Genomic DNA, 288,358 nt, shown 5'->3' with positions numbered 1-288,358 from the left:
TCGGTAATAAAAGATGAGTGAATAATTGTTAACAAAACAATTCGAGACGTTAAAAGAACAAAGCTTCAAAGAAACAAATATAAATTAAAGTGAGAGACTATTTGAAAATGAATGAAGAAGAAGAGAATATTTAAAAATGAATAAAGAAAAGATAGATAAAAAATTTTAATGAAAGAAAGACGATTTATATTTACAATTTTAATCTGTTTCACCTGTTGATCGATAATTTATTTACATTGTGAGCGAATGGTTGAATGAATATATAATATGTTGTTCGGATTTTGCTATAAATTTATATAACAAAAATAAAAGGAATGTTTGCAATTTTTCTACAACATAAAATCTTTTTCCAATTTATTTTCAAGATTCAAACCTATATTAAAACGCAGCTTTCTGACACTTATTGTTGGATGGATACGAAAACGCAAATCATAAGTAAAGTATTATGTAAAGTTCAGACTAGGATTTTTGGATTTCCTAAGGCTACTGAAGCTATTAGTTTATTCGTTGCAGGTCTGTTACTGGGTTGTTGGAGCAAGTGATTCACGAGGTTCGGTGACATATAAATACAGCGAGTGAGTCACCGGTAGCTCGCTTCCTCGCGATATACATCAATTTTTCTTTTTCTTTAATGAAACACCAGAGTTGTAAAAAAATTCATTCAACTTTACACTTTCGACGGCTATCATCATCCAGTAATTTGTAGAGGCGAGAAGAAAGGGTGATCAAAATTTTATCACGCACACGATACGTTACCTAAATGTGATCGAGGACTTTAAGAGTGAGATTGACCGCCTCGGTTGCGTTGGCTGTTTCCGATGATACTCGATTTTCAACGGGATTCGTGAGTTGAACGAGTATCAAAACCACTGCGATGACGTACTTCAGTTTCTGCATTTGAAAATCGGTCAGAAATGCATACGGGATAAATGCGTGCTACCGATCGTGGAAGAAGATATATATGTTGAAACTTGAATAAGTTACCCGAATAATCAGATTCGCGTCTAACTTCAGGAAACGATGGCAGTCGAAACGTAGCATCCTGAGCCTGACCTGTCTCCAAAAAATCTGGAACTAGAGATTCGAAAGTTGGTAAAGTGTTAGAATACCTTGATAATCGTAAACATCAAAATCGGAACTGAATTGTTACCTCCGTGAAAGATTCGTCTTTCTCAAAATCCAGTGGATCGATTTCGTCTATCGCCGCAACAAATCGATCAGCTTCCACCTGAATTTTGTATCCTTTAACGCAATACTGCGTGATTCTTTCCACTCTGGAAGAGGAAATGAGGGATTTGCAAGGATCAACTAATTGCAACTCATTTTGAATTGAAACTGTGTACGTAGAGCCAATTTTGGTGAATTGTGCGAGTCAAAGGCGGAAGAGTATGGAAAGTATAGCCTTGCGAGAATTTCAGGATTTCAATTCTGGAGTGAAACAATCTTACGACAAACTGTGTAATCGATAAGGCTGACTCATTGTCATCGTAAAACCATATCCACTACGATTCTCGCTAGTTAATTCCTCATCAACACTTTGTAATTTCCCTGTTTCTTTCGCTCGGTCAAAACCTCAGATTTACAAGCTATTTACAAAGCTTATCTGTTTTCGCTTCCTCTTTTCCGACACGGTAATTATGAGTACTTCGGATAAGTTGTACTGAATAAATAAACTAACTATACGACACAGAATTGTTTACAATGGAACACGTAGATTACGATCAGGAACGTGATACCTGTATATGTTCAGCACAACGTCGTAAAACTCCTTGCGCCAATCGATCGAATTTAGACTGGTAGAATTTACCTTGAGAAACAAGTTTGCTAGGATAAGAAGGGTTTCGGTTTCGATCATTATCATACTGTCGAGGCCCGTGAATTCGGCCACCCTATGAGAAATGGCGAACAGAGATGCGTGGCGACGGTTTAACCTCCTCAATTCAGCGACCCCTGAATTAGGAACGCACATAATTGCCAAACGTAATGATCAAACAGATAAAATAATGGCAGTTCGATCTTTTCGCCCTCACCGCAGCCTCTTCTTCTTGCTGTGTATCCACGGAGTATGTGGCGAAGCTCCTTCAACTCGTGCCGAAAGAGCAACATCGCTTGACCGAGAAATTCCATGGCTGCTGTCGGAACGAAGTTCAGCCAATAAAATGCTATCATTAGACCACGAAAGCCCTGAAACACGAGGCAATTTATGGATTGTATAAACTTATTTCTAATGCCAATTACGCACCTCCCAGTCACTCCGATACGAGGATGCACTTTGATGGAGGGTGGCAGCCACTACGTGCAGCAATATCCGTCCAACGGTTCCACATATATCACCACCCCAAGTGGAAGATTGATCCAAACGAGCCAGCTAGCGATAAGTAAGAAATTTATTAAGATCTATCGGCAATATTTCGCCTCAGTGATACATCGAAACGTGGCCAATTCGAGTCATGGAACGTTGGCCGGTTAATGAATGTGATTCTGAGGCCACGATTGAGACCATTTCTGATTATATGTTGTGTCGTTAGTAGGAATGAAACACCATGGGAACTTGAAGTTCAGCTTACTTCTCGATATACGGATTCCATTTTACTTCTTCTAAACAGGCAGCGAAGTTGAATGAACAGCGTTACTAATACAGCCGCGTCAAAGAAAATCAGATTCACTACGCAGTTTACTACATTGGCACACAGGTCGGTGGAATTCTTCCCAGTTATCACTAAATACGATAACGTAAGGCTGTAGCAAAAATTGAGGATGCCCAGTGTCCAGGCCGAGCGTGGACCGATGTACTTTCCAGTGTAGCCTTGATTTACACCAAAAATGCTCGCCTCCAGGAGGACGAGGTCCAAGAAACGCGCTTTGGGCATTCGCGTGAAGTTTGGCATTCGTTTTTCTGAAGTAGCGACCGGTTTGTAGAACTATTCGCGAGGAAATGTAAGGAACCTGCAGTGCGTAATGGAATCGCTCGGGGCGGACTCGAATTTCATCGATTACGAGGAAATTGATGCAATCAAGCCAATTTCCAAACTGTACAGTCACCGTAATTTTGACGATTTTATATTGTCGTGGGAAAAAGTACCGCAATTTATCGCCTCATTCCCGGCTAATCGTTTTGACGGAATTGTGTAACCTGGGTTTCGTTATTACGTATCCAATTGGTCAAGTTACCGCCTGCAGCATCGATATTCAAGCCGTCTGAATGTAATATTCAACGTTTCAGGTGAACATAGTGGATTCCAAAAAGCCTCAATCGTTATTTACCCGTCCACTACTATCGATCATGCTTCGCAATCCACACTTCGTAGCAACGAGCTGTGACTCATATGCTTATGCCGCATATTAAGCGCGGAAAGGAAAAGCGCGGTTGAAAGAACATTCTAGAATCTCGGCAATGGAAAAGGGAATTATGTTACCAAAAAAGTCTGCAGGTTAGATCGTACATTCCAAAATTCCATAAATTTTTACCCGAATAAAACATAATTAGAGATGAATGCCCCGAAGGAAATGCTGTCAGGATTAAAAAATAAGAATCCTGTGATAGTTAAAAAATTTATTTTATGATTAAGTTTTGATTATTTTTTGAATGCGGCTATCGCACGGTTCAGCATCAGGTTCCAATGGTTGAAATTGAAACCATAGAGGGTTCTCCCAGCAACCAGATCGAAAATTTGCGAAACGATCTAGAATCAGAATCGAAATCATCCCGCTTGGAGATTCCCTTGTTTATATATTACGTGAATGGTAAAAATTTCCGCACGTTTCAAGTCTCGTGACAATTTGTGTCACCGAGCGAGTCATCCGTTGAGTAATAAATAAATTGAGATCGGTGAGGCTGTGCATGTATACATATAAGTATAACATGTAACGTCACTGGAGTAAACAGAACCCGACAAGCGCGTCATCTCTTACTTGGTTGGTACGTTTACGTCACTTGCCAGATGTACGGTCAACCAACCAGTTATCCACTCTCTTCGAGTCCCCTTTACGCGGTAACGATTTAATGACGACGTCACTCCCTTCGCTGTCCTCTTGACTCATTCCTCCGACTATCGCGTGCTGCCCGCGGATATTATTACGTGTGTATGTATCGACGCGTGACCCTGTAGCCAGATCGAAGAAGAGAGAAAGAGAGAGAGAGAGAAAGAGAGAGGAGAGACCAGAAAGCGAGTGGGATGGATGGTCTTGCTTGGAAGCTGATCAAGTACCACGCTGGGTGCAGGTCAGAATTTTTTATCTCACTATTTTTCATTCCAAGTTGCTCTCCCTCCTGTTTTATCGCTGGTCTTGTTCCAACGGCAACATGTATCAGTCCGATAGTTTTACCACTTCTGAAAGTTTGCCTACTGCCATTAAATTCAACCGGAAAATTTTACACGGCGACTTAATTTGATACAGTATTTGCTTGAGAGTACCTATGGATTGTAAATAGATTGTTAAGTCGATGGTAACTTGTTAAGACGAGTACTGCACTGCTAATTGGCTTCTAAAGATGTAGCCCCATAGTAATATCGGTTGCTATCTACGTCTAATTTCATATGTAAACGCTTCTTCCAGTAAGAGAAAGTTCATTATGCTGCATGTTCATTGTGCTAAACATGCAGACGTATACGTTATGTAGCTGTCAAATCGAATCCTTTCAATACTAATTGGCGTCCTGACATTAACGGTGTCTTTCTAATCGAGTGGATCTCATTGTTATTGATCAACCATGAATTTGCAAGGAGTAGGGTTTCGGATTTAGGACCGTAGTTTCTCGGCTACATTTGTTGGTTCTTTATTGTGGTTTTCATACAGTTTTAATACTTGTGTTGGTCTTCGAGTAGCTAACCCGGAAATCTGCATGCCCTCGTCGCGTCCTCGGCTTGGTGACCTTCGCGTTAAAGGAACATCGATAACAGATTGATCATCCTAATGTAGATACGTGTGTATAGCATCTATTTTGTGTGAATGTGGGTTTGGAACCTCAAAACTCGATTCATAGAACCGCCACTTGACTAATTCACAGCAGGAACACACTTATTTAGCACCATCCTGTAAATTGAAGATTGATTAACAAACTGTTTTGGATACCTGCCTACCTGGACAAACAATTGTCAGGCTGAGCTGGGCCAGCCTTGTGGTGTTTGAAGTAGGTGTACCCGCCTACGCGATTTTCGCATACTTGGATTAGGTACTACTTATGAATTTATAGATTTAAATCTTCTGCGTTTGTCTCGCGTTCAAAAAATTCGTTAACATCTGGAAGAAACCTGTTTCCAAAGGTTACCAGCCATTAGGTTGTGGAGGTGTGACTGCGTCAACCAGTCTCCGTATTTTCCAGACTTCTGACATAGAGACCATCTATTTAATTCAATTTCCTTGCATACGGTTGTGACGATGATCGATTATTGTGCAGCTATTGCATCAATAATTCTGACGGAACGACGTCTGTATTCGTTTTCTGGGATCGTTAATTTTAATTTGTTTTTTATGTTGTACTTTGGCGAGAGTAGTAGAGAAAAAACATGACCAACAACTTGTGCGATACCCAGAAATGCACGAAGTATGATATATTAATTTATCAACCTCAAGTCGTAACCGCATCCAAGTACGTATCGCGTAGAATTTTCTCGCTCAGAGTTCAAAGTCTCGTAGACTCGTGTTCGTCGTACTGATTGTGAGAAAGAACGAAGCTCGTCGGTACCGGTTAAGCTTCCACGAGGCGCCGACATTACTAACGCACTGTACGTGCGTGGATGACTGTGTGCGTAATCCGATCGTGACGTTGACTGCAAAATTTAGAAAGTTCGTCGTGGTCGGATAGAAACCAACGAAACGTGACGTAGCTGGGCGCAAGCCATGCCTGCTACTTCAGGATGGATAACGACGTAAACTGGTTTTAGAATGTAACGGCTACTACGAACAACTAAAACACTCGCAAGCAAAGTATCGAGGAGGCAATCACCGAGGACTTTTCACCGCCAAGGCGCGTCAATGAATAGCCAACTTCCGCGTTTGTTGTGATTAGAGGTGTAATCTGCCATTCGCACTTGTGCCACACGGTAAACGTGTTACATGTGTGTAGAAAAAGCGTGTTTCGTTCCATTGAATCGAAACTACACGATACCGATGACTTAAATCTGTAAAAGTTACGTTGCCGAAAGGTTCTTCACTTTCTACTTTTTACCCCTTGCAAGGACGCGTACAACCATCGATGTTGATTCCGAATGAATTACATCACAATCACCGTCTTACACCGACATCAAAAAGTTTCGAGAAATGGAATAAATCGCACGAAGTGGTGTACGTGAAGGATATGTCATTGCAATTGCAACTCTTCCGAGGTTAATTGCAATCGGAATGTTGCCGCAATGTATCGCATTGCTAGACAATTGCAGCAACGTTACACATTATGAAAATTAAATAACGCAATACTGGAAGGGCTTTCTTGCAGTAGTAGAATAACTTTTGGATCAGCCCCATTAATCGATGCTGCTCGATTAATGATCCATGGTGCCAAACTGGATTCAGAATTTGTGGATTCAAGGTGACGGAAAAAAGCTCTCCGAATGTACAAGCGGCAAAGGGATCGTTTCTCTTCAAGGCAACTATGCTTTAAGGGGCAGCTATCAAGGTCAGCTGCAATCGATAAATCCCCTCGTAGTGTCTCGACGTGCGATCAGACTCGTATATAGGTATGTTCCACACGCCATGCACCCACACCCTTGCTCCCTCAGATGGCAGCTGGTCTGCACCATCTCTTTCAATATTCAAGATGCATCTGCACGATCAATCGCTGCGCAAGCATACGGATGCTGCATCGGAGTAGTAAAAGTACAAGTTCGTACTTAATTTTTGCACACGTGCCTTTCATTCTCGCTTTTCATTTGTCGCCTTCATTTCTCCTTTTAACACATATTCATATCTCTATAAACAAATGTTCAAATATAATCAATGAATTCGTCTTTAGGTCAGCTCCAATGGGAAAACGGAAGTAAGTATCGTAGAACGATTCTCGGTAGGATATTAAAATTTATTTCGTTTTGGCAACTTGGGGTTAAAATATGTTATGCTTCATCTGCACAATGGAAGGTTTTCGTGAATTCTTATCATGACCAACTGACTTATGCTCTACTTCGTTTTAATTCCGGGTGAAAATATTTTCGATATTCTTTTCATTTTGTCGAATAATTGGGTAATTTTCAGTCAGGAAACACTACGTCAAGTGTAACGGCCTCAAGATCCTATACGTTCCTTAGTTCTCCGAAATCCCCATTCCAATAACTTTCCGTATATCAACCGCATTCGACTTGCCCTAGTAAGAATTTATGTGAACAAGCGCTTCCTGAATCCATCCATTCACCATGCCCTCTTCATTCGCGTTTCATTCATTGTTTCATTCCCCCATTGAAGATGGCGTGCGGTGGAGAGACCCTCTCAATTCAAAGAATCGTTCCCCGGGTGTTCTGAAACCGGGACGGAGGGCCCAAGGTTCAGATCGGCGACATTCCGCTCTGCTTAGTCACTTCGGGATCGGTGGTGGGAGCGTTCGATTATACGCGCAAGTCAAAACGCAGACGGGCAAACCGCGCATCGTTTCCACCCGCGTTATTAGCTCTCCGGGATGTATACTTGGAGACAATGAATCTGAGACGGCTAATTTTTTTACACCAGACAGTTACGTTGGCACCACAGAAAAACCTACAGCGCCACAGTCGGCCGAGCGCGAAACAAACTCAATCTCAATAAACGTAACACAACCCATGACCGTCGATTCTAACCTTAGAATACGTGACAATCCAATAATTCATTATCCCGCGGTTTTTTAAGGTTAGATTCAACGGTCATGGGTTACGTTACATTTATTGAGATTGAGTTAGTTTCGCGCTCGGCCGACTGTGGCGCTGTAAATTTCCCTATGTTGCCAACGTAACTGTCCAGTGTGAAAAATTAGCCGTCTCAGATTCATTGTCCCCAAGTGTACGTGTGTGCAAAGAGACTTGTTTGCCGAAGGCATTCTGCGTGCACGTTTCGGGCTTTGCACCTACGCGACGCGACACGCACGTTACGTGTTACCCAGTCGCTCCGTCCTCTTCTATCCGGGTCCACGTAGCTCGTTGCGGCCCGTCGGCCCCCCGGCACCGGGAATTCCTAACGTCATAGCCGTGACGTAGAACCTGTGGTTAATGGAGTGGAAGTCGTGAGATGAAAATGAGACTCATGGCGCGGATATCGGGGGCCATCCCACGCTCCTCTTCTTTTTAGACTTCTTCTTCTTCTTCTTCTTATTTTTCTTCTTCATCGTCTTATTCTTCTTCGTCGTCTTGTTCTAATTCTTCTTCTTCTTCTTCTTCTTCTTCTTCTTCTTCTTCTTCTTCTTCTTCTTCTTCTTCCTTCTCTTCTCCCTCTCCCTCTCCCTCTCTTCTCTCTCCTCCTCTTTCTCCCCTTCCAACTTCTCTTCCTCTTCCTCTTCGTCCTCTTTCTATTCCACCGACGCTGCTGCCCTTGCGCTGCAGGTTCTAACAACAGCGTCGTCGTTTCCGGGGCGTAGACGCGGAGCTGAGGCGCCGAAAGGATGAAGCAACCCAGCCCGACCCGACCTGCACAATCCTTATTCTGCACACACGCGTCTCACGCTCCTCCGTAAACGGTGACCGCGGCCATATTCCGTTCCGTGAAAGCCGTCAGGGCAGCGTGGGTTTCGCCCGGTGCACAAAAGTCCGCGGCTGCTGTAGGAATCTTTTCTTTTTTAACTTTGTTTTCAATTTTTATTCCTTCGTGGCTCGGTAACGTAAACCGTGATCGCTCCCACGGGAAACTGAATTTACTATCCGTGTGGGTGTGCACGCAGATTTTTTGCCACGAGATATAAAAGTATTCATACGTTTTTCCGTATATGCATCAGCTGATGACATACTGAGATGAGATTATAGCTGTGTGTTTTCTATGCGCATAATTTACAGTAGAAGTGTAGGTATATTATACATGTCGCTAAAAGTATAGAATAGATATCGAGATAGTTGTTTAATTTTACTTCACTGAAAATACGCAAACAGAATGAAAATGGCTTTTCGAATTTTCAGTAATTAACAGTCAATATACACCTTTATATAAGAATTACGTACACATATTTTGTCAAGAAGCGATTAGACATAGGTCTGGGAAATTCCAACGGATATCAATCAGAAACTGTAGCGAGACGTCCGCATTGACATTTCACAATGATTCGTGAAACGAAGGTTTAAACACTGGAATACGAGCTTTCTGTTTTCATATTTCTTACGTGAAATCAATCACAAGATATTACTTTTCTTTTCAACTTACCTTGCTCAATCGCGTCGCAATACTAAAACTGTAATTCAGCCTCGTAGTTCGAGCTCGCGATTTCTTTACGAGTTGCCAAAAAAATTGACGCGTGAAAAACGGACTCGAAATCTATTCACCCGTGCTTATCGATGAATTAGATCGTGACTCAGGAAGTATAACACAAGAGTTTAATTCGGGTGCCTCGTAATAAGTCCAATTCGTCCGGCGAAGCACATCGGTTCGAAGAATCGGCAAACTTTTTGGCAAGCGTTCGAATCAGTTCCGAGAGGCGCTGGCGCCTAGCGCAGTGTCTTCGTTCCAAATATTTCTAGGTGCCAAAACTTTTTTCTACACATCTAGTGGTTATACACTTATACATATTAGCTCGGAAGGTAACCACTCTAGTCGATTATGCATCGCGAAATAAATAAATGTCACCTAGCTAGCTAAAACATTGATCAATGCTCTGAAATTTTTTGCGAATCTCTTTAAAGCAAAGACTTGAAGAATTACAGCGTCGTAATACCTTCAATTTATTTCTCCTATTATCATGCAAATCAGTAATTAAACCGTGTCACTGATCGAAGATACGGGTCATGCACAATTGCATACATATTTCGGGACTAGCACGGTACTCTTTTTTTTCTTTTATTGTCTTCACTTCCGATCGATCTCTTTTTTAGTAACGATCTCATGCAGCGGATCGGGTTACTCATACGTCCTCCGAAAACTGCAAGGTTAAATTTGAAACATGATACGTTGATGTCAATGTTGAAAAAAGGTTAATATCGTGATATCATCCCAAGGTCGTTTAGTATTATACCCGTCGAAATTGGTTAGGTCAGGTTTCTTACAGAGATCTATGAAACCGGGGACGTCGTCGCGAAGCAAAAACGGAGCGCTCGATCATGCGCGTTTTTAAAATTTATCGCTTCTCGTTTCTCCCCCTCGTTCGTTGTTCGCCTCAAATAAGAATATATTAATTATTCCACGCGTCGCTTGCGCGTTATTTTCGACAATAAACGATTGATGGGATCGTCGATCTGTGTGTGAGGTAATGAATCGCAAATCATAGATCTATGCGTTGATACAGGCAGGGCCGTAACCAATCAAACATCGATTTTGTATTCCGCGCTGCACAATCGTCGGCGCTACAGCCGTTTAGGGTTTTGCACCCGCGCCTTGATGTCTGCTGGTTACGATTAGCCAAAGAAGTTGAGCCAGCTCTGGTCCGCACATCGCGTGTCTCGAATTCGCCGTTAACACCGTGTGAATTTTAAACGGCGAAGAATTGCGATTCGAGATTGAATTTTTCGCAGGGAATCTCCCCCTCGGTTCGGTTGCGATCCCCTCCGCAGTACAGTATCTTCTCGCCCTTTTCGTCCTTCCTTCTCTTCCACGCCCCAGGCTCCTTTGGAGCAAATTGAATTTCCGGTAAAAGGTTCCTTCCCATTTTGCAGGCCTCCAGTGGATGAAATTTTATTTCATCGTAGGAACAAAACCATTGTATGCGGGTGTTGAAATTTATTACCTCTCATTATCATATAGCGAAATAAACATCACAGGGACAATTAGGATGTGTAGCGTGAATGGATTATAAATAAAAGTATACGCCTATGTGCAATTTTACATGTATACATACATTATAGATACACGTGCATTTGTGTAACGATTGCGTAGAGATGGTTTAACGCATTTTTCAAGGTCTTGGCATGTGGTTTTTTTTTTTTTTTTTTTAACGATCATCTGTTACGTGCGTTAAATATACTTACGTAAACGCATCGCCGTTTCTTTTCTTTTCTTTCTTCTTTTTTTTCTATCTCTTCTTCTTCGTCTTCAGTACCGTCTTTTCTTCAGCCGAATTCAAAGCAAATCTTGAAAACTCTCGTATATTATATTAGCTGTATAATTTATGCTCTTTGCGTACTTTGCTACTTAGGTACAAAGTACGTACACGTATACGTATATCTACATGTATATAATACGTGCATACTCGAACGTAATGAAGCGAGTTCGTTAGTCCGCGTCTATGTAAGATATATGTATAATTTGAAATGTGTAAAACCGCGAAGGTCACGTGCGAATTAGTATAATTACTACAAAGACACTGTGCAAACCGAATATGCATATTTACGTATTTATACATATTATAATAAACGTACGCGTGGGCGAAACCGCGTTGATTCGGAAGTGGGAAATAAGAAGAAATGAAAGGATTAGAAAAAGAAATTATGTGAATTTTCAACGAAGGTGTTAAAATAAGCAACATGCCGCGTTGTTAACATCTGCAAATTGAATTGCTAATTATATCATATAAATATACGTATACACGAGTGCTTGGAAATTATAGTTTACTGTATAATATTCGTATACATAAATACGTATATATTTTCAACCAGTATATCTACAGACGTTCCTTTAATCAATGCAGAAATTATAATAAAATATTCATGCCTGTCGATTATAAATGAATAACTACTCGATACGTGGTGAAAAAAATTGCAGAAGCGTGAGATAAATTGTGTTTCGGTACGACGGAAAACCTTCGATAGTAATCGATACCTATAATTTTTCGAAATTAAATTTAACCGGTCCTTGAGACGCGGTTCTAAGGTAAAAAAAAAAAAAAAAAGGAAAAAAAAACAAACGAGAATGAAACAGACACAAACAATCGTTGCGGTAACGGACGAAGCTAGAATTTATCATACATTTCTTGTCTGCGGAAGTTTGCGCTGCGTCATTCTACACTTCTCTTTTCTCTTTTTCTAATTTTCAAAGTTGGGGGAAAAAAAAACAAAACAGTTTCGAGGAAATTGTATAATTATAAGCTTTAAACAGCATTTAACGACTGCAATCAGTCGACGAGCCGAGCCTCGGTCCGTGCATGATTAAACGACCGAATGTGTATTCGAAAGTGGAACAGCCGTTAAACGTAAATGATATACATTACAGGTAGGCATGCCTATGTAATATACAATAATACAATATACAATTGAGTTCATTCTTGACAGCTGTCGACGCGAGCTGCTCGAACATAATTAAAGACATAAAATTATTGTAAACCTTATATACGAAGCCGTAGACGTAGACTGTAAATCTGAAGTAAAAATCCTTGACTTTTAACCACGTATTTATACATGCCTACGTGTTAAACATATACGTATATAAGCGGTGTACGTATTTCACCGTGACCGCAGACATTTTAATGTTTTCTGTTACCGCCAGCTAACACACTGGGCATACCAGCGACGTAGGCATCTTACACACAACGTTCTTAATTGGAGATTAACTCGTTATACTCAGGGTTTAATTGCGAATCGCTGTACCTGCTTAATTGTTCCTCAACTTGAGTGATTGCGGGGAAGATACGTGTATGAGGAAAAAACACACGCGAAAAAACAAAAAAGAAGAAAAAAGAAAAGAAACAGTTTAATGGACAAAAAACTATGAACCTACACTACTTACCATATCATGTACAGGTATTAATGTAGACGGAATCACCTGCCGTATATGCGGACACAATACGTTTCCCTGAAAATCCTGAATGCAATGCTGAATTTATATTGTCATGCGATATTCTTTCCAGTCTTCTTAATTATACAGACATGCAGTGTATTAATCACCTTTTCACGATCTTCAATCTTGAGCGTTTGTATTTCTCATTTTTTCTCATCTATTCCTGGAACTTGTACACATGTACGCATACATGTAGGTGTCTATGTTGCATATATATATACACACACACACACACACACGCACATACGTTTGCCTGATTTGAATACCAATCAAGAAAAGATTAATGCATACTGAAATCTTCTCATCCATGAAACTCAAGGCATAATTTTGTTGTAATTAAGCAGCGAGATCTTGAATGGAAATCTTTCTCAGAGTTTGTTTTTCGTTTAAAAATCGGAGACCTGCTTCCTCACGATTTTGATCAAATTATCCAGTATTTCCTGACGTTGTTGATTTTGCAGACGGAAAAAACCAAATGCATATATGTACGTGTAAAGAAACTCGCGCAATAGTGAGAATAATATAATTCGTATTCATTATTGTTCTCGTTCACCGCAGCAATTGTCAAGGTTACGAATATGCAACTGCGTGGTATGTATAAAGATCTTGATCTTGGATGCATCAAGTATGAATTCTTACAAACTACACAAGCGTTGGATTGTTTCAACGCCTTTGCGATCCAAAAAACGTCCTTGCGCCGTCCAGCGGTAAAGAAAATCTTTTGATTGTAATTGTAGGTGCAAAATTTTTTGCTTATTGCAACGCTTAATCTGTTTGTTTAGTTTACGGCGTTTTTTCAGCTAATCGAAACCGTAGCATCAATTTATTGCTGCACCAAAATCAAATTATCTTAATTGTTACAGATGAAAAAACAAAAAAATAATAACGTGCCAGTGATCATAATTACGGAGAATTGTGTAAGAACTGTTAGATTTTCTCTTTGCAGCTACCAAAATCGTACGTTTTTCGGGGGTGAGGTTGAAATTCCAAATTTGAAACGTTCCGAAAGCGCCAAATTCCGAAGTTTTCTTTCGAAGGAACAAAATACCGAAAGGACACAACTCCGACAAGTCAAAGTTCCGAAATTCAAAAATCTGAAACATTAAGACTCGGAATGATCGAAGATTTTCAGTTCTGTGAATTTCTGGCTTGATGAAATTTCACCACTTTGATCTTTCTTTGTTTTGGATTTTCGTTCGGAATCTTGGTTATTCTGGTTTTTGGTTTTTCTAAATTTTCACACCCACTCGTTGAGTAAACTAAGCTGTGTGAGTTATTTTAACTTTCGGAATTTCACGCCATGATAACTTTATTATTCGGAATTTTGCTCTATCGAACTTGAATTTGCTCCATTGAAATTCGTCGTTTCTTCAAGGTTTGATTTCTCTGCTTCAAGTTTCTCGATAAAAAATACGAAATTATGCGTTTTCGGAACTTTTCAAATTCGGAACTTCAACGCCGCCTCATTTTTCAGGCATCACTCACACATCGACGATACACACTTGAGGAACTGGCAAGATACGCAAGGGCGACAAAACTGTCCGGTATAAAATGCGGTTTGAAACAACAACTGGACGCGTTTGCTTATCTGTACCGTCGTCGACCCAGTTTAGAATCCGAGGAAAGTCAACCAGCGAAGCCTTGCGATACGATGCGAGCAAGCCATTGAGCCTCGACTATAATCTCACATCCTCGCGGACTCAAAAGCGCGCGGACAAAGCACAATTGTTCATTGTTATTATACGGTTGAAAATTTATCATTTACTATTCAAAATTTACATCTACAACGCACGGCAGAATTTATTCAACGCCGCATATACTGCGGTTATTGCTGTCGCTACAAGCAGGCGGCACAACCGGTACTTACCTTTGATGTGATGTCGGTTATGCAATGCGTCGACTTAATTTATGCAATCCGCGGCGAATGATAATTGCAACGGAGAACCGCAGCCACGTATCTCGCAACTCGAGCGCTGTCAATCGTTCTCGGAATACTTCGGAGGCCTGAATTATTAACGAGATTTGAGCACACGAGTCGCAGGCCTTGCCTGTAGAACAAGACGGCCCTAAGGGAATCTATATTTGCCCTATATAATATACGGTCACATTTTTATCAATCTTCCTTATCACGTTTCTGGGTACGTGCCTTTTTTTATACTTCGACGATTCGTACGAATGTACCAAAAGTACAGTCCAGCCAAAGAGCTGTGAGGAAAGTTCATCCAGTTTCGTTTACCTGAAATGAAATTTATCGTTACATGCCTGTGTATTAAATCATCGTTGAAATGAAAAATTCGTCCAAACTTCGCGATTTTTCTCACGATCAGTGGGTTATAGAAATGATTCGACGATGAGGTAAATTGAAGATCGTGAATAATTGTGATATTGTGTCTGAAATTTATGGTTTTAAAAAGTTTTTTTCTTTGTTAATAAATTGTTATTTCAACAAAAATTCAACTCGACTGACTTCAGTTGCACTTTCAAACCTTCGTTACATCGTATTTCTGCCTTTACAGCTCTTTGACTGAACTGTACGTTTGATCTCAGCCTTGAGCCACTCGAAATCACTTCTGCTGATGGTAGATATCTGTAATCAATTTTATAAAAATTGGATTGAATTCTCTGAAAGATAAGAAGCAGGAAAATACAGCCAAACTGTGATCGTTCTGGTAAGAAAGTTTTCCTTTCATCAATTATACTTAGTCATTGAATTTTTTAACGTTCTAGGCTTTCCAGATATTCTTATTCATCGATTTGAAGTGAGAATGAATTTGAAACCATTTTGTGATTTTCAGGGTCCGGACAATTATGCGGGACCACATTCTGCGCAGCACAAATATTTTATGGACAACTTTTGTGATACAGCACACCGCAAGTTGAACACAAGTGAATGTTTCCCTAATATCGGCTTTTCTAGGAATGTTCATGGCGGCTGTAATACAAGCCAGCTGAATAAAGCAAGGCCTGTGGTAAATATACTGTTATTTGAGGTTTGAAAAGAGGATTTTCACTACATGACCACTGCATATTAAGAGAATGGATATACGTGCAGATCGACGAATACAAATTGTGGTTTAGAGAAATTCCAAGTAGAAATACGACGTGCAATTACATGTTGTGCAATATACCCCGCTGAATTTCATTCGGCCTTCCCAGTTTCCGCGGTCAATAAATATTTTACGCACGCCGTGTATAATGCGCAATAATTATATCGATGTGATTCTGATTTCAAGACCAGAAGTGTCTGACTGAAGACTTGCAGCAAAAGCAAGGCAAGCCCGGTGATTCCTTGGCCATCACTGGCGTTCAACATTGAAATTGTTTTCCGGGCGAACTTAGGTCTGCTACGACTCTTGCCGCGTTTAAGCGTGACTTTACCTGCATCTTTTCCGGACTGAAGAGTCTCGGTACAGTTGATGATCGTTACTGTTGGTGTTTCCTTTCTTTGATTTTTGCTTTCGCGATACGTGTGTATTTTTTTAGGCCAGATGTAGTCTTAGGTCTAGTTTCTTAGCTGTGGGAATGTTATACATATATGTGTGGATCTTTTACAATATTGTATCTCTGGTAATTGCCTTTTACGATCTGTTTCCCAACACTATGATGAAAAAATAAATAAACACCATGAACCAACAACCATTGACCCCTTTGTAACCGAAAAACAGAAAATTTGCTTCATAATTTCTCTGCTGTTGGTCCCATGCACTGTTCGCTGCGTTTTTTGAGCTGCTGAGGGTCCAATTGGTCGGGAGAAAGTCGTACAAATTAATTCTGAGACGAAAGATGTTTTGGTCAAAAAAAAAGGAAGGTTAACCCCTTTGTACTTTTGGCGAAAATTTTCGCGATTTTGGAAAGTTCTGGAATAAATTCTTTGTGGCACTATTCCGACGTAATTTTACAAGAGAAATCGATTAAGCGCAGTCCCAATACGCTGCGAGCAACGGATCAACAGTTACAGCCAAAAAACGAGGACCTGTGTTTTTCACATTTTTCAGTTGAAGATCATTTCGTCGTCATTCCTCTGCTGTTGGTCCCAGGCTCTTTTCGCTGCGTTTTTTGAGTTCCTGGGGGTCCAATTGGTCGGGAAAGAGTCGTACAAATTAATTCTGAGACGAAAGATTTTTTGGTCAAAAAAAAAGGAAGGTTAACCCCTTTGTATTTTTGGCGAAAATTTTCGCGATTTTGAAAAGTGCTGGAATAAATTCTTTTTGGCACTATTCCGACGTAGTTTTGCGAAAGGAATCGATTAAGCGCAGTCCCAATACGCTGCGAGCAACGGATCAACAGTTACAGCCAAAAAACGAGGACCTGTGTTTTTCACATTTTTCAGTTGAAGATCATTTCGTCGTCATTCCTCTGCTGTTGGTCCCAGGCTCTTTTCGCTGCGTTTTCTGAGTTCCTGGGGGTCCAGTTGGTCGGGAAAGGGTCATACAAATCAATTCTGAGACGAAAGATTTTTTGGTTAAAAAAAAGGAAGGCTAACCCCTTAGGATTTTTGGTGAAAATATGACGATTCCGAAAAATGTTTGAATTGCATCATCCGTACGCTATATCGACGTAATTTTACGAGAGGACCTGATTGCGCCAAGGTCGAACACGCTGCGAGCAACGGCCGAGGAGCGGCAACTGCAAAAACCAGGAACTTTTCAACAATTTTCTCAATCGCAGGTCCAACTCTGTTTTTGATATCCTCAGCGCATTCTTAAGGGTTCAGTCAGTCTCAGAAGAATCTTACAAATCGATTTCAGATGGAAAAATGTCCGTATCCAAAAACGCCAAAAAAGCAAGGTCAACCTCTTTTACCAATGTATCAAGAGCTTCGACCAAAATACGGGAAATTTGCACAGGAGTTGTGAAAAGGTCGGTAAGAAAAGTCACGAATATATAACTACCAAGTTTTGGCTGTTTATTTAATACGCCTTAATCTTCATACAAGTGTTGGGGTGTCAGTGTGTAGTATTTTAACAAGTTACCCAATAGTACTAAGTGAAAGTCGAAAAGAAATCCAAAAGTATGTTAACATTGAACATTTCGTAATATGTTTGAACATTAGAACAGCACAAAGGATTGCAGTACATATTATATTAAGCAGAACATGAAAAATATTATATTAGACAGTCATTGTCGTAGTTAGTAAGTATATTTCAAGTTCTGGCTTGCGTACAAGCGCAACGCACCCCTGCAAGATACGATATGTTACATTTGATACTGTATCGCTGCTACTTTTTGTAACCTGGATTGAAACGAATAAATAATTGAATTTTCCAATATTTTATTCGCAATTTGTCAGTTGTTAATACCACGATAATTGGAACGCCTTTTTTGGAATCCTTGATATCTGGTTAGTCTAGGCAAAGTCGTATGAATGGATTCAGAGATGAAAGGTCTTTGGTGAAGAAATCGTGAAGAAAGGAAGGCCAACCCCTTCGGACTTGCGCTGAAAATTTCAACAATTATGAAAATGTTGGAATCAATTCTTCGTCGCACCATAGTGTATACCGTCGAAAGCACATATCGGGTAGTTTAATCACCGTTGTTCTAATTATTCGGCCCATTGTTGTGAATCGAAGCCGTGGTCGTCGATCACGATGAAGCGACAGGATAAGAAACCATGACGATAAGTCGAGTCGCTGTTTCCCATCCACCGGCTGAATACTCGATTGAAAATAAAGTAAGCATCGTACTTCTCACATCTGAAATAAGAAAAAAGTTGAATATGATCGGTACAAGGGTTTTATCACAAAATATATTCTATAATATCCGCGAAACTTGTTACTCGCAAAAGCGATATATTACAATTAGAACTCACAGTTTCTCCTATAAAGAATATAACGCGATTGGTGACATCAATTTTCTCCATCCATTTCCGCAGCTGAGCTTCGTGATCAAGATGAAATAAACGACGCGCGCATATAGAATCGCAGCCATACATTACACGATGTTCCTCATCGCGTGGAAATACCGCCCGCGACACTAGACGCCCCCTCTTTCTTATCCCCCATGCATGAGCGAAAGGCAGAATCGCCCCCCGCAACTCCGTGCCTGCAAAAGTGCGAATATTATACACGTATATAAACTACAAGTTATAACACATATATATATACACACACATCTCGTATAATCCAATGCCGTTATTCTTTCGCACGAGGGCACGAAGAATTGTCTGCGCCCATATCGGCGAAGTGAGCAAATACCCCCCACCTCCATCCCATAGACGGGGCACGTCCGCCATTTTTTCACGTGTCTGTGCACGATTGCGCGTATGTGTAAAAGTGTGCACAACAAACGCACAAGCACGCGGGAGAAGGAGAAAAATCAATAACTCCATCGTGCATCCCGTGCCCCATTTCGGACCCCCCACCCCCCTTTTGCCCTTATCCTAACGTTGTAAAGTACAGAGCGCGGGGGAGGGAAAGGAAAGAGGGTTAACACACGGTGCCGTTACCGCTGTTGCTGTTGCTGTTGCTGTTGCTGCAAGGTCGGCAGCCTTGCCTCTGCCCTTCCACGTCCTGGAAATCGACCATGCGTGATAGGGGGCGTAGGGAATCCCCGCGACAGACGGCAGTTGTGGTCGATTGCCCCCCTTTTTCTCCCCTCAGTCTTGCTTCCCTTGTGCTGCCCCCTTCGTGCCGAAAGAATCGCGGATCGAGCGACTTTTTTTTTCAATCTTTCACGTTGTTTTTTTTCTTATATTATATGTGTATACATTTTTATTTTGTTTATTTTTTATTTTTATTTATTTTTTTTTTTTTTTGCCTTGATTGAGAGGAAAGGAGAGAGCTGAGATTAGAATTAACCATTGCGCGGCATACCTATTGTTTGTAACACCGGTGTCGAACTAAGATCGTTCGAGACTCCACGTCAAAAATCATTGCTTAGAAACGGTGATATCTATTCGAATAATTTGAAAAAAATTCTGGGATATTCTTTAATTATGATATTTCAAGGCGAGTTGGATATCTTTGGTGAACTTAACTTTCGAATGTGGCAAAGAAATTCATAAAACAACAAAATAACGGGAAATCAATCGTAACTCACTGAATTTTTAGCTTCAAGAAGAACAAAAAAACAAAAAGAAACAAAATATGGACATACTCCGAGATAGGAAAAAGGTATTTGTTTTGCGAATGAGTGAGATTGAATTTTTGGAATAAGAAAGAATTAACGATTTTTACGATATTTCATAATTTATCTTGGATCAAATCAGATTATTTTGGATACTTTTTATGTGGAATTTAAGGTGAACATGCCGTGGGATTATTTTGACCCCGGTGTGCAGCGTGAGGGCTAAGAAGTTGATGGACTGTAACCGGTACTGTACCTAGAAAAATGAAGTGTAGAGACAACTAGATTCTTCGTTGTGTGAAAGAAAAATTTGATTTCAAGAGCCTTTTGATTTTAGATAAATCAACCCAAATTTTATCAACAAAACAAACCAGTTCGTGGGAGCAAGAAGCTCCGTTGTTTGAATACCATCAGCGCTTCGTTTTTTCGGTTGCAATTGATGTGACGAAGTATGTGATTCGTAAAATTTGAACTCTTCCGAGGAACGATTTTCCTATATTTATGCACAAATCGGCTGGATCAAAAAATCACAAATTCGCAATGTTACAATGATGTACTTTGCAGGCTGAATTTTGAGTTTCGAGAGTGTCACCGAAGGTGACAGTAAATGTATAATTAAGCTATTCTTTCTATGATGGTGTTTTGTAACCTGAATTAGTCCGAATCTTGATGATCGCCGGTGAATTCTGGAACCAATCGTGTACCTCGAATTGAATGGTAGGCATTTTTACAGCGGCCATTTTGATTATTTTCTGGTTTGCTGAATTCACGCGTCACGTGATTTATAGTAGGTTCGTTACAACATTCGCTAAGTCTTCGATTAATCTGGGCTTAACTACGAAATTATTTCACCCTGCAAGAAAGTTAAGAAAAATTTACGCTGAGTGTAATTTCACTATTTTTACGTGTATATTTTTTCTCGCGCTGCGATTATCGCATAATTTTTTTGAAAGTATCCGAAAAGAGATTTTAGGTGCCAATAAAAACGGTCGAGCAGTGATATGGATTGGAAAGAAGAGGTTGTTACACTGAGAGAAATTTTCAGTACCGGTTACCGCCCAGTCCTTAACTATTTTCATTTTTTATCACAATCGAAAAGATATTTTCTTGCAACTGTTGCGAAAATTTAACGCTTGTGCAACGATAAATCGACGTTAAAGCCTTGTTTAATTAAAAAAGTAGATTAAACCTCAGAAACTGATTTTGCGTTGCGATAACCAAAAAAGGATCGACGATAGCGAAAAATGGTTTCGCGTACCTCGTTTTTCGTAATCCCAACAATATTCAAACAATCTTTTCAACGACACCTGTTTTACTCAATTCTTCTAGTCACTACGACAAATGAAATTTTTCTCAGTGTAGTTCTGTGAAATGAGCGCCGTCATATTTATTTTCGATATTCGATTTATTCGACTCTCGACATACATACGTACATGGTACAATAAAAGTTGTACAAAGTGCATGGAGTTTCGCCAAGCAGAAACAACAATGGTCGATAAATTGATATTCGAGACGGGTGTAACAGGATTATAACACTTTATTACTATGCCGTGCGTGCAGCCACCTCGAACGGCTCCTAACTTCCAGTGACCGTCGGTTTTTCCAAACTCTACGACACTCGGAGCATTTTCGGTTCTTTGTCTTCTCGGAGTCGGCGTGCACGTTGCTAAGTCAATGTTTAATTCAAGTCTAAACAGTCGCCGAGCTCCGTTACATTCTTTTACCGTACGCGACTTCTCAATATTTACAGCCGTGTACGAACGCTCAGCAGCTTCGGTCAGTCAATTAGTCTACTGATTATGATAATAGTTGATAAAACAATCGTTCGAAATTGGATATCAGAGTTATTGGATTCTTTGTTTTTTTTTTTTTCTATTTTATTTCAAAGATCTCACGATAAAAATTTATCTCCAATTTTAAAAAGAAAACGCGCTACTTCCGCATGTGGTATAATTTTAATACGCACGAACGAAGGCGAGGCAAGAATTAAAAATCTATTTGCTTTCAGCCGCTGGAAAAGGAATTGAATAAATTCAAGAGAAGAAACGCAACATAGCGTGAAGGTGAAAATATAATATAATAATGCAGGTGTGCAAATGTTTAGGTATTTTTTATTCGTATGCATATGTGTGTGTGTGTGTGTACATCAGTTGGAAAGTGTGCCAATGACCCTTATTGCAACGCCTCTCAAGCATCGCGAAACGTGCAATTATTTGCCGCAAGGTAAAAGTTTCATGCAATTGACCAAATTTACCGAGAATTGTTTTTCACCTTATGCATGTACAGCTGCGCAGACGATTTTGCTGAGTTTACAGTACGAGACTTCGGTCGGCAGTAGTTCTCAACATCTCGAGTCTTCGTCCAAGTTTTCTCAGTTTTCACAGATTCGGTGAAATTTAGTAAAGTTTTTCGATTCACAAGAGTGCATGTTTCAATAACAGACAATTCCGAAGTTTGATTCTGGAGTTTCAATTTTCTCGTAGATTTCACCAGCATTTTTAACAAGTTACACAATAATCTCGGGTCAGCTTTCTTCTCCTATCACTCAAGCGGACCTGAGCCTGCGATTATTAATTTTTCCCCGAGTTTGAGCGAAGCGCGAAGTATGTAAGTAAGTTAATTTACGAGTTCTGTCAGAATTGAGGGATAAGTATACGCAGCGCAAAAAGCTGCTGCAGGGTTATCAAGTTACACACCTCGGTACTGCTACAATGCTATGAAAGGTTATTGATTGTTTTGACTCGTAAATTTCAAACACGTTTAACGCTGCGGCATGTACGTCGTATACATATAGATATGTATATACAGATAGGTATACACAGACGTTTAGAACAAGCTTTTTTTCTATTTAACCACTTATATTTTTCGGATTCTAACTACTTCTCGAACACTGAACGCACATTGTTTACACTCTTGTCTCGATAATCTTAATCCTCTCGCGATAATTACACTTATAACTTTATCACCGCACGTATGGTTGATTTATCAAATTTACGGCTCACTTTTATTACACATGTACTCGAATAATCGTAACACTTTTAACTACTCTTGCGTCTTTGCACACTTCGTTCGACCGCATTCTATGCTGCAGTCGATACGGTAGATATGTAAAAAAAATTATTTTCTACGAGCGAATTTGTGCAAAACGTAAGTAAACTAATCATCGCAAACGTTGCGTAGGTCTAAGTAATATTTTTCCTTTTTGTAACGCAAAGTGTCTCTTGATATCTTTTGTTGCTCTTACGTTTTCCACATCTTGTGAACAATTATAAATGCGACATTTGTTATGTACAATACAAATTTTTTTTCTTATTTATATCTTTGTTATCGTACTTGCTTCGCCTTATTTTCCCAGTTGATAACACGTTATATGAAATATCCGATTTGTTAGTTCGTAATATTACAAACACATATGTATCGTATACACGATACAAAGCGATGTATTATGCATAGACACATCAAACTTGCGAACCGCTGCGTAGAGCCTGCGATTATGATTATTCAAATGTGATTCTGCTTATTGTTAAATCTCGATTGACATTTGCGCAAAGATCTCTGACGGCGTCTCGGTGATCTTGATTGATAGTTTAGAACAGCCACGCAGTTGCAGATAATTACACAAATTGCGATATTGTTATGGTATATATTATAAACATATCGTACATACCGATAGACGGTAGGTAATACATTCTGCATGTACGATAATAAAACACGATGCTTGTCCGCTGAAGAATAAATATTAAAAACAAATTCAACGTACTGAATATTTATAAAATATCGCTCCCCCCTCCATGCTTTCTCTACATCGCCTGCGGCGTGGCGAAGCGACGATATTGAAATTGAAAATTACACCTAACAAGAAACCCTTTCGTGTCACGTGCCTGCCTCTCGCACTGAGAGAAATTTTTACTTCCGGTTACCGCTCAGTCCTTGACTATTTTCATTTTTTACCACGATCGAAAAATATAGTTCTAGGTAGAAAATGAAAATTAGTTTTCCAGCCGTTACCGAAAAGTCTGGTATCCGTTACTGTTCTTTCTCATTACGATCACTGTTGCTATATTTTCTTGCAACTGTTGCGAAAATTTAACGCTTGTGCAAGAATAAATTGACGTTAAAGCCTTGTTTAACTAAAAAAGTACAGTAAACCTCAGAAACTGATTTTGCGTTGCAATAACCAAAAAAGGATCGACAATAATTTTTCGTTTTTCGTAATCCCAACAATATTCAAACTGTTTTTTTTTAACGATACCTGTTTTGCTGAATTTTTCTAGGTTGTAATTACAGATCGCATGTAAACGATCATCGAATAGGTTGGACGATTTCCATTCTAAAAAATAAAATACGTTATAAATATTAATCAGGTATTCTATTCTCCTCTTTTGGCATAAAGTTCAATTTTAAGGAACCGATTATGCGCCAGGATCAGATTCAGTGTATCTGAAAAACGCTTTAGAGACTATTGGGACTTTCTTAGACCTGCTTCGTTGCGAAAGCTTTTTAATCGCCAAACCTGGGCGTTGTAGTAAATTCGTCAAGCGGGAAAGAACACGCGAAGTTACGACACTGCGCACCCCACGGACCCGTGTCTGCACGGCTCGTTAACGAGCCCCCGTAGACGCGTGGCAAAGAAGGGGCCCATCGTGGTTGGGCCCACCGGGTCTTGCGGGCCCCTCGGCACGCGACCAGCTGTCCCGTCGTCCCGAGCCCTCCGAAGGGACGGCTGAATATTCAACGGGCTGGATTAGCTCAACTGCTCGGGGTCAATGGACTCGGTTTCTGTTGTACTTACTGAGACAGAACGAAGATATTTAGCACCGTAGCACTTTACTATTCGATGATGGTTTTGGTGAATGATTTTGAGAGGCGTACCTTATAACCATTGTTTGATCTTTTATGTAAATTATACACTACGCGAGATCTATGACGAGGTATTCACCGATCGCAATAAATTTTCACTAGTTGGAGTATAATTGAATATAAATTTTAGAGCGTTGTTTCACCTTGTTTGGAAATTTTACGCGTAAAATTATTGAAATTTATCAAGAATCGAACGGTGAAATTAAACGGAAATTTTTGAAGTACATAAGTATCGTAAATTTCCTTCAACGGACGTTTTTTGATAATTGATCCGTATGTTATGCACGTGCATTTAGTTACCGATAATAAATAGATATCGTCAATATCGGTGAAACGACGGCATTCCCGTTCGTGCTCAAAAGCATCGAGACAAATGAATTCGTCGTAGAAAAAATGACGACGGACTCGTTCGTCCGCAATGAGAAAAATTTCATTTCTTACAGTATCTAGAAAAATTGAGTAAAACAGGTATCGTTGAAAAAATTGTTTGAATATTGTTGGAATTAGGTAAAACGAGGTGCGCCTAACCATTTTGCGCTATCGTCGATCCTTTTTTGGTTACCGCAACGCAAAATCAGTTTCTGAGGTTTACTCCACTTTTTTAGTTAAACAAGGCTTTAACGTCAATTTATCGTTGCACGAGCGTTAAATTTTCGCAACAGTTGCCAAGAAAATATAGCAACAGCGATCGTAATGAGAAAGAACAGTAACGTATAGAAAAGTAATTTTCATTTTCGACCTAGAACAATATTTTACGATTTTGATAAAAAATGAAAATAGTTAAGGACTGATCGGTAACGGGAATAAAAAATTTCTCTCAGTGTACTTATAATAGGTAGCAAAACACGTAGAATTAGATCGTGATTAGTAAAGCGTTGAAATTGAAACTGATACCGCAGTAACTCGATCCACATCGCTGCTCATGATGCATAATACGTTGTAACTGATTAAGGAGAGAATAATCGTACGTAAGTGTTTCTTTCTTTTTTATTTTCACTTATTTTTCTCTCTCTCTCTCTCTCTCTCTCTCTCTCTCTCTCTTTTCTTTTTATCTTCATTCTTCCTCCGCCAGCCGAAGAGTAGGTAAGTGCGAATGTTTACGAGGCTGGTTTGCAGAGCTCGTGAAACGTGAAACTCTGGCCAACCGGTCGCTCGGTCGGAGTGAGCGCAAACCGCGTAGGCAAGGCGAAAGACGAAGAGGAAGACGAGGAAGAGGACGAGGGGCGAGAAAGGAAGGCTCTGAACCCGCTGCACAAGACTGCCCGCGATGGACTTTTATACCCACGTGTATTCAGGCGACCTACACACCCATCGGCTAAATGCGACACACATGGGAGACGCCTACGTCGCCGGTTCTCAGCCTCGCACCATTCCTCCTCTTCCTCCTCCTCATCCTCCTCACGTCGCCGCGGCGTGTGTATCTTTTACGGTCGCAAAAACACTCGAAAGTTAGTCCCAAGTTCCGGTTTAGTATACGTAGACATTCTTCGGCCTGTGATTATTCCCCTGCTCTTTACTGCCCGGCACTTGGCTGTAATGCACACTTTGAAAGACAAGGATTTTCGCTTCGGTATATTCACGATTTTATGAAACTTCGTACCGTGGTTGAGAAAATCACAGTTTAAAGGTTGCCGTAATTATCGCAGAAACTCGTATGGGACAGCTAATTTTCGCAGGATGAAACAACCCTGTTCATCGAATACTTTTTAACTCTGATATTCGCGCTTATAATTGTATACTGTAAGATTGATAATTGTATAAACTCGTCGGAAACAGGAAGCGTGTAATATGATTGTTATTAAATTTATCGACGATGATCGATTTCACACTTTGTGCATTAGTGTACAAGGTACTTACACCTATACTTCCCTCTTCACATGATAGAATTCAATCTGCGAAGAACCGATAATCAATTGTACCTTGAAGTTTCTCTCTCTCCTGAAAAATAATAGAACTACATTTGCATTTCGATAAATGGGAAGATAACTAAATTATATATTGGTTTGGTTTTATAGCGATAGCGAAATAAAACGCTGGAGTTTTTTTTTTTTTTTCTCTCTTTACGTATATAATCTGCACTTACTCAATACTCGAGTCAACTTTCAACACCGACTAGCGCGTATAACGTCAAACACAAGACGTCTAAAGACGTGTAACACGGTATCTGTAATGAAAAATGAGCAATTTATCAGACATGGATAGAATTTTTTTTTTTTTTTTTCAAGTTACAGGCACCCATCACGTCGCGCAATTATGTCTCATCGCTTTACGTTGTGTATTTCGATTTTTAGCCTCGGGCAGATATTTCTCCGTGTTACACGTACAGCCGATAAGTTATACGAGGTTTATCTGAACGCCCACGCGGTGTTTTATAAATTTGGACACTTTAACGCGTCGACACCAATACGCGTAATAATAATAAAGAAAACTCGAAGGTGAAAATCGAGGTGTTGAATGTATACGTACAGGCTCCGGCGTGATGTTTGACCCCGTGTCACCTTTGTTTTAACCTTGACCAACTGTTGCGGCGTGGAACGATTATAAGTATAAAAAAAAGTGAGAGCTGCAAGATCACGCGGATTATGGAAAATGTAGTCTCATGGCTGAGGAAACCTCGTCGAAGATTTTGTGACGTGAATAATGAAGAAAAAGACGGAGAGAGAAAGAGAGAGGCCAAAAAAAATTTTAAAATAAAAATAAAATCACAAGAAGCCGATGCAAGTCCACTTCGATACGTTCTCAGTTTCGTCGTTCATCAGCTACGGGAAGCCCTCCCACTTCCGGTTGATCGAATAATATCCGAGGCAAGAGGCTAATGGTGATAATATGTGTTTAACGCTCGGAAAATTATTTCAACAAACAGCGTTGGGTTCGGTAAATGGGACTAGAAGATGTTAAAAACCGTTGTGACACGTTCTCTGTATCCTTCGCACGAATTGAGATAAAAAAAAACATACCGCGAGCCGCGATCGGATTATTAAAATTAAGCGAGAGCATCGTAATTTTGTTATTTCTTCCTGCAAACGCGTAGCGTGTGGGAGTGAAATTAAAAATATACGGTACGTGGCGATTAAAATCTGTCTTATTTGACAAGTGCGAAGGAGCGAATAGTTAGCTTTGAAAAATTGTGAGAGAACATAATACAGATTCGCTGAAGTTGTTGGCACTGTTTTTCGGAAAATACTGCAACACCGAAACGCGTGTACACCATTATTCATTAAAGCGACACGGTTTCGACCACTGCGAGAGAATTCCGACGGTTATAATAATAAAGCGTACACAGAGTATCAACTCGGTAACCGGAGCGCTTGAAAGTATCTGGCCGGAAAAACCTTCCATTCTTGCACTGAGAGAAATTTTTAGTTCCGGTTACCGTTCGGTCCTTAACTATTTTCATTTTTTACCATAACCGGAAAATACAGTTCTAGGTAGAAAATGAAAATTACTTTTCTATCCGTTACTGTTCTTTCTCATCACGATCACTGTTGCTACATTTTCTTGCAACTGTTGCGAAAACTTAATGCTCGTGCAGCAATAAATTGACATTAAAGCCTTGTTTAACTAAAAAAGTAGAGTAAACCTCAGAAACCGATTTTGCGTTGCGATAACCAAAAAAGAATCGACGATAGCGCAAAATGTTAACGCGTACCTCGTTTTTCGTAATTCCAACGATATTCAAACAGTTTTTTCAACGACACCTGTTTACTCAATTTTTCTGGCGACTTTAACAAATAACATATTTCTCAGCGTGTTTTCCCATCGTTAGGCTCTCTTCTCACCTTCGCCACTTCATACTCGTGAGCGGTACAACTTCCCGAGTCGCTTCTTACGAGGCCCGATCCCTCGGACGATCGTAAACAGCTCCGGTTTAGAGTTGTTCTCCTTTTTCCATCTTGGCTGTAACCCTTGCGCCGTCGGTTTAGAGTTGTTGACACGCAACGGAGGCTGCACAAGCAAAAGCACAAGCACAAGCATCGGCATCAACGGTCCATGGGTAGGGAGCCAGCAGAGTTGAGGCAAGACTTATTCATAGGTTTAAATTTAAACGTTTGCCCCTGGGCCGTTCTTCTCTCCGACTTTCTTACGTAAGGACGACCTCTGAAGGGTGAGCCTCTTGCGGGGTGTTTAGAGAACCGCTCCGATTCGCCACTATTTCCACACTTCCATGTCCATTGGCCACTGCGGACGAGGGTCGCCAGAGAGACTAGGCTAAGATTGGTTCCGAGAATCGCGCCTACGATGGAAACCTGCCAAAACACAAATTACCAGCTGCGGGGGGTCTTTGCCGCACTGACAGGGGTTAAAAAGGGGTTAAAACCTCGCTCCGAGTCCGACAAAAGTCAGAAAAGTAGGCAAACCTCTTTCCGGCCCTTCGTCGCGATCCCCGACCTTCCACTTCTCGTTCATTACCTGTCTTTTCTTCACTGAGAAAAATTTCATTTGTTACGGTAACTAGAAAAATTTAGTAAAACAGGTATCGTTGAAAAAACTGTTTGAATATTGTTGGAATTACGAAAAACGAGGTACGCGTTAAAATTTTGCGCTATCGTCGATCCTTTTTTGGTTATTGCAACGCAAAATCAGTTTCTGGGGTTTACTCTACTTTTTTAGTTAAACAAGGCTTCAACGTCAATTTATCGTTGCACAAGCGTTAAATTTTCGCAACAGTTGCAAGAAAATATAGCAACAGCGATCGTAATGAGAAAGAACAGTAACGGATGGAAAAGTAATTTTCATTTTCTACCTAGAACTATATTTTTCGATTGTCATAAAAAATGAAAACAGTCAAGGACTGAGCGGTAACCGGAAATAAAAATTTCTCAGTGTTTCTTTCGAAACGATTCCCTTCGTAGATGGAAAATCCGAAGCACGCGTCAAAATTGTGTGCCGTGAATTTGTTTCAAATCCCGCGGCTTCAGGTTTCAAAATGGCGGCCAACTGCAAGTGTTTCGAAACTTGATCATCCCGCAATCGTACGATATTCGTAAAATTCTATCTATGCAATACCTACAAGATGAGATCAGTTTACACCTTTTTCGATTTTTAACCACATAAATATCTCGATGCTCATTGTTCGATTCCTTGTTTCGAGCCGTCGCTTCAGGGATGAATCTGACAATGCGCGTCGAGATTCCAGACCTTGAGAAACGGAACCGTACAATCTCGCCCAAGAGGCGGTGTGTGAAAGGTGTTGGAGAACGGGAGTGAAGAATGCAGCAGGAAAGGAGACCCTGACTTACTGACCCTTTTACGTCTTTGGTCTTCGCGGCCTCCAGACGCGTCGTCGTCGTCGTGGTGTCGTAAAGTTTGTAAACACGCGTGCAGTCCGTAAGCATAGAGTTATAATAAGTAAGTATAAATTAATTACTGCGGATTTAACAGGCGGTAGGTGTAACAAATCGGCGGTGATTAATCAAACAATACTTTGTCCACACTCGATCGAAGCGTATACATATAACAATTAAAACGAGCGTGCGATTTAAATGAAACGAGAAAAAAAGACCAGCTCACCGGACGATTCTCAAAAAGATCTATCCCCTCCTAGATCACGGATCTGAAAAAAAAACCAGAAATACTCGTGCGATGAATTACGAAAATTCGTCAACCACGTGATATAATTACGCGATATTAGACCGATAAATAAACAATATATAAATTGGAACTAAGCGACGATGAAATAAAACCTGAGAACCAACGACGCGGTCGAATCTCTCCCTCTTCTCACCTCGTTTCCTTTTTTATTTTCGTTCCTACTTCAAGAAGGAAGGCAGAGGCGAAAGTCGGAGTGTATAGATAGAGCTGGTTTTGTGTCCCTCCTCAAAAAAAAGGGTGAGAAATAAAGAAAACGAGAGGAAGAAAACGCGGGCTTTGCGACTCGATTGGCCGGGGCGAGGCGTCCTTGCCTAACCGAAGCCTCGTGTTGGGGTGTAGATGGATTTTGGTAACGGCGCACGATTGGCCGATGAAACCGAGCCGGGATCCGATTGGTCCGCGCTCTCGGCCTCTTAGTCATCGCTCCAGATATGGAAAATTGGCGGCCCGCCAATTTCGGCGGAAAAACTCTCTTAAGGGGCTGCACTGCGCTCTGTAACCTCTGTTATATTAAACGACCCCGGCTAAAAATCGAACGGTTAGGTAGAAGATAGTTGCGCAATGTTTTCGCCCGGCAGCCGCGACCCGATTATCATTTATATTTTTTTTTTATCTTCAATGCTTGCAAAAGCTGCTGACGCCATTTTCTTGTTCACAAGATTTGGTTTGCCCGCACCTTATTTGTTTTTTTTTCTATTTTATCCCCAGAAAGTGAACCCTGACGAAACCGAAGCACGAAATTTGCGCGAAATATTCACTCGAGGATAAAATATTCGCAGTTTCGAGTCAAAGGTTTGATATTTTGTAGCGTAAAAAATGGAGAAAAAATTTTAAAAATCGTCGACTTCTCTTTTCTCCCCATCGTGTTTTTTTTTTTTTCTTTTTCAGAAACTATATTATTAACGACGCCACAGTCGACGATTCTGGGATATGGTCACCACTGTATTACAACAATTTTCCATGAATTATTGCTGGTCACATTATGTCGGCTATTACACGGCTGAACGAGTGTCTGCTGGGATAAGAAATAACACAAAGCGAAGGTAGCGCATGCAGCGGATAAACGTCGAGGACGGGTTTGTATTATACGGGCATAACGCGGGAATGATGATAAATTACACCACGTATAATATGTACATATATTTTTCGGTCTATGGCGAATGAAACTCTCTCTCTCTCTCTCTCTCTCTCTCTCTCTCTCTCTCTCTCTCTCTCTCTCTCTCTCTCTCTCTCTCTCTCTCTCTCTCTCTCGTATGGCCTTCGCTGCGGTTTTTAAACGCGGGACTTTACGACGCTCAGCGGGCTTTCCGCACTGTCTCATTTCGCGCCCGAGGGGAGAAACGCGACGTTAAATTTTTTATTCTTTCCTTCCTTTTTTGCAGAAAAATGGAGACAAAAAAAAAAAAAAAAATGAAATAAAAAAAAAGAACACAAGCACATATCTCTTTTCACCCTCTGCGAATCTCCTGTTAACTACGGTTGAAGGCTGCGACAACTTTTACACAGTGTGTTACAACCCGATGCTTCCTAATTTTATTTTCCTTGAACTGATCATTGGACTTGCATGCCGTGTTAATCAAATTATATACGAAGAAGTCAAAACGGGTATAATATATCTGGAATATAGGTATAAAAAAAAAAATTGTATAGATGAACCGTGGGGTTGTACATTTTTTAATCTATTTGTTTTTCAAGGTGTCACTCGGAAAACTTTCTGGCGAATACTGAAAAGAAATTTTCGTAAAACCTGAAGAAGGTAGGAAAATATTTAGAGTTCGCTACCGATTGTTGTCATACTATTTATTTATTTTCTATGCGTACGCCTTACGGACTTATAGATATATAAGTTTATTTTTTTCATATCGTGGTCCAATTAATCATTGTTCATAAAAATCAGTACTGAAAACGAAACAGGTACACCAAGGTGATGCGATATTCCTATTTCGGTAGCAAAAACTGTTATCCAAATTTCTCCGAGGCGATTAATCTTTCGGATAAAAGACGAGAACAGCCAACTGCGGAATCGTTAGGCGCTGTTTGCCGTTGATCGGTGAACGATTAACTGGACCACTATACAAAAAACAATAAACTAACGTATATACGTAAGCCCGTAAGGTGTACGCGTAAAAACAAATAAAAAATATTACAATAATCGGTAGCGACCTCTAAATATTTTCCTATCTCCTCCAGGTTTTGAGACAATTTTTTTTTTTTCAGCATTCGTCACAAATTTTTCGAGTGGCATCTTAGAAAACGAAAGTCAACGATGAACCACCCTAACTAACCGAACGCTTGTAACGTGTACATGGATTGGTGTAAACTTCGGTGCACGTTTCCTCTGTCTTGTAGAATGCACGATTCCTGATAATTATTATGTTGCACGTATATAGGTTCGTCTTTCGAACCGGATACCTTAATATACATATATATATACATATATATATATATGTGAAGGATCGTGAGCAGATGTCGCATTATCACCTATAACGTCTTTGGATATTGTAATTACACCCGCTCGCGCGAGTCAGCACGTGAGTCTGCTTTTTTGAAATATCGTTTCACGTGGTGTCAGATGTGATAGGTAGTAGGGTAGTGACGTCATGTCGCGGTAAACTGTTACCTCAAACAAGAGCTCGCAATTACGCGCATTTGAGAAAACTCTTATAATTCGTTCCTTAAAAATGCTTTTAGCCGCCGGTTAATCAACGATTCGAAAATCGAATCCGCAATGTCGCTAATTTATCACCTCGAGGAGTCGGTCTGTATCGAGAGACTTCGATGAACCATAAATTGTATGAAAAACGCCGTTTCTTGCGGAGCCAATTTGCAAATCCACTTTCTTCTATTTTAATTCCGAGATACGGCTCGAGCTTTCTATTAAAAAGCTCTAAAACATTGTAAACATCACAGGACTCTCCGACCGCGAAACTAGTGTTTACTTTTAAGATCCTGAGGTCAGGGTTTTTTCCCTATGGTTCAAAATTTACCCTCCAATTGTAAGTCTCAAATTTAGCAAATCAGATTACGAACAGAGTTCGACATTTGTCATAATCTGGTAAGATTTTTACCGGAGTAAGGACAAGTTGACACGCGTATCTGCGATATATCATTTGGCGGGAAATTCAAACGATTCTCAGAACAAACGACGAATTGAGAAACTGATTCAAAACTCCTAACCTATAACTTCGGACAGCCAAGTGTAATACTTGTTTATTCAGATATGTAATATCTTTTGAGCCAGGGTTCCAGACGATCGTTTCTACACAAGCAGCTCTTCGAAATGTGGTTACAAAAACCGCGTAGTTTGTTTCGTCGCGAATATAATCTGACACGGTATAAATCCCGTGGTTACGTAAATTTAGGTAGATACGGACGTCGTTTGGACGCGTGTGTGTCTGTATCGATCCTAAAAACGCGTCTTTGTCCTTCCAGCTTTAGTCAGTGTGTGGCCAATCGGTTTCCTAGCTTTATATTAATCTTGAACACCTGGGCAGCGTGGGCGTCAGCCATGACCCTCCCTACCATCATTGGGTCAAATCGGGCTTTCTACGACGTAACGGGTGTTCGGTTATAATCCATCGAATACGCGGAGAAAAATTTAACATGTTACAGTAGCTAGAAAAATTTAGTAAAACAGGTATCGTTAAAAAAACTGTTTGAGTATTGTTGGAATTACGAAAAACGAGGTACGCCTAACCATTTTGCGCTATCGTCGATCCTTTTTTGGTTATTGCAACGCAAAATCAGTTTGTGAGGTTTACTCTACTTTTTTAGTTAAACAAGGCTTTAACGTCAATTTATCGTTGCACGAGCGTTAAATTTTCGCCACGGTTGCAAGAAAATATAGCAACAGCGATCGTGATGAGAAAGAATAGCAACGGATAGAAAAGTAATTTTCATTTTCTACCTGGAAATATATTTTTCGATTGTGGTAGAAAATGAAAATAGTTAAGGACCGAACGGTAACCGGTACTAAAAATTTCTCTCAGTGTCCCGGCGTGCACTTGGATCGAAAAAGTGTTTTTCCACAGGTCAAAGAGCTCAGCTACCCAATTTGATTTGAAACTAACGAATAAATTGAGCAAACGGGATAACGAATATCGCCTAATCTTTTTTTACAACGAATCGGCTGGACTGTTTTAATAACAAAAGTTAAAAAGTAAAGAAAAAACGTTTTTCAAAATCTCCAAAATTTTTATTCGCACGCTGATATAGCGAAAAACGAATGAAACAAAATTTCTGCTATGTGATCGAAATGAATCTAATCGAATTCGCACAACGCAAGCTAAGATACGAATAATTCGAAAAAAGGCTTCTTATAATCAGAACGTTCAAAACAATTTATAAACTCTGATGTTTTTGATCATATTCCAATGTTTTCGGGCTCATTTTGCTCGCTGACTGAACGCGCAATAATTATCCGATTGTAAGAAACGTCGAAGAAATTTTGCGACACAGTATCGTCGCAACGCCGGAATGTAACCGTTGACGAACGCTTGAAATTCTGACGGGAAAGTTGATTCGAATGAAATTAAAGTAGCTGACGGATTTTGACGTGATACAAAAAATAATTCAACTAATTCGGTATTTTTTTTTTATATTTTTGTCCCCGATAGAAAACCACGCGCGTCTAACTCACCGCACAGCCACGGACTCGCGTTGTGTAAATATTTATACTGGCAACTACGTGGTGTGATGTTTTATTTCCTTGATTTTATCGACAAATAAACTGATTTCGAAGGCTCGCCACTGCATGCACAGCGGGGGATTCGCGGGTTCACCGACCAAAAATAATACAGCCATACGCTTGTGCTTATAGAATCTCCTACGTTATATATGTGTTATTAATCTCGACTCTCGAAATTATGATTTCTCTCGTCAGCTTCGAGCTGCGCCGTATGTATAAGAGGCGCCTATCGTTCCTCTGTACTCGACACTCTTCACATTCGAAGACTTTCGACGCCGCGTATATTTTCGGCGTCCCGACTCTTTCACCCGACACTTACTTACATCGTGTGTTTAGGTGTTCGTACTGTATATATGTATATAAGTATTGGGGTTGAATATTACTGAATATTAAATGAAAAGTTACGAAAGCGCCTAATTCCGAATTATTTCGGGGCGAAATTTGAAGTAAAGAAATCGTACTTTGAGGAAACGACAAACTTTCGACGACTCAAAATTACGAAATATCAAGTTGGGATAGAGCGAAATTTCAAAACATAAAGTTTACGTAGAGTAAAATTCGGAAAATTAAAATGTACCTGAATGGGTGTAAAAAATCAGAAAAACCGAAAATCAGAATGACCAGGATTCCGAACGTAAGAATGTCGAAAATCCAAGACAAAGAAAGATCAAAGAGGTGAAATTTCACCAAGCCGGAAATTCTCGCGATTAAAAATTTTCGGTCATCCGGAATTTCGATGTTTCAGATTTTTTGAATTTCTCGTTTTCGCAATTTCGGAAGTTTTAAAATTCGGAATTTCAATGCCGCCACAATTTCATGAGTTCTTTTCAATGTGAATTTGATCAATTTCGAAAATAAACGCCGTTACAAATTATTCCTTGGCATTGTTACAAGCTTTCGTCGGTGACCGTTGAATTTCAATACATTCGGTTGAACAATGGAATGATAAATAACAATCTGCACGTACAGTTTATTATTATCCCTCTAAAATCGAGAGGTGAAAGTCTGCTCACATATGTAAAATTAATCAAAAATAAATACAGTAAATATGTGCAGCAATTTGTTGGATTAACCCGGTTAATCAGCGAGGTTAACGAAGTTGATTGTTTTCGTACCGTTCGCGAAACGTGATGCAGACGTAATAAAACATCTTCTTTTTCATTTTGTAACTCGACTTTTCTTTTTCCAATTTTTATACAAGAGTATATGTATAACAAGGTCTGCAACGATTTATTACACGTTCTTTCTTCTTTTTTTCACCTCTCTTCTTCCTACCTCATCATCACGTTGTTCAACAACTTCTGCAAAGCAGCCTCGTTCCCCAAACCTGAAACAATCATTTCGGACATCTCAGCCAAGTATAACAGGTAAGTAAGTAAAAGATTTGTTTATTTACCGAATCCCAAATTTTCCACAGGAATATATGCGACAGCTCCTGATTGCGCCTTAACTATTTTCATTTTCTACCTAAATCGAAAAATATAGTTCTAGGTAGAAAATGATAATTAGTTTTCCAGCCGTTACCGAAAAGTCTAGTATCCGTTACTATTCTTTCTCATTACGATCGCTGTTGCTATATTTTCTTGCAACTGTTGCGAAAATTTAACGCTTGTGCAACGATAAATCGACGTTAAAGCCTTGTTTAACTGAAAAAGTGGAGTAAACCTCAGAAACTGATTTTGCGTTGCAATAACCAAAAAAGGATCGACGATAGCGCAAAATGGTTAGGCGCACCTCGTTTTTTCTAATTCCAACAATATTCAAACAGTTTTTTTTAACGATACCTGTTTTACTCAACTTTTCTAGTTACTGTAACAAATGATTGAAAAATTTTTCTCAGTGTATAATATACTCTATTAGGCGTGATTGGTACAAGCGTGTGTAAAATATAAGCACAAGGTACACACAAGAATACGGTCAAGTACACAAGTATTCCGTTTCGTGTTTACTTGTTACCTACTTACACGCATATGCGTTTAGAAACGGAACGAAATGGACTTTTGGTCAATATTTCGAACTGGAAAGTTTTCCCCAGAGAGAGAGAGAGAGAGAGATAGAGAGAGAGAGAGAGACAGATTGCAGTTTATCAATCACAAACATTGGTGAAAGAGAAAGAGAAAAGAAGATATGGATCAAATATTGCAGATCATGATAATCGAAATGAAGTATACCGTCTGCAAATATCGTATAATAACTTTGTTTGTCATTGGTTGTTGCTTGGAAGTATACGCGGAAAGAAAAATGTTGTAGTTTTTATATCTTCTGCGGTGAATACACGGTCAGCACTTTTTCACAAATCCGATAATAAGAGTTACGAAACAAATAGTAAGAATTACAATGTGCTTAGGTAGATCTATCACATTTTATGTAGAATTGACTCATATGTTTACCGCAGGAGATGTTAAGTCTACATTCCATTTTCTTCCACGTAACTTGGACAAATTCTCACAACGCGTAATCGCTGAACTGCTGTTATATTTTTCATGGATAAAAATATCGAGATCCTGTTATTTGTTTGTTTTGTTTTACGATTGTCCGAATACGTGTAAGCGCAGGAATTGTATTGAATTGAATTCTCAACGATAAAAACTTGACATCTCTGTACCCGAATATGATGAATGCTTTAATATAGAAGGATTGATCTGATAATCGACGCGTTCACCAGTCCAATTTTTCGACATGTCTGAATGCCAGATAAAGAGCCAAGATAAATTGTAGAACCGAATTACGCTGCTTGAATTGAAGTTGTACGTAAGAATACTGATCAGTAAATAAATTTATTGTTATTGTATAAAATTTCCCTTCGATTGAATCTCTTGTAATAAAGATATTGTCAACGCAAGTATCGCTGTTATAACTATCCGAGAGTCTTGAAGAAGTTCCACAAAGAAATCTCATATTCGTAGCGCATGTTCTTGGCCTACATATACAGTTATAATTTCCCGTGAAGTTACTTAATCTAAATAAATAAATACACGTATCACCGAAAGAAACTAGTCATTGAATAAACTAAATGTGTGGATACGGGCGGCGAAGTAAATATTCATTTGTCTCAATTCAAAAAAAAATGTTTAGTCGAATCAATTAAATTTCGTTGGACCAACAGAAGCATTTTGTTAAATTAACCAAGTATATCGCGTTCGCCGGATTTAGTTGAATCGGACGAATATCGCTTGACTAAAATAATCCTTTCTCTCAGTGACAGTGACATAACAATTATAACATGCACTTGAGTAATTGATCATTGATATCGCGGGTATATAAGGACTGGTTTATCAATACGACGTCTTGATAAGCGATTTTCAATGAAGCAGATGGAATACATAAATTTTAATCACACGTTAATCGCCTCTCGCTTCCACGCGGTAGAGAAGCTTAATCACGATCGAAATGCCGTTGCATCTTGAAACGCATCCAGGATAATTACGCGTAGGCGGTGAGAGATTTTTTTCCCCCGCGGTTGCGTGATGCGCATAATAATGGCGGAGGCAGGACGTCCATTTTGAGAATGCTCTCTGCAGGATACGCTCGTGACAATTACATCTGCGAATAAGCGGGAACCGGTTTCCTTGTAAACCCACACGCTCCGTCGGCGATCTGGTTGTTGAATTTAGGCTATTTCATTAAACCGGTAGAGGAGCTTCTCTTCGCACGAATACATGCTTACATTTCGACAACCTAACCTGACTTTGGTTAAAAAGATAAACCCCACCGTGTATGCCGGACTGCGATGCTTGTACGTATACAGGGACAATCTCTTGAGACTTGAAAATGAACCGCGCATGCGCCGAGTAATTCGATCTCATTGGTCGGCAAAATCTTCCCGCGGCGATATTTTTGTCTGCGATGCAGGCGGGCCAACCTACGCAAAATGTGTGAGTTTGAATTTTCAAAGAGCGTAAGTATTGAATTCCGATCGTTCTTTGAAGAATCGAATTTCCGACCCGATAACAAATGCTTCCCAAACCTTGCCGAGTCGCTGCCTCAATTATTTGAGATTCTAACCTCGAAAATTCGTATCAACTACATCGCCGCCGGAAACAAAGTTTGACGGCTGAAAACTCGGGATGGCCAGCCTGCGCGAACAGCCGATTAAACTCGCGCATGCGCGGTTCATTTTCAAGTTTCGAGAGATCCTCCCGGTATGTATACATTCGGATTTGCTCATTAAATTGAACAGTCATCAACACTCGGTGAAAAATTAATAAAAAATCACGTAACTGAGTCCACTTTCAAAAAAGACAACAAATTCATGTAATGTATAATGCGGCTTTGGCCTCGAATTGCAAATTCGTTCGAGCTTTGTTGTTTGTTAATACTTTTACGAGTGTAAAGTTCACCGGTCTACTCAATTCTACGGCTGCTATTCGTGCGAGCATAATAATGTTCACACACTTTATTATACCCGTTGACGTGACTTGGCATAATTTTTTTTGTATATGATAGACGCGACTTTGTGAAAATATAGTGCAGTTTTGCTGTTTCGTTATTTACTCCAACACTACTTGGATTTACCGAGAATTTTTCATTGCAAATATGTATGTTTGCGTGTTTGTGGCTTGGTTTTTTGATGCTTTGTTATTTACCGGAGTAGGTTAAATTAATTATCTCACTCAATTTAAAGCCAACCTTCGGTGATATTTGCATCACGATGCTTATACAAAATTTGGATATCGTTCTGTTCGTCAAAAACCTTTGAGAAATTGTCAGTTTAGGCAAAAAAAAAAACTTGACACAGATCGATGTTACTTCAAAGGTATTGCGAAAATGTTTCAGGTGTTTGAATATCGCAGTTATAATACGACGAGAAAGTAAATATTGTGCAAAGCGCAGCCGAAATTTAAACACGTTAGGTTACAATTACATATGCATATAGATGTAACTAATAATTTTTAATATCGTGTTTCTGCACGTTTACGTAATCCTTATTTTCCACGATGATTATGCGATACAAAGTTACCGTCATTATTATTTCAATTTCAACATGTGTATAATTTGACGACTATATGGTATAATTATAATAATTATAGCGCGATACGGTTATACTATATCATTGAGTGAACGTATACACATTGTATATTATTGACCAAAATTCGTTTGTAAATTGAAAAAAAAAAAAACCGACACCACGAGCAAAGTCTTAACTGTTAAGCGTTGAAATGATCCGATCTCCTTTCAATTTACCTGAATTATTTTTAACATACCTGAACGTCTTTCAATCGGGTTGAAGAATCTTCAAAACAATCAGATTAGACCGCATCATCTGGATAAAGTCAGTCCACTGTCCGCTTAACTCGTATTAATCGTAGAATGAAAGAGATGTAACGTGTAGATACATAATATTATCGAGAGGTGTGACTTCGACTTAATCAATCTAATTGGTTAGCCGGTATTTACGCACACGTAAAAACGCGCGTGTGTGTATTTGTATATTATTTTTAACTGTACATATTATTAGCCACAATATTGACACTGAGATATATCGATGAAGCGTACGTGTGATATGTGAAACGCGGAGCATAAACAGGAACTAAAATGTTTCTGCGTTCAGTTCATCCACGGTCGGTTTCATCTTTGACCATAAAAAATCGTAGAAACGATGAAAACGTTACCAAATAACTAAAGTCCCATGTATTCACGGAGTTTAACCGTGAAGCCCTTGGAACCGACGCTGGGCGACGTTATGCCACGTGGAATAATTTATTGATTTATCGATACGACAAGGAGGTTTCGAAACTGCCAATACCGATCAAATAAACAAATTGACAGTTGCAAAGAGCCCAGCGGGAAGTCCATCGGTTTATGGGTGTCCAAGGTCCGCGCTCAGGGGAGTTTCGTCACTTTACGTATGCACAACGTTACGAGGCTTGTGCAAGCTCGCAGATGTCCGAAGACGTAGACAAACGGATAGAAGGAGTGAATAAAGAGACGGTAAAATCGTAGACACGCCGCTATCTCGGACTGACTCACGAGTGGGCGTCGAGACGCCGAAATCCAGCAGCACAAAAAATCACGACCGTATAACGTGAGTGTTTCGACGCTGAAACCCGTCCGTCTGTCGATTTTAACCTCGTGTCAAAACCATTGACAGCTGCCAAGTATAATATAATCACCTATCCGCGATACGAAAGTTGAGAATAATTTACAGTACCTTCGATGCATCGATTATCGGAACTCCAACGAACGCGAGGATCAAGCGTTGCTTTTTATTCTTGTGCAGTTGTGACGAGAGAAAAAGAGAAACTATCCAAGGCCTGCAGGGACGGCTCGTCTACGAGAAAGAATGGAAAAATTCAACCTTTTATAAATAAAACTCCGAACTTCGAGACTGTATGGTCAATTTTTTCCTTCGTCGCTTCCGTGTGAAGTTTTTTCCACGTTTTTGGTACAGGAATTAGCTGAAGGTAACGATTCCGAATACCAAATCCAGCAGTATGTATCTCGGACGTTTTTTTTTTTTTTGAAGTCGTGTATTGCAGAACGAAGAAGCGAAGAGAAATCGGTATTAAAGGACGCGTGGCAAGCGAAATATTCTCGTTTCATTGGGTGCTTGATACCTGAACAGATGTTAATTGACAGTGATCTCTGACTGAGTGCCAATAAGCACTGGGATGTTCGAGAAGCGTAATATGCGTTCAAGTGCAGTAACGCGCGAGGGTTTTTTGTGCCAAGAATCGAGATCCGAAGAGCTTCAAAGCGGTACGCGGGCTTTTCTCGAATGATAAATATCAAAGCCAATATCCCCTTCTTTCCTTCCTTTGAACGAACAAGCAACGTTAAATCACCAGTGCCAGTGTGAAACCGTATACTGGATCACGAAGCATAACCGTAACTAGGTCGTCGTCCATCGTGTTCCGTTTGTCATCTGCGGTTATAAATCAAAGCCTAGACAACGTCTGGCCAACTGCCAGTGATTATTTACTCCTCAAACACTGCGGATAACGCACATTTGTAGCAAATGAACGGACTGCCTGCGAATATCAATCAGTCCCAAAGGATGAACGAGCTTCGAGTGACACGAGAAGGTCGAATCGCGCCGATGACAAACCTGCTCGAAAAGCACCGATTGCCGGAAACGTGAACTCGCCGATTTTCGATAGCTCATTTGGCGAAAGTCATACTCGTTTTTTCGTCTAAAAATATCTCACGTCTTCGTGGCTCGGAGGATGGAACCGATTCGTTCGTTGTCCTGGCGGATAAATAGGTACTCGCTTCCACAGGGGCCAAGAGATAAGGCTTTGGTGGGATCTACGCGTAGGAAATTTAGCCGGTATACAGAGAGCACTTCAATAAGACCATTAGCATACGTATGAGCAATAGCAAACGCGAGTGTTCGGTGCCGAAAATGGTCTATTGTGAGAATAGCGACGTTGTGTTTCACTCGGCGAACAAGGGCCTTGCCATTTTTCTCTTTTCCTCGTCCCGCTTCTTTTTATTTTCCGTACTTCCATGTCTTCGTTTATACATATACACCAGTTCCTATCTTTGCCTCACCGGAACGCGTCACGGACTCCAAGTGTGTATTTCTTTGTATCTGTCCTCCGTTTGGGCTCCCGAGAAGATAAATGAACTTTGGTATGGACGGTAAGCTCGCCGTGGGCTTCTTAGAAATCTCTCAATACGAATCGTCGATCTCTTGTCAGACAGTGGTGGGTATATTAATGCTTCGAGAGGTAATTAGCTCCCGCTTTTGGCGTCGAGGATGTTTTACAGCGGATACTCGTTGGATGTTCGAAAACTTTCCATCTGACAAATAACGATCGAAATAAAATTGCGCAGAGTCGTTTCTGATCGGATTAAGACTCTACCAGGCATTTATTAGCATAAATTTTTACCGAACACGTGTTAATCGTAACGACATTCTTAAGCCATCTAGATCTCGACACTAGTATTCATTTATTCCGTTCTATGAATATTCCTGAACACAAGTCACAGAAAACAGTCTACACATTTTAGATACTTCTTAAATTATATCGATATAAGAATTAGTTGGGAATGCTTTTCTTTTGTGGGGGGGGGGGGGGGATTTTGCCCCTGTTAATTTTGACGTAAAATTAGTCGATAAAGTAATGCGAATAAAATCGTATCATTGCGAAACAAATGAATTAAAATAAAATTCGAAGAGGTATGTATAATTGTAGTCGATTAGTGACTGGCCCAGTTTTAAAAGCGTCTACAGATGCAGTGATAAAAGTTTTCTTTACACCCATAGACGTGACGTATTGTACCCACCCAGCCGCACGACCGGCATGCGGCATCAGAAATTGACAATAGCGATATGAATTGCACGATGATAATATCGACACGTACCGCATGTTATAATTATTCCTCTCATGGGTAAAGGCGAGGCTTAAAGTCGTTTCGAGACCTGACCTGTGCCTGGAGTTATGCCGTGGGTATTAGATCATGAAACGACAATGTCCCTGATAGCAAGGTTTATATGGTTGTACGCTTGGAGGAATGTAAAGAAACAAAGAGGGGAAAAAAAAAAAATAAATAAATAAATAAAAAATGCTAAATTGGTATCTTATAGGAGATAATTATAAAACATGCGAGAAATTGATGATTATTGTGTAATATATGACCCGGTCGGTTACCACGCGTGATCCACCTGCTGTATAATTAGAGGTACGGATTTGTGCCGCGTGTTTTGCCCCATGGAAATTAATCGGTAAACGCGTGCAGCATGCAGATACCTGCAAGGATACCTGTACGTACGCATGCGCCACATTCGATCGCGAAAAAAGCACGCGTGTAAAGCACACACACGGTGCAATTAGGCGGGAAGCGTTGCGCGGAAAACGGCCGGAGGGTGAATTGTGACTAAGACCGCGAACGCGTAATAAACGGGTGGATTACGCGCCACGCACGGGTCGTAAATGAACGATGCCTGCTTTAATCTCCGCGAGATGATCCAATAATTTGCAATGCAAATCCGCCTACAACCATCAATTTTACCACCTCTCTTAGCGCGCTGGTCTCCAGGGACACTCTTGCCTCATGCACGCTGCACTGAAATGCGATAATACAAAACCAACGCACGGTGTTGGATACGAGAATCGATTTCGTCATGCTGCGACAAGTCGGGGGGGATGTCGTACTGTTCTTTGTGCGAAAAAATTAACACTGTGTAGCGATGTTTCCCTGATCATGAAGGTGCCAAGTTTTGACCCTCGAGGCGACGCTCATCAGGACCAAGGACACGCAATAAGAACGGTGTATAACTTTCGATGGTGAATGTCAGGCTGAGCTTTCAGTCTAACCAAAATATTGCACAGGTTTTTTTTATACTGTTTCTTGTAGATTTTCACTCACCGAAACCGGGAGAAACACTCTGAAAGGTCCCATCAAGTCAGGTTTTTTTTCTTAAACTCGGTGTACGTAGTTTCATTTAGAGCGAAACTCTCGTCTGACTCGAAATCTGGTATTCTGTTCTTTTTTGATCGTAGAAATCCTATGCAAAAGTGATTTCTTACTTGCGTTTAACATGTACTAGAGTTAGACTCGAGAATAAATAGATACAGGGAAACAGAAAATGAAAAGCGGAAGTGTCTTCGGATGTGTATCAAAGAAAAGAAGCAGAGGTCTCATAGGCGAAAAGTATGAACACGGAAGGTTAAATAAATTTCGTAAAGATATTGTTTGTTTAATTTTATACGAAATATTTTTTAGCTCTTTGTAATAAAATGTTGGTGTTTTTCATTATTGTTATGCTTTTTTTATGCAACCGCCTTGTGTTTTGCAAGAATACTGTACTCGACGGAGGGAAGTGGAAGTTACCAAAAACATCCCATGGAGCAGAAGAAGCAGACTTTTTTGCATATCCGTGTTACAATCAAACCAGAGTGACACGATGGTTCGGTATTTCTTAAATCTGCACATGTGGGCCACTTCCTCAGACCTTCGCACGGTCCCGTTTTCACTCTCGATTCCATCACCGTTCGTTTCGCGGACAGGTTACGGATCGCTGTCACTCACCTGCCGCTGAATAGATCATCGCGCTATTCGAGTGTAGGATAAACTCGATCTCCATCGATCCTTGTAATTCCGATTTCAGCTCTGATTTCATGCCGCTGTTATGCTCAATTGTGTTTACTCACGCGCGGCTCGCACCTAGATGTCAGATCGTGCCCAGTCATTACTGTCATTCAATGTGTAGGTGGGATTCTGTGCCGTATCGTTGAGATTATGCTGATTAACCGACGTAGGCATTATGCAATTACGTATTGAAATCAGTCAGGCTATTGAAGACCGTTGCGAATTCTCCACGAAGAGTGAGAGAGAGAGAGAGAGGGAGGGGGGGGGGGGGAGAAATCGGGAAGCGGTGATCGAGATCATCGCTACACAATCGCTGACTTGCTGGATTGAATCATTAATTCATCACCGCAGAGGTCAAAATCTTGTGATTAATACTGCGCGCAGGTTTTAATGCGACTCGTATTGTATGCTATTATTCATATTTATTTTGGGATATGTATGGTGTCGGCTTATACGATTTTGGCTCTTGAAAGCAATGCAATTAACGAAGAATACAACCGAAAGTCTAGTCTTTCAATTAATTCCATAGTATGAAAGTTTTTACTCGCAATCAGGGAAAGTTCGTGTTTTTTTTTTTGTACGGTATTGCCTAGACGTAGAATTATTTCGAAACTGGTCGTATACATATATCCGAGTAAATTGTCGGTGGTGAAAACTGACGGGCGATATGCCAAGATAGATTAATAACGAAGATTACGAGGAGATACGTGACAGGCAAGGAAAACTCCGCGTCACGCTTCGCATTTTAACATATCCATTACATTCATATTTACGATCGTACATTCATGTTTTTGACTGGGTTACAATCCGGGCAATGGCAAGAGAAATTCACGGGTCTTGGTATTGCAAAAAAATCAATTAGCGTGCTGTCTTTTAACACTTCTACAATTACAGTGAACATGGCGGCCATGATGCACGATCGAATGTCCCGTATTTCTGGGCTTCGTAACGAATCACGAAATCAATTGCCGTCAGCAAAAACTGGAATTTCAAGTAGAGTGAGAAAGATTGAATCTGGATTAACGGCTGATCGGCAAAAGCTTGCGCCTTTTCACCACTCGAGAAGTTAATCCCGTATTGTAATAATATCGGCGCGACGTGCGTAATAATAATACCACGGTCAACTCGAGTTGAGTATCACTGTCGAGTGTCGGTCTGTTGGGCAGGATGTGGGAGGTGAATGTCAAGGCTAACTTGCACTGGATCCCCCTTCTCTCATCGCCCGATCACCATTCGTCGCTGATTGTGTTTGCGTTCTCTTCGCTATCTTCTCTGTCTCGTTCGCACTGTTTTTTTTTTTTTTTTTTTCTGCTTGTTTGTTTTTTTGAACCTTATCGTTTTATTATTTCTTTTGTACTCCAGTCTCCTCTTTCCTCCTCAAGCTCTTCATCAGTCTAGCCTGATATCATCGTCCCTCTTTTCTCCTTCGCTGTTAACGCTGCGGTCTTCATCGACAATTTTATTATTCTCGGCGGGGCTGGAGGATTGGAAATTTCAGATATCGATTGCGAGCATAACGGATTCAATGCAACGTCAACATTGCGCAGGGATAGTCAATTTATTTCAGAATTCGAGTTCATCCGCGAAACTTTAGCAGATAAGAATATCGCTGATTGCCAACTTCTGTGAAAAGGAAAATTCAGTAAAAGTTGCCTTGAAATACAGTCGCAAATTTTGGTAATTCTGTGTGAAAGAATTGCCGTTGATACGGGATAGTATAACGGAGGACCATTATTATACGTACGGGATCTATCGAGTGAAAGATATTAAGCTACGATAAAACTAATGAAAACGACGTAGAGAATTTCGCGGGGCTAATTCCACGAGTGATTCTGTTATTTATAGACTTAATTGCCAATAGAATCACTATATTGCTGGGCGATAGAACCAGATAGTCCACTTCTTTGATCAGCAGCGACAAAACCAATCAGCGTGAGTAAGTGTATCATTGGTTCTTCGAGCAAACCGCGTTGCTATGGTTACTGCAGCGAAAGGAATACGACTGACCATTCCTTAGCTTCGCATCTGCCTTTAGGTCACTCTGATGCATTGCAGAATGTCTTCCGGATCGATTCCAGTTCATTTGTCGACGAAGAAGAGTAGAAGACTCTATCAAGGTTGCGAATAAATTTTCTTCCAATATTTTTCACGCCCGTTTAAACGGCAGCACAAGGTCAAGATGGCCGCCGTTGTCTCACTTGCGATTTCATTTCAGCTCTATGATCATTTCCAGCGTTCACCGGTTATCGAGCGGTCATTCAGGGCAATCAAATTGATGGCAAGGACTGTTCAGATGTGATTCTGGCATCGACGAAGGGCAAACACAGCGAAAATTTAGCCTAGAAATTTCACTCGCATCTATGCTCATGGGTAAATTCACTCTTTTTACTCGGTTCACTCTTCATTTTGAGCACCATGGCTCATCGGCACGAAGGGTGATAAACAGTCGTCGAATCGGTGAATAAGGATTATCATTCATCCAAGGATTACGCGGCTGCGACTAGCAGGTACCGAACCAAACCTAACCTGGCTTTGAAAAAGAATTATTATCACAGTTTTACGACAGCTCAGGGACTCGCTCTTGAGTTTAATATAAATTGTTCGTTTTGCGAGTTACGAGACGGGGTCGGAAGGCATGGTGCTCGATTGGGAGAGCGAGAAGCTATTATACACCGGAGGGATATTACACGCGATATGCACTCAACGATGAAGAGCTAAGAGGGCGATCGTTTTGAACTCGACACCGTGCACCGAGATCCCGGCACCCATACATATGCATAAGTCTTCCGGATATGAACGTAAGGGTCAAAGTTGAATAATTGGAGTGATTCTCTGAGGAATATATTATGGAAAATGTGTTTCCCGATTTAATCCCTTGAAGCTCAATGCGATGGGATGTCTTCCACTGTCAAAGACAGCGTATACAAATTTTTACATAAATCGATATTTCAATTAATGGTCCACTGCATATTTGAGATAAGAAACTATATTTCGAATAAATCTGTGTATCGTGGTTTTTTCTCTTTCTTTCCTCAGGTTGATCTTTCGATTGCTCACTGCAATTTCGTACCTTCGATATATTGGATGAAAATCTTTATCGAAGTACAGGAAAAGAAGAATGAGTGTAGAATTCAGCCCATCTGACACGTGGTCAAAAAAAGTTTCCTATCTATTTGGAAAAGACTCGGGAATTATAGGTTCATCCTCAACCGACAGTTTAAATAACATTATGACCATAATTAAAAAAATGTGCCCGTTTCTACGAACCCATTAAAAAATAGGTAAATACACTGGTGACAGTCTGGTCTCTTTTGTCAAGCCCTCATCCGTCTATTGTGCACAGTCATAATATCCGTAAAACGTTCTCGGTTCCCGGCATGCATAGTCCAGTCTTTGACATTTTAACCGTCAACGATCTGGTTGACCCGAGGGTAACCGAAGCCATCTGGAACAAGGTAAGTGTACCAGTTATTGACCCTGTCCCAATTATTGACCTCTTCTGGTTCTATCTGTTCGATCCTCAGTTCTAAAATTACCAAAAAATAACTGTCTAGTGATTGGTTTTAGCCATCGATAAATTCACACTTATTGGTATCGTCAATTTATAATTGTGGAAAATAAAAGGGTCAATAACTGGTACACTAACCTTAAAAGACTATTTATTTCTTTATAGTCATTGCAAATTCACCCAGACATGGATGAACAATATCGAAGGTGCAAACAGCAACTGTCCGAATTTCGTTGACAGGTGCGTAAGTGTTTTTTGCATGTAATATATATACTCATCAAGAGCTATGCGGTGATATCGCGCCATTTCGAGTCCAATTTTCATCCGAGCTGCAAATTGGCCGACACGTTACGCGAGTGCAGGACACACACACACACACGCACACACACACACGGTGCCTAATAACGCGATAAGTGGCGGCATATTTGCCCGGCGCTGGATGGGCGTAACGGAATAAGTGCAGACGCGCACAAGTGCGAAAGTACGCTTATTACATACACCGAGACGAGTGAATCCCGACGTATGCATTAAAAAGTAAAATCTAAATATTCGAGAACGGACAGGCGTTTAAATGGTCTTCCAGTGTATGAGAGGAGTTGAGTATAAAGCACGTACACACATCGGTCGAAGTGTAAATGTTCGTACAATTGTCGGGGGCAGGTCGGCTCCACTCAGGCGACCAACAATACGCGCATGTGGGAGTAAATCAGCGTGCGGTTTGCTGTACAACAGCTTGCCTTGTAGGCGACGCACAATGTTGCCGCTTGTACATGTTTGATCTAAAAATACGTACATTAGGCGACAACACCGAGAGGAAACGGCAAAACTTGGAACATTGAGGTTCCAGACTACGCACGCGCTGGAGAGATTTCGAATTTTCGTGCAGGCTTGCCAACTCAACCTCCAGCTGTCAAACTCGACTTATTGAGGTTATGTGGAACTTTTTTTCTCGTGGTAATCAGATATCGAATATTTAACGGAGTCATTCGGCAAGACTTTACAAACATTTATCGACAACTATACGACGACATCGAGTCATCGTGAAAACGCAATTTCAATTCGATACTCGACGTCTCGTGTCTCGTTTCGATCACGTTTGCTCCCCTGCTTTGCAGACGAAAATACAGCGGCGACCAATAGAGTTCGATTATTTTGCGCATGCGCGAAAATGCGCTGATTATCTTTCATGATTCTGAAGCAGTTTGGTGTCAGTGCTTTTTTTTCTTCGGATTTCAGGTTGCATTTGTCGTGTGTCGACTGTCTGGGAGTCGGATTTTACTCAACTTATCACTGCAGACGATGGGCCACCCATACGTGCGACACGATTTTTCGCTTATTGCGTATCGATCTAGCCGACAGCTTCGCGTGGCTTCGCCTGCGCTAATATACTTTACAAGTGTGCAACACCTTATCGCACGCTTGCCGTAATAACTAAGTGGGCAACAATCAATTATGCATGACCTAGAGTCGATTAATCATATTCCTAGGTCGAAATTCCCGGAAATCAGGGCATTGTTCACTTGACAATATATCTAGATTAATTTTTTATTTCGTTTTGTTTTCTCTATTATACGGTCGACTATATCCGCTATACAATGAACAAAAAGAATTATATTATTATAGAATGGAAACCGTATAATAATAGATGAAAAAGGAACGGCATTCCAATCTTATGTAACTCATTCGAGCCTGTTCACGTGCGCTTAGAATCTATTGTGTATTGATCGGCAAAGAATTTTGTTTCCTTAATTCCAAATCCCCGATCACAAAAAATGAACATAACAATATTGTTCGAGGACATTGCCAGAGAATTCGCAATTGAACGGTAAATGCGATAACATTTCCGTGCAGTCACGTAAGATCAGAATTTTCGTAAACTTTGCCTCGTGCATAATGCTGAGTGTCAACGATGAAAAGTAAAAATTGATTTGTACGGATTAATGAACGACTAATAATAAATTCTGACTTTTTTCTATCAAAGTCATTCGCTTTCCAATAAAATAAAAGCTTTTAATTTACTGTTAGCTTCAATACTTTTCACCGCGTCAATATTCTTCCGCTGTACAGAAACAATCGTAATTATCATAGCAGGCATAAATGGTCTGAAATAATGTTCTATTCGACCGTGAACAGTATTTCAAAGTGCATATAATTAGCTAAGTCCTCGTTATCCGACAAAGCGAGATACTAATTGATAAAAATATGAGTTTTTAATTATTCTAATAAACACGTAAGACCGATGTGTGTATGGGTGTTTCGTACGGACGTGTACCTCACTTTTGTTTATCGGAAAACAAGAACGCCGGACGAACGTGTGCGACACTTGTCCGTGTTCACAAGCCTTACACAATCGTAAGCCGCAGCTAGATAACGTCGAAGAAACAGGACGACGCGTCCGTTGGGAGCTGCTAATTATCACCGCATGCAGTGGTCGTCATTGGGAATTTTTTCAATTTACGATCTATCATTTTTTTAATCTTCTCTTCCGGTACTCATTTTGTTTACAACGATGAAGATAAAAGCTGTTGAAAGCAGAGCGCCTAGTTTCATTGTGAAAAGATTATTCCTGACGAGTTGTTGCAGACCTTATATATTATATATAGATATTTGAAATGAGATTTAGAACGCTCTCCGATAGAAAAGCAAAATTAGTTCTAATTCATTTTCACCATCAAGTTATACCCGTACCGTTCAATATTCTCTTTAGAGTATAGATCATTTATCCTTCACGCGAGTGAACATTAATCTTCGTACTGTTACGATCTATGAGGCTAAGCAATCCTACATAGTATAAGGTATATACCTAGTTTATGTTCCTTACTCTCTCAAATTTCCAGACTCCATGGTCGATGATCCCTGACATTTTAAGGTTTTACGACCATTCGCTGGCGATAATTTTAATGAGTTTCGAATTTCAAGCCGTTTCTTTTTCAAGACCATCGAGCCGTTATCTTGAAGTGAAAAACCAAACAAGGACTGGTTGTCCGAAATTTCTCCCGGTGAGTTTGACACACGGTGTTAAAAATTGAACCGATTGGTTCGAGAGGAATTGACAAGTAATATATGGATTATCCATGTATATGGTGAAGAATCCGTTTCCGTTGAGGTTAATTCATGAACCCTCGTGGCGGCCATTTGTCTACGGCAACAGCTGAATTGCTGTAGAATAAAACATAACGAGCCTCTACAGACAACTGCTGCGGAAGGGAGGGAAGTACCGCAAAGTTGTTAGCGAAGGGTTGCATCCCCGCGCTGTTGAAAGTGAAAACGATTTACCGCCCGATCGATACCTAAACCCTATAGGTACCGCGTACACGTGTGGACTGGGGCGGTTAATTTTTTTAAATCTTTTTCCTTTAAGGTGCAACTCAAAAAATACGTGACAGATACTGAAAAAAGAAAATTGTCGTAAAACCTGGAGGAGGTAGGAAAATATTTAGAGATCGCTACCGATTATTGTAATATTTTTTATTTGTTTTTACGCGTACACCTTACGGGCTTAAATATATACGTTGGTTTATTGTTTTGTGTACAGTGGTCCAGTTAATCGTTCACCGATCAACGGCAAACAGCGCCTAACGATTCCGCAGTTGGCTGTTCTCGTCTTTTATCCGAAAGATTAATCGCCTCGGAGAAATTTGGATAACAGTTTTTGCTACCGAAATAGGAATATCGCATCACCTTGATGTACCTGTTTTGTTTTCAGTACTGATTTTTATGAACAATGATTAATTGGACCACGATATGAAAAAAATAAACTTATATATCTATAAGTCCGTAAGGCGTACGCATAGAAAATAAATAAATAGTATAACAATAATCGGTAGCGAACTCTAAATATTTTCCTACCTCCTCCAGGTTTTACGACAGTTCTTTTTCAGCATTTGCCACAAATTTTTCGAGTGAGAACCTTAGAAAAAAAAAAAAGAAAAGTTTTAAAAATGTACCAGTGTAGACACGAGAATCTTGCAGCTTAAGAGATAAGTATGCGGGTGTCTGCGATGTACACAAAAATGCCCACATTCAGGTGGGTGTTACGTGCTAAGTGCGTTACACGTAGATACGCATGTAGCGAGGTATAATCTGGGCGTAGTCGCACTCAAGGCTTTTACCGAAACGATTGAGAAATCGGTTTACCGAATTGCCGGAGAATTTTTACCAGGCGATAGATTTAAAACGCACTTCCACGTCTCTGTGGGTAATTTTTTTATTTTATTTTCATTTATCATTCGTCTCTCTTTTTTCTCTCACGGATCTCCGCGCGGGTTTTACGAATTTTTCTAGGGAATTAATTTTTTTTTTCCACCTTTTTCCTGTTACGCAAACGCGGGTATTTTGCACGCTCAAATATACGCCAACGACGGTAAAAAACTTAATCATTTTTGGCTTGAGTGTAAGCCTGAAAAGTGTCTGATCGTTATCCTCGTTTTGTTATCATTTTGAGATTCGCAGTGTCACGATTTATGTTTTTTTTTTTCTTCATATTTTACTTTGTTTATTTTAACGGTTCTTTCTTTTTTTTTTTTACTGTTCTTCTTTTCCTTCTCGATGCGATACTTCGAATTTGTATCCGAATGGTTTCTCACATCCGGCTTTTTCCTGGTTTTGCCGCGGGCACCATATCCGAGCCTTAAATTATACGCGTGTCGTAAATTTTCAGGTTTTATACCCATCCGGAAAAATTGCTTCCAGGAAATCCTCGAGGATAAGAATCCATCCCTTTTCTTCTAAACCGTATCTCTCTTTCTCTCTCTCTTTCTCTTACTATCATTTCTATACAGGTGTATTATAACAGATACATGTGTAGGAATAAACTTGATAACAGTCTTCAAACGTTCAGGCTTGGCACGCCTGCCAAAAATGATCCATACTTTTATACAGATTATACCAATCTTCGATCTCAAATTACATCTACAATATTTCGTCTGTTATATCAATCAACAGGATGTGCCGTCCATTAAACGAACAGAAAACCGGGACGCTGCCAAAAAAAAATCAGAAAGTAGTAACCACACAAATCGGCTGAAATAATTTTCTACATTTGATTTAACGTAAAATTTGTCAAGCTGAAGTCATCGACGACAAGATTCTCCACTAAATCAGGAAATATTTGTTCCATAAGTACGATTAGCAATTAGGTATTCGCTAAAAGAAGATTCATAAATTATCAGAATTTTTATTTATCATACGAGACCGTATTTTTTTAAAATAAAAGGAGAAAACTTCGCAATTGAACGGAATCTTTGCCTACGTTTAGTGAAGAGTTTAATAATTCTTCGTAAAAATATCAAGTTTGATTAAATTTTGCTAACAAGTAAAAAACTTGCGAAATGTTTTCACACAAGTTAAAAACGAGTACCTAGCATAATATTCACGGGATAAAAGGAATGACGATAATCGTAACCGGGTTAATTAAATTTTAATAAAAATTCTTTCATCCCTTGCCGCGAGTGAAGTGGATGTCGGGGGCGACGGGATGGGCGGGGTTTGCCGGTAAAACGAGACGCGGCGCCAAGCGTCTCGGCGCCCAGACTTTCAGGGGCCGCACGCACGTTGACCGTGAACTGCAGGCTTCGCTCTGACTCCAAGAGGATAGATAAGCCGACTCGAATCGAAGTAAGGGTGAAACCGGTGCCCTGTCACATTACCGTCAAAATCAGAGATACGACCACGTCAACGCGGAGCGAATTTCATTTTCGTAAGAATATTTTTCACCCTAATTAGAAAAGCATATTTGTATTTTAGTTTATAGATATAATCGTAATTTACATTTCAGAAAAACTCGAACGATATCTAAACACCGTCTTTGATATCCGTCTTTTGCAAATTTCAGGTACGAAAGGTCGAAAAGAATATCAATTATTTCACATTCGCGTAGAAAAAGGAAAAGACCATCTGCAAATATTTGAAAAATCTTCAAGTTACGAAATTCTTAAAATTCACCGTACATCTTTGCGTATCTATGTTGGACCAAGAAGGATGATAAACGCGAGAAATCAAGCATTGGTAGAGATAAAAAAAAAAAACTGCACCTCAATGATTTTGTTTCTAACATCAGGTTTACCCCGCCAACCTTTACAAGACGCATGCTTGCTTACCTATACAACGTCTGTAAAAAGTTTGTAGATTAAGGGTGATCGTCTTCGTCCAGATTTATGACCGCGAATCGCGTCGCGCGATATGTACCAAAAAGTAAGATAACTTTTTGTTTGCTTGGTCCGTTCTTGCCCGACGTGCCCAACGGCGTGGGAAGGTGAAGAGAAAGGGGCGGGCGGGGGGGGGGGGGGGTGTTTTGTGCGCCGAGGGGGGTGTTGGTAGTTAAAGTTAGGGAGCCGCAGCCAAAATAACTGACGATCGATAAGTGCAAAGGGGTCCGTGTACTCCGTGGCGGTCGTAGTTCCCTGCCCCCTGACCCCTCCTTTCGTCCGCGCCGTTTCCCCTCCCCGCCCCCGCCCCCCACTCACCCCCCGCGGCGTCTAACGGATTCTTTGCGCTAGGCGTCGTCGTCGACGAGAAAAGGGAGTAGGAGAGGGATATTTATTCCATGCAGCTTTGGGGCAGTCCCCTCTTGGCTGCATGCAGGGTATGGTAGGTATTCCATTCCTCCTGGATACGATCTATAATTTCTGTATATATGGGGTCACTGTATTCCCCTGGCAACACACGCTCCAAGCATCTTATATATTGTGGGTGGTGGTACACCCCTGAATTGTACCACGGCACTTTCCTCACCTCGTGGTCCCTTCCCGGGGAAAATACACCAGACTATCTCACCCGAGTGCCTCGGATTTATACCTACCATTGTGCATCAACCGGACACTCGTTGTGCCCCCTTTTGTATTCCCTGCCCAACGTGCTCGTGTGTGTTTTTATACGTTTTCACGTACGGAGTCTTGGGACACTCGTTTCAAATAATTGTTAATTGATGTTGCAGATGTTTGTAGGTTAGGTTACGTTGTTTGGACTGGTTTATATAGGATTAACTGAAGTTTTTCTGAACTTGCGGCAGAGGATTTTAGAAATTTCGATCTGAAATTCGACTCGAAAGTTTCAAAATCATACGAGTAAGTTGGCGGTGAAAAGAATTGATATAACCAAAAACCGAACGATAGCTCGCGATTTGGATAATGTTTCAAGGTCTTTTGCATATTGATTCGTTGCGAATAAAGTCGGGCAGAATTCTACACAAAGTAAGTTGTATTTAAGGCGTAAAATTGTCCAATTTAATTGAATTTCGTGACTGCGAGACAGTTTTTATTACGTGTAGAAAATCATATTTCGGCGCCAAAATTCAACATGGCGGATGAGATCGCCTGCAGCGCTATTTAGAGCGGGACATACCTAACCAAAAGAAAAGAGAAAAAATTCTCCGACTTTTTTTAGCGCCAGGATGAAACTACGTCGCAATAACTCAAGGACGAAATGTTTTGGCCGGAATAAATGAACGTTGACCGCGTCAAGCGCATCGAAGAATCCTTAAAATTGAGCTGAGCGGGTTTAACAGATAAAGAAGAAGAAGAGCTGGAAAGGTCGAAGAGAAGGAGAGAAGAGAATAAGCGATAGGGGAGAATCGAGGGACGCGAAAAATAGAGAAACGGTTAGATCGTTGCACGCGCAGTGCTCGGCAACGACTCGACATGTACGATGAGGCGTCGCTTCGTTCCTTCGGCGCCGTTCGTCGCGACGGGAACTCTTACAAGACTTACGGATAGGAACCGCGAACAGTTGCAGGGTCGAAGTTTAGAGCTTAGCAAAGGCGCCGCTCGGCGGGGAGAAAAGGCGCATTTATTTCGGTTAGAGAAAGGCGTAGTTTTCTCCGAACGTAATAAAGCAGGGTTTAAAAAGCGCGCGTCGCGGAGCGTCTCGTTACTCGCTTGCGAGTCTGCGCGGTGAGCGCGATATAAGTACAAAGGCCAAATTACTCGTAGGTATGTACCTATTTGATAAACGACGGGACGCGTGTCGTTTTATCTCACTTTGTTATAAAGCTCGTATATTAATCAGGCCGACGCGACGCTCCCGTAAAGAAGACGAGAGAAAACTTTGGCGCCGTTCAAGTGAATCACGTGTCGCGAAATACACCGCAAAACCAGCTCGTAGAAAACTTTTTACATCCGTTCTTATACACCGTGGTGTTAATTAACATGAAAAATACGTTCAGAGAACGAACGAACTATCAATCATTACCAACGATATGTACAACTTGTGTGCTGGCGTTTGTCTCGAACCCGTTTAACGGTCTCGGCATTGATTATTGTTTTTTAAAACTGTTTTTTGTTTATTCAAATCTTATTCCTACCCTTATTCGTTGGTTCTTGTAATACCAAACTCAAATATTGAAAAGAAAGTCTATTCATAAAAAATATATTCAGATCACAGAAATAAATACGAACGACTCCGTTGTACTTATCGTTAGAAAAACAAAGGGGAAAATGGAGAAATAAAAAATAGTAAGACGGACGATACTTGCAAATGAATGCAAAGCCATTCCTCGCCAAATCCATACCTTGAGGGATTCCTCGTCCTGCAGCTTCGAGGAACCTCTTCGGTGCGCGAATAAAATCCAGACGAAAAGTAGCAGCGTTATGAGCGAGAGTTTGATGGGTCTGACGGATGGATGGAAGAGGAAGAATATATCTATAAGGTAAGTGTATAGAGGCGAGGTTGAGAAAGATAGGCGGTCGAAACCCCCGCATATCGGATGGCATTCCACAGGGCGAAGGAGGTGAAGAGGAAGGAAAGAAAAAAGTAAAATTTTATCTTTTGTCAGTCTCCGACTGTATAATAAAATACGAGCACCATTCGAAGTGAGCACCGCGCGGTTTTACCCACCGGTGTGTGAGCTCTGTGAGACCACGCATTGTGCGCACAACACTCACACATTTGTACACACACGCATTCACACATATCGAAAGTTCTCACAAACAGCGACGAAACTTCACCCACAAGCCAGCAGCTAACAGTATATTACGTTTTGAAACCTGTCCAACTAGTCTGAGAGTTCCCGCTTACAGACGTTAATGCACAACGACAATAATTCTCCGGACAAATGCACGCGGTTCCGGAGCAAAGGAACGGAAGTCCTTGTGCTTATTGCGTGGGATCTGACCTTCGGGAGAAAGGTCGTATCACCATTACGCGTATTTCTAGTTTTTGTTGCCGTACGGTAGGTTGTTCCATTAAAAAAAAAAAAAAAATTTTCTCCTATCAACATCGATTCATCTCGAATATCTCTTAATCGATTAGAGTTAGAAACATTCTGTATCGGTAAATTTCTAAAAAAAGAATCCAAAAATTTTCATGTTCTTTTTTTTACGTGTTGTCAAATGGAAAATGGACAAAATAAACGTCACCTTTAAACATCAATATTAATACCTCATATTTGGCGGGGATATTTTATTTGAGATGCTCTACCGAAATTTTGACGCGTGTTTGAAAAAAGTTTTTTTTTTTTTGTAACACCCTATTACACCGTCATTGAATATTTTCATTTTTTACCATAAAATAAAAGCACGATTAATAGTAGGGCCTGATTTGAGTGAAGAAAAAAACTAAACAACCAGTTTCAATGCTACGATAATGAGAAAATGTTGTATTTACAACTGTGTAATTGAACTATAACCGGTCATTCCTATCAAATTTTCTAGAAATTCAAACGACATTTAAATCGTTACTGTAACGATACCTATTTTTTTCAAACTTCCCAGTGACCTTAAGTTAACAAATATATTACGTCTCAGTGCTTGACTGGAATTGGCCGGCGGCTGGCCGGCTTTGCCGCTGATTATATACCCCGCGAAACGACGGACGGATATTTCTGCCGGGGCTATCCAGGTGCGTGGTTTTGGCTGCTGCTGTTTCTTCTTCGACCACCCACGTTCGCTCTGACCTAATCTTGGACGTCCTCCTCCTCTTCGTCGTCATGGAACACCCGCTGAGCTGGCACACCAATTAAACACACTGTTGTTCATCCCCCGTATATGTGTTTCCTTGTTTTCTCTCCATTGGTTGGATTTTTCACGTTTGTTAGCCGTGATTTTCGACCATTGCCAAGTTCCGCAACCGAGATCTACGGACAGATTTATTCCTGACTGATATGTATCAGATACCTGTGATCTATGAATAATAAAAACATGAAACTCTCTGACGATTTTCTCTGCATCTGCAACAATCCCAAAAATTATACGTTTTCTGCGGTATAGTTTCTGGTTTTTCAATATGAAAATATAGGTGGTGAACCCAGCTTGCTGGAATTTGTGTATCGCAAAGTGAAGAACCGGAAGTCAGAGTGAAAATTTTAAATCTTAGTTTACAGTAATATCGGAGATGATTGAGCGGACTTGTGAATAGACAGTCTTCGCTAAAATGACGAAACATTAATTAATTGAAAAAGTATTTAAAACTCGACGTCAATTTGCGTCACATGGCGATATTATTTCCCCCGATCCAAGCGGCGGGAAACGGCATAAAGCAACTTGGAAATCGAGATGAAATCGCGCGCCTGCTGCACGTAATGTATTTCCGTAACGTATGACGCAAGAAAAGTTTTGAGGAAATGAGCGCGAAATTATTCGATCCGAGGATCATGGGAGGCAGGGACTCGTGGCTGCGCTGCATAGCCGTGGTGGTGGTGGTGGTGCTGTATTCATCGGATAAATTTAGGTAGGTCAAGTGCTGTGTGACGATGAAAATTTACCAGAGGCAAACAGGTGTGTAACGGAGCACGCGACGCACGCCGTGGGCAGATCAGAGTTGCACGCATGCGCGAGTGTCGGTGGCACGCGTCCCCGAAGACGAGTGTCAGGAAGACGGCAGACAGCGAGGTCCAACGGCTCGATCCGCGAGTCTCCTGCGGCCTAAAGTCGCCTCCACAACGAACAGCGAGAGACAAATTTTTCCCAAAATGGTGGAGAAAAAAAAAAAAAAAAACAACGCACCAAGAGCTGATGAAATTTGTGAAAAAAGCGATTTTTAAACCGTTTTTTGGTAAATGTTCTACCGGTATAATTGGACATGGAATAAGGGTTGCTGTAAATCTTCCTCAGACGAAAAATTGAACGTTTTTGAAAACATTACGTGTACTGCATCGATATTGGAGAAAAATGAACGCGAGACAGTTTCGTAATACACGAAATTTATATAAACTGGAGAAATGCCAATTGGACGAACAAAAATCACATTTGACTAATTTTAACGAGGCGTAACCGACGGTTGGGCATAAAACAAAGTGGAAGATTCATCAGGCACGAAAAACTCGTCACGCATGTTTCAAGATTTATTCAATCTTTTTACTCAAGGTCTGCATCAGTGCACAATCAAAGTTATAAGAAAACGAATCTGTTTTAAATTGAGTCACTCGAAGATCGCTGTACGAAGTTTTTTATTACACGTGTAACTCAAAGTCGTTACCAATTTCAACAATATGTACACATACCAAGTTACATCTACATATGTATTAGGAAAAATATATTTCCTCTCACGATGAGAACACTGGTTCAAAATTTTGGATCTAAGGCGTGGATCACCCGTATAATTCAACGATATTATTCTGTTCAGGGTTGGTAATGATTGGTTAAGTTGACGTAAATCATCTCCGACATTTTTCCCGTATATTATCGTGAACATATAATTTACGGCTGATCAGCGTGTTCGGAGAAGTTAATATTCAGGTCAAATAACTCGGGTGCCATCGGAAACGTATTTCGTGCATCCGTTATATTATACAACGCGATTCTTCTTGATCATGTTTCACAAATTACTGCTACTCATTTTGTGTAGACGAAATGCGGTAACGACACGTAGATCAGCGATAAATCACGTCTGCCAATGATTTACCGCAGTATCGTACGCGACTGTAAAATAGCGCGAGAATTTTCCGTGCTTTTCGAGCTTTCCCAAAAGTTCGGACTCGAATATCTCGATTCGTTGTGGCAGCACCCTAACTCGGTTGGATAAGCTTGGCTTAAGGTGAGGTAAGCCGGCTGATATAGCCCAGAAAAAGCTCCGGCAAACTCAGCGCGACGTCTATCGTCAGGTCGACGCTGAGCGTCGCGGACCGAAGCGTAAACCTACATAACAGCTTGATGGTCAGGAAATCGGATACTAAACGGTCAGCGTAAAAGCGTCGAATAAAAGTCCAGAGCAAAAGTCTTGGGTTGAGAGAAGCTTGACTCTGGTTTCTTCGTCCGATCGAAAATCGAGCTTGCAGTTTTTTTCGCGATCCGCATTTCACCAGCTTTCGGGTAAAATGGAAACTCAAACTTTGCAGAAACTTTTGGCACAATCGGATTCCACGATTCGTCCGAAGATGCGATAATTTGACGCGAACACAAGATAGTGGTGCGGAAAAAAGCAAAAACCTGAGTGACACGGCATTGTGCAATTGTTTTCTCGATTCTATACGCGTCGATCGTCGCCGTCCGCGTTTCCGTAGACAAAGTGGCATCAGTCCCCCGAAACGCAATTATAGTCCGCTTAAAATAGATGTTGACTTCTCGCGGTCAGCGGACCAGCCAGTGGATCACCACTTGTCCGTCACTCTTTGTACGACGCAGGTTGGATTGGTTTTGAAAAATCGTAATTGGAAGTCAACCGATGACAGAACAAACGAACTCCGATTCATCGGAGAAAACACGTTTCCACCTTTTGCCTCAGAACTTAATTTTATTTTCTCTGCACGAGGTTGACTCTTAAGTCGGAGTTTGCTCAAAGTACTTGAAAAAAAATTGCGTGTCACACTTCCGCATTATTCATTCTTCGACGATCTCTCTGGAATATTTTCATCTAGAAGGATGAAATTTTTATCCATGTTTCGTCCCTCGGTTTAAATCATCTGGACATCGCCTAGCTGGGGGTGGAGTTTTCACGCTTGAAGAAATTAGATACCTCCGCAACCCATCCCTACGATGTTGGTTGTTGGTCTTAAGTTAAGGCAGAGTTTTGCGTGACCGAGTTTAATATTTGAGAAGCGTGGATCTAGCGATCGGATTCAAGATCCAGAGTGTTGGCAGCGGGCGAAGCTCAAACCCGGGTAGCAGCAACGTGGGTTGGAAATTTGCCAAATAGGATAGCCGACTGGCACCGAGTGACGCGTGGCTGAGATAGATCTTCCGCGTGAACCACTGGAAAGCACATCGCTCTGAGCATAAGACTTCAAGGTTCGTCCAGTCCCGCACTAGGACGATAAATAAACTGTTACGCAACTTGAATCCGCTCGACGAACATCGTTTTCTTCAACATTTACTCTTCTAGGTGGTTTCGATTAGAGTGGTTCTCATCCGTGCCTTGAAATTTTTCGACAACTTAAGGTTCGTCCGATATTTCCAACGGCTCGACTGGCTTCCATCGACACGTTCCAAAATGATTCGGTCCACTTTGTTTCATCGAAAACGTCTGAATTCGGGAACTCTAAGTTCATTTCGATTCGGTATAAGAAGTCTCATCAGAAACTCACAAGTTTTGCATCCACCTGTGCGACTCGAGTTACATAACAATGTATTTCATGCTCCCAGCGATATTGTTTTACACGTGAAGTAAAACCTGACGTGTTACTCGTGAAATTTTCGCAAAAAATCAAAACGCTGTAGAAAAGACGCGAAAACGAACGTGATGCGGACTGCGATATATCGACACCGTTGACCAACTCGTCGTTGAATGCGATCGTGACATGCGTTTCGCCATGGATGCGTGATCGTTGTACGTATCCTATATAACGTGTGTGATTGCGACGTAGAATCAGGTACGACGATTGCGAAATCGAGTATTGTAATTACGCAGTGTGTGTGGATGGTGGGGAGGGGAGGGTGGAGGGCGATAAAGAGAAAAAAAAAAAGGTAAAATAGCGTTCATCTGGTGTGAAACGAAGGCAGGATAAGATATGCGCATATACGTGTACGTGTACCGTATACCTGTGTAGCTTACACCTATTTCAAAGCGGAGGCAATTTAACCGAGCGTAAAGTTGTTTACCGTTGAACAATGCTTTGTCCCTGTGCATTGTCTCCGCAATGACAATTGGTAGCTAGACTAGCGATCATGAAAAGAGATTTCACTGCCGATCGTTCCGACAAAGTGGAGAGTCGCCCGTTTCGAAAAAGTTCATCAACGCAACGATTTTCGCGCTGTTTCCCATGGAATTGTAAAGCCTGAAGCGTGAAACGCGTTCTTTCAAAAATTAGACCGTGAGAAAAACGTATTTGATACCGTGATGCGATGCTGAATTTTCGAATTTACCCTACAAAGGACTTCTTTATACAGTCGAGTGGCAAAGCGGGGACCTCGACCAGGCCGAAGGTCGTGGGATGATGGAATTGGCGAAGAGCGGAAGTCTCGTACGAAACGACTCGATTCTTTAACCGAAAGCAAATGCGAGGGAGTCATTAATTTATCTCTTCTTGCATGCGCGGCGAGCACTAATTGCGGAAAAGTGCCAACGTGCGACTAACCGACATTCTTCGTCGAAGGCCAAACCTGGATAACCGTTGTACAACTTGTTTATTCTTGGATGGGGATTTTTCTGTTGGGAAAATCAACGATTAACCGCAATTGGATGGATGCAAGCTTTGCACACACACACACACACACACACACACCAGGCAGATAAGATCCGCAGATATCGGCTGGGCAAGGTCAATAACTGTTGACGTATTGTTTGTTGTTTGGTTAATTCGACCGACAAAGCTCGTAAAAATACGCCTTTTTACACTGACCGATAATAGAAATCGAATCAGGCATACATATTTGCATTGGCAAACATTGTACCGTTAATAATGATGTTTTCAGATAATATCGATGTGATCGATTGTTAATTAGATTAACGATAATCGTTGAAGGGAAAGAATTGTTTAATATTATACGTATTTGTATCGAAGGTCGCAAAACAATTCCGCATAACAATCTACAATTTTGTTGCAGAAATCATACGCCACGATCAATCACTGTGTTTATACTTGATACATATCAGCACAAAGTAAAATATAATAAACGTAATAAAATCTGATTATTCAGTAACAGATTTTTTATTTCAAAAGAAAAATCCAGCACTCATTCCAAACGTGGAAATGAAGTAGAAGAAAAAGAAGAAGATATACGGAGGTCAAATCAAGTTCCGCTTATCAACTATTTGAATTCGTAGACCAACTCCATGGAACTTGAGCGCCACTCGTATATTATGCAACGCGGTTTAAGATGCTTCATGTATTTATAATTTGATGAAAATATATCAGCTTAAGTAATTGCCTCGCGATGGATCTATAATACTCTGCAGTATCGTACCCAACGAATTATTTATCGTCGTCGATGTATGTTACGCGTATGCATACGTACGTACATGTATAGGCTTGTTGGCGCGTGTTAAAATGTGTGCAAAGTGCACGTGCGAAAATATACGGCACACACACGTGTTTGTAATATCAACGTATATGCGTGTACGTATGTACGTTGAACTTAGGTGTATCGGTGAAACGATACAACCGTCGAGGAGGGAAGCGAATGGCAAACACCTGAGCCAACAGAGTTCGATCACTTCCATCGCTCGCTGGTCTAATCTCGCTTCTTTTTCCCCGTTTCCATTTCCCTCCTCTAATCTTCTCCTGCAGCCATCGGATGGCTGCGGTTGACATTGCTTTCATTTCAACCACTTGAGCCAGCTTCCCGACTCCTTTCCTACACGGACATGAGTCTGGAGGCACATAATTTACAACGCTGCTCAATGCCACCAAGATTGCGGATCACTGTTTCCTTTATCTCGATAAAGGGCAGTGGAAACCCTGCGGTGAGACTTGCGAAAAGGGATCCGAAGAGCACAAAGGAGTTATTAACTTCGCCCGAATGGAAGGTTGAAAGTAAACAGTGCTTTTGAAGGAATCAATTCAGGGGTCGGTCATTGGTCATTATCGACCCTGACCTCTTTGGGTTGTATCCGTTTGACGTTTAGTCATAAAATCATCAAAAAATAAATTAGCAGTGTCTAACCCTCTAGCGGTTGGTTTCAGTCATCGAGAAATTTGCAATTTGTACCGTCAGTTTATAAGGTTGCAAAACAAAAAGGTGAATAATTGGATATATATAGAAGTTTCTGAATTGGTAGACTTACCGTACTACTCAGGAGAAACTCCTTAAGCAGTTTCCAGCGTTATCTCATATCGAAACGCGCGGCGTCATTCGAGCACACCTGAGTGCGTTGGACTTTAGAAGTTGGCTTTATCTGCTTTTCCGTTCGACTTTACTGCTGCAGTAAGATGAAAGAAAAAAAAAAAAAAAAATCCGTACACAATGAACTCTGGACATTGTCCTCGTACCTGATTCTAAGCGCGGATATGCCGCATGTCGATGGCACAATCTGTAGGAAAGTGATCGAGGAACATGCTTCAGGACTTGTCCAAATGCGTCTGTCGATAACTCATCCTAGCGAAGCATAAAGGTCGCAAATGCCGCAATCCGATGACGGATGAGTCTCTCCTTAGATTCACTCTCGCATTGGGATCAACCATAACGAGAAGAAGGAGTATCATGGATGAAGAGAAATCGGAGAACCGGTAGATATCACTGACGTTCCAACTTGTGACACGGATGTTGGGATTAATCAGTCATGCGAGATGCTTGGGGCTACTTGAACTGATCAGAAGACAAGCCAAGCAGAACACGGGATACAAATGATCCATAGATCACGATTGACGAGAGGGGATTCGAAGATCAGGCGAGACTCGAAAAGCAATCATATCTCGTTTGTCCGTTCCGTTTCACTTCCTGGAAACTCCAAAGTACCTTCACAAGTAATTCGACCAACTTTTGTCGGAGCGACAAGTCGATGAGATTCATCATGCGGTTCAAAACGAACCAGGAAGCGTTTTAATTGACATGCCTCGTGTAATCCATGGTGCTAATTTATAGGGTCCGTTTCGCGACCCTGGGCTGCATCCATTAACCACGTGCGGCACGAGACCACCTGCAACAACCAGCAGCGGTAAAAGATCTTTGTTGCAAGCGTTGCAGCGGTTGCAACAAGTGTACAGCTTTGCGGCAGTTGCCAACACCGACCGAGTCAAATTCCAAAGAATAACAAGCTGCGCGTCGGTGCCAACCGGAGACGGTGGCCTAGCTGGTATCTCCTTTGTCTCAACAAATTTCAATACCATACAGCGGGCAGGTAGGTATGCATGATTACAAATCCTCGCCCGTGCAGCGTTAAACGTGTAACTGTAGTACCTACTCCAAAACACTCGATCAATGTCACACTACACATACATCTATGATAATATCCCGCGCGTGGTACCAAGGCGTGCTTGTATTCCAGATAACAAATAATCGTAACAAATATTACACGTAACAACAACAACAACAACAACAACGACGATAACAACAACAACAACGACGATAACGACGACGACGATGCGTCCCGTTTACAGCTAGACTCAGATTTTTTATTGCATCTAGTTTTTTTTTTTTTTGCCAATCGTCGGAGCTTTCGAGTTTTTAAAGTAAAATTCTGACGCTGGATCGCAGCTTCTATCTGCATATTCTTCTTGCCGAATATTTCAATTTACAATATCGGGAAAGTGTTTCGTTCACCTAGATCCAGGAAACACTCGTTCAATGTGCACTGAAGATCTCGCGCAGTCTTGCATCTATGCGTATATTCGAGCTTTCAATGTGGATATTGCAAGTCTGAAAATAACCACAGCGATGCTAATAATATTTTCATTGGCGGAAGGATTGAAATATGTGCCGAGTTGATAAAATAAACGACGACGATCGTATATACATATATATTTGATATTTGTATATCACTATTTCGCGCGAGAACTTTGTTTTTGGCAAAAACCAAGACAGCTTTTTTTCTCCCGATAATTTGGTAATTTTGTAATTTGACTTGGCTAATTTCGTCTCTCTCATCACTCTTACCATACATACGTAAGAATATTCTGTAATTGTGGAGCATAATAATTTTTTGTCAATTTGTCGTCGAGTAGAATAATAATTTTCAAAAATGGTGATGTAAGATTCGTGCTTGTATTGAGAAAAACTAGTCTTGCAAAATGAAAAAGAAAACGAGACAAGATGCGATTGATCGTAATCGATTCGTCTAGCGCTGATAAAAATGGTGTTAAAAATCGTTGGACTCGTGCAATACACCGATCGACGCTACGCTTTGTTGTAAATATTAAATAAAAATCAAAGCCGGTATAATAAAAGAATAGCGAGTTGGCACGAGGTTTCCCTGTGGTCTTCGCATGGTTCGCCTCTTTAACTGGGCCACCGGCGAACGTATGCATGCAAGTTTCTACGTAGAGCCGATGTTGAATACCGCGCGTATCCGCACGTACGTATAAATACTTAGATATCATGTACGTATGTAGGTAGGTAGGTATTACACAAACGGCAGGCTTACCGGCCGTTCTAGAAGCTTGCGGAACGAGAAACGCCTCCAAACTCGCTTAACTTTGCAACGTAGGTTACAAGCCAGATGCCCGCGGGCTTGTATAGCGGACACCAAACGGCCCCACGGCTAAAACCGAAATAGCCTCTTGTTTATCCCTTGCCCCATAACTCCGGCCTCCACCCAATTTTAGTACATTCATTTCTCCTCAAACATCGCAAAACCGTTTCGCCAATCACGCGGCCATGAGTCCCAAAAATATCAATTTTTTATACAACGATCAAATTATCAACAGGTGTGAATTCGTTTTTCACTCCATCACAGCGTTCGGGTGGAAATCATTTCTAAAATTTTCTACAAATTTTTTTGTGAAATTGGGAAATTTTGTGCAAAAACTTGTAGATTTTTATGAAAATTTTTAATTTTTTACCATATAATCTACAAGCTACTGCAATTCTTTTATCAACGAAAATTAACAATTTCTTACGAAAAACTATAGTTATATGCATATTTACAATTTTCTAAGAAACAATACGAAACGTTATCAGAAATTTTCACCAGATAACTTGTTAGGATAAGTAATGTTACGTTCACGTTGATTAGGTAATACATCTAATTGACGACATACTGAAACCGCTGATAAATAGTTGTCGAAAATTATTATCGCACCGCGGTGCAAGGTTCGCGAATCTTTTCGATAACCGAGCTGATCGTACAAATCAGCTGACACTTCAGGGTGAGCTTATTAACTATACGCGATTCTTAATGATGTCGAAACTCCTAAATTAACCGTTTCATCGACCGAGTAGATTTATTGATCCTGAAACCCGCGGTTGCAGTGACCAGATATAAAATTGGACAAGTCCCAGAGCCGGAAATGCCGCGCGATCGCGAATCGGAGATGCTATGTGTATATGTATATATATAATTACGCATACGTATACCTATACATAGATGTGTATAGGTTCTCTTGCGTTGGAGAGCACGTGCACACAACTTTCGATGCTCTTGTAATGGCTCTGCGCTTACTCTTTATTTCTAACCACTTCACTCGTTCTAACTTCAACTCCGAGAGATCTTGTGTTGTTTCCCCACCTCCCACCACCCCCCTTCGCATTCGTATAATTAGCTATTTCCGTCAACGAAATTTTCGTTTTTTTTCTCTCTCTCTCTCTTGCATACATGGCATAATTGTACAAAATTTGCAGTCAACAAGATTAACGAATTTAATATTGGTATGTTATTGATCAAACGTTACTGATACTGTAATTATAGTGTAAACGTAAGAATATTGAGAAACTGAAATATGTAACGTATCGATGAAAGATGGAACATAATTTTACAGTAACGATTAGCGAAGCGTAAAAAAAAATTTTAACTCTGTAACAGAGGTAAGGAAAAAAAAAGCAAACTATAAAAAAAAATCTCTGCTTGTTGCACTTACGTGTTTCATATTTCCTGTAACTAATTGTTTTTCGATCGATCGTAGTCGTTTTGTCGATTAATCGATTAATCAAAGTTGCTTAATAATAATTCTGCAAGTCGGTCAAACGATATATGAATAAAAACCGTCCGTTAATCGATTAGTTGGAAAAAACGATTAATCGATGAATCGCACAACACTATTATACGTACCAACACAGACGCTGAATCTCTTTTCGCTTCGTCCCTACGTTATTAATTAACGTATATTACATTGAACCAAACTTGTAACAAGAATCAGTAATCTAAACTTCCGTTTCTCCTTTCCCCTCGTCTTTCTTTTCCTGTCTTCTGTTTTTTGTTTTTTTTTTTTTTTTTTTTTTCTTCTTTCTTATTACAGAACGAATTGCGAAAGAGATCGGTGGCTCGAGGCACAAGCGGTCCAGCGAAGCCGGAGGCTGAGGTCGGTTTGAAATATGTAGCGGGTCGCCACCGGCTGAGCAGCTTAAGGAAAACGGAAAGAGCCTGGCGACCACCACGACCACCGGTAGTCCGGGCGGCGGTTCGGCTTGGCAGCCTAAGATTTTGCGGTCCAGATGTTATGACGTAGAGGGGATTTCCTTCCACCCGTGAAGCGGACGCCGGTCGTCGCGACGCCCGGCGCAACCAAACCCACGTGCGCGGCGCACGCGTTAAATTAGATGCTAATGCTCGTACGATACTCACGGATTATTATCCAATCACGAACTGAGCCTCGAGAGAAGTTCGTCTTTGTCATCCAGGAACAATAAAAAACAAAAAAGAAAAAAAAACATAGTAATTCTCAATCTGAAATTGATGAAAACATCGTTGTCAAGTTTCATGTATAATCAGAAACTCTCGAAGGATTTTTTTTTGGATTTGAAACGAGTTTGAGTACGGCTTCGAAACATATCGACGAGACGCGAAACTTGTGAACGAATTTTAAACAAACGGAATAAAGTTTTCGATAAAATCGGATAGTGTATTTTTGAAAATCTGCTGTTGATTATACCAAGTCCGGAAATTGTAACTGTTGTTATAAGTTGCTAAGTGAATAATCAATTTCTTGAGTTTTTCAAACGTATTTTTATTTTAAATGATATTCATCCGAACAATATCCTGACAATGAGGTAAATAATTTTATCGATTTGAGAATATATTCCAAGCTTCGGTACGAAAGTTTTCAACTCAATCCGATCTTCGTTCTATTCTGTTCATTTTTCTTGCGCAATTGCATCGTTATTTGCGCCGAGCAAGACTTTCACTCGTTTATTGTACAACTTAACCTCAAATATTGACGATAACTCGACACGTACAAATATGAACACCGATATCGTTATACGTATCCGGGTTGCGCGGTACAAAACCGAATTTGCGTTACGATAAAAAGAAATTAAAAAGCGACCAAGCGGTTGTTGGGTTTTATAAAATAGACGTTAATCCCGCGAAAAGGCGCGCGACTCGCAATCAGCCACCCTACCCATAATGCACCGGTTTTAACAGTTGCGCGCGCAACTCGCACGGCCGGTCCGTTGTCCCCTTTGTTTTAAGTTTATCTTTAGTGCAACCACCTTGTGAGCTCGCCTGGGGTTTTCTTATCTTCGTTTTGTCCCTCTGCATCCCCGCTTCGCCCCGTCGCGCTGTCGTCAACCACCCTTCTCTTCTCCTCCTTTTATAGAACACATTCGTACATAGATAAATATACGTAAGTACGCATACAGAGGCGTTTGTTGAAACACGTGCGGCCAGCGAGAGCCGTGGTACAGTTTATTTGAAACCTACTCGCCTTTCTTGTTTCAAACTTATTTCTTACGCGATTTGCGCGCCATTCGACGATATTCATACGACAGCTTTCCTCCGTTTGCCCGAGTAGCTTATTCGCGGCTTTCATCAAAAACACAAGTGGGTATAATTTATCGCGCGGATATTACAATGCGAAAAAAACGGTGGTACGATTTTTTCGTTTGCCTTCCGTTCTTCAAATATATTTTCCTCAGCCTCCAATCGATCGCTAGACTCTCGACGTGGAGAAAATTGCTTGACAAATTGCCCGGAATCGGATCAAAATAAATACATATTGACAGCCACTGTGATTAAATATTTCCAACTAACATTTCAATTAAATTCATTGATTAAAGTTCTCTCAATTTGTATAACATTTAACTTACAAAAATCGACCAACGCATCTACGTTATAAGTCATCGATTTCAATATACTGAAACGAACTTTGTCCAAAATTTGGAAAAACAACAGAACGGACAAAGAATATTTTCCTTTGTACAGTTCAGCGTATCGCTCTGTCTTTTCTGGGTGTTTATTAGGGGTGTACTGGATACACAACCATTAGAAAAGCGAGATGCGGTCGAAAGCTGCATCTGCGCATCATTTGGAGGTATTATTAGGGCCGAAACGCGGCTCGCGAAGCGCAACGCGGCATATTTCACTTGTCTAATTCTTCTTGCATCCCGCGGCAGTGTTCAGAACTTTCACCTTTTGTCGCTTTATTTGCTGCCCCGCCGCTCGCCGCGTTGACCTAGGCACAGCTTTTCCCTCACAAGCCTTCTATTCGCCCGAGGTTTTCCTCTCTTTTCCCGCCCCCCCCCTCTCCTCAGATCGTGAACCAGGCTGTCCTCTTGTTCCGCTCTTCGACTCTCTAACTGCGCAGTTCTGCACCGCTCCTGATGCTTTTTTGCAACGCGCGGAATTAACGCTTCCCCCCCCCCCCTCCACCCCTCTCCCTGCAGCTCCATTTTCAACCAGTGGTTGACGGCTCTCCGAATGCCAAACGCACGCGTTTTGCTGTTTTATTCAACAGCTGACAAAGGAATTCGATTGCAGCGGACGCTTTTTAGGCATCTTCGGGTACTCGTGGGTGGATTCTGGGAATTGGTCCTCGCTTAGCGGTGAATGTGAGAACTCTTATTTGGGGGGGGGGGGGGGGGGGGGTGATCTTTTGAGAATTTTTGCAAATCGAAAAATTTTAAGAATCTTAGAGTCAAACTTCTTGCAGATGGTAGTTTTAATTTTCGCAAGTCACATAGAGAAGAAAAAAAAAAAAAAACGGTCACAATAATTTTATACCTTGTGAAGATTTTCTTTTGTGAGCAATTATAGAATTACACGGAATTTCGAGCCTCATCGAAATTGGTCCAACGATATGTATTGTACAGTGTAATTGATTGAAAATATCGTTCCGCCTGTAATTAATTCCTACGAGTCTTTATTTTCGAAAATTGAACTCGATTGGCACAAGTTTTTATTGGTGTATCGTTAGAAGCGTATGAATCGTATTGTGGGATCTTTGTTATCGAGGAAATAGGATTTCAACGGTCGTAAATACCTCGGGAATTAATTTATGACGGCTATATCGTTGTCATGAGTTGTATAAATTTTATAACCGAGAAAGGAATATAGGATACCTACCCGCAGTAAAAAAGTACCTTATAAAGCAATAATGTATATCTAGTAAAAGAGTTTGCCCGTCGTGCCAGCGGGAACTCTGCGAACGGTATTAATTCCGCTATAAAACCGCGCGGGTTACGAATTTCGAATAGCTATTTGATACATTTATTCAAATTTCAATTAAAGAAAAAAAAAAAAAAAAAAAAACGACAACCGAGGTTCACCATTGGTGAGAAATATTTTTCGCTCCAATTTTTTCATTTTTTCTTCCAGCAATTAGTGCTCCGTTTTTGTCTGACGCAGCGATCGACAAGTAAGTATGTCAAAATGGTTGCCTGTTTCGTCGCAAAATTGATGAGGGATAAATATAAGGAAGAGAAAGGTTGTGGAAAACAGAGAGGATAATCTTGATAATTATGAACCCGAGGTGAAATGACTGTGGTAACAGTGATACAAGCGACTACGAGTAGGTATAATCTTGCGTAGGTATGATATTATAGATGGTGTTCCGAATAGGATAGTTTCAAAGAATTCTAAGAATCGGCGAGTATAGTTTGTAAAATGAACTCGGCCGCAGGTTTGCCTGGAAATAAAGAATATATAACAGAGAGAAATAACCGGTCCAGCACTTCTCGGTGATGCGGGATGCGGGATGTTGGTCGGTGGTGGTTGGCTCCGGACCAAGTATTCTAACACTGAGTGATACGCGTATATGTACAGATATACATGCGTGCCCGGGGATCTACACGCCCATCGTGTGTAACATAGACACGCTTATCTACATATCGCGAAACGCCTAACTGCCGAGGAAACAGCTCGCCGCTTTGTGTTATAATATCCGCGCAGGTTGCCAGTGTTACATTTCGATGAAAAACACGCCGATTTATCGTCTCCTCGGATTCACCAAAGAAATTGGTCACTTTTGTCGACCCATCGTCGACCATCCGGTGCTCGGTTTCGCCACTTCCTTATTCCAAACACCGTTTGAGCATATGAAACCTGCATATTTAGCCCCAGCTTCAGTCTGTCGGGTCTTTTCGACGTATCCGTCACTTTGAAATGGAATAGCTCCACTTCAGAAGTTCACCTTCGTTGGAAATACTTTGGATAGGCACGAATCTCTTTCAGAACTTCTTCATCGCCAGATAAATCCCTTCTCGAACTGCGACGCAGACTCTTAACCCGGTCAGGAGTCTAAAAGTTCCATTGAGGAATTAAACTCCTCATTGAAGATCAGTTTTTATACATAGATACTTACGATCAATTATTACGAAGTAACCGACGATGAACATCCATCGTCTCACTCGTGACGGTCACGAGTTCTTACTTGTTCGTAAAGTTATAAGCATGATGCATAAAAATATCGAATCAGTCTTGCGGTGTTCTGCAACATGTTCACCGTAATTGTACGAGTGATGCGGTTTTCTGATTAGTTTTTGTCGGCTCGACCGGACGCAACATGTTGATATAAATATGTATTGGTGGCATCTTATCAAGACTGTTATGTCGTCTCTAAGGTATTAACACCCCTTGTTACATCAGAATGAGAGGAGAAGAGAACACAGTAGTTATGATCAGATCGAAAGATCGTATCACCGTAACTCCGGATAGTTCGTTAAATGACTTTTTCATATTTTCATGAAACCCCGGAGGATTTCGAGATTCGGATCGTGATTTAAACTTCCTGCGACACGCATCGTTCGGCTCACGTTATAAACGTACCTTATGTCAAAACCCTTGTTCCGAAACAGTGAAGCGTGTATAACATCTTCCGAGTAGCAACGGCTCCATGGTCCGAGGGTAGACATTCCGTACAGAGGACTCGAAAAGAACTCCTAACCGCATCCTTTGCCGCACGATGAGCATACTTGGTATAGAGCGAATATAACGGTCATTATTCATTAACACAAGAATGGAATTCTCCCCCATCACCGTCTGACGGTCCATGGGCTCTATTAATACTTCGGTCAGAGAGACGAGTCGGTGCAGTTGCCATGTGTAGGTGAATCTCATGTGCCGCCAAGAGCCACAATGCCTCGGTCCATTCCATCGCCACGCCACAATGACCGTAGAGCATTTATTTGACACGTTGGCTATTTGACCCAAAGAGATCAAGGGGTTACACGAACCAGCATGGAGGGTTCCAGGCTCCTAACTCATCAAACCAACACACGCGTGACATGGAGATTGAAACCACCACCACCACCATCGTCACCAGCCTGCAACGTGGTTGTGATGCAGTGACTCACGAACACGTGGTTACAAATTACTCTTTGCGTATCGGTTGTGCGTAGAGCTTCTTTGCACCCAAGGCATCAGCAGACTCCGAACCTTTCTTATAACTCCTTTGACTTCGATTCGAACGCGACTACTTCATGACCATAACCAACGATCAGTGATATGGTATACCACGTATACTATATAGCGTGTTTACCAGCGATCACCGCACTCCCATTTCAACCAGTGCAGCAGTGGATGGTACGAAATCGTCCCACAGACGCTCGTATTTTCTCCCACAATCAGTCGAGTTATGTTCTTGGGAACCCTGCCTCTCTTCCAATATTACACTCCTGCAGTGGTGAAATCTCCGCTGCTGTCCATGTAATACCACAACAACATATAACTATTCTCCGCTGAAGAAGAAGAAGAATAAAAAAGCACGCACACACAATTCACGACTGATTAATGTTCGGACCTTTTTATATTGACCCTCTTCAGCCGAGCATCGTCGTTGTAAAACAAACTTCTGAATCTCTCTGCTAGGTGAAACGTAATATCTGAGATTGAACATTTTGTAAATCAATAATGATTATTGAAAATGAATGACGTCCTTCGTCAGTCAATGGCGAAAAATTGTGAACCGATTGTGAAAACAAAATTCTAATCCTACTTTTGTTTTGCATGCTGCGTTGGGTGACCCAATTTTCGTTTTGTAATATCTCCAACCGTAACGGTTGCTGGACGGTACAACCAAACCTTATACCTACAACACGCGAGGAGATAATCATCGAAACAGATGTTTTCACGCATTAATTTTTTTTTTTTTTCTTCTCGTCCATATAATTTAGGTACACACATACATGCGCCGTGAGCCTTCTGACGTATATAATATTTATGACGTAGCTCGGCGGCCGATTCTAACTAATGATGGGATGACTCTAAGGTCCACAAAACTGCCAATGCACAGTGGTTCTTTATCTATTTATTTATAACGTGTGAAATGCGTTTTATATTCGACTCACGATCAGATTGGACTGCGGTTTAATTAGCGTAACTGGACTAATTGTAAGTTGTAGCTGTAAAGATAATATTGAGATTTGTTGTGAAAATAACAAGGCGAGGGTTTTGGTTTTCTTATTTTGATGCTGTTTGTTTAAGATTGAAAAACATCGAGTCTCCTCTTCGGGAAGAATGATACAACGGTGCGATTACTGGCGTCGGTACATCCAAGTTATTACAGATATGGGATAGCCTGAAAGAGGCATCAGCGTCGTTATCAGCGAATATAACGCATGAGTCATTATTCTCGCTTCACCGAATAGAGACTCGCTAGCACGAGCATGCACTTTGCGGACTTTGCGCTTTTCGCCTTTATAAACGAACAAAGAATCTAGGTTGGCTGACGATCCCGTCGCAAGCAGGCGCCTTCAGGACCTGCGGCTTGACGAGTCGATAAGCGATAAGGACCCTGATTGTGGTTAATAATTGTGCAGTGTGCATACACATACATACACACACCTTGTACTCCGTGAAGAAATATTGAGCGGATCATGCGAGGATTGCGGTTTTGTCGTTGTCATCTTCCTTTCTCTCTCTTTCCTTCTTCTCCATCACAACGAATATGTATATCGTCACAATGCCGTTAAACTCGACATCATGCCATTCGTCGTGTCAAACCTCTTGAATCAGTGACCAATTTCTTTATTATACACATGCCGAGTGCTCGGGAAACATTCAATTGTAACAGTCGACAGGAGAGGCCGATTCTGGGTACAACTGAGTGTCGATTAATGTCGGTATAGAAGGCGATTCTGGATATAGATTCCTATACCGACATTTACCGACACTCAGCTGCGCCCAGAATCGGCCTCTTCTATCATATAGATTCCCTTACCGACATTTACCGACAAACAAACTCCGTGTCTGGTTGACCTGATCGTGAGATGAAGAGAAAAAAAAAAAGAAGAAACGAAAATCACGAAATTCATCGTCAGCTGTTACGTGTATTCGTTATATCGTGTATACTCTTTGCACTTATAAAATCTAAAGTCGTCGGCAACGACGGATCGTGCATTAGAGAAATAGCGGAGATGAGATCAAGTTTGCCGGAGGTGGGGTAAGAGAAAATGCAGCAATACGGAGTCTGGTCACGTACGCGATGGTAAACAGGCCTCTGTGCTGTGCTCGATGTATCGGCGACGACGAATTCTAGCCAATTCTCAATCTCTTAAATCGTCGAACTTTGTCCCGTGACATTTTAATCACGAGGCTAAAAACGTATATAAGAACGATGCTGAACTGAAACGTACGGGAAATCCCTGCGTTTGATACTGCAGTATACTCGATAAGAATTTATTACCGTCAAACTGTAAATATAAATGTATATTTATAATGTCACAGGTCGTCTCGTATCATCGATGTTGCGGAAAATCGTACGTTCATTTGGATGAATTCACAAATTCTCATTCTTTGAGACTGTTGCAATTTATGAAAAAAAAACACAGAAGGATAAATAAATTAAAAGCTCAGATTCTAAATGGATTTTACTTTTCGTATTTAGTTAATCGATGAAAAAACAAATCATATGTGATCTAAAAAAAATATGCTTTCACAATCTGCAAACACTGACAATTATACAATTTTTTATAATTCTGTACACCGATTATTAACGATATCCGAATGAATTTAGTATAAATATTTTGACGACAGTATAATTTTAGAATATAATCTTACCGAATATAATCTTTCTCAACGCTCCATCATTTCGATAATAATTTGTTACACGAATGATTTTCAATGCAGTTAATTAGCGATAATTGTTAAACAAACGATACGTATATATGTATATACCTATAATACGATGGGTATAATTTCGATTTGCAAAAGAGAAGAAAAGGGCACGGCGCGTCGTCTCGTAAGATTCGGGCAGGCAATAAAAGCTGCATGAATTCTACAAGCTCTGTAACGAAATTGGCTTCGTATTCACATACATGGCAGAATAAGATAATCTTTCTCCGACTGAATTCTTAATACGCTTTACATGTTGCATACCGCGATGTATATATATATATATATATATATATATATATATATAATTGTATACATACATACATGTACGTGCACTTCGGAGTTACGCGAGGCGATGAGTAAATAATTACATAAACCGTAGGATGTACTGAATATGGTAAATAAAAGGCGGATAAACGCGAATAGCGTGGCATTGAGCTGCTCGTTTCATTTACTTTCTTGATCTTCTTGACCTTGTGTGACAAAGCTCGGGATATGCGAGCTTTAGGACGCGTGGGAGAGAAGGAGAGTGACGCGCATGCCGATGTTGGATAGAAAAGAACCGGCCCTCTTTCCCCGGAACTTGGTCGTCGCCGTAAGTCTGCAAGCTCAAATTTATACCCAAGCTCGAACCTTGCGATCAAGCGCGTGCGAAAAGGAATCCGAACCGAATAGGAGGACGAGGTTACGGAATGAAAAAAGCTCCGTTGGTGAAAAAAGTTATTCGAACCGGTGATTAACGAGGAAGCGGCTCCGTCGCCTTCGAAATTTAATTCGTATCTCGTTTATTTTCTCTCATTTCTGCAGATCTTTCAGACCCATCTCTGCAGGCCTCGATGGCCGAAGGGTCCAGCCAACCTTGACCAGATCCTGTTCCGAGCACTGCGAAATAATAAAGAATTTAAGGAAAAAAAAACTTATCTTGGCAACGAACTCGAACAGAGTATAGAGGTCGGGTCGGGTTTAAATTTGCTTACCGTTAATATGCTGGAAATATGCAACGTTTATATACGCCAAGCTTTCACGATAAATCGACAGAAGATTAGTCGATGCCCGTAAATGCATGAATCCTGGGAAATGGTATCTTTATACTGCAGTCTTACAATCGCGCCAAGAAAGAGATAAAGAATGACAATGAAAAAAATTTCATTTCTTGTTGTAGTATACAGTAACTGGAAAATTTCAGAAAAATTAATATCGCCACGTTAATGGTTAGAATATTTTTCATGCAATTACAAGAAAATAGGGTACAAGAATAACTGTTTAATGCAACTTTGATTCTGTTTATTTGGTTGACTGCATTTTTTCGGTCGAAAACAAAAAATATAATGGTACAAATGACGACAATGAAAAAGAATAATAATACAATACTAGGTTTACCGGTGACAGCTATGCAAAAATAATTTTCATTTTGTATCGATAATAATATTTTGTCGATTAGGATAAAACAATGAAGATAATTTGGATATATCGCTAAAAGATCCATTCGAATACGAATCTATCGTTGTAAAATTAATTATTCCGAACCCAGAACATATCGGATGGAAATAAATTTGTATGGAATAAAACAAAATCTTTTCACTAACGCCAAGTAAGATAATTATTTGATATACACAAGAAACAAGATCTTTTTATCTCGAAGAAATTCGAAAGAATATTCTTTACGAGGGTTGGAATGGGGTTAAAAATTCCTGCGTAGAAACGAAAGCGATCTCGAACCGTATCACAGAGCTCGTTAGTCAGGATCGGAATATACGTATATGTATACCTCTTCAGGCTCGCTGTAATCTGTGTTTGGTTAACCAGCACGTGTTTGTGCAGCTTATCCGTATCTAACGTAAACCTTGCCTTCGACGTACTTCGATCCTTTGTTGCAGCTCTCAGAGCCTCGACGCACGCTCGTAAACTATTACAAAACTTCTCCTAAAACGGCGCATAATTTATAATTCGATGTAAGAATATCGTGGGCGCGACCTCCTGTCGGACACAAGTCCAACAACACACACGGTGCGTTCGTTTCGACAATTTTATATTACAGGTTCGTGTAACAGGGAGTTGGAAATTGCGGCTGCAATCCGACTGGATCGATTTTATTCTCAATTTTCTTTCTTTTTTTTTTTCCTACTTTTAGAACATCAAGGAGAAGTAAGCAGTTGGATGAACTACAAATTGTCTGGAAATTGTCAATTCTTCACAACCGTTTGGCTGCTCGCCATTCCTTGACCGGAAGTCGCCTATTTCTATCAAAAACTAATTGATTTTAGTAAGAAATTTCTCGTTGCCTTGAAAATCCGGATACGAGTTGGGATCCAAAGATGATAATATTGCACTGAAATTTTTAGTACCGGTTACCACAGAGTCCTTAACTATTTTCATTCTTTACCAAAATCGAAAAATACAGTTCTAGGTAGAAAATGAAAATTAGTTTTCTAGCCGTTACCGGAAAGTCTGGTATCCGTTGCTGTTCTTTCTCATTACGATCGCTGTTGCTATATTTTCATGTAACGTTGCCGTTAAAGCCTTATTTAACTAAAAAACTGATTTTGCGTTGCAATAACCAAAAAAGGATCGAAAATAGCGAAAAATGGTTAGGCGTACCTCATTTTTCGTAATCCCAACAATTTTCAAACATTTTTCTAACGATACCTGTTTTACCCAATTTTTCTAGTTACCGTAAGAAATGAAATTTTTCTCAGTGTGATGAAACTCGTTCGAAAACGCAGTTCACTTCGCGGCTTGGTTTGCTAAACTTAATTTATAATTTTGTATTTTAAACCGTGTTCGGTATCTGATTAAAGGAACTTTGAAGAAATAACAATTTCGCTACACGTTTTACAAAAATATTTCCATCTTCTAGGTACATACGCGTCTACGTTATACCTACGATGGTTTATCTTCGGTCGAAAGCGTATGAATTCCGAGGACTTTTTATTATTCTTCAATCATCATAATGCCGGGACAATTTCCTTCGGGGTGAAAGTGACCACCCTGTATACAACAACCGTAATATGCATATGTGTGTTTACGATGTATGCAAAGTAGACGTATGCAAGTATTATGGTATGCGCTGCGGTTGAGTAGGGCAAGGCTGGACTTTGTACAATAATCTCTTTTCTATTCCTCGCGTTGATGCACGAATATATATATATATATATATATATATATATATATATTATTTTATATATACGTTTCATGCATATCCATATACCTGTATAAAACCATTGTGAAATAAATATGACGAAACGAAAGAGTGCAATATACGTATAAAATCGAATCAAAGAAGAGAACAAATACAATTGTAACATTGTAAGTGTAAATGTTTCTCGTCAAATCGTATTATTTTTCACTCTAACCTTGGCGTACTTTGTACAACAATTTCTCGGAAAATTGTTTAAAAGTATAAAGTCAAGCTTTGAAACTATTCATAAGAGCACGAAGAGAACGTGTATATATTTAAACCGCGTATCTTTATCCAGGTACAGATAAGCCTCGCACGCAAATATTTAATGTCTACAAATATATACTCACATACGTATTTATTTGGCAGAAATACGGGCCGATATACCGAGAAAGTTACAAAATATATTTGGCAAAGTTTTTCATCGGCTGGAAAATTGCCAAACAGAAACTTGCTCACAGTCTTGCTATAATTACATAATATATATTTTTAATTATATACATGCGTAGATATATTCTACATAATGTCGTCTGGTTATTGTTTTTTCCTCTTTCATATTTGCTATTTATATTCTTATTAGCTTTTTTCTATGCTCGCACGGTCTCGAAAGTTCGATTTATTCTGGCAAAAGTAGCGCTAACGGTTTTTCCAATTTCAATTGTCGACGTCAATTTTCTTTTCTCGCTATTGTTGAGTAAATATTTCATCAAACCGATCATATACGAGAATATAAGAAGCTGACTTTTCAATGCCTTTGACACGTTATTATTTTTTTATTTATTTATTCATTAATTTTTTTTTTTTTTTTCGTGAAATGAATAGAATCGTTCGCATGTCGTCGCTTTTCAAAATTATCTCTGTACTATTGTGTCGATAATAATAAATGCGTGTAACACTGAAGATGATTAAATCGGCACTATTTGTGCAAATTTGCACAACTGTTAATACGTAAAATATCGTTGCAAAAGTCGTTCCGCGGCGTGAAATACGACGACAGATTTTCCGCATATCGTCGAACGCTGGCCGGAATTTAAAAATCGTGCGAGTTGAAACAGGATAATATAAAAAAGAGAAAAAGAAATAAAAAAAATCATTCCACAAAGATTTCCAAAGTACAATCAACGATCTGACCATTTAATGCAAAAATCTCGTCACCGCAAATCTTTCGCCGCTTTGTGCGCGTGATAATTTTTCAGAATAAAAGATAAGAACAAAAAAAAAGTGGTTAGTCGGGGAAAATTCAAAAGAAATGACAAAGGATAATTCGCCGATGCTAATTATTCTACAAATATAAATATATCCTTCGTCCTCGAGCGAAAGAATTATTCCCACAATGCTTGGATAAATAAAATATAATTGTATTTGAATTGTAATAATCATCTATGAGTGTATAGAAATGTATAACATCGAAGAGCTAACGGTAAATTCTATTTGCTAATTCCTGCATATATGTATATATATATATATATATATATATATATATATATATATACATATGTGGGCGCTGCCGCATATATGAGGCGAGGTTAATTAATATCTGATACCGTAATTTATTAGCATGCGGTACAAGTAAGTATTAAACGGTTTCGCTGCCTGTTTAACTCAACATTTAACCAGGAACTGTTCCCCGCAGATATCGCCAATTCGATTTGCGAATTCCGCGAGCCGCGTGATATATTAGTCAAAGAATTTTTTCGCCCGTAATAACGAGAAAGAGAAACGGGTTTGAGGTACAGTGGGCAGGATCAAATTTCTCCTTGCCCGTATACTGGAAGACGCCTCCGAGATTTTAAGGTCGCTCCGATCGTTCTACCATACTTTTTTTTTTTTTTTTTTTTTATCTATTTTTTTACTTTTCCCACCGGAAATTCCTCGGGGCGTGTATTTTTTTTCTTACTTTGTTTTTATTTCCAACGGGAAATATTTCATTTTAAAGATTTATCTCAATATCGAAAGATTTTACATCCCACATTCTTTTTTTTGCGAAACAATTGAAAAAATGAATTCACGATCGAATTGAACTCGGTAAAGGTTTGTAAAAAAATGTTGTAACATCAGGATGAAAAGAAGAGAGAAACTTGCGTGAACAAATAAAACTTCACGTCTGTGTACGATGTAACATACACAGAGATTATGGGTATACCTGTGACATTCACCGAAAGTCTTTATTCGGATGCAAATGCGTGTATAATTTGAGAATTTGTATGCGCCGCACTCACCGCATTGTGTTTTTTTTTTTTGTCTTCATTATAACGCTTATATTATACCTATATAAGTATATACCGGAGGGTTAAAAGTAGGTTCCCAATTTTCATATGGTAATTCGCGTGTAAACATCGCTCAGGCTTGATGCTTATACAGGTATGTATTATAGATTTCGACTTTCAATGCGTGTCTGAGGTGGTAGGTATAAGTACGTGTGCGTAAATACAACTAGCGTCAAGTGTCGCCGCGTGTCCTCGAGTCAAAGAGGAGGTCCTTCTCGGCTCATAAGGATAAAAATTGATTCCTTTCTTCTCAAGTTACACGATTTATATGCGCATTTATACACACCGAGGAAGACGGAAAAATAGAGGGGAGAAGAGAGAGAGAGGAGAGAGAGAGAGAGAGAGAGTGAGAGAGAGAGGAGAGAGAGAGAGGAGAGAGAGAGAGAGAGAGAGAGAGAGGAGAGAGAGAGAGAGAGAGAGAGAGAGAGAGAGAGAGAGAGAGAGAGAGAGAGAGAGAGAGAGAGAGAGAGAGAGAGAGAGAGAGAGAGAGAGAGAGAGAGAGAGAGAGAGAGAGAGAGAGAGAGAGAGAGAGAGAGAGAGAGAGAGAGAGAGAGAGAGAGAGAGAGAGAGAGAGAGAGAGAGGGAGAGAGAGAGGGAATGTAGAAAGGATTTTCAGCGTTGAGTCAACGCAGAGAATCGTTTAGTATATTATAATGTAAAAACTAATCGTGCAACGGGCGTTGACTTGAAAAAATCAGAATTTTTAATCGACTGAAATTTCATTTATTTTTTTTTTATTTATTTTTTTTTTATTTATTTCAATATCAACAGATTGTAGAGCGTAGAATTTACTGCGTTATGATTAGAACCCTTCCATCCGATCCACCTCGAAATGATAAAAAAATCTCGTGGGGGTAAAAAGTAAAATGGCCGATTGATAGAAGGACCAAAATATCGAATTTTTAAGGACACGTACTGAGAGACATTTTTTACCGCAATCGAAAAATATTGTTTTAGGTAGAAAATGAAAATTACTTTTCTCTCCGTTACTGTTCTTTCTCATTACGATCGCTGTTGCTATATTTTCTTGCAACTGTTGCGAAAATTTAATGCTTGTGCAACGATAAACTGACGTTGAAGCCTTGTTTAACTAAAAAAGTAGAGTAAGAATTATGCATTGCAATAACCAAAAAAGGATCGACAATAGCGCAAAATGGTTACGCGCACCGCGTTCTTCGTAATCCCAACAATAAAAAGTTTTTTTAACGATACCTGTTTTACTCAATTTTTATAGTTACTGTAACAAATGAACATTTTCTCAGTGCGTTAATCTGATTTTCAGAATTATCATAATACATAATGTCCAAGTATGGAAGATTGAAAATAATTGAAAATTGAAAATCGCGACAAATTTTGGCATTCCATATTCTGACCTTTCTATTATCTTCCTCCTCCGTACTTCATCTTGCTACATATTTTAAATTCGATAAATTAAATCTTCGCTTCATTAAAAATTCCACATTATGGCGCATCTGTTATTCAATCTCTTTAAATTTTCACCCCCACCCCGGTTCAAAAATGGTACCTGCTAATTTCCTTCACACTCCTTTCGGGCCGTAAAAAAAATATGCCTAAAGCTATTCGAAGAAGATGCGCAATCGAATTAATTCTTCTCGAGACGCGACTCGGATCTTGGAGGAATTTACGTGTCTCTCTCTTACATACTTGTAAGAATAACGACCGAGTAAAATAAGTTATACGTGACGTTGCCTCGGGTTCTGGATCTGGTGGCCTACTTGTAACATTATTTCATCGGCACTGCGAACCCCACGCACAATGCTCACTGTGCGATATGCTTGTAAACATTATATAAATATGTGTGAATTAATCTATACGCACACGCACGCGTGCGTTCGACGTATGATAATGTAAGCAATGACGTGCGAAAATTATGCGTGAAACGGAGTGAAAATTCAAACGGCGGAACTTGTAACGTAATAACGCGAAGCTGATAATACGCCGAGTAGCAAGCGTCCGCCATCACAATGCGCGTACAATTAACGTCGCCCGCTCAATTATGCTAAATTAAACTAGAATTTATCACACTTATTATTATACACAGCTTTGCTGCAGCGCGAACGCCCGTCGCGATTAATCGCCTTTCGTAGGCTGAACTTGAAAGTTCGCGAAGTTGGCGAACTGCATGAACGTCGAGAACGACGATTCGTGTAAGAAGTTGGAAATTAAGATGATGATTAAGTGCGATCAAGACTGAACGGTTTAAAGATTGTACGGATTCTCATTTTTCGAAAGAAGAATTTTTATCCTGCGGTGAAAATGTGTACGAAGTGAGAATGACCAAAAATGATTGATTTACTGTTAAATCGATTATTTTTTCCCGATTAATCGAGTATAATCGATTGTTTTTGAAACTCGATTAATCGACCGACACGATTACTTTTTTTCATAATTATATTTTGTTTTTTACTCCCACAAACGATGCGATAAAACATTAATTCGTGTGATTAGAGTATCGATTATATTATCATTGTCTTACTTATTAATTACCTATTTGATATAATAAGTGAAAGATAAATGAATATTTTCATCTGAAATTGAAAAATATATGAATTATGAGAAAAACTTTTCCGCTATTAAGACTACATACCGAAGCTTACGAAATTTTGGTTTCACGCGCACCGTTTCAAAAAAAAAAAATACGAAATAATCGATGCGTCGATTAATTTTTACCGATTCAATCGGGTCGTGTTCGATTATTTCTTTCGGCTCGATTAATCGATGCATCGATTATTATTCTCAGCTCAGTCGCCATCGTAAGTACGAAGTTGTCGATGCTTCGTACTTTACGTTAATATTTGAGTGGAGAAAGTTGCGAGCGTGGAACATGCAGCGCTTAAAGTTCAAGTGCCAGGTAAACCGATCGCTTCCCGATTTCAAATTCCAGCTCCAATTACGAATGTCTGAATATCGAACTACCGCCATTTTCGGAAATTGCAATTTGTTCACTTAGGTGCCAAGGTGACAAAAGAAAAGAGAGAAAAAAATAAACGACAACAGCAAAAATAAGTTATCGTATGGTTTACGTATCGTCAAGCAACGCGAGGAAAAGCCCATTATTCGTTCGGCGATAACGAAGAAAGATATCGCGGCAATCATCATCAGGTGGGTTTTAAAAAGGTGTTAACGGTTCCAGGAATCGGCGATACAGAATTGCCGTAAGGTGGTTCCAGGATTTGGAACCGCGGTTAAACGATAAATTTGAGAAACACTTTGAAACGGGAAACGGGTCACTAATAATCATTACAGTAAACACGTTATACGTGCGATCCGGCATGTCTTGGCTAATAGTTACGCGATTTCTGGGAAATGCATAACTGTACGCAAACAAGGTCACCTCTCTGAAACTATTTAAATAGTTCTCACATCCAAACATCCACGAGTGTAGACAAAATTACAGAAACATTGAAATCCGCAACGATTTATGGCAGCAAGATTCGTTCCGATGTTTATGGAAACCCTCAAATCACTTTTCTAGCGAGAAGGCTTCGCCGCTCAGCGCCATCTGGCGAGTTTTTTTGTTCGCAAAGTTCTTTATCCCGATAAAAAAAGAATCTAAACGCTTAAATTTTTCGTACGTGAAAATTCTCTGCAGTTTTATACACGTTTCAGAATATATAAAATTACCTGTAATACATACCGGATAATCTCTTGAATCTTGAAAATCAACCGCGCACGCGCGAGTTTTATCGGCTATTCGCGCAGGCTGGCCATCCGGAGTTTTCAGCCGTCAAACTTTGTTTCCGGCGACGATGTAGTTGATGCGAATTTTCGAGGTTAGAATCCCAAATAATTGCGGCAGTGACTCGGAAAGGTTTGGGAAGCATTTGTTATCGGGTCGGAAAGTTGATTCTTCAAAGAACGGTCGGAATTCAATGCTTACGCTCTTTGAAAATTCAAACGCACACATTTTGCGTAGGTTGGCCCGCCTGCATCGCAGACAAAAATATCGCCGCGGGAAGATTTCGCCGACCAATGAGATCGAATTACTCGGCGCACGCGCGGTTGATTTTCAAGTTTCAAGAGATTGTCCCGGTATGATCGTAAATTATCTTCAATGATGTAATAGAGTCGCGTTTCCGGCTAGTTTCCTTTGTTCCTGACTGTTCGAAATTCGTTTATTGTCTGTATCAGAGATCGTTGTAACGATTGCGGTATTATTGTAGGTACATATATGTATATTCTTAGAGCGTTGTAACACAGAACGCCGCATGGCGTGTGTAATGCATACCCCTCTGACCTTGTCACACATAGTTAAGGTATTTTAAACGCGTTTGCCACTTAAGGAACATGTAGGCCTCACGCGCTGCGCAACCTTCGGTCTTATGACCATTTTCAGACTCCGTTATTACACCGGCTGCTTCGATATTCGACGACGGAAATCGAACTATCAAATCGCATAAAGCAACAGCCTGGAAAGCCTAAGCCGAGTGCTAAGTGAAACGAAAACTTGACGGCAAACGGACTGTGTCTATTTTCTTATTTCCAATTTCGCAATTTATCAAGGCAAATTTATTACTTAGGCATAAAAGGCAGGTTCACCGTATTTACGGTTTTGTTTTCTGTCTCCAAGATTCGTCGTTAAAAAAGTAAACCTACTTGCATTACCGAAATTTTTCTAATTTCAATCAACACGATTTACAGATAAAGTAAATTTTACGTCAGTTTCAAAATGTACGGAGTTGATTTTTGTCTTAGCGTCCGATTGCATAAGATTGATGTTTTTTTTGTTTACTTTTCGGAATTTCGCTCCATCGTAACTTGAATTTTCGGAACTTTGAGCCGCCGTCGTACCGACCGTTCGAAACTTTGTTGTTACGTAAAGGTTTGATTCATTCGCTTCAAGTTTCGCGAGCAAAATAATTCAAAATTAGGCGCTTTCGTAATTTGTCAAATTCGCAACTTCAACCCCGCCCTTTTGAACAGTTCGTCGAGCTTAGAATTAAACATACACGAGTAAACGAACATCCATCTTCACTTATCACTCGCTTCCGGCGAAATCAAACGACATCTAAACGACGGCTTATGCACTGCATAAATAATTCAACTGGCGCGTACAACAAAACCGCAAATGAATCATTCATTTTTGTTCACGCCGCGTTATAACGTGAATTGCATAAAAGCTGACGCTTTCTCAGAAATCAAATTACCAGGTATAAGTACACCTCGTAGTACAAAGTATGTGTACAACACTATTTTACATGGAATAGAACACAGTCACCGTCTGTTATCAAATACCCAATATACGTTACATGTTACAAGATACACACACATGTGACTACAATGTATGCGTACATAAGATGTGACGACGGAACGAAACGCGTGTCGTGACGTCAAAGATAACGCGCGTGATCGCGGCACGTATGTTCTGTGTACATATTATATGTACATATATGTGTAATATATACACGTGTATAACTTACGTACGTATAGAGTCCCAGAATTCTCAACGATAAGAAAAATCAACTCGCCCGCGCATTCCGTGACGGACCTTTTTTTTTTTTTATCTTTCCTTCTTTCTTTCATCTAGGATTTTCTCTGTCTCTCTCTCTCTCTCTTTCTCTTTCTCTCTGCCATTGTTCACACTCCTATTAGTCATTTTCGTGAAAATCAATTCTAAATCGAGAAAACAAATTTGCGCTGGAGAAATAAGAAAAACAATTATACCTTATACATATATATATATTTATGAATTCGATTCTTGCACCTAATTGCGGTGTAAAAAATTATCGCCACGAGCGTCTGAATCGACGAGGACAAGATTTTATTGATTTTTTTTTTTTTTCCTTACCTTACATATATTGAAGAGAAAATTTGTAAAACTTCACACCCCGCGTGGATCGAGTCACGATCGTCGTTTTCTCAGTTTCAGCTGCTTGTTTCCTCCGTTAACCGAGACTCGGAGGACGAAAGAAGAAATGCAGGAAAATAAAGCGACAAAAATAAAAAAAAAAGAAGGGTCAACTCGCGAAAAAGGATGAGAGACGAAGGAATGTTCGCACAGGCAGAGTTAATTCACTCAGCTATCAAGCGTATAAGCAAATGTTGAGTGTGCCTTTACAGCTGCATGTACTTAAGCATCTTGTACATACATGTTAAATAGCGATACAACACATTTGTACATTTTGCACACACGCACGGATTACTTATAGATTTTACGGTATGTGTTGCCCGACTACAAACAACGACGGGACAGAAACGAAGCCGTTCTCTGTCAGCCTGTGTAAACAACAAACACTTAACAACGATTCGTTTATTCAGTGGTCATACCTTATACGTACATACTTATCTTCCTTGAAAATTTCGCGGCAATTGAAAATCCGGCCCGATTTTTAGTGCCCGCGAAAATAATTAAAGTCACGATTTTATACATTCGTTATATATATAGAAGGTTTTCCTTTCGCGATATTCCGGAATTCTTTAACTACCGGCAAGTATTGTACCGCAAGATTTTCGTTTGCTTTGGGATTTTCACGATTTTGTAAGAAATAAATCGCATCAAACGGGGGAAGAAGAAGAAGAAGAAGAAAAAAAAAAAAACCAATAAGGAACATTTACGGGGTTCTTAGCTTTAATTTTTACATGCAACGATATTACCCAGCCGTATATATGGAACAGTACAGATCCTGTGGAATATTACAATATTTCAATCCATGAATAATGTTTTGATTGGTGTAATACACGATATTTCGCGATTGCTTTTTTTTTTTAGCACTTTTTTGCATCGCATTTTAACGCGTCTATAATTTTTTGGTCGGCTTTGTTTTTTCATTAACGTTAATTTTGTTCTTTTCAAATTAGTCATTATCATCATCATTATTATTGTTATCATTATTAACATTACACAGGTACCAATCGTAAAATTTAATCGCGACACGCCAAGTTTATTTTATGTCTGTATAAAATATCATATTTCCAACGGAAATTTTTATCTTCTCATTCGTCTCGGCGTTTAGAAACGTGATATTCTTGCAATAAATATAAATTTTTCTTATCGTTCAAACTACTTGATTCTCAAATATATACACGTGCGGTCTAATATCGCAGTAATAATATATACATTGTACTTTTTATTCTACACGATTTATTATCCCCAGATTATTAATTATATTTTCGAATATTTCTTATCTAATTATACCACCTGTACTATTATAATCGCGGCATATTTTTTTTTTTTTTTTTTTATACTCAGCACTACAATTGACAAATCGATCGAGAAATTTTCAACGATTCTTATCGAAATCTCGGTACAAAGTTTAGCGTTTACCTAAATCACAAAAGTGTTTACCAAAGTTGTATATAGGTACGCATATATACGAACACAAACACGCATAAACATTTCGAAAAGAGGAGGAAAAAGGAGCAGGAAAATAAACGCGCAAGATAAGAGAAATGAGAGATGAACAAGAAAAAAAAAAGGAAACAAAGAGAAATAATAGTAACTAAATAAATAACGAAAAGAGAAGAATACCGTACAAAAAGCAAAAAAGCAAAGCAATGGAATAAGGATGGAGAGATAAAACGCATGCAGGTTTATTTTCGATGGTTATACAGACGGTTCATTGAACCATCGAGGATTATACAGAGTGTAAAACGTATAACGCACGTATCTACCTCTTATTACATTATTACTATATATATATATATATATATATATACACCTTGCAGTGTGTACATATGGAGCTCTGCTTGTATTAGATTAGAGATTTGGGTTGTCGATGTTTGCGCTTATAAACTGTCACGCATCGCTGGAATATTTTAGTGAAAAATATGTTCAAACTTAACTAATATACGTTATTGTAGGACTCGTTTTACGAATGTTTAATTTTCGAGTTACACGCGTTATGCATTTTTACGTATGAGTTTACGTATCACAGTGTTTTATACAGTGACAATGAGAGAAATTTTTATTTCCGGTTACCGCTCAGTCCGTAACTATTTTCATTCCTTACCACAATCGAAAAATATATTTCTAGGTAGAAAATGAAAATTACTTTTCTATCCGTTACTGTTCTTTCTCATTACGATCGCTGTTGCTGTATTTTCTTGGCAACTGTTGCGAAAATTTAATGCTTGTACAACAATAAATTGACGTTAAGACCTTATTTAACTAAAAAAGTAGAGTAAACCGAATAAAACAATTTTGCGTTGCGATTACCAAAAAATGATCGACGATAGCGCACGATAGTAACGATACCTGTTTTACTCAATTTTTCTAGTTACTGTAACAAATGAAGTTTTTCACACTGTGCGTAGTTGAAAAATAATTTGAAACAAACAAGCAGGAGAATTGCGATGGAAAAAAAAAATAAAAAAGAAGAAAGAACGAAACCACTCGTCAGAATGACGAAAAAAATTATTTATACGTAACTTCTAGTCGAACACGTAGACTTGATTGAAATTTCAACGACTTGAATCGAACGATTAGTATTATTATACCTCGCGGTAATTATTACATTCGTATTATACCGTTGAGAAAAAATTAGATGTAAAATTTTTTTTCAATTGATAATTATTCGACGCTTCTTTTTTTATTTCCTTCGCTGTAGACCGAAATTTGCGAGCGTCCTAATCGCATCGTTGTTTGTTGCGTTAAACACGATCAGTCTTTCCTTTTTTCTCCTCCTATTTTCAGACACCCTCAACTATCAAGGCCCCTGAGATAAGGCTGTATAACAGGGCAGATAACCGAGTGATATATCGCGTACGCGATAACTCTTCACGTACCCCGTATAACACCTACGTTATCATAGCTCGAGATGACAAAATTGCGCCTTGAAAATTGTTGGAACGTCCTTTAAGATCCTCGCTTTCATCGATCGATCAATTTCTAGAAACACGATAGATTCAGATACCTGGATAATTCGATTAAATTCTGTGTTCTCAGAAATATGCCGAATCGTCATCGACGTAACTTTTGAACATTGTTCTTCGGCCCTCGCTCCAAATACTGGTCAAAATATAAGTCTGCACAATTATCTCTCTCTCTCTCTCTCTCTCTCTTTTTCATTCTCCAATCGGTTTTGTACAATCTTAATTTAACTTTGACCAATTATACGCGATCGTATATAATTCGCAAGTAATTATACAGCAACGGTTCACATTACACGCGGATCCTTGATTAAAAACCGCTTCAATTTCAACGTTCTTTTCTATCATTTTTTAAATTCTCTTTAGTTTCGAACGATTCTCCGCTATTCCATGTACACCCATTATATATCCATATATTATACGTATATAGGTATATATTCGCATTATAACTACAAATTGAATTTATCGCCAAATAAAATATTCCTATTATACATACCCTATAATTACACGACTAGCCATCAATACGTATTAAAAGTACATGTGGCTTTTTTTTTTTTTTTGATGATTTTTTAATACTTCTTTGGGCGCGTCAATAATTTTCTCTCCGCACGGTTCTTCTACATATATTATATATGTATACAACGCATATTCGTTCCTTCCTCGCACTCCGCGGATTATATTCTTAACGGTGAAAGTTTTTCCTCTCCATATAATACTGAGATTTATTTATACGAGTTGGAGGTTGAAGTAGGTTCATGTCACCCACACAAGCACGACGCACCTTGTACGGAATCGCAGGTTAAACTTTGCCCCTTGTGGACAAAACACTCCAAGCTACATCGACGTGTTGGCAATAACTTCTGCGAATATTGCTGCGACTACCTTTAATGTATGTATATATATATATATATATAAATATATGCATGTATTCCGTTATTACAACAAAAGAAAAAAGAGAAAGAAATGAAATGGAAAGCGTTCCCTTTGTGACTCTCAAGAGACGTAGCAATATTTCAACGTCTTGTTTGAGGGAAAAGAAGAAAGAGCGATGTAAAATGTAATTGATAAAAAGACAAAGGCCAACGTATAAAATATTACCGTAAGTCTGATACGCTGGATACATGAAACGCTTGTAACGATTCGAGTAGTTATCCAGTCAGTTTTCAAATAGTGAAAAACTTCCGGAATCTTGCAGTATTTTCGTACCCTATAAAGAAGAATATTTCTACTTGCGGTTGGTAAACAAAAAACGAATAAAACCAAAGTTTCCAACTACAGCAAAAAAATGTAGCGCGAGTTGCGCAGAGATAATAGAAACTGCTTGAATTCTACGAATTTACTAATGCGATTTCGTAGAATCCGTGCAGTTTATTTATTTCTACCTCAGACGAAAAAAGGTGCTGGGAGTGTTTTTGTTCAGTATTGTATTCGGATAAAATGTGGATTCGTCAAAGTCGAAATAGATCATACCCTTAAATCCTTGTTCGACTAAAAAAATACACCCGATAGTCGCGGCCTCGAAATGCTTCGTTAAAATAGAAGCCTGTTTCGACTTGAAGAAGCGCCTGATGTGGCTAGACGCTGTTTCTGCGACACAGGCACGTATCGAGGCCTCGCATCGGTCCAATTTAAGGAATTATTGTCGTTACTTAGGGCCACTTAGGGCCCGTACTGCACGTACGAGTGTACAAGTATTATATTTTTGTCAAGGGAGGCCCAGAACCACTTAAACACTCTTCGCCTCGTGGCGATAATCAGCTATTCATGTTCCTCGCTCTCTCTCTCTCTCTCTCTCTCTCTCTCTCTCTCTCTCTCTCTCTCTCTCTCTCTCTCTTCTCTCAAACACACACGAAAATGCCCCCGGCCAACTACGGGTTGACCTTACCTAATTGCCTACCTTATTTTCAGTCACCTCTTTCTTCATCCCCCCCTCCATGAGGCTGACACTGCGATTTCAAAACCGTTGCACTGCACGCCGGAACTTCACTGTTGCACAAATAATTGTCACTGAAATTTATAATTAAAAATTAATATTGAATAAATATATTATTTATCGAAAGGCAGATCGGACAACGCTGCGTTATCTTCTCAGCCATTCAGATTTTAGATTCGATTTATTCTCACCGGGACCTCACCTCACTGTTTACAATAATTAAGGTAGGTACACAGGCGGTTCATTTCCCTAATATGAAATCAATGCACTGCGCATCGACACTTTTATTAAAAGTTATATTTGCCGACCGGTGGGTTTCGCAGTTGGCTCAAGACTGAGCCGGGCCATTGAATTATGGGTATCAGACCTGGTCGAATCTCAACGGAAACAGACAAAATTTCAACAAGGTTTCGATAGATCCTGACAGATGGCTAACGATGCGTTACGATTATATAGGAATTACTATTATGCACACGGACATTGAACGCTGCACTTTTCATTCGGGTTACGATAATATGTCACAGAGTATTTGTAATTGGTAAAAAAAAAGAAAATAACCAGCCAGAAACTTCGTACGAAAATTAAAGTCTAAGAATATCGATACGATTATATGTAAACAATGTTCATTAATTGATTACCGGTGATTCACTATTTTTTCGGAATCAAATCTGAAACGAGTTTTATTTATGTAGAAATTTTACCTGTCTCTGATCAACGTATCATTTGTTTCTCCTGTTATATGCGTCGCTAGTCATTGACACACAAAATTTCATCACAAAAGACGCTTGTTTCAGCTTTGGTTAATAAATTTAAACAAAAAATGAAAATAGCGAGCCACTGGGAACGTATTAATGAACATTAGCGTACTTAACTCAGCATTGGTGGATAAAAGGAAAAAGAAAAAAGAAAAAAAAAAGAAAGGAAAAGTATACAAGAAATTACATTGATAAATCTATTTGTCGAGACCTCGGCGAAACGCTTATCGACTAAACTTGATGAATTACTTTACAATAATCCGTTGGAAATAGCGGCACTGAAATTGAATCTTTATGCGGGTAATCTCCGTGAACATTTATCGCCGTTTTATACAAACATGAGGTTGATTACTTGGACATTACATTCTTCCTCGCGATATTACGATTCGCGTTCTTGGATTATATATCATTCGTATATTACAAGATACTTAAAAGGTAGGTATACAGAAATACATGTACGGTATACTTCCGGTATAAGATAAGTCTTCGCGGTCCTCGCGTAATTGCACGCGGTTATTGTGTACGTAAGGCGCGGTTTAAACGCGTCTTGTTTGCGCCAAGTTTTCAAATGTGTTGTGAAACGAGTTAAGAAATACAGCTCATGTCTCCCCGCGAGCTGTAATACCCGCTTCTATAACAGTAGCGATATCGAATTGCGACATTCTTCGCGAAAAAAAGGATAACACTTACATACCAACGTGCAAAAGAGAAAAAAGCAAAGATAAAATAAAAAAAAAACCATAAAAATAAAAAAAATAACTGACAGTAATTTTGCGGCCCTAATCGCCTTGGAATCGCGATTCCTGGTAAATATATATATATATATATATTTATATCCATATATATGTAATATGTATGTATGTACGTATAAAACGTACGTTACACACACGTCGTTCAGATCAGTCAACCGTTTTAGTTTTAACAGCGCGCAGTTAAAATTTTACGGCCGCAACTCTACAACAGCTATAGATCGCGATATCCTCCTTACCTCCGTAACTTCATACTCCGCATTGTAAGCTCGCCGAAGGTCAAAACTTGCGAAATATATAGTCGACGAGCCCTGCCAGTGTTCTATTTGATTCCCGCGCCTTTTCCGGCTCAATTTGTCGGCTCAGACGTCGTCGGCCGAGATCCAATTACCGGACAGACTCTGCAGTTTTTGCCTTCATTTAGAGACACCGCGTTTATCTTCCCTCAAATTATGACCGTCGTGTGATCGTTAGAAATCACTCGATTTCGCGATTCTCGGAGATTTTTAGGGTCAAATTCGAAGGTTCCTAAACTCCGCGTCGAGTCTTTCAACATGAATAACGGCTTCATGGTTTTGGGAACGCACGGAAACGTTTAACCTCAAAAAGAACCAGCTGCGTGGTGACAACATTAGCGTCGAGTATTTTCTATTTCAAATTGACGAAAAAAAAAAAAAAAAATATGGAAACGCGTGTAACTTGAGGTGTTAAATGGTACTAACCGGAACTAACTTTACCGCCGATTAAGATTCTCGGAAATGAACGTTGTTCGCTTCACCAATAACCCGATATAACAAGAAATGATTTTGAGGAACACCGGATTTGGAACACGAAATCGGCCCTCATTGGCTCGATTCTTGATTAGTGGCGAAACCAGCCACAACAAGAAGGATCGACTCTGCTCGCCCACGCAGCGAACTTCGTTTGTTTACGAACATTTCAAAAGGCAAATTATTAGAAATAAACGATTATTATTAAAATACAGATACCTGATGCAAACTGCAGCGCTTTGGGCTACTTTCCTCCTTTCGAACCTCGAGTTTGAATTTTTTCTTTCTTTTTATTTCAGGATTACTTTCGAGATATTTTTTCTCCCTTCGTTGCACAGATCAATACGTAATTACAGAGGCTGAGGTCCGTTTCCACGATAAGAAGCTGTCCGGTTACGCAACATTGCAGCGTTGAAGTTGCAATCCATAAAAACCAACGTGTTAATGCAGCATTACGTCTACTGAATTAACAATCAATTATTTTTATCGGTAGTACTCACGTTTATGTATCTATAAGACTCACCGCAGTATTTGTCAAATAACTATCTTATAAATTTTCACCTGGTTATTCGGTTCGTCAGAACAACGCTCGTAATTTAATAGCAATGGATTGGAAATAATTGTGAAATGAAGTTTGATGAAAAAAAAAGAAGAAAAAAAACAACAGAATTTATCCAAATCATATTATTCTAACAAAAATTGAAGCCGACTTTTGTACTTAAAATTTATGAGTGAGGGAATTCGAGTGGTGATATATACCACACGTACGAAGATGAAAAGAATACGATCTGAAGATGTTTTATAATATTATTGAATTTTATTTTCGTCATGTTTCATTGAAAAATAAAATTATTCGTAAAAAAAGATTTCTCCGTCTGTTGATATATAATATATATATATATTTATATGTATATACTCGCAATCTTATTATACTACGTAATAATAATAATAATAATATTAATAATTGAATAAGGTTATATATCTCTATAAGTGTGTAATCGTCATTTTTACTGTGCACGATAATAAGTCTAATGGGGTTTGTTTTTTTCACTTAACAACTAAATCACATTTGGTTCTTACTTTCATACGTTTTTTGTGCAATCATATAATATTCGTATAATCTTATCACTTATCTCCAGTCACCCGAAACTCTCAAGCACACTTCCTTATAGGCTTAGCAATATGTTATATATATACATATATATGTATTTATTGTTGTTTTTCGTGGAAAAGAACCAGACAAAAATACAAGCGAGAGACGAGCAAAGAAAGAACGCGGGTAGTTCAGGAATAAAAATTTTCAAAAACACTATTAGCTCAAGCTTTTAAATACGTACTTTATACATACGTGTACCATTATGTATACATATATATATATAAATGTCAGAACAATAATAAATTGCTAAAAATTTTAACTTCATGTTTTTCGCAGGACTCTTGTTATTCTCGTGGCGATTTGTTTTCTGTTAATTTTAATTCATTCTTTCATATCAAGAACAAGGCACAGTACAGGCAAAGTTCAGGCGCGTTTGTATAATAATACAGCCATGCAACATAACATGTTTTATAGAAAAACGTATTACAAGTGTAAAAAAGGATTGTTTTTTTTTTTTGTTTTGTTTTCTTGTTTTAATATTTGACTACTTTAGAATAAAAATTTTCCCTAATTCTCTTCCAACGAGAAGCTTAAACGATAATGGTATCTACGTAATATACTGTATATAATATATATATTAGATAATGTTTAAAGTCAAAATAGTACCAAGGGACACATCTTGACTAAAGATCGTTTATTAAAAAAGAAACAAAAGAAACATTGAATAATAATATTTTGTCAATCTTTTAATCTCAAAGTCAAATAATAAATACCTAAGACTTTTGTAACAAAAATTGTACACTTACAATACAGTACAAATAAATATACCTATAACATGATAATTATATAACCGTCAAGTTATGTCCCGTAAACTTTAATAGAGAGGAAAAAAAGAAAAAATAATTATTGTTGGTTTTTTTTTCTTCATCTTCAAGTTTTTGTTTTAGAAAATATATTCGAGTTTCCTTGCTTTTGTATCTAACGATAAGACGGCGAAACGAAGCGCGACGTGTTTAGATTGTATAAACATGTTCCTGCGATATTTTTGCATCTGAAAAAACACGCCTCAGGCTATCCGCAGCGTCGTTTCGCGATAGCTAATGAATGTCGGCAATGTTTCGAGTTACAATGTCGTGTGTTCTGAAAACGCGACCGTGTAGCTAAACTTTTCAAAGAGAATTATACACCTAGATTGTCAACTATCATCGTACATCGTTGAGAATAAATCAAGTTTGTGTAAGAGGAAAAAAAATAAGGAAAAAAAAAAACAGGCAATAACAATATAATAATTAATTATACATATACACAGATATAATAATATCATTATTTACACTATGTATAATGATTTTTTTCAATCTTTCTTATTCCTCCTTCCACCACTTTTCAGTATGTATAATATTTTATTTCGAATTAACGCGTGCAAAAAAATTCGTACCATGTTACCCGGAGGGGGAATTCACAGCAGAGATTTGTTTACCTTAGAATGTTCGGTTTTGTTTTGTCTGTTTTTTCCTCTCTGCTACGTTCATATTCTTCGATGAATATCTCAACTTCCACATTGGTAATTCAATAGAGAAACGAATATAACAATCAATACATATGCATGTGCATAAACGTAGGTACGACTGAATATGGCAAGCTGGAATGGCGATTGAACCTTTGCACAGTTCTCGGTGTATAATAATCTCAATCGTCTTGGCGTGAAATCGGAAATTCCACGCCTAGTACGGACTGAGTTTTTACCCAGCGTTCGAATCCGTCGGTTGGTTAAATATTCGCCAAACATTCGTTGTTTGCACAACTTTGGCAAAGTTTTCCAACAAACTGAAAAGTTCGAAAAACAGCTTTAGCGTTTCCAAGAAACCAGCTCACGAGCATAATTCACTTGTACCGCGCTGCTTACACTCAGAAAGAAGTCTCGCGTCGTATCTGCTATTTCACCCGTGCAAAATACACGACAATTTTAAGCAAACGAAACAAGATCAAGAGTTTAGGAAAGAGAAACAGATATGAATGAAAAAAAATTAAAAATTTGTTTTCTTCAAATACCATGCGCAATAATCGACCAAAAGCACATTGGTCCGAATATATAATATAATAATATATCTCAACGAAACGCGTTGTCAGTGTTCATATGTAATGTAGGTATATGTATGTATAAGTTACGAGGGCATACTGGACAGGACTAGATGCACAAATGACAAAAATATATATATATATATCCAATATACAGATGCATATGTATATATACATGTATGTATACACACGCGCACACACGCATATATATATATACGTACACACTGTACTCTGTATACCTCTAGGCATACCGTAGCTATGGAAAACTTAATCTCATAGTCTCTGGCTTAAGTGTATTTACAGGGAAAAAGTTCATCGAGGTTCTTGGGAGGTTTTTTACAATTGTTATTTTTTTTTTCTTTTTTGAGGGGCGTGGAGCGTCGCAAACTACTCAAGGCGCACAACGCGCAATAGATGTAGTAACAGCGCAGGTCGAGGACGAGAAAGAAGTCAGGCATCGCAGGCAGGTATGTATTCCTCGAAATGAGAAAGATCGTCGATGATGACGCGTGTAGATCGTGAAAATCAGCCGGTGATTAAAAATGGAGACTCCGCGACTCCGCGACGCCGGCGGCCGGCGTTCACTCCGACCAGGCGACGCGCTTGCGCGACCGATACGTGTGTGTTTTAACTAACAAGTTTCGTGTCGTCTCGTTCTCCAAGATGGCCGCCTACAGCGATCACCCGAGGTTGCCGGCGTCTCGCACGCAGGCGACGAAAATGCATGCGCTATGGTGAGGAAATTGTCAGATCCTCTCAGATCCTCTCGTTCGCAATTCGAGCGTTCAGAACTGGCTTACGGGCATTATGTGGCAGCCCGAGTGCACGTGGTCCATGACCTGCTCCTTGAGGCGGCATACGTGCTCCTTGAGCCGGTTTACGACTGCGCTCAGCTCGCTGTTCTCGCCCTTGAGTATCTTCACCTTGTCCTCGAGCCTCGATATCCGCTCGAGCTTGCGCCTTCGGCACTTGGAGGCGGCCACGCGGTTCCGTTGCCGCTTTCGCTCGAGCTTTATTCGCTCCTGGCTCTCCATGTCGATCGGAGACATCGGCGGCGAGCTCGACACCGACGGCACCGTCTGCGGCTCGTCCTTGATCATCATCAGACTCTGGCTCAGCGACTCCGTGCTCTGGACGCTACCCGGCGGCTCGAGGTTCGTGTAAGTCGCCCCGTGGATGCTGCCGGGTTCCTGGGAGCTGTCCGAGTGGTGGAGCTCGTTCAGGGCGTCGACGAATCCCCTCGCGTAGAGCTCCTGTTCCTCCGTAACCGTCTTCGGGAACAGTATCTGCGTCGTCGGCGTCGGCATCGTCGTCACGAGCCCGTTCTGTTGCGCTATTATCAGCTTCTCCAGCTCCGGCGAGCCCAGCTTCAGCATGTTTAGGTCCGGCGAGCTCAGCACCGGCGCCGCGTTGTTCAGCGCAGGTGGCAGGGGCCCGAGTCTGGGCCTTTTCGCCTGCGTCGCGCGCTGACCGTTCAGGTCTAAAGTCAGGCTCCGTTTAAGCTGGCCCATTCCGCTGTCCGCGCGATTAGCCGCCGCGTATATCGCACTCTCCTCGTAAAACGTTTGCTCCATCTGCACCGAGTTACGCACCATTTGAATGCCCTTATTATTCGACTTCTCGAACAATACGTTGCGATCTTTGCAAGATGTTTGTCTTTTGTTTTTTTAACTTCTTTCTATTTAGTTCCACACCCAACGGAACAACAACTCTCTCGGTCGGTAATGTCCGGGCACCGATTATTATCGGTTAAATTTCGTAGCACTATTTTTTATGTTGTTGTTGTTGTTCTTCTTATTCTTCTTTTTCTCCTCACTACGAGTCAGCAACATCGAGCGGAAATCATTTGGTAGTCCGTTGATTTGCTCTCTTCAATCGCGATGCTCGTCGAACCATACGAATGTTAAAAACAGATAACAAAAAAAAACAACAGTCACACGTACATCGCGACAGCGTATCTATTACAGCAGATTACATACGTGCACGTACGAGTTTATTATTTATTTTCCTCCGCGCCGCGCGCACACGCGTTTCGCAACGTTATTACACGACTGTGTCGCTTTTTCCTCACTGAAGGGAATTTTAAAGTGGGGAAAAAAAAAAAGAAAAGAAAACGAAACTGACCACGATTAAAAGTTTCACCTCCGCTCGCGTTGACTGGTTTCTTTATTTTATTTATTTATTTTTCTCAATACGTGTATTCACATATATACGTATAATATATTATATACGTTCAATCACGGTGTACTTCAAACTCTCCGTCCGATTGCACGCGGTTCGCCTGAATGTCAACAAAACAATGACTCACGACGGACACGGAACAATGTAAACAGGCCTTGTGCACCGATAATCTCGGGCGTGTAAAGTGAAAACGGACTGCCCGAAGAGCGCGGCGCAACGTCTCGGCAACTTCTGAACACCCAACTAAACTTACAGCCTTATATCCCGTGACTCACTGGGTCTAAAAATAGCGGTGTCCTCATCGCAGAGCCGTCCGATTGGCCGCCGGTGTCGACACAGCCCGCCTCCGATTGGCCGTCCGATTCGCGCTACCAGGAATCGTCTTGCGCATGCGCGACGAGTGGCGTTCGAATCCGCGGTGGAGGGAGGATTCGAACGCCAGCTAACGGCGCGATCCGCTCTCACTCTCTCTCTCTCTCTCTCGCTGCCTCCCCACTCTCATCTCCGCAATGTACGTTCTTCTCTCTTTCTAGGCACCGGCTGCTGCCCGAGGGGGAGCTCCAACGGACATCGGTATTCACCCTCGACGCTTTTCTCCGCCGACACGAGTCGGGAAGACCCCGCAGATTTTCGCTCGTGCGATCCGAAGGGGGTGTCAAGTGCGATTATGCCCGCGAGGCTCTGAACTATAAATGCACCCTGTACCGAAGACTTATGGTTTCTTTTTTCTTTCTTTTTCTTTTTTACAGGCAATCGCGCAGCTGTTCGGATTTCCGCAAACCGACACTTGCGGAGATGGTTATAGATGTTAAGTTTCCGCACGGATCGATAAATGTTCGCCAAGCCGTTGCATCGTTATTCTCTCTTGCCAGTGTCACGAATCATGTAATATCGAGCATGAGATATGCTAGGTAACGCGTTTACATTGACTCGATTAACGGAACGATCTGTTTCATGACTGTTAGAAATTAAAATTTTGGAATTGACTGCACAGATCACTCTCGAATTGTCAACCTACCGATTAGTGTTCTGGTTTTATTTGTTGCGTAGGTTGTACGATTTCTAATCATTTGACAAGCGAATGAAAACATTGATCCATATTAAATCACGAGTTCGTCGCGATTTCGATACGTGGATTGAACTGTAGACTCGGGATTTCCTCGTATCGATCTCGTGACCGTCGGATGGATCTAATCGCTAGATTCTTATATCTCGGATGATAAACGTTTTTACAGCGCGTTCTTAAATTATTTTCACGGCAAGATTCGCCGAGACGAGAGAATGAATTTTACCGGTGGACTGCGTGAGCGGGTAATGTTCGAAAAGGAAGTCCCCCGCTAATAGGGCAAGACCGGAGTAATGCCCCTTTAATCAAAGTCAACTCTACCGGCCGCGTTTGAATTGAGGAGGCTGAAGGCGACTGGCGTCGGCTCATTTTAGCCGGGCTGCGCTTCCTCTTCGTTTTAATATCACAGATATGGCGAGCGTATACGTGCAGCCAATAATACTGTGAATAACACACTCCGTTGTAGGTTTTTTCAATGTATCGTAATTGTAACAACAGCGTCCATACTAATGCAGATAAATACAATATCAGCGGCGAAAATTTGCTGTATTTTATACCCCGGCGTTTACGTAAGGCATAATCGTGTGATTACTAACTTCGTTACATTAATTAAAACCAACTTGTATCCCACACTCGTATTCGGACGTACGTATCACGAGGTATAAAATTAACATACCACTTTACACTCTAGTCAAAACTGTGAGAGCGTAATTTCAAAGGTTGTATATTTTTTCTCGGCATTACTCGTTCGCCACGTTCTGCGAGATGATTAATTTGGTACAAGACCGCTTCATCGCTAAACGGTTGGACTGGTTCAATCACGTTTTCCTGTCAACGCAAAGTCACCTACAATGCAGAGAATATCAGAGCAGCAGTTTTCTTTTCTTCCATCGAGTAAACAGCGTATTTTCATCGGCATATACATGCACGGATGCCATTCTCGCAGGTAGATCGAAGCTGACGATGAGCCCTGAGGTGTGTGCATGGCGCACCTTAGCGAATTGCAGAGGAAGAATTACGTGCAACAGCAGCAGCAGCAGCAGCAGCGGTACCGACAGCTTTTCAATGCCTGACGCCGTTGGAATTTTTATACCGGCTTTGTGACCGTCGGCGTACATGTCGTATTATACCGATGGATCGGCCTTGTACCACAGACCTATTTAGGTATTATCTGACCGAAGCGATTCACCGAGCCTGGTCAAGATCCATTATATCGATAAATCAGTCTAGGATTAATGCTGCTGCAGACGGTGCAACTGCTAAGGCAATTACGTCCGGCAGCTCTTGGGAATATTCAACACCACGCGTTTGCGGATTGCAAAAAATTTCGCTCCGCGCAATCCGCAAGACATCACTGCACGCATTATAATTTTGAAATACCATCACGGATTTTAAGTTTATTACGTATATTTGATACGTTCTTTTAAATTATATACCCTGATGGAAAATCGTTCTTCATATTCTCGCCGATGTGATAATTTCAGTATGAATATATGATTCGTTACTTAAGAAACGACTGAGCTGTGTTATATAAAAATATTTATATACGATCCCCGTAATAAATTTATATTGATATTTGATATATTGATATGTTCCTTATTATCGTCGAATTGCGGCCGAACAGAGGTAAAAAAAACTGCGAGACTCGTATGCGAGACTTACCGCAAAAATCATTATTTTTAACGATGATTTAGTATTTTCAGCAACAGTAAATTTACCATTATGCAATGCAGGTAGAAGCAAGCTTTTTCACATTCCACATCCACTGCATAAATCTGTTCACCGTCATTAGTCTTTGAGTTATTGCCTGTTCGAAACATTGTATAACTATCGTATACATAGTCTGGATAAGTAGACTGCTGCATTTTGAGCCCGGCAAAGAAGTTGTTTACTCCAAAATCTACAATGACAAGGGATTTCGGATGGGTATTAAGTATGCGGAAAACGATGTTTGTCCCGATAAAGCCTAGCAAAGCCGACGAGGGTAATTAGCGCGTTCGCGTGCAGTTTGTTAGACAATGCGGTCCTAATTATCGACCTCGTGGTCATTTTTGTAAATACCAAATAGCCTTTGCGGAAATCCTAAAGGTTTATTGGTGGGTTACTAAGCATCCTTTGCAATTTCAATTAAGTGTTTATCGGTTGTACCGAAACCTTTTACTAATGGGCGGGTTTCGAAAAGCAGACCTTAATTGTTGTCTTCATGGATTTCACGGATGTGTATATAAGTGGTATTAAGGTACAACAAGGTTTAACAAGGCACATTGGAAAAAGATACGATTGTTATTAATATATTAATATATGATTCGGTTTTATCGTCCGCATTGTTATTACCATCGTTGTTTCCCTAACTCAGAAATTTACAACGTACAATTTATTTCGAGTAGATTGCCTCTTTTATCCTTTCGGAGATTGACAAATTGGATAAGAATAAATAATAAAAAAGAAAAAAAAATCGCATTACGCAACGTCAAATCCGTCGAAACTTTATGATAATAATTACAACTGTTTAATTGGTAGCCGACCGCAAGTTTGAAATTGAAGAAAATTATTCAGTTTTATAAATAAAGTCGTTCAGGATACTGTGGAAATTTCGAAACAGATGCCTCTGGCATTACAGGTCTTTGCAGATAATGCTGTATAAAAATTAAAAAAAAAAAAAAAAACACTGTACCCCGGCATTTCCTGAACGCGTATATATGCAGACGTTTTATTTTGCATTAACTCGCGTATAATTAGAACAAGTTATTCCAGTCGAATAACACAAGCGTGCGTGCAAAGATTAGATTAAACAATTCAAGAGTGAAATAATAACGTTTATGGAGCTCTATCTCTCCACCATTGAATCACCGTCACATGTCATTTATGATTATTTATTTTTCCTTTCTTCTCTCTCACGCTCCCATTCTTCCTCTTCTATCTTTTTCTATCTGGCGTTGCACATGCTTAATCGCGATGCTACCACTGCGTGACAAGTCAAACCACAGAATTCCATTCTCGTTGTTCGAATTCCACGAAAAGCTATTATGATTTTGTACTTTGTTGACAGGTTCGTCCGATTTGTATTCGTTCCAATTTCCCGCTAGTAATTAAATCACGCGACGATAATACCGAAGAAAAGCATCTCTCCTGACATCTATCGGTGTTTTACTACAAGCACCGATCGGTACGGAAAGAAGAAGACTCTCTGCATTACCGACTGACAAAACTTCACCTCAGCGGTCGATTGAATCTTTTATCCGAGTTGGTAAATCTAAAAAGTCTTCTGGGTAATTGAGATATTTTTGTTACTGACGTCAAATGTTAACCAGTGTAGTAACGCACTGGATCTTAGTACTGAAAGTCGTCATTGGGCTTCGTATAATTCTCGCTTTAAATGTTCAGAGTTTCGGAGTAGATATCCGGTCGCACAGCTCCCGTGTCATCCAGCACCATGAATGACCCTGACCAACTGGCAACATTGAAACAGCTCCGCGAAGAGTTGGAGCAATTACGTATGCTGCTTCGCAGTGTTCGAAACGATTTGTGCAAGATAGCACGGAATCTTGAAGTCGTGTCTGATGTTAGTCAAGAAGTATAGGTAGGGTGAGGCCGTAATACGAGGGTATTACAGTTTGGGTCCTATGTGACCCTCCAGCATTTAAAGAAGATTTATATCATGGGCATTTTTGATTAGTCAAAGTGACCAAAGTTTGACAAGTTCTCCGTTACAAGAACTTGCAGACTCTGGATAAATTTATGAAACACCATAATTACTCATACATTAATTTACGCGTCTCCTTCATATTCGTTGAAACTCATGTACGTGATGTAGAACATCGAAAACTAAAAGACAGGTTTTTTTATGCACCGAAAAACGGTTTAAAAGGACGAAAACGACCCCCAATAATGGATACCCAACGGGGTGATTTCTTGATGGACTTTTGATCTATTTGGATGAAACCAACGCTGAAATGTTTCATTCGTCAATAGCAATATGTCAGCGTGAGTTTCATGGAAAGATCAAGCGCGCTTCTATACCAAACTGAGAAACTACCCCACTGAGTTTTCATATTTGGGAGTCGCTTTCACCCCTTTAAACCGTTTTTCCACCGATAAAAAGGAAATACGTGTCGGTAAGTTTTCCATGTTCTACAACAAATGTACATGAGTCGCAACAAAATCGAAGGGGGACACCCAAACCGATGTTCCTTATCAGTAAAGTAGATCAATGACAAAAAAAAGGGATTTTCTGATAAAATTTACACACGTGAAGTGTTCACCTATAATAAAATATGTTCACAAACGCAAAATAAAATAAACGAAAGTGCAAAACTCGTACATATGTCGCTTAATAAAACCATCGTTAAATTACAATATACAACCTATTTATTATTTACAACAACAGTACCAATTGTTAATCACTTATCACACACTTTACAAAACGTTTATCAGTCGCTCGTACAGTATATTTACATTTGTCTAAAGATTTTTATTCAATAATATTTATCAATCTATTTACTTTTCTTCTTGTAATTTTATACTTAAAGTGGGCCGTAGTCGGACGCCTTCGTATATATCTCGAATTATCCAAGTCCACGTATCTGGAATGCAAAAAAGGGCATAACAGCCCCGCTCTACATTCAATTCCGAAAAAACCACTTGAATAAATTTTCATTTGACGCAAAAATCGAGAAATGGCACGATTTTTTCGAAATCGCGATAGTAGACTCGTTGGAATTGTGCCATTTTTTCATTTTTGCGTTAAATGAAGATAGATTCGAGTGGACTTGTTCAGGAATTAAATGTAGAATGGGGCTGTTACGCCCTTTTTTGCGTTCCAGATTGTGGGACTTGGATAATTCGAGATATATACGAGAGCTTCGAAATCGTCTACGGCCCCCCCTTAAAAAAAATCTTTTTCTGTTATATTCATATAACGCGTACCATGTTTGATTTATACTGTGATCACTTAGGATTTTTTTCAAATTTATGTGTGTAAAAATATTATTCGAAAATATTTAATAATCAAATAGAACGGGAGGAAAATTAATTGATAGAAATAATTGAGACACAGGGTAAAAAATATTTCGGCTATTGTTTTAATGCCTGAAAACCGATAGATTGAAAATGAAAATTCATGTACTGATCGGATTTACGATTGTATACGTTTTGTTTTGCGCAGAGAAAAAAATGTAAAAAATAAACGATCATTTTGTGTGGCTGACTTTTCGTATTAGGAGTATTCATTCTGGATTTTATTTCTAGCATTTGTATCATTTTATATGTTTCATGATTATTATCGAATACCCTAGATCCACATTAATTACCTTTCTCTATGTATTATACATATATTTGTCGTTGATTAATATATATATATATATATATACATATTAATATATATATATATACGTCTGTAATACAAGATTAACACCGACGTAGCTCTTCCGAAGTAATAATTCGGCATTATCGTACAGACCTATAAGATTACAATCAAATGTTGTAATAATCATAACGAATACTATGTATTTAACGATTCAGTTTAGAAAAAAATTTCGTTAACCTCTTTAAATTTAAATCTAAGCGAAATATAATCGTGAGATCACTCTCGCGTTCTTATGTATTATATATGACGTTTACTGTTAAATGGAACATTTATGTATGTATGTATGTCGGACGTTGCGGAATAGCATATACATATAGTTATGTTACGCTATACGCTTATTAATAATTAATTGAACGGTAAGTAAAAATCTATAATTTTTTAAATCAAACATCATATATTCAACTATAACTGCATTATTTAAATTTTTTTAATTTGTCAAGTATTAGTCTTAATATATATATATATAATGTGTTTATATTATTTTATTTATTTATTTTTTTTTTTGTCATTTAAAATCACAATAACAACGCATAATAACGAATTTACCTTTATTATTACCCTATATAACAAACGATTAAATAATATAAATGATATCTCGCCAGCGAGAAACGAAAATATTGAATATCTATTATGATAAAAAATAGATTTATGCTATCTATCTATCTATGTATATGTTTATATATACATATTGTATGTGGCGTTTCAATTTTGGCTTCATCAGGCGCTCGATGCAACACGTTATTCATTTCCCTATAAATTTCACCGTTATTCAAAGATATGAAAAACCAGTAGATAGTTTGTGATTAATGATTGGCGATGAGTGAGAAGAACAGACAAAGTGATTTCTCAGTTATAGCAATGGACGTAAATGCATGCCTGTGTTAAAAATATGACAGTGATTTCTCCGACAGGGAATCATATTTGAGGAGAGAGTTTAATTAACGTATAAAATAAAGATGGTGCATCGAATGCCTAGTTATACGCACAGCCATTTGCGAAACAAATATTTATGTTAATTAGTATACGCTCAAATGTCCTGCTAACTGACACTCGCGCGTATTTTCATATAATAGAATACAAATACATATAACCAACTCCATACAATATACAATATAATATAATAAATTGTATTTGTTTGGCACATCTCGTCAACTAGGTTTACAGTACATTAAGTATGTAATAATACCTAAATGTAAATAATATGTATGTATGTATATATATACACATATAATACGAATATTATCTAGTATACAATTATCTCACGTTTATTTTTAGTTATATAGATATAATATATTATATCGTACAACGTTGTAATTAATAATTAACTTAACGCGATACATTATATTATCGTGTTGACGATTATATCTGTCTCTATGCGTAGATATCAATGTATTAAATATTTATACACCTACAAAATTAAAAGAGGAACGGTTATGTTCTTTACATATGTATATAATGTATAAATAATGTATCTTGTTGCTAAAATATCTTACACCACTCCGACGGTAATCATGCGAAGAAAATTGTCTACTTATTGTTGTTTTTACATGGTCGACTTCCGATGGCGTACAAATTATGGAACGGTTTTTACTCGTTTTAGGGAAAACCAGTTTCTAATGCTTGATCGGTGCGTTACGTAATATTGCTATTTGACGGATATTGTATAATCCTTGTCGTCGGAGTTTAATGACATTTCAACAAGATTAATGTTAATTGTATTACGTTTAATACATATCCATGAACAAGGCACTGCTCGACAAAAGGGCCTTAATTGCTAGATTTATCATTTTGGCAATGAGTGTGGGAGTGTGCGTGCGTATGTGCGTGTGTAAAAACTTACGAACATTACAAACTGTGAAGAAAGATAAAGGAAATCGGAGTTTGGTAAAGTTTACATGATTAACCAAACGGTATAATTAGCCCGTAACTAAAGTTTGGAAATAAATTGTTGTATGAAATTGAAAATCCAGCAATCTCAGTCCCGAGAGATGTTTACAATCTTAATATGATGGACAGATCTCGATAGAATTGCCGACATTGACTTTCAGTCGTTGAAAAAACGGCTAAAGTATTATAATTATAGTGTTAAAAAAATACTTATACGATATTGTATAAGAAAATTATTGAATAAATCTCTGTACAATAAACTTCAATCAGTTATCCGTACAAACAGAACTGAACGGTTCCGTTAATTCAAACCAACAATTTAGGCTACGTATGTGTGCAGTTGTAAAATTGAGGGATTTCTGTCACCTTTTGAAAATTCAAGCTTTCTTCTCGCGGTCTTTATTCTGATCACTTCTTCTTCGTTTTAAAATCATCATACCTTGTATAAAAATTCAATTTCTTTCTGCACGATAGGTGGAGGTTATCCTCAAAGAACACGGATTATTAAAGTACCGTCGTATAACGTATCTGTTGGGTTTCAAGGAGCAAAATATTTTCCCCTTGGATCCCGTAACTTTGTGCTTTAAAATATCTCTGTTCGTTTACAACGTATCCCGATTACAAAATATTCATAACGTGTACACAATAAAATATAAGTATAAAATTTACTAGTAATTCGTTATAATATCTGCAGGAAATTACTTCGCGGACGTTTTTTTTCTTCTACGCATAATGGCTAACGATTTCGCATCATCCTAGAATGTTACTCGATAATCGAATAAATATTCATTCGACCCAGAATTATGAATTCTCTGGTGAAATTGTTTTCTGTAAATTTTGATGGATTTTTCTTTTATTTCATAACATTATTAAAATTGATTTCGCATTTTTTCCGTTCTTTGTCGAAACGTTACTGGGAATACTATTTAGTCATTTGTGTCCTTCGATTTTTCTTCAGAGAAATTTTCAGAGAATAATTTTCAACCAGGGTGACGAATTCAAACGTATTCATTGACTGGATATACAATTTAAACCAAGTACAACGTAACATTGGTCATCTATTATTATCTTCTATAATATTTCAACATTCCAGTATAACAATAATTATATATATATACATATATGTGTGTAAATAATCCGTAATATTTCATCGTTACCTATCCATGTACTATTATTATTAATATTATTATGTTACATATAGCAAACTTCGTCGCAGTGAATTTACGCGAAGACATCGAGTATTAGTTACGTGAATTATATATCAATATACGTAGACACTAATTGAAATACACGTAATACATTGCGTGGCGTATCATTCGAATATATTTATATATAATGTAAGTATATACCTATATGTATAGTTTTAAAAAACGATTTTCCAAAAGACGACAGAACTCTCGCATTAGAGGGTTGTAATTTTCGGCCGCGAATAATTATTCTATACAACAGTTTACGAAAAAATGGTCCAACTTGCTCCGATATTACATTGTGCACGGTGTACATTTTTTGTTTTTACATACGAAGTGTGTAATGGTAATAAATAATGCTGATAAAGTTGTATCGAAATTATACAAATTGACGATAATTGTTTGTTATGTTAACGATTTAGGTGGTGTTGGTTTATTTTCGTTTTTAAAGATGGGTACAAAATTGTCGATCAACAATATTAATCGCGCGAGTGAAAATGATGGTAAAATTGCGACGAGATGAGAAAAGGATTGAAAAAACTTTCCGTACACGCGTGCAATTTAACTTTAACGTCGCAATTAAACAACGCATTACAATATCGTGCCAGTACGATTCGGCAATTAAGACATTTAGACGAACACAATACATGTAATGTATACAATGTCAATGGATACAGAAGAGCATACATTTCTTTGGACCCCTTGTAAATAGAGTTTAAGTATCATTATTAGCGATAAACCAGCTCGGTGTATAATTCCCATTTGACAACAGCACCGTCTTTTAACCCTTTCTGCAGAAATCGACGAAAACTGTGAAACCGATATCAATCAACTTTCCAATACTTCGTTTCGGCTTTCAGACTTGTTTCTTTCTTTTCACGCTTCGCAAGGATTAGAATTAAAAAGCACCGTGATTCGTTCTCTTGGCTGTAGAGAGAACCGAAAAACTTGCAGAGAGATCAACGTCAGATTACTTAGAAAACGTGTCGGTGTGAGTTGGTTGAAATTTCGGTACCGGAGGCACTGTGAAATCGTAGGCAGAAGAACCTAGACGCTGAACAAGACAACAATGCTCGTGTTATACGATTCAATACAAGACCGCAAATCCGTCGGGAGTTGGATCTTTGCTCAGAGGCTGTAGACAGGATCGGGGGTTTCAATTCGGCGCGATTCACCGACTTCGACTTTCGGGATCCCTCATCGGCACTCGAATCATCACCCCGATCGTCACATCGACTATCTGTAACAATTCTTGACCTGTTTTCATCCGGTGTGGTCCCGTGTGTTTATTAAAGAGCACGAAGAGCGACTAGAGAAGCTCAAACTCGGCACGGCGATTTCGACGCCGAGACAATTTGGCCGATGCCGAAGCCTTCGAGATCAAAAGTTGGGAGAGGAAAAAAAGCCGTTCGAAAAGTCTCCAGCACTGTTATTTTCGCCTTTGATATTTTAATTTAGTCGAACGGAACGATATTCATACTGTGTCGTAGAAGCGACTCTGAGCAAATTCGAACAGCACAAGTCGAGATGTAATCAACAATTTCAGAAAAGGTTCGTCATTAGAACGTTCGAAATGATCAAACTCTGCTGATTTAAACAAAAATTCAATTCCAACTAGTTTGAGCTCATTTTACTCGCCGAACAGAAAACCATTTAAGAAATCTTAAATCATGGCACGGTTATAACGCAAAGATGTAACTGCTGACGAACTTTATCCACTCTGAAGATAACTGAAGTTGGTAAGATTTTCAAAACGGTCACCAAAGATCTCTGTGGTGAAGAAAATGAACCCAAAACCATCATAGTTGGTTAAAAAAGAGTAGTGTGTAATCATTTTGGTGGTTCTGAACCTTTTCTCAAGTACTTGATACCTTGGCTTGTGTTATTCGATTCTGCTCAAATTCATTAATATCACGTAGTAGAAATACTTTTTTTACGCGTGTTAACCACCATTGGTACAAATGACGCTACTAGAGATTTTTCAAACGGTTTTCGCTCTCTTCCTAACTTTCGATTCCGAGGCATCGGTGGATCGATCCTTAAACGAACGACGTCGATCGCGTCAGCCGGTTAAAATGACCGAGTGTTATAACGGTAAGCACTTGTTCCTCTTCTGCACAACGATTGACCTGCAGTCGACGGCGGTTTTCCCGATGGTGAAACTCTCCTGCTTCATCGTTTCCTCGACTGATATCTTGCTCAGTCTTTTCTTGACCCTGAACGGCGTGGACCTGGGGGAAATGATTTCGTAGAGGTCGCTCGTCCTCGCCTGAATCTGGACCCTCCGTCTGGGGCTGGCCTTCTGATCGATGGGAATGGCTATGTCGACTTCCGCGCAGTGGTTTCGGTCAGGCTTCGCTTCACTCTGATCGCCGAATGCGTCGATCTCCGCGATCCCCTCTGGCGTCTTCTCCTTGCAGGCCTCTACCTCGTCGGACGGAGTGTTGAAGACGTCGGAGCAGTAGCTCTTCGAGTCGCATATCAGGCCAAAGTCGAGAGAATTCGTGGTCTCCGTCTCGGACGGTGGACTCCTGGCCGAGGCGAGCGATATCGCTCGCGTTTCCGGCCTCGGCAGCTTCTCCTCGTCGGCGTAATCCAGCGACAAGCACCTCTTCTCGAAGAGCGCGGGTCCGGGAAGCGTGCAGGGCTGTGGATCCTCCGCTTCCGGTTCCGGGTTTGAGTTGGGCCTCCTCAGGCTGTTCTCGCGCTCGATGGACAAGCAGAACTCCCGGTCGGTAAGGAGGACCTTCTTTGGGAATCTGTGGGGTTGCATCTCCTCCGCCTTGTCGAGTTTCTCGATCGACGGTGTCTTCAAGAGGCTTTTCACCCTCCGCAGCTCGGTCAGAAGGTCCATCGTCTCTTGGCTCGGTTCGTGGAAGATCCGCCGCTTCGGCTTGCGCAACGATCTCGCTTCACCCTCCTGAACGTCACCCTGCTGGTCGATGCTCTTTTGCTTCCTCAGTACCGAGCGCACCGTTCGTCCGGTCATCCTGGCTCTACCCTCTTCACCGTGAGCCTCCTCCTCCTCGCCTTCGACTGAGCGCTCGTTCGAGGTCGAGTTCTCCGTCCTTTCGCCCTGGTAGAGCTGGAGCCTCGACCTGACGGAGCAGCTCATCGCCGACGGCGATACGTCACCAGCTTCGAACTTGCTGTGGAGCTGCTTGAACGCTTCCCGCGACGTCTCCTTTTCCGAAACGGGAAATTCCGATCTCCTGCTACCCCCGGTCTCCTTCCTCCGCTGGCAGATGTCCTGGCTCTGGTACCGCGACGGTGGGTCAAAGGCCGCAGCGATGAACATCTCCCTCGAGAGTTTAAGGTTGTCGGAGGATATGCCGCGGCGCTCAAAGTTCCCGCGATCGTTTCCTCGGCCGGTATCCTGCATCTTGTCCAAGATGTCCTCGGACCTCTGCCGTCTCGAGGACTCGGAGTCCTTTTGCTTCGGAAGCGTCGCGCTTCCTTGAACGAAGACGGGGTGCCTGGACTTGGTCGGCGAGCTTTCGCCGGGCTTCAAGACTGCCAGTTCCTTGGTCGGTGGCTCCGGCGAGTCCGCGGATATCCGCCGCTTCGTCGGTGAGTTTGGGGTCCGCGAAGCCGCGTCCTTTTTTCTCTTCGGCGAGTTGCCCCAGCCGACGGCCTCCTGGGGCGAACTGAGGCACGAGCTCGAGGAGATGATCTCCTCGCTGGACATTATCCGGCACTTTACCAGCTCCGCGACGCTCTGCGACTTGACCTCCGGTTCCGGGAATTCGTTCGGCTCTTCGGTGACGTCAAGCGGCGGCAGGGAGCTCGGTCCCGACTCGAGGACGTCGTCGAGAGAGGCGCCTCGCAGCGGATCCCGCGGGCTTTTCATGGGGCTCATCGAACCCTTGAAACTGTTCAGATCCTCGGTCTCAAAGGAGTACATTTTCTGCAGCTGACCCTTGCCGGACCGCTTCCTGAACGAGATCCTCGCGTCCCTCGGGACCAGCCTGGGCGCTGGCGACCTGACCGGTTCCTCGGGCGGGTTCTTAGAGGTCGAGGAGTGCACCTTCGACGCGGGAAGATTGAAGGTGAACTTGTCAACGGTCTTTGAGGATCCAATTTTCTCGAGAAACGGTCTCTCCACCGCCTTGCTGGGCCCGATTTTCTCGAGATAAGGTTTACCGATGATCCTGGGCGCGAACTTGGCCAAAAACGGCCTGTCCTCGGTCTTCGATATCCCGATCTTCCTCAGGAAGGGTCGCTTCTTCTCTCGCTCCTGACTCCGCGATGGATCCATCGACTTTTCGCTGAGACGTTCGTTGCTGTAGTTGGACGAGTTGTCACTGCTCTTCGACCGGGCCCTCTTGCTCTTCGGATGTGGGGTCAGCGGGGTCCTCGGAGTCCTGGGCGAAGGTTCGGAGGCATCCGGGTTCGGGCAGGTCTCGTCGAGCAGCGCGATCGCGTCCCTCAAGTCCATGTAGGCCTTCCGCTGCAGGGCTCCCGAGGGCCGCGGGAACTCGCCCTCTACGCTGCTGTTCTGCGTCGAGGAAAGCTCGCCCCGACCCAAGTCCCGGTCCCCGTGGTGCATGAAGAGGAGAGGGTGCGCGCTGTGGTCGTTGGCCAGGGGCGTGCCTGGCGGCTCGTCCAGGTACCAGGGGGTCACTCTTAGGTCCTCGGGACGGGCTGCGGGACTTTGAGGGAGGGTAGCACCCCTCGGTACGGCGCCCTTGCCCCCGTCCGTGTACCCGAAACTCGACACGCTGTTAGCCCCCAGTAGCCTCGGCCGCCTCCGGTACGTCGAGCAGGTCGCAAAATGGGGCGGCGCTGGCCGCGCTGTTTCTATAACGATTCTCCCCTGCGCGCAGGGGACGATCGGCTCTCCGTCCACCGGGGCCTCTTCGGGCGTCAACGGCAGCGCCGCACCCCTACCAAACTCGATGAACCACAGCTCGTCCCTCAACTCGCTGTCTCACTTCTTTTCATTCATGTCCTTGTTCAGGTAGTGCAATACGTAGTGGAGGACCAGATCGTAGCAGTATTTGTACTCCGTCTGGAAATCGAAATGAATTTTTGTCAGCTGGGGTATAAGGTGGTCCTTTCAATTTATCGTGCGCCACCATACGTCGGACGAAAATACGCTTTGACTAGTAGGGATCGTTGAGAAACCGGTAAACGACCTTCAAAATGTTTAATCCTCCGGTCTACACCGTTTTACTTCGCCACTACTATGTATACCATGGATTATTTGTGAACCGAGAGTTTTACTCCTTAGAAAACTGATTTAGAACATTTGTTTTCATAATTTCAGTAGTGAAATGAAATGGTCAGAATGTCCTGAGTAAGAATATGTAAACGCAAATGCGATATCTACATTCGGTCAATAGTTATTTAAACAAGAAGATAGAAAGGCGCGAAAGATTCTCTTTGCAGGAGCGTAACTTTCAAAGTGCCGTAGTCATTAACGACCCACGTGTACACCAGAGGATTAAGAATCCGGTGTAATGCCTTCAGGATCGCTAAGAACCCAGCGAACAACCTTCCAAATTCCAAATGACTAATAAGCTATTAGCTAATTTCTCATTCATCCCGAATTTCTAAGCATTCTTCGCCCAAATTGGCTGTCAAACTATTCAAAGAACCGAACCTCGAAGGTCCGGAACCATGTTAAAGACCTTCTGAATTCAGAATTACGCAGCCAAATGGCTCGTAAATGATTGTCAAGTACATCTCAACCGTGCTCAAACGGGGAACTTTGAACCCCACAACTCACCATGTTCTCAACAAGCTGAGGTCTGTGCCTGCGCACGGTTTTGACTGCCTGGAATATGTCGACCTCCCCATGCTGAATGACCTGTTCTATGCAGGCGTTCGCCGCGCAGTAAACACCGCAACGACTCCTTCCGTCGGGCGACACGACAGCGACAGGTCCGTAATCCGTTCGCTGTCTCCACCTCTCCACCATGTTCATTAACTCGACGAGGCTGTTGGTTGAGGTAGGCACTTTGTGGCCCATTGGCCAACACGTCAGTTGGAACAGCTGGACGGTCTTGGGCGGTGCTTTTACTCCGGCCATCAGTTCCGTCAGAGAGACGATCTTCTTATTTATTCTGAAGACCTGAAATTAACGGGGATCGCGAACGCGACGATGAGCCTTCGGTATCGACAAGCTGGTAAGAGAGGAGAGTCTTTGTGCAACGTAGCGATTGTTCTCGATAGTTTGATTTTCCGTACTTGAACATCGACTCACTTACCCAAGTCTTGATGTTCGAGTAGTGATTGTGGCTGATGTGATCAATGGTGAATACTGGACCGTACTTTTTCGAGTGTCTACCCTCCGGCCAAAAGCTCGGGAAATTGGTCGAGTTCGCGGGTGGAACACAGAGAATTACTACAGCGGCACATTCGTAGTCGTAAACCAGGGACCAGAACTCACCGCAAGTGTGGCGAAGCGGCCACTCGGTGACAATATACTCTCGAGGTTTCGTGTAGCCCTGTAAATGGAACGCAAATTTCTAACTGAACTCTGCACCAATGGTTTGAACGACGATGGTTCGGTCGCTCGTTTTCATACTCACGTCAACGAAGACGGCGTTTATGTAGTCCGTGAAGCTGTTGCCCTGGAAGCTGGTTAAATAGGGTCGAAAATTGTCCGCTGTGAAGAGGAAAACAAGTTTTTGTTAAACCTTCTTTCGCACGTCGCTTGGAATCGATTCGAATCAAGGTCATTCGATACGTATCACGAGAGAGAGAGAGAGAAAAAGGAGGAAAAAGCTCACGTGGAACGACTAGAACGTCTCTGTTTTTCTCCCGGTTGTCCGCTCTGTGTCCGCCGGCGCAATCGCCGATTGTAAATCTCGGTGTTTGTTTACAGATCTGCTGATACTCCCGCTGGTACTCGTTCATCTTGGTAACCGGATTCTTAACGCTCTTTTGTTTCAGTCTTTGGGAGAGTTCGGAAACCGGGAACCACGAGGTCCCACATATCACGTACTCCTCCAGCGTGTCGTAGATGAATTTATATTGTTCCTAAGAGAATCGAGAGTTCAATACGCGAGCTCAACTTTGACTACCGTCTTTTCCTAATGTCAGAAGACTCAGTTTCAAACTCACCAGATTCTCGATCAGTCCTTTTCTGCTCAATCTCAATTTCTTCAGGTATCCAAAAACGTCGAAGGCGTCTTCCTCCTCCGCTAGTTCCATGTTCGCGTCTATGGCTAGATAGACGCCGGACCGGCCACCGCCATCGCTGTTAAAAAGAGGACGGTATCAATTCGTGTAATTTGATTTTTTTTTTTTATCATCTTTGACAGTGAGAAGCGCAAATCTTCCACACGTTTTACAATTGTCATTTATGATCATTGTCCTTTAGCTTTGTAGCCAAACTGTGAAGGACGTGAACTCGAATCGAAAGTCAGGGCTTTCAATCCTCAAGTTCTCTCCTTGTAAGAGTAACGAAGCTGTAAATTAACTCCCGGGCTAATTATCCCGCTGCAGGAGACAATGGAGAGAGAACAATTATCGGGAGGGGGGGGGGATGGGGAGGAGCAGCGAGCTGTTGCCTTGCAACGCAGTGAAACGGAGTCTCTGATTGTTAGTTCGAGTCGTTGGATGTCCAAGAAAATAATTGCTTGACACGGAATATTTCGTTCAATAAGACATTGACTGCCGATTCCGAGACAGTAAAGAATTATAAGTGACTTTTGGCCTGTGAAATAAACAAGTTGTTGCAGTTCTGTTAGAACGTGTTTTTCGTCTTCGACTGCTGTCGAACATTCCGATCAGTGTTTTCAAGCCATCTGAATCAAAATGAAGACGTTTCACCGACTGCACAGTTCTTTGGAATATTAAATATGGATCTCTTTTCGTGGTTTCTCGTTAAAAAAGAAAGAGTAATCTCAGGGAAAAATTATACTCACTTGCAGTGAACGACCATGGGTCCAGACTCGTTTTTTATTGTGGATCCAACGACGGCGCGAACACGACGCCGAAACTCGAGTACCGCGTTGCCGAATGGACAGGTATGGGAATGCCATTCGGTGTAATGAAACTGGAGGAGAGTTCTTTCCTCGGTGATTTCCTGTACACAAACCGGAATAACACACAGGCGTATAACGGCTGATCATATACCCAGAAAGTGACTACTCGACGAAGTGAACAAGTGCCTGAGTGCCTGCCTCGCCCCGAAATCCAATATTTCATCCGCGAAGCGGAAGACGCACTTCTACTCCGCAGCGTTATCGGTTCGCCACAGTTTTTGAGCCAGAAAATTGCAGAAGCGAATTATCGAAGTATCTTGGCGTTATTGTTTCATGGATCGTGTGACAATAATTGACCCACTAACGGGCGGACGGATGGATGGATGGATGGGAGTAAAGGGCGAGTTCCGATTATCGCCATTTCATTTCTTCTCCATCCATTTTGTTTTATAAACAAGAATCGCGCGCATAGTCCACGCTTTTTGAAAAGCAAGACTCGCTGAGCCGTCTTTGGACTGACGGATCTTCCGACGGCATATTCAACCTTCTTTGTCTTCCGGGGGCGAAGGAACAATTCCATTAATTATGAATTGCGAACTTCCCGCAGTCTAGCTCGTTATTCCGGTGAATTTTCCTCGCTTTGTGCAAAGAATTTCTGTATAGTCGATATGTTCTCTTTCTCGAGTCCCTTGAGAGTGTGACTTTAATACCGGATGCGTATTATACAAGTACGACTGTTATTGGAAAATGACAATTTACCCAGTCAACGGGAGAGAAGATAAAGAGTTGAGGCTTGTTTACTGCGTTTTGTCGAAATATACCGAGTCGAAAAAATAAGGTTGAGATTAGTTATACGTACACATGAATTTAAATTACCTCCGCGGACAGAAAGTCGATTCTCATTTAAACCCGAACCGCCACTTCAGAGCGGTTAATTAAAGTGGCGGCGAGAATCCGTTCAAAGATTGCGAAGTTTAATAGAAGACCGTTTGATACAGATTATTTTCATGAATTTACCGACGTGTTTCTGTATAAAAGTTTCAGCGGTAACTTCGACTTTCTTTCTCGATATCGAGAATACTCGGAGAAACTGTTACTTCCAAGCTGAAAATAAACACCAGAGGGAAACGAGACGGCGTGTAACGTTTGCAGAAAATCCCACTGCGCTTGGGCTGGTTTTGGTCAAACTGGGTCGAGCCCCTTAGCGAGTGTTCGTATGTACGAAACACGGATTTAGGGACGTGACATGTAACACACCGTGTGTCTGTATGACACTCGCGAGTTCTTTTCAAAACGCGAGGACAGTTCGGAGAGGTGAAATTAACACGAGCCAGTTCTCGCGAGAATTTTCAGCAGACCGGTGTATTACCACTACGTATGCATTTTTATATACGCCCTGCATGCAGAAGTCGAGCTTGAAAATTTTACCACGGTATTGAACTATGACATATATACAGTAGCGCTGAAAAGTATTTTGACAAAGATAGCAATTGAGTCAGTTACATGCAAGTACAAACTACAAAAATCAATAATATTATTTGTTGAAAGAAATTCAATGTTCTGTATAATTGTTAAAAATTAACTCTCGATTGCTCGAAAAGAAATTGAAAATAAAGAAAAGTAAGAAAAACGATTCATCAAAGTAGTTTCAAATTTCATATTATCAAAATACTTTTTTTTTTCAAAATCTCCTACGGAATACTTTCGGAGGGGTGAAAAAAGATGCCTGTCGAAAGCGGAGCTCTTAATATTAATATTTAGAGGTCGCTCGTCGCGAATTTCTATTTTCCATTTCAATAGCGTGGTAAATTTTTTTTTCTTTTTTACAATCTTGTAGCTCACAAACCAATAAACAAATCCAAATGACTCGTATATATTTTTTATAGGAAATTGAACACTTTACAAAAAATGTCTCTTATCATTTTTTTGATAAATTGACTCCTTCCAAAGTTATTCAAGCTCAAAGTTTAATTTGTAGTGGGGTCAACTATTTTTTTTTTCAGCTTACGGCAAAATGTTAAAACTTGTTACTAAATATCATCAACTTTTTCTTAAAAATTCTATAGTTTGTGATTTTCTACGAGGAAGGAAGGCGGTAGACAAGTTTTAATTTCCAAAGCTCTACTTTCAATGACAAATAACCTCAATGAAATCAATTCTACTTTTAATGGTAAATTCCTTTTCAAACATTGTAGTTTAAAATGTTCCGTTCCATTGATTTCATCGGTTGACGAATTTGCAGAAAAATTGAGGAATTATTATTCATAAGGCTATAATATGCAGTTAGCGGATTCGAAGCTGATGCAGAAACAATTTTAGAAGATAATACCGAACGCAATGAATTTCGAGGCAGGCATGAATGAACGATTAATTACGATTTGCAATTAAAATCGAGCCGTGCAATTTTGGATGGTTACTAAGAGCGCCTTCGAATTCGTACTCGGAATATTGCAACGGCACGTTTTATCTATAGAAGCAAATGACAGTCGAAATCGAGGGGTTATTTATTTTTAGTGAAGCAGTATCTATTGAATTCCGACGATATTTTCCGCTGAATGCAATGCGGCAAGTTGTTATCGAGTTTTCGACTCACCCCCGCGTCGTTCTTCTTGTAGAGCTTTATCGTTCGTATGTGAAAATTGGCCAGTTCCTCCTCCTTTAAAACCGATACTCCGATACCGCCGTATTCCTCGTCCTTGTCTTTGCTCGCTGGCCAGTACTGGACACACATGACCTGAAAAAATTTTATTTACAACACGTTTGACCGAGAGGAAAAACAAACAAAACTACTGCCTGCACTCTCGGCTACAGTAAAAGCTAACGACGGTCGAAATCGGATTTTCGATCTGATCGGTAGTGGTTTGTCATTTCTAGTTTGAAAAATTTGATGCTCGAAATAATTTATATTACATTTATATGATGGAACATACTATACCGTAAAATGAAGTAGGATGAATTTGAAAATACTGTTACTCCAAAATCAGGTCTGAATAAAAAGTTGGGAAACGAGCAAAAGACCTTGTGAAAAATGTATTTCTTTCCTATTACACGGTATAAGGATTTTGTTTTATTCGTATTCACATATCATTGGCGCAAAAAAATCTTACTTCAGATTCAACTTGGAATGACTGTACTATATGTAATATTCAATTCGATTCAAGATATGGAAAAAACAAGCGGCTTCAGACTGGCCGTGAGCCAGCCCTCGAACTTCCCGTTTTCATACTGCAGGTTCCGAGTTCATAGAAAAAAGAGAATAATGGTATCCTATTCGAATTTCGAACTGTAAATTCAGATTCGCGATTAACAATTTTAACGCCCTCGGATATTATATTACACGAAAATATGACGATTATTTTTTATTTTGAACAACTATGACAACTATGATCCACCATTACAAATTTTTGAAAGTCTGACCTTGGATTCGTTATCTGTGACCCAAAAAAGCTCCGTTTACCGATTCTATCAAAATCGGGGTATTTTAAAAAATTTTCCCATCATATCAAGTCGCCATTTTGAAATTCACAGTCTGACTTCAGATTCGTGATTAACGATCCAAAAATACATTACGGTCCCAATTTTCATTTGAATCCATTTATCCATTTTTGAGATATTGGAATTTTTGTATTTAAATAATTCAATTCATTCAAAGTTAAAATCCGGTCAGTTCTAAGTTTGGAGAAACCGCGTGAATTGAGAGATAAAAAAAATCGATCGGCTGAAAATGGTCGGAGGTGATTCTCTAGATCTTGAAACGTCGAGATCTACCGAAAACTGAACATTTCATTTTCGGAGTGGTTACAATAACTTTCATTTCTCTCTGAAAACAGAGAATTGGGAAATTAAAAATACTCTAAACTAAAGTATAATAAAACGTTGCGAGAAGAACATTTCGATACCAATCGGCTCTATACTGCAACGCAAGTAAATTAAATTCAAGAAATTCAAAAGAGAACCGGAAGTTTTGTCATTACAATATCGATCCTTCCCGCAAGCTCGAATTGTTACGTAAACAAGCAGGGAAGTCCACGGGTTACCGAATCGCGATGCTGCAGGGCGACATTTAATTAATTCGTTGTATCCAACATCGACGTCGAGGTCAACGTCGACGTTAACGTTGGCGCCGAGATATTCGGCGCCGCAGGTTAGCCGGGTGTAATCATAAACGAATGTATTCCGAGTTGGTGCTCGTAGGGTGCGGAGAGCTTGGAACCCTCGGCATTCTCTCTTGATTAGTGTATTAATGTTAGGATGGATGAAAGGCACGCGAGAGAGGCTTCGCCTGAGTGAATTCTTTTTTACACCCGCGTAACGTCGGGAGCTTGCAAGCTTCGCGGGGTGAAACTAAACCGTTCCGCCAACGCTTAAACCCGCTCCGCGCAAACCCGCTGTGCGCGATATTGAGACAGTCTAATGAAATATTGCTAAACCTCGCCCCCCTTCCCCATAGACTGAAGAGGGGCCGGGGGAGGGGAACGGGGGCAGGCTTGTTTGAATTCCCGATATTACACAGCATGGCGGAGTCTTTGGCGCGCCGTTACGCCGCCGATACACATCCGGGAATACGGGCGACAGATATTGGACAATCTGTTTATGCGCAGCGAGTGTATCATTAACCCGAAAATCCTGGCGAGGAAAAACATGCCTCGACTTTTTATTTATTTTTTTTTTTTTTTTTCCCCCCACCCGACTCTAGATTCAAGAGACAAGGAGTAACGGCTTCGACCGCGTTCCCTGACTCTTTTTTTTTTTTTTTTTTAATCGCTTTTTTTTCTTCTTTATCGTCACTGCGTAAGATTTTCAAAACAAGTTTAATTTCGATTTGACAAAGCAATCTCTACGATTGTGTACGGCTGTTATGACTCGATTTATTAAGCTCGATAATATTGCGGTTTGATAATTTTTTTTGGAAAATAATTTGACGACGATATTTTTTACCAGGATTGCAATTACGATCTTCACACGAACAGAATTAATGAGCGGATTTTACTCAAAGCTGCACGAACAAAAAAGAACACGTCAGGTTTTTTGGTAAAGTCATACTTCGTGGAGTGCAGAATTTGGTGTAGAAACAGTGACAACCAATGTGTGAAGACTGAAATCTGGTAGATTTTTAGTAAAAAATATAGTTGACGTGGGTATTTTTTTTTTTTTTTTTAACCAAAAAGCTTCATGTTGCCTTCCTCTTTTCTTGCGGTTTTGAGTAGAAACTGCTCTTTTCTATTTCCCGTGTACGATTTTGATCCCGTAATTGGTAAAAGAAAAAAAAAAAACACCATCGATCATTGTAGTTAATTTCGAAATGAAATATGTTGGCTCCAAGTTGTGTAAACTGACTCTCCTCGCGTAGATTTGAGGAAGTTGAAGAGCAAATAATAAGTTTTATTTAAAAAAAGACTCAAAACTTGACAAATTGATTGGGAAATTGAATTAGAAGCGAACAGACAAACAATGAGAAATAAAGTTGTGGTCTGATGGTTGAAAGTGTTAGAAAAGCTTTCTGAATCCTGACACGTCCCGATTGATTGTTCCAATTATCCTGATAAATCGAGAGAATTGTAAAGTTTGAAGATGCGCGTTAGAAAGAAAAGATAGCTATTATGAGCGGAGGAATTTTTCGTATGAATTTGTCTCGGACTACGTTGAACGAGTATTTAAGGGTATGTCGTATTCCTACCTTTACCGACCGAGGAAAATCACCCTTTTTTATTCCTATATCAAGTAAAACAATCGAATGCAAAGGGTTCAAATTTCAACGTTGCATCGCTCTTTCGTCCAGTGATCTCAATATTGCATGAAAACAGTCACACGACGACTAATTTTACTCCTTGTTATGTTAAATATGAGAATATCAACACGTGTCAAAAAAAGCACAGATTTTTCTGACGATTTTCGGGGCATGATTAACTTTCCTGAATTCCCCTACGAAAAAGTGATTCTCCGTCGAAATATGAACACTTTCCGTTCATTAGTTTATTCGATATTTGTAGAAAATGTGTGTGTTTGCTCGGTCGGTAAAGGTAGGAATACCGCGTGTCCGTAAGAAGATGACATCGCGTCTCGGCGTTAATGCATCTTTCGAACACTTCGCCGAGAAGAAACTTTCCGAACAAACTGAATTGATGCTGGAATATAAGAAGGAGCGAAAGAGCTGAAAGATACTGAGAAAGAGACGAATAAGCTGGCAGTTGGACTGCGCGAACACCTAACGAGAAAAAGATTACGGCGTCTGACATACGCAGCATCCAAGCGGAAAAAAAGTTTCACAAATATACAGGTTATGGCATCGTGGAAATGGAAAAGCGGCCGCATAAACACTTCGCGAATTATTCGCTATTCCGCTGCGAAGACGACGATCTTCGAATACATTTCCCAAACTTATATCCCGCTTAAGTAACTCGCTCTGTGGTATGAGTACACGGTATGGACATACTTATTTTCAACTACTCCGAAATACTTGACGAAACTTATGATTAACTACCGTCAAATTATTCCTTGGCGAAGAATTTTTCCAAGTTTGACATTGAGCTTGCGTGTATTTCGACTCTTCTCAGAATCTGCCCGAAAAAGCGTTTTGGCAACGTAACAAAAATTAGGGTTCGAATTTTCACTTGATCACAAATGACGAAGTTAACGAAATTATTAACCACGTTGTCTGCAGTTCTGTAATATTCTTCTCTTCTTCCTTCTAGTTTTCAGTTTTAAATAAATTCAATTCTTGCCGTGTCTTTCCGCCGACGAAATGGCGGCAGGAATAAATTAGATGAATTTCACTCTGACAATGAGTCGGAATAATGCATGACAAATTTAAGTTCCCATTTCTTTCTTTATCGCTCGCAAATCGCATAGATTGCACGAGTTTCTCAAAGATCGCTTTCTCTGCCGTGACTCAAAATTCCAGAGCTTATATTTTTTACTGCAAACTGTAATTGGTCTAGAATGAAAATGTTATAAAAAAAAAAAAAACTATTTAAAAATAACAATCTTTAAACGGTCTGAACGTAGTTTAAGCTTTCGAAACCACCCGAAAAGCCGATTAAAACAAGATTTTATATAAATCCGAAGCTCTGCATCCTTAACAAAAAAGATGGATTAAATTAGGTAAAAAAATTAAGTAAAAAAACTAGATCGCGGTATATTTGCGGTGTTACGAGTACATTGGGATAAATCTGATCCCCTCCAACACGGGAAACAAAAGGGATGGATAACAGACCGAACTTGTTTATAATCGGTTCGATAACAGCGCGATCGTTACAGTGAAAGAGGAAAAGCAAACAGCTTGAAAACATATTCCATTCCGGATAGGAAAAATTTCCCTCGATTTGTCCGCTGTGAAAAGGGTACAGTCATTATACGTATACACAATGTGTTTAATGTGTCCGTGCTGAATAAATATCGTTCACGTGTACGATAGAGACTTGAATCTACATACGCGCGACAAACAATCTCGTTTACGATAAACGCGATAATTGGAGTTGAGGAAACGTTCCGCCTGAGATTCGTTATTTTATTGCGGGGCAATTTTTTTCCTCCTTAAATTGGAATGTTTTGAGGAGGTCGGAGAATCAACAATCGATATACTTTATTTTGAAAGAACATCGAGTACTCATTCGGAAAATCATCGTAGCTAATTATAGAATTGTTCGATCACGGCGGAATGTTCAGCGCCTCGCCTAAAAAATTTCCATGTCCTAGCCTTACCGTAGTTTATTTAAAACTTCAAATGATCTTTCTTACTTCGCATAACCCCAAAAACCTCCGAGTAACAAGTTTCGGCCAGAATCATCGAGTTTTGATAGATTTTTCGATTTTACATTCACCGCATCGGATCCGCCATCTTGGATTCAGAATGATCAAACTTTGACGTCAGATTCGTGAACAGCGACACCAAAAACCCGCGGGTGAAAAAAAATGTGTGACTGAAAGGGTTAAAGAGAGGCAAGATTTTTTATACTCACCCGAATGAAGTCGAACGTTTTCGTCAGCATAACGATGCACGAAGCGTTCTCCTGCCAAACCATTCTCCAAAATTCCGTCACCGTATTTTCCATCGGTCCTTGCGTCACTATGTAGGCGTTTGGCTTGAGTATACTCTGTAAAAGAAATATGACGGTATAACGTCGAGCGGTGAAATTTGAGGGGTTGAAAAGAGAGCCGGATAAAAATATCCGCTTTTTGTTATCTTCAAATGACAAACAAAAAGAAATAAACAAATAACAAAAATTCCTTACGAATACTCACATCGACGTAGGAAGCGTTGACGTAATCGGAGTCAGGCTCGCCTTTTATCGTGTCGAGAACAACTCTGTTGTAGTCGTCTGGAAAATGGAAGTGAGAAAAACGTGACGGAAATCGTAAACTCGCGTGTAATACTTGGGATAAAAGCATTGAGCAAATGGCGTCTGGACTCCTCAGCACCTTAAGGATTAACCTGAAGCACAGTGTCGGTTGAAAAATTGAAAAAGAGGAAAAAACCGTTTCAAAAATCTTCAGCAATGCTATCTCACGCCAATGACGGTGAACCCGAATGAAACAACATTTCTTATTGCGATAGAAATTAATAAAAATTGATTCATCCTCAATTCTGTTCCAATATTTCTCTCCGTCAATTCGAATCCCATAACCGTCCAAAAGTTGGCTCCGTGAGCTTTGGTAGTTAGTAAAAGTGGCTAATTAAGCATCTCTGCAAGCCTTAAAATTGCCGTAACAGAAGTTTGATTTTGGTTCTAATCGTAGAGTCCGTTCGCGGACTCGAGGAAATTGGATAAAGTGATTTCGGTTTAATTAAATTTCGCAAATATATAACGCGAATTTCGTATGTACTCAAGTTTTTGCTTAATCGATTTAAATCACGGAGTTTGAAGTTGAAACGTTTTTTCAACGAAGTAATGGAGCCAGAATTGAGACGGAAAAATAGAGTGCAGAAAATACAAGCGTCTGTACAATCGTATATAAGCGCAATATTATTTTCGCCTAATTTTAGAACCCTGTTAAACGCCCGGCTTTCAGCCGACGCCTACGAATTTTCTTTTACAAATTGTGTATCGAGAGGCGATTCGTAATAACGATACCTCGAATTCCGCGAATATACCTACTCGGGTAAAGTAACGAGTCACGGTTAATTGAGTTCTGAAACGTGTTACTCGAATCTTAAAATCCTTCAGACAAGTGAATAATTATAATCGGATGAGTAGTTTTTTGTTCCTTTAATTCTGTCAAACCGTAGAGAAAGAAAAGGAAAAAGTTACACGAGATTTTCGTTTTCTCGAATCAATTTCTACGAGATTAAAATCCGGCGAGCGGATCAGCCAAAGACGTTGAAAAATTCTGTACTCGAAATTGCGGATTTCGAGAACGTTTCAATCAATCCGAAAGAAATTTATACCCGCCAAATAAAGCCGTGTGTATTTTTATCTCTGAGCGCCTGCAGAAGCGATTTTAACGATAACTTGGGGACGCGAAAAAGGAAGAATGAAAAAAAAAATTGTACGTCAATTAGAAAACGAAGGTAATAAAATCGCGGAGATTTATACCGTTGAAACTTCTTTCTTCAGGGTATTGTATACATATATAGGTATCTGGCTCTTTCGCTCGATGGTTGAAGGAGAAAAAGGAAAAGAAATAATTAAAAAAAAAAGACAACAATTGGACGAGAAAAAAAACTTTTCTTTCTTCCCCTTTTATACGTTTTCTCAATCGTCACCTGCAAAACTGTTCAACTTATCGATGAAATACAACTCCCGGTGAATAGATTAAACGAAAAATCATTCGGCAGTAAAGATCTGGACTGCAGGCTTTGGCGACTTTTCTTCGCGTCTTACAAACAATATTTATTGCGAAAATTTCTCACAAAGTTGTACAGTAGAAAGTATAAAGACGTAAAGATAACGACAACGCTTTGAAGAAGAGTAATTTTTACTTTTTCTCTTAGAAGTTTTTTCCTCTTTCCTTATTCCATTATAATATTTATAGAAAATCTTTGCGAGCGATCGATTGCCTGATTCTGTTACACCTTATAATCATTATTGTAATTATTTTTGTTATTAGCGATCAAACTTTTCTGTCGAGAGGTGAAACTGCCAGCAGTAGATCCGGGAGAATATAAAAATTTTACATCCTGCCATTATATACTCAACATATTTAACAACCTACACTTACGTTGTATCTACAACACATATCTAACGTAATCTTGACGAAAGTTGAGATAATATACATTGTAGAGTAAAACAAACAAACCAGGAGAGGAAAAAAAAGTACCTAATCTCTGCCAGATTCTTAAAAAAGATTTAAATTTTATATCAATGCTCGTAATATACGTAACACTTTTCTTAACTCTTCCAAAGTGAAGAAATTCAGATTTCTTATCAATATGTGATCAAGAGTTTAAGTTTGTTTACTGAAAAAAAAAAGAGTCGAAAAATGTACGATCGTCTCCGCGCGTTAAGAATAGTTCTGAAAATTTTCTCTCTAGTCGAACAATACGTGCAGAAAATAATTTTCTTAATCTTTCCTCTCGAAGTTTCGTTGCGAAAATAATATATTGTCCCTCGCATTTCGTAAAATGATAAAATAAACAAGTTTAGTATAAAAAGTAACAAATGATTTCTGCTCAGCAATGACCGAGTTTTGGGAACAAGAGCGAGAGGAGGAGAATTTCGACAAGAATGAACGAACGAACAAGTTTAATGATTCGTGAAAACGCACAGCAGTGCATGCGGCTTTACACGTATTTATCAGAGTCAAAGGGAAAGGCGAAAAGAAGAAGTCACGTTAAGAAGAAAAAGAAGAAGAAAGAAATAAAGAAAAAAAAAAAAGTGTAGGAAAAATCGGACGACGCGTCAAAAACGAGCCCTGAAATTTCCGTATAAGAGGAAAATGTGTGAGCAGACGGATGTGAAGGATTATGCAATGTTGCATGGGTAAGTTTGTAGCATGCGAAGCGTATTCAAGCCGTTAACTCCGACTAGTTCCGAGGTCGACTTCCTTCCTTCCCCGCAATTTCTCACCCTCGACAAACATCGCGATAATATGCCGACCGTATTATATTACAAAGGACTAAACATAAATGTCAACCCGCTACGATGTTACTATTTTGTGGATGAAAATGGCGAATAGTGAGTTCAAGTTGCTGCACTATGTCACGTATAATCGCTGAGAAGTTGATACAATATTATTTTCATATGACGACAAAGACAAAAATAATAATCAGGAGAAAATGTGAACGTAATCGATTCAGGACGGTGATAAAATCCTGTTTGAATTCCGCGATATAAAATTCTTGGGAGAGTGCGCAAGTTTTTATGTAGCGTATGATACGTGTACCTACGCGAAGAAAGAAGGATAAATTTTAATTACACGTTACAGCGACGGATTTTTACGTCGTGATGATAAAATCTTTATACGATGTTTATTCTCTTCGCACTGAGAAAAATTTTATTTGTTAGAGTAACTAGAAAAAAAGAGTAAAACAGGTGTCGTTGAAAAAACTGTTTGAATATTGTTGGAATTACAAAAAACGAGGTACGCCTAACTATTTTGCGCTATCCTCGATCCTTTTTTGGCAATTGCAACGCAAAATCAGTCTCATCGGTTTACTCTACTTTTTTATTTAAACAAGGCTTTAACGTCGATTTATCGTTGCACAAGCATTAAATTTTCGCAACAGTTGCAAGAAAATATAGCAACAGCGATCGCAATGAGAAAGAACAGTAACGGATAGAAAACTAATTTTCATTTTCTACCTCGAACTATATTTTTCGATTATGGTAAAAAATGAAAATAGTTAAGGACTGAGCGGTAACCGGAACTAAAAATTTCTCCCAGAGCAGGTATTTTTCTACAATTCGAGTAATTTATTGCCGGATAGATTGAAAATGAGAAACAAATTTACGCGTAATTGTCGTCCCCAGATTTTTATCCGGCATTATCATGAGGTGCAGAAAGCATTTCGATTTAATTCCGCGACTGCTGTTCGCTGATTTAGCATAAGAAATTCGCATTATATATACTTACAGGGTATGCACCTTTGATTCTGATTCTTCTCCTTGTTCGCGATCTTCGTCGCGTGTTTGCAGGAGTGCGTCTCGACTTTGACCGCGGTCTGAAATCAAAAGGAATACAAAATAAGCCGGCAGGCAAAATTCGTTACCAAGTTTCGACTCAATCGGATGGTTTCGACTGCGAACACGAGAATCCCTCTTGAAGTGTCGGATGAAAAGTAAAAAAAAATCGTCAATTTCTCACAAACATCTCGTGGATTTACACCCATCGAAAAAAAAAAAAAAAAAATTCACGTCCAGAGTAAGATCGTGAAAGTTTTTTCCACATGTCCCATCGATTTGAAAAATTGGTACCTGAACCTAGCAGACAAACACGTGTCTCATCTCGACATCGGACACGATTTTTCCCCTCTATTATCCCGCATGACGGTCTGTTCGTTGTACGGTCCGTGGAGAAGGAAAGGAGGGAAAATATTATACCGGGAGAACGAGATATTGACGAAACCGAATACCGCCGATGGTGTCCATCAATCTTCAGCTGAAACGGATCCTCGGATCTTCGCCGATTCACGCTCCCTGATCACGCAACCTGCGCGCGAGAGTTTTCCGAATTTTACGTCGTCAAACGCGAAAGCGAAATTTATTTGAACTTGAATAAATTGAAAAAACATTTCTTTCAGCGTAGTTTGGAAGTTTTACAGGTTTTTTTTTTTTTTTTTCCTTTTTTTCTTTCTCTTTTCTCTTTTCCTTTTCTTTGTCTTCTTTGGCAGTAGCGAGTCGTTCGAGGGCGTTGAAGGGTATAAATGGCGAGGTATTTGGAGAGGACGACATTTTTAGGATGTTGGTGTGCGTCGAGGGTTTATGAAATTGCTTCGCTGACCATTTCAGGTCGGCCATTCCTCCGCGTTTACTGGACTTTATTCGCCTTCTGGGCGTTTGAAACGCGCCTGCAGTCAGCGGCTCGCGAAAAAGAACAACGACGACGACACGTCGGGGTTGAAAAATCCCCCTCGAGGCGCGAACAAGCCGATTCAGCGTGTTTCGATCTAAACATAAAGCTGCGTCCGAGTTTTTATTTAAACGGATTTAATTTCGTTGAAAAGAAGAGAGGGAGAGAGAAAAAATGAGAATGTGAGATGATTTGATCGGATTATACATCGTTTGACCGAAGATAAATGTATAATTTATAGGAAAATAAATTTGACGGTTTGGTACCTGATTATTTGTAGTTTTGACGAGAAAATTGAATTTCGAAAAAAAAAAAAAACAAAACATCGTATGACGCAACAAGAAACGTCTTATCATCACTTTCTATGTAGCAGTGAACAATTTCTTTCAGTAGATATATAGGTACGTCGGAGTTTAATTAATTTCAAAAAATTTGTCAAACTCGGTAAAAAGTCACTTCAATTCTACGAAACGATTTATCACTTTTTTAAAGTACAATTAAACGAGATATTTCTTTGCCTAAAATGAAGTTCTTACAGGTCGATTAAGGATAAATTATCTCTAACAATCGAAGAATCAAACGACCTTTCCCATTGCGTAATAAAACGAGGAACGAAGGCCTGATTAATACTTCCAGCGTTAATAATACGCGTATAAATAACAAAATTCCATCCCTCGAATCCGCTGCGTTGACGCAGGATGGCAGTTTCCAAAAGGACGTCAACACTACGACGGTTTGCCTGTATCATGCTTTTGTCGGTCGACGGATTCTGTGAAACAGTCCAAAGTAAATTGCAGACATCACAAGGACCGAACCGGAGTCTCTCTCTCTCTCTCTCTCTCTCTCTCTCTTTCTCTCTCTCTCTCTCTCTCGTCCTGCCAGAACCACGAGCGCAAACGTACAAAGGAGTCCGGCATGGGTGAGTGGTCAAAAGTTGAATGGTCGGCAGGTAAAGGCCAGCTCGTCGGACGGAGTGCAGCCCTGAGCTGAGCCCAAATTGTGAATTCGGTTGTAAGGTTGTATCAAGTGAACCAACCTCGCGAATAATTTTTCACTTAACGAGCTGCAGGCGCCGTTCAACTTCAAAGCAAAAACCCTCTGAACGTGAAAACCCTTCGATGACATTTTTCTCAGCCGGTTGAATTTGTTTTTCGGGGCTAATTTTACACTGCACCGATTTCGAACGTCGAGTCAGCTCGAATTTATAAATTCGAAATAAATATGGCTTGGATTGATTGAGAGAGAGTCTTTCTACTTTTTTGGGCTGAAAAATTATCCATTTTTTACGAACATTTTACGCAAAAAATTTTGAATACAGAATGCTTATATTTGATATGCTTACTAATTGTAAACGGTCTTTATTGAATATCGTAATATTTTCTAAAGTTTTAAAGCGGAAGGATATTCTTCGCTTGCGGAAATTCTTCTAGACGCCTCAACGGAGCAATCGTTATGAAATTTGGCAGGCACGTCTGCAACACACGTCTTCATTGGTTAAATCAGAATCATCGAAAGATATTCAAACGTTTTTATTTTATGAAGATAAAAGCTGAACAAATTTTCGGCAAACAACTGAGCTTCCCCTTCGTTTGCCGACTATTCTTTTGTTTCTCAATATTTTTTCTTCGTTCTGGTACAACTAACGAAGACGTTCGGTGTACACGTGCCTGCCAAATTTCGCAACGATTGCTCATCCAGGGAGTGCAGGAGCACTTTCGCAAACGCAGAAAGCACACCGAAAAATACGTGGCTCTTCCACCTCCCATTACCATCTTTTGTTAAACATTAGAAAAACATTATCACGTTCAATAAAGACCGCTTGGTAAATATACCAGTTATCAACATTCTAAATTTCACACTTTTTGCATTAAAAATTGATAAAGAATTGAACATTTTTTGTTACAGGCAGGTGAAAATGCGATTGCAATTTGAGTGAGACGGTTTATGTTTTTGTAAATTTTCATCTTGTTCATTTGCGCGAAAAGATCGATTGTGAGCGGGATATATTTGGCATTTAAACAGAGTCCTCGAGGAGGTTTTCGTTCACCGAGCAAACTATCGCTAAACATTTCGGCGGTAAATCAGTTTAAGAGCTTTTTCACGTCGGAGAGAGCCCAGCTCTGTGAAAAAGCCTGTAAAACGGAATCGTACGTCGAGTAGGTATAAATACTTCGGTAAAATGTGTCTAAGGCACACACACGCACACACACATATATATATATATATATACATATACCCCACCATTATTTATCCGCCAACAAGATCCGGCTCAAATCCGCATACAGCTAAAATCGAGCATCGTTTTATGCCTACAAATTTCTGCGCAGACATCTTGCGTCAATCTCGACAATGGCTAACACCCGTTCTTGCTTGGGGATGTTGCTTTTTTTTTAATTATTTTTAATCTTCAGTACCTACTTTGTATTCGAAAATGGCGATCACTCGTTTGCAAATTTTGGAACTACGTTAACTACTCTAGTACGGTAATGGGCGAAATTTTAATTGGTCAATATTTGTACTCTATTTCACTTCAATTTCATGCGCATTTTATGACACCTTAATTAGAAATTACGAGGGTGATTAATTACATGTTATCCAATCCTGCTATCGTAAACATACCATCGGTTTGAATTTGTCTGTTTTTTTTTTTTTTTTTTTGAAAAGCGGAATCGATATGAAAGATATCAATTACGGAACTTATACTATACCTTAATAAAAAAAAGTGGAAAGAATTTAAAAAATTCATATTTTCTACCGAATCTTTATCAAAATAAGAAGAAAAAGAGGCGAAAAGAAACATTATGGATCACGACGTCAGCTGTGAAAAGAGAGTCGAAGAACCCGGAGACAGGACATTATGGTCGGACGAGATTGGCAAGCCTTAGAAACCGGGCGTCCGTCTTATCGATAGATTTGCATTTGAGGATGATTGAGGTCCCACCGCCTTGTTATCGGATCGGAGAACCGCAGAGAGCAGAGGTCTCGAAAACCGGGCGTCATTATTCGCGGCTCATCCTTTCCCACCTTCTCTACTCCTACGAGACATCCACTCGAATTCAGAATCAGAGACTGAATTGGTGCAACCTATCGCATCGAGCGTCCGAATGCGCATGCGCGAGTTTTGTCGACAGGTTCGCCAACTCAATTCTCAGCCGTGAAACGCTGCTCACCGAGGCTACGCGGTTGACGCGAGTTTTCTTAGGTTAACCAGATCGCGAATCGTTGATGTTGCGATTTGCGAAGACCGGACGAAATTTCATTTTCATAAACTGACTGACGACTGATCGATGCTGCGAGTCGATCCTAACGACATAATTACAGGAGAGAGTTTAGTTAAGTTGGCTGCCCTGTCTCGCGGAGAAAAATATTCACGCGGTACGTTTACGATAAAATTCACGTTTCCTTTTTATGTAACACACCTCCAGGAAATCTGTAATTTCTCTCGATGTATCGTCGACTCTGCGTTCTGCGGCATCTTCAAAGTTTTCCCAATAATCTCAGTGTCCCACATTGCGTCGTGCTACATTCTATATGTATATATTTATTCGAATTATACTTGGCAATAATTTAATTGGCCACTCAAGATATCGTATAACGAGATCCGCGCATCTTTGACGATGATCAAAGAGACGAGCTCGTTGAAAAAAATGAGCCCGACTAATTGTCCCTGACTTCATTAAATGCGAAAAACCTGTTTGAAGGTTTTTCATCGGTTTCAGGACTTGCAGTAATTGTAATGATAATTCTAACAATAGTCGGAATAAAACGATTTCATTTCTTTTCCACTGATTCTGGCCATTCTGAGCTACACATTTCAAGCTGTTACCGTTGATTATTTTTACTGACTTTGAATCGTCATTCCAAGTGATTATACAAATATTTGCCACCCATTTATTGGCATAAAACCAAAACTCACAAGGTTCGCAATCAGTCGTGTTACGAATTTATCAGACGTATAATTTTGTTCAGATATAGGTAAATTTCAATCGTATGAAATGGACAAAATCCGAGATCCGTATAATTAGAGCAACAAATCTGAAAACCGGCTATTCGAGATTTTGAAAATCCCGCTGCAGTCGGACCGTTTCCACTGTTTCCGTCTCACCAACTGTGCGTTATAACATGTCATATAATATATTTATGTAAGTATATGTATATCATACACAGCTACTGCATACAGAAGTAGTAAAGCCAACGAAATGGTCAGACAGTCAAGCCGTCTCGATGATCTATGAACCATTGCGATAGCGGTATGTATAACTATAATAGACGGAATAAATTCACTCGCCCGTAGTACCACATTAATAATATTTTTCTGGAGATGTTTAAACCGAGAGAAATGAAGGTGGAACCACTCTTGCGATTAATCCGGAAAATTTATGGTTTCATTCTTGTTTTTTTCTCCACGCCTCTTATCGTTAGCAAATCGCCCAGATCTCTCTCTCTCTCTCTCTCTCTCTCTCAACGTCAAACATGTATAATATACAAGTAGGCCGCTAAAGATATTACAAGTTGTCGAAAGACGAAGTCGCTGTTTTTTGTTGGAATATATTATGCATAATATATACACTGCAAGGTGTTCCAGACGTGTAAACCATTCTTTTTCTTTCTTTATCTTCTTCTTCGTCGTCTTTTTTTGTCCTACTCTTCATCATCCGATTTTCAATTCTTTCTTTATTCTCCTCTCATTCCGCTTGTCTACGATACGATTGCAGAGTTCGCGAGTTTGCAGCGGCTATTTTCGGAAACTTGTTTTATAAACTGAAAAACTTTGTTTCGCTAAGGAGACGCGGTGGATCACCAAGCTGAGTCTAGACGGCGAATAAACGTCTGTTAGAAAATTTCCTAATCACATTTTATGATACGGGTTCTGAGAAAGGTGAGCAAAATTATTCAGCAAGGTAAAATCGATGGAATAATACGACGAAAGGAAATAAATTGAACAGGATTAAAAACGGTCTGACAAAAGTCTGTCGCGATATTCGCGATGATTCGTTTGTACCTTGACAGATCGATTGAACATCGATACTTTGGATATGCAAACGGTTGATGTGTGATTTTTATTTTATTCATCAGTGTTATTCACGACCTTTATTTATGCACTAAAATTGGTGAAATTCGAAGCGACGAAACGGCAAATATTGCTTGTCGGTCGTTTGAAGCGGTGAATTACGCGATATTAACTCTCGGAGGTGTATTGAATATTACGAAATTTAATCTCAGGCGGAGAGAACCATAAACCGAGTATCGAATCGCGAGATAATTAGTATAATTTGATTCACAGAGGCTGTGGATAATTATTTGAATATCTCAACAGAGGCAACAAACGAATCAACGAATCAAAGGATCTTTCTTAAGAAGTACGAGATTCTAATCTTGGACAACTTTTTGGCTCCCTTTATATACGTTATAATTCGTAGAATACGGAACGAGGCGGTGAGAGTAACGAGTTAAATAACTTTGTGGTGAATTATCGCTAATTAACAGATTTCGAGTGAATCCGATTCGAGGTGAATTTATGGGGCGGGCAATTTTCAACGAGATCGAACTTATCAGCAATCGCCTTTCGAAAAGTTCGATCTCGGTTTCTGCGCCCACAATCGTATTACCGCGTGTTTCTCTCCGGTGGATTAAATCGTTCCGCACCGTTTCCTCAACGAGTTACCTCTTCCTTTTTATTCGGAATGGAAAATCTTCGATCCGTGGCGAAAAACTACAGCTAAGGAGCGGTATTTATGCGCTATGCAGCGACGTTTGGCGCAGGTCGAACAAAGAGGATGTAGAAGTTGTAAGAACGCAAGAATAAAACTTGGAAAAAGAATGAGAACAAGAATGCTAACTTTCCTCGCAAGATTTCTTTCCAGATTTCTTCTACTCGTATCCTTCCATGTCGGTTCACCTTGTATAAAACATTGTATAAATCCCATACATATAACAGTTATATATTAATATACTTCTACTAACGGTTCAAATATCGTTGGAGTTACAAAAATATTAAATTTTCTTCTTACGCGAGCATAAAATTGTCGCAATAGTTCCAAGAAAATATATTTTTACCAGTGACCATGATCAAAAATAACAGTAATATATACTATAAGCTTTCAGGTCACAGCTAGGAAGCTAATTTTCAATTCGTACTCGGAACTACACGATTCTTTGACTTTTTTGGCTGTGACAAAAAAATGAAGACATTCAAAAACCGTGCGGTAACATTTAACTAGAAATATTTCTCCGCGCACGGAAGCAAGAATCTTGACTGTAAAAAGTGTGCTTTCGAACACTTGACTTTGAGGTTCGAGTGTGTATTTAGTCCCCTCTTTTCTCTCTCTCTCTCACCGTTCTCTTCTCTCACGCATCTCTCAACACCGTCGAAGAATGCATCAACAACACGCACACCACTGGCACAGCAGTGATTTCGGACTGACCGGAATTTCCTCCTCGTAAAAGCTTCTCGTAAATACGCGCGGGAGAGAGAAAAGGCAGGGACAAAAAGGATTCTGCAGGAGTGGGTGGAGGGAAAGGAAAGGGCGCAGGGAGGGGGGGGGGTTAGAAAGGTGAAACAGAAGGGGTTGGAAAAGTCGAGAGAAGCGGAGAAAGTTGCGTACAACGAGGTCAGAGAGCATGGAGCGCGAGTCGGAGAACAGTAGAATAATATTCCCTGAAATAATATCTGTGCTTGCAAGTTTTACATTTTTTTTTCTTTCTAGAATTATCCGCAATTTTTTTTTATTTTTTTTTTATTTACTCAGACTGTATTTCGCAAAAAATCCAGACCGATAAGTCGAGTCGTAACGCTGGTAAATAATTCATAACTCGCTGAATTGATGAATATTTTAAAACTTTACGAAAGATTTTGAAATTTCTATTCCTTTGTCGTAGATTTTCCGCGACCTTCTTTTGCTTTTTTTTTCTTTCTTTTACTGTATTATGTGCCGGGAAACAAAAAAATACCAGCGACGTTCTACTTGAGAAGATTATGCGTAGACTGAAGATGGAAAAAACCAAAAAAAAAAAAAATTGGGAATGAAACCGAATGGAATTCCCCATACATATATACATGTGGATATTTACGAGTTTGTTAGATCAACGTAACACACGTTGTAAATGTATACTATAAAATATGGAGTAGAGTTTTTTTTTTTTTTTATGCTCCATTCGACCTAATTTTCAACCTGTTTATGCATGAAATATAATTATTTTTTACTTTTCTTTTATACCGTGTTTTACTCAGCGACGCTATAACGCCGGTCATAATACGATAATTCGTGTCGTGTGCAGATGTAATACAGAGGAGATTATTGCGAGCGAGAGTAAATTTTTTGAAATGTGTCAGGGGCGAGATTCATTCTGATCTTACACAGCGGTATATTTTAATAAGAAAAGATGATTAATGGAACATCGGAGAAAATAATATTCGGCGTCACTCCGTCGTAATTCAACTTATGTTTTTATCTTACATATTGCATCTCGTATCTTTCTTCATTCAGGTATTATATAAATGAATGCGATATATTAAGATTGACAGAATTGTCGGTCCTCGTTTCGCGCTTTTTGATTATTTCACATCGGAGGTAAAAATCGTTCAGAAATTTTAGACAGAGATAAAATTCTACACAATTTTAAACATCATTGATCGGCAAACACTTCAGCAGTGTAATTTTAGCGTTATTATTAACTTTGAAAAGTTTTGAATCCTCGCGTTGAATACTTTGTTGTTTATTGATTTTTTCACGTTGGAGTTAAAATTGTTGAAAACTTTAGAGAATGAAGAATTGCAGAATTTTCTCTACTGTTGATAATCAATATTTAAGTATAATTAACAGACATTCCGTTTACACGCTTTCGATTCAATTTAAACTTGTCAGCACTGCGTCGGACGGTGAAAACAAACTCGAGCCGTATCGTGATCGAGCTTTCGGTGAGATTACTAGGTACTCGTTGACTTTCAGCTTTTGGCACAAAGTTTTAATTCTTTCTCGGAACAGCGAAGGTTTCTAAATTCCGGAAAAAGACGGTTGATAAATGTGACGCGGAGTCGATATAACGAGGCGAAAATATTCGGAATGGCGGAGGAGCTTTTTTTTCTTTCTCTCTTTCTTGTTTCATTGTTTTCTCTCTCTCTCTCTCTCTCTTTTTGGAACAAGAACGAAGTAAAACGACAAACAAGAAGTACAGTACCTAACACCGGTTCTGGTTTTGGAACGGAAATAGTATAGTCCTGTCCCTCGGGCAGGATTCATGAGAGTTTCAGAAGTCTTCCACTCCATCTAATCCCCGCAGAACCTTACACGAGACTTTATACTTCTTCACCTTTTCGGCCCTGAATTTTCTAACGGGTACGAGAAAGGAAAAGGAAAATGTGAAGAAAAAAAAAACACACACACACGCGACGGCATCAAGGCATCTTTTTTTTTTTTTTTTCGTTGACCATAAAATGTCCACTTCTCGTTATATTGGAACAAATGATAACGCGAGTTTATTACAAGTCTACAGGAGTCTGAGCACGAAAGCATAAAGCTGTGCGATTTATACTGCTTTTCGAAAATGTTTTCTACAAGTGGCGAGAAAGACAAAGAGAGGGAAATCAATTTCGTTGTATTTTATAATGTCGCACTGGAATCGTGGATCACGTTTACAGGTATCCCAAGGGTGGAATAGAAAGAAGTTGGCGAGAGAGAGAGATAGATAGATAGATAGATAGATCGCGTTTATTTATGCCATGACCCACTTGGGTTTTAAGGCAAGTAACATAAGATACAAGATCAGGATTTTACAATAGATCTAGTGATAATAATGCAACATAACAGAAGTGTAATATAATAAAAAGGATATATTACTAACTATGAACCAGGAAGATAAAATAAATAAATAGTTAACTAATAATAAATATACAATTTAGAGTTGATAATCAATGAAAATAATGATGGTTTACAATTTAAAGAACCGACGATAGGAATAAAATAATAGTGCACAATTTGATAGATGCAGGATAAGAATAGGTAGTACAGGAAGATATATAAAATAAATTAAAAGTAGTAATAAAATTAAGAATAACAATGAGAATAAACGTAAAACATAATAAAACGAAGATAGAGATACAATGAGAAGTAGAACAACAGTGGATAGACGAGAACCAGATAATTTATAATTTGTCCACGCTATGGAGTTTCCTATTCTACGGCCGCTGCCAATCATAGCCTAGATCTTATATGGGTCATGGAAGAGCCCGATTCTGCTGCTAGGAGATAATGGTGGAGCTTAGGTTTGAAAACTTCAAGCGACGGGGAGTTTTTTAGGGACGATGGAAGGCTGTTCCAAAACCGCATGGCAGATAGGAGAAAGGAATTTTGGTAGACCGCTGTTCTGGTGAACGGAATAGGCAGCAGCATGCCCTGAGAAGAGGCCGCTAATCTGGATGATCGTCGCGTACTACGATCATCCTCAGGGAGAGGATCCTCAGAGAGAGAGAGAGAGAGAGAAAAGAGGAAAACGATCGACGGATTAATCCGGGTTGCTCACTCGGGAACGAACAGCGGAAATCATCGGGGCTGATTGTGAGATATAAATGCACAATATATGATGTATGATTTTACATACGTGCAGATGCATATAACGTGTGAAATATTCGCACATCACTGCGCGTTGTGCGATGGCCGTGACCGATTTTATCGCAGGAGCTGATATCTATGGTACGGAAATTTTTGAAGAACGATCATGCGGAAATATTATCTATCCGAAAATAACGAAACAGCGCGGAAGGCCAGCGACGCATCTGCCGCTATAAAACGCGTTTTTTTGATCAAGGTGTGCGAAAACTTCGACGTGGTTTTATCGGATCGTAGGAGAATAGAATTATGGTGAAATATGATTACTGGTTTTAGTTTTTCAAAGAAGACAGTGATTGAATAATTAATTAATACGGGGATTAAAAATTTTAATTACAGTTTATCGGAAAAGTGGTCGTTCGTTTTATTTTCTTGTCCGATATTACGCATCTCAGTTTTTGAGCCGATAAAATATGCGTAACATTGAACTAAATAACAATAAATACGGTCGAGATAAACCGGGCGGCGTTGAAATTCCGAATTTGAAAAGTTCCGAAAGTGTCTAATTCCGAATTATTTGGTGGTGAGATTTGAAGCAAATAAATCAAACTTTGAAGAAACAACAAAGTTTCAGATGGTCGGAAGGCCGACGGCTCAAAGTTCCGAAATGTTCCGAAAAGTAAAGTTCCGGTAGAGCGAAATTCTGTGAAATAAAGTTTCAATAGAGTAAAATTCCGAAAATTAAAACATACTCACGCAGCGTAGTTTTCTCAACGAGTGGGTGTAAAAAATCAGAAAATCCAAAAATCAGAATGACCAGGATTCCGTACATAAAAATATGGAAAATCCAAAACAAAGAAATATCAAAGTGGTGAAATTTCACCAAGCCAGAAATTCACAGAATCGAAAATCTCCCGTCACTCGAAATTTCGATGCTTTAGATTCTTAAATTTTCTTACTTTCACACATTCGGAACTTTGACTTGTCAGACTTTTTGGCGTTTTGTCCTTTCGGAACTTTGAGCCCCGGGTTTCGGACCATTCTAAACTTTGATGTTTCGTCAAAGTGTGATTTTTGTACTCATAGTTTCGCCGCCGAAAAATTGGGAATTAGCGCTCTCGGAAGTTTTCAAATTCGAAATTTCAACCCCGTCCCATATAAACGAGTATCGGATTGAAACTCACCTGAAATTCGACGCGGTATAAAACTGGAAACTTTCTACGAAGTTCGCAGAGTTTTGGATAATGTGCCAATTCCGTTGGGGCGGTTGGCAGCGTCGTTGACATGGCGCCATTGTCGTCTGCTGCTGAAACAGATTGCGGAAAAGGGAAAAGGTGCATTAGTATACATACATTCCGATTCCTCGATACCCGTCAAGTTTATTCTTAAATGGTAAAAACATACGTTGCAGAGGATCAAAATCGAGACGAAAACTCGTTCCTTAAGTCGAATCGGAACGTGTGAACTTTGTCCGATCAAAAAGTTTGCAAGTAAATTGTTGGCCAATTATCAGCCGGAAGGAACTCGGAGGGACGATATTAATTGGGGTCTAATCCGCATCTTCTCCCTCGGTTTATTCGCGCCCTTGAAATGATGCAGATTCATGGTTCAAGGATGACCGGGATCAATATTCCGAACCAAACGTTAGAAGAAGAAGAAGAAGAAGAAGAACGCTTGAAAACCTGCTTAAAATCATTTCCATGACACGGTAGAAATGTCGTTTCATTTGTATAACCAAAGATTTCTTAAACGGTTTTTTTTCTTTTCTCCCAAATAGCGATAATTCTGACTCTGGGTTCTATTGAATAAAATCGGAATGACGTAGTGAAAATTTCCCGTCGACGATCATTGACGAAATAGACGGGAGCGGCGGGAAATAGGAAAAATAAATAGCAAGGGAATGAAAATAGTGCGCGAGGAAAGGGCGAGGCGAAAACAGCAGCGGGAATGAAAAGGAAAACGAAATTTGGCTCGCGGAAGGAGGAAAAACAAAAAGAGGAGAAAGTCTCGGTTGACGTTATCGTGGATCCTGATTCTACCAGCATCCCTTTTTCGCCTCCAGACTTCTCAGACTCTGCCCTTCGTCACTTTTACCAGAGTCTCTAATGTTCTGATAGGTAACTATAAGATATCTAGGACAACAAATTCTCTGATGAAGTTATAAATTTACTCCGTTATCCCACTTTCTCGTTTTTACCCTACTTTTTCCGCTAAGTTTTGCTTCAGTTTGCTTCGTACTTCCGTTGATCATAGAGATATTCGTTCTGTCATCGGCGAAAAATATTTCTTCATATAAGATGAGCCAAAATTTTTTAGCTAGGATTCCTTCGAAGTTCGAAAGAACCTTAAAAATGGTTTCACGATGTTGAAGATGATTCTTTTCGCCAGTTTTAAGCGGTGCTGGAAGATTTTATGAGACGGTTTTACCTCGTTTCCGGAATTTCACGTTATTCGTTGAATTTCAAACGATTTCGGAAAGTTGCTTGAAAAGATTAAAACTTGTATAAAGCCGTTTGAGTAGTGATTATGGGTGAAAAGTTTTACATATTTTTTCACGTTTCACGTTTTCGAACATAAAACCAGCAATTTTCTCGATTCAATTCAAATCCGTTATGCTTATTGGTGAAAAATCTTTACCAAGCCATGTAAAGTTGCTCCATGACTTGCGCAAGTTCGAGTAAAGTTTTTGCGAGCTCGCACGGATCGCTTCAATTACTACACGAAACTATGCTTGCTCGGTTTACACGGGCATTAATGGCCGCTGTAATTCTCAGATTTCCGCGTCGAGTTGTTTGATCTGCAGATAATGCAGGAACCTGCAACGTGCGTTAACGTCATCAACGAGCTTGGCCAAATTATCCACGAAATGCCGGAGCAATATCGGAGTTCGTATAGATACGTATAATCCCGTTCGGTCTACTCTACTCAAGATCCATGCCGTAATACTTGTGCTCAGGTGCATACCTGCCACTTTCCATACTCCAGATACGCGCTTAGATTGAGGAGCTTGGTTGGCAAAATATCGATATTTTTCATCAATTTTACCACGAGACATCCCTATGTTTATTATTCGTTCAATTAAGTAGAAATATACAGATAGTTCGTATTCAATCTGCTTTACCGACCGATCACGGCATGGACGATTGATATCTTACGGTTAAGCAGTTCTCGGTCGGTAAAGTGGACTGACTTCGAACTGTATAATATACAGGAACAAAAGCTTTCAGAGTTGAAATTTTGCAACTCATTTAAGAACCACTGTGCTGATTCGAATTTAGGTCTGATTTATACCTTCAAGATCCTCGTAGTTTGGTTTGACTCGGTAGAGTTTGGAAGTTTCTAAAAATCTTAGATCTAAATTAAACCTTGAGACCCTAATATCTTTGTCGCAATTGTTAAAGCATCGAATCTGCAAGAAAGCAAAAACACAGATATTGCAACTGATGCTTTCGAGGGTGAAATGAGTCCCAATCTTGGTGCTCGTTATAACCTTAAACATCGGAATCGGGATTTTTGCGCAGTTTTGAGGTTCAAATGAGCTCTCTTTTTACTCAGGATTACCTTGCATAAGAAGATTTCATATGAACTTAGAAATGCTCGAAATTTTCTTGGGGTCCGAATGATGTATAAAATTTCATCTCGGGTCAGCTATCGATGCTGATTCGTTCAAATTTACTGGAACATTTTTTCTTTCTCAAAACGTTGCCATAATTGAATATCTTAACTTTACAATATTGTATCGTTATTGATTACCATCAATAAGTTGATTATGATATTGAGTTGATTATACGGAAGAAAAAGTCCGGTTTTTCGCTTTTGGAAAAAAGTTGTTCACAGTTCTTTGGAAAATTAGGCTAGTGTGAAAGAGAGGGCAACGAAAAAGGGTAAACTGTACCTTCTTAGTGCGGTTTAAGTAGGATGCTAGCAATTCAGAGCGGTCCCTTTTATTCCATTTACTGAGCCCTTTCATCAGAATCACACGAAGACATGCGAATGTTGAAAGGGATTCGGGGTTTTTGCTGATGGCTGTACAGGCTCGATTATATTCTCACAGTATTCGATGAAACGGAAGCTGACAAGATGCTTTTTTCTCCCATTAATCAGTTTAAATTACCCGAAACATTTTCCCCCCTCCAAGCTCATCAGCGATTCTCGACAATTCTTTGATTGAATGAATACTTGAAAAATTTTCCACGAACTTTGTCGAGTTAATTTTCCACGACCGGCCAAGATTTTTATCCCAACATCTTTTTGCACTTTGGGGTAAAAAGATTGGACACCAACTTTTTGTCGCTTTCGGTGTTAAAATATCGAAGTCCACGGACGAATGTAAATCTGTGTAAAAAAAAAAAAGGGAAAAAAGAAAAAATAATTGCGAAAAAATTGGAAAATTGAATCGATCAGCTAGATTATCGTAGCCTGGATCCTGCGGATTTCAGGGATCAAAGGACGGAGCAAAGAAGAAGAGATTACCGCGCCATGCGTGGCATAAGTAAAGGTTTTATCCGGGGTTGAAGCCCGATTTTTACGCTCACGGAGCCTTTTGTCTCGCTTTTGAACCGTCGCTAATGCGATATCGCGAATAAATCATACGCATGGATACTCGCTATGCCTGAGCATTAATTCGACAAATAAAACCCTGCGTTTATCTCGAATACGGTGGTTAGAAGAGACGCAAAGCCGCGTTTTTATCTCTCCTTTTACTCCGACATGGCGGGCCTTCTGATATTTCAAAGTCAACTTCAACAAACGTGGAAAATACGGCTGCCTGACTTATAGATATTACATTCGGAAAATTTCTGCAGTCGTTTCAGTAGCTCTTCGATATTGGATAATAAAGTAAATTTTAAGTCACTCACCAAGTTGTAACAAATATACGCCCAACTAAGATTGTTAAATTCTTTTAACAGCGGGATCATCATTGATTCGACTGTTTATCGGAAAAGTTTCCTGAACGTGCCAATTTTTTAAGAAAAAAGAACACAGCTCAAGCTACTTTTGAGCGAGTGATTCAAACAAAATTAGACACCCTTGCGATAATCTATCAACTAGAATTAAGACCTGTAAAGAAATTAACTTGACAAAAAGAAAGAAAAAAATGACAAAACGTTTCAAGGATTAATAGATCTACATAAGCGAGAGAAACTTGATCATTTGTGAATAATGTAACAACTATAAGAACAAGATGTAGAAAATTGCAGTAATATATGCTCGGCAGACATGAAAATCTGCGTTTCATTTTCACGTTTATAATATTGTAAAGCAGTTTTTCGAACGACGCGGTAAACAATATGCATGTAAGAGTAAATTTCCGTGATCCGAACGCCGCGGTGTTTGCATCGTTGCAACGAGGCCAACGGCTCAGAAAACGAGACTTTGCGAGGAACAGAGCCAAGTGCCATAAGAAGAGTTTGCGGGTTACCCAGAGAGAACGACGGGATGAATCGAGTGTCCGCATCGCCTTCCAAGGGTTGTTATTCGCGGGAATTTGCTGACATACCGCGTCTCGCGAGTCGTTCGACGGCGGAAAATCGCACTACACAATGCTTGATTATGCAACCCTTAAACCGACACGCCCCTCATCCCCCAGGCAGAATCGAACCGGATCACGTAATGCTCCTCAAAGCTTTACAAACCGTGCCAATTGTCTTTCGGCCAGTCTCCCTGAAAATCGTGTCTTCGTGATTAATTAAACGGCCATCCGGACGCGGCGTGCATTTGTCATGTTGCGAAAGCGAATTTCTTCTCCAAAGTGATAAATCGATCGAGCGATTTAGAGAGATATGTGGAAATGTAAAACCGTTCCCCTTGATCTCCAGTCGCGATGAGCCACCTCTTGCGATTAGCAAAAGCTTGAACAAATAGTTGCGATGATATCGTGGGGCCGACGTAATTTCCTGGAAAACTTTACGGTACCGCATAAAATACGAGACTCGAACTGCGATGGGATGCAGCCCATTTTATAGCCCTCGAGTCGAGATAAGCGTGACGTAAGCTTTTCGATCTGGGCGGAAGTGAGTAGCGGATGGATGAGTATGTGTGACGAACCAACACGAGGCGCAAACCGTTCGTCGTACGCTGTTCGGAGCTTGACACTGATCGGACACAATGCGCATTAATAATGGGAGGCTGCAGGTGAAGGACTCGTGAGTTAGCGCCGGTACAATGCCGTCGAATCAACGGTGAAAACATTCCCAGACACTCGAAACGGATATGAAACCGGGTGTCGGCTGACCCGTCATTGATTTTCTGCCGCCGCTTCACTCTCCGCGGTTGGAAAACCCCGCGCGAAATTGACGGATCGCTACGCTACGTTTTTTGGCAGATAACGGGTGAAAATTTACGAAAAGATGGAAAAAACAGGTCTAACGAATCGGGGAAGTTTCATTGGAGTAAATAATAATTAAGGATAGAGAGGTTACATTTTTTCATTCTAATGAATTTTGCTGTTTTCGATACACGTGAATATATTTCAGGATGATCGCCGTCACCGAGTATATTTTTCTACCTGTTGTGATATCTAATTGAAACGAAAAATGGTAAGATACACTTGAATCGTGAATATTTAAAAAAAACTTTCATGGCCTTGGAACGTGTTCGATAAAAGCTGGTTTTCAATGCTGCAGAGAATTTAAGGGTGCGAAATGTACAGGAAAAGCTCAAAGCAAAAGCTGACGGATGATAAATCTTGATCGAACCTTCTTTTCCACCCTCGGAGGATAGATTCCTTTTTTCGATAACAAGTTTAACCCAGTCTTTCGAAAGACTACTAGCACGGTAAAAATGCGAAAGAAATCGTACGTCGGAGACGCGTCGAAGCTTTCGGCTCATGTAAAACACCAAAAAAACCACTGTTTTCGAGAGTCTCATAGCCGGGCTACATTTATTTTTATCCTCCGTTCCAATTCCGGTTAATCCTCCCCTACTTAAAATTCCACCTGTTCCCGCCGTTCAACACCGCACAGATAACGTATCCCGTCGATCAAATTGCAAGCTTTCGAGCCGAAAGTCGGGAGCTTGAGCTTATCTGGTTCGGACTGTGGCAAGACGCCTCGTCTTTCAGATTAGGAATATTGCCGTCTCGCGTGTCGGGGGTTAATTCAAGAAGCTTTCGACTCCGTCGAGGGCTGTTCGTCTCTTCGCGTGGCGTCAGGAGTGCTTTCGCCATGTGTTTTCAATCATTAGGTCTCGTCGTTTTTCATTTCCCATTTCGCAGCCGAGTCTCGGCCCTTGATCTTCCTCCGATTGGGGATAGTCTAAATATACCATCGAACAAACAAACGTCCGACGACTTATACTTCCCCGCATGTGAAATTATCTACGGTCAGAGATAACCGACCGACGTGAATACCCCCGACGTTCCGTGACCCACTTCGTGAACTTACACCGATCGAAAGTCGGCAGACCAACATCTATCGGATCGCCACTTCGCTTCACTGAACAAAGCTTTTGCTTCTGAACAGTGGAATTGTAATATTGACAAATTGTTTTTTGTTTTTTTCCCTCTTCGAAAACGTCTCTAAACGAATGTTGACTCGATGGTGAAATGTGAAATTCTGGCGAAAACGTAACTGCAACGCAAACAAACAAGATTCAGGATGTGCTCAGCACGATTAATGGAGGGTTCGAATGTCGATTCTGCGGTTGAATAGTGACGCGATCGTTGGACGAAACGGTCAGGGGTCAATACGTTTGGCCATAGTGGTATAACGGAGTTGAATTATAACCGGAGTCATCACCGAGTACAATCGTCAAGTGATTTGAATCGCAGTCAATAGTTCGGCGCAATATTAATCGCCGATGGTCGTTACGGTCACGATACCACAAATGACCCATCATACCTCATGACCTGCGTTGTTTCGCGTCTGGTTCAGCGAGCGAATCCATCATCATCATCGTCGACATCTGGTCTTCGATGTTATATCGTCTGCTCGAAGAGTTGTCTCGTTACTCTTACTCTCAGTTCGAAAACCGTTGCGAAAGCGCAAGAGACAAAATCCTTCAAAGGTCTCAATTTGTTCCCGTGAGTATCGGATTACCTTATTCTCCCAAAATAGACAGTGTACACTCAGCGAATTCGGATCGATGTTCTTCTCGCGGTTACTTAAGAAGGGGTAATTAGATCTCCTTGTTGAAACTTCGTCTCGGAAATGCTTTCTTGGAATCAACCCAACGAGTCTATATCAATTTACTTTCGAGCTTGGGCTTGAAGCTCGGGGAATAACCGCAATGATCTCGGGGATGGTTCGGTGAGAAAATCCAAAATTTACAGGACTTTTTATACGTCTTATAATCGTTTCAAAATCCAACTTTGGTGACAGCGGTGGGATGTGCGAGGATAAAAGCAAAATCGGAGAATTAGAGCGATGATCTCAGGGATGCATCGATGAGAAAATCCAAAATTTACAAGACTTTTCATACATTCACTCAGTGCGTGTGAAACATTTCATTTTTGTTGTTTTTTTTTTTCGACCTGTTGTTTCGAAGTCGGTTGAATAAATTGTTCCGCACCACACGCAACGTATCGCATTAAGCTCAGGGATAAAGAGACCATTTTATGGAGAAAATATAAAGTATCAATGACAAAAGGATCTGATTGCACTTCGCCAGCTACTTTAATCAATCGAGTTGATTTCTAACGAGACAAATACCGTTCTCATGATTTCTACAGTCCCATAACTGGCAGCTGTAACGTCAAAGAACCGCGGTTACATTTCCAACCCTGAAGGGTCAGGACGTTCGTTTAATTTGGAACATTTCTGAGTGAATTAGCGACGAGTCGCGAATTCCAAGGCTGAGATATTTCCGACAACACGATACGTTCGCCTTTTCGAGGCGAGTCGGGGTCGATGAATGGGGGAAAACTGTCGGAGCAACTGCATTCAGGGTGAGATGCATCGGGGTCCAGAGGGAGGCGCAGGCGAACTGGAGCCATTATTCCAACGGGTCGTGGTGGCAAAGACAATGATCCTCCGTGTTCCATTACGCCGCATTTCCCAACGAATAAATACGACGTGCAGTGTTCGTAGACCATAGACGAAGGCGATCGTCTGGGGAGGATGTCTTGCCGCATTTTCCGAGGTCACAGCCGCAGAGCTTCGAGACAACGTCGAGGGAAATCCGAGGTAATAAACGAACCTCGTATGCATAGAGAGGCTGAATCGCACCTCGTCAATCTGTCGACACGGTTTAATTCACGCCCCTTTCCCGCCATCTCTGTAACTCGACAAATTATCAACAACGACGGACCTGCACCTGCAGAAACAGCTACTGTACCGCTTTACAAGCGGATTAATGAATCGGTTATTTATTCAACCGCTATCAATCATGGCCGACAACGTATCGCGCCAATCTACACCCTCCATTTATATTCAGGTTCACGTTTTCGGTATAATTGCCGAGCGTGTTTGTAACTCGAATTTCGAATTTGCCTCTCGAAAGGCTTTTTTCACCCACTCAGAAACAAAATTCGCATTCATCGCGTGATTCTTTACATTACGTGCGATATGATTTTTCTCAGGTTTGAGGGAGGTTTTACTAATTTTATTCAATTATACTTACCCAATGTTGTATAATTCGTTGACAAAATTACAAGATTTTTCTTCTGCAGATGAAATGAATTTTTCTTCAACACGTCGATAGACGCAGTTTAGAGAATATTTTTCTCAGTGCCTCGAACAATCTTTTTCTTATCATCTTTTCAAACCGATGTATTAAATTTATTCTATTTTCAAATTACCGAATTGTACGTAGTTGGGAACTTACTCAAAGAATATTTGTGCATTCAATTTTCGTTTTTTTCATCCCCGTTCCGTTTACGATGGTAAATAATTTGTTGGGGTGAGACTCGCTCGGTTGTTAAACTCTTTTGTCTAACTCTCCGTCTCTCCTCTAAACACTGCTAAGGCAATATAATACCCGGGAATTCGAATGTTAATCCACCCGTCCGTACTATACGAACATGGGTATAAGCCATGTACTTGAGAATTCCGAATTATCATAGGTATATAATAACAAGTATGCGAAATTACGACGATAATCATTTTAGCGAAAATTCCTCGGAGGGTGAACCCATTCGGTAATTCTTCCGCAACTCTGCACCCGTAGAAAAGCAATCGTTTCTCTTGTTCGCCGTTATACAATTAACGCGATCTCTGAAACGGCTACAAATTTCTAAGCAAGTGTGTCATGTGGGTAAATAAAATTACGAATAAAATGCGAATTGTATGAAAAAATGTTACATATTACTTCCTGCAGAATTTTACAAATCGGAGCGGAAGGATTTCACTCGACGTGGTAGAGAGAGAAAAAATAACAGACGCAGGAGGGAAATAGAGAAATAAAAAATCAACAACGCTCAAAAAATCGAGAGGAACAAACGGAAAAGGGTTCGCGTTTCAACGGTTTCAACGATTTCAACGGGATATCGAATCGCCACTGCGAATATTTCAGATTACATTTCCGATACCGGCAAGAATTCCCGTTTTCCCATCTTCGAGCCATTTGCCAATTTGTCGTCTATTAAAGAACATTATCTGCTAAACGACAGAAGAAAAACGCAGGGATGAATGATGATAAGGAGTACAAACGAGGGACGCACTACTCCAGCGGGAAAATGATTAATAGACGCAATTAGCTGACACTTTTCGGTATAAATCGTTGTGTAGGTTGAAATAAAAGAAGGAAATAAACTTCATTTCTGAGCCGGGCTATAATAACGTAATAAATGGACAATTCTGCATCGATGCAAACTAAAACCTGCCAAGTTTGTTTATGCAATAATTAAATGAACGTGACAATTTATTGCAACGAGCGAATGGTCGCGATTTTTACGTACGATTGAATAAAAAATCGCATTTTGGATCGAAGATATTTGGAGAGATTTATGCGGGTTGTTCCGGTGTTCCAAAAATGTGGCCAATAAACTCGGTTACAGGTTGAAAAGTTGGAAAAATCGCCGAGGGACAAACAATCCGTCTTTTCGACTTCGGACCACCTTTTCGATTACATTTTTTAACACACTTTTTCAGGTTTATTTTTCGCCTCACCTTCGTTCTATACCCAAACTTTTCACCAGCTTTTTCTTTTTAACTGCAGCTGCTGACCCGGGATTAAAAAAACTTCTTTTATTCCCCCGTCAAAGAACGATGCGAAAGTTTGGGCGAAGTGAACGGGACGGATAAATAAAAAAGGAACGGAGAAAATTGAAGGAAAGATGAAGCAGCAACGCCCGTAAGTTACGTTGTAAATTCATCGAATATGGCGAATAAACGAAATGTATTGTTAATTTAAATAAATGCGCTCTCACTCAGGATAACGCAAATTATTGTTTTCACCATTTTTTTTTTTTTTGTTCGATCAAGCAACATTTCTTCAAGCACATTTGGTTAATTCAAGATATTATTCCGCAATTCGAAAACAATGAGCGATAATGAAAACTGTATTCCAGAATTTCTAAAACCGAGGACAGATTGTAGGGACGAAAACGGAGGGCAGAATTATGGTTGGGCGTTTTTGACAGCGAGTGAATTGCATTTGGGATAAAGTTTAACCGGTTTTCCAGGATCCCCGGGTAACGTGGACGGAATAAATTTTGGTCGAATCTAGATACCCGAGGGATAAATGGCAATCACCGAGTTTGGGGCAGAAACTTGTGTTTCTCCTTGTTCCAGGACCCTGCGAACTTGAAATAGTCCGTTTCGAAAACTGTGTAACCAGAGAAGTTGACGAGGATACGAGGATTCGAGGAAGAGTTCCGCCTGTAAGCTAGCTCTCTGAATCCAGAAGTAGAAAAAAGAGAGAAAACCCGTTTGAAAAAATTTATTCAAGTACGTAAAATCGTAAGATTTCTTTTTGTTAAAAACGGAAGAAATATCCGAAAAATACACCGATCACTTTTTTTGCATTCACTATTTGTGCGCTGAACTTGAATATTTTCATACAATCAGATCGTAAGATGATTTTGAAAAATGTGTCGTCAGGGATTTTATAAATCACGTTTTTTCGATCGGTTGGAAAAAAAAAAAAAACAGAGCAGGGTTTTCTCCGTCTTTCAAACGCCTCGCGAAAAATCGAACTCCAAGTATGCGGGGGGTGAAAAAATGGTGCGACTTCGAAAGAAAAGGGGTCCAAAAGTGTGGCGGGAATAAAAAGAGGGTGAAAAAAGGTAGAACTGTCAGAAAAGGAAAGGGACTTCGGTGTGTTTTCATGATTCATAGCCGCCGCGTCGTTTTTCGGTGACGAGATAACCGTCTTAGTTTTTCCTAGACGATCTTCTCCCGGCTCTTGTCACCGGTCAGTGCTCATCCGGAACAGGGATTATCACTTCGGCCATCGGCGTGGGCGCGTCTTTTTCTCTTACTTTTCCTTCCTCGAAGCATCTTCTGCTTATACTCAGTGACAGGGCAGGGTTAAAATTTCGAATTTTTTAGTGGTGAAACTTGAAGTAAAGAGATAAAACTTTGACGTTTCGTCAAAGTTTCGAATGGGCCGAAACCCGACGTTCAAAGTTCCGAAAGTGCAAAGTTTCGAAAGGACAAAATTCCGACAAGTCAAAGTTCCGAAGGTACGAAAGTGAGAAAATTTCAAGATCTGAAACATCGAAATTCCGAATGATCGAAGATTTTCAGTTCCGTGAATTTCTGGCTTGGTGAAATTTCACCGCTTCGATCTTTCTTTGTTTTCGGATTTTCTCTTGTTGTTTCTTCAAAGTCTGATTTCTTCGCTTCAAGTTTCGCCGTCGAGTAATTCGGAATTAGTCGCTTTCGGAAATCTTAAAATTCGGAACTTGAACCCCGCCCCTCGGTGACAGACCGACTCGAATAGATCAATAAATCCGGATGAGAAAACGGCGGCGATGCGAATCAAGTCCGGGATCGGAACACGCGTTACATCTCGGCCCGACGAGGGGGTCATGCAAGCTCACCCTTTAATCGAGTTCGTTAGAGCCGACGAAGCCGCCCGAGAGGCAATAATCTTCCTAATCAGCCCGGAATTCTTCCCCGAGACTTTTAACCCTCTGTAATGCGTCGCTGATCCCGTCGATCGAACTTACTAATTTTTTTTTTTTTTTTTTATTCCCTCTACATTTTCTTTTATTTTTTTCTTCACATCCTGGAAAACAGGTCCAAGCGTAACTTTTTAACTCGAGACTGTAAAATGCCCGTCACAAAATTTCACGCTTTTTTCTATCTGAGCGAAATATTTGTGATATAGTATACGGTATAAATTTTGTAGTAACAAGGCTGGAAAGTAGCGTTGCAAAAGAAAGTTTCATGCCATGTGAAAAGAATCCGGAAGAACTGCTCTGAAAAACGAGAATCAAATTTCGAATCGAAAATTCAAGATAGAAACTGAGTCGAACATTTTTTACTAGGTAATCATGCTTTTCATCGTCCCAGTGACTTTTTAAAAATTCACTTTTCCAAAGCGTGTATCTCAGCAAGGAATAAAGATTTTTCGGATTTTCAAACGGGAAAAGAAGAGTCTAATTTTCTAATTTCGAGCAAAAACATTTTCTCAAAATCGAACCACGCGCTCAAATTTTATTTACGGTTTAAATCGGTCCGGTTTTTTTTTTGTTTTTTTCTTGGACTACCCTGTATATGTATATATATATTGCTGTCCTAATCTGAGAGGGTTTATTCCGGAAATTGGGATGTCCAGTGAGGATCGGAATATCTTAGTCTCCTCGAAAATTCTGCATAAATCTCTTCAATTATTCATGGGGAGTTTAGCTCGGATGAGTCGCGAGCCCGAAGGTTCTCCACTCCTTTTTCGAAGGGCTCAAGAAGGGAGTTCTCGTCAGCCGATTTGGAAGTTGATCCCGTCTGTCCTTCATTTTTCTGCGTCTCGTTACATTATTTCTCCCGAAATGCCGGTGTTTATTTTTGGAAAGAATTATGACTGATCACGCGCAGGGTGCAATTAATGTTCGATGAAAAAACTTATCACGAAGTTGTTGATACGTAGCAGCAGTTTTTGAACAGCAGACATTGGCCTACATTTTTTAGTATCTTGAGCTCACTCAGTTTTTTGTTTTTTTTTTTTTTTTCTTCAACAATCGATTCAATGCTGATATTTTTTGGTCAAAACTGACGTTAAAGCAATCTTGAAAAATTAACTATACACCTTTACGAACTATACATTAAAAAAAAATAATCGTAAACAGAAATCGAACCAATCTGCAAAATTTTTAGACGTATTGAATGATCAATATATTTAAGCTTTTGTTTGTAATCTTAGTATTCTTTTTCCTGCATAAATATTGGGAAATAATTACGAACGCGCGAGAAGCTCGTGCAAAAAATATGAAAAAAAAATCGTTGACTCTCGACTAACCGAAATCTTTGCCCGAAAATGCGAATTTTCGGCCCGTCGAATCGAAATTTCATGGATTCAACTGCCCGCGTGTCCGGGAGTCGGACCCGACGAAGAAGATCCCCATATCCAATCACAGCGGATAATCTTCGACCCCTTTCCTATTTCCGTTGTGCAGTAATACGTGTGTATCCAGGGCCGGATTCGATCCCCCGAAAGGGTAGCGTCTTCGCCAGGGAGAGAAGCTCGGGTCCGTTGGAATTCAAATTCAAGTGGAACGCCGCAACCGCCCGGGTTGGCTTAGGGTAAATTCCCTGTCAGATATCGAGACTCGAGAGCACATCCCTTGACCTCTGTAGAATACATTATTCGTCGCCAGGGTGCGACTTGACTCTGGAATATACTCGGAGGAAAAATTACCAACCACTCGATCAATCCGGCCCAATTTGACGTTGAAGCCTTGTTTAACTAAAAAAGTAGAGTAAACCTCAGAAACTGATTTTGCGTTGCAATAACCAAAAAAGTTAGGAGTACCTCGTTTTTCGTAGTTCCAACAATATTCAAACGGTTTTTTTTTTAACGATGCCTGTTCTACTGAATTTTTCTAGTTACTATAACAAACGAAAGTTTTCTCAGTATAACTGTAGAAGACGGCAAAACGCACGAGGGATTAGTTTTTTAGTCGGGTCAAAGCTGCGGGCGAAACTGATGATTTTAACAATTCTGTTCAATAATTTATATTCTTAGATCTCGTTTTTCTCTTTCGTTTTTTTTTTCTTTTCTTTGATACACGCGTTTCTCTTTTTCTGGAAAAAAATTTCAGTTTGCCAATACTGAATTTTGTAATTAGAAAAACGAAGGAAGACTCAAAACTAACGAGGCTGTTCCATAAGCTTCCCTGAGTTACAATTTTCCTCTACAATTCCGCGATTTATATTTTGCGGATGAATTTTCATCCCCCAATATGTGTGTTTTTATTTTTAGTAAAACGCGGGCTTTAGTATCCCATAACAAATCCCACCAATGCCAATGAGGTTTAGGCTTCAGGATAATTCGTGATGAGACTGAGTCCCTCCGGTTCTTTAGTTTTATTATTCCGGGTCAGATCCTGCAACATCATAGGGGGAAGATTTCTCCGCCCTGACACGCCGCTCGCATATCAGGGTTCAAATTGATTCTAGCTCGACCGTGAATAATACATGCGACGTTTCGCACGGGGTTTTCGCCCCCGCCTGTAATAACATCCATCGCGTGTCAGGGAAATTATTTCATGCAAAGATTCGCCGAGAGATAAAAAGCTCCGTGACATAATTAATCCCTTGACTTATAGCGGTGAGTATTTTTACCACCTATTTTGTATAAATTTTTTTTATGTTTAGAAAACTTTGAAAACATATTTCTTTGCGGTTTTTCGCTATTTCTGACAGTATGCTGACAAGTTTTCGATACTCGAGAGTAATTTTTGCGATTTGATGTAAATTATTATTGTTAGAAACGAATTGATTGATAAAAAAATTACGAAAATTGAAGGAAGAATTCAGTTCTGAGAAAGTTACTCCTCTACAGATGTACATGTTTTACATAAATTGTAAGCTTTTTGGGTCGCTGATTACGAATCTGAAATCTGACTTTGAAAATTTCAATACGGCGAATCCAATCAGCGACCCTGAAAACTCCTGCGTAGAGTTTTCTGATCATATATAATCAAATTTGAAGCTTTCGACAACCATATTTCATCCACCATTTTGAATTATCAAAATCTGATTTCAGATTAGTAATCAGCGACCCCGTAAAAACTATAGAATACCATCTTGTTATGAAATTTGACTCAGTACAACAACATGTGACTCGAAGGGTCAAAGACAAATGGAATCCACAGTTGAAGTCCGAACGTCAGGAAAGGCGAAAAACAACGGATTGAAAACCCTGTGGGGAGATGAATAAAACAACATTTTGAGGTAGAAGGATCAAAGTATAGAACTTTCAAAGAGCCGAAGATCTTATTCGTAAAACAATCGAAATGCGGAAAGTCCAAGTACAGAAAATGGCAAATGCAGAAAGTCGAAATATAGAGAGGTGAAAAATGAATGGAAAAAATCGATACGATTCTGTCTCATCGAGACGAATTCCGACGATTCAACATTTTAGTATTCTGTATTATGATTTTTCTATTTTTTAACTTTTCCATACTCCAACCTTATATATTTTTAAACATATAATAAATCGAATTTTCGCTTCTGTCAACATTCCATATCGTGGTCCTTTTATTTTTTGATCTTTTCATTAAAACGGGGGTAATAAAAAAGAAGGTAGCTGCATAAAATTGCGGAATTGACGTAAGAATAAAGGAAGAGAACATCGACACGGAGACGAAGACGCTTTAAGCTCGTCACGTGTCACCCCACGTGACCCGGAAACTCCTCTGCTTGAGGGTTGCTTCGTTGTTAATGCAACCCTCCTGGTTTCGACGTCGCGATATAAACGCAGCGTACGATAATGCCACTGGTAAATTTTTTGCGACTAGAAACTGCGCTTTAAATTAACAAAATATTCTCTGACGTTAAGAAACAATTTTACATTCTACGATTACGCTTTTCGAGAAGTATAAATATTCAGAAATATCTTGAATTTTCCACGAGTAGAATAATTTCCCCGTCAAGATGTTTACAAGTTTTACGTGACTTTTCTAGTTACAATCCGAACGTTCTCGAAATATATATATATATCAATTTTAGGAAAGTTTTCTCATTTTGCTGAAATTTATCCCTCAAGGAAACAGAAAAGACTTTTAAACTCCATCCCGCTCTCGTTCACGATCTCAAATTTTTTTCCCGACTTCATAATTTTTCGTACAGCGTACCTAAACAAATGGAAATTGAACGAAAAATCGCAAACCACAAACGTTTAAAGTGACTTTGGACATCTTACTTTTCGAGAAAAGAGGCGAGAGATATAATACCTTGGGAAAATGGTGAGATTGTCGGGTATTACCAGAAAGCGAGTAGAAATTACGAGACGAGTATCCGGCATAATCACTAATCAATATCCCATCTCACGTTTTCTGTTACGTCCGGAGTTGGGAAGCTGCCGGCAAGGTAAAATCCACTGAATGTTGATGCGGAATAATCCGCGGACACGATAAAACCTCCTCCAAGATCATTTTGGAATATAAAATGTAAGATCGCGGGTCCTCGAGTGAAAATTTAACGAGGGTTTCCCACTCAAAGAGGCGGGTTGTACGAGAAGCTTCGAGTAGGTATCGCATATTGTTATAAAGCGGATGCTGCGTCTCTCTCGTGCTCAAAATCCGCGACAGAAAATAACGTCCGAAGCAACTCGCGTAACGAGTACGCCTCGACCTTACATCGTTCTCGATATACTTTTTCTTTTTTATAAGAGTAAGAGAAAAACGTCGCGCAACGCCCTATTTTTCCGGGGTAAAAAATCGGGCTCACTTCTCCCGGGGAAGCCAAAAAGCAAGAAGAAACGCCTCGCCGACTTTCCGGCGCCCTTTTCTCAATGAATCTTTCCGCGGGACGCGCTCTTTCCTTTTTCACTCCTCTCGGCGTTTCGTGCCAACTCTCTCTCTCTCTCCCTCTCTATCTCTCTTTCGTTTTCTTTCTGCGGGCATCAATTCCCCGAGGACTTTCGAAAACCCCGGAAATTCGCTTAGCCCTGACCGTGTTAAGTCCAGTTGTTAATGATTTTTTTTGTTCCTTTTTTATTCATCGGTGATAACAATCGGTGAGAAACGAAGGAACTAAAATTCGGTGGTTTATCTTCTCAGTCTGATTTCATTCAACGTTTGAAGTCTTAATTTGACTCCCAATGATCAAGAGCCGCTCTGAAATAATGCGGGAAAAATGTTTGGTAGCAGATTTTTTATTTTTTTTTTTTTATCAGAATCTTTGATTGCTTATAATTTAAAATTAATATCATATGCGAGACAATTTCGTTACGAAATTAATAAAACGTATCGATTTTCGACCAGCCAAACTTCTTTATCTAACAAGAGGCTTTTATACTGGCCATGTGCCATCCGTCGAACTTCCCGTTCTCAAACTGCAGGTTCCATGTTCACAGAGAAAAGAAAATAACAATATCCAATTTGAATTTCGAACTGCAAATTCAGACTCGTTGTTAACAATTTTAACGCCCTCGGATACGGTATTACATGAAAATGTGACGTTTTATTTTTTTACTATTCACCGTTGCAAATTTTAAAAGTCAGACCTTGAATTCGTTATCGATTAGCCAAAAAACCTCCGCTTATCAATTTCTACCGAAATCGGAAAATCGTTAGATTTTTTCCCACGATATTAATTCGCCATTTTGGATTTACCAATCTCATTTCAGATTCGTGATTAACCAGCCAACAAACCGACGAGTACCAATTATCATCAAAATCCAAATGTTTTTAGTTTTTTGTCAGCTTATCGAATACGGCAAATTAAAATTTTGCAAATCTAACTTTAGATTCGCGATTAGTGACCCAAAAGAACCTTACAATTCCAATTTCCATTCGAATTCTCAATATATCATCATTTTTATTCGATTAATTGGAATTTTGCTATTGAAATAATTGAAAAAATACCGAACCGATAAAAGCTGAAATCTAATCAGTTCCAAGTTTGTAAAACCCGCGTCGATTGATACCAAAATCATTGAAATCCGGTAACTCGTTCTCGAAATATCGTCGGACAAAAAAAATTCATCACACACACACACACACAGAGACATCGATCCGAAAACGATCGGAGATGATTCTCCGAGCTTCGAAACGCGGAGCTCTAGTAAAAAGTCAAGTTTTCATTTTCGGGGTGATTAAAATAACTTTCATTTTTCCCTGAAAACATACGACAAGGTAAGTTAAAAATAAGAAAATGAAAGTACGCGTGGCCGGAATTCGTCTCGGCTATGTCGAAGCCCAAGACCGCAAGTTAGTTGCAAATTCGGGAAACTTGAGTCATTCGAGTCCCATAAATGTAGTCTCTTGGAGTTTGAGTTAGCGGCGCAAGGGTAGGAATTTCGAAGAGATCGATCCGCCGCCCTGGCAACCGTGCCGAACTAGCGGCGTGGCTTCAGCCAACCGCCGGTGAGAATCCCGACCGCAATCCTTCCGCAAATAATTAAGAATCGCCAAATCGTTAAATCGTAGCAAAATGCGCGACACTCGGGAGGTTAGAAGGAGCAAAATACGCCCGGCTCGTAGAAATTAGGAAGAAAAAAACTAGGCGTTTTTGCACTCAGATTATTTTAGCCTTTCCCAGAGAAATCCGCGATTAGTGTCGCTGTTATTTACGCGAATATGTCGCAGGTCAAACGGATCGTTGATCGATCGGAAAATTTTTGGAACTCGAAAGATAATTTAAAAAACGTTTCGACGACGCCGTTCGACTTCTCGTCAACTTTTGTTATCAGAGAAAGTTATTGCACGAGACTTGAAAGTGAAAGTATGAATTTTTACTCGGTCTTTTTCACGTTTCGAGATCGACGAGAACGAGTTTACGGATTTTTGCGATCTATTATTAATTTGGAACTGATCGGACTTTGAGAAAAATTCGTTTCGCCATTCTTGGGTTATATACTCGAAAAACTGACAAATATTTCATTCGACGATAACTTGAAAACGGATCGATTAATTTAGATAAAACTTCGCGCATCGCTTTGGCTTGATTTTGAGAAAAATTAGCCCAGTCATTCCTTTATTGTTAGTTATTTACGAAAATGACAGTTTTTTGTACAAGATTTTTCTCTGTTTTAGAAACACATGAAACGCGATTTGTTTTCTTCAAAATAAATTAAATTACATGTCAAATGAGATATTTTTGCGTGTGTTATTGTTTCTGGATTGTTCGGTACTCGTATGTGAAATTTTTCATTTTATTTTCTCCCCCCAAATACCGTTGCCTCATTCGGCAAGGGGGTGAAGAATTTTCATACCTAACGAGATAACGAAGTCGGAGCCACGCTCGGGTCGTAAATCAAGATCGGGAGGTAAAGAAGGAAGGGGATATAATTTTCTGAGCGATTTCACGGGAATGACAAAAGACAGGAACCGAGGACACCCATCGATCGCAATTAGGGGGCAAAATTCGGGGTCCGACTTCTGGTTCCGCATCACTTAGGATGGGAGGGTGGGAGGCAAACAGTCGACAAAGCGGCCACAGGACCTTCGACCTTCGTCCTTCCCGATTTTGGTGCAGGATCAGGAACCCTCCAAGTCCCTGCCGGGGACAAGAATTCGTTTCTTGTTGCGTTTCTCTTTCTCTCTCTCTCTCTCTCTCTCTCTCTCTCTCTCTCTCTCTCTCTCTCTCTCTCTCTCTCTCTGCTCTTTCTCACTATATTTTTACAGTAAATATATATATATATATATATATATATAAAAAAATAAGTTCGACCGATCTTGAAGCAATCGGAAGTTTCCCTCGGGTTACTTGATTCCCTCAAGTGCGAAAACTGTAGGAAAACGACAAAGTTTTTCTTGTTTCTTCGGCTACGATGTGACGGTAAAACAAAAATGCTTCGGTTCATACGATTTCTCGATTCCCTGAGGCGTTAGCCGCTTCTGATTTTCCTTAAGGACGCATTCGGTGTACAGTCGGGAGGAAAAAGTGTCGGAAGGAAGCAACGATTGCGAAAAAGTGCGACCGAAAAATCAATGACCGTCAATTTTATTCAAACGTCTTTGTAACGCATAAATAAAAATTAGAAACCTACGAATCTCAAATAAGGAACTTGTATTATTATCAATGATTTTATTGAAACTCTTGAAATTTATCCTCCGTCTAGTTTTACTGAATTTTAGGTTACTGTTTGCTGATAAAATTTCTCTCCGGCTTGCGTGGGGTAATTTTTTTCCCCCTTGTTTTCCAAGTTCATCAGAATAACGTCGTAAATAAAATATTGCTGAGAAAAAAAAAACGAAGTAAATATCCTGGACGTTTATTTAGTAGAAGTTCAATTCACAATCGAACATGAACGTAGAATTCGATCTCTGGCATGAAAAAATAAACAACTCATCGATATTTTCGCTAAAATAGTTAGGAACTGAATTTTTTATACCTGAATTGAATGTCTTTGATTATTATTTCGAGACAATTGAATTAGACGGATTGTATTTCGTTCGATAAAATTATCTTTCAACTTCATTAAAATTAAATTCCTGGTATCTGACGGCTTGAGTAAATTTATTTCGAATAATAATACAATATAATACACAAGAAGCGTAAGAAGATTTTATTCGACTTTCCTAATTTTCGCTTACTTGACAAAATAATAAAAACAAAATCCTACTTTCAGCTTACAAAGATCCTCTTCAACAGCACGACTCTGGGTTTTCTTTCATCTCCTTTTTCCCCCATTATTTTATATTTTATTTTCTTTTTTTTCTTTTATTTTTTTTGCCAAGCAAGGCTTACGCAACGGAAAGACAATCGAATTCGAAACTGGAAGTGATCGGGAGGCGACGTGTAGAGTGCGGGGGCGCACCTTTCTAAACAAAGTGCAAAGGGCAAAGGGCGCGGAACAACAGTGCGAAAGGTGAAAGGTGAAGGATTAAAGTGGTGTAAAAGCCTCGGGATTATCTAGGGCGTGTTTGAGAGCGCCTTGTCGACGTATCGATTCGCACGTTTATTGTACAAAATAAGAAGAAACGTTAACGGCTGTTGTTTTCAATCGCAATCCCTGACAAAAATGATTATATAAAAATCGCCAAATTACGTCAAACGCGATTAAAAAGAAAAAAAAACTATTTGGCGGTGTTTCAAAGTTTTTATAGTGTATTTCACACATTTTCGTAGTTTTTTCAGACACATTTTCATCAGGGATGCACTCTCTTGCAATTCGCTTAAATTTTGAAATATTTCAAGCAATCAAAACGTGCACGATAATTCGGAGAACTGATAAAATCAACATCTTGGTGCACATTTTTTATTTTTATTTATTTTCTACACTTGAATTGTAAAAGTAATTGCCGTGTTTAGTTCAGATAACGAGTCGTCAACATTTTTCAATTACCAAATGTGTATAATTTTATAGGAACGAAATTTGCAGCTGTCGATTTGAATCTAAAATCAGTATTTTCTCGTTTACTTTCTCAGAAAATATAAGCTCGTACGATCGAGTATTTGAGGAAATGAATTTTTGCTATAAAAAAACAAATAGATAACAACGACTCACCGCCGGGGTGAAATCTAATTGTTTTGCTGCTTTAGAAATTTTCAAACTGTTCGAAATAAAAATTCGATAACCGAGTTCTTGCGCACAATTTTAGCTTGAGAACGAGGTGAAAATACTCAACGAACGAATGTTTCCTGATCAAACAAACCAAAAGTATAATCGTTACTCGACTCGCCAATCTCTTTAAGTTGCGTTTCAAGCTTGCAAAGCTTCACGGCCGGCACATTTAATCCTTGAAAATTTTCAACAAGCTCGCCGGATTACATTTCGAATACTCGATTTGAGAATTCCGGGCTTCTTCGATCGAGACAAACGCCGTAACAACGACGCTCGTAAATAACAACCCGTTGTCAAATTTCGACAGAAGCAAACAGTCCGGATTAGCTAGAAATGTGTTCAAAGCTCGGAGAGCAGGTAACCAATCCAAGCAATCCCTGGGGCTCCATAAGTTACCGCAGGTCCAGATGGATCGAACAAAATCCTGACGCTCTCGACGGGCCGATAGCCTCGACTCGATACTGAATCACGCGTTCCCCTCCCTATTTTTTTTTTTTTTTTTTTTCGTGTACTTCGTTGGTTTTTCATTTTCCTTTTCCTTCTATCAGCTCCTGATTTTTTACTCCCGTATCTATGCGCGAAAGGGATGAGAAGGAAATACTTTTCACGTTAGATTTTATTTTCGTACAAATGAAATTTTTCTCAGTGTAGCAGGAATTACATTTTTTCCGTTATGGTAAGAAATGCAGGTATTAGGGTGTTTGGGAAAAAATAATTAGGGATTTTCCACCGTGGCACTCCCTGAAAAGTTTGTTTGGGTTGAAAGAAGGGTTCTGGAAAAAGAGGAGCCTTCTACGTTACGTGGAAGATCGCGGTTGGTTGAATTTTCACTTTGATACATTTTTTTTTTTAACCTTTCAAGTATCGATGATAAAATTGTTTTTTTATTGCCTACATCAATCGTAATATCAATTTACGTCACTATGAAAACACACGCTTGTAATATCGAGTCTCCGATTGATGTTTCAGAAGCGTATCTGACGATCTTTTCATCATTAATGCAATCGCATAAAACGGTTATAATTTAATATGAACTTTTAATTTAGGACAATAAAATTCCCCGATGATATAACATTGTGTTACGGATCGTGATCTTTGGGTTGAATGTAAATGTCGGGATAGAAATAATAATTGTGACGCTACAACGCGTTTCTTCACAAATTCAAAAAAAAAAAAAAAAAAAAATGGCCAATTATTTTTTTCTGAAACATCATAGTAGACGTAGTTAAAGATTTTATAGCGACCGCGACTAGGAATTCCTCTCAGAGCACAACATTGTGAACTCTGAAAAAATATCGGACGAGACTTGTGCAGATACAGACAAAGCATCCGGAGATTTCAAACCGCGGCTTGTCGATCTTCCGCAATCTTGAATAAGGACATTTCTCGAGGATTTGAGGTTACTTTGAGGACCTTCCGCAGGCGGTCCTGTTTATCCGGAAGGAAATCGTAAGGCTGGCAAAGTTTGTACGTATGTATGGGGAGTCTGTGATCCGGGTTGAAGGATCTTCCTGATCCCGTCGACTCGTACGAAATGGGCATCGGACTTGGTTACATAGAACCCTTCGAAACTGGGATCGATTTTCCAATTCAGAAGCCAATGCGGCGGCCTAGCGATTCGGGATTTAGACAAACCCGATATTTTCCGCATTTGGGAGAGATATTCCAAGCAATGGGGAATCTACATTGGAACAAGGTTGAATATTTGAATATAACGAGCGGTGGAGAAACGGGAACTCAAATTCTGGTCCCGGTTCCTCCTTCTCGCTGAATTTAATCACCGCGTATCCAACGCAGGTCAAAACTCACGTTGTCTCCGCATGTCGTTCTCTCTTCTCGGATAAAGATCCTCCGGATTTTTCTCATACGTATACGTACACACCACGTGGTTATAAAGAGACGTGAAAGAAGGAGATGCTCTTGACTCGATAAGAGGGAGTAAAATAAACGAAAAACAAAACTTCAAACTACAAGGGTTTTAATAAAACATGACACTGTACAACTGAAGAATATCCTCCCCGTGTCCTTCCATGTTTTTTTTTTTTTTCTTTCTCTTTTTCTTTATTTGTTTTTTTATTACTCTTTTCCCTCTTCGTCCCCGCTTCTTCTTTCCGCTTCTCGCGCCTTCCGTTTTCCCCGAAATCGGAAAACGTACGCCGGATGTTATTCCGTTTTCTCAATCGTCGACGAAAATTAAGCCGCCTAATTGCCTCCCAATTATCATGCAAATTCGAGGACGAACGATAAACAGTACGCGGTGAAAACGGTTTACGCGGGAACATTAACACCCCGTATATTCTGCCGTATAAACAAGCCTGAAGACTCGAACTTCTTTGAAAAATCTGCGGCACAAGACTTCCCAAGTTTTCCTCTCCGTAAGTCTCTGGCTGTTAAAGGAAAAAAAAAAAAAAAAACAGAAAAAAAACATCCCAGATTATGGAAAGAAATCGAAACAACGTTTCGTCTGTTTTTTTTTTTTTTTCCTTTATTTCTTCTCCATTTTCGTAAACTGTCTTTCGATGTATTCAAAGTATACTCGACTCCTCTTAGACGGTGTTTGGAGCCTCCGACGGAGCGAAAGTTTCTCGTTTTACGCGGGGGAGAAATTACCGATGTCCTTTTCAATTCCGTTGAGAAGTTTGAGAAAGAGAGGTAGATAAAAATGAAAAAAAAAAGAATGAAAAAAAAAAAAAAACAACAGCAACCAAGAAAGACGTCACATAGAAAAGCGCTTCTGGCTAACTCGAACAGACAAGCCTTGCGCGCGGCAATCTTTCGCCCTGAATTATTCCATAAACAGAGACTAGACCCTAATTTGTCAGTGCCAAAAGAAGGAAAAACACACGTGCGCTTCCCACGTCTCGACATCACTCTTTCCGTATCCCGAGACGTCGAGACTTGACCCCATAAAAGACCCTCGTGAAAATTTTGCAGGGCGAAATTTGAACCTTCGTATTTGTTCGTTACATGTCACGCTTAAGAGAATTACCTGAAATAATCGATTCATTTTTACCGATTCAATCCGAGTCGTGTTAGATTATTTTTAGCTTTCGCGCATACGATGCAGTGATGAATACGACGATCAAGAAACTGGCTTCGCGAATTATCTCCATCCGTAATGCAATAATGCACGAATGCACGTTTACGGAACGGCAAATAATGTGACCTGCATCGAATTTGCGCCGATGCTGAAAGGTAGATTTTTCACACCGCTTTCGCGTCGTCGTTCAACCTTCCACACCCTTCTTCTCGCACCTAACTTCGCAAGGTGCGATGCATGTTTTACAAAGTGCAAAGAAGCCGCGCTCGTGTAACGAGATGTAAATACCGGCGTGCATCTGAGATCCGGGGCCTGAGGATATTTCTGACGCAAATGTTTCGCGCGAAGCTCACTCCGATATAAGAAAATCGATAAACCTGCGAGGCGGAGTATAAAAATCGAGCTAGAATACATGATATCCTTTTTTTCCTTTCACTCTGATCCTTTTTCGACGGTGCGCTTTGTGCTTTATTCTATTTTCATCATCTTCTTCTTCTTCTTTTTATTCTTCGTTTTTTATTCCCGTTGTACCGCGTCGTGTGTACCGAGAAAACGAAGTAAAGAGACCGAAACGCGAGAGACGAGAGAGAGAGAGGAAAAAGAAAAAGCCTTAGCCAAAGAATTGAGAATACACTCCTCCGAGACCCTCAATGGAAATTTCTCTTCTCTCTAATATTTCCGGTGAATTGGTTTGAACGATCGGTCGCAGAGTTACTTTCGAAGCTTGAATTCAACTCCGAAAGAAAATGAAAAATAATGTTCAGTAGGATTTTGAGTTTCAATAGGAAAATGGAAGATGAAATACATCGATCTTTTTGAAAAATTGGCTCCTCATCGTCGAGTCAGTAATTATATTTCACCGAAGGATTTTCGCAAAAATCACTGCCCAAAAATATCACTCAGTATTGTATACAAGTAAATATTTTTAGGAACAGTAAAAGTAGCTTACAATTATTTTTCTTTCCATTAATATTGGCTCGAAAAACAAAAAAAAAAGTATAAAGATGGAAAAAAAAAGGTTGAAAAGAAAGTTTCTAAAGAAATGCGATGAAGCCTGAAAGAACTGGAATTTTCTCCGGGCATCCTTCCGGAGCTTCCTTTTTTTGAGAAACGTGAGGAAAGACAGATGCTTTGTATCATAAAAAGAGGCGCGACGAATCCTCGGTAAGATCTTAAGAGAGGTAATAAGCATCTGAGAAGTTGTTACAAAGGCGTATCTTTGTTTCTCTATTCCCCTCCTAAAATCCGCCACTCGACTTTCCTCTTCGTCGGTGTATATATGTACAGTATAGTATAGTATAGGTATTATATACCTATAAGAATGTAGGACATCGATTCGTAAAGCGAAGGACAACTCGCGCCAGACGAGCGAAATCTAGAGTTGTTTCAGTTTGCGAGGAAAAAAAAGGAGAGGGAGAGCCAACAACCCTGCAATGTCGATCTTCGTTTCTGTACTATCCGTATTTCCGTTTTATCGGGGCGCAACGCTCCTTTTCATTTCTCGCCGAGTCAAATATACCGGGACAATCTCTTGAAACTTGAAAATCCACCGCGCATGCGCCGAGTAATTCGATCTCATTGGTCGGCGAAATCTTCCCGCAGCGATATATTTGTCTGCGATGCAGGCGGGCCAACCTACGCAAAATGTGTGCGTTTGAATTTTCAAAGAGCGTAAGCATTGAATTCCGACCGTTCTTTGATGAATCAACTTTCCGACCCGATAACAAATGCTTCCCAAACCTTTCCGAGTCGCTGCCTCAACTATTTGAGATTCTAACCTCAAAAATTCGTATCAACTACATCGCCGCCAGAAACAAAGTTTGACGGCTGAAAACTCGGGATGGCCAGCCTGCGCGAACAGCAGATAAAACTCGCGCATGCGCGGCTGATTTTCAAGTTTCAAGAGATTGTCCTTATATATATATATTTATATGTATGTATGTATACATATATGTATATACCAATGTTGGACCTGCAACGGCTGTCACATCCTTCACATTTTCAATCTAATAATATCGTTAGGGTTTTAAATAATATCTATAGACGTATATATGTGTATATAAAGATAACGAACGCCACCGCTACTACCAAAAAGAATCGCTCGCGTTGTTCGTTTCCGTTGATTCATCATCTTGTTGTTGAATGGAGGTATACGTGTAGGAAAAGAGGTAGATTCTCGTCGTCCGTCGTCTCTAGCCTTTGATTTTTCCAGTAATAAATTACCGCGAGACACTTGGGCGAATGAAATGAAAAGGAATTTATCAGGGGTGACTTTGAGATATTTGGAGAAAATTTAACAGATGCGTACACCTCTCGTCTTTTCACAATTAGCTTAATTGTGCGGACATAAATCTCCTGCTTTCTTGTAACTCGTTTTAAGTCTGGAAGTTATAGGGAATTTTTAGGTTACTGTTTTACGGGAAATTTAGTTTGAGAAAATTACTAGACAAGTACGGGATAAATCTGTGCAGGGCTAATAAGCCTGCTGTGAGACTTTTTACATGCTCTTATAACTTCCTAAAACTTGTTTCAATTATAAAAATTTCAGGGAATTTTCAAATTACTGTTCTATAGGGAATTTGGTTCGAAAAAAAACACTAAACAGGTCAAATATAAATCCATGCAGGGCTACTAACCCTGCTGTGGGAGTTTTTACATCCTCTTGCAGCTTTCTAAAACTTTTTTCAATCCTTAACATTTCAGGGAATTTTCAATTTACTATTCTATGGGGAATTTGGTTGTAAAAAATCACTAAAAAGGTGCGGTATAAATCCATGCCGGGATCTCAGTCCTGCTGATGGACTTTTTACACCTTTGTACAGCTGTTAAATCCTGTAATCTCCGAGACTTTCCGTTGGACCTGATCTGTGCTCACGGCGTTCGGAAAGATAAGGGTGGAAACGCCAACTCGTACGTCTAGTCCCGTATATAAACGAGAAAATAACTGGGGAAGACGTGAGAATCCTGAAACCTGAACAAGTTTTATACCCTGAGGGTTATTGGTATATACACCGAAGACTATACGACGTTGGAACTTTATGATTGTTGATATTCTAAAACATAACCGCGAATATTGTCTGTTAAAAAATGCGGACGTGCAACTTCTCCTCGGTAAAAAGTAAAGCTAGCATAACACGACGCGGAGTAAAGAATTTATGTAACCTACGTGAACCGTTCAAATTTGGTTTACCGACTCGAATTGTTTGGCCAGAAAATATTTGCCCTGCAACTTTCAACCCATAATTCGAAACGCAATCTCGGTTTGTTTTCAGGTTCAACCAGCTGAACGTGACCGAATTTTCCGTGCCGACCGATCGACGATTTCAACATCGACACTTCTGAATAAGGAACAAAAATTTTCAACGTTACGGCGATCAATTTTCCACTAGATGTGATAGAAAAACGAGAAATCACCTCGACTCTGATTCTCTACTCGCGCAAAGTTTGACATCAATAACCATTTACGAAAAGCGCTATGTATTGTGCTTCGTGAGGGGAGGAGGGGGGGGGGGGGGGGGGTTAGATATACAAGGCGTTCTGATGGATTACAGTTATTGCCGATACACCATTTATCATCACAGTATATACGATACGAGAGTCAAGAATCGACTCAGCGTCCATTTTCGCAGCTGAACTGTTCGTGCAGAAATTGAACGTGACTTAGCGCTAGGTGCAGAATTTTTTCTTTTCTTTTCTCTCTCTCTCTCTCTCTCTTTATTGAGATAAAAATCCAAGTTGTCACGCGTTCGCGAAAAAAATGTCTAACAACCCTGAGGGAGAATCGGTGAAGATTCTTTCTCGACTTAGTACTGGAATTAATATTAAATCCTTTAAGAAGATTGAGCCTCAAAGATAATAATAAGCGCATTTTTGAGAGTATGCTTGAACAATTGCTCGCGTTTAAGACTGCTTGTCGGGACGAAATCCTTTCGGTAAGTATTAATTCACTGAGAAAAGTCGAGAAAATTATAAGCACTTTTGTCGCGAAGTTTAAGTCCGAGCTTGTTGCGCTTCTTAACAGTTAATTCCAACCGTTCAACGGTATTACAAGAGTTGTTTTCAAGCGTAATTTCACCTGCCCGCAATTCGAGTCTCCTTCCTTTCTATCCAATCTCGACTTTTACTCTACAGTTCCTATAATTTCTTCCGGTTAGCCATGAAACAGGAAACCCACTGGAGAGAATATAAACGCGTTGAATCGCTATTTTCGGACCAATTATGATAAACGCTGCAATTTCGTTATTAATTGATGTTAAGGAACCGTTTTTCACTCTCGTTAAATTTTATTAAATTCACAAGGTAGAATAAATTTTTACTTGCAGGATTCTTGGAGACGTGAAAGGGTAGATATCGTTAGCAAAATTGTGTGAAATTTTAATTGTAATAAACCATCGTTTCAACTTTTTCGAACAAATCTATTTTTCTTGTATTATTGTGATAAATATTTCATGAATAAAAAAAAAAAAGAAAAAAAAATTGTACAAGGTCGAATAAACATTTTGCGCTATTGTCGATCCTTTTTTGGTACCTAATTGCAACGCAAAATAAGTTTGCGAGGTCTGCTCTACTTTTTTAGTTAAATAGGGCTTTAACGTCAATTTATTGCAGCACAAGCATTAAATTTTCGCAACAATTGCAAGAAAATATAGCAACAGTGATCGTAACGAGAAAGAATAGTAACGGATACCAGACTTTCCGGTAACGGCTAGAAAACTAATTTTCATTTTCTACCTAGAACTATATTTTTCGATTGTCATAAAAAATGAAAATAGTTAAGGACCGAGCGGTAACCGGAACTAAAAATTTCTCTCGGTGTAAAAAAAAACAGGCGAAGAATTTATGGTTCCGAAAAGAATTCCGTGCCCGTTTCATCCTTTATTTGTTTATTTTTTTTTTCTCTCCTGGATTAATGAAAATGAAGATAAAAAAATTTGAAACGCGGTAGACGAAGATAATGAAAATTGAAACGATCGGCGAGGAGGGCCGGCGATCGCCGCGGGATGCTGATCTCGTAAATAGACACCTGACCCACATATTTCGTTACAGATCCATCAGAAAGAGATGCCCGCAGGGCGCATTATAAGACGGAACGATGTAAGCCGAGTCCCTGAGGGTATAAATGAAAAAAGGGAGGGTGGAAAGTAATAAAATGAAAATGAGAAGGTAGTGAAACGGAAAGAAAGGGGGAGAAGGTATTCAGCGATCACGGGAAGGGGGGGTGGGGGGGGGGGGATAAATTCTTTATAAGAAAATCGCTGCGGTCGCTCCGATTTCCCATTTACTATTTTGTTGTGTACCGATCAGTTTCGATATATATATATATATATATATATATATACGTATACTTATAGCTTTACGCTCACGCATTCTCATAATAAATTGTGAAACGTGTCGTAAAATTTTCACGACCGTCGACCGACGCTCAATCTTTACACGCCTGTTTCTCGAAAATATTCAACCGGATTTCCGGCTGTACAAACTCGCGAATTTATCCTCTCATCCATTTTCGACCTTTTGAATATTATACCACCGAAGTATGAGGCATTCGCTTGGCAAATAGTTTAATGGTGAGATAAAAATTTCGCCGTAGGAATACGAAATTAATTAGGCTGACTGCGATCAGTATTTTTAATATATGTATTATAAATCGCAGTGTAGAAATTTATAGAAACGCATTAAACTCGAGTTTATTTTCAACTTTTTTTATTACTGGGAGGATAATTATTGTTACAGTTGCGGATTCGTCTTACAATTTTTATCGCAACGATTTATCTGTTACAGTAATTGCGAAAACTTGTAAGAAACAAAAGTATTATTTTACAATTATTTTGGCAACGATCTTACTAAAGTGGCTGCAGAACTTCCTCAAGATAGAAAATCAGATTTACTTTACGATATTCTATCTCATATTTGTAACTTCTCATCTTTTTCATCTCTTCGCTTTTTTTTTCTCGTCCACGTAAATTAGCCCAAAGATATCAGGAACGGAAAAAAATGGTTAAATCTAATGCTTATAAAACAGAATGTATTCTAAATTGTCAATCACTTTGCGAATCATCCTTCCAAAACAATAATTTTACATTATTTTGTTTTAATCTCGTCTCTCCGTCCGTTTAATAACCGAACATAAAGTGACGGAGCCAACTCGAGTCTGCGTGTTTCTTTCTCGCAAAAACAAGGCGAAAATAAACTAGGGTAAAAAAAAAAAAAAAAAAAAAAAAAAAACAGTGAAAAAAATTTCTGCAAACGGGTAAGAAAAAATAAATAAAATAAAATAAAAAAAAAAAAAAACACAGGAAATGTGGAAAAAATCGTGTTGGCAAAACTGTCGCGTTTCTATAATTAGATGAATTCTAACGGATCTTAAGTCGTACGTAAATATGTAGGCAGCTGTAATGAATGAAAATGGTTGTGTTAAAGTCGCAACTTCGTACGAGTTGAAACGAATTTTTCAAATATATAATATATTAATAATAATAATAATAATAATAATAATAATAACGAGAACACGCTCACGTATGTTTACATGCAAATATAACTGTTTATATACTTCGCAGCGTCGTGAAAAATACATATAATAAACGGGAAACTCTGCAGCAAATATACTTTATTTATATATAAACCCCAGGGAAGTTTCTCTGATGCACAGTCCCCGCATTCCCTCTCTCTCTCTCTCTCTCTCTCTCTCGCTCTCTCTCTGATTTATTTTTCTCCTCCCATATCGTGCTTCCTTGAATTTCACTTACCTTAATAAAATAAAATTGAATAAGAAATCCTGCATCACCAGAAGCCCCGAATTGACCATCGCGGCGCTTCTTTCGTTTCTCTGACCGCTAATTTCGGCCCGGATTCATTTCTTCGTTCCTTCGTTTCTTTTCTTCTCTCGTCCCCCTTTGCACCAAGTCATACGAATTTCATCTCTCTTTTCCCGCTCGACGTTGTATCGCGTTATTCCATTTCCCGAAATCAATAGCATCCTAACTCGCCATATCTTTGCTTTACCCCCCCCCCCCCCCCCCCCCCCATCAACCTCCTCCTTCCAAAACTCACATCTATACTCATCCTAAATACGTTTTACCTCCGGACTAAAATTCCCGGTTCATCTTACGGCCGTTTCGCAACCGAAATACAACCACGCAGTATCTCGCATTATGTGTCTTTCTGTAGTATAATATATGACCGTGATACACGGTGTATCAACAGAATCTGTTTTCTTTCGCTTTGTCAGACGATGTTCAGTTTTCCTACATCGCGCGATCGATGAAATTGAAAAAAAAAAAAAAACAAAAAAAAAAGTAATAATTACTCGAATTGTAATAACGATAAAGGTGTTGACGATAATAACTTAATTCGAAACAATATTTGACATCCCGATTTAGTTGATGGAAATCAATTTGGTCAACTGTTTGAATCGTATAAATTTTCGAATAACGTCTCGATGTAAAAGAAAAAAAAAAAAATGTTTTGAAAATTACCCGAAAGTTTGAGCAAATTATTCCAGAAATTTTCGTCTTACCTTCATCCTGTAAAAATTGATAAATCTATTCGTGAAAAAAAAAAAAACAACGAAAAAAAACGCCATTCCCTCTACGAATGAAGTTTGATAAGAAATTTAAGTTCCGTAAAGGAAAAAGTTACAATTTTAATCGCAATCTAGGATATTATACACAACATAGTTTGCAAACGATACGAAAAATGCATCAGCTGTATTATTTAACATTAACGTTGTCGTTATTATTATTATTGTCATCATTACGCGAGTTTGTTTTACCCCTTATAAATATCGAAGAATCTTTGCGAGTCAGCGGTTACCTTCCTTCGCATTCGATATCCATTTGTATTTTCGTCCTTTTCACGAGCGAATAATTATACGCAGTAATGACGAATCCGACGAGGCTTTGATCGAGGGAGAAAATGCAGAACCGGGTTACGCGGCTTTATTTTTAGCCATATATCGAAGCGAATGAATGCCTGGAGAAGATGAGAGTTATGTATTTACCTAATGAATTCGGGGCGATTAGAGGGATCGTTTTAAACGCCAGGAGCAGGCATCGGTCTTGGAAAATCGTCGTCTGCTATTTATTACGGGATAGGAATGCCGCGCGATATTCCTGCCGATGTTGTAAAATATTAGCCGGAGGCCTCGAGAGGGTCTCAAGTGAAACCAGACGATGCGATGGCGGTAATAACCGGAGATCAGAAAAGTACGAAAGTACAAGCCAAGAACGCAAACAAGCTCGTAAATCAGAATCTGAAAGGCGCAACCAGGGATGTGGAAAACCGAAGAGAGAAAATAAAGACGAAGAAAGAAAATTAGAAGATGGACACAGAGATAAGGTTTCATATTTTTATTTTCTCATCGCGCCAACTTCATTTCCACTCATTTTCAAAGCTATTTTTCTATCGAGATGTTAATTTCGTTCAAATGAACGGGTATTATTTTTATTATAAAATCTGTCGCGAAGAAATGGTAAAATGAAATTTTCTCAATCAAGACAATTGATAGTTGGGCGCAACTTTTCTTTTATTCCTACTGAGAAAAAACGATTTTCTCGTACTACCTTTGCTGGGCCGAAACATATCGAGGTGAAATTTTTAAGAAAATAAACTCGTGATAAAATGAAACCAAAGAAAATAAATAAATAAGATAAAATAAAATAAAACAAAACAAGAATAAACGAGACCTCGGATTTCAACTTCCTTGTTGAATATATAGGGCAAGAAAAGATTCGAATGAAAATACGATAATTCGCAACCTTGTAAAAAAAAAAAAAATTGTCGAAAATTAGGGGGCGAAAGAAAAGAAATATGTTATACGGAAGGGGGGGGAGGGGGGGAGGGGCCTAAAATGGAAAAGCGTTCATTATATGTATACAAGCAATTTCCCGTCATCTTTTGAACGGCTCTTAATTATCCGCCCCGCGAGGGATGCGAACAGTGTATTAGAGTGTTACAAAAGTCGCGATGCTCTATGGGGCGAGTGGAGAACAAAAGCGGCGACGAAACGGGGATGAAAAGTTTGCAAATTTACGTATTTACCCTGCGTGCTCTCGGCGACAGAGTACCGGCGATAAATATTCCCACGTCTTGAGAAAAACCGACCACACACACACACACACGCGCAAACATATATATATATATATATACATTATACGCAAAGACCATTTGCCGCAGGGTGAAACCTGAGCGATCGGTTTCCCAATTTGCACGACGGGATGGGGAAAAAAATTAATGAGGGAGCAAGTATATTTAAACAACGAGCCCAACTCTTCGTCTCTATTGTTATTATTATTATTATTATTATTATTATTATTATTATTATTATTATTATTATTATTGCTGTTGTTGTTGCTGTTGTTATGCGTAAGCCTGTAATAAAGGTAAAACTTCGAGTTTTCGGTATATTCAATACTTTTTCAGATTTGACGCGATTCCGTAGCTGAATCGTACTTTCTTATATGTTTTTAACCCGTTGTTCGTAAGAAAATCTCGGCGAATTGATTCGTTTTTTCTTTTTTTTTTTTCATATCCTCTCCTTCGCCCAAATCTATAAACGGCAAATTCATCGCTACGTAAATTGACGGGTGATTTTTTTTTTTTAGTCGTATAAGCACAAGCTTTCGAAACTTTGCGAGTTACAACAACGGGACGTTTTATTGAATCGTGAATTTTGATGATATTTTCAGGAAATATGAAATTAGTCTAACCCAACTGATATAAAGAAAAAAAAAAAAAAGAAACTATTCACCTAACGTCAATGAATACGAAAATAGACAAAAATTGCAAAACGTTTCCTCAACCGGTGAACGAGAAAGAAAAAAGGAATCGGTTTAGAATATCTGTGAAAAAAAAAAAAAAAATTGTTTCATTCGGTGAAATCGATTGTTTTTTTCCCAGGTGGTCGAGTAAGATCGATTATTTTTCAAACTCGATTAATCGACCGTCTCGATGCACCGATTATTTTGAGCTTAGCGGGCATCGCTACAGTAATATTAGTTACCGGAGCTCGTCGTGGCGTATATAAATAAATTCATCCGTTCCGCACACCCGATATCCGCGAATTTGCTTCCAAGGTCGAACCATCCGCGAATCCCGCTCGCACCTCGCGAATTTGGCACGGCAATTTTCCTCGCTTCTGGCTGCGGCCCCCGGTTTTACACGTTACGAGGCTCGGCTCTAATCACCCGTGAAACATCTTCTTTTCCATGTATTTACTAGCCCGCCTCCCCGCCTTTTATCTCAGCCACTCGTCTTGCCTGATTCTAAACCGTCCCTTGACATCGCTCGGATAAATCCGAGACGGTGAAGCTCTCGAGTTTAATCCTAGGAATTATGCAATCGCGAATTTTTCCAATTACCAAATTCTTCGCCACCTGTTTCGAACAATTTTAATTGCACTCATATTGATTGAAAAATTCCTCATTCCTTTATAAAAAGTTCAGTCAAGCTCCTAGATAGTAATACGAAACAATAACAAATTTTCGCAACTACAAAAATCAATTCTCGTTGCTTTGTGAATACGGAATAACAGAACAATTAATTTTTACCGCATTTCCACGCAGTTTAACCGATATTACAATTTTTCTCCAACACCAATTTTTCCAACGTCAAAAATCATCGGTTCTCTAAGTCTTGTCACAATTTATCCAAAACGAAAAAATACAAATAAATAAATACCGATCAACGGAGGGAAAAATTTTTTCCAAACGAATTATGTTTCTTGTAGTTGAAACTTTTGAAACTGATGGTAATTCTCGAATTCATAACGCGAACAAAATTTTCCCACGACAAATCGCTTCCAACTGATATTTATTTTTTCACTTCCTCTTCTGCAAGCACCGCGAAAAATTGGCAGAGAAGAAAGGCGTGTGGTTTATGTAATATCAGCCGATTGAAAAAAAAAAGAAGGTTAACCGAAACATCTGTTAGAACATTTTTTCTTCTCCAACGTTTAAACATCGTTCGCGCTCTTGGAACGAAAGAGGAATTTATTTATTCATTTACAGCATACGAAGCAGAGTGTTTATATAACCAAAGATTTGTAAACCTCTGACGAAGGAATAAAAATTCTATTAACTTAACCCACCTTACGTATCGTTTGTCAAAATGAATCGCGCCACTTTTTTCCCTACAAGAAAATTTTCCAAGCATTAACATTTTTATTTCAACAAATTTTCCAAAGCTTTGCACCTTTTTTTTTCAAACTCGTTAACTTAATTATTTGCCAAAGCTTGCGAGGTGACGGGATCCAGAGATAAATAAAAATTGTTGAAATTGAATATTTCATAGAGCAGAGTGAGGAAAAAATCGTACAAGTGCGGAATAATCCGTTATCACGGATTGGCGAAAACTTTGTTAATCACGTGAAACCCAGGAGTGAAGTCTTAATGCCTGTCCGAAGGCTTTAGCAAATCGCACTTGACGTGTTTCAACTTTCAAGAGATTCCCGAACAAGAATCAAGCCGACTTTGTACATCGGATTACAAGATTACAAACGTCAGCTGTTCCGCGTATTTTAAAACTCGCCCCCTGCAACGTAAAGGTAAAAAATAAATCACAAATTACGCACATCGTTCGAGAACGTCAATTTCACCCCGACAATTAAATAACCGTACAAACGTAGATGTAGAAACGTAGAATCAAAAATAGATCGAACAAATGAAAGGTGCGATTAATGTTGAATGATTTTCGGTAAAATGGCAGGCAATTTATCGACTTTGTAAATAATTACGCGGCGATTACGGCGACGAAGAATAGAAAAAAGGTGAAGGGGGAGGAGGAGGGGGGGGGGGGGGGGGGGGGGATTGGCGAAGTAGCAATAAGCCGAGGTAAAGTGTAGAAACTTTTGCGAGTTGACGGTGAAAAAGTTTATCGACTTCCATGCCCGTACACTTACCCATCTACCCGTCTCTCGGTCTCTCTGATATACCTGTAACGGAATTGCACAGAAGGAGAGAACCGCCGATAGCTCTTAGCGGCTCTTAGGGGGCTCTTAGAAGCTCTTAGTAAGAGACTGCGGAGCGCGGAAAAGAAAGCTCGACGGAATAGTGTGAAATTTAATAATAATAATTGTTGGCCGAGGGACTCGGACGAAAAACAAAGCTTCGTCGCTTTCGAGCAATCGGCAGGATCGTTTCATTTTCACTACCGGGTCGTTTAACGGCGGCCGGAAAAGCTTCAAGATTCACGAAATTGCTTTGTCGAATAATATCGGGTGAGTAAATCCTCGAGGAGTTTGAATGGCAAAAAATTTATTAATTTTTGTGAGTTTTACGTTACGAAATAGTCGTGGATTTGAGTATTAGTAAGGTATCGATATACTTTTGGGTTGCAAAGATGTTTTAGGAAAAACGTAAGAACACAAAGTTTGGTAATTATACGCAAAAACTTAGATATCGAAATTGGCGAGTGGCAGGCGTTGAAACTTTAGCAAACGTTTATTCGGCAAGCCGGAAACTCGGACGTCTGTTCGATGATTCTGTATCTACCTGTAGATACTCGAAGGGATATCCATCCCTGGGGTTTCAAAAGGCGAGACGAAGAATCCGACGTGAATACGTAAACGTTTGGTAAATATTCACACCGCGTTGAGAAACTGGCGAAATACGCGACCTGAATACATCCTCGATGTGTAAATATGAAAAACAAATTCGGACAAGACACCGGCTTTAAAAACGGCAGGTTCGAAATCGAAACAAAATGAGTATCAACCCAAATTCCACAGCCGCGATCCGATGTTCACCGCTTTTTAGTGATCAGCGATAAAAATCGCGTGCGAAAAAAAAAGCAGAGATGATAAAAAAAAAAATTCATCGCACCATTCGTGCAATTGATGATTTTGCGCTAACGAAACATCCGACGTTGTTTTTTTTTTTCGTTTCCAAAGCTTACAGATATAATATCGAAAAGTGGGTCGAACATTTTTGGCTGTAAATGAAAACGTGGACGAATAAAATTTTTTTACTAATATCGCGATTCGTCGAAAGGAAACAATTTTTCTTCACCTATTTTTGCTGTCGTTTTTAGCAGGAAAAATTGACCAACATATCTGTCCATCTCATCGCGTTTCAATTTACAGGATATTTTTCATTCTCTTCGAACCATATTCCGATACAATATCGATAACCGATGGCCGGCTGTAACTCGTAAGGTCTCTCGGGAAAATTTGAATTGCTAAAAGGATAAAAACATACGTGCGGTATTCGCGGTATGTGCCTCGGATGTGTCGTTAGTTAAACCAATATTTGAATAAATCAACGAAACTTCATTTTCAACCTACAGACGGCGTTATACGTACGCACGGATCTACGTGTACGTGTGTCTAAATCCAAGTGAAATATATCCAACAATAAAATACTCAACAAGTGTAATAAATATAAATAGAGGAGGAGAAGTGAAAAAAAAATATTATTCGATACACGTTACTTGTGAAGAAATTTAACATATTTATAACGTAACCGCTGTGTTTTATTTTTTTATTTTCAGTCACTTATTCACGCCAAATCACTAAAACTTCCCACTAAAGGGGTAAATGGAAATTTTCTATTTTATTTTTTTTTTTTTTTCAAATTTTAACGAATTTACCGAAAGGCTACAAAATGTATAAAAATAGATGCGAACGACGTTGAAAGAAAAGTCGTTGAAAATTGAACGTATTTTTGGCAGAGTCGTGTAATAGTCGTAAATTCCTAATCTGTAGATATTTTTCTTTTTTTTTTCTTTATACCAATAATTCGCTTGACGCATTTCTGACATAGTTTTTCCGTTTTAAATCCAGCGCTTTTGTTTTTTCAATTACGACCGTGCGTTTCTTTACAACGTAGAAAAAAGCGGGATTTTCGAGGAAGCGCACATTTTTCGCTCGTTTCGTTCTAATCCTTCGGGATTCCACATCGATCTGGAATATCCATTTTGTATAACGTTACAGGAACCGGCAGCGGCGCTTTTCGGAACTCGATTAAACGCGATTCCGCAACATTCGAGTAATTCGGGGTGACTCAGCGGCCTAACTCATCTATCGCCGGGCGGGAATTCAGATTAAAACAACAAGCTGACCGATTTCATCGGTGCTCTGAAGAAAAAAAAAATAACAAACAAACATGGCGATATCGCCTCTCATCGACTCCGCGGCTTGAGCACGATCCGCATTGTTGATCCCAGAGCTTGCAGCAGACTGAAAGGAAAAGAAAGCCGCGCGGTTCATTCCCAAAGAAAAATGAAACCGAAATCCGTTCTCGGTCGAGAAATTTTCTCGCTACATCGCCCGCGACGATTTCGGGTGACAGACGCAGGTTATACGGAGCGAATTCCTAACGACCGCATCGTCCGTCGTCTGCTGAAATTCGAGAACGATTGTTTGCCAGGGTGGCCAAACTTCAGAAATTTGTATGACAGCTCGCCGCGATGCGTTCTAACCTAAAAAATTTTTACAATTGTCGGTGTTGAGCACAACTTCCATAGCGAAAAGTGAGAAAATTTTTCAGGTTATGTTCGCTACGGTTGGTAGCCATGCCAAACAAACAATCTCGGATTGCAGCGCGTGCGCGTTAAATTTTAGAAGACGACGGTCCGTGCAGTCGTTAGGTATTCACTCTGTATACGCGACCGGATATTATTTAATCAATATCTCCTTCCTAACTCGGGGACATAATTTTCGATAGATAGATGTAACGACCTGTTTCGAGACGAGCCGCGAAGGAAACATAATTATCGGCCAATTAGTACGGACTCGATGGCGTCCCGGAACTGCCAATTGCCTCCCGCTGATCGCCGGTGCTGAGAAAATTGTTATTTTTTTTTTTTTTTTTCTTTTTATTTCACTCTTCAGGAACTCGTTCGTGCCGCAGAAAAAGGCATAATGAAATTTTTATCCGGCAAGTTTTGATCTTGGTAACTGAGACAGAAAATACGCAAATTCGTAATTTGATCGAAATTTCCAAACCTGTCCCTCAGAATATCCAGATCGCACATAAAGCTTTGTATAGAGGTTGAATTCGTAACGACTGCACGTTCCGTCGTCTGCTATGATTCAATGCGCATGCGCTACGATCCGAGAGCGTCTGCTTTGCCAGGGCGACAAACCGTAAAAAATTTCGAGGTTACGTGCATAAATCGCGGCGAACCGTCGTCTAAATTTATGACGGTTGGTCGCCCTGGCAAACAGACGCTCTCGGATCGTAGCGCACGCGCATTGAACTCAAGCAGACGACGGAGCGTGCAGTCGTTAAGAATTCACTCTGCATATATCGAATCAATTTGTCAGGGGAAAGTCGAGGGCTCGGAATAGATGGAGGGAAAAGAGATGTTGGGATCAGCTGCTTCGCTGTAAGGACTCCGCGTCCTGTTCGGTAACGCGTGTTGTAAGGATTTTCGCACAGTTGGAAACAAGGGCAACGTCACGCGTATTTCTCCCGCATTACACCCTCGGCGAATCCTCGTCACGCCCCCGCCATATATCTATCTACTAATTAACGGCGCCATTAATTAACCGAACAAAGTACTCCTCCGCTGCTCCTTGATAGGTATCCTCCTGCACACACTGCCGAGTCTATCTATAATCTAGTGCCGGGCGTTACAATCAACGCCGTAATCCATTATATATATATATATATATACACATGGCGTGAGGTGTTGTAATTTTCTTTCAGATGTAATTCTATACTATCTGCGCTATTCCCTGCCCTGCATGTCTTCCAAATTGCAGATCTATTACCCCAGCTCGCCGATAATTGTCGTTATTCAATATCCTTCTACTTTGCGGATTCGTTTATACAGGCTAAAACGGAAGCAAAAAAAAAAAATAAATAAAAAAAAAAACAGTTGAATCCAAGAGAATATATTCAATTTAATTGTCCTTGGCAGACGTTTCTTTATTTCAAATTCAGACTGTTCAACTGTTGCATGAAAATTTCATTTGAAATAGAATTATTTCAATTCGAATCATCGAATATTATTTTCAATCAATAAATATTTTTTTATTCCAGTTTAGCAATTGATCCAAAATCAGTTCTATTTTGTTTTTTTTATTGCCTGTCGGAAAATATGATACGAGGTCGGAGAAGTTTTCAGTTTTCAACAATAATTCTGCTTTTCGCTTTACAATTTATCACGTGTATATATTTCGAATGAGCAAAAATTTTCATGCTTCATCGAAATACTTGATGAATTATAATTTGTGTACAAGGAAAAAAAGGGGGGGGGGGGAAACATCGTTCGTCGCCATAAAGTTTTAATACACCTCACGTATATAACACGTTACATCCAAAGTCCAAATATTTATCCTCAATTTGCGAGTATATAATACTCATCGCAGTCAAGTGTACGTCAATCGGTTTAGGCAATAAAATCAATTATATACACATACGTTACAGGTATTCGTGTAAGTAATTCACGTGGAATAAGTTATAGGTACGCCTGCATATAACCGCCGAACAGTAATTACGAAGTCGATTGTATACCCAGGTTTGCGAATACGTTGTTTGAGCATTCATGTAACAGTCTCAAGAAATACTTATTTCGAGTATCGGGGTTTGACGTCACGCAGCAAGTAAATAACGTATATTGTGTATGTAAATATATTCTGGCTTGCTATGTCCGTTTTTCTACGCGTGCGTCAGAAAAAGTGATAATTATAACAACAATGATAATATTAATAATAATAACCAAGTGCCCAAATATTATACGCAATGTACGCACACAGCAGGTGTAAGTACACAATTTTTGAATCTCAAGAGGATAACAACCGTCCGTCTTTACCGACCGAGGAAAATTTCACAAATTTCAACTATTGCATCGACGCGCGTTGTCAAATGCGATTCTACATGTAACGCCGAACAAAAGTGTCCAAAATGTTTTCTATTTCATGCGGTAATAAGACCAGAAGAACGTATTCTTACAAATGATTCCTGATCCGATAGCAAGAATACATTTTTTGGCATTATTGTCGCGTAATCAAAGATTTCGTCGATACTTGTACTCGGTATTGCGTGTAGAATTTCTCTGATTGCGGGATTTTTGCGCGTGCTTTGACGCACGGTGAAAACAAGTGACATTTTACTCGGTCGGTAAGGTATGACTGTGGCGTCCCCTTAAGGTGAAAAGAAAGACAATTATTATTTTGTCACCCGGCACCCGATAATATGAAGGAAAAAACAATTTCTCATTCCCGTATCGCAGTTAAAGCCCCGCGATCAGAAGTGACAGGGAAGGAAATTTCGTCCGACACACCGTCGACTCATTCTACTCCTTGACGCTATATCGATCACCCAACGCCGTTTCAATTTTAGGATGGGCTCCGAGAGTGTTCGATGTGATTGACACACGTTACTAACGACTTCTTACCAAGGATCGGGAGGCGCTCGAAGCCCTTGGAAAAAAATCTGCCAAAACAGGTATCAAGGGGAGAAGGAAAATGGAGGATGAGAAAAACAAGTCCGCAGAGTTTCCGCCTTCATCTTGTAAGAAAAAAAGAAAAAAAAAAAAAAATAGGAAAGAAAGAAAAAAGAACACCCTGTGTCCGACACTTGAAATTTTGCCACGCGTTGTATTTTTATTCCCGTTTACATAACACTACGCGTATATATTCTAATATTGTATAATTATTTCTGGCATAATGAGGATGAAACTTTTTTTATCGCTAAACCTTGCGGTTAAAAAATTCAGCTTTATTTGCATGCGAAGGAAGAAAGAAATGATTTGGAGGAAAGCTTGATTAAATACAGCGAGAAGGCAAATTTCATCGTTGAAAGTTTCTTTCGTAACGGGAATATGCTTGTAAAAAAATTTAAACAAGCCGTGATAACCGAAATCGCAGAGTAGTTTTTATCGCAAATGTAAGGCCGATTTTGAAGGGGCGAGAAAGGATTGCGGAGTTTTTGAAAATCCTTGCAAGAGACGGCTAACCGAGCCCGGTGACCGAAGAATAAGAGATTCCATGCGTTTTCCGTGCGAATAATTAAATTCCATTTCCGTTCCTGTTGGCGGTAATCCTCCTTTACTCCCACGTGTATATACATATGTATATATATATATATATATATATGTGCGCAGAAATTCACGGTAATTACATTCTATATCCAAGCCGCCATCTTCTCTTACAATCTGCACAAAATCACGACGCGTGTGCAGGAAATTGGGCAAAGATTTGAGTTTATTTATTTTATATTTACCGGTGGATTATTTTCCTCGTTGTTGTTATCGTCGTTTTTCTACCGCCTCTCTTTCTCGTTACTGACTGTATTCTTATTTGTAATTCGTGTTTGTGCACATTTTATTTATTCGGAAAATCGATCGCTTCGCGTGGAAAAGAAGGAAACGTACGTTAAGCATAAAAGAGAGAGAGAAAGAGGAAGAAAAATTTAAGGGGCGAATTTTGTTTTACCTTGTATAACATTTCATCGAATCGATGATGATAACGATCATTTTCATTTCGAAGCTACGAAGAGATATTAGGTACATATACATTTGAACTCGAAGATCTCTGAACTTCCAAGCGAAGTTATCGAACGATTTTATTTTTACCTACAGACTTTATATTCTCTGTTATTCTACAGAGATTTTTCAATCGTCGCAAAGAAGAAGAATTGATCAACCTCGACTGCAGCGGAGAAATCTAAGAATAGTTTAATCACGGTTCGAGTTGAAATAATATGAACCGCAAAAACTGAGCTTCACGAAAACGAGCCTGCGAATTTTCGCCAAATGTTATACACGAAAAAGGATCATTATACATGTATACATATATTTGAGATCCTTCATTTTCGCCATAAACACCAAACGCAACGAACCAGGCGTTAAATGACAAATATAACAGGTTCCTGAGCTTGCGAAGCGGACAAACAGGCATCAAAATATAAAATAAAGGATGAGGAAAAATACTTCAATGACAATGCGAGTTCGACTCTCTTTACAACAACGTTGATCGACGCTGCAAATTTACTAATTTTCTGCCACGCGAAAGCTTTCGTACGTCTTTTATCCCTGACTCGTCGCTGGATCAAAAAGAGTGGCAAAACTGGTGATTTCACCCTTTGTAACAATAGATATACTCTACCTATCATAAAGCCTCGCGTTGCAGGTACAAGTTATACTTAATGTGAAAATCAAATTTTCGAAATATCAATATACCGATAAATTAAACAATAATCAGAGTACGTATATTACGTATATTTGCGAATATCGCGCCCGGCTGTCTCTGATAAAATTTTTTCAAGTGCATTGTCAAAATACAGGGCCAAATATTTGTGAGCTTTCCTTACTTACGAAGAGAGAAGTAAAAAAAAAAAAAAAAAAAAAAAAAAAGGTGGGAAAAAGTCAGGTCCTAATGCTGATTAGGCAGGCAAGCTTGCGAAGATCCGTCTCGAGTCACGGACATAATCTGTGTATTATATACGCGTATCGTACATGCGAATACAGACGACTCGGCTTTATTTGCTCCGTCGCAAAAATAGATCGCCGCGGTTTGTAGGCGTGTATAGTTGCCTGTACGTATACGTATTATACAGAGTATATCTATGTGCTTACATAGGCGTATGTATACATAGTCTGCAGGGTCGTCTGACGTCAATTCGCCAAAACAAATTCAGCGCTTCGGGAATATTAGTGTGTATGTAATGTAATACAAACGCGCACGCACGCATACACGTTAAATTCGTCAGTTTATTTTTATTTATTTTTATTTTTTTTTTTTTTTACTTTCTTACTTTCATTCTCTCCACTACGTTTCAGTTATAATTTGCTTTTTTTTTCCTTCGCTTGTCGTCGGGTTTTTTAAAAATTTTACATCTTTTAATTTATTCTAATCCAGCGAAAGCTCTAATCCGAACGGCTTTGGGTGGGCGTAAAAATATCCAGACTCTCGTTACATGTGTATAAATTGTTGCGCGTATACGTGCACAAATTCACATTTGCATCGCACTGCATAACTGCAATTTATATTATACGTACGTATATGTACGTATCAGCGTTCGCGTTGTTGCGCAATTTTTCTCGCAAGGTTAAGCTGAACAACATTGTGCAATTGGCACTTTGCACCACGCAATTGCCATTTTTTTTTTTTTTTTTTTTGCAAACCACTTTCATCTTTATCTTCTTATCCGTTCTTTCTCTGATCTACCGGCTGAGGATGAGTAAACATTTTTGAATACGTTTCTATTCGCAATATTCATCTTCGGCTCGCCTACGACTCGTATTTCAAACTTACGCTCGGCCCGAAAATAGCCCGAGTTTGTCTCCTTGTTTCGAGTAAAAGTTTGAAAGAAAAAAAAAAAACAAACAGCAGTCATTTCTTCGCAGTATTTGACAATCGCGTATTATGTGATGAAAGAAATTTATCATTCATTCGAACGAATCGTGAGTGTTTTTAATTCGAAATCACGACCGTTCACTGACAATTTCGTTTCCGATTTCCTGCAGCCTAAGATAAAGCGCAGTATTGTCGGAAATTGCTTGACACGCGACGCTGCCGGACAGGAAGGAAGAAGCGAGTTTGGACAACGTCTTCCGGCCTCACTTGTTAACCCTTGTTAAAACCCTGTCCGTTCATATCATTCGCTTTTGGATTCTGGTTTGCGGCTGCAGATCGCTGCTCCAATTAAACTGGCTGATTATATAACCGAATATATATATTCGGACGGGGCTTCAACGTCATTGCCAATTAATTATTAGGGTCTGGAAATTTCTTGATAACCGGCCCTTTGAAGCTTCCGCTCGATTACCAGGGTTAACGACTTCGAGAGGCGGTTAATGGAGATCAAGAAACGTCGGGGACGTGTAACAATTTGTTTTATTAAATTTTTCATTTTATTTTCAATTACTTTTCATCCATCCTCTCTGTACAGCTTTTCATAATTACGAAACGAGCTTTATTACGGAATTTCGTTCGCTCGGAACGGCAGCGCAAATTCAAGAATTTATGGAACGTAAACTCGGGTCAAAAACGGGTTGAAATAGAAAAAAAAAAAAAAAAAACTTGGCGCCGAACAAGGATTCAAAAAGATTCACTAATTGCAATGTCAACGTCGTTGCAACACGTGTAACTAAAAAAAATGCCCACGATAAAAGAATAAATGTAAAAAAAGCAATTAAGTAACACCGCGTTACGTTAAAAACATCAAAAAAAAATCACGTTATTTGACTATTTTTTACTTCTGCTCAAAATATTTTTAATTAGACTTCGAAGGAAGATAATTTATTTCTTGCTTAATCGTATGTTTATTATCCGTAGATTCGGTTTTTTTTTCCAATTCTAACCCAAGAAAAAAATCTGTCTCATTATCAATCGATTGTGCATAGGAAATTCATTTATGAAGAAAATGTATTAATTTTCAACAAAATCGGACAAATTATATTAAATTTTTTGGTGCACAAATAGTAGAATAACGTGATTTCTCGACCATTAACTGATAATTAAGGTGTTTATTACAGGTGGCTGAAATATGGTGGTTCGATATTTTTCTTACTGGAATTTGATCGGTGGCCATTTTGCAATCAGCGGAGGCGGATTACGCGTCGCTTAAAAGCTCAGCTTTCGGGAACGATTCCGCGAATCGTACGCGGCGATACGAGGATCAATAGAATCAGTTTACAACGTTGAACCGAAGACGGTCTCTGCCGCAACACCATTTTCCATCCCCAAGTTATAGAAAGCTTCCCTGAAAATATCCAGTTTCTGTCGAAAATTCCGCCTCGTCGAAACAGAAAATAAAAAAAATCTCAAATCCAATAACTGACTAAATTTTGCTGCGATTTTTCTTCAGTTTCGAATGATAAACAATTCGCAAAGAGGGAGAGAGAGAGAGAGAGAGAGGCAGAAAATAATCGACTAAGAATTTCAGTAAAATTCCAATATTATCGAAAATTTATGAAAACTGTTTTATTTGGCCTGATTTTTTCGAATTTCAAACTCACGGAATTGTACGGAATAATTTTGTACAACAGTTTTGAAACAAGTTGTATATCGTGTAACATGATTGTTGTAAGAATGATAGATTTTATTTCCCATAAAAAATATACTGTGCTCGAATGAAACGAAATTATTAAATAACAATTATGCGATCGATGTGAAATTGATTTTGTATAAATTACATATCACCGTCGGTATTTAATGAAAACGCGTTTAATCAATCTCTTTAATATTTGCGAATAATTATAACATCATATGCTGACACGCTGATGAATTATTTACTCCGGATGCGTCGTAATTAGTGTATAAGTAATTAACGCCGACGTGGGAATAAATCCAATTACAAAGTCTAACGACTGACAGAAAAAAAAATAAATAAAAAAATAAAAAATAAACGTACACCGTAACAAAAAATCTAACAAAAATAAGGGTGAAGAGAAACTTTCGATTGGAGGACGTTTCAATTAACCGTGAAGTGATGATCGATAAAAAAAAAAGAAAAAAAAAACTTACAGATTTTTAACACAAGCCGATGGATGACGGGAAAAAATTATGACATCCGGTTTTTTTCTTTTTTAGTTTCTATTCGAAAAATACAAAAATTTTCCCTTTCCTTCAAACGTCGGGCGTTCGGCAAATTGGATATTTTCGTATCGCTGCGGACGACAAGTACGCTTTTTTGAAATATTCAAATCCCCGCATATGTATATATATATATATAGATCCATTCGCGCGGCGAACTTGGTATAATTCAAATAGCACACCTATCCGTGAAATATATTCGCGAGTTATGTGTATAATTTGAGCGAGGCGCGCGGATGAATTGGGTGAAATTTAGAGGAAAAATTACTTATTCAGGAAATACGGACTCTGCACCGCTCGGCAGCGAACGATATTTATACGCGTATGTGTAGAAAACTTTTCAAACTCTCTCAACGTTTCCGGTATATTAAAACGATACGGGTGTAATAATAATGGTAATAACAACAAACCGGATCAAGCTCTTGAAAAATTGATAAACGTTACGAGGTTGTTCGGATGGACGATATAAAAATAAAACGACGGTATTTTCAATCGTTCGAAAAGTGTAACGTACAAAATTATGGGTGATATTAGGAAAATTGTAGAAAAAAAAAAAAAAAAAACTCGGAAAACTTGATCGTTTGAGAAACGTTTCGTTTGAAGTTTTCGCGACAAGTTTCTTTAATTTCGAAAAACCTTCCGATCCTCTGGTTAAATTTTTTTCGTTTATTTGAACTCGATCGCATTTGTTTTTTTTTTTTTGTTTTTTGTATTTTTTTATACGGTCAACGTTGAACCCTGCATAACATTACTCGAGGTCTGTAGAAAATGAAAGTTACCGTAGGACGGAAGTTTATCAGAGACTTGAGCCAGCGAGCAGCTTTTAATCTTTGTACACGTTGTAACTGTGTTACGTTGAAAGCACTCACATAATTGATAAAGGGCCAAGGATTCGGGACTGTTAAACTAACGTACAGGACATGGTTAAATTATTATTTAACCCGATGAATTGGTGAACGTCTTGGTGAAATCTAGTTGCAGGCCAACTTCGCCCGAGTTTAACTACAGCCGGAGAAACAAAACTCACTGTACGAAGTACACGCAAATTAAACCGTAAATTGGGTCGTTTGGTACATAAAGTTTTTCGGAAGTGCTCAAACTGAAAGAGATTCGTCCCATTGAAAGATTTGATTTGATTAAAACGATGTTTATTTCTTCTTTTATTTTTTATTTTTTGTTTAGCGTAACAATGGATTCGAAATATGTTACATGAGGCATACTTTAGTTTTTTCTTAGTACGTTTTCGAAGGTATCGGAAGATTTGTTAATTTGTGGATGGGGTCGATTCTCTTATCACTATATTTCTCGATTGTGGTAAAATATGAAAATAGTTAAGGACTGAGCGGTAACCGCAACTAAAAATTTCTCTCAGTGTAACAAGTTTCCCTGTTTGTACAAACGATTGTAGAAAAAAAATTTTAAATTGGGGGATAATTGCCGGAAGTCAGTTTCGGTGTGGGAAAGGGGTTGCTGTAAATTGTGCAAAGGTTAGAGACTGACAATGATTGTCAAGGAAGCAGGAAGAAGAAGAAGAAGAAGGGGATGACGGCGTGGGAGTTCCACCCACGGCTGAAAGACGCTGGCGCTCATTAGTCGCCTTGCAAATTGACTTCATTTACCACCCCCGCGTTACATGGCGAGCCATGCACAGCCTGTCAGACTCACCTTAAGCCCCAACAACCATCCCGCTGCGATCCCTCGACCCAACACGTGACTAATTTCGCTGGAATACAGAACGGCGCGAAATACGGGGGTTGAAAAATCCATCTCGGATATCAGAAACGGGGAAGAATAAATCAGGCTAAAGTTTTTTGCGTTATTGTAATGAGGGATTTTTGGAAAAAAAAAAATCGTTCTTCCGCAACTTCAGAATTGCCCGAAATTTAGTAAACCTTTAATGAAGCGTCGACAAACGACTCAGATTTTGTAAATTCAATTTTTTTGGTTATTCGAAAGGTACGAAATAGGAGTTTTAGTTTCAACGTTTCGACACGTTCACGTTTTAATTAACTTTAGCCTCGGGATGATAATGAAAACGATGCCGGATTTAAAGTCTTCTCAACGCTCGTTGCGACTATTTACAAAAGCCAAAACTTGTTACTATTTGTTTTAGTTTCAACATTCCGACGGGCGAATTTCATTTACGAAATTGACTGTTCAAAAATCGATATTTTTCATCGATTCTGGATAGTCGTGCGCATTCGGTGTTTGTCAAGTTATTATATCCCTGAGCTACAAGGATATGTAGAAAAATGCGGTAGCAAAAAATACTAGAATTATGAACAAAAGCTTATTGTTAGACATCGATGCTTTATTTCCAAGTCATTCGAAACACGGTTAATTTCTTTGATTTTACTCTACGCCGGCTCGGATTTATTACGGTAAACCATTTTTTACGACATCACCGAATAAGATTTTTTTCTGTTCCAATATAATCGATTCGATATCTCCATTTGTCGATCGCAATCATTGTCGGTCGGATGTTGCAAAATTAAATGAAAAAGAGAACTGATAAATACTGTAAGCGTCGAATTTCTTTTGAAAGAAAGAGATTTTTAATATTTTTGCGTTCTCTTCTTCAAATAGAACAAAATAATGTTCCGAGTAAAACGAACGACTTTATAGTGAAATTAGAGAAATACTCGTATACGAAATTTTCAACGATTTGAAAACAATTTCAACCCTCAAGCTGCACGCCGGGGTCGAAATGACCCCGCGGCATGTTCACCGTAAATTCTACGTGAAAAACATCAACAATAATATGATTCGATCCAAGATAAACGATGAAATATCGTAAAAATGGTTAATTTATTCAAAAATTCAATTTCACCCACTCAAATAAATGCCTTTTTTGAATTTAATTTTAAATATCTGTATATTCAGAGTTAGTCAAAAAAATTTTCAGCTAAGAATATTGAAAATTCAGGGAGTTATTTATGATTTTCGAACAGAATCAATGATCCGTTTTCTGGTATTTTTTTTTTTTTTTTTTTTCACGTTGAAAATTTCATTTCGCTAAAATAATAACTAATTTGCCGTGAAATACAACAGCTAAAAAATATCCCAAGCTTTCTTTTACAATACCATGATATTTCCTATTCATTCAGAGAGAGAGTGGCGCTAAAAAAAGCACGACAGAAAAAGAGAGCGTCGATTACCGGAACAAGCACTAATACCAATTCCCTATCGGCGTTTCGAAGTTCAGTTCGAATTCCGATCGCGTTGCAAATAGCTCGAATAAAGCACGCAGAGCGGTTAACTTTCACGCAAGCGCCAAATCTGGCCGACAATAGACTGCAGCAGCCGCTGCAAAGTTCCTGGATGAAATGGCGAATTCCCGAGGGACTCGCTTTCCGAGTTGTCGAGAGTGTCGGACGACGAACGTCGAGGGTTCGTATTCACGGAATGATTGATCGGTAACCGGAAGTTGATGGGGATATTTTTGTTGTTAGAGAGAAATAAATTTTTTATCACCTCGCTGACAGGTCGAAGATCGAGAGTTTTTCGTTTATTTTAAAACGAGATTACAGACGATGATTTTATTAAAAATTCACCGGCGGAAAATGTCGAAAGTTACGATGATTGTTAGCTAAAGTGTCGATTTTTTACTTCAAATCGCACGACTGTGTTGAAAAAAAATAAATAAATAAAAACAATAGTGGATTTTGTTCGATTTCAATTTTTCGTTTATTCGTTCTATTCCGAAAACTATTTTCGGAAATCCAACTGAGACATTTTCTTTTTAGCAGAATATTTAATTTCTTAATATTCTGTACTGATATCGATTTTTAACGACAGTTATCGATATTGAATCAACGATTGAAGCGAAAGAAAATCTGTTTCCTTGAATTCGCGATGGATATTTTTCTTAAATAAGATAATTGCGTGGCGTGATGAAAAAAATCTAACAAACATCGCCAAGTTTATCGCTGTTTGTTGTAGTTTTAGCATTTCAAGCTTTTCAGGAAAACAATTGAAGCGTAGTTTTTAAATGTACGAAAATGTATGACAAAAAAAAAATATTGAACATCGTCTAAATTTTACAATAAAAAACGTGCAGTGAAAATCTTCGTTTATATCGGTACATTTCCCAGAATTTGACCGCAATTACAAGTTACAAATCGAAGAGGAAAAAGAAAAGGGAGAAGAAGAAGAAGAAGAAAAAAAGGAAACCGCGTTGTTTGAAATTGGATTTTTCTTGTTAAAAGTTATCTTGTTGATTCGCCCGAGTCAAACTTTGATCTCGAAGCAGAAAGAAATGCGAGAAGAAAAAAAAGCCGCTAGTGATTTTTCGCAACGAAAATAGAAGACGGAATATTTGATCTATCGAATTAGTCATTTGTCCCGAAGTAAATCACCGAGATCACCGATGCCAAGGTAATTTCTTTTCCAACAATACAACGTTTACGCAAGAAAACCTTGAAGGATTATTCCCTCGTCGTTCGTCCTTGCGAGTCTTCTTACAAGCCAAGAGTCGAAATTATTCCCTGCAACAATTTCCGATGAAATTATATTAAACCGTAGAATCTTTTTTCCCATCTCTCTTTTTTCCTTCCCAGCTTTTCGTCAGCTCATATTTCCCGCGTTATCCTCGAAATTGATAACACGGAGCACCGAATTCCGAGAAGCAAATTTTCCTTCCTTACGCACAAACTCCCAAGAAATAAAACTGATACAAAGCCTCCGACCAGCAGCTCGGGAGTTCTTCACGTCGCTGAAATAACTGGCTATGAATTTTTCAAACATACACGTTTATACGTATCCGCATAAACGTCTGAGAACACGTGTATAACGATACCGATTTATATTAATCGACAGATGTATTACAATTTAAAAATTAATTCAGATAATTTTCCTCGATTTATTGGCTTTAATTATTATTATCTTCGTTACTGTTTTGGCTTTCTTTTTTTTTTTTTTTTGTTTATTTTCTCGTTTTTTCCGCAGATTGCGAACAAATTGATAACTCGGAGGGCCGAATACTAGTCGAACGAAAAGTGAAAATCCACGCCGCGCCGCGTCGTCGAGTTACAAGCAGCGAGGAGCTTTATAGTTTTGATATTTTTAAACGACCGTGCGAAGTGCAAGTCGTGTGTTCGTCCGAACACCCGCAATATATGTATTATCCTCGTCTCTCCGATTCTCCGTTATATCTACGCTAACTACACTTACACCACGAATAGAAACGGCCGCTGATCTTGACACCGATTGCATCTCCGCCACGTTATTTACCGCGACTCGACGGCCGAGTCACGAGCAAAGACTTCAAATCCGAGCGAATTCACTTTCCTTTTACCGAATTTCAATCTCCTCCTGTTTTATTTGTCTATTTTCCTTTTTTTTTTTTTTTTTTTTTTGCTTCGACAAGGACGGAAATAAAATCACGAAGTCATTTCTGTGCCAGAGTTAGGAATTTTTGTTTTTTTCAGTACTCAGACGCCAATCGGGATAAAATGAGAGAAGGAATCGGGGAGGGAGAGGGAGAGAGAGAGAGAGAGTAGAGAAAGAAGAAGAACAGATATCAGAGATGAAAGGCCGGAGCTAGAAATAACGGGAACGCGGTTATAATATCTATTCGTGATCAAGAGGGTTGTAAAAAGCTGGAACGCAAATAAAATCCGTAGCACGGCATGGCTTTCGGCTATAATCGTATTGATCACTCACTCTTTCCCAACGTTCAAGTTCAGACGTCCAATAATTCGTTCGTTCCAAGTTTTAACGAGAATATCCTTGGCGAATGGCCCTTAACAGCATTTCAGGGTCGTGGAAAGCTATTTAACCGGACAACGAGTGATTGCATAACGTCGTCTGGGACAAATTACTAAACATCATGACAGAATTGTTTCTCCGTTCCTCCGATATCATTATTATTATTATTGTTGTTGTTGTCGTTGAATTTTGGTAGAAAAAAAACATGTTACAGATCTCAAGAAAAATTATATGTACGGTATAATTTTTACTATGAATTCGACTAGTTGTAGAATTTTTTTTTTTGACAAACACTTTTGAGTCATAGTGGTGAGCATTCTCAACACCTATTTTGAATCGATATTTTGTGTATCTGGAGAAGTTTGGAAACATATTTCTTTGCGATTTTTCGCTATTTCTTGTAGTGTGATAATAGGTTTTTAATATTCAAGAGTAATTACTGCGATGTAATGTAAATTATTATCGATGGAATAAAATTGATTGAAAAAGATCGTGAAAATTGAAGGAATAATTCATTTTCGAAAAAGTTATCCCTCTACACGTGTACGTGTTTTACATGAATTATGAGTTTTCGGGGTCGCTGATTGCGAATCTGAAATCTAATTTTAAACAGTCAGGATGGCAGATCCGATATGGCGGGCGAAAATTTTAAATTCAATCGAATCTGGAGAAAAAACTCCGTCAGGGGTTCTCGGGATCGTCGATTATGAATCTGAAATCAGATTTTGAAAATTCAGAAATCCAATAAGCGACCTCGAAAATCCCTGCATAGAGTTTTTTGACCGAATTCGATGAAATTTAAAACTTACGTCCACCATATCGGATCCATCATCTTGAATTTTTCAAATTTGATTTCAGATTTGTAATCAGCGTCCCCGGAAATCATATCTTGCTACAAAAATTGACTCGGCACAATAACGTTTTGAAAACGTTAACGTACTTTTTTGCAAACATCGGACAAATCCTTTCAACTATACACGTTTTCAATTAATTTCTCCACGATTCGTCAATTGTTCGAGAACGCGGGCTGTTACTGTCAAAGAAAAATTGAAATTTTCATAACTTTGTACAATACGTATAAATACATAAATAAACAAAGATCCGAAGACGCGATAAAACGTCTCCGATGCTTTCGACTTTGGCGACATTTGCTGCTCGTGAGTTTTATTCTCATTCTTCGTCGCGATCTTCTCGCTTACGCAACTTTTCGTATGTCTCATTTTCACCGTTTATCCGTCGAATCGTAAGATTCTCTCTCTGTGCTTTTTTTTTTTTTTTTGTTTTTTTTTCCCCTTTCATCAACGCGAACCGGATGGAAAAAAATGGGGCTTAAAATTCATCAGCGCAAATTCCGGGCTCAAAACAAAGGGTACAACCTTATTGCAATTTGCAATATTGTATATTGTATACGTTATTGTATTACGTATATATATATATACGTAGTCTCTCATTCTCAACAGCGGGGAGAGGAAAACATCAAAGGCCAATGAATCGTGCACGCCGAGCGATTCAGTTTTAATGAGAATTCCTCATCATCCTGCATCCTAGCATCTTCAACTAACCTCTTCGCTCGATTTCTCCTTGACCTGATTGTTCCCGAAGCTAATCGCGGCATAAATTTCGCGTCGACTATATATATATGTATATATATTTCCTTTCCTCATTTTTCGCTCTATTCTATATGATATAACGTGTCATTAGCATGAAAACCTCTTGAAAAGCCATATCGAAACGCAACGAGAAACATTCCTTTTCATAATTTTCTTTACAGGACGTAGGAAGATCGGGAAATATTCTGTTAATGATACCTGCTTGACGAATGAAAAGCAAACATTGTTTAAACTGTCAATATCAAACGTGTATTTTAATTAAAAAATAACCTGAAAGGAATTTTCCGATAGTGTCAAAGAGAACAACAGCAGGACTGAGCTTGAAAAAAATAGTTCATTTTTACTATTTCGATTTCTTTGGTCCCAACGCGTAATTTTCTTAAATCGTAAAAACTGTTACATGCGGATGCGGCATAAAAATATGTCGATGAATAACGTAGTCGATGTTCCGTTAAAAATTTAGCCACTTAACATCGCGCTCCCTGAGTACAGGGATTGTATGTTAAACACATCCGTGCTAACCGAAATCTGAGTAATTACAATAGGACTAGAGATCCTTGTTAAATTTTGCAGAAATTTGCGTTTATTGTCGAAGTTTTCCCGTCTGTGTATTACACGCGATGTAGGGAAGCGAAACTGGGATCAAAGCCTGGCAATTTGCGCTGCTATTGTTGTTGTTGTTGTTGTTGTTTTTGGTTCCGTTGAAACTTAATTGAATCGATAATCAAGCCGTTCGTCACGGCCATTGCGTTGTAATCAGTTGACTACCGAAAGTTTGCATCGCGCGGCTGAGTAAAATTGAAGAAGAGAAAAGAAGAAGGATCAAAATTACGATCATCATTTTTATCTTATCCTGAGATATACTAAAAATTTTGGAAACGTAACTTTCGGAGATCCGCGATCGAACCTCGTGAAAAAAACTTCGGAGACAGAGCGAAACTCGGTTGAACAGATCAAACGAGACTCTGCGTAAAAATTCGAATCCCACATCTGTCACCGAAATTCTCGGGGTTTTCATCTCTCGCCCGGGGTTCCATTCGGATGCGAACAAATTTCGTACGTATGTATAATACAAGATAGAGGCGAAGAGGGACGGGGAAAATATGGAAAGTGGAAAGCCGAGTTCTGACATGCGCCTGTCTTATGGTGATGATATGCTAACAAGGCGAAATTTTCTCACAGCATGTACACGTGTAGGAATTCTTTCAACGGGCGATCAAATGCTCCGAAATTGCATTGAATATTTATATTTCATTTTTCTTTTTTTTTCTTTTTTTTTTTTTTTTTGTCATCCGCGTCCCTGCAATTACCGTTTCCAAAGTGTATACTCGTATAACGTAAGAAAAAAAGACAGATACGCTGAGAAAAAAATCATTTCTTACAGTAACTAGAAAAAAATCTGTAAAGCAGGTATCGTTAAAAAAATTGTTTCAATATTTTTGGAATTACAAAAAACGAGGTAAGCGATCTTTTTTTTGGTTTACTCTACTTATTTTTATCCAAACAAGGCTTTAACGTCAATTTATTCTTGCACAAGCGTTAAATTTCTCTCAGTGTAATTGAAAAATAAAAAAAAGATCATTCGAGTGTGAACGAATAGGAGAAATAATTTCTTCTTCTTCTTCTTCTTCTTCTTCTTCTTCTTCTCGAGAGAGAGATGCTGGATATATGAATTCTGAGAGAGGTGTTATGGGAATTATAATATGCTCTGACCGTAACCGAAGACATTCCGGAAAGTTAATTTCACGGAGAGAAGATCATTAACGGCAGGAGAATACCTTCGGCGATAAATCTGCCTCGGGGGATTATAAACCGGAAGTTTTATTTACTAAAACCGTTTCTTTCACACAAATTTCTTCATCAAGTTTGAGTCCTCGGCGATGGCGAAAACCTCATTTTTCTTCTGTTTTTTTAAATCTTTTCGTCTCCTTTTTCTTTTTATTTCTACCGACGTTCTTGTTTTGACGTTCCAGTTATTCTCGCTTGCGGAAAGACGTTTACACGTGTATAAGCACGCATGGAAACGAGGCTTCTTACCAGCAGATTTCGAAAGTTTATTTTAAAACATATAATAAAATACCGACCTCTCGATATTCGACGAATATTCGGGAACGTGTGAGGAAAACGGAAAAATGAGATAAAATAACGTGTAAAGAAAAGTCTGTCTAATTTCTAAATAAGCTTCGTACTTCGGAGGAGCTCGTATTGAGATGAGTGACGTAATATCGTTATGTACTTTTGTACGATTCTCCAGAGGGATGAATTATAGAGAATTTCGGAGTACCGTGGGACGATGGATATGTATGTATACTACGGTACGAAAATATGTCGGAAATGCAGGAACAACGTTCAAGGATGTCTTCGCTACCCGATAAATCAACATTCTGCCCACCGTATTTTATTCATTCAAGCCTCGTAAGTAGCGCCTCGTTATATTTCAAACCCGGATCGCGAGTCTTCTTCGCTTTCGTTATTTTCAAAAGAAGAGATACTCGCTTCGATTTCTTTGCCGCAGTGGCTTTACAAGTTGTATTGATAAATCGGAATCCAGCGCGTGTGTATTTTTTTGATTTTTTACATTTTTTCAAAACGAACTTTTAACGAACCCCCAGAATTTCCCTCGAGTACATAATGTCCTACAGGGTTCTGTAGGGTCTAATATTCTTCGTTTTTTTAATAAACAATCACGCAGGCGAAAAAACTTTTTTAGTAAGTTCGAAGAAAAATTTAATCACGGTCGATGTCTCGAGTCAAAAACGTGAGATGTTGTCTCTCGAGGTGGGAAATTTAAATTGTTTTTCACCCCCCTCCAAAGGACCGCAAGACGCGTAACACCGATAATAATTACACATGCATGTTATTCAGAAGCGATTGAAATTCTCCGGTTATAATCGATTGAAATATTCTAAGAGAAAGAGCGAAAGCCAACGCGGGAGAATATTGAAATATAAACTGATTTAACGAAACGATTTAAAATTGGTGTATAAAATTGCGTAAGAATATCGACGAAGGAAACGACGGAAGTAAATGAAAAGATCGCGAATCGAGGGTGGAATACGTATAAGTTTGGTATTTGAATGGCAAATTCCTTTCCGGCACCCTTCGACAATTACCAAGTCAATATTTAAACACCGCTGTAACGTACCGAGTTAAGTAGACGCTATAACCGAGTTATCGTTACATTACGCATGTATGCCTGCATGTATATTACATGTGTCTGTAATACGAGCTCCAGGTTTACTTAAGAAACATTCGTCGATTTTCTCCAACTGTGTAAGCCTTGAATAAAACCTTGCGAAGAAAATAAAAAGAAAAGAAGAAAAAAAAAAAAAAAAAAAATAGCAAAGCTCCGGTTTTACAACGATATCGACATCCGACGATCGATTTCAACCGAGTAGGTATTATTGAATAAAAAATTGCGCTCGCACAAAATTTCACATACCTCAAAAGGAATTCGATCCTTCAAAGCGATGAAATAAAAAACCGGATTGAATTTAAATCGTTGAACGCGAATTAAATTTCGCTCTTAATTGCGTCGACGGTAATTTTCCGAGGGAAACTTGCAAGCGGGGGGGGGGGGGGGGAGGGGTCTCGTCAAGTTAGCAGATTTTTCTTTTTTTTTTTCCTCCTCTTATCTTTGTTTACAACGGGATTGAAAAGACGGAGGATAATGTCTCTGTGAAAGAGAGAGTGGGTGTATCAATGCTGCGGCTTAAATACGTATATGTTATACGCAGAGAATGTTGCGGGGAAATAAGTGAGGGAAGAAGGTGTAAGAAGGGAAAGTCTAATTAAGCAGCTACTTCAACAAGCAATGAACCAACTCAATCCCCTGAATGAAACTCCTCTTGCTGTATGCGTATAATTCTCGACGAAGTATCTCTCGAAGGACTCGAAGCCCTGTAGCGACTGATAAGGGACGCGGAATGCGAGAGTTCGGTGAATTAAAAAGGGAGAGTGAGAGAGAGAGAGAGAGAGAGAGAGAGAGAGAGTGTCGAGGAAGTTGTCGGTTTTTTCCTTTTATTTTTTCTTTTTTTTTTTCTCTTCCTTCGCCGCTTTCTTCGTCACCCTTATCGCCCTGCCTTGGCAAGAAATTTTATCATTACTCTTTTTTTTTTTTTTTTTGTGCTCTCCTACCTCGGAGTAAAATAATAATGAAAATAATAATAATAATAATTATAACGATAATGATAATAATAACAAGCTTATTCACGCCGAGGACGAAAACTTGTTAATGAAATTTCGAGGAATCGTTCTTGTCGGAATATCCCGAATTGGATTTTTATTTTATTTTTTTTTTTTATTTATCTCTCCGTTCGCGCAACGTTCGCGAATTGAGAATTGCCGCTGCACGAACTCGTTATAATTGCAACTGCGATACGCAGTTCGGGAAAAAACTTGGTACTCGGTAATCCTTTGAAGGGCTTTTAAACCTTGCGGCTTTTGATAAAATCATTTTCACGTAATATCACGTAGCAGTAAAAGCAGCAGCAGCTGACAAACGGCAAAAGAATATTCACCATAATTTATTATAGAGCTATCTACTACGAGCGTAATGCGATTCGGTTTGTGCAAGCGACGCTCAATTTATGGTATAATAATATTACGAGTAGATCATACGGTCGATAAAACGAACGGCGGATAAATTAGTCCCGGAAGAAAATCAAATTACAAATGATTTTCACTACGTGATGAATTTTTGTCTCGAAAATCGCCGTCAGCCAATTGCATTGGAAGGTGATTTTTGTCCGGATGATATTGTCTTGGCCGCGGATCAACCCGCCGATAAGAAAATTGTTCAATTTAGTTATCGGCTTCTCGTGATCCTCCGGGATATTTCAGTTAAACGGTTATAAACGGCGGATCAGATCTGCCAGCCAGATCTATCGGAGGATAGAAAAGCTTTGGCGTACGAAGAGACGTTATTTACTCACTTAATAATATCAGAAAAGCTCCGATTCGTTGGACTCGACGCGGATCGTCGTCGACTTTTTTAATTCCGTTGCAAATCTTCCAAACATTCGATCGAGCGACGCGCATTGCTTTTCTATAATACACCCACCTACGCTTCGAGTAAAATTAATTACACTGGTTCAGAGGTTCAAATAGACTCTTGTACCGATTTTTCTATTCAAAACTAGAAACTCCTCCGCGGAATTTCCAGGCTTTCGAATCTTTCTCGGAGCGTATTTCCGGAAGCAGACGACCATAAACGGAATATACCGTTTGAAATTTGGGCGATAAAGGATATGCAACCTCCCGCAGCCGAACATAAATCGACTCGATAACCGTAGCGTTAGTCATTGGCTTTGAAACTCGAAGAGTAAATCTCTGGCTGACATACACCGCGATATACATCCAGGTGTGTCGGTGATTCGAGGTAGAAACGGCAGAAACCTGCACGCGTGTAACTCATACCGTCTGTTTCAGTTAGCGTTGCCTCCTGCAAACTTGATAGTTAGTTGATACTCGCAGCTGCGCTTGTAATCTACACGTATGGATATACGTTTTATTGACCGATCGTCGTTAAACTTAACCGGTTCGTTTTAACCCCGGGCTGATCTAACGTCCCCCGATTTTACAACGTCGTCGTTTCAAACGGTCATCTCTGCCAGGCAATCTGCAGTGATTGCTTGCATAACGATGTACGTACGATGAGCGATAAATTTAATGATTACTATAAATACCTACTCATATCGCATCGTAATGAAATCAATAAAAAAAATATCAACTTTTGGCCAATTAAACAATTCAAACAATTCCAGAAAGAAGGAATTTCATTGACGGTTGAAAATTTATGTAAATAAATAATTCGTTCGTTCGATCCATCGATGTTCTTAGTTGGATAAAATTCTTGCAAGTTTTCCTCCAAGGGTGTAGAGTTCGGTCAGAGAGCTTTGAAGGCAATAATATGATACAGCGATGATTTCAAAATGCAACTGGAGTTAATCGAGTTTCGTTCGGTTGAAACGATATTCCCTTTACGCGGTAAACCAATTAAAAAAACCATGCATTTCAACCAGAATAACACAATTTATATCGACGATTTTAAAGAGACCTCATAAATCTACAAAAGTTGAATTTTGCGTAACGCCGAAGTATTTTTCACTACAACTTTAGCTCGTTATTGCGTACAATTCGCAATGATTTCGCTAATGTACTTTATTTTATTTTTTTTTTTTTCGAAACACCAAATAGAAAACATAAATTTGTCGACTTGTAGATAATTTGTTTACGATCAAAGTGAGCTCTTACAGTTAATTAAAATCGTTGAAACGATGCGATTTTTTCATATCAGAAATGATTCGACACCGCTATCGCAGCTGAAGTTTATAGTTTGAGAAAATAACTTCCGTTCCACGGGAATGTCGTTTCAATGAAATTCAGTCGCATTACCAAGCCTCGGTTTCACGATATTTCCGCCACCGCGGTTCTTCGACTGAAACTGAATCAGGCATTCGGTAGACCCTTGAAGGCTGAAAAAATTTTGAAAAAACGAAAGGGGTAAATCGACTCACCGAAAGAGATGAGCCCGCTGTTCAGCATCGAGAGTTTAATCTGACTCGGTATCGAGGCCAGACTGTGTGCCGGATTCATGTGACGTTTTCTCGGTGGTTTTTCGGGGGCGCGAGGAGCACTTCGACTCCTGTGATGATTCTGGTGTTTTCTGTGAGATTGAGAAGCTCCGGCCGTCGAAGTCGCCCCGGTTCTATCGGATCCGATGCTGCTCAGGGCCAAACCGCCCCCGGTCGACTGAGTGCGGAGGGACGACATCCTGAAGCAGAGGAAGAAGAAGAAGAAGATGAAGAAGATGAAGAGTGTACAAAAATAACAGATTTTCCATTAGATCCGTAATTTTTTAACGATTTTTTCTACTACGATCGATTATTTTTCAAACTCGAAGCGGCGCTGAGAAAAATTTCATTTGTTACAACGAAGGAGAAAAAGAAAGGAAGAGGTTCGAACTAAAGAAGGAGCGGATATTGTATCGCGAAGATGCGAACGGAGCGAATATTCCTGACGCGTTTACCCCGAACCCACGAAGCTCGGCGATAATTAATTAAATTATTATGCGCGTCGCGTAAAACGTTATTCAGCTTTACCGCCAATTTTTCACCTCGAATGATTTATTGCTCTTAGTAGGTACTTCGTATAACTCGCGACGTTTGTTTGTCTTCCATTTTTATACACCAAAGAGAATTTATTATTCTGCCTCTAACTCGTCATTATAAACTTCGGGGTGTCAATTTTTTTTTAAACCCCGAAGGACCTGAATAAAGAGACACGTGTCTCACCGTTGTTTGGCTAAATAAACTTGTAAAAATAGTATATACATATATATATATATATATATATATATATATATATATATATTTTTTTTTATTATTTATTATCATTGGTTTTGTTGTTATTTTTTACCTACGTTGTGACGAATTTAATGAAAATTCGCGAGTATTTATCAGACGCGGGTAAATCAGGGTGTTGATATTTAGTTATGTAACTCGAAAACTTGACCAAGTGTGCATGTTCGGATTCGGTTAAACTGATCATGATTCGGGTCAAGTTTTAATGAATTAAGCAAGGTTAGTAACGGCCCTCGAAACCCTTTGACCGCAATCCCAACTGTCAAATAATGTATTATATATACATATGTATAATAACAAGCCAAGGTCCGATCGTATATACGTTACATTACAGGCGTAAGTAACAATGAAAAAATATATTGCAGGTTGAATCGATTCATCGACGAAGGAGAAATTTTGGAGGTTTAATTTTTTTGTCAAAATATCGTGTAAATAAAATTCGCTTCTCGTAGCTTTTACATCCGATTTGTGATCGAATTAATCTATGCAATATCTAAGATCATTTTCAATTATTTTATGACAAATATTTCAAGCTACAGTGATTTTAAATAATTACTGAGCCTCGAAAATAATGTCGATAGAAATTTTTAAGCCGAATGAAACGGAGGTCGGCGAAAAAATTTATTCACAACGAACGCGATCGATCGGCGTTTCGAAATACCTAATTATCGATTTTCAGCTCAATCGAGCGAATGACGTCGATGGAAAAACCGTATAATTAAAATTCCTGCCGAATTTTAAATCTATTAATTATTCAAAACCGAAGTTAATTGAAATTTTTACGGATTACGAAGTGAGGAACCCGTTAATCAACGATACTGTGATTATTTTAATCACCAAGGGGAAATCGGTGAAAAGAATAAGCCTGGTAGTTGCGAATCGGTAACGAAGGAAATTACCAATATCAGAAACTCAGTTTCGCGAGAAAAAACTGACTCCCAGCTGGCTCTGAGCAAAGTCTCGACAATTGTTTCGTTATATGCTCCACATTTGTCTATAGCAGTACAGAAATCGCGTACAGTCAGGTAAAAAACTTGTTTGAATTACAGTGTCACTAAATTGAATCTAGTTCCTTCATCGAATTGATAAAGTAGAAAAAAAGGTTAAAACACTCAACCTAAATTACACAAACATCACGTTAATTTAACCATAAAATGTTATTTTTCCAACAAAGTTAATAACAGAGTATTTATAATACGGTTGAAGTTCAGTGTTTAAACTTCTCTTCCTCGATCACATCGAGTCTCTTTTAATCAGATTTAGTTAACTTGATCGGCTTTAATTGCACCCCTTTAATTTTTCCTTCGTTATGTTTCTGTTACGAAAAATTTTCCAAGTGATTTCCTGTTTTTTGACTGATTTTGTTTAATAAACAGAATACATGAAAAGTGAACGTTGTAAACGGGGAGAAAAATATATAGAGAATTGAAAAAGCTGAACAACTTGCTCCGCGAAGAAAATAAGTGGCGGAAAACCGCGGCGCAGGTATAAATGGAAAAAAAACAAAATACGGGTACAAACAGGTAAAAACGAGAGAGGAAAAGAACCGGGCAGGTTTGTTATACTTGGCCAGCGGCACCGATAACGAGAGTGAAATCCAAATTATATAGGCACATATGTTTATATATATATATATGTATATATGCATGTATATCCGATGCCCGGGCATGTCCGCACTTTACGTAATTTTTTTTCTCGGTCTGTAAATTTAACCGGCGGCGGAAAAAGGTAGGGTGGCGTTAAAAAAAAAAAAAACGCTGAAAACAAATTAAAACGGAGAAATAGCAGGGTTGGAAGTAAACGAGAAAAAGCAAGGATTAAGAAATCGAAATATGCCATTTGAGTCGATTTCGATCCCGATTTTCGAAATAACTCTAATGTGAAAAAAAAAATACACATAAGAATAAACAAAAAAGATTACAATAATCGGCAGCGACTTCTAAATATTTTCCTACCTCGTCTAGGTTTTATGACAGTTTTGTTCTTCGGTATTTCTCGCAAATTTGTTCAGAGGCACAATAAAAAAAAAAAAAAGAAAAAGTTCAATCAATCTTCGATATACGTGTACTAATTCAAATGTATAAAAGGCTCAGTTTGTTTGTTACCGATAAACGCAAGAAGAAGCGGACCGATTTACATCAAACATGCAGCAATGTCTCACCTTACGTCTTCGGGAATGACAGAGGCTGTATAAGTTATGGAAAAGAACGGTTTACGTGGGTGGAAGATTATTGAAAATATGATAAATTCGTGAAAAATTTGGATGCGGACTGTACACCTCTAGGCTTGGTATTATTATAAATTACACGGGAATATGTGTACGTATATAGTATAGGTTCGATTCATTTTGCACTGCAGTTTCTACGAGCTGACCGGATCGGTTCACATTTGTTAGCAGTTGGGTGAAAAAGCGCTTTAATTATTGAGCGCAAGCTCATATTGCGCGTACCTTGTGAAACATAAAATATGCGAGCTGCCCGGTGGAAAGGAACGTTGCTGGAAAAAAAAACAAAAAAAAAAAAAAAAATGAAGAACAACAACGTGCCGGAAGGATTTATTATTTCGACAAATCGTAAGTGGATATATAATTTATATAATTATCTGATTTCGAGAGTTTATGTATACCTATATTTCTTTTATTATTTTCACGGTTGTCGGATAATTTCCAACGACTTTCGAATACTTGAATTAATTTCGCAAGACATTTTATAATATATGTATATATATACAAAGACTTGCGAAAACTTTAAACCCTTTCAGGAGTGATTAGCTGATACCTTGGAAAACCACTTTTTCATCCCTCGATACATATTCATAACACGAATTATTACCTCTACCCTGAGACAAAAAAAAAAAAAAAATGAAAAACAAAAAATTTTTCCTCCAACAAAGTATTCAAAATATGCGAGTAATTTTTTTTTACCGAGGGAACGAAAATTTCACAGGGATTGGGGAAGTTTTTTATTTTTTACTTTTCGTTCTATTTACCGTCAGCCAAATATTAGTGTAGTTAAAATATCGGAGTAATGTCAAGACGGTATAAAAACGATCGAAAATTCAGAGGGCCTATAATTTCTGCAATTAAGCTGGCCAGTAAAAAGCAAAGGAGTGAGCAGAGGAATTGAATTAAGAGAGAAATGAAAATGTAAAAAAATCGCTAGGGTGGGAAAAATTGACAATAAATTATCTACTCAGAAAAAAAAAAAAGAAAAGAAAAATAATAATGACTGGTCACTTTCTTTTGGAAAATTACTCACTTTTGTCTAATACAGGGTTGAAATTTTTTTTTTTCATTATTTGCATGTTTATGAGAAATCTTGTTGCATAATAGTGTTCGTGTAACCTAGATGGTGGCTTTCGAATGTCGACGACAATAATTATCGCCATTCACTCGCTTGCTTCGAGCTCGGGAAAATAACAACAATCTGTTTTGTGACGACAAGGGGTGCGCATTGTGTCTTACACTATCTTTTCCCCTTTGTTGAAACACAATGCCTAATGCGCATGGGGTGGGGAATAATCCAAATTATAGTCGTCGGGCCGGTTACGCAAGCTCAAGTTTGATAAATTAGGAAACAAGGGTGAAAATATTTTTTGAGCTGATTTTGTTTTTTTTTTTTTTTCTCGAGTATCACGAAACATTCATGTTTCATTTTTGTCTGTTTATTTTTATTACGCTGGTGAGGTTCAAGTTTTAATTTTTTCAATATGATTGCACTGACGCCGACGTATCGATCAACAAATAGCGATATTTGTGATTGATTATTTGAAAAAAAATAAAACAATAAGTTTCAGTGAACTTGCAATGAATGGTTTTTCTGAATAAAATTCTACGCGATGTTCCTTGAAAGAAAATCGAACTTTTCTAAGCGATTTTTGAAAAAATTAAAAACGATCTTAAACGAAAAGATTGATATCTGTAAAGCTGGTGTTTAAAATTTTTATCATTTTTTGTTGGTGGACGCTTATCTTACAGTGAAATCAACAAAAAGTATCGATTTTCGATTCGTAAATCTTTTCCGATGGTCATTTAGCCGTTAAAAAAGTAATATCACATCGAATCGAACGATGAAAAATGCATCGATTCGAGAAAATGAGAGTGTAAGATTGAAGGCGAAAGCAATCTCGACCAAATCCTTAGACCTTGTCGCACGCGTATATTGCTTATGATTGAATATAGAGTAATAAAAGACGAACCCCGTTTCATGTACCGAAAAATCTCTTTCCAGTATAGCAGGGGTATAAAAAACGTCACACAACCCTGAAATATTCACGAGGATTCGAATGGTAAAATCCATTCCCATCGCGAAATGAGACGTGACGCGAAATACGTTGATGCGATAAAGTTCTGATCCTGCATCAGGAGCTCATACAAAGAAAGAAGCTTTACTTGACTTGTGATTGATTCCTGAATTATCTCGCGACGGGAAATATAACCGTAATAGCTATACGTTAGGTATACAAGACAGATTCCTACTACCGACACTTATCGACATTTCACCCGAGACTCAAACCCAAACCGCGATCGACCTTACCGACTTTTTCGATCTGCTATACCGACGTTTTATCTACCGAAGATTAAAAGTCGCGTAGAAATCTGTGTTCAGAATCGGCTATTTACATATACTGTTGGAAAGATTCATCGAGCCGTAAGCTAATGTGGGAGAAAAACGGGTGAATATTATATATATAGAGAAAATGTAAATAAAAAAATAAAAAATGCGAGCACAAAAAAGAAAGAGACGAAGCGAATATCCGCGAAACGTTGCGGTATTGACGATGCTTGCACGGCCGATTATTTTTAAACATTTTGTAAGACGTCACGACGCCAACTGATCGCCAAGAAAACTTCGTCGGGTTTCGAACGGCCTGCTGCAAGGGTCGCCCGGTCAGTGACCTGCACTTGACATCGAAAATCTCTTAATCTCTTCCGGTCTTAACCAGGCTCGTAAATTCAGCCGTGGTATCCACCGAATTTATAGTTCGTTGTTTATTTTTATTTATCAGACGAATTGTGAGGTTTATAAACGATGGAAAAAAAACTCACGAAATTCCAGAGAAATGAATAATCGATGGACACGGTGATTTTTATTTTTTTTTTTACTGTCATAAACATCAAGAGTTCACTGAAAATATAAACAGGTACGTAAATCTTATCGAGAGTCAGATTGACTTCCGGTTGTGAAACGACGGCTGTCCAAAGTTTATCGGAATTGTTAACCTATTGAAATCTATCCGTCACCGAATTTCCAGTTCACAGTCGATTTCTGTTTCTGCATAAAAAAATTGTTAAATTTCGAAAATAAAAAACATATCACAAGGCTCACCGATAATTCCACAGAAGCGATTGATTGATCGATTTGGAAAAATGTTGACCAAGATATCAAGTGTTCGCCAAAAAAGCAACACAATTTTGAAATTTGTCAAAATTCAGATAGACTTTGGGTTGAAAAAATTCACAACTCATTCAGAATTTTACATCAATATCGATAATTAAGAAACAATTGTAAACTTATCGATTTTAAAATACGAAATAAAATAAAATCGACGACTTAAACAATCTTTGATTAACTTTCATCACCGTTACTTGACGTTTTTTGTTATTACACATATATACATATCTATATCGAAGTAAATCCTGAGTTTCTCCTAAAGTTAGTTTATTTTCTCCGACTGATACAATAATCCGTAACGTATGAAAAAAGTGGATTGCCAGATATCGAAACTATTTTATTACCTCACAAGAAACGGAGACTTGCGAATATATATGTATATATATATATATAGTTGTATACATTTCACTAGGAGTTATCTGGCTGAAAGTTGATTAAACTACTCTCGCTGCTTTCGCAGATGATCGATTGCAGCGGGTCCTGATTCACGGGATATGTTTCTCGGAAAGTGAAGAAAGATTTTACGCCCCGAACAAAGATTTTGTTAATTAATTTAACCATTCGAGCTGAAGGCTGGGTGTAATTAAAACCGACATCTTCCACCTTCTGGCAGTTTTAACGGCCCGCGGAATGAGACTGAAGGAAAGAATTGGGATTTAAATAAAAGGATGAGAAAAGGAGAGGGAGAAAAAGAACGATTTGACTTTAAGAAGAGATTTTCTTTGAAGAGGCGCGGGAACAAAAATAAAACTGTAAAGCTTACCTCGGATACGAACAACTATAAATTACTGCTCTATATTTCTTTCATTTCTATTTTCGAACCAAGTTTAAAATTAAAAATTTTTAGCACGGAAAATTTTACAGTTCAACGTTATCGTCAATCCTTGTAATATTAATGACGGTATGATAAAAAAAAAATGTTATAAAACTAGATTCGTCAATTTTTTCCCTTCTTAATACAGTACGTGATAAATTTTCCACGACACGATAAACATACATATAATACTCTCAGAATACGTGACACAAGAAAACAAAACAATATTACCTTCATTCCGATGCTCAAAAAAAAAAAAAAATCTGTCAAAATTCTCAAAAATACTCCTTTGCCAGACAAACGATTTCCTAAAATTTCCAATTTCACAGGTGGAGTTGGAAAAAAAATTTAACCAGCTCAAAGTGTGGTATTTTATTACCGAATTCACAAGAAAAACAACCGACGAATAAAAAAACAAATATCGTTGGTAACCGGAAGCTGCGTGAATACAATCAGCCTTAAACCGGAACACAGAGCGTAACTAAAATATATACATGCACCTATAAGATTGCGAATTAGTTTTAACAACAACAACAATAAAAATAATAATTCCATATAACGGCAAGAAAGTTTTCATAACGCACCGAATTACGGACGATTCTTCGGGCTTTTCGATTTTTTCGAAAACTTCAAACGCAAATCAATATTTCCCTTCTTATATAATAATGATAATAATAATAACAATATGTTAATTATCTTCGACAGTGTCAACATCGCGCCGTATATCTCGCAGATAATATAATGGAACGGTAACTTTGTGCAAAACTTTCCTTAAAAATAACGTGAAACGTAAAATACAATTACAGTGAATAGATTAAGCAATGACAATAGTGCTTTCGAATAATTATTTAATACCGAAGAGAGTCCGGAACGATTTTAATTTATTCCCTAAAAATAATTATTCAAAAATGCGAAAAACGTATCGTGATAATTACGATTAAGATTTTGATTCACTACTCGGTATATGTGCAGTGCACTGAGAGAAACTTTTATTTCCGATTACCGCTCGGTCCTTAACTATTTTCATTTTTTTACCGCAATCGAAAAATATAGTTCTAGGTAGAAAATGAAAATTAGTTTTCTAGCTGTAACCAAAAAATCTCGTATCCGTTACTATTCTTACAATAGCGCAAAATGGTCAGGCGTACCTCGTTTTTCGTAATTCCAACGACATTCAAACAGTTTTTTTCAACGATACCTCTTTTACTCAATTTTTCTCGTTGTTTTTTGTCTTGCAGTTTATTATTATTTTTATCTATCATTCTATCGATGCCGCGTGTTCACCTTACTCTGCTCATTACGCGGAGGTTAGCGGTGTGTTAATAATCTTGGAGGGGTTTATATCGCGACCCACGTCCGGGTTTTGGTATAGCTTCTATTAGCGGGCAAGGTATTATAATCAAGATATTACTGGAATAGTTGTCGGAACAATATAGCCTTTAATCAAAGTTTATCAATTATCGAATCACCGATTAAATGCTCCAGCTTCTATAATAATAATAATAATAATAATAATAATAATAATAATAATAATAATGATGATGATGATGATATTGACAATAAAAATAATTAATTGTCATAATTATTCGAAATTCCCGCACTTACATATTACTAGTATATACACACGCATGCACGTCCATGTAAGCAATTTATTTTCACGGTTATTTCTATTTTGAGAATACCGTAGGGGTTAAATGTTATTCAGAAATTAGTAAAAATTGCCAACCTGCGGAAAAAACACGGTCGCCTTTGTTGTGAAGTTTGAGCTTCGATAAATGAGAGAGAAAAAAAAAATACAACAACAACTTATTACCGGTTACAAACCGGTCGAATTTGATATCGAATGTTTGAACGAAACGCGAAGAGAAATAGAGAGGCAAACGTATGATGTGGAGAGAATAAAAAAAAAAAAAAAAATAAAAAAAAAATAACTAGCCACGCGACTGCAAGTTTGAAAAGTTCGAAAATAGAATTATACAAAATATCGGAAAGCACGTTAAATTGAGGCCAATGATTAGCTTGTATGTAATAATACAATGAAATACATTACAGACGTGTTCGTATTGCTTTTATTGTTGTTTAAAATTCATTTCTTTTTTCTCTCTCTCTCTCTCTTTCTGTTCCACCTTCAAATTATTTTTGCATTTTTATACTCGCTACCCTTTGGAATTACCCGGAAGTTTTTCGCGACCATTCGGTTCCGCGATCGTTGTTGCAATTCGTTCGATCGCAAAACTTGCTCCAGTTACATTTCCCGCATTACGGTGTATATATATATATATATGTGTATATATATATACAGGCGCTGGATGAAATAACTCGATTCTATCCGAGTCACGTACAATCCTGTCGCTTTATATGCGTGTATATACACGTACATATGTAGGTACACGTATATTATACATAGTGCACAGAGAAACCGTGAAGTACGAACTGTACTTAGCGCGGGGTTAATAATCAGCCGTGTCTCTCTTCCATGTACAACGCATATACATATACACATATATATATATAAATATATACATATAGGTGTATAAAACATACGTGCGCGTTGTACATACACTAGGCTGTTATACAACAAGTACGTATGTACGTGAATTCAGATTCTTGCCAGACGGTTATTGGCTGGTTATTACGTGCGAACGTGAGGACAGAATAAGATGATGTATATTATACAGCCCCGATTCGAAAGTGCTGGGACGTCGTTTAACAGAATACACCATACAATGTAAGACGCGTGAAATTCGATTTATATTCCTAACACACCAGTTGGACTGAATTGTCGAAAACAATGAAAGAACGACGAATATGTAATTCGATTGTGCAAATATTTGCACAAAATCGTCCCTTGTAGTTTTCTCTTTTTTCTTTCTTCGAAATTTTAAGTAAGTAATTGTCAAGTTGCGTGGAAAATTTTTCCTACACATTCAGAAATGTCGATGACAATAATAGAACGAAACATGTAAAGACAAATAAATTGTACAAGGTAGTTTTTTTTGTGGAAAAAAAAAAAAATAAATAAATAAAAGAAATAAATAAATCCTGCGCTCCGTGAAATTGATCTTGAAAATTGTCCGACGTTTCGTTATGGCCGTGTGTAAAAAAAATTTATTCCTCCAACTTTGATACAGGGGATATTTTTGAGATGCTCCGTGTCAAGTTGCAAGGGTTCGAAATCGAATCCAGGATCGGTTGCGATACGATTTGCGTACAACCGTCGAACTACCAGCTGTCCGATATACCGGACATATCATCGTTTCCTCCCCAAATTTGCTGAACATTTGAATAACAGGCGTAATCATCCAGGCAGGATTAATCCCTTGTTCAAGCATCTCGGTGTGACGTATCGATTATCCTTCGAAACTGATCGCAGATGTGTAAATTTATTTGGACTGCCGAATGTATCTTTAATTCGTGAAGATCGTTGAAAAAAATAAAAAGAAAAAAAAAAATAAAAATTAACAACACAAGTTTATCTCGAAAATGGAGCAAATTTTGCACAAAGCATTACGTGAGTTTCCATATTCTCGAATACACAAGGCAATTTGTGATTCGATAATGACGTGACAGTGATTTTATCAGTTTCGCATCGATTAACGAAAGTGGGAAGAAAGCCTCGGATAAATCGGAACGTTTCAACAAAAATAGTAAATTCACTCTGCCGACTCGGCTCGAAAAGTAAAAGCTTGAAAGCTGAGCACTGACGCAGAGCTTTTCTCGATTCTTAGAGAATGAATATACCTAGTTTTAAACGCGCTCTGCACTCTGAAATTTATCGCGGAACGTGTTAAGCTCCGGAAGTTGAAACGCCACGCTCCGCGCATTTCGCATCCGTTCGGACAAATAAAATTCGGAAGCTCGATTGACGAAGATTTTCTCAAAACTTGGAACGACGAAAGAGTCTGGATGAAAATCGACCGCAATTTTAGAGTGATGCGGAATATTCGAAGATCGCGACAGAGGAGGAGGGCAATTAGGCTCTCTCTTTGACCGGTGTATTCATGGACCGATGGACACTCCGAAGGTTAAATTACGCAAAGCGAAGATTAATGGTGAAAATTCTCCGTTGGCACGCCAATTTCGCCACTCGCCTTTTATTATTTTTCGTTTTCTTTCGCGTTATTTATTTTTATTCCCTTGCACGTCGGCCGCGTTCGCAACTATTTTTGGGAATTTCGTTTTGCATTTTCGCAACCCTGTGTAGAAAAATTTGCGATATTATTCGGCGACGAAAAAAGGGAATCATACGGAGGAGGATGAATATACGCACACAAGTGTGTTTATGGGGGGGAAAGAAATGATGCGAAATAACGGAAGTAACGATCCCCATAACCGGAAAAGGATAATGGGAGTTTGGTTGCCGTGTATTTTTATATACTTGTACTTTTTCCGTCTTACTGATTTTTCCTTTCTGCGCAGATTTTATTTTTTCCGTCGTTTGTGAATTTAAAAAAAAAAATAAATAAATAAAAAAAAAAAAGAAACGAAAGAAATTACCGCGTGGATTGCGAAAGGTTCTGATCAAAAGTCTGATCCAAATTTTCATTCCCCTGGATTATAAAACCGACAGATTTATTTGTTAATTTTTCAATATTCATGCGCGTATTTTGCGAATTATTTGAACGTATTTTTTACCGAGGCGGAAAATAACGGAAAATAAGGCAACAAAATGGAATATCGAATGTCACGATTGTGTTTGTAAAGGGTGTGAATTTTTTTTTTTTTTTCTTTCTCGTTTATAACTTATACATACGTGTACAACAGGTACGTAAATATATCGAACAACGAGTTACAAAGTGTACGTAACAAACGTGTCTGACCGTTGAGCAATGAAAAGAAGAGGAAATGGGAATAAGAAACATCAAATCAAAATCGCAAAGAGCGTTTCTGCGATTCGATCAAGTCTCGACTGGAGAAGAAATAATTCTAACCTTTTCCACTGTGTTTGATCCTGATTTTTTTTTGAGCAACGGACTGCAGGAACGGCAGGTAAAGGAATCATTTCAAGAGATCAATTGAACGGAGTGAATTTGAGTGAAGACAAACAACTTGAAGTGACATCGCTTGAACTTAGACGACATTGTCAGGCTTTTTAAAGTTTTCCAGAAACTTCAGTCAGCCTTTAGTGACTTGGTGCGACTTCTCGTGATTTTAAATTACAGAATCTAACTTAAATTGACTCGTTTTCGTTTCATCGAGTAATTAACAAATTATAAGGCTCCAATTTTCAGTACATGTAGCCAATAAAAAAAATTAATTAAGAATGAATAAAAAAAAAAAAATTAAAAAATAATCGCCTGAAACGATCCGCGTGGAATATTTTTGGAAAAAAAAACAAAAGTCTAACGAACCGAAGTTACCCCATTAAAATTGGCTCCGCGATATTGGAAATCGGGTTTTTCTTCTTCTCGACGCAGTTCTCTGAAAACGGATATATAACGTCTAGACTCTAGGCTCTCTAGCTTTTAGAATCCAGTCACTCGGATGCTGTGTATGTTATATATATATATATACACATACACATAGACGTGCAGATACTCAGGCATTTCAGGTGCCCAGCTCTGGCATATATTCGTGCATAAGGCACGTGTTTAATAATAAGCATAGTTCATGCCAAGCCCGGCTGCTGGCGAAAGCTCGCCAGGCGTAAACCAAGGTGTCACAATTGTCACAACAAAACGTTTTCTTCGCCGGGCTGAATTTATTCATCCGCAATGCTTAAATCTGCCCGCGACACACTTTACTTTTTTAAAAAACGAAATTCCTCGCAAGTTTTGTTCAATAGTGCGACCAAAATTCATCCTAGAATAATACGATGCGTTACGTATAAATATATATATATATATGTATAGCGTAAGGTTGGTCAATTTTTGTTTAGGGAATTTTTTTCGACGTTTTTACTGTAGGTGTTACGGAAAATAACAATCTATGATTTTCTATCGTGACGCCCATCAAGAAGTAAATATTTGAAAATAATAGCATTCTACGTTAGGTGGAAGATCGCGTTCAATTGATTTTTCACTCTTTTTGTTTTTCACATTTTTTTTAATTTGCGAAGAAACACGTTGTAGCAATTTAATTATTATTTCTTTCCTGACATTTACGTTCAGCCCAAAGATCACGATCCGTAACACGATATATCAACCGGACATCTTATTTTCCTAAATTAAAAGTTCATATTAAATTACAACTATTTTGCGAGATTGAATTAATAATGAAAATATCGTCAGATACGCTTCTCAAATATCAACTGGAAACTTGATATTACAATCGTGTGTCCTCTTTGTGACGTGAATCGATATTATGATTGATGTGATCGATAGAACAACAATTTTATTCGCGACACTTCGTAAATTGAAAAAGAAAAAAATTCGTAAAAGTGAAAATCAACTGAGCGCGATCTTCTATGTAACGTAGAACGCTCATCTTTTGCCAGAAGCTTTTTATTTTAACCGTAACAATCTTTTAAAGGGGTGCCATTTTTATGAAACACCCTGACATGTGTCCATGTATTACACAGTATGGATGAAAAAATGGTAAAAGAAAAATTAATGACCAGACGAAAGGTAAATAGCTGTGACTAAGGCGTCTAAATTCTACGGTCAAGTACAATTTAGTTAAACAACAAGCTCGTCGATTATACAAGATATAATATTTAAAAAATACGAGTATCAAATATTGAAAAAAAAACCTTTTCGCGATTAATCATCAAAGCGAAGTTACATCATTGCATCTGCATTGTTGCATCATTCTTTCCTTCTTTTTTGTCAAACACGAACGATTCGTACAATTTGATCACGTAACTTGTATCGTTAGCTCGTATTCTTTTTCAAATAAATTCTTTCACGAATTTCCTCCGATGAATTTTTCCCCTTTTCAATTAGTATCTCGGTTGATCAGAAGAACGTTGTGTGACGATTAATTGTCAACGGTAATAATAAACGGCCTCGCGCATCGTTTGAAAAACAAAAACGATCTGTTCACAAATCAAATGTGAACTTGATCGGAAAAAAAAAAAAAAAACAAAATGTATAAACTACGAAATATTTACATTTACGAATATAAATCTGTCGAAAATTATCAAGAAATGAACGTTTTTTATTTTACTATACAAATTTCAGTTTCTTTTTACGATGAAAAAAAAAATGCTATGAACTTAAATTTCACTTTGCAAGCCCTGATTTTCGGCTTTTTTTCGTGAATCTAATTGATTTTACACGGTCTTAAAAATCGAAAAATCAAGAAACACGAATGGAATCGCAGACTTCGCGTGCACTTTTACGACTCGACCGTTGCATATTTTCCCAGTTATACACTTGTTTATACGTATACGTAGCCAGGAGATTACGGGCGAAGCTTAACAATTTGGAATGGCACAGCATTCCTTCTCATTGCAAGCTCGTTTCGAAAGAAAATATAAAAACAGAATACACCCAGATTTCCGTTGCAATGCAGCGATATTTTAACACCATACAGTGCTTTCGTTTTTTTTTTTTTTGTTTTTATTCCGCTCTGTTTCGTTGTTTCAAAAAAGCTTTACTCACTTTTTCGGCGACGAACTTGATCCTCCCAAATCTGCACTGGATTATATGCACTGTTTGTTGTAATATTCACTTTCCTTTCGCCGATCTCTGGACCCAACAGCCGGACGAATAACGTACAACAATATCACTTAGATTTCAATTTTTTAAGCGCCAGAGGAACGTTGAAACTATTTAAAAAAAAAAAATTGTATTTCACTTTTTATTTTAATGTACGTTTAATTTTCTTTCTTCCTTTCTTTCTTTCTTTTGTTTTTTTAGTCAGATTATAACAATGGCAAGTGAATGGAAATAATATTTTACGATTGTTCACCAATGTATTATTATTAATATTATTGTTGTTATTATTATTACGATTTATCAATACGCGAACACGTGTAGCGTATGAAAACGAAACTGCGAAGAGGACGTGAAAATGTCCGTACGAGTAATTGATAATATACCAAACACACTCCGATAGCTTTCACACAAACTTTTTACAATTCAATTTTTATCTTGAAAACAATGTATCAATCAGCGCTGATACTGGATACGATATTACAAGTTATACTGTTCGGTTCTCATTGTACGAAATATCAAGAAGTCCGTGTGTCGGGCATCCTTTCTCTTTATCCTTTCAATCGACTAGCTATTATTCGTAAAACATATGCATGTTAATAATACAACGCAATAATCATTCCAAAATTCGCAGCTGGGAAATGAGAAAAAAAAAACCAAAACGTCAATATTTCGTCTCACTGAAATCACGCGGGCGAATTTATTGTATCCGATAAGTTTGACATACTCGAATAAGTTGAAAGTCGTAATTTTATTAAAAAAATCTCGTAAATTTTTTCCCCGTGACAAAGATGCTCACTATGCACGAAGTGTCGGATGAAAAATCGTGAAAAATTTTCAATACCACGCGCTCTATATAACCCTGCATCGTGTAATATACTCTGATTAAGCGTAAATGTATCGGGAAGAACAAACTTGATCTACATAAGACGGGGCGAAGAAAAGATAATAAACACATCTCGCGGTTCAGGCGATGAGTCATCTCATCGATATATAATCGAAAAACGACCGATGGTCATGGTTCTTCTCTTCTTTTTTAAATTCATCCGCGTAAGTATGAATGAACCGGTGAATGGAACGTCGGATTTGTTTTTCGACTGCGTGACCTGGTTCTTATACATTTCAAACTGTGTGTATCTTAAACGGTTTCTTTTCTCTCTCTTGTCGTTTCTCGGTGGTAATAGTTTTCTTTTTTTTTTTTTTTTTTTCCATTTCTTTGGTTCAAACTTCTTCTTCTCTCATTTTCATTAAGCTCAGAAACGACTGCTGGCTGTTTTTTTTTCCTCTCTCTCTCTCTCTGTCTCGTTTTTTTTTTCTTTTTCGCAGACGAGAATAGCCATGGGATTTTATTGCATCGCAATTATTTTATTCCCCGAGATTCTCACCCGACTTTTCATGGCTAATGAAAAAATAATCACTGACACGGGGGAAGAGATTCGGACTTAACGAATCTCATTTTTCAATTCTTCGGTTGTCGACGAATCGTCGCAGCTTGTAAAACGAAAGTGAAAGATCGATCATAACACAGCGATGTGAGCCGGTTTTGGTTTCGAAAAAAAGTTTTTGAAAAATATTTCGTATCGTGACTACGAAGAGGAAAATTTAGAAGAATGATTTTTCTCCTGCTGCGGATATTACAAGCATGGTAAAAAAAAATATTCGATGATATCTAACCCGAACAAAGTATTCGTTTGGTTGATATCTCGACGAGAAAAAAAGAAACCCAAATTCCTTCTATATTCGGCATGTGTACGAAAGCTACTTTTCCGAAGATATTTGAAACTCGGGAGGGAAAAAAAAAAAAAAAAAAAAGAAAAGGAACCGAGTCGACAATCAAAAAGAAATTTCAACAAACCTAAACAGCTTCGGTAATTGTATCACCGAGTTTGAGGGAAAAAAAAAATATCTACATATACTTTCTCTGCAGAATGTGCAATTTACAATACAAAAAAAAACTGCGCTGTAGTGGATTCTGAATGAGATCGATGAAAAAGTTGATAATCGGACAAGTGATATTATAACTATAGTTTTTGCAGGTGGATGCCGAAGAAAATTTTACCATCGAATTACGGTCTAAAATCGGCGGTACACTTAAACTATAATTTAATATTGTAATTAGGTATTTATTTTTCATTAATCGAACAGGTAAACAAATATATTACAAATAAAACCCAGCGGCACAATTCACTGCACAGCTATGCGACGCACCCTGCGATTCCCGTTGGGATAAGTGAAAGTAAAAAAGAAAAAGAGAAACGACAGTCGTAACGTCGGGGTGAAAAATCGTGGAAGATGGAAGAAAGGGGGGGGAGGGGTGAGGGGGTGGTGGGTGGACGAGGAGAGGATCGGAAAAAAGATCGTGCGAAAGGTGGAAAAAAAAGTATGTCTCGAAAGGTGAGGTTTGATTTTAGAGGGGATGGAGGAAAATTAAAACAAGGGTTGAAAGTTAAGGGCGACTCTCGGACCGCGCGGGGTTTTCCACTTCTTGTATCAGGGATTTTGCGGGTTCGAAATGCGGCGCGTGCGGTCGGCTTCGACGCTGTTGTCCGCCGTGAGGCTGGCTTCGAACTGGCTTCGGAGATTCGAGCTTGCAGGCGTTCACCGCCGCGGCGAACGAAGTGTGAGTGAGGGTGCGGGGCGGCGGCGTCGCGACGCCGGACACTTTGCGAGGGCGTGGCACGGCGCCGCCGCCGACAACGACGACGACGACGACGACTCTTCTTATCCGGGGGTCGACGACGTGCCCCCGTGCCCGAGGGTGCAAGCTCGGTCAGGGGACGAATCGCAAGCTCGAAATCGGCGAGGAGAGAATAAATCGTGATTCGGATTACATTTTTCGGATCTGGTTAGCGTAGGATGTTAATAATTGCCGGTGTCGACGACGAGAGAAGCATTTTTTCTCAACGATTCGGAATTTGATCGTCGGACAGAGTTGGATGGGCCAAAGGTTGTGTTAGATTGCAGCGATGGCCACTGAGCCATTAATTTGGTCCGAAAAAATAATCGAACACGACTCGATTGAATCGGTAAATATTAATTAGTTTTTTGAAACGGTGCATGAGAAGATCAAATTTTTAAATTCTTAGTTCCGGTTACCGCTCGGTCCTTAACTATTTTCATTTTTTACCACGATCGAAAAATATAGTTCTAGGTAGAAAATGAAAATTAGTTTTCTAGCTCTTACCGGAAAGTCTGGTATCCGTTACTATTCTTTCTCATTACGATCACTGTTGCTATATTTTCTTGCAACCGTTGCGAAAATTTAATGCTTGTGCAAGAATAAATTGACGTTAATGCCTTGTTTAACTAAAAAAGTAGAGTAAACCCCACAAACTGATTTCGCGTTGCAATTGCCAAAAAAGAATCGACGATAGCGCAAAATGGTTAGGCGTACATCGTTTTTCGTAATTCCAACAATGTTGAAACAGTTTTTTTAACGATGCCTGTTTTACTGAACTTTTCTCGTTACTGTAACGAATGAAATTTTTCTCAGTATGTCGTCTTAATAGCGGAAAGGTTTTTGATAATTTATAGTTTCATGCAAAATATCTCTCAATATAAGGTGAAAATATTCATTTATCTTTCACTTATTATGTGAAATAGGTTCTTCGTAAGTAAGACAATGATAATAACTTATACTTTACCTATTCAAGAAAAAAATAATCGAGTTTGAAAAATAATCGACTTGATCGAAAATGGCTTGTTTTTCGTCATTCTTATTAGACTGACATAAAATAGTGTCATATTGATACGAAAAAATATTCCATAGAGGTTCGCACCGCATTTTTTTTGTTTTTCTTTAAAGTGTCAAGTTCTCGACTATTACATTTTCATTTGCCACCATAGCAATGACGTATAATTATTAATTAGTTTTTTTTTCGAATAATACAGCGAGCATCAAATTAAAAATATATAAAATAATAAAGATTTTTCTAAAATCCCCAAACTCATTATCAATAGCTCAAAAGTCATTCCAACTTGAGTTACGGAATGGTGATTTCTTCATTGTTCAAAACTGTGAACAAGATTTTTTTTTTTGTTTTTATGTAGTTTCCAACACACGATGTCAAAGTTTCTCGACAAGTTTCGCAGAAAAAATTCTTTTCGCAAAGATTTTCAGTTCATTTTTGTAAAAACGATGACGAGAATCAACCGCTTTTGAGTTATGCTAAACAACGTCGAGCTCTGGAAGCTAAGCTTTTAAGAAGGTGGATGACTTTCGGATGCTGATAATAATGGCGCGAATGTTTAGTGAATACCACCCACGCCAAAGGTGATACACGTGCACGTTCCGACTGTTGGATTATTTAATTTCATTTAATTTAACCGATTCTACGCACTTCGGATGGAGCGCATTTCTTTAGAGTTTCATTTAAATTACCGCGATGAATTGTTGCTTGAGGCATAAAACGAGTTCTATCAAAAGACAAGAGGATGCCTGCTCGTGACTTTTGAGGAAATTTAAAACCCTCGCACGAGAAGTCGGTAGGTAAGGGATGAGAAAATCCCCGTTTCCCTCGGACTTATAGAATTCCGCAAACACGGTGAAAGGAGTAGTGATTGACAAGCTTTCCAGCAGAAACCTTCCCCGCTGTATTATATTATCTATCGGGCATTCCACGCCAAATCCAACAGAGTCTGATCCTCGCCTCTTGAATTTTGTCCGCGATTTTGTAAATTGTCGTTCAACTCTAAAAGGCACTCTATTTTTTTTCGTTAAATTCTTGCGAGTAATTTAGTTTTATTTGTGATTTTTGAAAATCAACATGTCTTTGGGCGCCATTTTTAAATCTGAAAAATATCGGATCAGATATCAAAACTTTTAATCCTAAGCCCGCCTAAAGTGCCTCACATAGATCTCGTATCGAAACTTGTGTATTACGAATTTATAGAAGACTAGAAAACCAGGAATCTTGTATTTATATATTTTTACATAACGCGAGAATGTTTCACGCGTTTTTCAATGCGTGTTTTCCGTACAAAAATTACCCGTTTCTACGACGGTCGAGTGAGTCTGCGAATGCGCATGCGCGGAGCACAGAAAATACTACTTTTAAGTACTAGGAGTTAAAGGTGGTATTTTCCGCACTTCGCGCATGCGCTGTCGCGAACGAATCTGACATTACGCAACCCTAACCTCAATTTCGTGCTTCGTGAAAAAACGCGTAACGTACTCTTTTTATATAAAGAAACGTCTGCAACAAGGAGGCAACGGTCTTTTCGCCTCGCGTATTCGCAATATTCATCTTCGGCTCGCCTACGACTCGTATTGCAACCTTACGCTTGGCCCGAAAAGACCGAGTTTGCCTCTTTGTTACACAGTATACTGTATATACCACAGAAGACTATTAATTTCTTCGTGCAAGGAACTCGCGAATATCACGACAGGGCAACCGGATGGCGCAAAAACCAATCGCCTGATTACTTTGAGCGGGGTTCGCAAGGCTGAACTGTTCCATTTCAGTATATATATTATATATACATGTATCAGGCCGCTTATCGGACATTAAACTCGATTAATTTCCCCGGGGATGAAGTATTCCCGGAAAATTACATCACGTAGTAATATCTCGAAATGTGTAAACAGATCGGATCTGCTGCGCAGGGATTAGAGGGCGAGTATCGAATAAACGAGGCGGAATTTGGCGCAGGTCGGGAATGCCAATAGTCTGCAGAATTCATGCCGACAAGGTCAAGCCGCAGAATCTCTCTCTCTTTCTCTTTCTCTCTCAAAGCAGCTGGAAACTGGGGTCAGAGATCCGTGCTGAAAATTAGCGGAGAAAAAAATTAAATCCGTTTAAGGATACGTCGGGGCTTCCGGTTAACTGCAATATTGCGTAACGCGTAGTTGCTTGTATCAGAGGCGAAAGGAGAAGCCAACCTCGAAATTGTCGAGGCGAACACGACGATCGGTATAAAAAAAATTCTTATCCTACGACAAATCTACCGCTTTAGATCCCTTCAACCTTTTTACCCCCCCCCACCACGCAAGGATCTACCCGGTTATCAGCTCTGCGGAGAGTCTCCGATGATGAGCCTCGGCAGCAGATCAAGCGATACGGACAAAAAGATTACCGAATCTGATTTTGTTACACATCAAGGGCTCGCCGGTCTCGAGGCCAAAAGTTACGAAGAACTGGTTCAAAAATCCGCTCATCTTTTTTTTACCTACCAGACAAAAATCGTTCTAGCTGCGACTGTTTTTCCGGATCGAATGTCACATATTTTCACTTCCATCGTGATCTATCCCTGTAAATTGAAACGAATGAAACTACGAATGAATTGCCTATAATTTAACAGATGACTCAACAATTCACGTATAATCACAGAAGTGATTGATTTAGGTACAATTCAAAGGCAATTAAACAAGATAAGAGTAAGCTCAAATTGGTATGATATCAGCTATATATACATACCAATATATATATATATATAATATAAGATATAATTATATACCTACAATCGTACCGACGATGATTTCGGTGATAAAACTCCTGTCAACCTCACTGCAACATTCACTACCCAACTGTATTAAATATATTCTTGCAAACAATTCGCAAGCTTTTTGTTTTTTCGGGAATTCCTTAGCGCCGAATTACCCGGAGCATCTACCCTGCTCTGACTCACATCTGGACCCTGAGTAAAAAGGGGGGGGGACGAAAAAAGGATGAAAGGTTGACTCTCGTGAGCGTCCGCAAGCCGGGCGACGAGATGATCTTTAGCCTGCTCGGCCCTCCCGGACCTCGCCGACCCTCTCAGGGCCTATTTATAAGCGCCAGGGTCACCTTCTAACCTTGTCCGAGACGGTGCGCGCGGCATGTCACCTCACCGTCCAACGTGGTGCCCCGTGAGTCGATCCAATTGGGTCAAACGACGCCGAAGACATTACGCGCGCCTCGGGTGATCTGTAACACCTTGTGTTATACGCGGCGGGGGTAACCGCATGGACGGCAAGCAACCTTGCGGGGGAAAACGTGGTTTTGCACTAAATTTTTGCGATTTTACTTCATTCTTTTTTTTTTTTTTATTTTTTTATTTTTTCCTTCTTTATCGTTTCCCAGGAATGAAGAATAGATTTTCGTAATTATGATCAGAGTTTCATTCGCATGCCTTCGCGATCGGTTCGCGTCAGCTGTTCGGAATCTGGTAATCCCAGAGATTTGAAACAAGGCTGGCTTACAAACGTACTCGGATCGACTTCTAGTGCGCGTGTTTCTCGTTAAAAAGCAAAGATTCTGACCAAATTTCACGCCGTTTGGAGCAATATTAACGAAGATATCACATAAAAGGCTGCTAAATATGGATAAATCCGAAATCTTCGTTGTGATATGATTGCTAAACATTTTAGGGGGTCCCAGCTCGAGGAATAAGTTTTCTCTTTTCATAACTCACTTGTGTCACTCTAATTGACGTAATTTGAGCAGAAAATACGACACTTGATATTTGGTCATGCCTCCCAGTCTCGAGTAGAATGAGAAACAAAAAAAAAAAAAAAAGGCTCTGTTTACGCGGTTGAAAAATTTATACCCCGATACGTGTGACGGTTCCCGGGATATAATCGAAGGTTTTCAGCGTGCGTGGATGATAAATATTGTATAATATAATACGCAGGGGATCCAATATCAAGGGAGTTTGATGGCATGTACGTATAACGTAAATTTGAGGAAACATGTATTTAATTTCGGTTAATTTCGGCCCCTCCGTACACATATTCTCGCCTACGGCGTGTATAAACGAAAAAGCACGGAATATGTGTGTTTATAATTACCCAGCACGCATTTCTATAAGCCTCATTGGGCGCAACCGCAATACGAATTCAGGGAAAATCGCGTGTTCGCTTTTTGATACCTCCAGCTTATTTCGTGCGTTTTATGATGATCGATGGTTCGCGATGCAGGCTATCAGAATTATATCGCGTGCGCATGGACGGTTCACGAGCGTATTATGCAAATTCGGGAAGACGAGCATTTAACTCCGGAGTAATTCGTTCCGCGATCATGTGTACAGCGATCGATCATTCCTGGGGAATTTCTACGTCGCTGTTTGCACTGGACGCGTTAGGACTTTGTTTTGGCCAAAAATCAATAATTTTTACTAATTTTATTACGAGATATTCGAGCTCTAAGTTTTCGTCAAATCATTGTACTTGTAAACTATGAGGACGCCTTTGAAAAGACATGACTAGAAAATACTGGAATTGTAAACGGAAGCTTAAATATCGGTGCTTTCTTTCAAATTGCTTCAGTATGGTCAAAAATATGGTGGATTCGATCGATATCACTGTAAGACAGCTCATTTTATTCACAAGATTATTTTGTACAAATTCATTGAAATACTTTTTATCCTGAGGTTTGTATCGTTGAATATTTAATTTTGTAACATTGCACGGGTATTGATTGTGATCAAAAAACGGTATTATAATATTGAATTGTTTGCTGGATAATAGAGAATCTGTTTCAGCAGCTTTGTGAAAAATAGTCTTCTGAGTAAAATGAATCGTGACAGAGTGAAATCGGACGAATCTACTAACGACTTGGAGCGGTTTGAAACAAAGCATCGACATCTAAGCTTTTGTTTATAAATTCAGTGTTTTCCATTTTTCTTTTGATTTGATATCTTATGATATTAGTTTGCAAATGTAAAAATTTCATAATTATTCAATCCACGACTATTTCGTAATAGAACGAATAAAGAGTATCGATTTTTCACCAACCAACATCCCTAATTCTACATTCCAACCTCGTCCTTTACATCATTTAGTCTCTGTTAAAATCATAACACCACAGCTCGAATCGATCAAAATTTTCGTAAAAAATGGTAAAAATTTAAAATCGAGAATGCTGCACAGTAATGTAACGAGAATACAATCCGATTGCGAACGAGCGGGACAAAAGACTCGGAATAACAGTTTTCAATCACCGGCAGCAAAAAGCTCAAGTAACCGACGTTCCGACCGACCGAGATCACTTCAAAAGTTAATTAATATTGCCGGTTCGATTTCCGGACGCATAGTTATAGGCTGGCGGTGTTATAAATAATGCGACATCCGCGTACATTGTGCCAACACAACGTTTACCGAAGGGGGCGGAGTGAAGTGGTAAACTTTCGACGAGCGAAATTCCATCTAGAAATGTTTTATTTTCAATCAGAGCCAACTAGGCAGTCTGCCAATGAATACTGCGATTGTTTCGCGCCGGTTTCATACCATACCATTTGAACAGCTCTAAAGTCTCGATCGTCTTCAAGGTACGTACGGTACATAACAGTCGCAGAATCACGAAGCTGAAAAATTTTGATAAACTCGGCCCGACGCGTGTATAAATTTCGCACGTTACAGGCATTCTATTTTGATTAAAACCGCGAAAAACACGCGGACAGCTAGAATTCGTTAGCGGTTATTAAACCCCGTGTCGAGGACTTGCAGCGTTACCTTGAAGTACATAATTCGCTCTTTTTTCACCCGCGGCTTTTTGCCACAGCTCGTAAGCCGCGAGCTTAAAGCGCTCGGCTAACTGCAACGCGCAATTAGCGCTCAGGCGACTAATTCTCGCCGAAAGTGTGACGGGGAATTTTTTTCTTCTCTTTTGACATAGAGAGAGAGGGATGAAAAAAAAAATTAAAGAAAAAAGAAAATTCCGCAGATTGTCGCAGCTTTTCCTTCCCTCTGATATAATATAACCATTTGCAAGACTTGACCGTCGGTCAGTGCCGCGGATTGGCCAACGGCCAAATACGAAAATTCCTCGCTATCCGCAGCGGCTGAAACACCAGCAGCCTACTCACTCAATTCAGCGTTATTATTTCTCCCAATGCCGACAGACGGAATTAACCGGCTCAGATTTTCACCACTTTCAAATATCGTGTCGGCAATTCACATCGCGATCCAGTTTTCTCGAAAAACTGGATCGTTTCGCTGTCGGTGTCGATAAATTTTCCCCCGTACTTCGCGATTCGCAGAGTCCCGAAATTTCACAACTTGAAAATTTCATCTAAGGTACGACACTGCTTATAAGAAATCTCGCCAATCCTCTAAATTGCAAATTTCTCTCTAACATATCATCGAATTCGCCAACTTTTGCAATCGTTTGAATTTTTCAGAGACACTGACAACAACACGGTTAGAAGAATACCTTTTTTAACTATCAACACGTCGACACGATTCCAAAATATTTATTTTCTTGAAAAATTTCCATCCAGTTAGCAAGCTGTCGGTTTTCTCTTTCCTCAAGGCACAAGCAAATACATAAATACATTTTTATCAGCCGCCGTGCGCGGTGAGATTGTAAAGAGTTTTCCATTAAAAACTGTCCTTCGCGCATGCGGTACGAAAATATGTATGACTATCATTATTCAGCCGCAGGTTCTGTTGCATATTTATAAATGCTGGCGGTACGTTTTCAAAGGATTTCCGCGACACATCTTTACCTGTTGTCCGAGTGTTAATTACTTGTTCCATGACTGTGAGAAACGTACCGTAAGCGGCGAATTAAACTTTTGCTTTTTCACTTCGTGTTACGAGCGTCGGAAAGGTATACGATCCATTTCGTTATCGTAGATTGCTTGTTAAATTTAGCGAATGAATTTGATTGGTAAAAAAAAATTAGTCCCCTCGAAATAATTTCACGATATGACTATTTTTATTTCCGGTTACCGCTCAGTCCTTAACTATTTTCATTTTTTACCACAATCGAAAAATACAATTCCAGATACCTGTTTGACTGAATTTTTCTAGTTACTGTAACAAATGAAATTTTTCTCAGTGTTCAATTTGTAAACTCTCCACACTTTTTTATGAGAATATACACACGAAGGTGAAAAAAAGTAGAATTAAAACCGGCGAAATTCGTATACGAAATTTACTGCATTGGATAAAAATTTTATAGGAAAAGAATCTTATTGGCAGAGATTCTGTGGCGTCGAATTTGCAATCTCACAAAATTCCGGACGTTCAGACCACTTCCAAAGTCTGATGTCTTGGAAGTATTTCACGGCGCAAGCAAGCTGTCGCGCTGTATGTATAATTTCGTAAAGTTGCATACATTTCGCCGTTCAGAATATAGACTAAGCTCTCCGCCTTTCTACACGACCGGTTTTACATATTATACCCACATCTGCACAGCACGCGAACCGTTCAAAAAGGCGACCAGCGAGCTTTACTCTTTGTAAAACACTTTGCCTTCACCTCGCGCGCAAAAGAATATGTAATTAAATTTGTATAACGGTAAAACCTCGGCGTTATTTACGGTTAAGCACCGTCGCCCACAGTTTAGCTGCGGCAACATATTTCACGCGCATAAACTGCACCGTTATGCACACTAGCATTAAAAAACAATAAAAAAAAGTGCACCCCGTGCATTGTCATTTATTTCCGTCTTTTTTTTTCAACTAAATTCTTCCAGAGCGAGGCGCTTCCACGCGCCTGTAATAAACCTGCAGTTATATGACCAAAACCTGTGCGGATTCCTAACTCGTATTCTTTACGTTTTACGCGCACTTTTAAAACTCCGCGAAGTAACAGTAGTAATTTTCCGTAACGAGAAATATTGGGTAAGTACATGTTTGGGCCATTTAGAAAATAAACATTTTCCGTATTCATAAAGCGAATATTGATGCTAAATATAGCAATATCGGAGAAACTTATTCACTACGAATAGATCGATCGGTGCATTCGACGCATGTGATAATATACGAGCAATCAATTCACCCATTGTTTTAACAGTGAGAGTTTTGTTATTATTCACGAAGTAGCGATAAAAATTCACAGGGAAATTTGACGCCACTGTGCGAAGCTTCGAGCAATAATCACGCTCGCAACGCACGGCGCTAACTGCGTAACGTAATCCTTGCGAGCACGACTCGCACGCTGCACGGCTGGAAGCGGACTGAACTTCTCGCTACCCCCACTCCTGAAATTCTGACCGTTTCGCGGAGCGAGCAGCGCGCGCAACCGAATCAGGTGGTGTAGCTAATAGTAAGGGGCCTGTAACTCGTGTCAATTCTTTTAAATTTGAGATACGCGCAAGTAAGGAAAGCAGAAAGAAAATCACGATCAGTGATAACTTTAATCCGAAACTTTGAAATTTCTATTCGTATAAAATCGGCGCAGAGTATCGGTGAATAATATTGAGTGAATAATTTTCACAGAGACAGTATAATACCGTAATAATAATCTGCGAAAGAGAGAAATGATTTAAACTTTTAATGGCAGGTATTCGGAATTCGTATCGCGTAGAAAGCGGTTCTACTTTGCGCGGAAAAGATATGAAATACAATTCCATTTCTACCGCGTCTTAAATATTATAATTTTCCAGTCGATATCATCTGCCAATATACACGAGGCACATCGGCCGCGAAGCTTTGCAGCGAACTTGGAAGGAGCTGGCAAAGACGATCAAGCCTATCAAGTCCCGGGAGCCGAAGCGAAATGGGGAAAATCTCTCAAAGAGCTCGAGCAGACGGACGGCGAATGGGAAGGATAGGGCACAGGAATCGATCGAGGAAAATTATTTCGTTACAGACATGACTAGGCATTGCTAATGGCACGTAGTAATACTGATAATGCCGAGTCGCTCGGCTACACCGAACGACCTCAGTACCACTAATTAGACCTTTAATTAAACGATCCGTAAGCAGTAACAGCGACAGCAAAATTAATGATCACTATTATTGTTCTCGTGTTGTACTCTTCGCGTGAGTCAATATATTTACAAAACCGTATTGGAATACGTGAAACAAAAGTAATCGCAAGCATCGATCGTCGCGATATTTTATATTGATAATTTGCAGCGCATTGTTAGTTGATGATGTCTGATTACCGAAAATATGATACAAAAGAAAAGCGATATTTCATTGCGAGGACAGTTTTTTTAATCGAAGGCTTGAAAAGTTGCTCGAAGATTTTTGACGCCCGCGAGGATTCTACAATTTATTTGATACGATCAGTTGACGATCAAACACCGAAATATAGATTAGTAATACTTGAATATTGAATTCCAATACAGGGCTGAAGAAATTGGTTCAGCGATAAGTAAAAAAAAACACTACAAGCGTTCCAAATAAAAGTCAATTGACATGTTACACATTTAAATGAATAGTTGTGATACAAAAACGGTTATATTTTATGTTACAAAATGAAACTTCAACGCACATGATCTTCGATATAATAATAATAATAATAATAATAATAATAATAATAATAATAACTCGATTCTTTAAAACTATCGATGCGGGACGTATATAATTTCTACGTTTTAATAAGAGAAACGTTATCACTAAGATCGACTTCCCGTCTGTCGGAACTATAGATAAAATAGTTTTGAAAAATAACCGGACATCTATAAGTACGCAATATGTTTACAGTAACAATTCCACTATTTGTGTGTTCGTGTGAATATATAATATAATATATAATATACGATCTATATCGCATATCTATGTATAATATATATATTATATAGTTATATATGTATGTATAGAAAATTAAGATCTACGTAATATAATGACCTGAATTCATAGACAGTAGCTAGTTTGGCTGTTAGTAGTTTATAACGATGTTATACCGTTATTTACGTAATGTAATTACCATATATCGTAGGTCGCTATTATAGGAAGTCGAAAATTATTACAGGGAGTCTCTAATTAATAATGGGATCGATAAATTCATTAGACAATCATTATCAATTATACGCATCGTGTTGAAGTTTAGTACAATGCTATAATATTTAATTCGTGCATTTACATTATATACAATTTCGGGTCCACGCTGATCTCACAATAAATTTGAATAATTTTTATCTACGGAATTGAATCGTTTAATTCTCATTTGCCAGGCAAATTACCTGCTCAAATCCGCTCGACGATACAACCAAAAATATTCTTCTCCAATGTAATCTTGATACATATATGAAGGTATAATATATAGCACCAACGTAACGTGAAAATGTCTACGTGGAATTTCAATTGAATAATTGCTTGAAATGTTCGATAAGAAAATTGAAATAAAAAATCTAATAGAATCTTACGAGTACGGATGATCGGTAGAGTATTTTTTTTTTTTTTTTTTTACCTATTTGTTTTGGTTTACAAACAATAACTACTACTTATTGGCATTTATAAAATAACCAGCAAGGACCTTTCTAGTGCGGCACAGTCACGCCCTTCAAGGCGACACACATACGTTATTACATAATAATTATTAATTTCAATAATAATAATAATAATAATAATAATAATAATAATAATTTGTTCTCATTATTTTCTTTCTTTTTTTTTTTGTTTGTCATTACAATTAGTTAATACTTTAATAAATATCCAATAGTTATTTATTACTATTATTATTCTAAACCAAAACACACCACCGCAAGGATAACTTGTTGTTCTTGTTGTTTTTCCTCCATTTAATCGGATGTATAGGACGCAATAAGAGCTTGGAAGCTTTGAGCAAATTAACTCGATTTGTTCAATTCATTCTTTTTTTTCTTTTATGAATTTTTTTTTTTTTTTTCAACTATAGCTGTAAATAACCCGTCGTCAATATACAAATATATTACCCCTAATAATAAAAACTATCTGGGTACCAAAACAATTTTCCCCAAACTTCACTGTAAGTTTTTTTATTCTCTTCTTCTTCTTCTTCTTCTTCTTTTTCTTCTTGTTTTTATTATACGTAATTATAGGCGTATACTTAACGTAATCGTTTACAAGATTGAACCATAGAATTATGTGAAAACATTTATGAATTCCTTGATTTCATGCAAAATGAAATATAATTTTACATATATCAAACGTATTTATTTCGAAACGAAAACGGTAAGTGGTAAAAAAAAAAAAAAAAAATAAATAAAAATAAAAATAAATAAAATCAGAGAATCTACGCTGATTTGACTCTTTGTTGTATTTATTCACTTCCGTTTTCTCTTCCTAACAAAACGCAGCTGAGGAACTTTGCATAGGACGCAAAATGTTCACAATAAGGACAGATTAGTTCCGAAGTAGGTATAAATATATTACATTCTGTATCACGCTCTATGCAAGCACTGTTAAGCAAAAAAAAAAAAAAAAATGTTCCGTCATTATGTTAAAATAAACACTTTCGGGGTAAGCTTGAGTGAATTAGTTTTTTTCTTCTTCTAAATCTATACGATAAAATTTATATTGCAGTTTCATTAAACTTGAAAAATTAACAGGACGTGTTTCAGAACTCGGGCAGACGCGTTTCACGGCGACAAAAAACAAAAAAAAAAATTTCCACAGTGTGCAAATGTGCGTGTGTACGTAAAAGTTTTGCATGATACGACGTAGAAAAGACGCGCGCGTCTCGCATTTCAATCGACCTTCGTTCCACATAATGAGTTGGGTCTTAACTATAACTAAGCAATTAATTATTAATAACAACAGACAGAGGTTTCCTTTTTTTTTTTTTCTTCTTCTTCTTCTTCTTCTTCTTCTTCTTCTTTTTTTCTTAGTATTATTCAAGAGCAAAAGGACGTGCAGATAAATTATTAATATCCTAGCGGTGGTGTGAACGGGGGGAAGGGACGGTGATCTGAGGCTGGCTCGGTTCATGGATACAACATGGCTTAGCCTGTGTCTTAACACCATCAATTATAAAGAAAATAAATTTTTCATTTCGTTTCGCTTTTTTTCATTTTTAAATTTAATTTTAGTCATCTATGCTTTTCATTATCCCCAATCTCTTCTTACTCGACTCTAGACCTAAACCTCTCCGGCTGATTATGGATATCGCATTAATTTTTTTATTATCATATTCGACAAAAATTGCGCGCAGCAAACATGGTTGAAAAAGACAAATTAACACCAACATTACACGAAAAAAATTAACAGTAACTAACAAGCAAAAAGACTGACCGTTAGTTCAAGTTGATGTCAAATATTTATTAAGTCGCGAAAACAAGGAGAAAAAAAAAAAACAAAGAAAAAGAAAAACGTTTTCGAAGATGCGTTCATTATTTTTCACAAGATTTTTTGCATTTTGATTCGTACATCAATGAATGAATTTTGCTTAAACATTACTTGGGATAACCCGCTAAAAACCAAATGTCGCTATCGCCAATCCGCGGCACGATGAAATAATAATACGCCTTAAAAAGTAATACGAAACGGAAATTATAAGGAAATAATAAAAGAATGTTTGTTAAAATATATTTTATTTAACAAAAAAAGAAAAAAAAAAGTAAGAAAAAAAATCTGTATTCCAACGTCTGGCGACAAAATTAGTGTATCGACACAGGCAATGTAATAATAATAATAATAATAATAATAATAATAATAATAATAATATAGTACAAATAGAAACGACACAAAACAATTGGTTAATTATATCGATGATAATTCAAGATATTTTCAATAAACCGCACTTTCATAGATATATTTATAAACATAATTCATTATATTCGACCATAATGAAAATCGAATTGAAACCGATGTGTATATGTGTACACGTATAACTTAATCGTGACGGTTGAATCACTATTTGAATGAGCACACCAACTACCTTCTCCGTTATAAATAATTTTTAACAATAAAAGAACGAATATAGAAAAAAAAAGAAAGAAAGAAAGAAAGAAATTGCATAAATATACCTATACATTAATAAATCGTTAGAAAAATTCATCGGTATATATCATCGATCTCCTTTTTCTTCACTTTTCATTGGACAATATATCTAGCGAATAATCATAATTTATAAAAGAATATTTTCATGACACTTTTATAATACGTCTAGATACGCATGTAGAATACTTTAAATAAATACTACTTCATTTCAAGAATACTATCGAGTGAATATCTCGCAAAATTAAAGCACATAGTAAGAAATGAAAGAATAACAAAGAAAACACTACCGCCATGTGTTATATGTGTGTAATTTAACTGTAAAGTACCGTAAGTTCATTGGCCTCTAATTAAGATCGTTCCGATAAGTAGTGAAAACGTGTCATGAAAATAATACTAAATATACAAATTAAAATTCAATTAAATATACAAAATAAAAACTAGGACTTAGGCAGTTATTTAACGTAGATTATACGTATGCAATACTTAATAATATTTTTAAAAATAAATCATAAAAAAAGTACGGATGTTTTATTTAGTTCAGCTGCCGAATTTAGGTTTCAGGCGGCCGCCTAACTTAGGCCGCGTTTAAACAATCCGCGGAATACAGCTGCCGTTGCGAAAATTTTTTCACCATCACGATAAGACGGGATAAATTTTTAGCATGATGAGAAAAAAAGAAATAAAAATAAAATAAATAAACAATTTTACCCGCAATCGCAACCCACGCGGATTGTATACATATAATAGTAGCTGTCATTAGAAATTGCAAAATCCCGTCATCCTCAACCATCAATATTATTCTTGACGCCATGAATATACCTAAAAAATAATGGCCTCAAGATAAAAATCACTACGTAAGAATAAAAATACGACTTCCTTTATCGATTTTTTATCTCCCTTTCAACCTTTTTGTAACAGGGTGAAGTTACTCGAAATAAAAGATAAAGTCTCTAGTCGAGGGGACGATTTGGAATGATTTTCATCTACTACGTAATATATTATTCGATTCGTTTTCTGCGATCCAGAAGTGTACGTTTTTTTTTTTTTTAATTTTTTTTTTTTTTTGATCCTCTACGTTTATTATTGATTACTTTTTTTTTCAACTAGATGTGTTTGATTAAAAACGCTATAATCAAGTTATATTGTCTGCTATTGTGTTTAAATTTAAGTAGAACTTATACGGTTTACTCAATTTTCATTACATTACATGATTATGAATTTTTCTCTAACGTCATTCAATGATTTTTTTGTAAATATTCTCATTCATTGTTTACTACTAATCAACGCTTGATGCACATCATACATTTAATGGGCCCCCCTCTACGTTGATATCACTCTATAAAACGGTAATCTTACTCTATTGAAATACACGGTGTGATTTTCATTAAAAAGTACGACGATTTCCGCTGGTAATTTTTACTATGGCGTACTGACGACGTTTGCATGAGGGGATTGAAAAACAAGAACGACAGTAAAACCAATAAATCAAAAGAGTTACCGATTCGTTTGTAAAAGTTTCATCTTTTTTTTTTTTTTTTTTTTTCCGTTGCTGTTTGAACTCTTCCGTGAAGAAGAATAAACGAACATTTGTCAATTTGTAAAATTGTGTATAAAAACAAAATAAAATAAAAATAACAACAAACTACGGGTATAAATAACGGAATTTTGTTTCGGTAATTAGATTAGAGGAGTGTATAGTTTCGAGATATGAGTTCCGGTGAAAAGTATACTTTTTAATGAAAGATCAGAGGCATAATCAGGATGTATATCTCGTTTTATGCGCCTTTCTTTTTCCTCTCTAATCTCTTTTCTCCTCCTTACTTTTTCCTAGATTTACGCAACACCGAGGTCTTTCACCTACTAAATGTTGTTGCCCCGTTATAAAAATTGTTATCCGCAGTGCTACGCTAAAATAGCATCAAGTACATCGAATTAAGACGTACATGTAAATTGGACCGAATAATATGGAGCAGATACAATGAAGAGGAAAGTAAAAATCCTAAAATATATTTTCGCTCGAGAACTTTACAAAGCGGAGATAATTCTCTACTCTTCACACGTGTCGATTGAGTTTAACAATACGCTTTCACTCATGTAAATATTACATATTGTAAAATAGAAAATAAGAATCGCCAATTTTCTCCAGCAATATTTGAAATCTAAATTGTTTTCACTATCAAACGAACGTACGACGAATCGACGTGTATATTTCTATTCATCTATTTTAAACAAAAATAGCACGGATAAATCGTTCATCAAACGATACAGAAATATGTTTGCGATAAAGTTAGTCTCCGCTCTGTAAAAAAAAGCAATAACGTTCGTCGAGAATGAAGATAAGATTTCAGAATTTAATTACCTCTCAAAATATCTTACTCCACATTTTTCTCATTTTCTAGAAAAAATCTCTACTCTGATGGGTGCGGTTCGCCGGTGGTGGAAAACGTGTCTTGCCACGTCCGTTTCCACCGATCGCGTGTCTTCTGGCATTGCGCATCTCTCTGTCTACCTCTAATTCTTCCAGTCTTTGAGTAAGACCCAATTTCTGTTGTACGGCGAGCCGCAACAGTTGATTCAGCGTCTTCTTTTCATCCTGATCAGCTGCCAGCTGACGCTCCAATTCATCCACTTGAGTGACGTACTCTTCGCACCTCGCAGCAAACATCGCTCGTAGACCTGGGAAGTGTATTGTTAGGTTGGTTTAAACACGAGAAAGAAGGATAGAGTGAGTAAGAGAGGGAGAGAGAGTGAGAGAGAGAGGAAAAAAGTTAGAGAAAAGACAGATATAAAGACAAGGATGGAAATAATACTCAACCGGGATTCCGGGATGGATCATGGGGTATAGTTTCATAGGATATGTTCAGATGAATCGAACACCGACGCACATGGATGACTGTAATGATTTCTTGACTATCACCAAACACATGCAGCGGAAAAACAATAATGTAGCGATAAATTGTAGAGAGCTGAGAATCAGTCGGGGTGTAAAAAATGTAAGCGATGATCAACAGATCCTTTCTATTGTACTTGTTAATGTTATTTGGAACTGTTATCACTGGTCTCGGTAGTTAAAGAACTTTTCGTTTATATAATTCCAAGATCACGGGCTTTTTACTCGGTTAGTAAATCTTTTTCGCACCTCGTTCAAGTGCGAATTGATCAAATTTGATTTAAAGTAGAAAAAAAAACATATATTTTTATAAAAATTATTCGTGAACTTAAATAAGTTTACGATGCGATCACCTTGTAAATACTAAGTCTATATACATTAAGTACAAATCATTCAAAAACTTGAGGGTCGTATTTATAACGCACTATATCATTAAGTGTGAAAATTTTTTCAAACTATGGCCTTGTAGCGATAAATATAAACAATTATGATATTCTCCCATCACGTTAATTTCAGGTACCGATAAAGTCAACAGACAAATCACAGATGGTTGCAATATGTACATATAGTACACGCACTCGCTCGCAGACACACACGAACACACACAATGAGTAAAAAAAAGTTTCCGACATGGGTTTTGCTTTGAATGGTTTGTGTAAGATAAACTAAAACCCAAGAAACACAGACGAAACTATGCATTCTCTAGTACATAGCGTAACAGTATTGCCGAAAGCACATGACCAGTGCGACCATAAAATCTATCGAGGTACAGGTCAGCATTAGTAAAGAAACGTCTGTTAATACTGTGTTAATATAAGTTAGTGGAAAAAAAACAAATAAAATTTATATTACTATCAAGCATCTCACTGATTGCTAGGTATAGGCATGTATTTAAGAAAATTTGATTATTCATTTTTTTTTTTTTTTTGTAAATCAAACAATCGTAGGTGGTTTAGATGTGCAGTAGTAGAAAGAACAAAACTGGGGGCGAAATCCGCGTATACTGACGAAAAACATTTAAACAACAAACAATGTACTACAAAAAATTTAAATCCATCTAAGCCGTCGCAGTATTGTACTCTGCAAATTATGTGTACGAGCAGGAAAAAAATGAAAAAAAAAGTTAATCAGAGGAAAAAGAGACGGAGCATTCGTTTCTTGGGAATGATTATTCATGGAAATATTTACACGAAGTGAAAAAGTGACGGAGATAATATTTTCTGCAACGTCGCAATGTTTTTTCTTTGGATTGAACAAACATGAAACAAGGTGTTTTGGTATTAATATAAAATTAATATATTGCCAGAGTACGAGGGTAACAAAAGGCAGTGTGAGTATTGGGTAAAACAGTGTCAGGTCAGGTTGCAACTTACTTGAAAATGTAGCAGCGTCTTCTTTGAGGAGTCGGAGTTCGTTTCTAAGTTTCATCATTGTCTCGCTGACGATACTCTTCTCATTTTCGTACTTGCTCTTCAAGTTTGTAAGAGCAACTTCAGCTGTATTTTTGTTGGACTTTAGAACGGTGCGAAGTGTCGCAATCTGTTCACGTTTCGTTGACAAAAGTGCCTTCAACTTGATCACTTGTTCTTGAAGATCGGTAATTTCTTCTTTACTATCATTGGCTGTGAATTAAAAAATAATTACTCTTAGAGAAATTACAGTATAAATGGCAAAACTCTTTCAAAGTAAGATAATTCAACACTTTCACATATATCGTATCTAGCTACACATTAGCAAAGTTAACCGACTAATTTAAAAGCGTGCGAAATACCAAGCACATATTTTTTATACTCCTCAAAGCTCAAACAAGCAGATCAAAACAACATTTCAAGGAAAACTCGCAGTTCGACTACCGAAAAAAAATTCATGGCTATGGGAATAGTCAAAATTGCATACCCTGCCTCCATCAGGAAGACAAATAGGATCCCCATGTGTAAGAAAATGATATAGAATTCCTGAATCGACCAACAGAATCCTACTGATCTCGTGGATAAACTCGAACCTAAATTGCATGCTTTGTTTCGAGATAAATTTCTCAAAGTGCATCGCCTTACGTTACTCTCAAAACATGACCAAACTAACAAAACAATGCGTGCATGGTTGGAAATCTGATCTCGCGCAGTTTAAGACTGAGCTGTTACTACTATCTACTATTGGCGAATCATTCCGCGCAAATAAAGTGAACGCATATTTAGGTGAGAACGTGTATTTATTGGAACAAGCCATTTGAGGCGACAAACTGTTAGTGCGTAATAATATTGATATTAATTAATGTGTTAGTATAAAACATGCGTCACCAAACCAATAATGAAATTCAAAAATTTACCTTCCGTCATATTCACTCTCATTCCCTTGATTTTCGAAAGCTCGATTGTGTGTTCGACAGCATTTTTGAGATGCTTGATTTGGTCCCCAACAGTCTCGATATGTTTACCAATTTCCTTAGCCTCGCTAAGGCTTTCCAAATCTCTGATTTTAACATCCGTTTTCAAACGTGCTCTCAAGAGTTCAATCTTGGCATTTTCCTTCTCAGGAACGATCTTCTCATGATCAAGAAGAACTCTGGATGGTGTTTCGCCATTGACGGTACACACATGATGATATAATTGAGCCAACTCGTCGGAAATTGTTTGAAGATCATTTTGAGCTGAATCAAGGGAACTTCCCGCATCAGCTGCCAGTTCGGAAAGGATTGAAATATCGGATTGTAATTCCAAACTCTTGTGCTCGGTGTCTAGAAGCTGTAATGAAGACAACGACGCAATATTATAGTCTTTTTCTATCGATTTTCAAATCAAATCCCAACTCTGCGACAATACATGAATCTTCAGAGACAGAGAATGATAAGCGAGCAATTTTCATACCGATAAGCTCAGACATTTTTGAACGATAGAAAAGTCGACTTTCATGCTGTTTAAAACAGTTTAAATTTATCGACGTTCCACTTATTTCTGAATTGCTTTCCCTCGATTGGCATATTAGAGTGATAACGAGTTGCTTTAATTGTCCAATTTTCATGCTTGGCTGTACCATTGTACGCATGCCACCCCGATTCATACACCATACAAGACATCGTGATAACGAGACCTCCAAATTGATAGTCAAGCAGCATCGCACAAAGAAGTGAAACAAGGCATTCCTTTGTTTCACGTTAAACGGATCCATGTATTGCCACAAAGTGTACAAGTATTTTGTTTTTTTTGTCTTGCAGAGGTACGATATCATAACATGAGTAGCATCACGTGACGCTTTGAATTTACTTAAAAAATGATACGTCTGTCAATTTTTTTCTTCAGTACCGCTGTAATGTTTTCAATCGACAATCTTAGAAATGTGGCTGCAATGATTTACGGGCATATTTATATCCCTTTTTCAGGAAAGTCAATTTTAGAATCTCCGACGTGTACTGTTTGAATGGATAACATATCATTTTTTGAGTAAACCCATAGCTGTTGCATCGTGACACTAAGCTCGCTGCAAAAGTATGGTTCTCATATCATGAACAGGTCTGTTAAATTACGTGACTATAAATAAGCATAGGCGAAGTTAGGACACTGAAAAAGCTATTCGTAACAAATCATTAGAGGAGCCAAACAAGTCATTATTAATGAGAGTGTAGTAAGAATATAATAAATACATCAGGGACACACGCTCCAACCTTTTTTCGGAGACTCTGCTCTGACGGAGGGATCTGAAATGCCAAGTTTCCATTCAAATACATGTGGAAAACATGTGATATGCTAATTTCGTGAAGCCACGTTTCTGTCTTTATCGATAAATTCGGATGAAATGAAACTTAATCAAATGTACATATTCATAATGTAGCATTTTTACCGTTGGTGCATATGCGGCTATTTCCATAACTTAGCGTCAGAGAACTTAAAGCCAACTATGTGAATTTCCTCAGATAGTAAAACTTTCTCTTTCATTTATTTCGCAGATCCTTTAATATACCATTTCATTTTTTGCAGTGTCCGTATTGCTACGGAACTACATAATCATTTGAAAAAAGTCAATTTTGGTTAAAATTATACTACAATTTACCTTATTTTTAAGATTAGTGAGCTCCGATCTGAGTTGCTGAGTGGAATCGGACATAGTCAGACCCTTTTCTAGATCTACCAAATCTTTTTGAAGTTGCTCTACCTCGCGTGCAGACATTGTGCTCCATTGATGATATTGCACTATCGCCTGAAACAAAGAGATAATATTTATTCGCTACTGTTTCGATCTCTTATTCAAGTGACGGAAAATTTGTGTGCTCATTTGATTGACTGCGAGAGTTGTAAAAATATTTTCTTCTTTTCACCTGAGTCATTTTATCCAATGCAGTTTCCTCGTTCTGCGTCTTCGGTAATTTTGAGTGAAGGTGATGCAGAGATTGTACATGTGCAGCGAGATGGACAATCCTGGAGACGAAGGACTGCAGTTCCCCTTGGCTTTTCTCGACAGCGGCTTGAGATTCCCTTAAATTTTGAGTAAGCAGCGCCTTGTCGCTTTCGGCTTGTTCGAGTTGTTTTTCTAGCTTCTTAAGCTCGTTTAGATGAATCTCTGAGAACAAATCGACCTGCTTTCCGTCTACTGGTGTACCGGGTTCTTGTTTCAAGTCTGCGACGATCCTCCTCAAGGCAGGAGAGTCGTCTTCACCGTCGCTACACATAGCTTGATCGTCGGTGATACCTCTGATGGAATATGCCAAGTTACTAAGGTTATAGATCGACTCGCTGTTGATGCGTTGATCCAGTTCCTTTTTCAAGGCATATTTTGCTTCGCGCTCAGCCTGCAAGGATTCCAGCGCGTCCTCCATCTGTTTTTCAGCAATCTTTTTCAAACTCGTGAGTTCCTCCACTTGGCTGTTCAGCAAGTCGACGTCCTCCGTGAGCCTCCTTATCTCGTGTTTAGCACCTTCAAATTCAACCTGACTTGATCTCAGAACCGAGACCTGCTTTTGCAGGGATATATTTTCCTCCTCTAGCTCCGAATAGTCCTGGAGAAGTCTCGCCTCCCTGAATTTACACTCTTTGATCTCTCCGCGGAGCTGTTTTCTCTCCGATTCCGCATGATGGTAATCCTGGCTCTCGTCTTCGCGTTCTTGCAGCGAATGATCTCGCTCAGCTTGAACGCGTTCCAACTCATGTCGCAACTTTTAAAGTAAGTAAAACGATGTTGTATTTTAGTAAGCATTTTTTTAGCTCATCAATTTTGTCATATACTATGTCATAGTAATAATACTTTACCAATTTCGTTTCATTTTCCAACTCAAGTATCTGAACTTGCAGAGATGTTTCTCGGGCTGCGCTTTCACTGAGAAGACTTTCTTCCTGTTCAATGCCACTTTTTGTAGTTAACTTTGTTGTCGTGTGAAATTTTGCGAGAGCCTGAAAGTAAAGAGATAGAAATATAATCAAAAAAGTGTGCTGAGTTTAATGAATGCTAACTTGGAGGAGAAATATATCGATACCATGGTAAATCTGGGGTTTACGAAAAAGACGCTATATGAATTAAATATATAAGGGAGATTAACGAATGCTTGGAAGCCTCTTTCAACGAACACTGCAAAATGATCAACATGGATGACATACGGTCCAACCACTATGTAAAATAGTCAAAAACTGAGCCTTTTGGTGTGGTAAGAGAGTTAACCCTAGCTCAATTTAGGTACCGAAGAACATATAAACATAAAACATCTGTTTCCTTCCTACGCAAAGTATACATCCAAGTCCCGTAATACCTGCTGCTTATTTATATTGGAATATGAGGGTATTTTGAGCGAATAGCCTTCCCCAATTTATTCTCCACGTGTTCTAGCTATATAACCATTCATATTCAAACACAAGTCGATAGCCAACTACTGAGTATAATTTTCTTCCATGTATTTTTCAAACGGGGTATCTAAATTTAAATTTCGGTCAAATGTGAAAAGGAAGATGTTTTTATCCAGGTTCAAGAACACTGGGATTCATTTTACAACCGCTATCTTTCAGATTGAAGTTCATTACATTTACATTCAAGCATTTGCGTGATGACTTTTCGGATCTTATATCGCACATAATAATAGCGCAATGATAGAATATTGAGCTAAATATTATAGTCAATATTTCCAGACTTTCCCAAGATTAAAGATTCCATTTTCTGGTATGTATTTTCCGAGTAACTTCGATGCTTGATTGACAGTGCATTGCAGAAGAATATTTTTTCAAAACAAAAGCTTCAACGAGGATATAAATAATAATTCTTTATTTGTGTTTTAACTGAGTACAGACGCTTCGATAAATTTATACAGTACTGTTTATAATACATACAGCTTTTATTCTCTTTGTATGTTTTCTGTCTATTAATTCTCAATATTTTTTCACAAGATAGCAAACTGTTTTTAATAGGTAGACAAAAAAAAAAAATTGAATAACAATTCCAACCAAAAGAGGTCAAATGATCAAAAAATTATGAGATCGGTAAAATTTCCAGAAAATGATATTCGTTCATAAAATTCAAGATATATCTTTAGGACCGCTGGTATGTCAAGAACCATTGAAAATTCTATTCAATAGTTGGAACAAAAATATCTAGATGTTTTAATTTTGTTCAAATTACTTTTAAGGAAGACAGTAATCAAGATAGAATTTCACAAGTCTGAGTCACCATAATGAAATGAGTAGGCGATTCTGTTTTTACCTGAAGGTCGTATGACGGGCACTAGTGACAACGATCCACAAGTCAAGTTTGCTAGCTTGTATGGAAATTATTATTACATCATGGATCACAGTTAATTTTTATCTGAAGCTTAAGTGGAAAATAGAAAAAGTGAAGCGCAAGAAATTCACCTTTACTCGCAGGATCAAGTAAACAAGAAGAAATATGTCTTATGAAATTTATTGTCTCTTCAATTAGCAAAATGGGTTCTGACTAGTCCGATAATAAAACCGAGAATAGAGTCTAATTTCTGAAATGAAGTCAGGCAATAGGGCTTTGATTGATTTATAGACCCTTTGAATGTCTGGCTCAGACTAATCTCATTGACGATTATTCAATTAGTGTTCCCCACAATGAGTATTCGGCAAATTTTCCATCAAAATTAGACCAAAGCGAAATTTTACAACGCAATAATTAAGAGAGTGAAAAACAAACGAGTTTGTGCTCATTTTGAACTTGTTTCTTCGGATATCGCTGCCTGGAATTCGCTTTAATAGTTGTAATATCAAGGAAATGAAGAATCAAAGTCAATGATGAGAAGAATTATAAAAATATTGCAAGCAATCACAGTTAGATCGAAAAAGTGATAAGGATAATGAAATATGTAATATAAGTTTGAGAAATGAAGTGGAATTTATGTTAGATTGTCTTAAGTTAGATTGTATTATATCAGATTGATATGTTGTGTTAGATTGGATTAAGATAATGTTCCGATCAGACAGCAGAAGATTAATAACCAACAATTAGGGTGAAAAACGCTTAATCATTGACATTACTGTGCTACTATTTTAGCGCCAAGAGCACAAAAATCATCCAATTTCAAACAATTATTGCTGATTTTGTCTGGGAAGAGATTTTTCACGACTCTAATGTATTTTTCAGCGAGACATTGGAAATTATTCATTAACTCGATGAAAAAAAATGAGCATCGATTTGCTAAAGTTTATCGAATGACACGCTTTTGGTATTCAAGACCATGTAATTTCTCTCAAAATTTATTTGTAATTGGTGTTGGTGAATTCAGTTCGCGGTGTTTAATTTTGTTCCTAATTCAAGGTGAAACTCAATCGCACAATGAAAACTATTCCTTGGCAAACTTTTTTGCAACGACATGTTCGTTGCTAGACTTGTTGTGCATTAAACAAAAAGTTAGATCAGTATCTGTATCGTGGATGACGCAGAGTGCGAATCAGATAAGACGATCGATAAGTTATCCGTGCAGCTGTTTGAGAGCGAAACACAGAAATCTGACGTACAGCGAAGTGATATTAAAGGGTTAAAAATTGTCTCCGCAGAAAAATTAGGTGTAACCTACTAAATTTCAAGATGGAACGAATGAAGAGACGCCCACGTTAGGATAGATCAATTACCAATGCGGTATTTAGATCAGTTAGAAACTAGTTCCTCGCTAGGTGGAAAAGGTGCGACAGCGAAAGGAACAGAGACAGAGAAAAAAGGATCGGCGAGTGTTCAGTATGTACGGTAAAGGAAGTGGGTGGGCCTCGGTGTCGGAGCCGCGGGGTTATACTAACCTCTTGCGTAATCTCGAGATCGTGCCTGGCGTTTTCATAGAGCGTTTCGAGGTTGTCGCACCTCTGCTGCAGGGTTGATTTCTCCTCAAGAAGGGCGAGTCCGTACTGGGCTGATTGTACCTTCTCGGTTGATGCTAGATCAAGTTCCCTCGACAGCCTCTCGATTTCGGCCCTGAGTTCGTCGGCCGTGGCTCCGTCAGCGGCAGCCATTTCGGCGTGAATATATAAACTGATCACCTCTCCGATCGAGAATCGTCGTGTTTAACCGTTACCGCAAACTGCAACCGAGCGTTATTAATTCTAAACAAACAGCAGTGCCCGACCGCGAGATCATTATCTTGTCATATATCCCGCTCGAATCGGCCCGACTCGTCGTCGTCGTCGTCACTCGCGTATGTTTATTTATTATCAATTCAACTTGATCATCGGCGTAACGTCAGCCGTTTGACAGCGGTCAGCGGGCTAACTTCGCTTCAACACCTGACTGACCCTCGCTTTGCGCTTTGATTATGAAAATTCCACTGCCGACGACGACGACGGCGGACGGGATCAGCGCCGTCTCTTCTTCCCACCGGAAACTAGCTCTCTTCAACCAAGGTAGTCGACTCAGCGATTGATTTCCAATTCTCATATCGCGCTTTGCGCCGATCCGATCTCGTACCCCTGTCTCTTTATCGGATTTGACCCCAATTCAATTTCTCATTCCATTTGCGTCGTCTAGACTTCTGGTTTGTTGTTGCACCCCGGGGAGACCTCCCCCCCTACACGATAAAGAGTTCGTTGAAGCGGGCATTTAGGGGTGGGTGTGTCGTTGTTGCCCGATTAGATCATCGTTTCATCTCCGTATGGTACACGGAAGTTCTAAACGCCGACGAACGGCGCTTTCAGCGCCTCGTGCGGTCGTCAGAAGTTGATCGAGTGATTTGAGTACACTCTGTTTCTCTCGCTCTTCGCTGTGATTGGAGCAGAGACGGTGCTCAGCCAATCACGGCGCAGAGCGAGAGAGAGTGTACTGCGATTGCCTTAACTCGCTCCATGTATGTAACGCACCTTAAAATTGGATCACATGTTCGTTGGCGGGACTTGCAGTTTATTTCAAATGAAGGAAAGAGGTAGGGGAAAAATTGTAACTGCAATTAGTTTTTATTGATTCAAATTTATATTCCATAGCTGTGAGAAATATGTCGGAGAAACAAAATAAAGATTATACGCATTGTTGTTTTTGTTTCCTTTTGTTCTGTTTTCTTTTATGCTAGGTTGCAGTTTTATTTACACATCTATTATTTCTACAGCGTGGAGGATATCGACACATAATATTTTTTATATTATTAAGTATTTTTTTCCGTTTGTTCTTGCGTTATGTAACTAGGATATTATTACCTGTGTACCAAGTGACTTAGTTTTATTATCATTCCTATATCGGCAGAAAATCCTGTAACGAGACATTTCACTTCGAGGAATTCTTTGACCACTACTGCGGATAATAAATTTTGTACAAAAACTTCAACGATTATAAACTTCTCAACATTAAAGTATATGTTGACCGAAGATATATATCCAACGTAGTATGGATTGTATTATGTTTGAAGAAATGTTAATTTTTTTTTTCACACTTTCATTATTACGTGTGCAAATAGAACATGCATATTGTGTGAAATGGAGAAACTTTTATGTATTAAGATTGTATTAAGATATATATATATATATATATATATATATATATATATATATTCCAATGCACCATTCAATACGCAGATCGTTTTTCAGTTGATCTCATCGCATAACTAGCATTATATTTTTAAAAAAAGAAATCGCGTTCATTCTAGGAAACATTCAAGCTTAGGTGTGTTACAGCACCTAAGTATTATGGTTTGTTTAGGTGCGAAATTAGCATATCTGTGGAAATGAATATGTTTTTGGCCATGAAGTATTAATTAATTGGACTTGAGACATTCCACTTCCTAAAAAATATTCCACTATTTGATGCATTTGTTATGCCCCCAAATAGTATAGAATAAATTCTCAACATTTCAAATTGTGGAAAAGTAGAAATTACGTTACATGTATAATCCATGCAATTGTGAATAATTACTTCGCGCTACTATTGAACAGCGATGGATAAGTTTAATAGACAACACACATTTACATAAAAATAATGTGTCGTAGCTTGGAGGTGTAAAAAAAAAACCACCAATCTAGCCACGTGGTGGATAATGAAAGATTCAATTTTTCGCTTTACTCCTTTCAAAGTACGAAATATCTGGATGAGACATGTAACAGATTTCGATGTATGATTATCTAGTATGCCAAAGTGCGTTATTATGCCAAAAATTTAACGTTTGTATACACATTAACGTTATCTTATAATCGTTAGATTGTGATCATATACAAACACATATATAATATGTATATGTATTATTGTATAAATTATGTCAGTTACATTACAGAGAATCGATATCGACAGAAAACTTAATGAAAAATATTTACAAAGCTACGCAATATAAAATATTAATTATTTGTATTTTTGTTATTTTATTATTATTAGAGCTTATTCATAATAGTCTATTAACAACTCATTACTATGGCAAGCGGAAGCTTAAGATCATTTTCAATAATAAAACCACTGTACACTTAAATATTTAAAGTAAATTTAGAACTTTTTTATATAAATACGCATCTAGACAATATATATTATCAGTTGTAGATCATTGTATTATGAACTTCAGGTTTAAGCAAGTATTACGAATAACAATTCGCAAAGAGCAGAGAGGCAAATAATTGCTATATAGTTATAGTTTCAGTATTACAAGCATGTAAATCGGAAATTCACAGAGATTTTAGGTTGCGAACAAAATGATAAAAGTAAACAAGTATTAACAACAATAATAATTCGCAATTGTAAAAATAAAAATCTATTGAAAGTAAAAATAAAATTGCCTTCAAACATGTGAATGGTCCAAGTTTCATTTAATGTAATCTGACAAAAATGAAAAAAAAAAAACTGGGGTATTTTCCTCAATGCATTTTAAAAATAACGAATACACCGAATACAAGGTAAAATATAAAGTAGAATGGCAAATTAACGTTGACTGATTGCGAGAAAAGGTACGGGCTTCGAAAAAAAAATTTTTTTCGTACAGTTCAATCAATTGTAAAACCGGAGATGAATAACAGGATGATACAGTTGATAAATAAAGAGAGTTAAACCAAATTTCTAAAGTTAAATATAATGATACAAACAATCGTATAAAATGTAATATTACAGTCTTCATGAAAAATAATCAAAAAAAGTACGACTATTGGCATTATTTCAAAACTACTTGCAGAAACGAATCTATCAAACGTTATCATTATCGCTGTCCGTATGTATAAAAATAATGATGAACTGAACTACAACTGGTCGTAATTTTTTATACACGGTAGTAATATTGAAACGAAATTATACGAGCTAAATATGAAAATAAAATATTATAAATAACACGTGACTTTGATATTATACCTGTTAAACGAAAAGACTAACAGTCTGTTATTTGTTGCTGTTGAATTATACATACAATAAAGAAAACATAGGCTAAGTATGATTTTGGTGTGTGATTGGAAAAAAAATCGCGAAATTAGTATAACTTTTAAGTACGTTAACCATGTTAAAAATATCACAATGGCAAAAGGTCTATAAGATTTGCTCGCGGCTGAGTTAAACTTTCAGGAAAAAATTCGGTAAGTTTGTCAAACAATTCCGTACGGCGAGCGTGGATGTCGTGCATCGTAAAATTCTTTGGCACCACTGAATTAATTCGATCACTGGAACTAGTGCTGGATGCTGGATCCAGATCTAAACTGTTATCCATGCTTCTTTCTTGCTCTCGGAAAAGAACTGAAGCCAGTAACTGAAACTACGATACAACAAATATCACTACTATATTAAGCTTAATATTTTGCAAAATAGAAAAAAAAAACGAGATAGCCGATAGTTGACGTTTTTAACGTCTAAATTATGTCTAAAACACGATTTATACCTCTTTGGTTTGCTCCGGATCGGCATGATCGATGATTTCGTATACTTGTGTCTGCAGGTACTCGAGAGCCTCGATGCTATTTTTCATAGCCAATTCTTCGAATTTGTGCTTCCTTATTATCAGCTTGCATTTCCTCAAAATCTGCTCATGAGAGGGTCTACAGAGTTCCAGCTGCCAAAAATCATCCAGCCTCAATTTTGGCAGACAAGAGCGCCCCGGATTTCCTCCAAATAAATAATGGACCTGCGGCATATGAAACGTAATGAAATAGTAACGGTCAAAGCTGAAAGCAATCAGAGTTCACCTTGACTATTTTAATCAGCGTGGCTCACCTTTTGAATATGATCGTACACAAGCTGGTGGGCAAATCTAGGACAAGGCTCGTAATCCTGCATACTATTCCAATACTTGTCACCAACGTTTTCATTACGATATATGCAAGACCATCGGTTCTCTTTAATATTGTAGACCCAAAGAGAATTTTGAACATTGTCGTCTCTCTTCTCTTTGTCTTTGCTCAGACCCTGTAAGTAAGAGTCATCTGTGAGCGCTGAGGTTTTATGTTGATTCTTAATATTAAGTAATCACCAATAGCTGAAACCAATTGATGAGCCATAAAGAAAAAGAACATTGTTACGTATTTACAGATAAAACGTAAATCTCGCCAAGTTCAGGATCAATAGTAGCCCTCTGGGTAAAACCAGCCGCGGGAACATGATTTGAATCCCGGTTTCCCAAGTCACTGAGATTGATGTGTTCCAAAGTCTCGGTGTCTACTTCGAAGGTAAAAAAATCGTTTAGATACTCTTTACTCCTCTGTCCCGCAAATATGTATAGTTTTCTGAATTCCTAGAAATTTTTTTACATTATTATAAATGATAGAGCCACTTATTACCAATTACATTGTTTGACAAGTAGCTACGAGTTTATTTATTTTGGGCATATGAATTAGATGCGTATTATCGAAGATTAAGGAGCACAACATCCAACGAACAAGAAGTGACATACCGGATGAAATAGCATGGAATGTCCAACTCTGGACCTAATTGTTGGTATATTAGGCGGACTGGGTCTCGCAATATCACAAGCGAGCCTACTCCAGGTCCCAGTTGGCACATGGTACGAATACAATCCAGAAAATACTGGTTCTGTCACGTTTGGTGTAACTCCATGGTTATCCTCAATCCTAAAGGAAGCAGAGTGATAAGATAGATTGAAAAATTGATTGGAATTTATTTAATCTGAGCCAAAATTTTCATTTTCACTTTCAATATAAGTTTTACTCACACATGCGATGGCACAAGAACACGTCCACCGAAAATATAGATAGTTCTCTTAGCGACGTCCATTGACATTTGGTGGTCGAAAATCAATTGAGGACCACCGACGGCTCCGGTATCTTCAGATATCTGTGTCCATTTATCAGACTCAATATCATAAACGTAAAAATCGCTCTTCAGATTTTCTGGCGAGCGATATTGAGTGTCTAAATACCGTCCCAGAGTGAACAACTGACGCCTTTCTGGGTCCAAACACATTTTGTGACAAGACCGGGCGGTAGGACCACCCTGAAATATAGCTTATGTTAGTTGCAGATCCTACAACCTGATATCGCAAGACCGTGATCATTGACTAACCACTGCTTCTGTGTCTTTGCAAATAAGATGCCACTTGTCAGTTGATACATTATAGGTCCAAAGGTCAGCCAAATCCTGATTTCCATCCCAGCCACCGAACAGATACAACATTTCCGCCGATGGGTCCAAAACCATTTGATGCCCACCCCTCATTCCAGGTTTTGGATCCTTGGAAAATATTTTTGTCCATATAGCTCGGTAAGCCTGAGCATTTATATACTCATTGAAAAGTCCCACTGAATCGAAAAATGACCAAGTTTTCATGGATGAAGGATGAAATTTTTTAATTAAATATTGCTTTTTGAATAACCTTGATAAATACCAGAAACTTACTGTTTACAGCGTTGCTAATGAATCTTTCTGCCTGGCAGTGATCCCCCTTGGTTACCAATATATCATACAGTGTTGACAGTCTGGAATCCTCAAGACTCACCCCAGTAACTCTTTGAAGAGTATTGACAATTTCCGGATATTCCAAGCGGCGAAAATGTTTCATACACAGTCGTAACACCTCTTTCTGACGGTACTACAATAATTAGTTACAAATAAATTAAAGCAACAAGAAGCCAGATGAGGGTAAACAATGTGAATCTTTGACAATAATTTTTAAAATGAGCAAATTTTAGAAAATTACTATGCTTAATCAATACTCCGTTATAGTTAAAGGACATCTACGGTTAAGGTTTCATAGTCACCTTGTTTAGTGGAATAAAAACGTTGGTATTATGCTGCTGTCTAACCTGCTATTACTGGAAAGTTGTACTTTAACTTAGGTACCTAAATTAGCTGAATGCATCTGACAAAATGTTCTAGGATGTCTTAAAAAAGTGAAAAGCGAAATACATACAGAGTTAAAACATTCAATGCTGCTTTTGACAAGTTTCTGGTCATCGACTCCCGCGAGGTGAACATGCCAGATAGAAAAGTTAAAACTGGGGCCCCAGGATTGCAGGGGAAGAATTTTCAGGTACTTAATCGGAAAATAGTTCTCGTCATTCCCGACCACATGTTTGAGGTCGAATGTTTCTGGTGTAGAGTCATTTTTCAAACCACTGCAAGGAAAACGAGACGTGAAAGACGAGTTTAGGTAAAACAGAATCGTTTGTTGTCTAATTGAAATATGCTTGAAGGAAGCATCTCACCTTTCTAGTAGCTCCATCATATTCTCCGGTTCAAGTCCACCAAAAACTTTGAATTTCTTGATGTTACAAACATGAGTTTTTTCATATTTACCAAACGTGATAGTTTTGACGATGGACTGATGTTGGAGTTTGAGAATGAGAAACTGCAACAGGAGAAGAGTAAAGAAATTCGTGTTACAAAGAGCTAAGGGTGTAGGTTTAAATCAAGCTAAGATTGCATAATAGAGAAAGTAAATCATCGTTATCACACTGCACGTAATACCTGAGGATGATTGTCATTGTCAGAGGACCAGCGAGAGGATTGATCCGACGGTACGTCTACGAGAATATTCCTGAAAATATGGGAAATAAGGTCAATGAACCGTTTATTCACCCTGCACGCGCCGCTCGGCCTTGAGACCGTGAATAGCCTCGTTTAAGTGAAACCGAACGCGTTGTCCTTGACAGAAAATGCTTTCGTTTGAGGTTAAGAACGCGTAGTAAAATTTCTACGTGTCGTGGGCAGATGCCAGCTCGATGACACACGACGATTCTATCTGATTCAAAGGAGTCGATAATTTAAATACTTACTCAGGTACATAGGTCGACGAGTAGCTGGAGCATTTGAAAATTCTATACTCCAAAACCTTGTGAAAATCTTCACTCTCACACGCCGCCATATTGCTGCACGAGTGACATAACCTTTTCGAAGTTCCGAAATTTATACATAAGTCAGATATCTATGAATGTATTTATTACATCCGCATGTGTAGCGCGGCACTACGGCGATCACCGATGAAACGTTTTAAATATTTTTGAATCACTCAATGATTTGGCCGCAATCAGCAACTGATAGTCGAAAATTTGTTTCTATTCTAAGGTCAAAATTAAATGCGTCGCAACGGATCGTTATTGACTGCTTTCATTTCTCTGTGTCAGCTCTGAATTTTCGTACCTACTGACACTGTTTCGTGACCCCATTTTGCGTATTCGTATCAAGTTTCATTAGTAAATTCGAAAGCAAATGCGAAACATGTAAGAATAAAAAAAAAAACAAGAAATAAAACTGGATGAGTTTGAAATATAGAAATAATTTGGAGGGAATGATTTAGTCAAGACATTGCGACTGAAGAATTAATATTATATTAAATAATATATTCATTTATTTAACAAGATGACGATTATGTACACCTACCGATTATACACAAAAATCAGGTATTTCCAATACCCCATTGGCCGTGTACAGACAATAAATATTGTTATTACAGATATTCCCCAACTATTACGATCGTGTAATTTGTTCATTTATTCCCTTCTCTTTCGTATCGCAATCATCAGACAATATCATCGATTTACTAGACTTTCAGTCAGTCTAGGTCATATCTTCTTATCATTAATTGTATATAAAATACGTTTTCATCATTTGGTACACCCTTTTCTTAGCACGTCAATTCTGTCCTGAATTGAGGACCAAACCGTTAATGCTTAATTGAAACGTGAACAGAATGATTAGCGCAATAATTGTGTCACAGTTTTAGTTAGAGCTTACATGTGGGTAGTAAACAATATGAATAATAATATTTTATTAATCTCTCATGGTCGATAATAAATGTTGGCGTGATTATTATTACTAAACTGCAAGTAATTTCAACGCACTATCAAAGGTTGGTCTAACTTATACTTTACAGTATTATTCGTATGTCTGATTTTTTTTTTTTTTATCTTAACGAAGTAAATTTTCACCTATTGATGCAGACTTATATATCTAGCATTGAACACTTAGTTACATATCTCGTTTGAAGTAGAAAAATAAAAACTTACACAATTGATCAAGGAAGTCGAAAATCATGAATGGAAAACTGATGATAACGTAGATACAATGGCTTGTTGTTTAATAAAAATTAAACTCAGACCAAATTGGGTAGTTTTTTTTTTCTTTATCTTCAAATTATATATGTATACATACGTACTTACTTTCTAATTTCAAGCAATTTAGATATTCGTATCCAATTTAATAATTTGAAATATTTTTTGTCAAACTTTTTGAATACAAACAATGAAAAAGGCATAATATAAAAATATAAAACTTATGTTTAATAAAGGTTTCTTTGAAAAATAACAGCAGGGTACACAGACCACGTCGTACCTTCCTCTCTAAATATTCAATTTCTCACAGCCCTTTGAATAATTTTCGACTAAACACGCATGTGATTTTCACACTTCTATCTGACTCGTTAACCCTCCGCCGGTCATGTGTTATTTTACTGATGTCGTCAGTCAATATCAACGATTTCGTCACACGAGTTCTTTTTCCCTTCACTTAGAGATTTTCAAAAGTTTGCAAAAGATTCAGGTAATCAGTTTCAGGTGCCTACTTGATATTCCAATAGTTTACATTACGAAATTTTCAAATAGTTAATGAATAGAAATTGTTAAACAATGAAAAATTCCCGAGACAGCGATAAGTGAGAAGGTCAGGATGGACGATATCGTCTATGTTTGCTGGCGGAGGCTTAATTTGAGGTGGAAATATTTCCGTGAGCTGAACAGATGCTGTCAAGAGATAAATATTTTTTTGTAATCAGATCTTCGCGTAACGTATCACGTATGGTGCGACAATTTGCAAGTACGTCAACAAACACCATATTATCAACCAACATCGTAATACAGGTATATTATTTACCAATCTCTTATTTTCAAAAAAGCCTGTAAATGTTTCACAACCAAGTATCTAGTGCAAAACCTATGAACTAGCAGAGCAAAGCAAAAGTCGTACATTTTCAATGGTTACTTTCTTTATATTTACCTAAGCATGAATTGTTCGGTCTTAACGAAAATACGGTGTTCTTCGAATACTAATACTTTTTTGATATATATATATATATATATATATATATATATATATGATTATCTTGTTTTATAATATTGTTTTACTATACTATATTTATGTGCAATATTATAAAACAAGATAATCACATTTACTTGACATATGAAAAAAAAAAGTAAGAATTATAAAGAATGGAAGTAGTATCATATGAGTTTGATTTTATGCACATAGTGAAACGTAATGAGCTACCAGAATGCAAAAATTCTGTGTTCCTGTACAGTGAACCACCACTCTTTTCAGTACGACTACATCAAGAAACCTAATGTCCAGTAATAATAGTGAGTATAGGGCATATGAGATGTCAATAACACTCTTTTCTCTTGACTCTCAATTCTTAGCGACGAGGATTTATGTATACAAGGAAAGCTCAGATCAAATCAATCAACCTGTTAATATTCCCCATGGCAATGAAGTAAGAATGTTTCAGAATCAACGGAATGTGTTTCGCATAAACTGAACGTTTTTCAAGAATTCTACAAACATTCATTGAAAGGGTAAGCAATTGTAGAAATAATTGGGATCATAAAATTATACGTTTCATCTATCTCTCATAGAATTTGTATAAAAAAAAAAAATATTTGCGTCTGTGAGTGAATGTTTAATATATACGAATATGTAAAGAAGAGAACATTTTCGTCCTAGTCAAAAACGACCAAGGTTTCACCTCGATCTGTAACTGTAGAATAATTACTCCATTACTTCAAGGTTAAACTTGACTATTGTGACAATCACAAAATTCAAGCCTTATACGTTCCGATGTAAGCCTTACAATTGGGACACGAATGGTGAACATTCACAAAGGCATTACTGCAATATGGCAACCATGAACACAAGCAACACCTGAAATGTAACAAATCAGCTTTGGTAAATAAATCATTGCATCAAACTGACGAAAATTCATAAAGCGAGCTCAGTTTTGAGGGGCAGCATTAAACGTGAATAATATACAGGATATGGTCAGCAACTGTAACTCTTACACAGTTAAAATGTCCAAAACTTACCCGAGTAAACATAAAATTATGCAACAAATGTGAGCGTTCGCTTGAGTTTCCGATACCGTGGTTGTTTTTATATCCGCCCGACAATTAGGACACACCATTTTTAGTGGGTTTGGTCCAACTGCATAAGCAACTGTTTGTTGCACAACTTGTATTTGAGCAGGTGTCGCGTAAGACTGTGGAGCTGTGTTTTGCTGTTGAGGATAGGGAGCGGCAGGTCGTGGCTGAAATGATTGAGGTTGGCTTTGTGTCTCTGGCGTTGGCATTGGCATCGGCATTGGCATGGCTGCTGGCGGAGGATTATCTGCAAAAAAACAATGTAGCAGTGCATCATTGATGTTGAACATTTTTTAGCTTCATCGTTGTTCAGTACAAGTGTTGTGAGAATTTTTCTTATGCCAAAAGTTCTAATGCTGTCTATCGATATAAACGTACATCATTCACAATCATATATCATTCATAGTCTTTTTCTCTTTTTAATTCAGGCATTACTTAAGGTATGTTTATTAAAATTTTCGTATTAGATATGTCATCAAATTAAAAACTCGTACTATTCAAGTATGGAACAAGTTTCACTAGCTTGAAAAGTGAAATAAGCTAAATTGAGAAGACTGAAACTATTGTATAATGTGGAAACATACAAGATCCAGGCATTGGCATCGCTGTGTCGACTGTTGGGTACGGAGCAGAAGAAGGTGGAGGATAAAGGCGAGGACCTGCCGCAGTATTGGCAACAGCTTCGTCATACGAGGGCGGAGCAGTTGGTGGTGGAAATCCACTTCCCATTAGGTGGTTCTTCTCCATTTTCTGTAAACAAGGTAGTGGTTATCTTTTTGACTGCAGTTGCATACCATATAATTTTTGTAATGTTATATAATTTTATGCATGTATTGTTTTTTTTTTCTGCCTTTATACTATGAGCATATTAGATAGTTATGCATGTCGGTAATGATCTAAGAATCTCAATTATTGGCCGTTGTCATCACTATTCCTTTCAAATCTAGAATGAAAGAATAAGTTTTGAAATCTCAATTTTACAAATTTAGAATCAATTTAAACGTTTGTTACTTCAATTTTATGGGGTTTGAAACAGGTGTTTCTACTTTGTATGTATTTAAACGGGTATTCAGGTGTGGTGGAAGTCAATTAACGCATGTTTAGGAAAGAATTTTAATTGCACCATTAGAATTGTCCGAAATTTAATAAACTATACTATATCAAACAAAAAAAAGCCAACTTTTTGAAAGTGATTCTAAAATGGAAAAATAATGATTTGCTTCTTGATGTTTTGTAACGTTAACATTACTTACTTCAACCTCATATATTCAGCAGTCATTCACAAACTGCCCTTAATTTAAATTCGTTTCTTGATACGTAACAAAATTCATTATTACTGTTAAGTTTATAGTTTGCTTATATGGTTCGTACATAACACACTATTTGTCATGAATATTCATGAATGAGCCAGTGTGAATAGAAAGTCGTTAGAAATTGTGAGGAAAGAATTCTGTGTATACAAATACTTATACACTAAAAAGTTGAAGAAGTGCTTTCGGTTTGCTTTCGTAATGCAATCTTCACCTTCAAACCTTCAATTTGAGTCAAAGATTACACAGTATTACTAAGATACCATTTTTTTACGCCTATTGAGAACAAGGTTGAAATGAAAAAAAATAATCACTATATGTAGTTTTTAAATGTAATTTATGCTCTCTGCATTTCAAGCAATGTAAAAATAGCAAATCATGATTAATTTTAATAATACTTATTCGTCAGCAAAGGCGTATATTTCAAAGAATTTTTTTCTTATTAAAAATATCTTTTCCTTGAATATGATTAAATTCAGCATGAGTCAACAAGGAACATATTGTAAAATATGAAAATTCTGTAGATAAAATTATCTTCTTTGTGTTTCGGCCATTGAATTTTGAAATGAGATCGTATAAGTGACGGTCTGTTTGATTAGTAAGTATAAAAATGCCTACGAATGTGGAAATTACGGCACTACCGAATCACCTGATCGTTATTATACCAGGAACACGTTGCATCAGATTAATGTGGTTTAACCATAGATATAACAGTAGAGCTTCGCGTACTCTCGATGCTCTCCCGATCGCATCTATGAGAAACATGCAGCGAAACAACGTTCTGGCTCCATGAAAATTGCGTGAGCACGCAGCTAATAATGTCACTGATGCGTGCCTGTAAAATATGCAAATATGCACACATCACTGTTCTCTATAGTATTCACACATCCTTCTTGTTGCATGTGCATCCTTCCACCTGAGCTGTGCAGCAGATCGTAAACGACAATGCTTTATACGTACCGATAAATTTTACAATCCGGTGTTTTTAAGGTCCTACGTATTCGATGAAGATAAAATAACGATCAGGTTATTCTTGCCATTAGTTTGTTAGGGATGAAATATTGATCACAAAATTGTGAGAACTATACATAATCAGAAAGAAAAATAAAAAATCAATCGAATTGTCGATTTGATTTATCGTTATTTTTGATTTACACATGTGTCAAATATTTTTAAAACATGTTGTTATTCTCTTTGGTTTTTCCCGACTTTAGCCAGGTTTGCAACTAGCTCGAGCTATTTTGCAGGTGATATTTGGATCTGAAGAATCATTTTTTCGTCGCGAGATCAAAATACATAATTTCGATTGCGAGAGTTCGTTGTGATCGAGTTTAGGCATACTTGCGTTTCATATTACTTACGTATAGATTGCGTATTGCTTGTACTCTCAACTGTGTAGTATGTTGTGACTTACGTAAATCCGCAGCTACGTTTGTCAATCAGAAATAAAATCACTCCGATTCTACTCGATGGGAAATTTCGTTAGGTCATCGCTTTAACCACAGAGCATTCACGGATCTCTATACACACACGTGCACAGCTCACATTCGCAATTACAGTTAACACATCTCTCGCAACGTCCATGCGACAACTTCGCACAACTTCAGTCGACACTCGGTGACTCACGCAGCGGCACGCGGTCCATTTGTTGCCAGCTTCAGCCCTTTCGACACATCTTTACAACGATTCTGATTGGTTGATGACTGACTGTCTGCGGCGCTACCAACCCTACGCAATTCAGAAATTAGACGGGATAGAACAGCTCTCTCTGTGATAGAACGAGAATCACCAAGTGTACCAACAAGATGAAAACGTAATATACGGCAATATACGGTACACCTATACACGAAAAAACAGGCAGGCTCTGCCTGTAGTAAATATTATTGATTTACCCGTGGATTTACTTCGTCATTCCGACATATAGCGAATAGATTTTTATGACTCTCTTTAATCACGACAACCAGATTTTGATCTTGCAATTCTATTTTCCACGGTAAATTTAACCCCCAACGTGGCTCGGGTTTACGATCTGCGGTTTCCATCGAAAATGATTTACTTCATACCAGTGCAAACTCGACCGTGTCCAGTAAACGTGCGTTGAATTTGAAAAACCCACAGAGATATTTCTAAACCGTTAAATCAGACACATGGGTATCGCTAAACCTGTAAGTTTTTCTTCATTTTCATTATATCAGTGTCTCAGATTAATCATTAGAAGAACGTTCCAACACAGCAAACGTTTTGTATTGCTATAATTAATGAGTTTGTTACTTGAAATTTTACCCGTTTTTACACGCCAAGTATGCAATATCGTTGACACGGCTACAATGGATTCAATATTTATTTTTCGTTTTAATGTTATAGGAATCTCTTAAACGGGGTCACGAACGTTGATTGTAAAGTTCAGTCCATTCTGACCTTACCAACCCCAGAAGCTGTTCGATATGATGCATTACGGTCCATGGATTCATCATCAGGGAATCCTGGACAATCGGCAATGCTACAATCAGTACATCGAGGAAGTACAGGCTTTCAGACATCCCAGGGAACAGCAGGACGAGGAGCTCAAGCACACGGTCGAGGAGATTCAGGAAACACCGGACATCGAGGTTGGGACATCCGGAGAGCGAAGTTCCAGTGCAGACTTATTCAGGCTCGAATTTGCGGCTACTCAATGGTCCAAGTTGGTCTCAAACGCGGAAGGTTTGTTCAATAAACTTGTGACCAGCAACATATTGCCCCATACCGAACAGGATCAGATAGAGCAATGGCTCTGCATGAAGCAGGAGTACGAGGAATGCATAGCCAGCGACGACACGGCGAGTTTACAGGGGTTCGCAGATGTTACCAGAAGGTCTTTGGAGAGAATAGAAGAAGTGACTGAAACCGATGAAAAAACAGACGAGTCTGCGACGTGTGGAGAGTTCAGGAACGAGTCTGACAGTAGCTGCAATTCCGAGACGGAGGATTTGTCCGAAGAGGAAAGCGACATAAGTTCTGAGAATCCGGATTTTCTGGACAAGCTTGACGAGCTGATGAATAAGTTTAAAAACGATACGGACAATGTCATTGATTCGAAAAAAGATGAGTTCAGAAAAATGGATATTATCATTGATACCTCTGCCGCAGAATCTCTGAATAACGGTAACGACTATTTGCCAATAGTTAAGCCAACTCCTATCAGAAATCCTAGTTCCAGGAGAAACTCAATGCTCCCGGGTTCAGATATGTGCAATGGAGTACTGGCATTCAACGGTGGATACAAACAGTGTCAAGATACTAATTTTAACCACCAATTGTCAGCACTCATTGCTGCTAATACGCTGGAAAATCGAGAAGTTGATTTTAGACTTGACAACAACGTTAACGTCGTTAAAATACAGAAAGAAACACATTCTCCGGACTTGTTGATCGAGACGATTAAAAATTCTGATCAAGATCCAGAGCCGATCAAAGTGTTGAAAAATTTGACCCTCACAAACGAGGCGAAGCAAACGCAGGTGAAAAAAATTCAGTCGGATTTGGAAGGGGCGCATAAACGCATAGAAGAACTTCAGAATACGATACAAATAAAGGAACAGTTCATAGCTGATATGATAAAGAATTCCGAAGCTAGAGCAAGCGCCAAACAAAAGTTTCAGAGAAAACGAAGCAAGCTTGAAGAGGAGTATTATAACACTAGGACGCAACTTGCTCAAGCAGAAAATGCCTCGTTGTACAAAGATACCGAGGATAAATCAGCGCATAAGAAGGAAATTGAATTATACAAACACATGGCAATTCACTATGAGAAACGATTGATGGATATTGAGATGATAAAACAGATTGCTGGCGATTCTGCAAAGAAAGTGTTGGAGCTTGAGAGTTCGTTAAATTCGTCTAAGAAGCAAATGGAGAAGTTGAAGAGACAGCTGAAAAAAGAAGACGAGCACAAAAAGCAGCTGGAAAATGAGCTAGTCCAGGATCAGAGAAAGATAAGAGAATTGGAGGAGAAGTACAACTTAACAGCTTCAAAATTAAAAGAAATACAGTCCGAAAGTGAAGATGACAGAAAGAATTCAAAGTCGCAAAACGATTGTTCCGATAAGAAAAAAAACCTGCTTGAAGTGAGCGCAAGAATTTCACATCTGGACCATGTTTTGAAAGAGAAATCAATGGATCTGGAGAGAACGGCTGATACGGATGAGAAAGAAGCCCTGAGGCACGAGATAAGAAATCTTAGGAGGACCAGGGACTGTCTAGTGGATGAGAAGTGCGATCTGGATGAAAAGTTACAGAAAGAAAAAACACTGACGATAGTAGAGGAGAGAAAACTGCTTGAATGTGGGGAAACGATAGAGGCTATTGACGCAATGATTGAGCATAAAAACGAAATGATATGCGGCAGGAAGTGTTTCGACGAGAATCAAGTGAAGAGGGAAAAAGGTGAGCAAATGCTGATGGAAAGATTGATGAAGCTGTCGGACGGTGAGATGAGAACTCTGTTTTACAAATACTTTCTCAAAGTGATCGACTTGAAAGAAAGTTCAAAGAATTTGGAGATCCAGGCCGCGGAGCTAGAGGCTCACGCAGAAACCCAAGAGTGGAGAATCCAGACACTGACTAACGCCCTGAAACAAACGAAGCTGGAAGCGGAGAGAAGGATCGTTTTGATGCAAAGAGAACACGAAGAAAAGCTGCATCTGATGTTCCGGCATTTCGCCGAAGAAACTAGCAGCTCAGGTCATGACAGGCTCGACAAGGACTCAGAGTTGGCTAGATGTAAGAGGGAGAACAGAAGCTTGAGACGGAGGCTTGCCGACGTCGAGGGTCTTCTAAAAGGATCTACTCATCCGCGAGCCGCTAGTCCTGCCAAAATACCTCAGCAAGGTTTGAAGCAGATAGCCCCCAGCACACAGCCTACGACTAAAGTCACCAGGCAGAGAAATAAGCTTATCATACAGAAGACAATCGATACCGATAAGAGGCACAAATAAAAGACTGCCAAAATCATTTGAGAAAATAAACGAACAAACATCTGAATCAAAAACTAAGGCTACAATTTAGCAAACAGGTATTATAGGTACAGTTAATACAACATATGTGATACTCATAGTAATCGGTTTAGATTTAATTATTTTTCTTTCCTCGTTTTTCTATTATGTTTTTATGAACAAGGAAAAAGATTTCGCGCTGTTTTTATTTTTCCCTTACAATATTAACGGGAATCAATTTTGCTCAAAAAGTTTGATAATTTGCAGTACTCTGAGTATAGCAAGTAAAGTAAAGCATAGAAATTATCACGATTTAAAGTAAGCGAATTAGAATTAATTTTGTATAATGCAGCTGTGAAACAAATGTAAGTGTTCTAATTGTAGCGGCCTAGTATCAAACTAAGTGAATAATCGTTTATAAGTTGACAATTTGAATGTGAAGAAATGGTATTCTTTGGCTTTGAAAACTCTTGCAATATGCTTTCACAATTTGGTATAATACCATTGACAGTCCGATCCAAAAAATAGGAAGTTTTTATTCTGTTTATTTAATTATTTGATACAAATAATGAAAATTCGCCTCACATCTATTACACAACTAATTAATACTAATCGTAAAATTGAAAATTGCATTACTATCAAATACTATTGTAATAATTAAGATTGAAAGTACGTACTACAGTAAGTGTAGTAAACTGCCTGAATGTTGTATAACAAAATTTAGAACTTGAAAAATTTTAGTCTACATATTATACATAATAAACGTTGCAGAAGGCAATCAATAATCACAACATAGGATAATAGTTTGCGACACGTACAAGTAATAAAACGTGCATATATTATGTCGTTTGACATATTGATTATCATTATTAACGTAGAATTTTTTATGAAATTCTCTGTACAAAAATCGTTTAATTTGATCGTTTATCCGGTTGAAATACGTTGTTAATCCAATGCAATATTAATTGTTATTCAATTCAAATTAGAACCCGGTTAAAACAAAAAAAAAATTTAGTATATAATTCTCAATACCCTTAGTGAGTTTAAAATATGATCTAAGATATATTTTCGAAAAATATTTATAATGTACATTTATACGAAATGTAATCGCCACTCCACGAGCAGCATATCCACGACACCTGAACCAATGTATTTAACTTATTTATTGTAATTTTTTTTGTAAATAAATTTATATTAATTTAATCTTTAACGTTTGTATACCATAAACAGAAGAAGAAACTTGTAACGATAATCGTGCACATTTAACAATAAGTCTGGTACATTTTCTACCTTGTTATCGACGGTAACACGCTTTAAACTGTTACCTACAGTTGATCGTGATCTAAGCCCTTTTTACCGATGGCAAAAATGTCACACAGATTCTTGTGTGACTTGTAAAGCCCGTCGATTGGTGGAGGCTGTTGTGTAAATAGAACCCACAATGCATCAGTTATCAAATTCAAATTTTCAGTCACCGTCTCAATCATCATTTGGTGAGTTTAAATCATTTTTGCTACGATATTAGGCTTAGGTCACACGAAATATGGCGACGAATGAATGTAGGACAATTTTTCTGCAGCTTATTAATTCCTATCATCATAATAATATGCTTTTAATAAAAAAAGCATCGAGTCATCGCGCGATATAATTCGAAATGAGCACTATTATTTGACTGGTGAATCAAATCCATCATCCGTGGACTATGTGGATCAATGTATTCACGGATATCGGATGGCTTCGACTTGAACATGTCGCTTATGCGATCGATTATACGAATATATAGAAGATGAACGCTGCACAATATAATGCGGAATAATGTATGGGCTGCAGATTTTCCACAGCGTCAATAATTCGAGTTCATTCTAGCGCGTCGAGTAAAGACAGCTAGTTCGCCTGCATAAGAATTCTGTGATTTGACAGTAAGATTTGAGGGAAGTAGCGCGATGAAACAGTTGCGTAGATTATTCAGCAATCGATTCGCCTGAACGACGAAGTTCGCTGCATATTACAACGCGTCGATCATCACCGTGCGTTGCACAACAAGTTCATCCCAGGCCGGAGTGGTCTTATACAGATGTGCCAGAAATTTTTTAACCTTAAACTGTACACCATGACTATCTGAAGGTAATATAACGGAAATCCAAGATAGTTGTATAAACCGCTGCGCAGTTGGAGTGTAAGGATTGATGCAGTGTAGCCAATTTGTGGAATAATCAAACTAACGTATGACGAAATCGTCGAATGAATTTTTCGATTTTAATCGCATAACTGAATCCGATGTTAATAAAACGATAATTAACGATCCCGCCAAATTTGCGCCTCGGTCTACACGTTTAATGGATATTATAATCCTACTCCGGATATCACATATCATACGCACTGTGTGTTATAGAGGACCATTAGACGAAGGCCTGATATCAGATCGTAAATAATCCGATCTTAAACGGTTCATTTTAATCGCGTGTCTCTCCATTCGAGGGAATACTAGAACCTGCACCACCTAATTATATAATACTATAAGGCTAACCGAGAGTTTCAAGTCGAGTTTCGATACTAGCTTAAGATATTAACGACACTGTTAATCCAACTTTATTACACAGACTCCTTCGGAATACGCTGCAGTCAATATTGCTACGACGTCTCGAAACGCGTGCAGAACACATACATAGATTTATCGAATCGTCATTGTAGAGCACTAAAATTTGTGCAACGAAGCGTGGATTCCTTTAGGTGAACTCATAAATTTTAGAAACGTGCACGAGAGATTGAAAAAGTAAAAAATGTGCAGCAATTAACAGTTAATTGTCAATGCGATACTTTCCGGTTATCGATTATTAAACTCTTTGTTTCAAATTTATTCATGCTCCTACAGTGAGAGAAATTTTTGTTCCGGTTACCGGTCAATCCTTGACTATTTTAATTTTTTACCACAACCGAAAAATATAGTTCTAGGTACAAATTGAAAATTAGTTTTCTAGCTGTTAGGTACCGGAAGATCTAGTATCCGTTACTGTTGTTTCTCATTACGATCACTGTTGCGATATCTTCTTGTCACTGTTGCAAAAATTTAATACTTGTGACTTGTTTAACTAAAAAAGTCGAGTAAACCTCAGAAAATGATTTTGCGTTGCAATAACCAAAAAAGGATCGACGATAGCGTAAAATGGTTAGGCGTACCTCGTTTTTCGTAATCCGAACAATATTCAGGTTTTTTAACGGTACCTGTTTTACTGAATTTTTCTAGTTACTGTAACAAATTAAATTTTTCTCAGTGTATACATCAAACCAAGAACATTCAGTGCGAGTGACCGTAATAAACAAGAATAAATAAAATTTTCTGTTCACAGGCTCGAAAATTCATTTTCATTTTATACCAAAAACCTTAACACTCGTATTCGGTTATGGTAAAAAATGAAAATAATGAAGGACACTATTCTCACCGCAACAAGAAATTTCTCTCGACGTAACGAACGGGGTTTCTTTCGCTTCTTATTTCCTTACGAGAAAAAGTCGCGGCAGTTATAAAGCGGTGAATGTTGATTACGTCCATTTTCCACGATCTTAAATGTCCGCTTAAGAGTTCCACAATTCCCATTCCGAACTTCCGCGGTATTTTCACGATCCGTGCAATTCTAGGCGGTCAGATGCCGCGGGTAAAGCCTCTTACTTTTTTTCACCCAGGGATACCTTTAGATTTATGGTTACACATGCTCATTATATTGTTCATTAATGTCTTCTCTACCCTGACGTTCGTCACCAGCTTTTATTTTTTGTCAGAAACTCTACACAGATGAACCTATGTAACACCATATCCCTCTTTTAACCGCCCCGCGGTTCAACCTCGGTCGTAATCCGTAATATAAGGCGATGAGATAATAGCGCTCGGCCTCTATTTCCAGAACGAGGTGCTGCAAGAATAAAATGAACCGGTTTGTTTTTTATTTTCTTCTTCTCGAATAAAAGTTGTCGCACCTCTTTCCCTATACTTTCTTAATCCTTCGCCTTAAGCCCCTCTAGATTCTCGATAAATACTGCCGAAATTCGAAACTTCGAAGCTCTTCAGCAGCAGGAGCAAAAATCCCATTATACGGTGGCAAAATTTTTACGTAGACGGTTAATCGTTGCCGGACATAAATTTTCGTTTATTGAACTCTCCGAAGTCCGGGGGGCAATCACCTGTCTAAAAAAAACTTCATACACGAGTTATATATATATATGTATAGGTATGTATATTATAAAAATAAGTTAAAGATGAGGGAAAAAGAAGAACCGTAAAACTGAAACTTTGGTTTCACAAGTTATGGTTGTGTTTTTAAACATTTTATTTCACGTCATTCGTAAAATGCAAAAGCCGCTATAATTTAGCCTTTATTAATTACACGCATCCTAAATCGAGGAGGCTGACTTTCGTGAATTACGACGCAACACGCGCTGAACGGGTAAACCAATAATAACCGAATTTTTCCCCACATGTACCGCTTGCTTTCTGTATATCATATTATACCTATCCTTCATTTTCGAATATTAAAATATGCTCGGCAAATTATTGCCATTTCACATCTATTCGAATATAATTATACTGTGTTTTTAAGTGATGTATATGGAAATTTTGAAATATTATACCTAACTTAAATACAAACTGTCAGCGAGCTGTGATTCTAATATCTCGCGAATGGGTATTTGGTACATAAACTTTCACGTCTGTATAAGTAACGCGCATTTTCTGTTAAGCCTATATACTCAAATACCACAAATAATCGTTTCTCGTGTTTAAGTAAAACAAACACGTTTCTGTTAAACCGGGATCACGTATTTAATTATTCAAGCAGCTTTTTACCGATATTCTTCAGCTCTCGACCTTCGGCTGCAATATCTGTCTTGAATCATACGAAAATGCAATAATAAATTTGCTTCTTTCACGTGATAAATTTTCTCAATTTATCTCATCGACGAAAAATTATGCACAAATTTCATCACCAACGTTGTTTGTATCGACCTAATTCAAGGGCTCTATGTATAATATATGTTAAGTGGGAAAATATGTCTAACGGTAAGCAAATATACGATGCAGGTAGATCAAGTATAATATTATAATCAGTTACTCGAGGAAAGAAAATCGTACTTTATATTACAACCCGACATATCGGGACAATCTCTTGAAACTTGAAAATCCACCGCGCATGCGCCGAGTAATTCGATCTCATTGGTCGGCGAAATCTTCCCGCAGCGATATTTTCGTCTGCGATACAGGCGGGCCAACCTACGCAAAATCTGTACGTTTGAATTTTCAAAGAGCGTATAAGCATTAATTTCCGACCGTTCTTTGAAGAATCAACTTTCCGAACCGATAACAAATGCTTCCCAAACCTTTCCGAGTCACTGCCTAATTTTTTTGACATTCTAACCTCGAAAATTCGCATCAACTACATCGCCGCCGGAAACAAAGTTTGACAGCTGAAAACTCGTGATGGCCAGCCTGCGCGAACAGCCGATAAAACTCGCGCATGCGCGGATGAAATTTAAACTTTACAAAGTTCCGAAGTCGTGTAAGTTCTTCATAAACTCCGGCAGAGATACGGAGAAATACGGTTTCTGAAATTACGCACCCATTATATCAGCTATATATGTTTCTCGTGTTTCTCGGCGCATTAAAGCCATATAAATGCCGAACAGTAGCTCGCCATAATATAATGACGGCGTCGCGCTGACGTAGAGCTTGCAGCTTGCTTATACCTATATGTAAGTGCTGTTGAACAAATCGGCGCGCAGAATTACACGCGTCTAGGAAGCTGCCATCTCCCATCTGTCTTTTCGACGATGGAGATTTACCATCGTTGCATTATACCTATACGTTATTGAAAAATTTCCGTGGATAGGTGCAAGCATCGTGCCGGAGTAGGTAGTAAAATTTACGGTAGCTCGAATGGTCGTAATTTCGAAAGAAAGTAAAGTCGCAGTAAACGTCTAAATCACATCTGCATGCCTAATATAGACATGCACGATGCGTATCGCTTGCGTGTAGGAAGGAGTTGGAAAAATCCGGAAAACGGATGGAAATAGAAAAAAAAATTTCCCGTACCGGGAATCGAACCCGAGCCTCCTGGGTGAAAGCCAGGTATCCTAGCCACTAGACCATACGGGATATGACATAGTTGGTTCAAATGCAATATATATCCAGCAATAATTCTAAAAATTATCGAACTACCGTTTTTTTATTTTTTTTTTAATTCTTATCTAATTTTCATCAAATTTTTATCGCAATAAAATAACATTTTTCTATATCCTCCGGAAATTGTTTAGAGACGATGAACGTGGTTGAAAATATTGCAAATTATGACAGCCATGTTAGTGTGATTCTTATTTTAAGCGATATGACGTTTACTCGGAAGCTTTATTTTAAGCTTGGTATCAGCGTTACGGATTACGTAACGACGTCTAGTTTAACAATCGCGAAATGAAATCACTGCGTGTTGGTTATTGTACAAAATTTATGAACAGAACGAACAAGTGTCAGGATGGCCGAGCGGTCTAAGGCGCCAGACTCAAGGTTCAACCTTCTCAGCAAGGCTGAGTGATCGAGGCTTCTGGTCCTCTCTGAGGGCGTGGGTTCGAATCCCACTTCTGACAAATTTTTTTTTTTCCTTTTTTTTATTCTTGAATTAACCCACGAAAATGTGCCGATCATCATTATTCCGCGAGTTTATTACTCAGCTACAAGTTCCGTGCCGTGTAATTGCTTGGTGAAAATTGTTGAGCGAAAAGAAAGAGGAAGATAAAGAGAGGCGGTAGAATTATAAGCTCGATAAGGGTGAATGTAAGCTCTTTGGGAATGTCGGTATGTACTCAAATGCCGACTTTCAACGTTCTTTTATAATTTTCGTTTAACCGCCCACTGAGAGGTCAGAGGAACGATTCAATTACCTTGTTACAAGCTATGTTCGTTATTATTCATGGCTACATTACTGTCGCTATAAACCTGGAGTCGACTGCATAATTCGAATCGCCGCGACTCGTTTGCGAATATTGGCAAAAATTATTCTCATTATCATCATGATTATTGTTGTTAATATACATTTACCAAAAAGAATCTCTGTATTCGCGTCACATTATTCCCATTCAGCTGAGAGTAAATTGGACTTCTTACTACCTTGAAGTTCAAGTATTATATAGGTATACGTTTGGTTGATATACCTGTATTTATACACGTTTAAAATTATACTCATTGTCAGGGCTTTCTTTGAGTTCAAAGTTGTTAATAAAACTACAAGTCATCGTTAATATAATCCGGTATGGTCTAGTGGCTAGGATACCTGGCTCTCACCCAGGAGGCTCGGGTTCGATTCCCGGTACCGGAATTTTTTTTTGTCGTTTTCTTTTACCCGAAAATGGGAAAGAGCCGATTCCCTTCTTTTTCCTTGCGTCTGATCTAAATTGTGAAACGAATCAATTAACAACCTTGCAATTCATCACTTGATACTCACAAAAACACTGATTTTGAAAACTTTCAAGGGAAGGAAATTCATTATAGATAAATCGTGTTCGGGGATTCAATTATTTTACCGCACATTTTATTTATTATAAATCGTATCGACAGAACAGTCTTCATGGAAATTTATAATCAAGTTTTCTTCCATTTCGAACGGTCCAAACCGAATGCTGGGAATTGGTAATCTACCTAATTTTTACTTACAATTAGTTCGTTGACTCTATTTTTCTCTGACCGGGGATTGTTATTACGATCTGTGCCTGATTATTGTTAACATTTCTGATTTATTACTGATTTCGCCTTAGGGTGATGGATTAATTAATTCTCGTTTACCGCACCTCAGAATTTTAAAGAAAAAGTCGTTACAACCTGCGCGACATTCGCTTATATTTAGAATATTTCTTATGTTTACAATTCTTAAGAAAATTGTAAGACACTTCAAACACAATCCGGTATGGTCTATAAATATACATTTATTTCCATTGTTTATGTACAATAATTATATCCATTTTGGACTCCGCAAATTGCCTAACAATGGAAAAAGATTCTGTGATACTACATACATACACATGTGTTAAATGAAAAGCTACTTTGCAAGATGTAATATTTAGGATATGGGTTGACGGATCTCAATAATAAGAGAAAAGGTCAACGACGACGTACACTCAGTTAGGCTCTAGCCGCGTGCCTGGTCAGGAGTACGTGACCGTCCCCGGCATACATCTGTATCTGTCAATAAACACGCTATGTAATATTTAACACGAAATCCCTGTGTCAGTTCGTTACAATTGGCGACGAAGCGTGTAGGAAAAAGGAAAAGTTCGCGATACAGTGGAACGTGCGAAAAAGAGAACAGTAAACGAGCGATGCGTTAACGTATAAGTTGATCGTGAGTGAAGAAAGCTCTAGTGAAAGCGGCGGCGAGGAGCTGGATTCGACTCAAATTTATAAACTCTCGAAATCGGAGTTAATCGCAGAGATCCAAAACCGAATAAGCATAATTGAGTCATTGGAGACGCTGTCGGTGGATGCGTTGCGTGAGCGATTAGTTACATTAGTAAAAAGGCAGCGTGAAGTCGATGACGAGAAGAGTGAGTTAGAGCTGTGTTTCATAGCGAATGACATCGGGGATAACAAAAGGACAGCCGTGCTACTAACGAAAATCAGCGCCGATATTTATACGTTGATGAGAGACTTGTGCGCGCGGACGAAGCCCAAAGACGAGACGTTCGCACAACTCGTCGAAATTGTGAGTAAACACTTGGTGCCCAAAGCCATCTGAAACGATGGAGCGGTGTAAGTTTCACCTGGCAAAACAAAGCGAGACAGAAACAGTAACGGATTTCGGGGCTAGATTAAGGGAACTAGCGCTGAATTGTAATTTCGCAGAATTACAAGTGGCGTTAAGAGATCAATTTTTGTGCGGATTGAAAGATCAAGAAACAAAGACAGAGTTATTCCGAGTATCTCAGCTGTCGTACGACGAACGCAACGAGCACGGAGAGAATAATCTCAGGAAATTCGTCAGCAGAGGGTACGCACGCGATGTTTTCGTTAAGGGGCACACCTAGTGTGACAGCCTAAAAAAAGGCAATTTTTGGGAATTAAAAAAAAAAAAACTAGTGAATCAATCGTTTTAAAATTTTGAGGGTATATTTATACATGTTTTGAGAATGCACGGTAAAATTTTTGGAATAATATATTAAATATTTTTGAAATGACACGCGATCTCCGGCGGCGTCAAAAAAAAAGGTCCTCCACTGCTGGAGTGATTGCAGCCTTCTCCGTTGATAAAACCTAAAAAAAAAAATTCTCGTTAAACGAAAACATATTGTCTGTACGATGACCCTCGGACGAACAAAAAAATCAAAAATTGACGAAATGGCGGCATGTTGAAAAAAAAAGTTAAATTTTACCCAAAATTTTGGTCGTTTTTGGCCTACCAAAATCCGATTTTTCATCAGATCAAAAAACTGGAGGGTCATCGTATGGAGAACTATATAGAGAAGATGCAAAAAAAAAATTTGATAGCGATCGGATCATTTGTCTCCGAGTAATCACTCCAGCAAATTCGAAAAATCCTGTTTCAAGAAAAACGCGTTTAAAGATAAAATGATCGTTTTCACTGTTATAAATGGATTAAAGTCATACTTACAGCTAATCTGCTATTCCAGGCCCATATAATTCACCTTCCTCTTCCTCAAGAAGTGCTTGTTGAGCTGGAGAAGCTTTTCTTCGAGATGATCGACCCTCTTTTCAACAAGCCCGTTGGCGATGATCAGCGATTCGTAGTCTCGTCTCGTCCTTAAGGGAGAAACAACCGCAGCGAAATCAACAAGGTCAACGTAAGAAAGGTGACTTCGCGAAGAAACGAGAGGATTCACGGGACGACGGCCAGAAGGAGAAATCACAATTATTGTCCTATTGCTGTAACAAGTCGAACCATTTGGCAAAAAATTGTCAACTTCGATTCAAAACGTGCAACTTCTGTCAGCAAAAGGGGTATGTCGAACCGGCATGCAGAAGGAAGGCAAGTACAGCATGTACACGAAGGAGAAGAGGAAACATCGAGCGGAAGCCAGGAAGATTTTCTATGGATAGAGACGGTTGGGAGTGAAAAAAAAAAATTTGTTTCATGTATCGAGCGACATTCGACGTACCGATCCGCAATTTTTTTTATTTTGTTATCAATGATAAAGTAAAAATATCGATGGAAGCGGATTCGGGATCGTACGCGACGGTGATTCACGAGGAGATCAAAGAATAGTTTTTTTCTAAAATTGCATTGAGTCCGCCTAGGTTAAATTTACGTACAGTATCAGAGATAAAACTTCCGGTTATGGGGCGCAGATAGAGTCGTCTGGTGGAAAACGAAAGATCTCCATCGACGTTGGCGATGTAGTAATGATCGACAACCACTAAGTGGAAGCGCCACATTGATCAAATTGTACCCAAGAAAGAGGGTCCTCGTCGATTTGAACGTCTTAAAGCTAAGAATATGTAACCTATCTTATTCAAAGGGGAGGAAAATGTAGTATCTAGGATATGGGTTGCTGGGTCTCGATAATAAGAGAAAAGGTTAACGACGACGTACACTCGGTTAGGCTCTAGCCGCGTGCCTGGTCAGGAGTAGGCCGTATACAGCTCGTGGTGTTCTCTCCGAGTTGGATCATGACCGCCCATTTCTTGATCACCGCGAGGATGGTGTTTCTCGGTTCTCGATGGATCGGTAACGCTCTTATCATTCTTTTAAGTTGCGTATGCGTCACGGAGTCTTGACTCATTGGGATAGAGGTTCCCCGTTATGTAGGTTATCGCTGGTATCACCGTTGTATTAAGCATGTCGATCTTCTGGGCCGGTGCAAGTGTCGATTGGAGAATCAGCGTTACCTTCTGCTCTATCAGCTCCTCTACTTTTTGTATGTTTTTAATCGTGTCTCTCTCCAGCTGCGTGATACCTAGGTATTTATCTCCTTCTCTTATCTCGGGGAGGAACGGTATATCCTCCTCAGTTTCGCTCTCCTGTTCTTGATTTTCGCTCGTGTATATACCACATTTCCTCACGTTCAGGCAGAGACCGATTTCTTTTGCCGCATTTTCCAGGGCGATTTTTATCAATTCAGCCGATTTTTTGTTAGGCGCGTGCGTTTTAAAGTCGTCCATATACGCGGCGATTTCCTGCCTCCCTCTAGCTGCTCTTGTTATCTCGTCGTTGTCTGTGACCGCTGTTATTATATGCGCCGACATGAGCATAAATAACAGGGGACTCATCGAGTCCCCCTGGTAAATGCCTCAGCTCGTGGTGTTTTTCCCGAGTTCGATCGTGACCGCCCATTTCTTGATCAACGCGAGGATGGTGTTTCTCGCTTCGCGATGGATCGGCAACACTCTTATCATTCTTTTAAGCTGGGTATGTGTTACGGAGTCGTACGCCTTCTTAAAATCATACCACGCTGAGTAGTTTTTTCTTCCAGCTTTTCTTGCCGACTGAGTGCACGATTTATCCCACAGTAGGCCCTGGGTCGTACCCCAAACTCCTTTTCGTGCCATCTGCTGTTTTGGCAACATCCACTCCGGCATGTTTTCCGCGATCATTTCGCCCAATACTGCAGTTAGTATTTTGTATTCAGTGTTGAGCACCGCAATCGGTCTATAGTTAGCCGGGTCACTAGGGTCTCCGTCCTTGTATATCAGGATCGTTCTTCCCCGTATATCCGCCTCTGTCATTCTTCCCTCTCCCCTGATCGTTCTTATTATCTTTTTTTTCAGATATTCCTGTGCTGCCGGGAGCAACTTGTATGCGGCCGTTGGAATTCCGTCCACCCCGCACGATTTCCACGGCGATGACTTTTTAATCGCACCTACGATTTTTTCTTCGATTTTTTTGGGGTCTAGTTGTTGCGTGTAATCATGCTCATCTGTGTGCGCCTGCATTCGGTGCAGCCACGCATTGAAATTCGGTGAAATCTCTTTTTCGCCGGGTGGTGCATAAGTGGTTTTAAAGTAGTTTTCCGTGGCCGTCACATCAGGGAAGAAAGGGCGCGCTTTGCTCCGAAAGATCGTCTCACTCGATGGTTTATTCCTAAACTCTCTCCTCAGTCCAAGTGCTTCAGCTCTTGCATGTTGCACCTCCTCCTTACGCTGAAGAGATTTCAGCCTCTCTTCACTAGCGCGTATAAACTGAGACGGCGTCATTTTTAAGCCCTTGATCTCCTGGGTTTGCCTTTTTAAATTTTTTGTGAAGCGCGTGTTATTTGTCCCGTGTTCGCGCAGCTGTTTCGTACGTTCGATTTTTCTCTGTAGGGTATCGATTTTCTTCCGGGTATACACACAGAACGGCTTCGTATCGGTGCGCTTATCAATCTCTTTCGCCAAGAGCCTGCAGGCCGTATATATAGCGTTCTTGCTATATGTATATCTCTTCTCCGGCCTCATACGAGAGTTCTCGATCTCTTCGTTCTTCTCTTGTAGCAGGGTATTTACTTGCTTCGACAGTTCCGGCCTTACATAATTCGCGATTCTCTTAATTCTCTGTTTACACTTCAATGCGCGCATACACATTGAGTTATATTTACCTCTCAGGGTTGATGGCAGTTTTACTCGCTGTTCGCCTTCTCGCTGTCGTGCTTCTGCGATGATATTTTCGCGTTCTTCTGCCTGCCTCTCGCGAATACATTGCCGGTCTTGAGGCTGTTCTTGGTGTTGGTGTTGTTGTTATTGTTTTGCTTCTGGGACTCCCCTTTCTTCTCCAACTACCGGTCGCGCTTGATTTTGCGGCTCTGCGCGTGCTCTCAGGCAATACACATCAGGGTACTCCCTCCTCAATTTTGTCACGATCGCTTTTGCCGTTCTTTGTGGGAAATCAGCCATAATATTTCTCACTTTTTCTGTCTCTGTTATCCCCTCCGCTTGTTGGAATCCGGTAAGAACACTCTGCATTTCGTTTTGGGTCCAAAGCGCGGCCGCTCTCGGTTGATCATTTCCTCGACCACGCGCCACCTTTCTAAGCTCGATAATTTTCATCTTCATTGCTGCTGCACTTCGCACTGTACCACAATCGACTCTTAATGTCTCTGCCAGCCCCCTGACACACGCTGCTAAAAGTGGTTGGCAAATTTCGACCACTAGTGGCGCTGGTAGTTGTCTGACAAGCTCGCGCGCGGCCAGCGAAGGCGGTGAGCGTGTCAGAAGACTACTAGCGCCACGTAGAGGAACTAAAAAACGGGGACAAAACGCGTACAATTTTTCAGTATACGAGCAGTGGTGAGTGTCAGGGAGCTGGTCTCTGCTATCCACTCATAGTCTTCCGTTTTCAGTTGTTGTCCATTTTCAGGAAGTGTGCGCTAGTGATGGCACAGCTGAACGTTAAATAAAGGCAGATCTGCTCAGTGGGTGTTGTCACGTGGTCGCTTCAAGTAGCTTGTGTACGACTCCCGATTGCGCGTACATTTGCCCTGTGCGCCGACACGGTTGAATCGCACCTCTCGAAAATTCTTTTTTTTTTTCATCGTTGTACCTGAGTTGAGTTAATTATTTTTATACCGCACGTCGACGATATTTTCAATCAATGATGTCAAAATCAATTGCTCAAAGCGGCCGGTTTCAAACTTCAAAAGTGGACTTCAAGCCACCCAGAAACCTTCCTTGATATTTGTCAAAACAGTCGAGAGATCGCGATGCATCTAAATCTTCATCAAAGTTCATCCTATCGGGCTTTCGGTCTCGTATGCAGACCAGATATCGATTTGTCCGCGTTCTTTCCGCAAAGTTCATCGAACTTGGGACAAAGTTACGAAACGACGAGTCATCCCGCAAAGAAATCTACGGTTTTGCGGACGCCTCTGAAAGCCAGTTAGGCGCAATGATCTAAGCGCGAACAGGGAAAACTTGGAAAAATGGGAAAACTCAGGGAATTTCTTACGGCAGGGAAAAGTCAGGGAATTTAAAAATTAAGACTGGAAGAAACAAACTCATTCTTATCCAAAGTTCTGTCGATCTTGAGAGAAAAAAGATAGCACTAAAAATTTAGTTTCGTCGCACCGCTTCATATACAACATTATAAGTACATTAGTTAAGACGAAACTTTCTCTCGCTTTTTTTTTTACGGAAAACCTCAGGCTATTGTTTGTAAATTGATAGTCAGACGGTAAGATAGTTACTAGGCAATATTAAAGGTATCGGTACGAATGTGGAATAGAAATTGTGATTAATCTGCGTCACATTTCTCGAAAGGTTACTGGAAAAATCCTACTTTCTGACTGGAATACCTGGAAAATTCAGGGAATTCCAGATTCCAAAAAACGTAGGAATTGCGCGTTTCGATACAGTGTGAGCGATAACAAAGATGGCGCCATTGAAGAAAGTAAAAATTCCAAGTCTCAAACTATGCGTTGCGACTCTTATCCTCTGGTCGATTTGTCGCGTGCCATCCATCACGGTGGAAAGAATTCGTTCGTAATCGCGTAACGGAAATCAAAGAGTCTGCTCGCGCTTCTTGGCATTGTACGTAACGTGTTCCAAAAACTCCGCCGATCTTGTCTCTTGCGGTTGATTCTCGGAGTAAATCTGGAATTTGGAGATAATTTGAACGCTTGGACCATTCTGGCTCTTCAAGTCGTCGGTCAATTAGCTATCCTCGTCTACCCGTCTAGAATAATTAGAACTAGAATTAGAATTAGAATTAGAATTTATTTACCTTGGGGCAAGTCCCCTAATGCAGCATGAAAAGTTAACGCAGTGAAACATTATACACTTAATAGAACAATAATAACGTGTCGATGTAATAAAATAAAATAAAGTATAAAACGTAAATGCGGAGAGTATTGATCAGGAAATAAGCATGCGTATATACGAAGCAGCGAAAGATGAAGAAAAATAATGAAATAGGAGTAACGTAAATAAATAAATAAATCAAAAGTAGAAGATAAGAAGAAAAAGGCCAATCGATAAAGTGCAACTAAGGCTAGATCATAGCATTGTAAGATTGGCGTTAATGCTCCAAGAAATAGGTGATCAGGCGACCTTGAACAGCCCTAGACTTTTCACTACAACTACTTGAGAAGGCAGCGAATTAAACTAATTATATTGAATAAAATTTTGTTATTGTTGTTAGATACAAGGACTATCTTTGTTCGGGAACTCTGGTGGCAGATAGCGAAATTACTTTACTGTAATTTTGTTACGAGTCTAATTTCAGATGTTTATTTTAACTCTATGGTAGTCACTAAAAAAAGGAAAAGAAAAAAAAACAAGAAGCTAGAGCTTCCCGTTCTTTTCGCCGATTCGTAGTACCTTGAATATCAAGTATTTTTTATTTTATTTATTTATTTATTTTACTTCTGGTATATATTCTATAGAGGTGCAAGAGCACCTGTGCATAGACACCAGAATTGGTATAATACGTACATATACAGTTTATACAGGTATTATTAGCTATGTAGTGTACAAAGTATAAAAGAAAGTTTACCTAATACTACTAATACATAATCATTACAGTTTACGACTTAATCACATAATTAAAGTAAAATAGTTCTGATCCACTTCACAATATTCTTTCTTAACCTCTTATTATGGCTAAGAACTTTCAGATCATTGGGAAGTAGATTGAAATACTTTATTGCAGCGTAAAACGCATTCTTAGTACTTATTGTTTTATTAATTTTTGGTAGAGTTAGCTGTCTAGACCGTGTATTTATCGTTCTGTCCAGATACATCGTTTTACATTCAGAATAATAATATGTTAAAGCCTGTACAATAAAAGATTGTTTAATTTTTAGTGGTATTAACAATTCATCAGCAATTTTCAGTTTACTTATCAATTTATTTTGAAGGTTGACTATAGGTTTTAGGGTATTATCATATGCACCACCCCAAGCAATAACTCCATAGTTTATTACACTTTCAAAAAGGCCATAATATATGATTTTCAGTATAGCTGGGTGTACCCAATTACTTAGTTTATAAAACAGAAAAGTAAAGTACTTGACTTTTTTAAATAACTCAGTGATATGATTGTGTGTAAGATTAAGGACTATAAATAAAGGATTGTTCTAACAAATTATATACAGACCATCATTACCATTACCAATAACAATTGTGCCTCAACCATTCATTTTTAATTAATTTTTGTTAGCGCGCTTGACCCGTTATTTTAGAATAAACATTTTTCCTTGCGTCTGATCTAAATTGTGAATCGAATCAATTAACAACCTTGCAATTCATCACTTGATACTCACAAAAACACTGATTTTGAAAACTTTCAAGGGAGGGAAATTCATTATAGATAAATCGTGTTCGGGGATTTAATTATTTTACCGCACATTTTATTTATTATAAATCGTATCGACAGAACAGTCTTCATGGAAATTTATAATCAAGTTTTCTTCCATTTCCAACGGTCCAAACCGAATGCTGAGAATTAGTAATCTACCTATTTTTTACTTACAATTAGTTCGTTAACTCTATTTTTCTCTGACCGTGGATTGTTATTACGATCTATGCCTGATTATTGTTAACATTTCTGATTTATTACTGATTTCGCCTTAGGGTGATGGATTAATTAATCCTCGCTTACCGTACGTCAGAATTTTAAAGAAAAAGTAGTTACAACCTACACGACATACTTCTATTTATACACATCCAAAATTACACTCACGACACGACGCGTATATTTAGAATATTCTTATATTCACAATTCTTAACAAAATTGTAAGACACGTTAAACACAATCCGGTATGGTCTAGTGGCTAGGATACCTGGCTCTCACCCAGGAGGCTCGGGTTCGATTCCCGGTACCGGAATTTTTTTTGGATTCTTTTTTCTGGACGTAATTTTCCGCCAAATAATTAAACCACCAGTAGGTACATAATGTTTTTCCGAAAAGATTATGCATCGCAGTAAACAAGAGAGGAAAATAAAATGAAGCATTACGTTTTATGCGTCGACGGTCGAGGACGTAAATTTTATGCCTCTCTTTGACGCAAAATTCTGCAGAGCTTATCGCGAATAAACGAAATGCAAATTAAGTCGATTTTACTACCTTCGTATAATGTAGCGTTTAACACAACGTATACATACATATATGCATAATACGGCTGCGGTTCGCGTCTCCTCTGAAATTTGCAGATAACCGAACGTTCCATATCATTATATATATATATATATATATATATATATATATATATATATATATATATATATATATATATATATAGATACATATAATGTACACAGTGTCCAATTAATGGTTATCAAGAAATTTTAGTGAGGGGTTTACAGAGACGCGTCTCCTCGACTCGCCGCTGCTTTCGCGTTGTGCCGAAACGTATTTGTGAACACGTTCTCGTGTTTGCATAATTCAGCGGAATGAAGAAAAAAATACCATAAAGATTTATCGCCTCACGAGCTGACCGCAGAATAATCTGAAACGTATTTCCTTGTCTCGTGACGAATCTTATATGCAGCATCAGTGCAGGCAGTGCAGCGTTTTTGAAGACGCGATGAAACTTTACAAGGAGAGAATAACAAAGCAGATTTTACTGAAAATTGCAGGAGAAGAGGGACACGTCAGGTTTTTTTGTAAAATATAGGTACATCGTAAAATGCAAAATTTACTCTATAATCACTCAAATCATTGAAAACCACTGTGCGCAGAGTAAAATCTGCTACATTTGTAGTAAAAAATATCGATGAGATGGGTATTTTTTTACCAAAAACCCTGATGTGTCCCTCCCTTCCTGAAGTTTTGAGTAAAATCTGCTCTTATTCCCAGAAAACTTGACTGGGAATCCCCGGCAGCGTTTCAGAGGTTTGCGTATTACATTTGCACCTTAACATTAATTTTGCGGTGAAAGATTTGTTCGGGCGATGATACCTATATGCACCATCACCTCATGTCTGCATGTACACTGGCAGCATGCAATTTATATCGCCCGCGGAAATCGACGTGGAGCGAGAAACAATGCGCTGGACAAGCCGCAGCAGTGGGCGTCGCTGCTTTGCAATTTGCATTATTTCCGCGGATTGCGTGCGCGGAACGAAATGAGAAGGATCGTCGATGAGGCAACAAGGGATGGGGAACCGGGAATTCAGCATCTGTTAAATCGTGTCATCGATAAATCGATTATATACACCTCGAGACGTAAACGTCACGGTCTGCCAGCGCCACGCGACTCTGTCGAATTGAGGACACTGGAATTTCATGGCGCAATTTTATAGCCGATATCAATCACGGAATCAAATTTCAAAGATTAATCACTTCAAACGTTATTTCGTATTGCATTGTTTCTTGCGCACGTTATTCGGACAAAGATATAAGTATTCCATCTAACGCTTTTGAATCCTGCAGAAACTAAATTAAAATGGCCGCCGTTGACCCGCTTCGAGTTTTATTTGTCGTTTAAAATCATCGCGAGGACTCGCCATTCGGCGAACGCTGTTTCGTAGTGAACAGAAGAATGGCAAGAACGGTTTCACCACAATTTCATCTGTCAACGAAACTCGAAAGGGCGAGAAATTAACTCGCGAAAACGAGACTCGCACATTGCCGTGTCCGATTCGCTCTTCGACGTGAATATTGATCGGTCGAATTCCTGCGAGAGGCGAATAGAGCCCGGCCTATATCCTTCGTAATTTTATGTAATTTAAAACACCTCCGCTGCGAAACCCTATTCACGTGTAAAATACCCGCATCGTATCGGACAGTCTTAAGGTAAGGACCATCAAAATTATAGACTCCGGACTGGAACGATCCGTGATAACACAGCGTGCGTGGTGGAATCGACTCTACATTATCACCGAGAACGGGCCGAGAGGTGGTAGTTTCTGATTGCATATCGTAGACACACACCGACTCCTTATTCCAGCGTCAGTCCTGCGGGAAGGAATCTCGGCATGCAGCAGCGATCGGATCATCATCCTCTTCTCAAAGGCTACGTGACCGTCCTGAGGTGAAATTTTTCGAATACTCACTCGCTGGATGACAATATCAGAAAGAATTAGGATCAGATTTTTTTTCAGGTCTCTTGGCCTGTGGACGATTCCTGCAAAGTCTTGGCCTGTACTGTCGTACCCTTATTTGTTGTACAAGATATTCGTCCTACTAATGATCAGTTTTCTTATCACCACTCTATACGCCGACGCGTATACTCGCAACGACGATCTTCTCGTCGTGACTGATGACGGTTGCATAATCGCCGGGTTATCAGTGATTCTGATCAAGCTACTCAGCTTTCAACTGAACCCCGACAAAGTGGAAAGAATGATAGATTTCGTCGATAAAAATATCAGAGCTCTCCACGAGGAGGGAAGTAAGTCTGTTTCGGAATTATCGCAAGCTGGATTGCTGTTGTGCGGAGACTTTTATCGACGGTACGGGAAAAGATCTGGTCGTTAAGACAGCTTTTTTATCCAATTTTTTCAAGACCCGGAGCACCTCAAAATCTGGAAGTATTACGTCCTGAGGGAAAGAGTGACGATATACAGTTTCGGGACGATAGGGATGTTTCTGGTGTTCGCGTTGATGTTTTTGACCACCACGGAACCGGGGGAATTGCCGATAAGATCGCGGTATCCTTTTGACGTTGGAAAGTCGCCGGTTCACGAGCTGATGTTTCTGTACCAAGGATGTGTGCTGACCGTATCAATGCTCTCGATTCTATCGATGGATAACATAGTGTTGACTTTTTGCAGCCAGATCTTTTGCCGTTTGGAAATATTGAAGAAAAATTTCGTCAAGTCTCTCGAAGACGAAAACCAGAAGGCAGCCAATAACGATGGAAAAACACCGCCAGTTGACTTCAGAGAAAATTTACTAAAGTGCATAAAACGTCATCAAGAGATCATCGAGTTTGTCCAGAGTTTGGACAATTTCTTCAGCCCCTTGATGCTGGCTCAATTAATGGCGAGCAACGTTCTGATATGTCTTACCGGATTTCAGGCGATTCTGGTAAGATCCTAAAATTATCGACACTATTCGGGAACAGCTAGCGTGGAAACGTGCGGAGCGATAATTGAACGCCCTTAAAAGCGCTTCAGGTCGTCGGACAAGCTTCCGGTTTCTTCAAGTTCACCATCTATCTGAGCGGGGCATTTTCCCAGCTGTTTTTTTGGTGCTGGTTCGGAAACGAAATGATGCATCAGGCAAGTGACCGTCGTGTTATTTTCTCCCCCTTTTTCTCCCCGTCGAAAATAAATTTTAGTTACTAATCACCGGTTGCGTACCCATGCACTCGGTTTTTGCGCGTAATTACATCATGCATTTCGCGCAGAGCACTTCTGTCGCGGAAGCTCTCTGGCTGAGCCCTTGGGAGCTTGAGAAATTGACGTCAATCAGCTCGCTGATAACAATTCCTCTGATGCGAGCGAAGAAGCCGTTAAAATTGACCGCCGGCAAGTTCTACGTGATGTCAATGGAGGTTTTTATATCGGTAGGTGAGTCACTGAAAAACTGATCAAGCATTTCGATCATTTCGTTCTTGTTCCACGGTTCTTTCTTGTTTTCTTACGTACATATTAACACAAGAGTGTGCAACCGTCCGGCTAAATAGTCGCGATCATTTCAAACCACGGAATTCATTCGCCTATTCGCTACACGTCGATAACTCGACCACGCATACTCAACTTGAGCTTTCACCGTTTATGTCCACTTTAATGCAGTTTATCAGGATGTTTTATCCGCAGGTTCTCAGTGGCTCTTATTCCTTCTTCACGCTGCTGAACAAGATGAACGAATCCGCAAACTAGATCGACGAAAGCTTGGTAGTTGGCGGGTGACGTGGAATTCGCAGTATATTCTTATAACCATTACACTAGCTAGCTCAACACTCCCTGTAGTTGTCGGTTCGCCATTAGACTTTGTAAAATTGAAGGAACCGCTGTAAATAAAACGATTCATCGATGCCGCCGTTGACTGAACGACAGATTTCACGGTATAGCTAAAAATCGGATGTTTGTACAATTTTTGACGGTTTGCATCCAAATGTCCACAAACACATTTTACTCGAAAGAATTCTCCTCGACGATCAACACCCGCTCTCATCGTGTCATAGAATTGCGAAAGACGCGTGATTCGAATCCTCTGCATCCACGATAGGCGTTATTTAAAGAGCGTAAAAAAATCCGTTAGAATTAATCCGCGGCGGTTGTAACGCAACATTTCTCAGCGGAAGCGACTTGACTAACTGCACAATCCATTGGTGACTGTTGCGGGGCGGATGAAGTTGGCGCGTATAACCGTCGTTGAAATCATCGTAAAGTTTACGCGTTTACTTGCACATGTGATTGCATAATGGATCTTTGTCGGTATCGCAGTGCGTTAAGCAAGTGACGTTTGTCAGTCGGAGTCTCGGAAGCCACTCTATGAGGCCGTTACGAGCTTTGAGCAGCAGGCTATCATCACGGTCCACTGCGTGAACGAGTCACTGGATGCTTAACTAGACACACGCCTTTCATTTACTTTCACGTAAAATCCGTAGGTACGTGGGTTTAGCAAAAGCAGCCGCGCCCCGACTCGGGACGCGTAAAATTCGAGGTGTAATATCTGCTTGTTGATAATTGGCCGGAATGATTATAAGCGGCGGAATGAGCGAGCGTGTCGAAAGTATGAAATCTGTTTAACTTGAGACTGGAAGCTCGCTCCCAAGTTTTTTCAACGCAAATATCTTGTTTGCCCGTCCGTACACCTTTCCAATACGAATGTGCAATGCGTTGGAATTATTGCCCCCTGACAATCGGTTGGCAGGTGTGTTCATCCAGGCGTTCATCGTACTCTCGAATCAGTGCAAACACATGAATAATACACTCGAGTTACCAAATGGCAGATATAAATCGTGTTGACGAATCATCCGTCCATCGTATGTGCGATTCCGTTAGTATAACACCGAGCGTTTCGAGATCGATTAATGCTGTACAGCAGTGTATAAAGCACGGAATGGATCGTGTGTATATTCCTACTCATCTCGTGTACAGCAGGTATAATTACACGTGTGTACAGCGCAGCAGCGAGATGAGAGTTCAAACATATTTCATGCCACGTTTTGGATGTAAAAGGAATAAAGAGAGGAGAAAAAAAAAAAACGACGACACCAAAAAATCCCCAGCTACCGATCCCGTCTGCTTTACGTAAGTTACGCAACGCAAAATCGACGCTCTGGCAAATAGAGAGTGGCAAAAAATTTCGCTCTTTTCCATCAGCGCTGCTACGTCACGAGGCCATCGAGACTACCGTAATCCTGATCCAGTGATCCGACCACTGTGGTTTTGGAAATGGTTCTCTCGAGACGAAATTCCTCGAATACGTCAACCGACGACGCGTATTCGCATCAGTCCTGCGAATGAAGATGGACTTTGCGCTCCCTGAGATCAGAGCCTCCCGAAGAGTTATTCACTCCTCTGCAGTGTTGGATTTATGCAGTGTCCTTATTTAGCTGCGCTGCAACGCTGCTTCCAGGACAGTGCAACACACGCGCAGGTGCTTTTAATGCCGGTAGACTCCGCGTCTTATTGTTAAACCAAAATTGGCTATTGAGGTATCCCAAGTCTGCATCGCTGGAGGCGATCTCGCACGATATCCTGCACCATCGTTCACGGGGTCGAAGGCTAAACGGGTCCTTCAGGGCTCCACGTTTTCACTTCTTGAGTGTATAATGTGAGACAAGTGAAAATGCATGCTAAATATCCCATGGCAGGAAAGCAGACGCTGAATTTACCGGAAAAATCGTTTTATTCTGGAGAGTTTTTCACGAGGAATGTATCTCAGGTGGATTTCTTCGATTTCGTTTCTTTTGTAATATTTTATGATAAACTAAAGACTAAGCGATATTTGTTTGTTTTTATCGGCCATTAAACACTTTAAGGGGGATTTTTTTTTTATTTAAATGAGAAAATTACGTTTCCTCAATTAAATCAAATCGGAGAGATCGACAAGGGATACCTTTCTCGTCGGTGTAATTGATCGGGCAAAAACTTCTGGAATTTGTTACGAACAACGAAACGTTTACGAGACGCGGGATAATCGAAAGTGATAACAAGCACGTGCAGTAAATACGCATAAGTAATTCTCACTCTTGACGGATTACGTGAAAACATTTAACCGGCAGAATTCAAGGATCACCGGGGCTCGATTCACTGAAGGATTATTCAATCAATCAACGAATATCTGACAAAAATAAAAAAAAAACGACGAAGAACAAAAAATAAATGTAATTAATGGAATCCGCAAGTGCAGCAGCGATGCAATGAATAAAACGGCCGTGATTTGTAAAACTTGATAATCGCCAATTAAAGTGTAAATTTACGGAGATGTCGGTAGTGAAGTTTGCCACTTGCGCGGTCTAATCGCCTGGCGTAATTTTCCTTTGATCTCGATGGGCTGCAGTGAATTTAGCAATTACCACGAACGCCACATAATTCGCAATCTAATCAAGCTCGGTAATACGTTACGATAATCTCATTCAAAAGTAGTTTCGAATTATCTCAAAACCACTATCGAATCTTCGAATTTTCGGTTTTCAGTTCTCAGCTCTATCATTTTACCAACAATGGTTTGTTCGTGAGGTTAAAGAGTTATTGAGCTCTGAATTCTCAGCGATCTTGCACCCTAAACGCGTTCACGGAATGGTCATAAATTACCTTGATCAAAAATACAGAAGATGTTATAATATTTGTTTATAGCGAAAGAATTTGTCATTAAGAAATCGGTAAACATTCGTCGGTCAAAACAAAATCAATCCACTTAACGATGTACGATGATATCCATAAATAATCTAAATTACCATAAGGATTAGTTTTATCACGACAAGACTAATCAAGATATTCTTACTTTATCGACATATATTGCTATGTTGAATTTATCCTCTGAAACGAATTCGCGATTCTCGGCGAATGCCGCATGTATTTATATGTATAAGATAAGAATCAGTCTGAATCACAGATGCATATCGGAGAAATTGAATATATATTTCTAATAACGAGCTTTAAATCGTTGTATGAAAATAACTTATACCCAACTGTGACGATGAATTGTTTATCGAGCAAGTGAACACATGACCGACGGTACAAAAACGTGAATTTATCAGCCAACCGAGAGGCTAATCATAGCGCCATTTCATTCAACGTCACAGATGTCTACAACCTTACAGTATCGACGGGTGCAGATGGGAGTGTAAATTCTAGGCCTACAACAGCAGTTATTCCATTTTTCACTTCTCTTAAGAAACAACGAAAAGTTTTTGGATCAGTCCACAATTCGTATATACAATATACATAACGGGAGAATTTCTTGAAACTTGGAAATCAACCGCGCATGCGCGAGTTTTATCTGCTGTTCGCGCAGGCTGGCCATCCCGAGTTTTCAGCCGTCAAACTTTGTTTCCGGCGGCGTTGTAGTTGATACGAATTTTCGAGGTTAGAATCTCAAATAATCGAGGCAATGACTCGGAAAGGTTTGGGAAGCATTTGTTATCGGGTCGGAAAGTCGATTCTTCAAAGAACGATCGGAATTCAATGCTTACGCTCTTTGAAAATTCAAACGTACACATTTTGCGTAGGTTGGCCCGCCTGCATCGCAGACAAAAATATCGCCGCGGGAAGATTTGGCCGACCAATGAGATCGAATTACTCGGCGCACGCGCGGTTGATTTTCAAGTGTCAAGATATTGTTCCGGTACAATGTCGTCCATAGCGCACCTCGCACGATGTCGCAGACCTCGGTCTTGGTGTTGGAAGGTGTCGGTGAACGTGGTTACGGAGAGCTGCTACCTGCAGGAGCGAGCGTTGACCCACAACGGGGTTTTGTATAATAACCACGACGAGCTTCGAAGAGGCAAAGACATGTACGCACGAGCCGATACGAGGATGGCTGGACGTCAGTGTCCGTGTATGATATCACGGACGCGGTAATGGCGAGGAGTCAGTTCGGGCAAGACTCGCGACGAAGAATCTCCGAAAAATATCAGGAATTTATTCGGCCCGCGACGCGTTACCAGCAGCGTTGAAAAGTAGCCACTCATAAACGCGGAAAGGAACCGGTGGGTGAAATGTACACACGACCGTATCTACACCACCTCGACACACGGACGAGACTGTCAGGCAGACTAATAAATGTCATCGTAAATCCAAACGAGCCTGAGATTCTCTCACTGAAACGCGACGATCGTCATCCGAGCTTGGGCAAGGCGATGCCACCACAAACATACGTCCACGTCTCGTGGCTCTGCAGCCTCCGTAACTCTATCCATTACACTGTAATCTACTAATCCACTCCGTGCAACAACCTGAGCGGAATCGCTTCACAGCTTCGAGAAAATTCATTGCCTTATTATAAATACATCTTACAGAGGGACGATGATTGCTCACCTCACCGGCGAACTCTTAAATCACGCATCACTGAAGTCTTCGCATGCAGATTGTTGCGATCCATTTATCCTGCAGTTGGAGTAATACCTGCACGTGAAGAGAGTCGGCGTCTTAGCGGAGACTGTTAAAATACCATAACCGTCAGGAAAATTGGAACGTGGTGACTTTGGAAAGAAGCTTCTCTCGGTAGCTGGAAAGGCTTTCGAATGATCCGCATCGAACCAGACCTTCGATTCCAGCCGAAGGTATCGAAGCTCGCTAACGATGAGCGAGGTGCGCAAACGCAATCCCAAGACGCAGTTTGCTTCGAGGCTTCGTTGCGAGTTGTGGTCACTTCCTAGACAGATGGTATCCTCGCCACATGTTGGCCGTTCATGGCATGGCCATGGTTCAGGCCATGGTCGTTGGTTATATTATCACACGACACGCGCACTTATATCCGAGCTCAACAATCTGTCGCAGAGATTTTCATCTTATATATTACGGTCTTGAGGACTTATACCTCTACAGCAGTACCTACCTGTCCTCGAGCAATTGAAGAAGACTTGCCGAGGCGTCGATTATTCCTCGACGACTTCTCGGCAGCTACGTAAGAGATTCTCCGTTTCAGTTGCGAACGGATAACCGCAATTTTTTGAATATTTTTTCATTCAAAATTGCCAATAAAATTATTACACGAACTCAAGGATCGTTCACGATCCATCACGAAAATCCGTCTAAAACGAAATTGCTGAAGACTTTCATAGAAACGTGTTGAATGTGGAATCGTTAACGGGACTCAAAGACCGTTGAAATGGATAAAAAATTACTGTCGAGACATTGTAAAGGTTGGACCAAGGTAATGCAAGATCACTTTACACCTCGTTAAAAATGAACGAGAGAGAAGTACTACGTACGATTTTCATTTCGATGTTCTGTAGAGGTTGTAATTGCTTTCACCTTGAAACGAGTCCATTTTGGTCAAAAAGTGATAACGAACGGGTCGCTTAATTAGTCCTTCGCGAAGATCGAGCGCAAGGAAACTTCGGTTTCTTGTCTTTATTTTGGCGTGTGGAAGAAATACGACGACTGTGTACCACAAGAGAATATATCGAGTCGTAAAAAACACGGAGATATCTTTACAATTAGCGATAATTTTTGATTGCCGCAGGGAGTTGAGATGTAATATGCAGTTTGCACCGCTACCAGACCTCTCGTATGACGTACAAGGCAATC

The 288,358-nt window shown here is 39.0% G+C and overlaps 8 protein-coding genes, 3 long non-coding RNA genes and 4 other non-coding genes across 36 annotated transcripts; 7 read left to right on the top strand and 8 right to left on the bottom strand.

The window, feature by feature from the left end:
* The first annotated feature begins 14,073 nt into the window (after window positions 1-14,073).
* Window positions 14,074-16,428, top strand: LOC124295475. The gene is made up of 3 exons (XR_006905421.1): window positions 14,074-14,942; window positions 15,321-15,473; window positions 15,600-16,428. It is a non-coding gene; the product is annotated as an uncharacterized LOC124295475 (long non-coding RNA).
* Window positions 16,429-17,689: 1,261 nt separating this feature from the next.
* Window positions 17,690-93,316, bottom strand: LOC107216669. Of its 8 annotated transcripts, XR_006902535.1 has the most exons (10): window positions 44,789-44,971; window positions 44,324-44,462; window positions 41,160-41,279; window positions 36,124-36,335; window positions 26,813-26,893; window positions 26,587-26,667; window positions 19,250-20,125; window positions 18,614-18,846; window positions 18,336-18,497; window positions 17,690-18,241 (listed from the first exon to the last, which is right to left on the bottom strand). It is a non-coding gene; the product is annotated as an uncharacterized LOC107216669 (long non-coding RNA). The 8 variants fall into 8 exon arrangements; XR_006902536.1 differs by lacking the exons at window positions 19,250-20,125; window positions 41,160-41,279; window positions 44,324-44,462; window positions 44,789-44,971 and adding exons at window positions 92,953-93,062; window positions 93,180-93,316; XR_006902534.1 differs by lacking the exons at window positions 19,250-20,125; window positions 41,160-41,279; window positions 44,324-44,462; window positions 44,789-44,971 and adding exons at window positions 92,953-93,062; window positions 93,191-93,314.
* Window positions 57,072-58,698, top strand: LOC124292646. Its single transcript, XR_006902541.1, has 2 exons — window positions 57,072-57,198; window positions 58,295-58,698. It is a non-coding gene; the product is annotated as an uncharacterized LOC124292646 (long non-coding RNA).
* Window positions 93,317-96,794: 3,478 nt separating the features above from the next.
* LOC107216672 (transcription factor AP-1) lies at window positions 96,795-100,862 on the bottom strand. The gene has a single exon (XM_015653931.2). It carries the CDS (start codon window positions 100,027-100,029, stop codon window positions 99,220-99,222), a length of 810 nt encoding a protein of 269 aa, XP_015509417.1. The 5' UTR covers window positions 100,030-100,862; the 3' UTR covers window positions 96,795-99,219.
* Window positions 100,863-106,031: 5,169 nt separating this feature from the next.
* On the bottom strand, window positions 106,032-115,050 carry LOC107216666 (the record flags this gene model as incomplete). The annotated part of the gene is made up of 1 exon (XM_015653924.2): window positions 106,032-115,050. A coding segment is annotated over one exon (2,844 nt), but the record flags the coding sequence as incomplete, so codon positions are not given.
* LOC107216670 (receptor-type tyrosine-protein phosphatase kappa) lies at window positions 114,994-219,665 on the bottom strand. 6 transcript variants are annotated; one of them, XM_046746581.1, is made up of 16 exons: window positions 219,281-219,665; window positions 219,178-219,214; window positions 217,065-217,689; window positions 202,468-202,724; window positions 141,735-141,856; window positions 130,070-130,157; window positions 126,299-126,375; window positions 126,016-126,150; window positions 120,651-120,791; window positions 117,998-118,158; window positions 117,192-117,327; window positions 116,858-117,107; window positions 116,657-116,733; window positions 116,333-116,572; window positions 115,852-116,196; window positions 114,994-115,131 (listed from the first exon to the last, which is right to left on the bottom strand). In XM_046746581.1, exons 4-16 carry the CDS (start codon window positions 202,721-202,723, stop codon window positions 115,051-115,053), a joined length of 2,109 nt encoding a protein of 702 aa, XP_046602537.1. In that variant the 5' UTR covers window position 202,724; window positions 217,065-217,689; window positions 219,178-219,214; window positions 219,281-219,665; the 3' UTR covers window positions 114,994-115,050. The 6 variants fall into 6 exon arrangements, with proteins under 6 accessions (XP_046602537.1, XP_046602540.1, XP_046602536.1 ...); XM_046746584.1 differs by having other exon boundaries at window positions 141,735-141,853; window positions 219,178-219,665; XM_046746580.1 differs by having other exon boundaries at window positions 217,065-217,231; window positions 219,178-219,665.
* A 15,034-nt stretch (window positions 219,666-234,699) lies between these two features.
* On the bottom strand, window positions 234,700-245,607 carry LOC107216671 (protein bicaudal D). Of its 3 annotated transcripts, none has more exons than XM_046746577.1 (8): window positions 244,806-245,603; window positions 241,821-241,961; window positions 240,893-241,726; window positions 240,628-240,774; window positions 240,242-240,274; window positions 238,910-239,324; window positions 237,957-238,205; window positions 234,700-236,369 (listed from the first exon to the last, which is right to left on the bottom strand). In XM_046746577.1, exons 1-8 carry the CDS (start codon window positions 245,013-245,015, stop codon window positions 236,089-236,091), a joined length of 2,310 nt encoding a protein of 769 aa, XP_046602533.1. In that variant the 5' UTR covers window positions 245,016-245,603; the 3' UTR covers window positions 234,700-236,088. The 3 variants fall into 3 exon arrangements, with proteins under 3 accessions (XP_046602533.1, XP_015509416.1, XP_046602534.1); XM_046746578.1 differs by lacking the exon at window positions 234,700-236,369 and adding an exon at window positions 236,376-237,386 and having other exon boundaries at window positions 244,806-245,607; XM_015653930.2 differs by lacking the exon at window positions 240,242-240,274 and having other exon boundaries at window positions 244,806-245,601.
* A 1,414-nt stretch (window positions 245,608-247,021) lies between these two features.
* Window positions 247,022-252,517, bottom strand: LOC107216673 (muskelin). Of its 2 annotated transcripts, XM_046746576.1 has the most exons (13): window positions 252,171-252,517; window positions 251,863-251,932; window positions 251,601-251,743; window positions 251,306-251,510; window positions 251,154-251,201; window positions 250,792-250,984; window positions 250,459-250,694; window positions 250,109-250,389; window positions 249,830-250,007; window positions 249,467-249,670; window positions 249,154-249,345; window positions 248,822-249,064; window positions 247,022-248,698 (listed from the first exon to the last, which is right to left on the bottom strand). In XM_046746576.1, the coding sequence occupies exons 1-13, from the start codon at window positions 252,257-252,259 to the stop codon at window positions 248,459-248,461; spliced, it is 2,322 nt and encodes a 773-aa protein (XP_046602532.1). In that variant the 5' UTR covers window positions 252,260-252,517; the 3' UTR covers window positions 247,022-248,458. The 2 variants fall into 2 exon arrangements, with proteins under 2 accessions (XP_046602532.1, XP_015509418.1); XM_015653932.2 differs by lacking the exon at window positions 251,154-251,201 and having other exon boundaries at window positions 252,171-252,516.
* Window positions 252,518-253,260: 743 nt separating this feature from the next.
* LOC107216668 (lipopolysaccharide-induced tumor necrosis factor-alpha factor homolog) lies at window positions 253,261-258,383 on the bottom strand. Of its 2 annotated transcripts, none has more exons than XM_015653927.2 (4): window positions 258,246-258,383; window positions 256,106-256,271; window positions 255,468-255,768; window positions 253,261-255,306 (listed from the first exon to the last, which is right to left on the bottom strand). In XM_015653927.2, the coding sequence occupies exons 2-4, from the start codon at window positions 256,266-256,268 to the stop codon at window positions 255,204-255,206; spliced, it is 567 nt and encodes a 188-aa protein (XP_015509413.1). In that variant the 5' UTR covers window positions 256,269-256,271; window positions 258,246-258,383; the 3' UTR covers window positions 253,261-255,203. The 2 variants fall into 2 exon arrangements, with proteins under 2 accessions (XP_015509413.1, XP_015509412.1); XM_015653926.2 differs by having other exon boundaries at window positions 258,193-258,372.
* A 159-nt stretch (window positions 258,384-258,542) lies between these two features.
* On the top strand, window positions 258,543-263,007 carry LOC107216674 (kinesin-like protein costa). 2 transcript variants are annotated; one of them, XM_046746575.1, is made up of 2 exons: window positions 258,543-258,644; window positions 259,196-263,007. In XM_046746575.1, the coding sequence occupies exon 2, from the start codon at window positions 259,276-259,278 to the stop codon at window positions 261,805-261,807; it is 2,532 nt and encodes an 843-aa protein (XP_046602531.1). In that variant the 5' UTR covers window positions 258,543-258,644; window positions 259,196-259,275; the 3' UTR covers window positions 261,808-263,007. The 2 variants fall into 2 exon arrangements, with proteins under 2 accessions (XP_046602531.1, XP_015509419.2); XM_015653933.2 differs by lacking the exon at window positions 258,543-258,644 and adding an exon at window positions 258,651-258,996.
* Window positions 263,008-267,874: 4,867 nt separating this feature from the next.
* On the bottom strand, window positions 267,875-267,946 carry Trnae-uuc. Its single transcript has one exon. It is a non-coding gene; the product is annotated as a tRNA-Glu (tRNA).
* Window positions 267,947-268,313: 367 nt separating this feature from the next.
* Trnal-caa lies at window positions 268,314-268,431 on the top strand. Its single transcript has 2 exons — window positions 268,314-268,351; window positions 268,387-268,431. It is a non-coding gene; the product is annotated as a tRNA-Leu (tRNA).
* Window positions 268,432-269,087: 656 nt separating this feature from the next.
* Window positions 269,088-269,159, top strand: Trnae-cuc. The gene has a single exon. It is a non-coding gene; the product is annotated as a tRNA-Glu (tRNA).
* A 9,358-nt stretch (window positions 269,160-278,517) lies between these two features.
* Window positions 278,518-278,589, top strand: Trnae-cuc. Its single transcript has one exon. It is a non-coding gene; the product is annotated as a tRNA-Glu (tRNA).
* Window positions 278,590-280,486: 1,897 nt separating this feature from the next.
* Window positions 280,487-282,687, top strand: LOC107216667 (odorant receptor 13a-like). 5 transcript variants are annotated; one of them, XM_046732914.1, is made up of 7 exons: window positions 280,487-280,737; window positions 280,790-281,097; window positions 281,212-281,356; window positions 281,480-281,735; window positions 281,825-281,929; window positions 282,058-282,220; window positions 282,470-282,687. In XM_046732914.1, exons 1-7 carry the CDS (start codon window positions 280,682-280,684, stop codon window positions 282,667-282,669), a joined length of 1,233 nt encoding a protein of 410 aa, XP_046588870.1. In that variant the 5' UTR covers window positions 280,487-280,681; the 3' UTR covers window positions 282,670-282,687. The 5 variants fall into 5 exon arrangements, with proteins under 5 accessions (XP_046588870.1, XP_046588728.1, XP_046588781.1 ...); XM_046732772.1 differs by having other exon boundaries at window positions 281,212-281,735; XM_046732825.1 differs by having other exon boundaries at window positions 280,488-280,737; window positions 280,796-281,097; window positions 281,212-281,735.
* The last annotated feature ends 5,671 nt before the right edge of the window (window positions 282,688-288,358 follow it).

This window comes from Neodiprion lecontei, chromosome 1, assembly GCF_021901455.1.
Source record: "Neodiprion lecontei isolate iyNeoLeco1 chromosome 1, iyNeoLeco1.1, whole genome shotgun sequence".
NCBI classification, from domain to species: domain Eukaryota; kingdom Metazoa; phylum Arthropoda; class Insecta; order Hymenoptera; family Diprionidae; genus Neodiprion; species Neodiprion lecontei.
This window is presented reverse-complemented; position numbering and strand designations above follow the sequence as displayed.

Coding starts and splice junctions, on each gene's coding strand:
- LOC107216672 (XM_015653931.2), bottom strand. CDS start 100,029: ATGGTGCGTAACTCGGTGCAGATGGAGCAAACGTTTTACGAGGAGAGT.
- LOC107216670 (XM_046746580.1), bottom strand. CDS start 202,723: ATGTCGTCCCTCCGCACTCAGTCGACCGGGGGCGGTTTGGCCCTGAGC. Junction 126,151..126,298: donor TCAACGCTTCCTACGTCGAT/GTGAGTATTCGT, acceptor TTTCTTTTACAG/AGTATACTCAAGCCAAACGC. Junction 120,792..126,015: donor AAACGTTCGACTTCATTCGG/GTGAGTATAAAA, acceptor AAATTTTTTCAG/GTCATGTGTGTCCAGTACTG.
- LOC107216671 (XM_046746577.1), bottom strand. CDS start 245,015: ATGGCTGCCGCTGACGGAGCCACGGCCGACGAACTCAGGGCCGAAATC. Junction 240,775..240,892: donor CATTGGATAAAATGACTCAG/GTGAAAAGAAGA, acceptor TCTTTGTTTCAG/GCGATAGTGCAATATCATCA. Junction 240,275..240,627: donor TCACTAATCTTAAAAATAAG/GTAAATTGTAGT, acceptor TTGGCATTTCAG/ATCCCTCCGTCAGAGCAGAG.
- LOC107216673 (XM_046746576.1), bottom strand. CDS start 252,259: ATGGCGGCGTGTGAGAGTGAAGATTTTCACAAGGTTTTGGAGTATAGA. Junction 251,744..251,862: donor ACAATGACAATCATCCTCAG/GTATTACGTGCA, acceptor CTCCTGTTGCAG/TTTCTCATTCTCAAACTCCA. Junction 250,008..250,108: donor GTTCTTGTGCCATCGCATGT/GTGAGTAAAACT, acceptor TGCTTCCTTTAG/GATTGAGGATAACCATGGAG.
- LOC107216668 (XM_015653927.2), bottom strand. CDS start 256,268: ATGGAGAAGAACCACCTAATGGGAAGTGGATTTCCACCACCAACTGCT. Junction 255,769..256,105: donor GATGCCAATGCCTGGATCTT/GTATGTTTCCAC, acceptor GTTTTTTTGCAG/ATAATCCTCCGCCAGCAGCC. Junction 255,307..255,467: donor ATAATTTTATGTTTACTCGG/GTAAGTTTTGGA, acceptor GTTACATTTCAG/GTGTTGCTTGTGTTCATGGT.
- LOC107216674 (XM_046746575.1), top strand. CDS start 259,276: ATGATGCATTACGGTCCATGGATTCATCATCAGGGAATCCTGGACAAT.
- LOC107216667 (XM_046732772.1), top strand. CDS start 280,682: ATGCAGCAGCGATCGGATCATCATCCTCTTCTCAAAGGCTACGTGACC. Junction 280,738..280,789: donor GGCTACGTGACCGTCCTGAG/GTGAAATTTTTC, acceptor AGAAAGAATTAG/GATCAGATTTTTTTTCAGGT. Junction 281,098..281,211: donor AGCTCTCCACGAGGAGGGAA/GTAAGTCTGTTT, acceptor AATTTTTTCAAG/ACCCGGAGCACCTCAAAATC.